This window comes from Dermacentor variabilis, chromosome 10 (assembly GCF_050947875.1).
Source record: "Dermacentor variabilis isolate Ectoservices chromosome 10, ASM5094787v1, whole genome shotgun sequence".
Classification (NCBI taxonomy): Eukaryota; Metazoa; Arthropoda; class Arachnida; order Ixodida; family Ixodidae; genus Dermacentor; species Dermacentor variabilis.
The window spans coordinates 115,024,468-115,312,825 of record NC_134577.1 but is presented as its reverse complement, the minus strand read 5'-3'; the positions used below and the strand labels follow the sequence as shown (position 1 = coordinate 115,312,825).

The 288,358-nt window shown below is 47.4% G+C and overlaps 3 protein-coding genes and 1 long non-coding RNA gene across 4 annotated transcripts; 2 read left to right on the top strand and 2 right to left on the bottom strand.

Annotated features, from left to right (window-relative positions):
- The first annotated feature begins 33,565 nt into the window (after positions 1-33,565).
- Positions 33,566-35,444, top strand: LOC142559684 (uncharacterized). The gene is made up of 2 exons (XM_075671249.1): positions 33,566-34,024; positions 34,942-35,444. Exons 1-2 carry the CDS (start codon positions 33,883-33,885, stop codon positions 35,391-35,393), a joined length of 594 nt encoding a protein of 197 aa, XP_075527364.1. The 5' UTR covers positions 33,566-33,882; the 3' UTR covers positions 35,394-35,444.
- Positions 35,445-40,306: 4,862 nt separating this feature from the next.
- On the bottom strand, positions 40,307-44,744 carry LOC142560886 (uncharacterized). Its single transcript, XR_012823465.1, has 2 exons — positions 44,396-44,744; positions 40,307-42,737 (listed from the first exon to the last, which is right to left on the bottom strand). It is a non-coding gene; the product is annotated as an uncharacterized LOC142560886 (long non-coding RNA).
- Positions 44,745-70,734: 25,990 nt separating this feature from the next.
- Positions 70,735-195,216, bottom strand: LOC142560885 (lysosomal proton-coupled steroid conjugate and bile acid symporter SLC46A3-like). Its single transcript, XM_075673298.1, has 5 exons — positions 193,811-195,216; positions 113,685-113,924; positions 104,282-104,365; positions 79,523-79,679; positions 70,735-76,293 (listed from the first exon to the last, which is right to left on the bottom strand). Exons 1-5 carry the CDS (start codon positions 194,766-194,768, stop codon positions 76,191-76,193), a joined length of 1,542 nt encoding a protein of 513 aa, XP_075529413.1. The 5' UTR covers positions 194,769-195,216; the 3' UTR covers positions 70,735-76,190.
- On the top strand, positions 118,634-155,565 carry LOC142559839 (uncharacterized). Its single transcript, XM_075671514.1, has 5 exons — positions 118,634-118,972; positions 120,507-120,797; positions 141,598-141,789; positions 151,039-151,224; positions 155,299-155,565. The coding sequence occupies exons 1-5, from the start codon at positions 118,634-118,636 to the stop codon at positions 155,533-155,535; spliced, it is 1,245 nt and encodes a 414-aa protein (XP_075527629.1). The 3' UTR covers positions 155,536-155,565.
- Positions 195,217-288,358: the final 93,142 nt, after the last annotated feature.

Here is a 288,358-nt window from a genome sequence, read left to right as displayed (position 1 = left end):
AAACTTTATTCAATGTAAATAAAATAAGGCACGATGGTTGGAGCCCCTATTCCAGGGCCCCACTGGCACGAGCGGCTCGCTGGGCTTGGTCCAGAAGAGCCAACTGGCTCTCCCGACCCTCGTCCGCAAGCCATGCCTCCCACTGCCTATTCCTCATTAGTGGATGTTGGTGTAATATGGGACTGTCTATGTGCGGAGGCCTCCTGGGGCACTCCCATGTGATGTGTTTTAGTGTGGGTGTGTCTGTGCACCCGGCTGAAAACTCGCGGAACATGGACGGGGCGTCCCTGCAGGTGCCTGATGAGTAGGAGTAACTCGGCGTCAGACTGTTGATGTTTGGCTATCTCGGATGCGGTCACGGCTCCAAGAAACGGGAAGTCGTGTCAATCTTCGACAGGAGCAGATTCGACCGGTGCACGTGATAAGCAATCAGCGTCACAGTGCTTGCGACCAGACTTATACACGACCGTTATGTCGTATTCGTGCAATCACTCCATCTAGCAAGTCGCCCAGAAGGATATTTCAGCTTTGCAAGCCAGCACAAAGAGTGATGTTCGCTGATTGCTCGGAATGGTCTACCGTATAAATCAATCAATCAATCAATCAATCAATCAATCAATCAATCAATCAATCAATTTTATTTACCAGAAACAAAAGGAACTGGAGGGACACCTGGGCAAAAAGCTGTCGCAGCAGCTTGACGGAGGCCCAGGGTCCCTTACATGGCAGTAGCACTCACATGATATATACACTGAAATCTTTATACACAACAAACATTACAATTTAGTACGTATGCATGAAGATGACATTTTACACTTGAATGCAAATGTACTAAAGTGCCACTATAAAGAAAGAAAGTAGTCACGCAAACCATTTTTATTTAGCGTAGCTGTGTGCTCATATTTGTTTAGTACAGTCGGTATATTATGTGTTAAGGACTGTAGGCTGTAATTGTTTCGGAACCATGGTACCTTCCACACCTCGGGGTTTCGTGTAGTATGTTTCGTGTGAGTGCAGAGTTCTAGCTGAGCAAGGGATGCAAAATAATTCTTAACATATTCGGATGAGAAGTAAATAGTTGCTAGTAATCTGTGTTCGTATAATTTATCAACGCGGTTTAGTCGGTATTTGAGAAATATATTATCTGTTGGTGAAAGCCGATTAACGTTATCTATATACCGAACGATTTTCTTTTGAAGTATTACTAGCTTTTGCAAGTTAGATTTAGATGTTGTAGCCAAGACAAGGAAAGAGTAATTTATATATGATAAGAAGAGACCATAGTATATTTGAAGTTTTGCTCTCGTAGGTAGAAATGTGCGACAACGTGCCATAGCACCGGTAACCGCAGAGAGTTTTCCGCAGAGATGTTTAATATGGGCATCCCAACGTAAATTAGAAGAAAAGTATACTCCAAGAATTTTAAATTCTTCAACCAGTTCAATGCGTTGGCTCTGAAAATAAATCGCATGATTAATGTTAAGTGGTTTATTTTTCGCGCGAAATATTAGAACTTTTGTTTTCTTTGAATTTACTTTAAGCTTATTTGTCTGTGTCCAATCGGACAAACTTGCCATAATTTTATTACATTTTTGCACAAGTTCATTCGCATCAGGACCTGAGACACACAGTGTGCAATCATCCGCGTACATAATGAATTGAACCTCACTGTTTATGGTTACGATATCATTTATAAAAACGTTAAACAAAAGTGGCCCAAGAATACTTCCTTGAGGCACACCACATACAATACTTAAGAGGGACGAGTTATGTTTATTAATGGAACAGTACTGACGTCGATGTTTCAGATATGATTTGAGTAATTCTAGCGGTTTCCCACGAATTCCATACAAATGAAGCTTCCGAATAAGAATCTCGTGATTGAGGCTGTCAAAAGCATGATCCGAATTTGCCTATGGCCCATATTACTGCGAGGAATTATTTTTCTGTTGCTGAATAGTTAGTTTCAGCCCTCGAAAGAGTGCGCCTAGCGTGTGCAATTACTCTTTCCTCTCCGTTTTGCTACTGAACGAGGATGGCACCAAGTCCTAAATTGCTGGCATCTGTGTGGATATCTGCTTCCGCATCGTCATCAAAGCGTGCAAGAACCGGATGGTTTTGAAGTCGCCGTCGTAGCTCATTGACTGCATCTTCTTGTTCACTTAGCCAGACGAAAGGTATATCTTTCGTCAATCGCGTTAACGGCTCGGCATTCTTCGAAACATTTTCGACGAAACGTCTGTAATAGGCCCAAAATCCTAAGAATCGCCTAACGGCCCTTTTATCGGTTGGTCTAGGAAACTTTTCTACTGCTGCGGTCTTAGGGTCAGGACGGATGCCTTCAGAACTAACCACATGACCAAGGAAAAGGAGCTCATGGAAGCCGAAGTGATATTTTTGTGGGTTTACCGTCAGCCCTGTTGAACTAATAGGTTTGAGCACAGTTCGTAGTCGTTCCACTTGCTGATCAAAGGTAACAGAAAAAGTCACAACGTCATCAAGATAAACAAGACAGGACTGCCATTTTAACCCAGAGAGCACAGTGCCCATCATCCGCTGAAAGGTGGCAAGTGCGGAACAGAGGCCGAACGGAAGTACCTTGAATTCTTATAGCCCGTCTGGTGTGACGAATGCTGTCTTCTCACGATCTTTTTCGTCCACTTCTATTTGCCAGTATCCGCTTTTGTGGTCGACACAAGAAAATAATTTGGCATCCCGTAGTTATCAAGGGGGTCATCGATCCTCGGAAGTGGATAGACATCGCGCTTTTTGACGACGTTCAGCTTTCGATAATCAACGCAGGAGCGCAACGTCTGATCGTTTTTCTTCACTAGCACCACACGCGAAGCCCACGAGATGGTCGATGGGTAAATTACGTCGTCTCTAAGAATTTCTTCAGCTTGTTTGCTGATAATCTCTCTCTCTTTCGGTGGCGCTCGTTACGGATGCTGGAAAATAGGCCTCACAGCTTCATCGACCATGATACGGTGTTTGGCGATGGATATTCTCTGGACTTTGATGTTGTTGGCAAACACGACGCAAATTCTCGTACAAGGTTCCCTATTTGCTTCTTCTGGTTCAGTGATAGCGCTGCTTCGATGTTCATGGATGCGAGTATGGAATCTACTTTGTCAGAATTTAGTGCAGCATCGGAAAGGCTCAAATCCGTAATCTGTACGTAATCGTTAAGGCGGGCAATGACGGTTCCCTTCGCAACGTGCTGGACTTCATTTCCAAAATTTGCCCGAAAGAAACCATTAAGCAGCCGAACAAGACCCCTTGCCATACAGATCCCCTTTTCGAATAAGAGCCCAGTGTTACTGTCCGATATTCCTTCATATTCGCTGAATACGGTGTTACGACGACAACTATGCTGCATCTAGGGGCTATCGTGACGCCGTCGTCTATAATATGAAGCGCATCAAATGGTTCTTCACACTCGAACGTCGCGATGGCGTGATTCGTTGAGAATGACACACAAGATTCCTGCAACTTGATTACATCACTGTTAGCCTGCAAAAGGCCTATTTCAATAATTGAATCCATTGAGCATTCTTACAGTACAACGAAACTAGCGACGTATGTAAAGCCGCGTATTACTATTCTAGAAGTGCACCTGCCCACCGGGTCGATAGGCGGTTCGAATTTGCGGTCCTCTCGAAGGAGTCAGCATTTTCTTCAGTCCTCTGGCAAGTACTTTAGTCACAATGGAATGGTCTGCGCCTGTATCTACTAAAGCAGTAGTTTCGCAGCCGTCTATAAACACACATAAAAAGGAAGCAACGTCACTCTTTCCGCAAGTGCTCTCGCGTCCATCGTTATATTTCAGAGTCAGCGCTGGAGGCTTTGTTCTTGCGTCGACAGCGGCCTCACCTTCACAGGTCGCCGGTATTAGTTTTCCTGACGTGGGCTTTGGAAGCGTCGCCTTGGGGCACTTGAGGATGGACACGGGCTCGGTGATCTATACCTCAGCGGCAATGTTGACAGAGGTTGATGTTGCTGTGAAGTAAGCGGGCTTTGACGCGCTGACAAATACTCCAGGATTTCAAAAGGGCGTCCACCGTTTCTTGGGCAAGGAGCGTTAATGAAAAAACCCCGAAGTCCAGCTGTGTATTTACACATCCTGTAGAGATGACCAGCTTCGCCGCAGTGGTAGCACAGTGGAATTCTATCAGGAGTGCGTCATATGTCAGCCTTCCGGAATCTCGTCTCAGGCGGAGGCGGTAAGGACAGAGGTTCGGGTACATGGGTAGTTGCAGTAACGAAAGCACGTCCTGGGGATCTTCTAAGTACCTCGGCGTACGATGCCGTCGGCCGTACCGGTGACGACGCTTGTGGCTGTGCTTGCGGGTGCTGTTCACGGACTGCTTGTCTGACTTGTTCGCGAACCACTTCTGCTAATGAAGAGACCGGTGTAGGGCCATTGTTTAGGTGTTGCTTCTGGAGCAATTCTCAAATCACACATCCTACGAGTTCTCGTAAGACCTCGACGCTGTTCCCAAACATTGCCGACATTGCATCCACAGATGCGACGTTCATAGAGATGTGGTTCTTGAAGGGATAAGGAAAGGTTGACGCTGTTTTCTGCAGCCCTTGCGGGAGCACGGCCCAGCGTCAACAGGGCTGGGGGGGGGATAGTGGGAGCAAAGGAGATAGGAAAGTAGAGGGTTAAAGTGTCGCCATGGCAGCGGATGAGCAGTCCGGCAGGAAGGGCCCAGTGGGTCTGGTAGGAGTGGTGATCTGGTGAAAGGCCCGGGGGCGGTGATCCAGCAGGAGCCAGATGACATTCATATCGCGGTTGTAGAACTTCACTCGCTGTTGAAGTTCCCTTTCCATAGTTGTAGCCTCGAAGCGGAATTCGGTGATGGTGCGTGGAGGGCTCCAAACTAAACCGGCAAAAAGCTCCTGCTTGACACCGTGCATCAGATGTCGAAGCTTCTTGTCCTCGCTTACGCTCGGATCCGCCCGGCGGAATAAGTGGAACATATCTTCGAGATGCAATGCCACGCTTTCGTTGTTTCGTTGGCTTCTGGCTTGCGAAGCGGCTTCAGCTCTTTCCCTGCGGTCTGTGCTGGGATACGGGGCCAACAGCTCCCGTCGGAAGTCATCCCATGACCAGAGGGTAGCTTCATGGCTCTCAAACCACGTTCGTGCACAGCCTTGCAACGCGAAGTAAACGTTTGGGAGCTTTCAGTTTTCGTCCCATCCATTGTAGTCCGCGACGCGCTCGAAGCTTTCTAACCAGTCCTCGGCGTCTTCGAAGGTGTCGCCGTGGATAGGCTCGGGCGTCCGCGGCTGATCAACGACGATGCGGGTTGAGGCGGCCTGGAATGTCATTGCGGTATTGTCTGCTGCTGCTACTCTAGTTGGCTCCGGCAAAAAAGGAACCTCAGGCGGCTCACCACGTAGGCGACGGCTCGTGCACTGGTGGACAGGCGTTAGCTCGTTGGGTCTGAAAGGGCGTGGCTCTTGGTTGCTTTCTCCAACTCGAATAGGGCTGGAAGTCATTACCCTGCACCTCCACCAGAATTGTAACGAACAGTTCAAAGGGTTCAGACACAACTATTTATTGTTGGCTGACTTGTGCCCGGTGAGTAAATAAAAAGACTGCCGCGTTCCGAACAGGAGATAGGAATGCCTTCTACTCTTCCTCTCTAGAGCATCACTTCACCTCTTCTTGTTCTTGTTGTATTCCCCAACGGTAACCTACGATGCGAGTGCGTGCGGCGAATGCATGTGTCATCAACACACACACACACACACACACACACACACACACACACACACACACACACACACACACACACACACACACACACACACACACACACACACACACACACACACACACACACACACACACACACACACACACACACACACACACACACACACGCACACACGCACGCACGCACGCGCACACACACACACATATATATATGGTGCTTCAATTCTTGTTATTTCATTTACAGCAAAACACACATTTCAAAATGCTAAACGTCTTGTTAACGGCCATGCGCTCAAGAGCGATTCTTTAGAATTATTTTTCCAGCATGCCATACATGTATCCCCCTGTTGTGTTGGCCAGGACAGGGACCATTCATTTGTATTTGCAGAGGCTTTGTATCTGCAGAATTCAGTAGCCCCACAATACACGATTTGTGGTGCAACTACAAAATAATGATCTGTGCTTTGCTCCACAAAGGCAATGAGAAAATAACTTTTGTGGTAGTGAATTTCGCACGCATGTATGTGTAAGTCGGTGTGCTTTTTTCTTTTTTTCTCACTTCCTTTCTTTAGTCCCTTGCTAATAACAAGCATGAAGTTTTCCAAGCCTGGAGCAGGGACTTCTCTAGATGCAATTAAATGTTCCCTCGAAAAAGGGAGAGAGAGAGAGAGGAACTGGATGTCGAAGTTGTCACAGCCACTGACAGACTGCCGTAGTCATAACTCAAACTAATACACACGTGGGCAAGGTCATATATGCATTTCACTATGGTCGACAAATTCGCTTTATTTAGCTTCCCAACAAAAGACAATTTACGGGCTGAATTGTGCAGAATGCAGTGCGGTAAAGCATATATTCTAATATATATTGCTACGGCATGAGCCGGGCGAGAAGAAGAGGAAGAAGAAGTGAGCTGGTGCAGCCTCAGGACGCCATCTTGACTTTACCATCCATCTCGTCCCTTGAATAAAGCCGGTTTAACATTAACCGTAACAGTTTTGTGGTGGAGGTGCGGGGTACTTCGACCAAGACGACGGAGCTGCTGCAGCAAGTGCCACGCCGGAGCCGACGCCTCGCTCGACTGCCTCCAACACCGCTTGAGATCCCGATGTCCCACAGCAGCGACGAACAGCCTTCTCTGGCAGCTCCAGTGCGAACAACCGGCGCCTGGATGCATCAGATGGAGCCCCGCCCTTTCTCTGGAAAATTCGGCGAAGACGTGGAGGAATGGCTCACCCACTACAAGCGTGTGAGCAAGTACAACGGCTGGAACTCCACGACTCAGCTCGACAATGTGGTTCTGTTCCTCACAGACACGGCGCTAGTGTGGTTCGAGAACCATGAAGATACGTTCACAACGTGGGACAGCTTCGTTACTCACCTCACAGAGTGCTTTGGCGATTCCACCACGAAACGGAAGCGGGCGGAGCAGACATTGCTTCAGCGCGCTCAAGTCCCAGGTGAGACCTGTACTACGTACATAGAGGCGATCCTGAAGCTTTGCAAGACTGTCAATCCTCGAATGTCCGAAGAGGACAAGGTTGGACACCTTCTCAAAGGCATAGCCGAGGATGTTTACAATTATTTAATCGGAAAGGAGAGTCTCGCCTCGGTCGCCGACCTCATCAAGCATTGCCGCACATTTGAGGCCTTGAAGCTGCGCCGTATCACGCCAAAGTTTGGCAGGCTAGCAAATGTCACAACGGTGGCAAGCGTTGACGAAAACGACAACTACAGCTTTCAATTTGACCTTGCGGCAACTATAAGGCAAATTGTCCGCGAAGAACTTGAACGACACACCAAAGGGGCGGATGTCGAACAGCTTGGTTGCGCTTCCAACCAACCTCAAGAACATGCATCTGCTGTGTCAGCATTGTCTGTCATGCCAGGCGTTGCAGACTGTCGAGGTGATCAGCTGCGACAGCACCGACGTACCTTTCCCGACGACATGACGCACGATCAACGAACTCGTCGAGGTACCACCACGAATCGGAATTCGGAAGATCGCGTTTATTATTCGCAGCGTCCCAGGGTTGACTCCGAGGCATACAACGTCGGTCGCGCATCTCCTGTATGTTACAGCTGTGGCGCCTCAGGACACATTGCTCGTTTTTGTCGCCGGCGCCGACAGACAACAACATATGGCCCACCACCAACTTGGCCTAATTTTGGACGTGATAGTTATGACGACCGTTGGCCGATAGACCCTGCAAACACCACAGGCGCGCCACCTCGGAATACCTTCCGTCAGTATAGTAGAAGGAGTGGCTCGCCAGCTTCTGACCGCAGCCTGACGCCCCCAACCAGTCGCCAACGCCGTTCACCGTCACCACGGCGACGTGCTACGTCTCCACCGCCGTCGGGAAACTAGCCGGCGCGGCCGATGGAGGTAAGGTCGCCGGACAGTCTGTGTATCTGCGAAATACTCCTCTGCCTATTATGATGGTGAAGAACAAAGTGCGTGTGTTAATTGATAGTATACCTGCAACAGCATTAGTGGATACTGGTGCTACCGTTTCCGTCATGAGTGTGACTTTCAAAGAGAGGCTGGGTAGGAAAGTTATGTTCCCGTGGAATGATGGTGTGACGTTTCGTGGTGTCAGCGGAGAGTGCCTAGTTCCCCTTGGTATTTGTGTTGCAAGTGTTTTATTCGGAGGAGAAGATCTTAAAACAGAATTTCTCGTACTACCGCGATGCACTCATGATGTGATTCTCGGGATTGACTTTCTTCAGGATTGTGGTGCATCCGTTAACTGTGGCACAGGCGAAATTACTTTGAATAGCGCGCTTCTCGCCACCCTTGCCGACACATACTTAGCAGTGAAAAACTATTGTGTTGTTTCCCCAAAGAAGCATTTCTGAAGAGCAGATCCTACGAATGATCAACAAGGCACTGCCCTCACATGAGCGCCGCGCTCTCGCAGAAGTTTTGTGGGCACATCTTTCTGTGTTCGATTTCACACAAGGCGACAAGCAGGCTTCACTCCCGCGTTCTCGTGCTCGCCACAGAATTGACACCGGATCTGCGCACCCCATTCGGCAAAAGCCTTACCGCGTTTCTTCAGCAGAGAGGACAGTTATTGCTGAACAGGTGAAAGACATGCTGCGTAAAAGTGTTGTCCAAGAGTCTTCTAGTCCGTGGGCAGCACCAGTAATCTTAGTAAAGAAGAAGGATGGATCGTGGCGGTTTTGCGTTGATTACAGGAAACTGAATGCGGTCACCAAAAAGGATGTGTATCCGCTTCCTAGAATTGATGATGTCATCGACTGTCTACATTCCGCTGCCTACTTTTCATCACTGGATTTGCGATCGGGGTATTGGCAGATACCCATGCACCCAGACGATAAGGAGAAAACGGCCTTCGTGACACCAGACGGTCTTTATGAATTTAACGTTATGCCGTTCGGCCTTTGTAACGCGCCAGCAACATTCGAACGATTCATGGATACTATCCTCCGAGGACTTCAATGGGAAATTTGTTTGTGCTACCTCGATGATGTGGTTATTTTTGGCAGCACATTGAGTGAACATAACAGCCGTCTCAATCTTGTTCTGGATTGTGTCAAACAAGCCGGCTTGATCCTACATTCCAAGAAATGTCGTTTTGGAGAAACCGAGACGTTAGTACTTGGGCATCTGGTCGGCAAAAACGGTGTGAGGCCAGATCCACGGAAGATTGAGGCAGTCAGCTCCTTCGAAGCACCGAAGTCAGTGCGGGAGTTGAGGAGTTTCTTGGGCCTGTGCTCGTATTTTCGGCGCTTCGTCCCAAGATTCGCCGACGTGGTGTACCCCCTAACATGTCTTCTCCAAAAAGCCGTCCCTTTCAACTGGACATCGGCTTGCGACGACGCGTTCCGTCAGCTAAAATTTCTACTAACATCAGGGCCCATATTGCGTCACTTCGATGCATGCGCACCTACGGAAGTGCACGCTGATGCCAGTGGCATCGGCATCGGCGCCGTACTTGTGCAACGTCATCAAGGAGCTGAACACGTTGTGGCATATGCTAGTCGCTCTTTGACTAAGGCGGAACGCAATTACACTGTGACCGAGCAAGAATGCTTGGCAGCTGTTTTCGCTGTCCACAAATTTCGACCTTATATCTACGGACGCCCGTTCACTATCATTACTGACCACCACGCGTTGTGCTGGTTGGTGAATCTCCGTGACCCGAGTGGACGACTGGCACGTTGGGCTCTTCGACTGCAGGAGTACGACTTCGTTATTTCCTACAAGTCCGGGCGTCGCCACGCAGATGCGGACTGTCTCTCCCGCCTTCCTCTGACGACGACGGAGTGTGACGAAGACAATTTTGATGACTGTTTTGCTCCCATTTCTTCTACATTCCCAGACTCGATGACTTTCAAAGCAGAGCAGGAAAATGATATTGGTTTGGAACCTCTATTTGTGGCCGCATCGCGTCCTGGAGCCACCGGTAGATTTTGTGTCCGTGACGGCCTGCTTTACAAGACCAATTATTCGGTTAAAGGCGCACGCTTCCTTCTGGTGGTGCCGCAGAGTCTGCGAACGGACATACTGAGAGCCATGCACAACGATGTGACCTCTGGCCATCTAGGATTCATAAGAACTTTGAACCGGACACAGGAGCGTTTTTACTGGCCCAGAATGCGGGACACGGTCAAGCACTACGTCGCCAGTTGCGAACAATGTCAACGCTACAAGCGCCCTACGACCGCTCCGCCAGGTCTTCTCCAACCTCTGCCGCCGCCTCGCCTGCCATTTGAACAAGTGGGTATCGATCTTCTGGGCCCATTTCCCAGATCATCTAACGACAACCGATGGGTGATCGTATGTGTCGACCATCTGACCCGTTACGCGGAAACGGCAGCCGTGCCATCTTCAACAGCTGCGTCCGTTGCAACGTTTTTGCTTCGATTCATTATTCTTCGACATGGTCCCCCCCGTGTGATGATTAGCGATCGTGGTCGTCAGTTCGTTGCGGACGCCGTAGAAGAACTGCTTCGTCTCTGCAGTTCGCAATTCCGTCATTCAACGCCTTATCACCCTCAGACAAATGGGCTTGTAGAACGTACGAACAGAACTCTAACTAACATGCTGGCCATGTACGTATCTTCCGATCACAAGGACTGGGATGACGTACTCCCCTTCATCACCTATGCGTATAATACTGCAAAGCATGAGACGACCGATTACAGTCCTTTTTATCTGCTTTACGCACGTTCACAGCTAAGCTGCATTGACACTATACTACCGTTTGACTTTCACAGCGAGTACTCTGTTGCCAAGACGCTTTGTCTTGCCGAAGAAGCCCGGCGTATCGCTCGTCTTCGTACTGTGGCATCGCAAGACCGATCGAAAGAGCGCTATGACAGCCGACACCAGTCTGTCTCGTACGCCAAAGGAGACTTTGTGTGGTTGTGGACTCCTCAACGTAAACGTGGCTTATGCGAAAAGTTTTTACCTCAGTACACGGGCCCATTCGTCATCGTAGATCGCTTGAGTGACTTGACGTACGTAGTGGCACGCTTGACGTCGACTGGTCGTCGGTCTAGCCGGACCCAGTTAGTACATGTTGCCCGTCTTAAGCGGTTTCACCCTACGCTTTCCGAGTGATTTGGACTTGCCCAGCGGGCTTCGTCTGGCAACCGGGGATTGCTACGGCATGAGCCGGGCGAGAAGAAGAGGAAGAAGAAGTGAGCTGGTGCAGCCTCAGGACGCCATCTTGACTTTACCATCCATCTCGTCCCTTGAATAAAGCCGGTTTAACATTAACCGTAACAATATATATATATGTATATATATATATATATATATATATATATATATATATATATATATATATATATATATATATATATATACAGCATATGCATTTCTTACAAACGTGAAAGTTCCAGGCCGAGATTGCTGCGGATGTTAAGGCCATAAGAAGTAGACAAAAATCACTTGAATCAAAAGGTTCTGGTATTATGAAAAGGCTAGATGCACTAGAGGAAAATTCGCAAAATGTTGATAATGTCAGCCTGAAAGTTTCCAGCATGGCGAAAACAGTTGAAGAAGTTAGCGCGCGGTATAATCTTTTTGAGTCTCGTTTCAATGAATTGGAAGATCGGTCGCGCCAGGACAATTCAATTTTCCATGGTCTCCCTGATAACAATGAGACATGGCAACAAGCAGAAGCGAATATAATCACATTAATTAGCAAACGAGAAGAAAGAGGGTTAACCGAGGGGCCCGATTTTTATTATTCATATCATAAGAAGTCAACAAACACTGACACCAAGGACAACGTAGAGAAAAGCGACTTGCCGCAGGCGGGGAACAATCCCACAACCTTGGCATTTCGCGCGCGATGCTCTACAAATTGAGCTACCACGGCGCCGCTTCCCCATCCACTTTCTTGGGTACACATGTTTCCTACAACCCACAACCTTGGGTACACAGACCTTGGCGGCGGATGTGGAACATCCTTTCTGCCACAGGCGTCAGGAGAACGTGATCTTTTTGGGTGAAGGCAACCAGTCAATAAACCCCCACATGCATGCTACCTGAAGGCATCAGTTCTTTTTTTTCATGCACTTTCATTTCCATTAATTTATCGTTTCTTTATTTCATTTATTAAGCACAAGTAATTTCTCATATGTTGTTTTTGGTGTCAGTGTTTGTTGGCGTTTTATGATATGACACATTATTTAGTAGTATTACCGACCCACTTCCTGCAGACGTAATCCAACGTGCGCACCGCCTAGGTTCGTGTACGCCTAATAAATCCCATCCTGTTATTCTGCAGTTCGCAAACTTCAAAACCAAAGAAAAACTACTGTCTCTGCAAAGCCCCCCAATTCAAGCATAAAAATATCAATCTAAGTAAGGATTCTTCCGTTGCTACACGAACCGCGCGAATAAATCTGGTAGCATTCGGTAAGATCCACGCCTCTTCTGTACATATCAAATTGCGATACGATAAGTTAATCCTGAACGGAAAATCATTCGTGTGCGACGCCAAATGAGATAAAAAAGGAACAACTCAAGCAATGTAGTGATAATGTAGCGCGCACATATTCTGTTGCGCCACGTCCTCCGATCTAGCAAAACGCGAGGGGCAGTGGTTCATTTTCTTAATTTACTCAAGTTTCAGTTTTATGTTCTAACGTCATAAGCACCTCCAACAAATACGATTCTTTATCTTCTGCAATTGACATATGTTCTGCAAAAATCATTGTGCTTAATGAAACATGGTTGCCTGCGCATGTGTCTGACACAGAAGTGTTTCACGGTGCTGTGCAATTTCGTGTTTATCGCTGCGATCCTACTGCACGCAGAGGAGGTGGCGTCCTTTCGGCAATTTAAAATAACATCCCGTCCTTTCTTGTCTGTACGAGCGACAATCTAGAGGCTGTCTGGGTTTCCATAACTCTTGGTCACAATAAATTCATCATAGGGGTGTGCTATTGCTCCCCCTCTGCACAACCTACGTTTTTCCATGACCTACACGTCAGTATAAAACGTGTTCGGGCGCAATTTCCTTTATCTCCCATCCGACTTCTGGGCGATTTTAATCTTCCAAGGATAACCTGGCATGATCCGCCTTCTTCACTCTCTCCCTTTCCGGCACAAACTGGGGAGATTTTAGATGTGTGCTCAGTTTTTTTTTGTCACAACTAGTAACACAACCTTCACGTCTAGCTTCTAATGCCACGAGCACCCTTGACCTGGTTTTGACATCCCACCCTGATACAACCTCGGAGATTTCGCACCTACCTTTTAGTATAAGCGATCAGTGCCTACTTGCATTTTCAATTGACGCTTTAACCCTCAAACCAAATAAAATCGGAAAAACTACATATTTACAAGAACGCTAACTTTAGCGTTAGAAATAATGAATTAACTGCATTTTTCAACACTTTCTTACCGAATTTTCAAAATCGTTCGCTTCAGCACGTTAGGGTCATGTTGGGTCAAAATTGGGTCATGTTCTCCGCTAAATTTCAGGAGCTAACTGAAAAGTATATTCCATCCGGCAATATTAATTCCAATTCGGATGCTCCTTGGTACAAGCCCTATCTTAAGCGCCTACGTAGCCGAAAAAAAAACGCCTATATCGCTCCGCAAAGCGCTGGCCAACTGCCACACGCTGGTCCGCTTATAAGTCCGCATTCGACACGTATGTCATAGCACTAAAAATGCTAAATCTAAATTTCTATTTAACGTACTTCCATCAATGCTAAAGAATAACGTTAAAACGTTTTGGGGTGTAACAACTCCTTACATGATGAGCACTTAACTCTGGAAGACCCACTAGGCATCCTTATATCTAAAGAACAGTGCGCTCCCGCCTTTGATGACGCATTCGTGCAAAATTTTTTTGTCCCCTACAATGACCGCCTACCTGCTAATCCCCAATACGATTATGTATCTATGCCTCCAGTGACCGCGGATACGGCTGGCGTAGGGAAACTAATTGATTCCCTGAACCAATATTCATCGCCTGTTTACGACCCTGTTAACTCAATATTTCTTAAGAATACGAACGCCGTTAGTTCAGATATACAAACAGAACTTCTTCAGCGATCACTCGATACATATACTCAACCCAGCCAATGGAAAATCAGGAAGGTGGTTCCACTGCATAAATGAGGTAACAAGAATTTAACAGCTAATTATCTCCCCTTCTCACGCTCAAGCACTTGCTGTAAATTGCTTCTCGTCGTAAAATGGCACCGTTTAGTCCTTTTTCATAAATTATGCCATCATTCAAGCCTCCACAACGATTTCACTTGTCAGCCACGATACGTATCACCTCGAATGGACCACCGTTATAAAGTTGGTCTTGAATCATGTCACACTAAAAAAGCTTTGCAGTCATTTTTTTTGCAGTCATCCACGGAATGGAACCATCTTCTTGGTGAAGTCGTATCCATTTATGACAACCAAAGGTTTAGAGCAGCTCTAGATATAACGTTGTTCAGGGGTATGAGTTGGAACCCATAGCCACACTAACGAGCCAGGAGCATAGGATACAGGAACATGGGAAGTTTCTCGGTGGTGCTTCTGGCGTTGCTGGTATTCTGACGTAAATATACGGGATAGCTCGCGACACTCTACTGCGTGTGCAGCAGCTTCGGATAAGGTAGTGGTTTCCGTGGTGTCAGGGCGGTACGGAAGGTTAGTATCCATTGTGGAAAAAGGTTCGCGTCAGTACAGAAGAAAGAAGGGCGAAAATCTCGCGGTAGTCTGCGTGGCGGTATTGTAAGCGTAGGTCAGAAATGGTAGAGCATGGTCATATTTGCTTTGGTCGGATGCAACGTGCATGGCCAGCACGTCCTCAAGGGTGCGATTAAAGCGCTCGGTCGTGCCATTAGTCTGCGGATGATGTGCAGTAGTGCTGCAATGAATGATGCGGCATTCTTTGAGGAGAATTTCTGCCTCGCTGCTCCCATGCCATAATTTTAGGATGGGACTTTCTGTCCCCTCATAATGCCGTTATAGATTGTGCCCGTGCTGAACTCGCGCTGTCGCCATTTGGCAGCAACGTTTTTGAAGATACTGATGACGCTTTCGGTCGTGTGTTCGTCACCGCCGACACCGAGATTCCTCCATACTGTGCCGCACTTGTACCCGTTTCCTGCGTTGGGTTTTCCGACTCCACAGTCCTTTTCACGCCGTCTAAGCTTGTTGCTCGCCGTCATCCCTTCTCGCTTCATTTTGCCCTGCTTGCCATTCGACAAGGTTCCAGCGCACTTTATCGTATCGAAACTGTTTCCTTGCCCTGCAAGCCTACTCCACGCTGAGTGTCTTGGTTATGCTGACGAAATCGAACCGAACTTCCTTTACGATGTGCCTGGCCACCCAGCTCCTCCTCCGGTGGACGCTCTGGCCCTTCAAGTTTCTCCTCCCCCGCCGCCGTGTGACCCAACATTTTCCCGGTGTATTGATCCCTACCTCATTCCAGGTCAGCACACCCAGATTGTTTGGTTTTGTAACTTTTGTAACTTGGTTTTTACCGGCATGAGAGCTCTACAGCGAGCCAGCACCCCGGCTGCTGCGGAAAATTTAGTGCGAAGTTGATTAAAATGAGCATCCCAATTTAGATGAGAGGAAAAAGTTGTACCAAGTATTTTATGTTGGTAAACTAGCTCAATATTGCTATCTAAATATGTTATTGAATGTTCCAGTTTAAAAATTTTATTTCTTGCTCTAAAAAAACAGCTTTCGTTTTAGCAGGATTAATTCTCATTCCATTTAACTGTGATCACTCAGACAGATTACGTACCAGTACATTACACCTAATAATTAGTTCGTTCGCATCCTTTCCAGTAAAGACTAAAGTGCTGTCATCTGCATATAAAGAAATCAACTCTAGCATCAATATTTACGAAGTCATTGCCGTCTAAGTTAAATAATAGTGGGCCCAAAACACTTCCTTGCGGCACCCCGTTTTTAATTGACAAGAAAGAAGATTGGACATTATCGATACATACACATCGAGTCCTATTCTTCAAGTATGACCTCATCAAGGCGAGGGCACCGCCGCGAACTCCATACATAGAAAGTTTAGATATAAGAATGTCATGATTGAGGCAATCAAGCACCTTGCTGAAGTCAATGAAAAGCCCGAGGGCGAAATTCCCAGCGTCTATAGCTAACACAACATTTTCTTTCAAGGATAAAAGAGCTGTCTCCGTAGATCTGCCCTTTCTAAAGCCAATCTGCGAATTTGTTATAACTTCCTGTTTGTCTAGAAATTTTGTTAGGCGTGTAGAAATTATTTTTTCTAATGCTTTGGAAAAAATTAGTAGTACAGATAATGGCCGGTAATTGGAGACTTTATTTGCATCACCGTGTTTGAATAACACCGATATTCTAGCTCGTTTCATGCGATCTAGGAAAGTAGCCGACTCTATTTCAAAATTGAATATGTGAACCAACGCACGAGGGAAGGGCAGGTGTTCCATAACTTATTTTATTGGCTTGATTTGTAAATTATCGATATCTAATGCTTTGCTGTTATTTAAATTCATTATTGTTGTAAACACCTCATGTTCATTTGCTGATTCCATAAATATAGTATTAGCAATACTATTATTGAGTGAATAAGCAACTCGGGGGTCATGGCTATGGCACTGACTACAGTGACGGGGCCCGGTACTTTAGCATCTGCACTACAGTGACGGGGCCCGGTACTTTAATATCTGCACTACAGTGACGGTACCCGGTACTTTATCATCCGCACTACAGTGACGGGGCCCGGTACTTTAACATACGCACTACAGTGACGGGGCCCGGCACTTTAACGTCTACACTACAGCGATGGGACCCGGCCTCTTAACCACAGTGACGCTGTAGCGACGTCAATGGCCGCACTTCTTTCAAACATTTTGTGCAAACAACTTCGAGCACTTCACGGAAGGCACTAAACTTTATTAAGGTCCTGAGGAGCGACTCCGAAACCCCCTTATGAGGGAGGAGCCGCCGCGAGCCGCTCCCACGTTGGGACGGGCAGCCCGTGCCTGACCGCCTCCTCACACTCTTCTTCCGTGGTGAGGTGATCGTGGCCCCGTAACGAGGGGCACCGCAAGAGCACGTGTTCTAAAGTGCAGAATGGATCTCCACACTCCGGACAATCGGGCTTGAACGAGTCCTGGCGTGGTGCGGGGGATAGACCCTCCTGTCGATAGTGCTTTGTAATCTCGTTCAACGTGTGGAGCGAGTCCTTGTGGAGCCCTGCGTCCGCGCATGCGAGCGGCGTTTGCCCGGCGCGGTGGGTGAGTACGGGCGCGCGGGCGTGTGCCAGCTCGTTGGCGTTGGCAACGACAGGGTAGACCCGAGGCTGCCCATGTGGGCCGGGAACCAAGTGATGACGTGGGGGGCGACGTGCCTCCCTCGAGACCGAACCCGCGGCGAAGGCCCTGACCGCCGCCCGGGAATCCGTGTAGACCTGCAGTCTGCTTTCGTCCCGGAGGGCGAGGGCCACCGCAATCTGTTCCGCCAGTGTCGGGGACGAGCCCCGCACGGACGCTGTGATCCACCACGGCCACCGCGAACCGGTCGGACTAACCGTATTGGGCGACGTCGACGAACGCGACCTATCATGGATCGCCGGCGACGGATCCGAGAAGCGCGGCCTACATTGTGTTGCGGGTGCATGTTGCGCGGGAACGGCGAGACCGTGCCGTCCTCCCGCGACCCCGCGTCGAGCGTGCACCGCCTTTCCCTGACGGCAGTGGGTTAAAGTCCAGCGCCTCCAGGATCCGCCTCCCCGCAGGCGAGGAAGCGAGCCTGACAACCTGGACTGACTTCTGTGACTCGACAAGCTCATCGAAGGTGTTGTGGACCCCCAGTTGCATGAGCTTCTCCGTGCCTATGGGGATGCCGAGCACTTCACGGACCGCGAGATTTTATTCCAGCGCTGTCCACAGCACCACGTGAATTTCACGATGTCAGCAACTTCCGTGCAGTAACGGAATGCATTGATTATTATTATGATGATTATTATGGCCCCGTAATACGGCCGTGGCAACTGCCACAAAGTGTGTGGAAAGGTGGAGGAACAAAGAAAGAACGAAAGAAAAAACGACTGACTAACGACACATGTGCAGTAACAGATTGCTCTTCTGACTGGCGAAACACGTGTAGGGACGAGGTGTCCGTTGTGATTGGCGAAGCACGTGCTCGGAAGAGGCCCGTCACTATTGGGGGCGAGCTCCACCACTGGGAGAGCTGGCGCCGCCGTCGGCGCGTGACGTGGTATGAAGCATCACGTGGACACAGTGGCCGCGTCGACTGCTTCGGAAGCGCCGAAGCGAGCTGAAAACGAAAGTTTAAGGTCTCCACTTGCGGCTGCGGTTCTGATTTAGTGGGGAGGTTTTCCCGCTTCAGGTGTGTGCTTGACAACACTTGAAAATACTATAATAGGTAGTGGTTGCCTTTCAAGGCGCCCAACATGGTAGGCTACTGCTCGGTGCCGCAGTGCTGGACGTACACAACGGAGCCCGGTGTCAGCCTTCAGAAACACCCGCAGGACAAAAAGCTGCGTGAGGCTTGGATCGCGAAACTTAGAACCGGCAAGCAGCCATTGGCTACAACTCGGTTGTGCAGCAAGCACTTCCCCGAGGAAGATTTGTGATACGGCGTCGGGCTGCGATGTTCGATGAGTAGCAGAGAGTGCGCACCGAGACGCTCGCCCGCGCGCGCTGCCCGACTGTCATGAAGCTTTGGTCTATGAACAGATTGATGGCAGATACTGTATGATAACGTCCACGCAACAATAGTTGTTTGCGTACTGTCAAATGCTCATATGCTGCGGCATAAAGTTCACGGCACGGTGCGAAAACGCGCTCGCAGCGAAAGCGGAACGCGGGCATGCATGCAGACGCGCAGTCGGTCACCGCGGACCCGTGCGATCGCTGCATTGAAGCTTCATTCTCTTATGCTCCATTTGGTTGCATACAAAAGCGGGCATTAAGAATAATGGCGCACTCAAGCACCGATACACACAGCAGGCCACTGTTCAATCAACTAAACATATTGCCATTCGATTTTATGCGTGGGCGTAAAATAGCTATCTATTATGTAAACAATATTGTGAAACTCAATCATCCTTTCCGTGTGTCCATATTTGTTTTCATGTTCTACCAGAAGTACTGCCGCTGGAAGTGTCAAACTGCCTCCTGTACATGCATAATGCATGTGGAAAAAGACTACTTGAATTTGTTTGAGTTAAGGCATTGAACAACATACCCACCAAAATAAAAGAAACACAAAATTTCGGCAGAGCACTGAAATAGTACTTACTAGCTACAAACCACTGATTTGGTGCCTGTATTCATGCTTGGCGTTCTGTTCTTTGCGGTTTGATAATTTATGTAACTGGTGATAATTTTTATGTATGCTGTAATAAAAAAATTTTTTTTTCTGTTAATGTGCTAATGTGTTGCTTTCATCCTCTGTATTGATCCTCCTATGCTTGTACCGCATGTCTATTATATTTCGCATCTGGACCCATCCACTAGCTTGCGGCTATTTGTTCCAACAATCATTTGCGTATGCACTGTAACACCTATGATGATTATAATAAAGAAAGAGAAAGAAAGTTATCTGTGATGGAAAGGGAACGGTAAAAAACATTAAGAAAGGCATGGCATATGTTCATGCTTGTGTAGCACTAGTCAATGAATATTGTGCTGGATTAAGAAAGAGAAGCAGCGGGTAATTGCTCGCTTAGACGACCGATAAACATGCAGTTCGATTAAATTTGACAAATGATGATATTGAAGCTTCCAAGACTTCAGAAGAAAAGAAAAAGACTGAATCATCGCGACGGCGCATCACAAGTCGCCGTGATGCTGGTATGCAGCGGCATAAAGCTCACGGCACGGTGCGAAAACGCGCTCGAAGCGAAACATTGTGCGAGGACATGCATGCAGACGCGAAGTCGATCACCGCGAACCCGTGCGATCGCTGCATTGAAGCTTCATTCTGTTATGCTACATTTGGTTACAAGAACATATTTACATATACAAGAACATATACAAGAACACTATAAGAACATATTTCACATAGTTTTCTGTCGGCGATTGCCTACGTTTCACGCAAACCGGTTCGGGGGAATCGATCGCGGCGGGCGCACACAGTGTCCCAGCTTACCGTACGCAGTAGGTAAAGAGATAGCATCTGTAAACCATTGTGTGCTTTCTGTTTGTCCACCATTATTATTATTTTTTTTGCCACGTAAAACCCCATAATTTTTTTAACATTATTATTTTAAAGGTAAAATACTTCTGTCATTTCGAGAGTACTTGCAAAAATGCTCAGGAGGGCTGCCGCGTAGTATCTTTATTTAGCGCCGATAGCCAAACCTATGCGGAGCGCGCCGAGTTATCCCTCAGACTGCACGTACGCATGTAAGGCGCTTCCGACACCGGGCGACTCGGTAAGTCCTCGCCCCCGATACCGACATCGTATAGTGACGGCCCCGTCACCATAGTGCGGATGTTAAAGTACCGGGCCCCGTCACTGTAGTGCAGATGTTAAAGTACCGGGCCCCGTCGCTGTAGTGCAGATGTTAAAGTACCGGGCCCCGTCACTGTAGTCACTGCCCATGGCTATACGCTGCGCCTACGTTCACAAAATGAGTATTAAAGTGGTCAGCCAGCGCTTTAACGCTAAGTTCACAATTATTAACAGTTATCGATTTGGGTATATTCCTCTTAGTTTCACGACCTCAGACGCTATTTATTACTTTCCAGACCACATCCGGACGCTTCTTGTTAATTTCAGAAAAAACACGTTGATAGTAATCTATTTTCGCTTGCCTTAGTATTTTGTTCAATCTATTTCGTTCTCTCTTAAATTCCTTAAGTTTGATTTCTGATATCGAGTGCAGGAACGTATGATAAAGGCGGTTTTTGCTTTTTATCAGCTTGACGTGCTCGTTGGTGATCCACGGTTTTCGTAACTTTTTTTGAACGTCTGACCTGTCTGTATGGAAAATGCGCAATGTAAGTGCGCACAAAAGCTTCAAGAAACTCGTTATATACTTCGTTTACGTTCTTTTTTCGTAACACGAAATTCCAGTCGTGCGTGATTACAGCCTGACTAAACAAATCCAGTGCGTCATTGGAAATGTATTGATAAGTAAGTAATTCGTTGTGTTGTTTGTTACTCATAGAATACACTACAAAACTGGACAATGCTCACTAATATCATAGCAAATTGTACTCGTAGTACATACAGGTGTATCTATATTTGTAATGAGAAGGTCGAGGGCAGATGAAGTGGAAAGAGTAACCCTACTTGGTGTAGTAATCAGATTAGTAAAACCAGATGAAAGTAGTAGGCTGTTTATATCGTGTACATACTTATTATCCTCCAAAATATTTATGTTGAACTCACCTCCAGAGACAATATGAACATTTTTGACTAAGCAGAATTCCAATAGTTTACTAAAGCAACCTTAAAAATTCTCGATACTGCCCTTCGGAGGGCGGTATATTACTGACAACACCTTCTTGATGTTTTTGACAGTTAGCATTTCGTAGTCATGACTTATGAATGAAAATTCTGGCACCATTTCATAATCACAATTATTTTTTAGCATAAAGGGCGACACTGCCTCCTCGCGTATTCTGACGAGTCATGTAAAATGAGGTATAGCCTGCTAGTTGAATAACATCGTAGCTGCTTTGAAACAAAGTTTGAGATATCATTATGACGTCAAACCGAAACGAAAATTCATTGAGGAAACAAGTAATTCTGTCGCCCTTGCCAACAGCGGAACGGAAATTGAAATGCAAAACAGAGGTATGTGGAGTATCTGGCAGATGGACATTTTGCGGTAATACGAAATCAAAATATTTAGTTTGAACAGAATGTGCAGGCATGTAACGCGACATTTAGCATATCTTAGAAAGATATTCGTCATGCTCTATCCTTATGACTAGTGTGTCATCAGACTGTCTCGCGAAAACCTTGCCATTGTACGACCAGGTGGATTTCCATTCATGATCACGTTTTCTACCGATAGCAATTCCAAGCAGCCGCTTTAGTGTAGGGCACAGGCGCTCGTTCACATATATCTGCTGGGAGCTATCAATACCAATGTCTTTGTTGACAAGACGCGCTTTCCTTGCCTTCTTCAGCGTAGTGCCACGCTTGGTTCGGGATTTAAAGTGTACAATAATGTTCGAGTTTTCGGGATCTCGAGTTGGAATACGATGACATACTTGAATGTCAGTGTCTATAATTTCTTCTTTGATGGCTTCCCCAATGTTTCGAACAATGTTAGGCACACTTTCATCGTCACACCTAACAATGCCTTGTATCTCAAGATTCTTGTTTCTTGAGCACTTTTCTGAACGCGTAAACCTCTTTTTAAGCTCTCGAGTCCTGAATTCGGGGGCCGGGCATTTTTCTTGAAGTACTTTTCATTTTCCAGTTTTGTCTTGCGGATTCTTCAGCTCTTAATTTTGCCTTCAGTTCTTCAACTGAGGCGTGACCGAACTCGATGCTTTGAGTACTATTTTTATGTTCTACCTTCAGTTCTCGAATCTCATTGCGCATGTCCGTTTCCATTGTCTCGCGACACTGCCTTAGTTGATCTTTAAACTCGTGCTTAAGCTGAACAAGTTGAGCTTTTATTTCTTCTTTCAGCTTAGCCATTTCTTTGGCCATGCTGTATCAACAGAAACAATCCGCGGCACAGAGAAGATATATAAACGATGCAAAGAAAACAATGCCTGGCAGCAGCGACGGTGAAATTGTATGCAATAGTAGTAATGAGCTGAAAACACAAACCTGCACAAAAAATGCAGACAAGCGCTCAGCGTTGCAGTAGGTACGTCGTCGCCGCTGACAAGTGAACTGCCGCGGAGCATTCGTTTTTGTATCTTTCGATGCTGTGACGTCGTTGCTGATGCTGCAGTTGATTGACTCAGCAGACAGTCGTGCCTGCAGGTACCAGGGAATACTCGCCGCACCCGTCACGCCACGTGCACGTTTGTAGAAGCACTGGCGTCAGCACAACTTGCAGCATCTGGAGCAGGGAATCTGCAGCAAAAATGCAGACAAGCGCTCAGCGTTACAGTAGGTACGTCGTCGCCGCTACCAAGTCGACTGCAGGAGTACGACATTCAACTGCTGTACCGTTCTGGCCGAAGACACTCGGATGCGGATGCCTTGTCTCGTTCGCCACTAACAGATGAGGTTAACTCCTAGAAGGCCTCATTGTCCGAGTCTTCCCTTGCTGCCACCGACATTCTTCTGGAGCAGAAGAAAGACCCATGGATTGTGTCCATGCTGAGTTTCTTGTCCACCCCAATCGCGCATTACGTTGCCAAGCGCATCACTTCTCCAATCGCGACGGGCTCTTGTACCGTCGTAACTACCGCCCGGACGGCCTCAAATGGTTGCTTGTCATCCCTCGGCATCTGCGTTCGGATATTTGTGCAGCTTTCCCCGACGACCCCCAGTGCACGCATGCAGGTGTACTGAAGACATTCGCGCGTCTACGCCTTCGTTACTACTGGCGGGGGATCTATCGATTCATCCGTCATTATGTCCGCTCCTGTCTCGTTTGCCAACGCTGCAAAGATCCCCCTCATCGTTCAACCGCCCCATTACAGCATTTGCCTTACCCAGCACGTGCTTTTGATCGAGTAGGCATCGACATTTATGGACCTCTGCCAACCACATCAGACGGCAATCGCTGGGTAATCGTGGCCATCGACCATCTTACGCGCTATGTGGAAATTTCCCTTTTGTCCAGGGCTTCTGCACGTTACGTCGCCTGGTTTATCCTGCGCCACATCATCCTTCACCACGGAGCTCCCAGGGAATTACTAGTGGCAGAGGCCGCGTCTTCCTCTCCGACATCATCGAGGTTAACGAACTCAACATGGTATAAAGCGCCGCTTATGACAACACGCACGGTACACTTCTCTAAGGGTTCAATCGGCGCAGCGCTGGCTGTACGTAATGAAATGGCAGAATATGGCGTCGCGACTTTCCTAAGGTTAGGACAAAGCTGGTCCGAAATCCTTGATATTGTTGCTCCCGTGTCCACAAGCGCAAGAACGGGAATGTCTTCTGCATAAACTTCAAGGACGTTCTCAGGAAGTAAATGAGGTCTTGATGAGTTCGTTGAGATCGCAGTTCTTGCCTCCGCAACTGCGGTCCTTAGTTTTCCTCTCGGATAGCTTCAGGGCGACGGATAAGCGGCGACAGAGAACGCCGACGGGGAGTCGGAGACCGAAGGGTATTGAAGGTTCGGGAAGCAGGCGGTGAGACATCGAAGGTCTGAGCGGCAGTAGCGGAACGGGACGGAAAGTCGAAACAGTTGCTTTGTGCCCTCGGAAAATCCAAAGGATACCATCCGCGTTGGCGGAAAAGCCGTGCTACGTGCCAAGGTAGGCCGCACGAATAACAGATAGTCCGGTTGTCATGGGTGCGCCATGGATTGAGAACAGCGGGCGGAAACTGATGGAAATATTGGCGAGATTGACGTACGTGCTGCTGTGGCGGCCAGTAGCTGCTTGTAGGCGTACATGTTGCAGCTGCTTGCGGAGGTGAGGGAAATGCGCTGGGAAGTCTGGATTGAACAGCTGCAGACGGAGGTCTTGTATTCGCCACAACGGCAGCGTACGTATGTGGAACAGGCGTCGGAGGCGGTTGATGAGCAAGTGGTACGGCGTTAGCGACTTGTTTTTCTATCACCTGACGGAGATCGGGAGACAAGGGCGACTCTGAGGCTGGACTGACTGGCAGAAGAGAGAGTTGGCGTGCCACTTCTTGTACGAACTGCTTGATTTGGTCGTAGATTGCTGAACTCTAAGGAGTAGCACTGACACCACCACTCAGAGCTGGAAGCGTGACGTCTGGAGCGAGAGCTCGGCGCGCAGAAAGACGTTGTTTGCGTAGCTCCTCATAGCTCTGGCAAAGAGTTATGAGGTCGTTGACCATCTGAGGATTCTTTGCCAAGCGCATTTGGAAGGCGTCATCTGCTATGCATTTCTAGAGGCTCTTGACCTTGTCATCTTCGGTCATATCTGGGTTGATACGCCGGCAAATGTCAACTATATTTTCAATGTAGCTGGTAGAGGTTTCGCCCTTTCGTCGGGCACGACAGCGAAGCTGTTGTTCAGCCCGAAGTTTGCACACAGCAGGCCGACCGAAGACTTCTTGAAGTGTCGCTCGGAATGCTGCCCAGGTGGAAAAGTCAGCCTCATGGTTTCGGAACCAAAGATGGGCGACCCCGGAAAGGTACAATGGTACGTAACCAAGCTTGTAAGCTTCAGTCCATTTGTTGTGGGCATTCACTCGGTTGTACGATGACAGCCAGTCATCTATGTCATGATCGTCAGTGCCATTGAAGATGGGAGGATTCCGTTGGCATGGCGCACCAGGACAGAGGACCGGAGGTGGTGCCTGGGGTGGATCGGTAGGACTAGTCCCCTCAGGCATGGGAGATGTGACAGGGGTCGTCCGGCTTCGGAGTTCCAGGTTTGCAAAAGGTCCAGAACCTTCCACCAAATGTCGCGAAGCACTTTGCGCAGTAAGTGTTCGCGACTAGAACGGTAGAGCAGCGAGAGGTAGTACAGCCGTTCGAGTACCAAAACAAGGTTTTTTTCTCTCTCGTCGTCGTTCTCTCTCTCCTAGCCAAGCGCCACTGCTCCTTATCTCACGGTACAAAATATATATATATATATATGTATATATATATATATATATATATATTGTTACGTAGGAAGACGCAGACGAAAAGCTATATACAAGTATATTTACAAGAAAATACGCTGCGCTTGGCCAAGAGGCAACAGCCCGCGCTAGCTTCTAATCGTCGTCGTCGTCTTCTTACTGCTCGGGTCTTCGTCATTGGAAATACTATCCGTAGCACTACCCCCGGCGGCAAAAGCGCCGTCCCGGAGCGACTAAAGGTCGGAGTCTGAAGCAGTGTAGTAGGTCTTGAGCCTACTGACGTGCACGACATCACTAGATGCCAGAGTAGATGACGAGGTTGAGCTCACAGGAGCGATTTCGTACGTCACAGGCGTCACCTGGCGCAGCACGCGGTAGGGCCCTGTGTATCGCGAAAGGAGCTTTCCTGAAAGTTCGACGTGACGAGAGGGCGACCACAGGAGCACGAGTGCACCAGGCGAAAACTGTACATCACGGTGGCGGGCGTTGTACTGACGCTGCTGCGTGTTTTGCGAGTCCGTCAGTCGAGCACGGGCAAGCTGGCGTGCATGGTCGGCGAGGGCGATGGCGTCGCGTGCATACTCGGTTGTTGAGATCGCAGCAGGAGGAAGTACCGTGTCAAGGGGCAAGGTCGGGTCGCGACCGTAGAGTAGATAAAATGGAGAAAATCCGGTGGTGTCGTGCCGGGAAGAATTATAAGCAAATTTGACGTAAGGAAGGGCAACGTCCCAGTCGTGGTAGTCCTTCGAAACGTACTTGGACAGCATGTCGGTAAGAGTACGGTTTAACCGCTCTGTCAGGCCATTGGTTTGAGGATGGTATGAGGTAGTCAGCTTGTGTTGAATAGAGCAGGAACGCACAATGTCGGCGATAACTTTCGAGAGAAAGTTACGACCACGGTCACTAAGCAGCTGTCGCGGGGCGCCATGCACTAAGACAATGTCACGCAAGAGAAAGTCCGCGACGTCAGTGGCGCAACTGGTAGGAAGAGCCCGCGTGATAGCATATCGGGTGGCGTAATCAGTTGCGACGGCTACCCATTTGTTCCCAGAGGATGACGTGGGAAAGGGACCGAGGAGGTCTAATCCAACACGAAAACGGTTCCACAGGGATGGTGATCGGCTGCAGATGACCGCAAGGTAGCACCTGAGGTGTTTTCCGACGCTGGCAGGAATCACAGGCAGCAACATAGCGTCGGACGGAGCGAGCGAGACCAGGCCAATAGTAGCGGCGGCGGACGCGGTCGTACGTGCGGGTTACCCCAAGATGTCCTGCAGTGGGTGCGTCATGCATCTAAAAGAGCACAGTCTGTCGTAGATGTTTTGGCACGACAAGAAGAAGATCAGGGCCATCAGGGAGGAAGTTCCTTCGGTACAGAATACCGCCCTGGAGGACATATCGGCGAACAGATGCGTCGGTAGGGGTATAGCGCAGACGCTCGATGAGTACTCGCAGCGATGGGTCTCGGTACTGCTCATCGGCGATGTTAGCGAAGGCAGACACAGAGAAAATGCCGTCGGCGGTACTACTGTCGGCGTCGTCAGGCTCGTCTACCGGGTAGCGAGACAGGCAGTCAGCGTCCTTGTGTAGCCGGCCAGATTTGCAGGCGACAGAGAACGAATATTCTTGGAGGCGTAAGGCCCAGCGACCAAGTCTTCCTGTAGGGTCTTTCAATGAGTATAACCAGCAAAGCGCGTGATGATCTGTGACAGCGGAAAAGGGTCGGCCATATAAGTATGGGCGGAACTTCGCAACCACCCAAACAAGGGCCAGACACTCACGCTCAGTGATGGAATAGTTGCGCTCCGCGGGCGAGAGGAGCCTTGCTGGCGTAAGCGATAACACGGTCGCGGCCACGCTGGCGTTGTGCCAGTACTGCGCCAATTCCTTCACCGCTGGCATCAGTACGGACTTCGGTAGGCGCAGAAGCATCGAAATGGGCCAGAACGGGAGGCGTTGTGAGAAGGTCGATTAGAAGCGAGACTGCAGAGGCCTCGTTATCGCCCCAGTGGAAAGGGGCGTCATTATCAAAAGCTCGGTTAGTGGTCGTGCTATGGCCGCGAAATTTTTCACGAAACGGCGGAAGTACGAGCAAAGGCCGATGAAGATGCGCACATCCTTGACACAGTTTGGAACAGGGAAGTGCGTAACAGCATGAATCTTGCCTGGGTCCGGTTGCACTCCGTTCGCGTCAACGAGATGTCCAAGGACGGTAATCTGGCGACGGCCGAATTGGCACTTCGATGCGTTGAGTTGCAGACCGGCTCGCCGAAAAACGTCCAGGACTGCTGAGAGGCGCTCGAGGTGCGTAGCGAATGTTGGGGAGGATACTATAACGTCATCCAAGTAGCACAGGCATGTGGACCATTTGAAACCGTGAAGAAGGGAGTCCATCATGCGTTCAAAAGTGGCAGGAGCGTTACATAGACCAACTAGACCACTTTGAATTGATAAAGACCGTCGGGTGTTACAAAGGCAGTCTTCTCGCGGTCGAGATCGTCCACGGCAATCTGCCAATAGCCGGAGCGAAGGTCAGTAGAGGAGAAAAAGCGAGCACATTGAAGGCAGTCAAGGTCGTCATCAATCCGAGGTAGGGGATTCACGTCCTTTTTGGTAACCCTGTTAAGGTGCCGATAATCCACGCAAAAGCGCCATGAGCCATCCTTCTTTTTTACCAGCACAACAGGTGACGCCCATGGACTACATGACGGTTCAATAATGTTCTTGGCAAGCATTTTGCGAACTTCGGCGTGAATAACTTGACGTTCAGCCGGTGATACTCGATACGGGCGGCGATGAATAGGAGGGGCATCGCCGGTATTAATGCGATGTTTGACAGCTGTTGTTTGGGCCAAAGAACGATCGTTAATGTAAAAAATATCTTGGTAGGAAACCAGAACGTGGTAGGGCGCACGAGCGTGCTCGGAAGGCATGCCGGGTGCAATAATTTTTTGTAAGTTGGCGATCGTACAAGTTGCCGACTGCGACGGTAGAGGAGGATCGGCTGAATTGTAGTCTACTGAAATCGATGTTACAGAGTGATCCTCGAATGAATAAAGTTGGGCCAGAGACATCCCGCGTGGCAGCACTTGTGTCGTCAAGCCAAAATTGACCACTGGCAGGCAGACGCAATTCGCCGTAATAGATAAAACTGTGCGAGGTACTGTGATCCCGTGTGTAAGGAGGACGTCTTGCATAGGAGCCACGATGTAGTGACCGTCGGCGACTGGTGGGGATGACACTAGGTCAACGTAAGTAAGTGCCGAAGGTGGCAAGCGAACGAAGTCGACGGAACTGAGGCGAGTAGGGTGTTGTTCAGCGGGATCCAGAACAGGCAGGTCGAGGCGGAAAGTACTGGCGGAGCAATCGATGAGAGCAGAATGTGCGGAGAGGAAGTCTAAGCCGAGGATGATGTCGTGGGGTCAGTGAGCGATGACTGTGAATAGCACGATTGTTGAGCGATCGGCGAAGGAGACGCGGGCGGTACACATACCAATTACGGGGGCTGTTCCACCATCGGCGACACGGACAAGAGGCGTCGTGGCGGGCGTGATAATTTTCTTGAGCCGGTTACGAAGGTCAGCGCTCATTGCGGACAAATGCGCCCCAGTGTCTATGAGTGCAGACACAGAAACGCCGTCGACTTGCACGTCAAGAAGGTTCAGATGAGTGGGCAACGTCAGTAGAGGATTTGGCGTCGTAGGGAGCAATGCAGCGTCACCTCGAGGCACTGCATCGTCTAGTTCTCCAGCTGGGAGCGGCGTCCGAAGGGAGTCGGCGAATAGGAGCGACGGGGCTGGGGAGAGCGAGATTGTCGTCGTTGGGGCGAAGGCGATCGAGAATAGGAGCGGTTCGGTGCAGGAGAATCAGCGACGGCGTTATCGGAGCGTGCGGCATAGGGACGAGAAGGGCCACCTGGGGGACGAGAGTAGGCAGTATAAGTAGGTCGGGTCGGGGAACTCCAGCGACTGCGACAGTACCGAGAAATGTGCCCGATTCGATGGCAGTGGAAACAAATGGGCTTGTCGGCAGCAGTGCGCCATTCAGATGGGTTACGGAAACGTGGTGGGTAAGGAGATGCGGGACGGGGCAGAATCGAAGAAGCCGGGCGGTTATCAGGACAATGGGCCAAGCAGATGGTGTGAAGACCTATGTTTTCCAACTCTTGGCGGACAACTGCCTGGATCAGTGAGACCCTGACTGCCGATGTGTTGGTGGGACTGGAGTCGAAGGCAGCCGGATAGGCGGCCTCGATCTCATGCCGGACGGTCCTTGTAACATCGGCAGTGTTGTTGGGACGAGGAGTGTCGGCACAGGAAGATGTCGCTGGGGTGTTGGGCAGACGGGCAAAATGCTGGACAATACGTCGGCTTTTAGTGAATTACAGGCGGCGGCACTCTTTTATAACAGCATCCACCGTTGCTACGTTGTTGCAAACGAGCAAATTGAAGGCGTCATCGGCAATGCCTTTGAGGGTGTGGGCAACCTTGTCGGACTCAGTCATGTGGGTGTCAACTTTTCGGCACAGAGCCAAGACGTCCTGAATGTACGTGACATAGGGCTCTGTTGACGTCTGCACACGGCCGGAAAGCGCCTTCTGCGCGGCAAGTTGGTGACCGTAGGGGTTGCCGAACAAGTCTCGAAGCTGTGTCTTAAGTGAATCCCAACTGGTGAGCTCATCTTCGTGAGTGCGGTACCAAACTCTAGGTGTGCCATTGAGGTAAAAGACTACGTTGGCGAGCATAATAGTAGGGTCCCACCGGTTATTGCGGCTGACGTGTTCATACAGGCTGATCCAGTCATCGACGTCTTCCCCATCTTTACCCGAGAATACGCCAGGATCCCGGGGAGCGGGGAGAGAGATGTAGGTCGTCGAGGTGGCAGCCGGGAGCCATGAAGGAAGGCTCGACGTACCGTCCACTGCGGAGCTCCGTGACGAGGTACAGGGAACGTCCACCTCCACCACATATGTTACGTAGGAAGACGCAGACGGAAAGCTATGTACAAGTATATTTACAAGAAAATACGCTGCGCTTGGCCAAGAGGGAACAGCCCGCGCTAGCTTCTAAGCGTCGTCGTCGTCTTCTTACTGCTGGGCTGTTCGTCATTGGAAATACTATCCCGTAGCAATATATATATATATATATATATATATATATATATATATATATATATATATATATATATATATATATATATATATATATATATATGTTGCAACTTAACGCATTTTCGAAGTGCGCGCACCTTTTATCGCCTCATCTGGCGATCCTTCGCGTTCGGACTATCTCTACTAACACGTGCTCCCTTCTATCTTCCTGCCACTCGGCTACTTATAAATACGCTCTACACCTTTGAATAAACGTTCATTTTGTTCTACTGACTACGCTGAGGCTTCACTGGTCTGGCGTTATTGCGAGCACGCCATGGCTATGCTACAGTGGCGACGAAGATGGACATCGCCCATGCAGTGAAAGTCGACGCTGAACCGGAACCCACGCAGAACCGAGAAACCAAGGTCATCATGGCTCACCAACTTCCCGACTTCGAAGAAGGCAAAGATAAGTGGAAGCCGTACCTTATTAAAGTAGAAGCATACTTCGAAGCGAATGCGATTGAAGACTCAACTAAGAAAAGAGCATTGCTTGTTGCTGCGTTAAATACGCATACGATCCAAGTGCTGGCAGGGAAGGTGGCTCCACGCAAGCCAAATGCATTGACGTATGAAGAAGTCGTCGAAGTTTTGAGTGAGCACTACAGTCCCAAAAGACACGAAATCACCGAAAGCTACAAGTTCTTCAGTCGTTGTCAAGCGGAGGGCGAGCCTGTTAATGAATTCCTGGTAGACATTCGCCGAATAGCTGACAATTGCAATTTTGGCAGTGCTTTGGATCGCATGCTTCGAGATCGCATTGTTTGTGGAATACGGTCAGGTGCCCTGCAGAAGCAGCTACTGGCACAGCGAGAATTAACGCTACAAGACGCTGAAGCGATGGCCCTTGCAGCTGAGGCTGCGGATAGTGATGTAAAAGAGATGATCGGACCGGCAACGACACCCGTGTTAAAAGTACAGGCGTATCGGACAGAAACTCTAGTGGATGAGAGGAGGGCTGCCACACGTCAAGAATGCGCAAGGTGCGGTAGTACAAAACATAATGACGCGTGTTGCTCCTGGTCTAACGCTCGCTGTTACCGCTGTAGACGACGTGGTCACCTTGCAAGGAAATGTCGAAGTCGCGGGGCTAGAGAACAAGGCACGGCAAGGACCGCCCAAACTAACACCCTCTTGGGGACGGAAGCCTCAGCCGACAAGGAATCCGAAGCCACCCACATTTGGACTTTGGTATCCCAACGAAAAAGCTGTCTGGAACCGCCGATCCGCCGAACGTTTGATTGGTGCGGTGTGCAGCTGAGCATGGAAGTTGATACCGGGTCGCCCGTTTGTGTCATCCCGCGTGAACTATATTATAAGCACCGTGAGCAATGGCCGAAACTGAAACCGTCCAGTCTCAATTTATCTTGCTACACAGGACGCCTTCCAGTACTTGGGGAACTTGCGCTCCAGGTTTGTCATAAAGGGGTGACAGTGGAGTGTGCGCTGACAGTCTTGGACTGTGCGGGACCAAGCCTCTGCGGTCGCGATTTAATCCAGCGGCTGAACAGCGCAGGTGCTCCAGTGGTTAGTTTTGTAGAGAACTCGGCGGCAACAAATGACTCGAGCGAATCCAGCGTGAACAGCATATTCAATGACTACAACGACGTGTTCTCCGAGGAACTGGGGCTAATCAAGGGTCCTCCAGCCAGCCTGCACATGAAGGAAGGCGCCGTATCCAAGTTCTGCAAGGCCAGACCCATTCCATACGCGCTACGCGAGCGAGTGTCACTCGAGCTAGACCGTTTAGTTTCTGTGGGCGTGCTGTCGCCGGTGGCACACTCTGAATGGGCAACGCCCATAGTCGTAGTGCTTAAGAAAGACGGCGCAGTAAGAATCTGCGGCGATTTCAAGGCCACAGTAAATCCAGCGTGTGCAACTGAGCAATACCCATTGCCAATCATTGAGGATATGTTTGCCCGATTACACGATGGGGACTATTTCAGCACTTTGGATTTACGGGATGCATACAATCAAGTGGCGCTAAACGATAACGCGAAGAAAGTTTGCGTCATTAATACGCCAAAAGGGCTATTTTGCTACAATCGACTTCCTTTCGGTATAGCCTCAGCGCCCGCAATATTCCAAAGGAAAATGGATGAGGTATTGGCTGGCCTTCCAGGAGCACAGGCTTATCTTGACGATGTGCTCATTTCCGAAAAAGCGAGTGACGGCGGCGAAAGGCTGAAAAACGTCTTACAGCGCTTCCGAGAGCGCGGTGTAAAGCTAAGGTTCGATAAATGCAACTTGCGCAGCCCAGCAGTAACTTATCTAGGCCATCGGATCGATCGTGATGGGCTTCATCCGACAGAAAAAAACCTTGACGCTATCATGATGGCACCGAGCCCCTGTAATGTCAGTGAGCTTCGTTCATTCTTGGGTATGATTACTTTTTACGCGCGGTTTCTGCCGAACATGTCAACCACACTTGGCCCATTGTATCAACTGCTTGAAAAGAACGCACGCTGGCAATGGAAACAGCCGCAAGAGCATGCGTTTGATCTTGCCAAGCAAAGCCTTAAAACAGCCAAGGTTCTAGTTCATTTCGACCCTTCGAAGGAACTTAAACTTGAGTGTGACGCGTCTCCGTACGGTGTGGGAGCTGTCTTGTTTCACACGACCGGTAACGTTCACAGGCCCATTGGGTTCCGCTCGCGAACATTAACGCAGGCGGAGCGCAACTATTCGCAGCTCGAGCGAGAGGCACTGGCACTGGTATTCGGCGTCACGAAATTCCGCGACTACCTTCTAGGTCGGGAATTTACCTTAGTGACTGACCACCAGCCATTGTTGGGCCTGCTGAAATCGGACAAGCAGACGCCCACAATGGCCGCCGCACGGATACAACGTTGGGCACTCCACCTGGGGGCCTACCGCTACCGGCTACAGTATGCACCAGGACGACAGATGCTGAACGCTGACGCCCTCAGCCGACTTCCGCAAAGATCTTCGGAATCTGACGATGACGGTGAGCCGCCCGAATATGTGCTGTCGCTAAACCAGCTGAACAATGGCACCATAACAACGCGTGAGCTGAAAGCATTAACGGCTTTTGACCCTGTCCTGGTCGAGGTCAAACGGTACATATTACATGGGTGGCCCAGAAACGCAAACGGAATGGCCCGGGCCGTACTGCCGTTTTTTGACCGCAAGCTCGAATTATCCGTAGCACATGAACTGGTGTACTGGGGTAATAGGGTCATAATACCGACCGAAGCTAGGGAGCGAGTGCTGCATCTTCTACATGAAACGCACCAGGGTTCACCGGCAATGAAATCTGTCGCTCGTTCTTTGTTCTGGTGGCCAGGCCTCGACAAAATTTTGAAGACGTGTCTGCACAATGTCAGTACTGTGTGCAAAATCTGCCGATGCCAACTGCAGCTCCCGTCGTTAACTGGCCTGAAACAGGCGAAAGGTGGTCCCGTATTCACATTGACTACGCGGGTCCGATCTGCGGAAAAATGATACTCGTAGTAGTCGACGCACACACCAAATGGCTCGAAGCAATACCTTTGTCACATGCCTCAAAGCAGACTACCATTGACTGTCTGCGTGGCATTTTCAGCAGGTTGGGAATACCGCGCACGATCGTTTCTGACAACGGGACCCCATTTGCCAGTCAAGACTTCGCGTTGTTCGTGGCAAACAACAACATTGTGCACCTTCGATGCGCTCCATACCATCCCCAGTCTAATGGTGCGGCGGAAAGGGCAGTGCGAACGATAAAAGATGGTCTTCGGAAAATGACGAAAGGAAAACTGGAAGAGAACCTAGTACGGTTGCTATTTAACTACCGGAGGACTCCGCGAAAATCGGGTAAATCCCCAGCAGAGCTCCTTTTGGGCTATCAAATACGCTCACGCTTGGACACATGCTTTCCTCCAGCACTTGCAGGGCCAAAAGAGGACCAAGATGACTGGCTGCCGCTACCTGCAAGTGAAGTGTATACCCGCAATTACGGTGTGGGGAGCAAGTGGACGCCCGGTCATGTGAAGGCGACGTCGGGAGCGAGAATGGTGACCGTGGAAACATCAGACGGAGTCATCCAGCGGCACGTGGACCAGGTCCGCCCTCGACAGGAAGTACCAGGCGTCAAACCGACAGTAACTACAACCACCACACATCGCAGTGAGCCGGACCAAGCAACACAACTACAGCATCCAGAAACGGTGAATCCGGATGAAGGCATAACCGCTCGGCGCATTCCAAATGGCACCCGTTCTCCAGACTTTGCGGCACCAGATATTCCGGTGGCCCCGTTGCATACAGGTGTCGCCCAACAAACTCTGAGACGCTCAACGAGAGAACGCAAGCCAGTGCAACGCTTTCATTTCTGAGGAGGAAGGAATGTTGCAACTTAACGCATTTTCGAAGTGCGCGCACCTTTTATCGCCTCATCTGGCGATCCTTCGCGTTCGGACTATCTCTACTAACACGTGCTCCCTTCTATCTTCCTGCCACTCGGCTACTTATAAATACGCTCTACACCTTTGAATAAACGTTCATTTTGTTCTACTGACTACGCTGAGGCTTCACTGGTCTGGCGTTATTGCGAGCACGCCATGGCTATGCTACAATATATATATATATGGGCAGGGGTCTTGTATGTATTTCCAAATGGTCGACAGATTTGCGTTATCTTCACCACAGTAAAGAATGCTATGCGGAGAATTATGCAAAATGTATTGCGGTGAAGCATACTCGATGTGCAGTGAAGCCCACTGAGATTGAATGGGGCCTCTGTTCAAGTTTCACGGGGACTATAGTATCATCATCATCACCATCATCATCATCAGCCTATTCATGTGTACTGCAGGACGAAGGCCTCTCTCTGCGATCTCCAATTACCCTTGCCCTGCGCCAACCGATTTATTTATTTATTTATTTATTCATTTACCTCACAGGCTCCCGAAGCAGTATTGCGTGATGGGAAGATATAGGGAATTAGGAAAAAAGAAAGGAGTAAACAGAAATTATACATTGTTCGCGAGTAAACATGAAAGAACAAATATCTAACAATATAAATAGCGCGATAAATGAAACAAAACGACTGTGTGAAGTAGCAAAAAAGGAGTACCAAGAAATTATACAAATGGTAGCTGGTGAAGATGAAAGAACAAGTCTCTGAAAATGTTAAAGCAATACAAAACAAACATTCATACGAAACAAACAAGAAGCTATACAATTTCGCTAAAAGTATTTACTTAGGTGCACAGTATGGTTTAGTTGTGGTGAAGTATTGAAAAATAATATGCATAAGCCTGCTTTGAAGGATACAGGGTCAAGAATGTCAACTATGTCGTTTGTTAGGTTATTCAAATGCTGAATGGCACGTGGTAACGCGGAAGAATTGAAAGCATCGGTTCGGCCAAAGATACGCTGGAAACTGAGATGATTATGCAGACGCCGAGATGTACGAGTGAGCGGCAGAGTAGACGGGCGCATGCTATGGATTATTTTGTGAAATAGACAAAGCAATCCTATGGTTCTTCGCGATTCAAAAGATGAGAGAGATAACGATGACTTAATGCTAGTCACGCTAGAGTCGCGGTGATAATCTCTGACAATGAAGCGGGCGGCGTGGTTTTGGACCGATTCGAGAGTTCCGATTAGGTAAGCTTGTTGAGGTGACCAGATAGGGGCTGCGAATTCCAGTTGTAGCCTTACGAAAGTCTGATAGGCGATTTGTCTGGTGAGGGCAGAAGCATCGCGCAGGTTACATTTGAGATAACCGAGCGTACGTGAAGCTTTAGCAGTTATTTTTTCGATGTGCGCAGATCATGACAGGTTAGGTGTAAGGACAATGCCGAGGTAGTCGCATGAGTGGGTGGGTGTGACGGGGTTCTTATCAAGGGAGTAATCGAAAGCGGAAAATGTCTGTTTTCGGGTGAATGTTATTAGTTTGCATTTATCAGTGTTAAGGGTCATTTGCCAAGAAAAGCACCAGTTAGTAATACGGTCAAGATCTCCTTGGAGAGCCACGTGATCAGAAGGTGAGCAGGTTTTACGATAGACCACACAATGGTCTGCGAACAAGCGAATGGATGACGTTATTTCGGATGGCAGGTCGTTGATGTAGATAAGGAAAGTAATTGTCCGAGTACGCTTCCTTGTGGTACACCAGATGTTTCATCGCTGATACTGGAAATAGTTATCGACGACGGTGAATTGCTTACGGAATGACAAGAAATTTCTTATCCAAGATTCTGTTAGGGAATCGATTCCAACTAGCACCCGCAAATTTCCTATTTTTGTCGCACCACCTAGTCCTCTGACGTCCTCTACTGCGCTTCCCTTCTCTTGGTACCCATTCTGTCACCCTAATGGTCCAAAGTTGTCTAATCTTAAGCGTTACATGACTTGCCCAGCGCCATTTTTTTTCTTTGGGGCCTATTAGAATATCGTCTATACCCGTTTGCTCTGATCCAAACGCTCTCTTTCTGTCTCTTAAAGTTATGTCTAGCATTCTTCGTTCCATCTCTCTTTGTGCGGTCCTTAGCTTATCGAGCTTCCTTGTCAGTCTCTAAGTCTCTGCCCCATATGTTAGCACCAGGTAAAATGCACTGATTCTATAATTCCTCTTTCAATGATAGCTGAAAGCTCCCAGTCAGGAGCTCACAATGTCTACCGTTTGCGATACAACCCATTTTTATTCTTCTGTGAATTTTCTTCTCATGGTCAGGGTTTCCTGTGATTAGTTGACCTAGGTAAACGTACTCCTTCACAGATTCTAGAGGCTAACTTGCGATCTTGAACTCTTGTTCCCTTGCGCGATTATTCATCATTATCTTTGTCTTCTGCATATTAGTATTCAACCCCACTCTTACGCACTCCCTGTTAAGGACCTCAATCATTTGTTGTAACTCGTCTGCAGTGTTGCTGAATAGAACAATGTCATCGGCAAACCGAAGGTTGCTGCGGTATTCGCCGTCGATCTTTACTCCTATACCTTTCCAGTTTACTATATTGAATACTTCTTCCAAGCACGCAGTCGAGAGATTGTCTCTTTGACGCCTTTCTTTGTAGGTATCTTCCTACTTTTCTTGTGTAGAATTAAGGTGGCAGTGGAATCTCTGTAGATACTTTCCAGGGTATTTACGTAAGCGGTCTGTACTCCTTGATTACGCAATGCCTCTATGACTGCTGCTATGTCTACTGAATCGAATGCGTTTTCGTAATCTATTAAAGCCATATAGAGAGGCTCATTATACTCTGCATATATCTCGATAACTTGATTAATGACATGGATGTGATCCATCGTAGAGTATCCCTTCCTGAAGCCAGCCTGTTGCTTTGGTTGACTAAAATCCAGTGTTGCCCTTATTCTATTGAAGATTATTTTGGTAAATATTTTATATAATACTGGGAGTAAGCTAATGGGCCTATAATTTTTCAATTCTTTAACATCTCTCTTTCTATGGATTCGTATAATGTTTGCATTCTTCGAGTTTTCTGGGACCCTTGCAGTCGATAGACACTTCGCATAAAGCGCCGCCAGTTTTCCAAGCATTACGTCTCCTCCATCGTTGATTAAATTCTGTTATTCTATCTTCTCCGGCCGCTCTTCCTAATTTCATGTCTTGCAAAGCCCTTTTGATCTCATCGCTAGGTATAGGAGGAGTTTCCGTATCCTGATCATTACTGTTTCTAATTGAGACATTCTGACTGCTCTGGATACTGTACAGGTCAGTATAGAATTCTTCCGCTGCTTTTAGTATACCTTAGAGATTGCTAATGATATTACCCGGCTTATCTTTCAGTGCATACATCTTGGTTTGTCCAATACCAAGTTTATTTGTCAGTTATTTCAGGTTGCGTCAATTTTTTACGGCTTCTTCAGGCTTTCTCAGCTTATAATTTCTAATATCACTTATTTTCGCCTTGTTGATCAGTTTTGACAGTTCGGAGAATTCTATCTTATCTCTTGAGTTGGAGACTTCCATTCTTTGTTGTTTCTTTATTAGGTCCTTTGTTACTTGGGACAGCTTGCCTACTGGTTGCCTTACTGCCTTGCCTCCCACTTCACTTGCTGCCTCTAAAGCCAGAATCGTTACGGTTTCATTCATTACTTCTATGTCATCTTCACCTCTCTGTTCTAAGGCTGCATATTTGTTTGAAAGTGCGAGCCTAAATTCGTCTGCTTTTACCCTTACTGCCTCTAAATTAACGTGTTTTTTTCTTGACCAATTTTACTCTTTCGCTGTTCCAATTGAGGAGAATCCTAACCCTCACTCACCTATGATCACTGCACTTTACCCTACCTATCAGTTCTATATCCTGAACTATGCTAGGATAGGCAGAAAGTATGAAATGAATTTCATTTCTTGTTTCACCATTTGGGCTTTTCCAGGTCCCCTTTCTGTTGCTACATTTCCTGAAAAAGGAGTTTTCATTATTTTCAGCATATTGCTGTCGGCGAATTCTACCAGCATCTCCCCTCTAGCGTTTCTAGAATCGACGCCGTAGTTTCCAATTGCCTGTTCACCCTCCTGCTTTTCCCTCAATTTTGCATTAAAGTCACCCATTACTACTGTATACCGAGTTTGCACTTTTCTTATGGCTAATTCAACATCTTCATCAAATTGGTCTACTTCCTCATCGTCCTGACTGGACGTTGGAGTGTAGGTTTGTACTACCTTTAATCTATAACTCTTATTGAGCCTGATTACTAGTGCTACCCTCTCGTTGATGCTGTAGAATTCGTCAATGTTGCCTGCTATATCGTTATGGATTAGGAATCCTACCCCGTATTGCTATTCATCAGGGAGACCTCTATAGCAGACGCACACCCGTACAAAAAATTATTGAGAAGGTATTGAACTCTCGTTGGTCAATGTTGAGTTTTTTATTGAGGAATTATAGAGTTTGTTGGAGAATCGTTGGGCTGAGTGTTGAGGACTCTTGAATATTGGCCACTGAAATTTAATTGAAATACCATTGAAAGTCCATTGTGCTTAGACGGCCCGTTGTGTTCGTTTTGTTGAATGGTTGTTGAGTTACCATTGATTCTCCGCTGAACTGACGTTGTGATAGTTCTGTTGACCTGTTGTTGAATTATTATTGCCACAGCACTGAAAAGCACATTGTGGCAGTTGAGATGGCATTGAGATTTCAGAAGTCGCCATTGAAATATGATTGACGTTTCGTTGGGCTAGTGGATTTTTATTCATATATTGAAATTGCTTTGCGGTTCACACTTGCATGCCCCGGTGCCTGCTCATAAAACAAGCAAAATCAAAGCAGAGACTGATCAACTTGAAGTACCTTTATTTACACTAAAGATGCGTGAACGTGAAACATTATTACAGTACATAAGGCACCACTACATCGAACCTGGAGACATAGGCTAGTACCTACAGCACTCTAGCAGTGTAAATACATCTGAAAAAACATATACATATTGTTACGGTTAATGTGAAACTGGCTTTATTTAAGGGACGAGATTGATGGTGAAGTCAAGATGGCGTCCCGAGGCTGCACACGCTAACGTCTTCTTCCTCTTCTGCTCGCCCGGCTCATGCCGTAGCAGTCCCCGGTTGCCAGGCGAAGCCCGCTGGGCAAGTCCAAATCACTCGGAAAGCGCAGGGTGAAACCGCTTAAGACGGGCAACATGTACTAACTGGGTCCGGCTAGACCGACGACCAGCGGACGTCAAGCGTGCCACCACGTACGTCAAGTCACTCAAGCGATCTACAATGACGAATGGGCCCGTGTACTGGGGTAAAAACTTTTCGCATAAGCCACGTTTACGTTCCGGAGTCCACAACCACACAAAGTCTCCTTTAGCGTACGAGACAGACTGGTGTCGGCTGTCATAGCGCTCTTTCGATCGGTGTTGCGATGCCACAGTACGAAGGCGAGCGATACGCCGGGCTTCTTCGGCAAGACAAAGCGTCTTGGCAACAGAGTACTCGCTGTGAAAGTCAAACGGTAGTATAGTGTCAATGCAGCTTAGCGGTGAACGTGCGTAAAGGAGATAAAAAGGACTGTAATCGGTCGTCTCATGCTTTGCAGTATTATAAGCATAGGTGATGAAGGGGAGTACGTCATCCCAGTCCTTGTGATCGGAAGATACGTACATGGCCAGCATGCTAGTTAGAGTTCTGTTCGTACGTTCTACAAGCCCATTTGTCTGAGGGTGATAAGGCGTTGAATGACGGAACTGTGAACTGCAGAGACGAAGCAGTTCTTCTACGGCGTCCGCAACAAACTGACGACCGCGATCGCTAATAATGACACGGGGGGGACCATGTCGAAGAATAATGAATCGAAGCAAAAACGTTGCAACGGACACAGCTGTTGAAGATGGTACGGCCGCCGTTTCCGCGTAACGGGTCAGATGGTCGACACATACGATCACCCATCGGTTGTCGTTAGATGATCGGGGAAATGGGCCCAGAAGATCGATACCCACTTGTTCAAATGGCAGGCGAGGCGGCGGCAGAGGTTGGAGAAGACCTGGCGGAGCGGTCGTAGGGCGTTTGTAGCGTTGACATTGGTCGCAACTGGCGACGTAGTGCTTGACTGTGTCCCGCATTTTGGGCCAGTAAAAACGCTCCTGTGTCCGGTTCAAAGTTCTGATGAATCCTAGATGGCCAGAGGTCACATCGTCGTGCATGGCTCTCAGTATGTCCGTTCGCAGACTCTGCGGCACCACCAGAAGGAAGCGTGCGCCTTTAGCTGAATAATTGGTCTTGTAAAGCAGGCCGTCGCGGACACAAAATCGGCCAGTGGCTCCAGGACGCGAGGCGGCTACAAATAGAGGTTCCAAACTAATATCATTTTCCTGCTCTGCTTTGAAAGTCGTCGAGTCTGGGAATGTAGAAGAAATGGGAGCAAAACAGTTATCAAAATTGTCTGCATCACACTCCGTCGTCGTCAGAGGAAGGCGGGAGAGACAGTCCGCATCTGCGTGGCGACGCCCGGACTTGTAGGAAATAACGAAGTCGTACGATTCATGGATACTATCCTCCGAGGACTTAAATGGGAAATTTGTTTGTGCTACCTCGATGATGTGGTGGAGGTGCGGGGTACTTCGACCAAGACGACGGAGCTGCTGCAGCAAGCACCACGCCGGAGCCGACGCCTCGCTCGACTACCCCGCACCTCCACCACAAAACTGTTACGGTTAATGTGAAACTGGCTTTATTTAAGGGACGAGATTGATGGTGAAGTCAAGATGGCGTCCCGAGGCTGCACACGCTAACGTCTTCTTCCTCTTCTGCTCGCCCGGCTCATGCCGTAGCAGTATGAATTCAATCAAAACGATCATTGTGGTCTTCACTTTCGACTTAAGTTTATGACTAGAAGGCAAAGCGACTCAAAAGACAGGGCTTAAGTACACCCTTGTAACAACCAACTTTGAACACATGAACACTTGAAGCTGCTTGCATGTGAATACACAAAATACATCTGAACATGTTGCATTAAAATGTTTCGTACACTAACACATCACAGGAAGAGCTACAGCTGACTGTGAGAAGGCAAAATAACAGACTTGAAACAAATGACTTCACGTAAATATATACAAGCTTTATCACACGTCTTTCACCGCGATTAAAACAACATAGATGAGAGCTTGCTAGTGAATCAGCCACATATCAACGGGCGTCTCTTGCACGACGCCAAGGTGTGTTTGGCGTAGAACACTTTAGCACCTGGGAATTTGCTGCATGCGTGACCTGTGAGAAGGGAATGTGGACAGAAAATGAGATTACGCGGATTAAGAATCTGCCACACAATGCACATAACTACGCACGAAATAGAAGTACACACTATACTGGCAAGTAAAAATTTGCGACTCTGTACGAGTGCCGTCGAGAAAAGGAAGAAATGGGTTGCTACGGTAAATGTTAACTAAAACACGCACAGCGATGTTTCACAGCGGGGAAAAATATTCCCGGCTCTCTCGCAGAACCAAAGACCACGCGACAGTGTATAGCAGATACCAAGCAGATATGGAATCTTTGGGTAGAAGTCCAGCAGAAGGAATGACCTAAAGATAGGCCGACAGCGATGCGAGCGTGAGCGTGCCTACGAGTGAGAACATGTACCGCTTCTTTAAAGCTAGCCGCTCCGGCGTGGCTCCGATCATCCCGCGCGATTTGTGTGCAGAACGTCGCGTACACCCCCTTGCGCGTTTTTCGCGGTAGCGTCCGCGCAGTGAGCTAGCTTCATGCACGCGTCATTCTTCATTCACCGCGCAAACGGTACTCGAGTGTGACGCTTAGCTCGAGGCGACAGCGCGCCGGTTGGCGCTCCTTTCGCTTCTGGAAGCAATGCACATTCGTATCGGTCCAACTCAAATAGTTTTGGCGGTGATAGGCGATAAGGTGAGCCCGTCGGCGGCTGTGTTCTTTGCCGGCGTCGTCACCACACCTCTGTTCATTTGCGCTGTGTATCCGTGTACAGTCACCGCACGGAAGCTGTGACTAATCGGTTGGCCGTTCTCCGCAAATCCCAGAGAAGCGAAATATATTTCGCGGTGCGCCGCATCATTAGCCGCAACCTAAATCGAGGCGCGCTTAACCGCTACGGCACAAAAGGTGATCACACTAACCGTATGGTATACGATGAGCCACTACGAAAAAAAAAATTCTGATGTTCCACGTGCCAAACCAATGATCTGATTATGATGCACGTCGTAATTGGGGACACCGTATTAATTTTGACTTCCTGGAAATTTTTACGTGCATACAATAATGCACAATGCACGAGCGTTTTTGCATTCCGCTCCTTTGGAATGCGGCCGCTGCAGGGATCGTATCCACGACCTCGAGCCCCACATTGCCACGGCGGCCGCCATAGTTACGAAATGTGTAAGCGTGAAGTGCAACACTGCCTTACGGTACGAGTGTGGTACAAGCGCAGCACAGCTGCACACCTGCTGCACATTTGTCGCGGTTCTCCTATAAGCTCGTAGTGCCTGCCTAAATACCTTGAAAGGCAGCGCGCCTCTCACGTATCGGAACGCGATAACAAGCGCTTAGACGGCCCACGTGAGCCCCCATGAAAGATGACGTGGCCACTGTACAAAATTATCACTGCGCAGAGAAGCCGATCCTTATGTTCCAATTGTGTTCTCTCATACAAATGAAGGAAACGTTACTAGACAGGAACAAATGAAGCAATGCAATATTACGCACATGGGGCGCCGCTGCCTCTTCGCCTACCATTGTATCAAACGAACTGACGGAGGCAGCGAGAGTTAATATCGTGCGCATTTGCTCTGGGGCATGGGGTTTGCTAGAAGAAAGTGAACGGTGTGCTTAACATCTCACGCTCGTCAATGTCAAAATAGAAAAAGAGGCTACGTGCCCAAGAAAACGAGATTACTTACCTATCTTCAGAAGTGCGGCTGCGACTGTTTCGGGGTGCCTTCTCTCCAACAGGCATCATGACCTCTGCCGCCCAACTCATCAAAACGACCAGGCTCGCACATCAGTAGAAGACTAGTAGCTGGGTGAGCCAACCACTTCAACGGATAAACGTCCCACTTATCGTCGTTAAAACATTTCACTAAAACGTGCATCATGATTTCTGAAAAGAAAAAAATACTTTCATCAAGAAGCACGAGGCGCCAACCACCGCACAACTCCAACCGAATAATTGAGTCCGAAAGCCGTTCACAGCTTCACTATCGTATTCAGTTATAAAAACCTTTCAAACACAACATAAAGGCACTTAAAAACCGCCAATTAATTAGCAATAATTTTTAATCAGCTAACCTTTATAAGTTTTTAAGAACAACCTAATTTGTAGCGCAAACAATAAATACTACGACCAAAAAATGCGAATACGAAACTAGCGGTAACCGTGTGTACTGTTGCAAAAGTGTGCGCAAAACGAAGCGCGGTTGCACCCGCTTGCGCGCACACAAACACACGCGAACGCTACCTTGACGTTTGTCGCGTCACCTAGAAATAAAGATTACTACTAGTTCTGCTATTTTTACAAAAATAAAGCTTCTAAAATAGTTTGTAATGCCTTTGCAGATGACGAGGTGACAAGTAAGGTATGATAAGAGCCGGTTACCTGTATTTCTTTCATTTCACTTTGGTGTTCTTAACTGAACATACGAGACCTGCAGGCTTGGAAGATGAGACGACGACAGTTCGGCGAGGCTCAAATAAAACGCGTGCTTCTTGCAAGGCGAGAGACGGGAGCAGCCGCAGATACAGCGATTAGATGTGATACTGTTGCGGCCGTTGCTGAATCTGAAGATCTTTGAAGTCCATGGTTATAGCGGCTGCGCGCTGCGATCTCAAAGCGGGTTCGTTCTTTGATCTCTAGTACCACGCACACTGGAAAAAAAACTATATTTCCTTTGCGGACAGAGCGTACGTCGTAGGAAATTCGAAGACCTCACCCGTGTATGTTTGTAGCGTGTGTGCGCTTGCATCATACGGTTCCCACAGCGCATCCGATGCTCGAAGGTAGCGTCGTCGCCTATCGGCACCTGTCTTATCGCCGGCCGCGCTGCCGCCGTGTCTACTTTTGGGGAACTCCACATGCGCGTAGTCACCGTGTTTGCAAGGGAATGTCGCATTCTTCTGCTGCCCGAAACGTGCTCATTTCGGACCGTACCAATGGTTATGTCATCTAGTGTATGTTAAAACGACGATGGCATTTGTACAGCGGCGAAGAAATCGTTATCAACTTGGGCGGTCATGAATCTAGTCTAACGTTGCAGTTTATACGTAGCGAAAATGGCTACGAAAGTGGGGCGGTCCCGGAGATAGGCGCTTCAAAGCGCCAGCTGTAGCGACAGCACCAGGAAGTGGCACGCGGCGCATGCTCCAAGCATTTCAGAGCTTACTGGCTTTCGAATGAGGAGTATGCGCGCGCTCGTGGCCTATTGGTTACAGTACCGGGCTCGACGGCCGACCTTCGATTCCACCCCATCGGTCACACATTATTTTCTTTTAATGAAAGCGAGGCGAAAGAAGAACCTACCTGCCGCAGAGTGACAGGAATGAGGTTGGAACGCATCGCAATAAATGTTTGGAAAGTCTTCATATGCGAGTCCTAATTATGGTATACTGGACTCAACTACTACACAACAAAAAAAAACAACTAGAAAATCAACAAAAATTACCCAATAAATTGTTTATTGAGAACACTCAACGGTAATATTGTTGTGCAAGGGTTGAGTGAACTCAATTGCTCTCGAAAATTTGTTGAAGTCCGTTGTTTCAACAATTCCCCAACAATATATCAATGGTTAATTAACAGTCATTTTTGTACGGGCATGGCCGTTATTTTAGCAATGTGTAAGCCTCACCGCTTGTTGTGGCTTACCGCGTGTCTCTCCTGCGACGTCGGCGTTGGCTGATCCGCCGAGAACGATTAATAGGATGGTCACGTGGCGATTACGTCAGTTCGTTCGTTTTGGCGCGGACGCTTGAAATAGACGAGGAGCAGCGGAACCTTCGGTGACAATTTTCTACGCAACAAAGGCTGTAGCGGTGGCGCAGAAGTAGAGCATCCGCCCTACGTGCAAGAGGACCGTGGTATGAATCCCGGTGCCATGCAATTTTCCAGCGGATATAAAAAAAATTCGCTTGTAGATAAACTAGCATACACAGGCCTGCAGTGCGGCCTGATCTCGGTGATCACAACCGGTAACGCACTCCCTCATCAGAGCAGGATTGGCCACCTTGGTGCAGCACTTGGCCACAACCTCCTATATGAATACGACGATCGAATCCCGGCCCTCAGTCCCGAGCAGCTGCGAAGCAACTGACCACGGCGGCGGTCAGACCTGCGACGCAGCAGAGGGTGCTAAGAATCTCTGGGCCTGGACAGCCCCCCATTGGAATCTGAATCTGGCAACGTTTAACGCTAGAAGGTTATCTAGTGAGGTGAGCCAAGCAGTGTTATTGCAGGAATTCATCATCAGCCTGGCTACGCCCACTGCAGGGCAAAGGTCTCTCCCATTCTTCTCCAACTACCCCGGTCATATACTAATTGTGGCCATGTTGTCCCTGCGAACTTCTTAATCTCATCCGCCCACCTAACGTTCTGCCGCCCCCTGCTACGCTTCGCTTCCCTTGGAATCCAGTCCGTAACCCTAAATGACCATCGGTTATCTTCCCTCCTCATTGCTTGTCCCGCCCATGCCCCCATTTCTTTTTCTTGATTTCAACTAAGATGTCATTAACTCGCGTTTGTTCACTCACCCAATCTGCTCTTTTCTTATCCCTTAACGTTACACCCATCATTCTTCTTTCCATAGCTCGTTGCGTCGTCCTCAATTTAAGTAGAACAATTTTCGTAAGCCTCCAGGTTTCTGCCCCTTACGTGAGTACTGGTAAGACACAGCTGTTATACACTTTTCTCTTGAGGGATGATGGCAACCTGCTGTTCATGATCTGAGATTGCCTGCCAAACGCACCCCAGGCCATTCTTATTCTTCTCATTATTTCAGTCTCATGATCAGGATCCGCAGTCACTACCTGTCTGAAGTAGTTCCTAGTTTTCTGCAGATTAATTTTTAGACCCACCCTATTGCTTTGCCTCTCCAGATCAGTGGAGGAATTGGAGGAATTAATGGGCAGTAAATGGGATATGATAGGATTCAGTGAGGTTAGGAAGACAACAAGAAGCATATAGAGTGCTCAAAAGCGGGCACGTCCTGTGCTACCGGGGCTTAGCGGAGAGACGAGAACTGGGAGTCGGACTCCTGATTAATAAGGATATTGCTGGTAACATACAGAAAGTCTATAGCATTAACGAGAGGGTGGCAGGTCTTGCTGTGAAACTTAATAAGAGGTACAAATTGAAGGTCGTACAGTTCTACGCCCCTACATCCAGTCATGATGACCAGGAAGTCGAAAGCTTCTAGAAACGTGGAATCGGCGATGGGTAAAGTAAAAAGAAAATGCAGTATGCTAATGGGCGACTTCAATGCCAGGGTAGGCAAGAAGTAGGCTGGAGACAAGTCAGTGGGGGGAATACGGCATAGGTTCTAGGAATAGCAGGGAAGAGTTATTAGTAGAGTTAGTAGAACGGAATATGCGGATAATGAATACCTTCTTCCGCAAGCGGGATAGCAGAAAGTGGACGTGGAGGAGCACGAATGGCGAGACTAGAACTGAAATAGACTTCATACTCAGCGCTAACCCTGGCCGAAATGCGGACGTGCTCGGCAAGGTGCGCTGCAGTAACCATAGGGTTGGTAAGAACTCGAATTAGCCTAGACTTGAGGGAACGGAAGAAACTGGTACATAAGAAGCCGATCAATGAGTTAGCGGTAGGAGGAAAAATAGAGGAATTCCGGATAAAGCTACAGAACAGGTATTCAGCTTTAACTCAGGAAGAGGACCTTAGTGTTGAAGCAATGAACGACAATCTTGTGGGCATCATTAAGGAGTGTGCAATGGAAGTCGGTGGTAACTCCGTTAGGCAGGATACCAGCAAACTATCGCAGTAGACGAAAGATCTGATCAAGAAACGCCAATGTATGAAAGCATCTAACCCTACAGCTAGAATGGAACTGGCAGAACTCTCCAAGTTAATCAAAAAGCGTAAGACAGTTGACATAAGGAAGTATAATATGGATAGAATTGAACATGCTCTCAGGAACGGAGGAAGCATAAAAGCAGTGAAGAAACTAGGAATAGGCAAGAATCAGATGCAGTATTATTACTAATATGGATAAGGTAGCAGAAACCTGGAGGCTTGCGAAAAGGGTTCTACTTAAGTTGAGGACGACGCAACGAGCTATGGAAAGAAGCGTGATGTGTGTAACGTTAAGGGATAAGAAAAGAGCAGATTGGGTGAAGGAACAAACGCGAGTTAATGACATCGTAGTTGAAATCAAGAAAAAGAAATGGGGGGCATGGGCAGGGCATGTAATGAGGAGGGAAGATAACCGATGGTCATTTAGGGTTACTGACTGGATTCTAAGAGAAGGGAAGCGTAGCAGGGGGCGGCAGAAAGTTAGGTGGGCGGATGAGAACAAGAAGTTTGCAGGGACAACATGGCCACAATTAGCACATGACCGCAGTAGTTAAAGTATGGGAGAGACCTTTGCCCTGCAGGTAGCCAGGTTGTTGTTGTTGGTGTTCTTGATGATGAAGCCTCACCAGTTCTAATCTCACTAAGGCCGATGATATCCCAAACCATGTTTGATATTCACTCAAAGAGTCCAGCTAAGCTAGCCTCACTCGAGAGGGTTATGGTGTTAAACGTTGCAAGGGTCAGTTTCCATTGGCGGCCTGTCCGGAACCGGAGATTCTTAGCACCCTCTGCTGTGTTACAGACCCGACCGCCGCCTTGGTCAGGTGCTCCGCAGCTTCTGGGGACTGCGGGCCATTGGTTAATCGTAGATATAATCAAGGAGGTTGTGGCCGAATACTGCACCAGGGAGGCCAATTCCTGTTTTGGCGAGGGAGTGCTTTTCTTCAAGCTCAGTGGGCCTTCCTTATTTGGTTTTATCTGTATTGGTATAGCCCCACTCGCTCTCGGCATCTTTCGCCGGTGTCAGGCGTCACTACAAGCCTGCAGATGCAGTGCACTGGAGGAAAAAATAAATAAAGAAACGGGCGGGGGATTTGAACTTCCAACTACCGCAACCGAGGATTCGACATAGCTCAGTAAGATAATCCCGCACCAGCAAGGCTGCCTTTAGCTATCGCTAGCGCCTCCCATATTTCTCGCTCCGTTTTTGTTTTTGATGTTCCGATGACTGTGGTGCTTTCTAGTACTAGAAAGCACCACAGTCATCGGAACATCATTATATGGGAAATATGGGAGGCGCTCGCGATAGCTAAAGAAAAAGAGATGCGCGTAAGCACTCCGTCCATCGCGCTTATCAAAGCTGAGGTAGAGTTTGCCAGGGCGAACGGGTGCATGTGAACGACGTATGCCTGACCCAAACTATAATCACATGTCGTCACCTTGTCATATCTTTTTATATGTACCCCCCCCGCACCATATCTCCTTGTTCTTTAACAGTATTTAACAGCGCGTTCTTTATTAAACAATTGGTAGTTTGTGCTGCGTCCGTCCACGTCCTGTCCCTCCTTAATATCGTGTTTGTAAAACTGAGCGCAATATAACCATGAACGTTCACCAACTAGCCACCTTCATTGCTTTACTGAACACTTTTAATATTTTTTAAAGGTTGCCTGTGGCAGAAAGCTCAATTTTAGTTCATGAGCTGGTCTACTCGAAATGGTGGACAATACTTGCAAAAAAATTGAGATGCAAAATGTACTAATTAATAAATATTTACTAATTAAGTTTTCAACTAATTACATTACGACCCATATTGCAAATTACAAATTCTAGCAGTTGACTGTGCAAAGCGGATCCACTTGGAACGAATTCTCAGGACGACACCACTTTGGGGGTATAAATTCCCGAAATTTGAGGAGAAATGCATTGGCGTTCCAGTGACTTGTGTGCTTCAGTGCATGAAACTACGTTTCGTTAACAAATTAACTCGAGTATACCGGCTCATAAACTGAACTGTAACAACTACCACAGGCAAATTTTATAGATTTTCGAAAGCGTTCGCTGAATATATATATATATATATATATATATATCTGCAAATCAAGTTTTGCGAGATGTTCTCATCAATTTCGGTGGCTGCGATAAAATTTTACGCGAAAGACTATCGGCTTCATCGCATAAATTTTTACTGCAATGAAGAAGTATCGGTATGTTCTATACATATCTGACTGTACTGGTACTATGACAAACCATCAACAAAATTAAGCCAATAACTGTTTAGCTTGAGTTTCGTGGTTTTAGTGTCTTCGTGCGAGCGAGATGTTTCCAACTTGCTTGTTTTTGTCAGTGAGGTTCAGTACTACGTTGTGCTGCGGAGAAGCTGCACGTTAGAGGCACATATTATTTACTCCTTGCACAGTGACTAACAAATTAGCGGTTCTCGCCATGAACTGCTGTCCATAGTCACAGTGGTCACAGTGATCTCACCGTTCCTGCAAACGAGCACTCCTACAGCTCATACTACGTGTTTTTTGGTGTGTGCTACAAATCAGTAACTTATTCTGTCTGCTGTTGACAGTCGTCCGTTAAAGCTGTATGCAATAGTATTTAGTAGTTTAGACAGTGCGCAATGACTTACTCATTTTTATGTTTTGTATTTACCTTTATTTTTTGCCTTTCCATTTCCAACGTAATACGAGGCGTCATGCAGGTTAACGATACGGGATTTTGAAAAATAGCGCTGTTTTTTGAACATTCTAAACATGCATTGCTTTGAATCTGGCTTCGGTTATGTGCGTAAAAGACAGAAACTGCTTTCTGGTAATGTTCTTGGTTGCAGCGAAGGCGGTATAAATATAGCTGATTTTGTAATAACTTCACGATTTCTCTGCGCCGCAGTTCTTTGATTGCGCACTACCAATACATATAAAATGCACTATACGCATGTCTTTCCGCGCAACAGGTTGCAATTTTTGACGGGGTGTTTGCACCTGTGAAATTCAGGTGCCATTGCGTTGTGGCTGCCCACTTTACGTGTCCGACATTTATGGCACGTTCGCTAGCATAGGAAATAAAGGTGGAAGTCAGGAACTGCTCTGCTTTCTTTTTACCTGATCATGTCGGTGTTATGATAGTCTATGTTTTAGGTAGTCAAAATTACCAGTTCATATTTCTTTATCTACGGTCATCGAAAACTACATTGGAATATGAAATAGATGATCATACCTTGGTGGTGAAGCAGCGCACTGACAGGGACAAGGCGATGACACACAAGAACACACGACCCTCGCTGCAAGGTGTAATGATTAAACACCAGCTAGCCCAACTTTCCGCAATAATGAAATAGATGATTCACTTGTAGCGTGAAACAATGACACAATACAAATGCTAGCTTTCCACATGAAAGCATGCAGTGATTCATGCATGTGCGCTTTTTCAATCCAGCGAGCCAACAAAGGCAGCCCTGTCAGAATATCTTATTCTTAGTGTGAATAAACCAAAGTTATTGCGGAAATGTTCTTTTCCATACTCATTTGAACGGCTCGGAGATGCCCTTGTACTTATGGCTTAACCAGGGATAGCTGTCAACCAGGGATAGTTGGTCAGCATACTTGGTCAAGCAATGGCCTGGCCAGTGAAGGTATTACAAGTTGAGCAGAAATGAACTGTGCTTTTAAATTACACCCTACTGTACAAGATTTTGTGTAGGGCAAGCTATTTGAAACGTAGAACGAATTGCATCCGTTCAACAATTTTGTAGATAGATCTTTGAATCAGTGCAATACTGTAATAAAATACAGCACCATGCACGCAATTCATTATGTGACCGACCGTCACTTAACAAGAGAATACTCTGCCTGGAGTCAACGTTTGGACAAAGCGACTTGCCTTCATTAGAGTAACATTTGATTTCCGCATAGCTCTTCCCTTCAAGGGTCGATGAGGATAAGCAGGTAAGGTGCATAAGATTAAAATGAAGGCTATGGATAGGGGAAGTGGAAATGTTTGAAAGAAAGGATTTGTTTGCAATAGTAAAAGGAGTGTGTTAAGTGTTCTCCCAAGTGGGGTGACGAAAAAACCCACAGAACTACCAATGAACCATTACATACAAGTAGGCGTCAGTCTACTGTGGCAACTTTTGATGACAAGCTTTCTAATTAAAGCAAGGCTTGCACTGTCAACTATGTGGACAGCTGAAAGTATCTCATAATCATATCACGTAATGTCATGGCCATGGCCAAATATAATCTGGGGACCCTACTTTCCACTTGCCGTTTGTATTTAATATGATATAGTGTTACCTGAAAACACATCGCTCTTGATGGACTGCTTTTAAACTTGCAAAGCCTTTGCTCCCTTTCACATACTCAGGCTTTTTAAGCACTGTGTCAATTTTAGGAGGTATTTGTCAATGGGTAACTTCTAAGATCTGTGGTGTACAAACTTATTTATGTTCCGATTGTGTTTACTGGTGCAACTCCCAATACGACACAGCATTCGATATTTAAGACAACAGAAGTTAGAGTAGACTAAGGATGACTTTACTCACTGATGGAACTAGCCACATGAAAATATTTCACTTTTAGTACTCTTTAGAGTTAAGTATTTGAATTATTGAAACATTAAAATGGTGGTCAAATACACTGGGCTACAATAATATCGGATTGTAACTGCATTGGAAAGAAAGGAATGAAACTGTTGGAGGGCCGTGTATGGAACACCTGGCAGTAAAATGAACAGTTATGAACTCAAACCCTAACAGGAACACAGATTTCGTTTTTTTTCAACAAAAAAGGCTTTTTGTAGGATCATTTCTGGTGAACTCAGCCCCGCTAGCCCCTATGAGTGGTATGTATGACGGCTAAATTATGTTGTAAGTTATGCTATTTTAAGCTTGTTTTTCTAAGCATATGCATTTGAACTGACGTGGACTTATGGTTGTGGAGCTTTGCTAAGGTTCACTTCTTTATATAGTTGCATGCGTTTCCGGGGTTCACGGTAACTCTATGTTTAATAATCAGCATGCTGTCGCTATATAAATGTACCAACAATAATCATCTTGCACTCATTTCTCTCGTTCCAAGTTGAAAAAGAAACGAAAAAGAAAGAACCATGCTCCCTAATGAAAATGTTTTGCCTTTAGTATACATATGTGACTAAGCCTATCTTCCATACATACTAATATGACAAGGAAAACATTACAGCATGGTGCCTCTCTGGTTGCTTGAATGTTCTGAGAACCGTGCGGCTGTAATTGGTATTGTCACGTCGCGGCAAATTTTCGGTACTGGCGTAATCATGTTGCTGCCAAAAATTTACACCCGCAACAAAGTGAAATACACTTGGTTACTGCAATATTAGCTGTTTCTGTCTGTTTGAGCACTGCGCCACCAGGTGGCTGCACCATGCAGACAGATCACGTTTATGCCTCCGCCCCAACGACCCAACGACCCAACGCCCCGGGCGTCCGCCTGCGTTTCACCGGAATACCGGACAAGCTAAACCTCTCTATTGACAGAGAAACTGGTTCATATTTTAATGTTCGCAACACGAGCCAGAAATATCAGCGATGTCATTTGCCATTGTTAATGATGTGTGGGCCTGCCCTACATACGTTATTCTTAACCTGGTACTGAGTCATCTCCCCCTCCTTTAAATATTTATCCGGACATTCAAGATAAAACATGAAGGCGGCTGTTCTAAGACTTGTTCTTCATTACTACCTTTCATTGAAAGCCATGGCCCAGCTCTTTACAGTACTCATTTGTCTAAGGAATGTAACTTTCTGTCAACGAGCTTAATTATTAGCCAGAACTGGTCAGCCCAAGGCTTTTTCATAGTAGCCAATAATTTACCCCCGTTTCTTTGCAAAAGCTACCGCAAATCTTTCACCACGTGCCTTGCATTCTTAGGCTTTTGTCCTTCATGTGCAGGGGCGTAGTCAAGGGGGGGGGGGGCTTATGAGGCTTCAGGCACCCCCCCTCCTCCCCGAAATTTTTTTGTGCCGTCCATGCACCGGCGACCAAAGCAACCTCCGGAGCCGGAAATCATTCTGGATTTTGTCTACAATGTCTTTTTCACGCTCGAAAAGACATTTCACCGCGAGCATTGCGAACTCGGGCTGGATTTCGCGGCCACGCCCATGCATCGGGAGTCACATAACGCAAGGAGCAGAAAGTTTCAAGGGCGTTTTGATGGCGAACGGGCTCGCCGCGGCATCTCGCGGAGGCCGCGGAATCTACGGAGCGTATGGATATCGATGCCGAAACTTTATGTCTACAAAGTTCTCATAAACTTTTTGATGCGAAAGGAGCATTGACATTTCCAAAGTTGTGCTTCAGATTTTCAACTGAGGAAATTTGCGGGTTTAATGTTATAAACATTTCACGCCTTGTCTCCCCGGTACGGGATGCCGAGCTGTATGCGCATGGTTCTCAGCGGACCAAGCGTCTCACGTTTTCTTCGATATTCCTTCGGTAGCCACATTAGGTGCCGAAAGTAGGCATCCGATTGTGGCGAACGTACTTTCCTTTTCGGTTTTTCATTGCGGCGCCCGCGCCCTACGAAAGGAAAAAAAATACATTGTTTCGCAGCAGTGAATTGTCGCATGGTCAAAGTTCGATGTTATTGCTTCTTCTTTTGCGGAAAGTAAGGGGCCACGGGACGTCTCAGTTCCGGATAATCTTATTATATTTCTACGGAACAGTATTTGCGATGACGAAGAGGCGAGCAGTGTGAAGACGACGACGACGATGAGAGGCTAGCGCGGGATGTTGCCTCTTGGCCAAGTGCGGCGTATTTCCTTGTAAATATACTTGTATATAGTTTTTCGTCTGCGTCTTCTTACGTAACATATCTGGTGGAGGTGGACCGTGGACGTTCCCTGTACCTCGTCAAGGAGCTTCGCAGTGGACGGTATGTCGAGCCTTCCTTCACGGCTCCCGTCGACGACAACTCAACTGCGCCGGCTCCGACACCTGCTGCCACTTCGACGACCTACATCGCTCTCCCCGCTCCCCGTGATCCTGGCGTATTGTCGGGCAAAAATGGGGAAGACGTCGAGGACTGCATCAGCCTGTACGAACACGTCAGCCGCAGTAACCGGTGGGACCCAACTATCATGCTCGCCAACAGTCTTTCACCTCGTTGCACACCTCGCGTTTCGGTTTCGGACGCACGAAGATGAGCTTACCAGTTGGGATTCGCTCAAGCAAAAGCTCCAAGACTTGTTCGGCGACCCCTACGGTCACCAACTTATCGCGCAGAAGGCGTTATCTGGCCGTGTGCAGACGTCAATAAAGCCCAACGTCACGTAAATTCAGGACGTCTTGGCTCTGTGCCGCATAGTTGACGCACACATGACTGAGTCTGACAAGGTTTCCCATATCCTCAACGGCATTGCCGATGAGGCCTTCAACTTGCTCGTTTTCAACAACGTGGCGACGGTGGATACAGTTATAGAAGAGTGCCGCCACCTGTAATTCGCTAAAAGCTGTCGTATTGACCAGCAGTTTGCCCGTCTGCCCAACACCCCAGCGACATCTTCCTGTGCCGACGCTCCTCGTCCCAACAACACTGGCGATGTTACCAGGATCGTTCGGCGTGAGATCGAGGCCGCCTGTCCGGCTGCCTTAGACTCCAGCTCCTCAAACGCACCTGCAGTAACGGTTTCCCTGATCCAGGCAGTTGTCCGCCAGGAGTTCGCAAACATGGGTCTTCACACCCTCGCCATGATACCCACCCGTCGCCCATTGCCCATCGCCATGAGCCCACCGCCATGATACCCACCCGGCTTCCTCGATTCCGCCCCGTCCCGCATCTTATTGCCCACCACGTTTCCGCAACCCATCTGAATGGCGCACTGCTGACGACAAGCCCATTTGTTTCCACTGCCGTCGAATCGGGCACATTTCTCGGCACTGTCGCAGTCGCTGGAGTTCCCTGACCCGGTCTACTTATACTGCGTACTCTCGCCCCCCAGGTGGCCCTTCTCGTCCCTATGCCGCTACTGCATCTCCTGCGCCGAACCACCATACTCGTTCGCCTTCGGCACAACGACGACAATCTCGCTCTCCCCAACCCCGTCGCTCCTATTCGCCGAATATCTGCGGACGCCACTCCCAGCCGGAAAACTAGACGATGCAGCGCCTCGAGGTGACGCTGCATTGCTCCATTGCTGCATTGCTGCACTGCCACCAAATCCTCTACTGACGTTGCCCACTCATCTGAATCTTCTTGACACTGGGGCGCATTTGTCGGCAATGATCGCTGACCTTCGTAACCGGCTGAAGAAAATAATCACGCCCGCCACGACGTATGTTGTCCGCGTCGCCGATAGCGGAACGGCCCCCGTAATTGGTATGTGTGCCGCCCGCGTCTCCTTCGCCGATCACTCCACTATCGTGTTATTCACAGTCATCGCCCACTGACCCCACGACATCATCCTCGGCTTAGACTTCCTCTCCGCACATTCTGCTCTCATCGATTGTTCCGCCAGTACTCTCCGCCTTGACCTGCCTGTTCTGGATCCCACTGAACCACACCCCACTCGCCTCAGTTCCGTCGACTTCGTTCGCTTGCAACCTTCGGCACTTACTTACGTTGATTTCGTGTGATCCCCACCAGTCCCCGACGGTCACTACATCGCGGCTCCTATGCAAGACGTCCTCCTTACACATGGGATCACACTACCTCATACAGTTTTATCTATTACGACGAATTGCGTCTGCCTGCCAGTGGTCAATTTTGGCTTGACGACACAAGTGCTGCCACGCGGGATGTCTCTGGCCCAACTTTACTCATTCGAGGATCACTCTGTAGCATCGATTTCAGTAGACGACAATTCAGCCGATCCTCCTCTACCGTCGCAGTCGGCAACTTGCACCATCGCCAACTTACAAAAAATGATTGCACCCGGCATGCCTTCCGAGCACGCTCGTGCGCTCTACCACGTTCTGATTTCCTACCAAGATATTTTTGACTTTAATAATAATATTTGGGGTTTTACGTGCCAAAACCACTTTCTGATTATGAGGCACGCCGTAGTGGAGGACTCCGGAAATTTTGACCACCTGGGGTTCTTTAACGTGCACCTAAATCTAAGCACACGGGTGTTTTCGCATTTCGCCCCCATCGAAATGCGGCCGCCGTAGCCGGGATTCGATCCCGCGACCTCGTGCTCAGCAGCCCAACACCATAGCCACTGAGCAACCACGGCGGGTATTTTTGACTTTAACGATCGTCCTTTGGCCCAAACAACAGCTGTCAAACATCGCATTAATACCGGTGATGCCCCTCCTATTCATCGCCGCCCGTATCGAGTATCACCGGCTGAGCGTCAAGTTATCCACACCGAAGTTCCCAAAACGCTTGCCAAGAACATTATTGAACCGTCATGTAGTCCATGGGCGTCACCTGTTGTGCTGGTAAAAAAGAAGGATGGCTCATGGCGCTTTTGCGTGGACTATCGGCACGTTAACAGGGTTACCAAAAAGGACGTGTATCCCCTACCTCGGATTGATGACGACCTTGACTGTCTTCAATGTGCTCGCTTTTTCTCCTGTATTGACCTTCGCTCCGGCTATTGGCAGATTGCCGTGGACGATCTCGACCGCGAGAAGACTGCCTTTGTAACACCCGACGGTCTTTATCAATTCAAAGTGATGCCGTTCGGTCTAGGTAACGCTCCTGCCACTTTTGAACGCATGATGGACTCCCTTCTTCACGGTTTCAAATGCTCCACGTGCCTGTGCTACTTAGAATACGTTATAGTATTCTCCTCAACGTTCGCTACGCACTTCGAGCGCCTCTCAGCAGTCCTGGACGTTTTTCGTCGAGCCGGTCTGCAACTCAGCGTATCGAAGTGCCAATTCGGCCGTCGCCAGATCACCGTCCTTGGACATCTCGTTGACGCGAACGTAGTGCAACCGGACCCAGGCAAGACGTCGTCTACGAGGTTATGGGCACGCACTGTCACCAGGTCCTACCTTCCCAGCGTGAACGCTAGCCTCGTCATTAACAAAATGGGAAAGCTATAAATATTTGACAGAGACAAAACAAGAAAAAGAAAACAGGCAATAAGAGTTCAGCGCAAACAGGAAAGAGACACGCAAAACAAAAAGAGACTAACGCTTTACTCGCATGCAACTTTCTGCGCCTATAAGGCGAAGCTACGGGTGTAAAGCACGCGCGAGTAAGCCTTCTTACAGCCTCTGGAAGTCCCGAATAGAGCCTACACTTTTATTCGCAAAATGTGCGTGATAGGACGTCCTCTGGAAGTCCTGAAAAGAGCCTACATTATTATCTAGAAAATTATATATGAATTATATATATATAGTACATTAAACTGTCAATTAGCGATAGTGAAAAAGTTCAGACGCCTGCGGCAACCAACGATATGTATGCTAACCATCATATCTATGCCAGGAAATGTGCATGCCTTTAAGTGACCGGCATAAATTGGTCTTGTAATTAAGAATAAGGCAATTGAATAAATCTGCGATAAATCTGGAAATTAAAGTGGATCAAAGAACAACTTGCCGCAGGTGGGAACCGAACCCACAGCCTTTGCGAAGGTTGTGGGTTCGGTTCCCACCTGCGGCAAGTTGTTTTTTCATCCACTTTAATTATCATTAACTTATCGTTTCTTCATTCCATTTATTAAGCACAAGTAATTTCCCCTATGTTGTCCTTGGTGTCAGTGTTTGTTGGCTTCTCATGATATGACTATATATATATATATATATATATATATATATATATATATATATATATATATATATATATATATATATATATATATATATATATATTGTAGCGAAGAGAGACGCTAGTGGGTTCAGCGCTACTGGCTCTAAACGCCAGTGGGTCGAGCGCTCCTGCTCAGCAACGGCTCTCGTGCTTGGAAGCTGTGACTGCCCCGCCCGTCGACGTTGCGCTGCTCCGAGCTCTGCTTAAGAAACACCTTTAGAATTGGGGGAGGTGCGGGGTAAAGTCAGAGGCAAAAACAACAACGTCGTCGAGATAACATAAGCACGTGTGCCACTTCAAACCGCGGAGAACTGTGTCCATCATGCGTTCAAAGGTTGCTGGCGCATTACAAAGTCCAAACGGCATGACGTTAAGTTCGTATAAGCCGTCGGGTGTGACAAAGGCTGTCTTCGGCCTATCGACGTCAGCCATGGGTACTTGCCAATAGCCGGTGCGTAAATATAGAGATGAAAAGAATTCTGCTCCGTGTAGGCTATCGATGGCGTCATCGATTCGCGGCAGCGGGTATACATCTTTGCGAGTGATCTTGTTCAGGCGACGAGGCGTTCACTAAGCTCCGTCGTTTGCTGACGTCTCCTCCCATTTTGCGCCACTACGACCCAACGGCACCTATTGAGGTACACACAGATGCCAGCGGTGTTGGCCTCGGCGTTGTCCTGGCGCAGCGCAAAGAAGGGTTTCCTGAATATGTTGTGGCATATGCAAGCCGTATGCTTACTAAAGCGGAGACCAATTGCACAGTCACGGAAAAAGAATGCCTGGCGATCATCTGGGCGCCTACTAAGTTCCGGCCCTATTTGTATGGTCTACAATTTGATGTCGTCACGGACCACCATGCACTATATTGGCTGTCGTCATTGAAGGATCCCTAAGGCCGTCTCGCCCGCTGGGCGCTTCGCTTACAGGATTACGATATCCGCGTACTGTACCGCAACGGAAGCCAGCACGCTGATGCTGACACCCTCTCACGGTCTCCCTTGCCAGTCGACAATCCCTGCTGCGCAATATCCCAGCTTGACGTTTCTTCCGTCGACATTGGGACCATCGATTCTGAACAGCGCAAGGACCCCTGGATTGCTTCCATCGTAGACTGCCTTGCTGATCCGTCATCGCAGCCAACCACTCGTGCATTGCGCCGTCAAGCTCGCCATTTCGCCATTCGAGACGACCTGCTTCACCGACGCAATTACACCTCTGACGGCCGCCAGTGGTTATTAGTTGTACCTCGAAGCCTGCGTTCTGAAATCTGCGCATCGTTCCACTCTGATCCACAGTGTGCTCACTCGGGACTTTTCAAAACCTACCAGCGCCTCCGACGACGCTACTACTGGCGGGGAATGTACAACTACATTCAAAAGTTCGTTCGCTCATGCCCCGACTGCCAGCGCCGAAAATCTTCACCCCCCCCTCCACTCGCCAGCTGGTCTGCAGGCTCTACCCTGCCCTACCCGGCCTTTCGGGCGCGTTGGCATCGATTTGTATGGGCCACTTCACCGGACGTCGTCTGCTAACCGCTGGGCCATTGTGGCAGTAGATCACCTTACACGATACGCTGAAACTGCCCCTCTCCCAGCAGCTACAGCGCGCGATGTTGCATCATTCCTGCTTCGCCGATTCATCCTGCGGCATGAACCACCTCAAGAACTGCTTAGCGATCGCGGACGCGTCTTCCTGTCGGAAGTAGTTGAAGCGATTCTCAAAGAGTGCCACGTTGTTCATCGTACGACTACGGCGTACCACCCTCAAACGAATGGCCTCACAGAACGCTTCAACCGTACGCTCGGCGACATGCTTTCAATGTACGTTGCCTCCGACCACACGAACTGGGACGCCGTTCTGCCATTCGTCACCTACGCGTATAATACCGCTACGCAGAGCACCACTGAATTTTCACCCTATTTCTTGCTGTATGGTCGACACCCTTCGCACACCATTGACACCATTCTGCCGTACCGGCCGGATGCATCGAGTGCGTGCCAATTTCTGCCACGGTCCGACATGCAGAAGAGTGCCGCGACCTCGCACGGGCCTTTACTTCCGCTGATCAAGAGCGCCAGAGGAGCACTCGCGGTGACGCTACTGCCACGGTCACCTTCGATCCGGGAGCGCTCGTGTGGCTCTCAGTTCCTTTAACTGCCCCTGGCCTCTCATCAAGACTGTTCCCTAAGTATGAAGGCCCTTATCGTGTTCTCGGACGCGCATCTCCTGTGAACTATGTGATAGAACCAGTTGAGCCATCTTCAAACATGCGCCGCCGTGGACGAGACATTGTCCATGTCGACTGTTTAAAGCCGTACTACGACCCGCTCATCGTGACGAGCTTTTAGGTCGCCGGACGGCTCCCTTCTCGCTCCCGGGGGGTGTTTGTAGCGAAGAGAGACGCTAGTGGGTTCAGCGCTACTGGCTCTAAACGCTAGTGGGTCGAGCGCTCCTGCTCAGCAACGGCTCTCGTGCTTGGAAGCTGTGACAGTCCTGCCCGTCGACGTTGCGCGGCTGCGAGCTCAGCCTAATAAACACCTTTAGAATATATATATATATATATATATATATATATATATATATATATATATATATATATATATATATATATATATATATATATATTAGGTAGGAAAGCGTATATCTGATATAGATGGTGCATGTAGGCATTCTTCGGCTAAGCTTCCCCCGAAATCTGCCTGTTTGTTCATCTGTAACACTGCACCTACACGCTCCATAAGAATACATGGGGTAACGTAACGCTATACGTGGGCTGAACCCGGTGGTAGCACAAAACCAGGCCGACCAGGGCAGCGCAGGTGAATGGTCGATTTTGGTGGTAGTGCAATGCCTGGAACATCCGCGGCTTAGCTGAAGCAGGCTTAAACCTATGAAAATTTTCACGGCAAGAACGCTGAATATTTTACTAAAATGGAGGTAGCCGGCTTGATGGGACGCCCCAGAAAAATTCCGATCCCACGCCCTCATAACCTCCAGCCACTGTTCCTCCACGAGGCTGCAAATAGTTCGTACTTCAAACTTTCCCTGTTACCTAAATAAGATTGTAACCACAAAAGCGAAATTATAAGCGCGTAATTTTATATGTTTTCACTCGTCTATTATAGCGGAACGGCGAAAGCCTAACCCTTCATTGAACTGAAATAAAACGCTTGCTTCGCTGCAACTATTTATTTCCTAGTTTCACTTCAGTTGGCAGTGAAGTTTCACGAGTAAAACGGGGTCAGCAGTAAAATGAACTTTTGAAGACTGAAATGCTTAGAATCCATATACTTTGTCCATGTCTGTTGCACACCTCATCGCTTCCTCCGATAAAACGCATCTTCAAGAACAGCAGACGCTCTGGAGGTATCAAGCACGACGTCAATTTTAAAAGGTCGCATGACGACGGTATTGTTTGCCTCTTTGGCTTCTGCGATTGGCTGGCGGAGTATCACAACCCCACGCGGTCCGTGTGTCTCGGTTGCCAACTGCTGTTTCTTTAGGTTGTAACCTACTATACAATGCTTACGCACTATCGGAGGATTTCTCACAGGAGTTTCCTTTACGTTTTTTCGCTTCCGAACATCCTTCATTCTCATGTTTTTCTAGGTCGTGCTTCAATGGGCTGGATGCACGAAGAACTGGTAACATATAGGGCGCAGACTAGTACAGGCTCTCAACAAAATGCAATCTCGGAGGGTTCAGGCACTTGTTGCGCATAAGAACAAGGCCTTTGAGATTAGCTAATGCTGGCAACGTTGTGCATGCAACAAAGTCAAATCACGTCCAGGACGAAAGCCAGTCAGCCGTCAACGCTTTGCGCGTTTTCTGTACTTTTCGCTGCCGAGTTTGCAGCGATCTCTGTTGCGGTATCTTGTTTTTCGCAGGCATACCCTCGGCATCAGAAAAAGGAGGCGAGTGCATTTTATTTGTAAGTGGAGCAAAAACCTGAAGTGGAGGAGTCTGTTGCGGTATTCTTGAGACGACTAGTTTTTACGCTTAGTGGTAAGTACCCTTGTGCACCATGTCGGCGAGTGACCGACGGTTTCGACGCTTGAGGAACCGAAGAGTAGATGAATTCTTTATGTCCTTAAATCCATCGCAAACTGGAACTGATAGCGAGCAGAACAATGTGTACCCATCTGGCTCTCTCGAGAGCAACCCGCGCATTCAACTTGGCGCAGCATGTGGGAGCTCATTGTTCAGTGATGTTGCATCGGAATCCGACCAACGTGAGCGGCCTAGCGTCGAGTACGACTCCGTGTTTTGCAGCAGCAGTTCAAATTCTGATTGCCTACAGGAGCTAATGACGCAAAGGAATGTGCAGCTAAAAGAGCAACCTGAGGTAGACGATGTGGCGCCGTTCAGCGACCAATTACAAGCATGGGCCATTCAGTATGGCTGTTCCCACAGCTCAGTTATTGCCCTTTTGAGAATCTTGCGTGGTCATCAATATTTTTCTTGTCTTCCACGATCAGCAAGAACACTGCTAGAAATGCCCAGGAAGTCATTAAACATAGTCAACAGAGTTGGAAGGCAGCACTGCCACTTTGGTATCGTGCAACCTTTCCTTCAACTGCTATAAATATTACAGGATGTACCATTGGAGCTTGCTCTCAATTTTCATGTTGACGGGCTCCTCCTGGCAAAGAGCTCAATAAAACAATTTTGGGCGATGCTTTGTCATGTAAAGAAAATCGAAGCTCATGACCCATTTGTTGCGAGTGTCTTCTCTGGCGAGAAAAAAAAAACAGATGACGCAAATGAGTGTCTTCGTCATTTTGTTGATGAAGTTAAGAAAATCGTTAGCTGTGGCATCTGTTTTGGCGCCCAGGTTATACCTGTCAGAATAAATGCTATTATCTGTGACGCACCTGCAAGAGCATTTATTCTGAGTGTAAGAAACCACACTGGGTTCTACAGCTGTACAAAATGCACTGTGAAAGGCCTCTGCAGTGAAGGGAGAGTGTGCTTTCAGGCAAAAAGTGAGAGTGTGCGCACCACCACATTTCGAGGCCAATTTCAAGAGTAACACCATAGTGGCAATATGGTTCTTGAGGAGTTGCCACTTGACTTGGTCAAAGATGTGCCACTGAATTATATGCATCTTGTGCGTCTAGGAGTCATGCGAAAGCTGCTTCTGCTGTGGTTTCGATGTCCCAAGCAGATTAGACCAAGCGGCTTCTGAACAAAATCGTATTTCACCCAAGCAAACAGAGCTTTCTCTTTTTGTACGATCTGACTTCAACCGACGTCGAAGAGGCCTACATGACATAGATCGCTGTAAAACAACAGAATTCGGGTTTTTTGTGCTTATTATAGTGGTCCACTGGTGTTGTTCACTGTAGTGCCACAGGGGATGTATGAAAACATTCTCTGTCTTCATGTAGCAATAACCATACTTTCATCACAAAGCACAGTAGCCGCCGAGCTCGACTATGCTGAGGAGCTTTTGAAGTTATTTGGTAGAGGCTTTGCAGAAATATATGGTCAGCACCGTGTATCCCATAACTTACATGGGCTTTGCCACCTTGCCGATGATGCAAGACATTTGGGGTCACTGGACTCATGGAGTGCATTTCCGTTCGAGAGCCACATGGGCACCATCAAGAAGCTTCTGAGAAAGCCGCAGCAACTACTGGAGCAACTGTCAAACAGAATCACTGAAACAAAGAAGCTTCAGTGCAGAAAGAAAATGACAGTAAGCAGTTCCCCTCTGTTCACTGCACAACACGAAGATGGGCCTCTTGCGCCTCTTTGACAAGGACCACAGCTCAAAAAAGCGACGTTTCCAGAAGGTATTGTCTTAGACATTATTAGGAGGATTAACTGCTGCAAGCTCCTTGATGGAAGTGTAGTTGTGGTGGAGAACTTTGCCCATAATGCTCAAGGTATGCCATACATAATTAGAAGGAAGTTCCTGAAGAAAGATGACGTATATTTGACACCCTGTCCCTCATCAGCACTGGGAATATTGTGTCCAAGCCTTCTTTGCTGCGGTGTTAGCCTCTGACATGGGTCTCAGAAAAATGCATGCGAGTTCCATTCAAAAAGAAGCTGAGTGTATTTCCTCTTGGTGCATCTGAAGATGTAAATGACGAAGAAACTCCTGTATATAGAATTGTACAATATGTATATTGTTTCTCTTTAAGGTGATCAATATGCAGTCGTCAAGCTTCCAGAGGAAGGCGACTCTGTGGCTCTTGTACATACCACGTGGTTACTTGGTGATGTCTGCTTGTGACCACAGTATTCGAAGAATGTTTCGTATTTAGCGAAATGTGGAGCATCTCCATCCTCCAACTGGCAATTCGTGCTATGTGGGCCCATAGACACATTCAGTAAGTTTTATATTTCTCTTCTAATTATTTTGTAGCGTGTCTCATAACATTGTAACCATATTCATGCTGGCAATGTACTTGTAAGTGCAATGTGCGCACACACCTCTGAAAGAAAAGGTAACTTGAGAAAGATTGGTTTCTTTGGTGGCACAACTGTAGTTTTTACATGCTTACTAGATAACAATCACTTTTTTATTCAGAAATGAAAGCTCATATACGCACTGGCGCAATAATTTGTTTTAGTTTACATGGTAACTCTAGATCTCTTACGGTTATTAGAATACTTATCTAAAATTCCATTCAGTTGAATACTTGTGGCAATGCTTGAATTTATGCTGATTATTATTTGTCACTCTCCTTAGGAACATACGATGCAGCCCGACAAAAGCTTAGGCGAGCTGAACATGGGTCGGACTTGGGGAGCGAAGTGGACCTGGGAAGGGGCAAAAAAAAAAGACAATGAAGTGCCCTTAGCTCAAGTTCGGAAAGTTTGCAGCGACTACTCCTTCCACCGCCCTCTATGATGAAAAGTATCTTTACTATTTGTTTTTCACACTTGCAAGCTTTCTTACTTGACTATATTCTTTGTATTAGTTTTTCTATGCCACATAAGTTTTCCCACTAACATGTAACACATAAGGGTTTCCCTGGCAGGTAGGCAGTGACCTGCATTTTGCTAATTCACCTCAACATTGTAAGTTTTTATACAGCTCTGTAAAATTAATCTCTCTGCTTTCACTAGAAACTGGCGACATTTTTTTATTGCGATAAAGACTTGACCTTAAGGCATAATTCAACTGGCGACATCTGAGCTTTGAAATCACATTGCATGTGGTTGGTACACTAAGGAATTGTAGCCAGTTTCCCGAGTCCTTTCAATGCCGTCTTTTCAAATTTAGAAGCACAGAAGAGGGATGGGAGATGTATTCAAAAGCAGTCATCACATGCATCAACATCTAGGGCTAATGATCCCAATGTTTGCAGTAAGTCTGTGCCTTTTGATATGCATCTTTAAAATGCTGTCATTGCAAAAAATTGAATATTGAGAAGGAACTGTTCCAATATGATGCCTGACAATGCCACAATAATCTTTAAAAATATATCTACTGGTAGCATAGCATGTTATATAAAAACCGCCAGCATAGGATGGGGCATATAATTAATTGACCCAATTCCACGCAACATGCACCCCACGTACCACAAGGAAAGAAGACAACCCCGAGTGGATGCTCTACGGCGAAGACACAGGCAAGATCCGGACGCCAGATACACCGACGCAGCCAAATACCCGCAAAGAAACACTTACGCCCTGAGCGTCGTAGATTCTCATGGCAGAGAGCTAGCGTCTGCCACAGTCCGTGCACAAAACCCCGAGAATGCAGAAGAGACGGCGATCGCCCTAGCAACTACCACGTGTATGGACGCAGCTGTCATCTTCTCCGATTCCCAAGCAGCCGTCAGGAACTGCGCTAAGGGTCGCGTGTCGACAGAAGCACTGAAGCTATTGAAGCACTGCAGTACTCCGATCCCCTACACTTGCGTGGCATGGGTTCCTGGGCACGAGGGGCTGGAGGGGAACGAAGCGGCCCACGCCGCAGCCCGAGGCCACATCTGCCGGGCCAACCCTTCCTACTCTCGAGACGCCCGGTCTGCGCCAGCGGAGGCAGAAACCGTGCCCCTCACGTACTCAGAGATCCTTTAACATCACAGGCTGGAACGCAGGGTGTACCCACCCCCTCACCCAAAGCTCAACAAAGAAGAAAGCACTACACTAAGAAGACTGCAAAGTAATACTTATATCCACGGAATCATCATGCATAGACTGTACCCAACGCTACAAGGATACCACTGCCCAATGTGCGGCGTACCGGACACCATAGCGCACCTGATCCTCGAATATCCATGGCATCTAGACAAAGACGCATTGCCTTCACCGAGAGACTGTTGCAACGCCAGACAAAGCGAAGACCTCATAGAAACATGGGAGGCCAAGCTCGTCTCCGAGGACCTGGAACAACAACGACGTCTCGTCGCCAGGGCCAAGGAAGCAGCGAACGCGAGAGGGTTCCTGGAATGAGGAGAGCTCCTACCGAGAGTACAACCGGGGCTTACCCCGGAATACTGTTTCTAAAATAAAAGTTTATTCCTCCAAAGGGCATGTTTTCACAATGGCTTGTACCTGAAGCTGTTGGTGCAAAAGCGGAACATAAAGTAGTTTCTAATGGCATTTTAACGGCTGTGCATTTTGACGTACAAAGTAAAATTGAGACAAGAGTGACTGAGGATTGTCAGCCAGTCTCTTATTTCTGAACACTTTCACTTTTTTAGTTTCCGAGAGCCCTTAGCTTTGGCACTTCCAGTTAATTTGGAACACTAAAACCTATCAGTCAGTGTTATAGACCACCCGTCAAGGTAGCTCAGTGGCTGTAGCATTGTCCTGCTGAGTACGAGGCCACAGGTTTGACGCTGGCTCCGGTGGCTTTCTGGTGCATCGTAAGAGCACCATGTTGTCGACATTAACTTGGAGTCTCTCGCTATGATGTGCTCCAAAACCACGTCACAGATGTGGCATGTAAAGCCCCAGTTAAACTTTTTTAGTCTTAGGTACAAAAGCATAGCTCTCGTACTTTGTGTATTTTCTTGATAAGGATTTAAGTTCTTTTTACTAATTTTTCTTATGATTTGCTTGTTACATAATTTGATGCTTATCAGTCACTCGCATGAGTCAGTCTATTTCCTCTCCTTCTTTAAGGTGATCAAGGCGCAGGGCAATGTGCACAAATGTGTGCTAGCGAGGCTTCAGAATCTGAGGGTGACGTTGACTCTGTAGGGGAACAAGATGCAAAGCAAGAATCGTCTGGCATTAAAAGATCATTCACAGCTCACTCTTTGATGAGAAGTATGTAATCTAGCATTGTCTGTTTCTTGCTTTCTCACAGAACCTCTTGAAGTTGTAGCCAGAATTGTACAAAGGTTAACTTCTAAACATTGTCTCGTAACAGAACTGGTTTCCTTGCACAAGCACTACTCAGCAGTAACACACAGTAAAGGTCTGCTGGTGAACATGATTATGTATTTTTCTTTTTTTTTGTCTTACAACGAATCAAGCCAAATGGGAAATTCACAGTGCAACAATGAGAAATGGCATTCAAGTCTGTCTGTTGCGCCTACTTCAGATGATGGTAAGCATTTAAGAGTTCATATTAGGCCAGGGAATTCATGTGTTAGAGGATTGATTAATTTTCCAACGTGTCTAGAGTCATGCATTCAGAGTGAACGAAGCAATTGCAAGCAAGACAGTGATGCAAACCATGGACTAGATGCTCTAGGAAGGCCTTGCACAACCTTTAAGGAAACTTTTGAGCGACATAGATTATTTTTATAGAAGTCCATCATTGCTTTCCATATGTCAATATATAAATCTATTGGTTAGAAATATTTTCCAATTTAGGTAGACCATTGGGTTCAATTTACGGAACTGCGATATCATTTTTTTATTGCTGAGTTACAAAAACATCAGTTTCATTTCTGAAAATTAGCGATTTCTGCCAATTTTTATTTAACAAATTGATGACATAAATAAAAAAATTGCAACAGTGAATAAATCCTTTTTCTTTTTGATGTAACAAACCTCATCAAATTTGGTGCAGTGGTTGCCGAGAAAAGTGATTTCTCCTTTCCCAGGTATTTAGATAGAAGCCCCCGAGCTAAGCTTCCTCTTAAGGGAGCCAGATGGTCTTTGGGGCTCGGATTAATGTTACTATGGCTTAGAGCACCATTTGGGTACTCTGTTGACTTGTTGACTGCTGCTTATTGACTAGTGTATGAATGTCAACATGTTTTCGTTTGATGCGATAAAGTCGCAATGTAGACCAGATGCCCAAGCAGGAAGCTTGCTCCCTTTTGGTTCTGTTTGGGCAGAGGAGCTGTGCGATAACCATAAATGTTTTGTACTGCATTGTGGACAGCAATATTCGTGTGGCACGGCGCACTTTCCACCGTGACCAAATATCTCGGTTGCGATTGGCTCTTGTGATTGGCTCCCTGCAATATTGCGGGAGGGAGCCAATTGTAGTTGAGAATTTCTATCAGGATCGGGCTCAAGTACTAAGAAGTTGCCGTATGACACCGACGTAACATTAGAGCCTTTCCTCATTTTTCATGATAACACGAAACATGATTGGCACGGCCATTTTAACAATACAGTACCACCTCTTTTTACGCAACATGTTGCCATTATATTTGGTAGTGTGGCCATTCCCGATTCAAATATTTGCTGCATTTCAGTAAGGAAAATGGTTTGGAAAACTTAATCGGATTTTCCCATGAAAACAACTCGCCTGCGCTACCTTTTCACACTGTTCTTCACATAGCTTATAGATGTGGTGCCACCACTGTGCGGGCTTATGACTAAAGGTGGACAGTATGCTTGGCAGAGCAATGTTTCCGAGTTCCCAGAGCCCAACAAATGAACTCAACATAGCAAAGGGGCATTAAAGAAGATTTTTAAATTATATTTTTTACTGATACTCTTGTAATAACAAAGCAACCACTCTTGTGGGCTTGGCAAGAATGAAGGATGGGTGACTATACTGTGCTGAAGTTCTACACCAGTCAGCTGTGATTTTGACAGTTGGCTAGGAGCTAGTTATTGTTCATCAATGAAGGACTGCGTCACACTAAACAAACCAAACTAAACCTGGCAACTGCACGAATATTAACTGATCAGCCAGAGTGTCCTTAGACATTTTCTTTTCAGGCATTAAGCAGGTCATCAGGCTTCTACAAACAGTAATCTTGAGATTCAAGCACCTGGGAAGCCAACTAGATGTAATAAAAGCAAAGCTATGTGACCGACAACCACAGCCTGAAGCAGATTTGTTAGAAAAACCATTTTGTGTCATCACCGAATTTGAACTGTTTGATCAAGACCTCTCAGAAGGTGCTGCAATGAAGTCAAAGTTGGTAAGCGTTTTTTGTGGAACATTCTTATACACGAATTTGATAAGCGTGAGGTTGATTGACATATCTCACGGTAAACATTTCCAGCTTTCTGTGTATGAAATAAGCAAGTATCCTTGCTTGTAGTATATGTAGCAGGTTTTATGTCCACTACAGTTCTAAATTCCAGGTAGAAAAATAAATGTTTTATTCATGTACTGTAAAGGCCCTTTTACAAGCATGACATATGGGGTTACATATCGTTACATAACATCACGGGGAATAAATAATGAAAATATAGAAGTGTGAAATAAATTGCTATGTCTTAAAGGACTAATTTTGTGAACAGTGTACAGGTATATTCCTCAGATCCAACATAACACAGTACCTTTCAAAGTCAGTAATGTCAACTGGTCTCTAGCAAACCTGAAAATGGGTACTTCCTTGAACAGATGGTGTGGGCAATTACTCATGTCAGCACCTATATGTGTGTTGACAATGAGCCCATTTCTATAGTTTTCTAGTGGCGTTACCACTAGAAAATTTCTACATGCCACTACATATCTGCATGACTACATATCTAGTGGCATTTAAAATGTTCTGCACATTAATAATTTTTTCCACTGACGGTGTAGCAGTACATGATGTACAAAGTTTCAATCTTCTGAAAAACTGGTTGCAACAAAAGGATTACACGCTTGACATATGCTGCCACCTGCAATCAGTTTTTCATTACACCGAATATATTAGCCTATCCCTTCCGGTTTATTTATGAAAGGATGAAAGTTGTCCATGGGTGTGGACAGTGGGACTGAAGACGGTCTAGCAATGATATTAGAGGTTTGTTGCAGTGCTATTGTAGGGCTTCTTTAAGTGCATAAATGAAATAAAACAATACTACTTTGCCTGTCATTTGGAATTGCATTGAACTTTTTTATGAGATAATAATAATATTTGGGGTTTTACCTGCTAAAACCACTTTCTGATTATGAGGCACGCCGTATTAGAGGACTCCGGAAATTTTGACCACCTGGGGTTCTTTAACGTGCACCTAAATATAAGCACACGGGTGTTTTCGCATTTCGCCCCCATCGAAATGCGGCCGCCGTGGCCGGGATTCGATCCCGCGACCTCGTGCTCAGCAGCCCAACACCATAGCCACTGAGCAACCACGGCGGGTATTTTTTTATGAGATACTAAGCATTGGCATCTGAGGTATAAAACGCCTGTGAAAACAGAGTACCATGCTAGAAACTTGTAGCATGGTGTTTGGTATAAGATGTGGATCTTGTTTAGGAATTTCAGTAAAGTGGAAAGTTGGGCTAGTTGGTGAGTGATCATCATACCTTGCTGGTGAAGCAGCGCACTGACACGGACACAGTGAAGACAAACAGGAAAGTGTCGTTTTTTCCTGTTTGTCTTCACTGTTTCCGTGTCTGTGCGCTGCTTCACCAGCAAGGTATGTTGTTTAGGAATCTTTATGCTTCTTTAAAATCTTCAATTATGTTTTACTGAACCTTGCAATGCATCGTGAAACTCGCTTTCAGTCAATGGGTTTTCTGAAAATTCACCAGCTATAAAAATTTTTTAGTGTTATCTGAACTGTTGGTATTCCTATAATGGTATAAAACCTTGTGAATTGCAGATACGGGTACTCGCTGCCTTAGGAGGAAGAAATGTTAGTTTTTGTACGCGCCGCATTCTTGAAGCCCTCATTACCCAGGAAGTGGCTGTTCACTATAGTTTGCTCGGAAAAAAGGAAAAGTTCTTGTTGACAACGTGTGACCTGATATATAGTAAGTACAATTGCTTGATTATGTAATTCAATTTTCAGTTGTCTTTCAAGTGTTACCTGGTGGACACTGTATCCTGTTTATCCACGACTGCACTTATGTCATTTACCACAAACATCTTTTTTTTCAGTATCCTGTTTCTGCTTTTGGCAAGTTTCTTCCCGTTCACCCTCCAGGGAAATGGACATCTAGCGTTAAACTACACACAGATGTGGCTTTCAGCAGTTGGCTGTGGTGTGCCAGGATAGTTTTCTAAGGCCCTTCAACAACTTTCACCTTTGAAGGAGTACTTCTGCTATTGACTTTTAATCATTTTTTAAAATTTAGTCTCGACAAGAACTCTGTGTGCACATTGACTGAATACCAAATAAGTTCACATTGAAGAGAGCACATGTACAATTTAGCTACTTTTTGTGAAGAACCACATAGGTGCATCATGCGTAATATAAATTGAACAAGTACTACCTGTTGGCTCATAAAATAATTAGGAGGGCTACATTTGGTGCACACTACACCTTCAAAGGCCATGTGTGGTTTCTAGCCGCATAACTGAAACATGCCAGTTGTGAAGTTCGAATCTTTCTCCACTTTTAAGCTGGCACTATTTGCTCTTGCCAGATAAAATAGTTTGTCACTATCTTGCTCATAAACCTTTGCCCCCCATCGTGGTCAGATAAGGAAGATAACTGAATTAAATGTATACCCTGGAATATTTTTATTGACAGCTAATATACAGCATTAAATTGTGTAAACTGCAACCCACTCTTTTTTGTTGGACTTTCTGTTATGACCCTGCTCTCTTTGATGTCGTGACTGACTGTCAAGATAACTACAGAACACCTCTTTATTGTTACAGAAAGTGTTAAGTGCACATTTGAAACTGTAAAAAGACACGAAGTTGAGGACGTTGTAAAAACGTGGCTCATACATGCTGGGTAAAAGCTTAGAAAAAATAACAAACAGTCTGAGACAGCCACTGGTGAGTATTTCTTCTGATAGGTTCTCGTAAATTCTGAATTTAGGTTTCCACATAATAACATTTAACTATTGAATATACTTCAAAGGTTTTCCTGCAGCTGATCTGAAAGGCGCTTAAAAATTCAATCAGAAACATGATTATATTAGGCACTTTATCATTATTTAGTGGAATATGCACACAGGCTACAGGTTTTTTATGCTGGTACTCTTCTGTTTGCATGAAGTGTCCACTTCCCGTATTTATACGAGGAGAAGGCGAGGTATTTTTCTGAAATCCTCAACCTAGAAGTTACCCCGTACGTTATACTCCACGCTGATAAATTCAGTGACTTTTTAAATATGACGGTACCAGTGCCACATCTCTGGCGATTCTAATTTTAGACAGCAGTGAGAGTTGCAGCAACTAATAAGCTTTGGCAAGTGAGTCAGTATGGTATTCTGTGCGTACATTCCATGCCAAATATTTTAAAATAAAATTTAATAAAGATGAAGTGTGGGCTATACGTGAATTTCTCCTTGAAACGTGGCTTCTGTGGCAGCACGCGCCGCACTGCTAGGATACCACACCATAAGGCAATATCCGCATATAATCCCAACTGGCCATTCGGTTTATTCTGCTGACATCCACCGCCGACACCTCGAAAGTAAGATGAGGCGTTGTGCTTTTCGGTATTACCAGCGAATGCCGACAGGTCTCAATAATTCGTCAGCTACTGTATATCACCCGGTATTATTGTTCATACTAGTTTTCTTTTCTTTGGTTCCCCAACTGCACACTCACCTTATAATCGAATAAGTATGGTATATGCTTAGAACTACAGAAAGTTGAGCTAGTTTGGTAGGGGTTCGTTCTGACAAAAGGTAAGGCATACAAACACAAACACACGAGAACCAGAAAATACAAACGGTGTTTGTGTTGTCTGGTTCTCTCGTGTTTGTGTCTGCACGCCTTACCTTCTCTCACGAAAGTATACGCCTTTACTTTCTCCTCATTGAGAGTTAACTTAAGAAATTTCCCTTTTAATTGAAGAGTACATCTTGAAATGCCAAGTTAAGTTACTGGCATGTCTTTTCACTTGCTTCCCTTGTTTTTCTAGTAAAAGAAAGTCAGAGACCCTGAATCTGATTCATTGTGAGTCTTTTCATGAGCTGTTGCAGTGACAACACAGGCCTCACTGAAGTGCAGCATGTTGCAACCACAGCACAGAAGACTTTTTCCCCACTTTTTTGTTATAATGATAATTTTCTCATTCTAATACTCATTTTTACGTTTCCGTTCTTTAATGTTTAAGTATTGCATTTTAATTCCTCATTTTCTAGTCATTTTTAGTAAGTTACACTTTATTACCCAGTTTTGCATTGCTGTAGCAGGCAGACAATTTTTCGCGCATTAAGAGCGATGCCTTATGTATTCATGTCTTTATAATAAATTTTATATTTAAGCTTTTTCGAGCCTTTTTTTTGCAAGAAGAAGTATGTTACGCATTGCATTGTGATGTGCACATGAGATATTTAAAGAGTAGGCCAGCAGTGACTGTTACACAAATGATTCCATGGTACAACACCACCATATGTTCACATTCATGGATTCTTTAGATGTGGACGTGAGCACGTCCTGGAAACATGCCGTAGTGGTCCAGAGATAGTCCTGGCAAAATGTCAAAAGAATGTTCACAGTATGTGATTTGGAGAAAGAAATGGATTTGAGTCAGCAGTGACATTTACACATGTAATTCAACTGTACAGCAGCAGTATGTAATCACATTCATGGCTTACTCAAATGTTCATAGGCACATCCTCGAAAGGTACTGAAGTGGTACAGAGATGATCCTGGCACTATGTCCAAAGAATGTTCGCAGTGTGTTCTTTGGACGGACAAATGAATCCAAGTAGGACCAGTTGACACTTTAGAATGGCCTGAGGATGTTGAAATATCCGCGATTCCACATCTTGCGGACAACCTCAGGATGTCTTTGCGTTGCCTGGGGACACGAAGACAAGATAAAATACGCCAGAGTAAATCTGGCTTATTTCCCCCTCATTTCCGCGTCTGGGCAAACGCGAAACCTTCGCACGTAGAAGCTGCGCCGTTTCAGCGTCTGTTACACGACATCCAAAGCGCTGTCAAATGCCGCTGGAATACTTGGCGCAGTAGCGCGTGCGCAGAAGATCCGCGCCCGTACAGATTTCCTTGCCCAGAAAGCAGTCCGCGAGTGTTTATTGCATCCGTAATGCTCGTCCGTCTTTCATGCACGCGCGTTTCAGCTGCGCTCCGTCAAGTTCTCTTACGTGCCAGCTCAGTTTGGGCCGTTCGTACGTGATATTAGTAAGATAGCTCACCACACAATGTCAAGTGCACACACAGATATTTTGCAACCTGTAGAAATCTCTCGTTCACACGGACTCCTGAATTCTGACTCTACGATCGTGTCTCGCACAGGCACCTTGATTTCTTAATTTTACGTATCCCTTAATCCCGAAAAATTGTTCACAGATTCCTGACCGACCGTAAGTGTTGCGTCCATTCATCAGTACCACATTCTACTGAAAATTTTTTTTTAACGGCTAAGACGTTATTAGGTCGACCTCCCTTTTACTGACTATCTGCCTGCGCCGGGTTACTTAAATACGTGCCAACTAAGTCAACAGGAGGTTGTCGCGCGATATTCCTCGACGTGTGCGTCACGCGCGAGTGACGAAAGTCATTGGAAGCGTTCCGTTGCCAGCAGCGGGCGTGATTGTGGTTTGGGCGCGGGCGCCGTGTCACGCCCACGTGACTTTTCGCTTGGCACTTAAGAATGGGAAGACTTCGCAGGCCGGAAGACCAGCGGCTCGCGGGCGATGCTAAAAGAGGCCACGCTGCACACTGCTAGGAGGGCACGGCGGCAGGAGTGGCCCTGGAGTCCCGCTCACAGTCCACGTCGTTTCGAGGAAGCGTCGAGTACACGGCCACTTCTCTGTACAGGCAGTACCTGCGAGGAAACGGGGATTTCTGCAACTCCAGCCAGCGCACGAGCGGACGTCTGCAAGCGGTGACCTTAACACGGTGCGCCGTGTTGCTACTTCGTTACAGAGCAATACGGACGTTGGTATAATATCAAGCGTAGCACAAGCTGTGGCTTTATAGGTATAACAAGGTTAACAGAGCATAACAGCGTTAACGGTCCCAAGCTGAACGCCTACAGAAGATCACAAGAACGTGTAAAAACACAAACTGCGTGGCTCGCAGTGAGAGTGCCCAATTGTTTCGTGTAGAGCGGGAAGATCCTGTGTTTCCCCCTACAAAACACGGCACTGGAGGACAGCGTAATTTCGGTTCGCTCCGATCAGCGCGTTTCATAACCGGAAGCACAGATCTTTGAACCAGTCGGCTTTATACATCACTGTAACCACAGGGCTTCAGCGACGGGGAGAACAAATAATGAAAAGTACGGCGCCCTAGGTTTCATTTCAGTTTGTGTTTCAAATATACCGGACATCTTTTGTACACGAGAAATGACACCAGATACGTGGCCACACACGGAAACATACAGGGCCAATCGCCGCACGCGCGCTCCAGCAGAGTCTAGGTTACGCCACTTCGCTTCTACTCAGTGCTACGGACTGGGTGCTGACGCAAGCAGCACCCGCTCTCGCAATCTAGTTCGCTTCCACGATTTCCTGCACACATTTATCCCCATTTTTGTACAACACACGGCACTCCGACGCAACGGTTCACAACCACAATCACCACAGTGCACTGATAAATGCCTGTACCGATACCGGCTCAACTTTTGTTCACGCTCCCTTTATCAATCGTAAAGGCATCTGGCGGTTTGCCCTATGCATACTTCGCCGCAATGAGGACGGAACGAGATAAAACACACGCTGTGCGCAGGAAACGAATGGAGACTGCTGCTTCCTACGACACACTCTCGGTGCATTCTCGAGCATGGATCTGTAGCCCTAAAAATCCTGGAAAGCTTCTGGGCAGCAGAAAATACACTCACGTGAACCTTTCGGGAGAGTTTCTTCAACCATATCTGCCAGCCTGGACACCTTAATGTCCGCAAGATCCCGCTGACACGACACCAAAAAGAAAAGCGTGAGGAGATAGAGCGGATTTTTTTTAGCTACTGCTTCCTCCTAGGGTCACGCGATGGCAAATGGTCATTCTCGTCACCTAAATTATCTGTCCCTTTTTTACGAATCTCGGACTAGCTCTATGCAAATACGACCCTTCAGCATCTGCTGTCGACACGTGAAGGACTAAGCTTCTCGTTTGAACGGAAACTTGGCTCTACGCCCATGTAAATGAAACTGAAATCTTTGAAGATGCGGGTCGGTGATGATGACCGAAGAGGAGAAGCCGTCCTGATATGAGTATCGAAAGAGATTGCATCTTAATTCGTTCGCAATAACACCCACTTGGAAATAACCGCAAAATAGGATGCGCCTGGTTCTTCAAATAGTATTTATTTAATTTTAACTACAAGGTCACATTTTCCCCATTATATTGCAGGCTTACTCGGTATTGGCGATCACTTATTACTTAACTTTTCATTAAATAATCGTCATTATCAGTCTATACTTATGTTCAATGCAGGACGAAGCCCACTTCCAGCGATCTCTAATTACCCATGTCGTGCGATAGCAGATCTGAAGTCGTGCCTGCGAATTTCCTAATTTCATCACAGCACCTAATTTTTTTGCCCCTCGACTGTGCTTACCTTCTCTTGGCAACCATTCTGTAACTCTCCAATAGACACTGCTTATCTGCCCTACTCATTACATGGTCTGCCTAGCTCCATTTTTTTTTCTTTTCGATGTCGACTAGAATATCCGCTACACCCAGGGCCGAAAGTCTCCCTTAAACGGAAGGCGGGGGGGGGGGCGCTTATGGGGCGGCGACCAGTATAGCGCGCGCACACTCCCACATGCAGACACACACACGCGCACACACAGACATCCACACAGATGCACAAAATAAAGGAAGGCGAGAGGTATCAGTCTTAAAAGCAATCTCGAAGATTTTTTATTCATGATTTTTTTTTCATAATTTCATAATTTATTTATTAGTAAAAATACAGATAATTATATGTGCGTAGTATACATAAGGAGGTCCCATAGTCAAAGACTGTATCGGGACCTCCTGTTAAAGACACTTATGATGTTATACAATGTTTAAAGCAACAGTAGTACAGATGAGAGCTAAGAGTAATATCAGAACATGTTTATAGCATATGAGTAATAAGAACACTTGTTAACAGCATGACAATATAAATAAAACTGAATAAAATTTTAAAAACAGGGACAATTTCAGTAAGTATTTATTATGAATGATTTCAGTTCTCTTTTATATTGGTATAAATGTTTTGAATTTTTGATTATAGGTGGTAGAGTATTCCAAAGCGATATCGAGGAAAATTCCGCAGTCTGTTTACCATAGTTAGTTCGCACTTTAGGTAGAGGAAAATTATTATTGAGTGAAAATCTAGTGTGACTATGAGCTATCAGGTCACAAGGTGAGAAGCAGATTGATGGTAGTTAGTAACATATTTGTAGAAGAAAATTCTGAGATTATATTTGGTGAGTTCTGAAATGGTTAGGATGTTGTTTTCATGTAGTAGGGATTTTCCATTTGCAAAGCGTGAACTGCTTGTAATAATTCTTATGGACTGGTTCTGGATTACCTGGAGGGTTGCCAAGTGAGTATTATAAGTGTTACCCCAGCATAATATGCCGTAGTTAGTATGAGAGTGAATGAATGAGTGGTATAGCGAGATTAATGTATTATGTGTAAAGTAGGGACGAGTTTTAATTAGAACGCGAATACCGTATGCTATTTTCTTTTTGATGTGAGAAATGTGATCTTTATATTTCAAGCTGCAGTCAAGAAAAATTCCAAGATGAGCATGAACTGGGGAAGATAGAGTGTGAGCCGAAAGTTAAAGGGGAGGATGCTGAATGTTATTGATGTGAGGAAAATACAACAAATTTAGTATTGGTGGCATTAATACATAATAGGTTGGCATTATACCAACTTAAAACAGTTTCTCGATTTCTGCCATTGCGAGGCATAACATTTCTGCCTTTGCGAGGCAGAAGTGGGTGGCAAAAAATTCTGCTCTACATCTACGCCAGTTTTAGAGCAATACACCTTTACTATGACTTGCTGTTGAATGTAGTGGATGTGGTCGTGCGAACGTGAAGAAGACTCACGTGACCGCGCAGAGCGGGAAGACCATCAGTCCGGCGGAGATGAAGAAGGGCAGCCCGGCGTCGATCTCGAGCACGGCGTTGAACACGAGGCTGGAGAAGAGGTTGCCCGCGATCGGCACCAGGGACTCGCATGAACTCCAGAAGGAGAACACCTTGCCTGCGCGACCACACGAAACAAACTACATCACGCGCGATCACGGAGAGAGGAGAAAGAGCAACGCGGCAAAACAGTGGCCGGGTAAACTCGGCCCAAGACGTGATCACGTCGGGCGATAGCTTTGCCGTCCTCCAGCGCCGCGCAAGGCGAGCACCTGAAAGTGTTTAGAGGCGCTAAGCGCACGGGTGTTCCAAAACCACAATGGGCGCGTTGCAACTGAGCACTCGACAAACGTGGGCGTCCTGTGTTCTTCATTCGTCCCCGTCCGTTTGCGCTTTTCGCAACAACGAAGGCTCACCAACTCGCCCAGTGTACCAGTTGCACGATAAACGAATATCTCCCAATCGTCGACCGAAGATGCGCAAGCTTATTGGAAGGAAATGTGCAGAGAGCTGCTGGCTAAGCACTCGAACTAGAGTGCCCTAGAATATGGTTGAGTGGGACGAGCGGCTGGCGCGCGACGACGAAAAATACTTTGGTGGCACTGCGATCGAAGTGGATTGGATATATTTCTTTTATTTTTGAATCTAGACAGGGCATTAGGCAGTATAATAGCAAGAGCTTGGTGGCGCTAAAGCCCGTCTATCCACGCGCCACCGCCGCTTCCTTGGTCCTGGTCGGACCAAGAAACCTGGCCGGTGGAAAGGTGGATTGAGGGGCTTTAGGTGGCGCGACCCACCCAGACACCACGTTCCAAAGGCGACGCTCATCCATTTGTCCTTCCGTCCGTTCGTACTACTTCGCGCGCTGGTATACGCGTTCACACCGCTCAAGGGGTGTTTGTTATTGGATATGAAATGTAATAATGGCTTGGGAATCGATGCCTTTCTTTCGCTTTTTTTATTTCATTTTACTTTTTTTTAATGCCGCTCCGTGATTGCGCGTGCATTGCCATCGCAGTGTCGGCTTTCATTCTAGATACTGCATTATTAGACGCTTCCTTTTGGAGAACAAATACTTATCTTGTTCTTCAAGCAGCATGTATCTCTCGTGTGTATTTTAGCACATATAGTTTTCCATCAGTAGGTCTTGCGTAACACAGACGCAAAAACAGATGTAAACAGGCTGCTTGCCGCTTCAAACTGGTAAAACATATCTGCCACATCCGGCGCCCTGCACTCAGATTTACGGGAGGCATTCTTATAGAAAAAGAAAAGGAAAAAGCTGCAGTGCAACATTCCATTTATGTCTCCGTCTTCCTCGCGCAATAGAATGCTGAGTTATTTTATTGCGGTAGGACCTGGGGCGCCAAGGACAGTTGTAGGTAGCCATCACATGTATGCGAATCTTCTGCCCGTAAGCCGTGTGAAATTTTTTGTCTAGTCCGTGCTTAACAAGGAAAAAAAGGCGGCTAGCTAGCCTAATTAGTGACTACATAATGTATATGGCGTTTCGTTGCTAAATTCGAGCTCACGTACGGGTTCAAACCAGGTCGCGGAATGCGATGGAAACAAAATGGAAAAGCACTCGCGTACTTCTGTTTAGCTGCACGTTAAAAAAAAAAACCAGGGTGATGAGAACTGAACAGGATGCTTCATAATCATATCGCGTAATATCAGTCAATCATAAGCAAACGTCAGAATTGCTCAATTAAAAATACAAAAAAAGGAGGGAGCTGCGTCCTTCGGCTTTTCTCAGGGGTGCAAACGAAAGAATTATCCTCGAGTCTGATTTCCGAGAAAAAAATGTTGCGCTTATTTTATATTTCATACCTAATTTATTGCCGTTCCCAACTGGACGTTCGTGTAACTAAGCTGCTTCTGTATTATAAACGGCTGCTTTCAGTTATCCGGTGCCCTATCATAAGAACAACGATGAAGCAATTAAACGAACGGCATGCCTCACATACACGTAGAGATCAATATTGGTAGATCTGCTGTGTTCGTTAAGAAGGTAAGTGTGGTACCACATGGGGCACCCAGTTTTAATGGGCTGCAGACATGGCGATACCGTCAGAAAATGTTTTCCTTATCTGAATCAGGTTAGCAGATTTACATGCTGCACCAAAATATTTAATATTGAATAAAGCATAGGAACTTGTTTAGCAGAACCCATTATCTCAAGCGCGTTAGTTCTCTCAGGAAGTGGTGCGCCTCTGGGCAACAGCCACGACTCTCCAGCAGCACAATTATTCAGAATAAGAGTGCTCGCTTGCATCGGCCCCTCACATTTGACACTTTAGTTTAGCACTTTAATTCGACAAATTAGTTTGGCGCTCTTTGGCCTTACCTGGCCCTTGCGCCATGTTACGGTTGGCGTCTGGCACCACGTGAAGAAAGGAATTTCACCCGACCTTCTCTCACCATGCCTCGTCGAAATGAGGCGTGACTTCTCCTGCTACGATTGGCATCCAGTACAACGTGCAGAAAGGAATTTCACCCGACCTTCTGTCACTACTCGTCGTCGAAATGAGGCGTGACTTCTCCTGCTACGGTTGGCATCCAGCACCTCATGCAGAAAGGACTTTCTCTCACCCGACCTTCCACCTCGCCTCGTCGAAATGAAGCGTGACTTCTTAATTCGCCATGACCATTTCGAGTGTCTGCCGGTCTGGCGGAAGCCCCGCAGTGTTTACAGGCCTCATTTGTGTGTGTGTGCGCGACTTTAGAGGGACCCTTTCCTGGAACGGTCAAACTCTACAGGAGTTTAAGAGTTTAAGTTTACATTTTAAGATGAATCTGTTCCAACTAGGCCTACTCGCAGTTATTCTACAGAAGATCTTCCACGAACCAGCAGCGCACAAAAGAGACGGACAAGCGTCTACAATTCCAGGAGGCTCGGTATAACCCGAGGCGGGGCTCTCTTTCCGCCAATCTGACTCTGGGCCGGTCACGTGACGTCGACGGAAGCAAGATCCCTCCCACAGTTGTAGAGAGCCTGTTTAAGGGGCTCCGAAATGTACTTTTGATCACTTCATGCTCTTCTCATCTTCTTTCACCAACCTTTCAATAAACCGTGAAAGTTTCGCACTAGAAATTGTCTCACCCTTGCTTGGTCGCCATGGTCTACAGGATGCCTGCAGCCCGCCAACAACGCCACGCTACCCAGCAGTAACGTCGGTCGAGCTTCGATAAATAGGCGTTGCTACAACTCGGCAGCAGTACGATACGCTACCCTGGAGTACCCAACAAACTGACTGGCAGCGATTGGGATACGGAACCCTGGAGACCCCAACTTGGACGACAACTACGAGATCGTAGCCTCTTCGTCCTGGTGACAACGTTCGAAAGGAAGGTGTCCGGATTCATGACTGCATATGGTGAATGCATGGCTTTTCTTCACTAAGATACCACTTGGCTTTACGTATTTTTTTGGAAAGTACAGTGCAGTGATTTTTCTTTAACCGTTTACGGAAGTTTTGAGTACGTCAATGTTGTTATACAGTGAAGAGTTAGCAGCACTAAGGGCAGCCATGAATGTTAAGGCACTAAAGCAGCTGGAATTGTTGAGCTTGGCCAAAGAGTTGGGCCTCCAAATTGCCAAATCAAAGAGAAAGCTTGAGTTCATTGAGGCGATCGAAGCGATCGGGGCAGACGACGGTGAACTGAAAGAATGCCTAGAGGGCATTAAAGAAAGAGAGGAAAAAGAGCGTAAGCGCCTAGAGAAAAAAGAGGAGCGCGAACGGGCTGCACGTGAGGCCAAAGAAGAGCGTAAGCGCCTAGAGGAAAAAGAGGAGCGCGAGCGGGCTGCACGTGAGGCAAAACAGGAGCGCGAGCTTGCAGTACGTGAGGCCAAGGAAGAGCGCGACCTCGAAGTGAAGCGCCTAGAGGTTGAGCTTCTGAAAGCACAAAATAGCGAAAGACCTAGCACAGAGGCACGTGACAGCGAGCTCAGAATGACAGACTTTATGGCACCCTACGCAGTAGGAGGGGACATAGGTCTTTTGCTGGTACAGTTTGAGCGCATGTGTGAGAAGGCAAAATTCGCATGAAACACGTGGCCGCAACGCTTGCTTACGTTACTGCCACGTGAAGTAGCTGATATCATTGCCCGCATGGGGAAAGAAGAAGCAGAGGACTTCGATGAAGTTAAAGCAAATCTGCTTAAAAAGTATAGATTATCAGCGGAAGCGTTCAGGCAAAAGTTCAGGGAAATCGAGAAGACCAAAAGCGAGTCATACTCAGATTTTGCATACACCTTGGAGGTAAACCTGAAGGAATGGCTCAGAGAAGAGGGTGCACTCGGCGACGCCGAAAAGACAATGCAGTGCGTTGCTTTAGAACAGTTCTACCGCCGGCTGCCAGTAAACATCAAGCATTGGGTTCAGGATAGGCCAGGCGTAGGCACTGTCACGAGAGCTGCTAATCTCGGTGAGGAGTACGTAACCCGCCCGTGCGTTCGAAGGCAACGAAGTTCCTAAGAAGGAGGTGACTAAATACAGACCCGACAAGTCAGAGCGATGGTCAAAGTCGAATCAGTATACATCAAAGGAAAGGTCAGATTCAGCGGAAAGTAGTGACGAGAACAGCAAGGGAAAGCAGAAGTCACCCGAACAGAGGGCAAAAAGGCAAAAGAAAAAAAAGCTTTCGAGGCCAAGAAACCAGTAGTTTGCTACAACTGCCAGCAAACGGGGCATATGTCCGTGGGGTGCAGAAATCCCAAACTAGTATTGATGTCACTAAGTAGTAACGTCGAAAATCTGAACTTGCTGGAACCTTACATTCGGGGCCTCGTGGTAAACGGCAAGCCGTGTAGACTGCTTCGCGACTCGGCAGCCACAATGGACGTAGTGCATCCGTCGTACGTGGAGGAAGGCCAATTCACAGGAGAATGTGCTTCGATAAGGCAAGCCGTAGATGCCTCCAGTGTTTGTCTCCCTGTGGCCAAGATTCGCATCGAAGAACCTTTTGGAGTACTGGACACTGAAGTCGCCGTCTCGGTACATCTCCTGCCGCAGTATCCGTATTTGTTTTCTAACAAATCAGAAGATTTGCTACGACGCACGGGAATTGGGTTTAGTGAGGGAACAGTGCAAGCCCTAACTAGTTCCAAGGCAGTGTACGAATGTCCAGTGGTGAAGAAAACAGGTTTGACGGAAGATTCGTCAACCAGAATCAAACAGGACAGCCCTATAGAGGATAAAGCGGAAAGTGCACCAGCTAATGAAGAGTTCAGGCAAACGCCGGAGCCTGAAATATCTCGCGAGGTAAATTGCAGAAGACAGAAGAAAGTTATTGAATATGAGCCCTGCCACAATGATTGCAGAGCAAGAAATGCGCAAAGCCCAAAGCAATGCTAAGCATTACTATGACAGGACGGGTCGGACGCGATGATTAGAAGTTGGAGAAAAGGCAATGATCCTAAAACCCTCGTTGAAAAACAAACTAGAGTTTCAATTGGAAGGACCGGTTGACATAATTCAGAAATTATCTGAAACAAACTACGTAATCACAGTACCGGGAAAACGAAGGACACTACAAGTTTACCATAGCAATCTACTTAAACCCTACTGGCAGAGGGAAGCTATTGCGAACATGTCCCTTAACCAACCTGAGGAGATGCCTGTCGACTTTCCGGAGTTAACAGCAGTGACGGAGGCAAAAGGCATTCACGAGACCATTGACAAGCTAGCAGAACAGGCGGAATTGAATCCCAATCAGAGGGCCAAACTGAGGGAACTGGTGTTTGAATTTAAAGACGTATTTTCCGACACACCAGGCAGGACCACTGCGATCATTCACGATATCGAGTTAACCTCGTCGGACCCAGTTCGTTCGAAAGCTTATCGCGTTTCGCCTCGTCAACGTGAAGACATGACCGCTGAAATAAACAAGATGTTAGAGCTAGGTGTAATCGAGCCAGGAGAGAGTGATTATACCTCGCCTCTTATCTTGGTTGAGGTCCCAGGAAAAGAGCCGCGGCCATGTATCGACTACCGCAGGCTCAATTTAAACACAAAGGACCAGACTTATCCAATACCGCATATCGAGGAAAGGCTTGAAAAGGTGAGCAGTGCTAATTTCATCTCTACGCTCGATTTAGTCAGAGGCTATTGGCAGGTTCCGTTGACCGAGAGGGCAAGCAGGCTTGCAGCGTTTATTTCCCCGATGGGAACCTTTCGTCCGAAAGTCCTTAGCTTTGGATTAAAGAATGCGCCATATTGCTTCTCTAGCCTTATGGACCAGGTGCTACGAGGAATGGAGGACTTTGCACTTCCCTATCTCGATGACATAGCTATCTTTTCTGCATCATGGGCGGACCATATGCAACACCTGCGAACCGTGCTGTGTCGTCTACGAGAGGCCAACTTAACTGTTAAGGCTCCCAAATGCCAATTAGGGCGCGCGGCGGTAGCTTATCTAAGTCATGTAATAGGGCAAGGCCATCGTCGGCCTTCCGAGGTTAAACTGACCGCAATAGACAAATTCCAGCAACCACGCACCAAGCGGGACATCAGATAATTCATTGGTTGGCGGGTTATTACCAAACATATATCCCGCGGTATTCCGAGATTGCGAGTTCTTTAACGGATGCTCTCAGAAAAACAGAACCACAAACGCTACAGTAGGATGACGCAAAAGAAAAGGCTTTTAGTATGCTGAAGAACACACTAACGAGTCAGCCAGTGTTGAACGCGCCCGACTACTCCAAGCCATTCATTCTTCAGTGTGATGCCAGCGACAGGGGTATGGGGGTGGTGCTCTGTTAAAAGAGAGATGACGAGAACGAACACCCTGTACTGTACGCCAGTAGAAAGCTTTCAGTTCGTGAGGAAGCATACAGTGCATCAGAAAAGGAATGCACATGCGTAGTATGGGCAGTGCAGAAGCTAGCTTGCTATATCGCTGGTTGAAAGTTCACCAAGAGACTAACCACTGTCCCCTCACATGGCTGCAGTCCATGTCTACGAAAAACGGTCGTCTTTTGCGCTGGAGCTTGGTTCTTCAACAGTACACCTTCGATATTCGCTACAAGAAGGGTAAGATTAACGGCAATGCCGACGGTTTGAGTCGTTGACCCTAGAGTAACGAAAGCCTCATGCTCACACGGTTTCCGTGGCATTTTTACGTTCGTTCATCCGTTTTTTTTCGTAGTGTAGTCGATTGCTAGCTGATTTTAACAACCACGTCTTAACGCTTTCAAGAAATGGCTGTTTTTAGTGTTCAGGGGAGGGGGCGGGGAGAGGACGGGCGTAAGGAATGGGAAAGGTGTAGCGGGTTTTCTTTTTTTTTTTTTAAGCCGGGTGTGTCTTGGAGGAGGGTGGCTTTGTGCTCACTGCTTTGTGGTTGTGGGTCCGGCACTGTTCTGGGGTGATTGCTTGCCCACGCAGGAGACGAAAAGTTGCGAGACCTGCTGGCAAGACCAATTTCACCAGACCTGACCAGGGAGACAAGTCACAAGAGCGCCACGAGGACTGATGACAACTCCCAGGAATCTACCAGCTACGAACTAAGGGTTCGTCACCTCTAAGCGAAATTCTTCTACAGAAACCCCAATCCCTCGCACAGCGGGTGCTGGCCCCTACGCGTCGGAATCTTCCCCCCAGCCGGAGATGCTGTTATGGTTGGCGTCTCGCACCACGGGCAGAAAGGAATTTCACCCGACCTTCTCTCACAATGCCTCGTCAAAATGAGGCGCCACTTCTCCTGCTACGGTTGGCATCAGCACCTCGTGCAGAAAGGACTTTGTCTCAACCGACCTTTACACACTTTGCCTCATCGAAATGAAGCGTGACTTCCTAATTCGCCATGATCATTTAGAGTGTCTGTCGGTCTGGCGGAAGCCCCGCAGTGTTTACAGGCCTCTTGTGTGTGTGTGTCTGCGTGTGCGGGCGTGTTCGTGTGTGTGTGACTTTATAGGGACCCTTTCCTGGAACGGTCGAACTCTACACGAGATCTTTCACGAACCAGCAACGCGCAAAAGAGACGGACAAGCGTCTACAATTCCAGGAGGCTCGGTATAACGCGAGGCGTGGTATAACCGGAGGCGGGGCCCTCATTCCACCAATCCGACTCTGTGCCGGTCAAGTGACGTCGACGGAAGCAAGATCCCGCCAACAATTGTAGAGAGCTTATTTAAGGGGCTCCGAAATGTACTTTTTATCACTTCATGCCCTTCTCATTTTCTGTCGCCAACCTTTGAATAAAGCGTGCAAGTTTCGCACTAGAAATCGTCTCGCCCTTGCTTGGTCGCCATAGTCTACCGGATGCCTGCAACCCGCCGACACGCCACGCTACCCAATAATAACGTCGGTCGAGCTTCGATAAACAGGCGTCGCTACAACTTGGCAGCAGTACGATACGCTAGCCTGGAGTACGCAACAACCATTAAACATCATTCATTCATTCATTCATTCATTCTATACTTCAAAAGCGCTGTTATGCTTACATTTGGACGGGAACAGCTTTTCGATAATTTTTAATAGTTCATTCTGAAGTTTAACACGATCTGAATATCAAACATTTTTCGATTAGACTATACATGTTTTTACTTCATTTCGCCTGCTGGCACGTCGAAGGAGATCGCCAGACAGGCCACGGAGATTACATTGGTAAAGACTGCCCGGTCTCCCCGATACAGTCTGAGTACCATATGCAACATACTTTCCCTAACACTGTTCTTCATACTAACGTCCAATAATTGCCTTGATTATTTTCTGGGAAAGTTTATTGGTTCACCTAGTACTGGTGCAGCTTTTAAAACAAACGCGCTTCTGACGCTCGGTAGTTGACACTTTTTCAATCAGTGCATTTATAATATAATTTTTATTTTATATGTATGTCTTTGATACAGATGTCTATATAAGCTGAGATTCACCTAGAAGTGCATTGGTCATCTGCATCTCTTCGCGCCATGCAGTCAACTAACCTGGTTTAGTTCAGTATAGTTTGTTTTCTTTGATCATTGTCCGTGGTCGATATTCCACCAACAAAAATAGCGCGTAAAGTGACACGATATCAATAAAATTTTCTTTCGTAGTTTCATGTTGCAGATAGGCGGCTTCTGTGGCAAAAATTAGTTTTAGGAAAGAGTGTTAAAAATAGCAGTTCACCTGGCTAAATTTACAAGTGGTACTTGCAGAGAAGAGTCGCGGGCGTACCAAAGCAAGTAAAACCATTAAAAAAACTTTACCGCCCAGACTTTCTGCGAAAAAAACCGGGCGTCGGCGCAGCGAACGCGCGCTCACTGGCAGACGACGCACTTGACAACGACAGCAAAATCGAAGACGTCATACTGTATAATCGATGCGATATAAAAAGGCGTCAATATAAACTTGCATTTGAAATAAAGCACCATTGTAAGAGCTTTCGCGTGCAATCGGTCTCAGAGCCCGCGGCGAAATTACGTTGAATATGCCGCGAAGCGCATCTCCGCTTTAATACAGTTCGCTCGCAGCGCTCTCGCATAATCTTTCGACATGCGGCGACTCAGCGAGAAAAGGCCATTTCTTCCCCTCGAACACTCTCTAATACACTCTAACACAAACGACTGCGCGTCGATTAAAACCTACCGCGAACCCAGCCGACTGGGCCGCGGGTCCGACGAATGCAGGGCTGGGCTGAATTTTAGAGACAGAAAATGTGAATGGGATGACTTCACGGGAAAGTTCGCTTGCGAAGGCTACAACTGCGTGACTTAACGCTTTCTCCCACTTGATCACCGAGACGGTAAATATATGGAACGTCGAGGCGCAGTCATGCTGTCCTTCCATCGCAGCGCGCGCGTGGGTAGCTGAAAGGCCTCCCCGAGGCGCGTAGCGTATTTGGCTGCAAAAGTGACGAAGCCAAGTAACGTCACACTGTGCCCAATTGGCTGTGCAGTTCCACCGGCGCGGGTGTGTGCACACACACCGTGCTGAGCAGACGTGCCGACCGCATTCCTGCTCGTGACAGAACTACATCTCGTTGCTCGGGCTTATCAGCACGCAGGAAACTCTGCGATTCGAGAAGCGGGCTCACGCGTCGACTGCGGGGCAGGACGAGGCCGTGCCGAGAACGTTAACAGTGTCCATAGTCTGTTTATGCAATTTCTTGCGCGCTATTATTGCGCTTATCTTCCTTTGCTTATGTCGCACTGTTTTTTTGCTTGTGTACGGATGTTCATATATTAACGGCACTCCACTTAACAAAGTTGAACACAAATATATAGGCGTTACATTAATATCGAAGCTCAAATGGGTCAAACATATAAGTAATATAATCTCAAAGGCGCTGCGCGAACTATTTTTCTTAAAAAAGAAGCCTGGCGCTCGCAATCAAGACAACGAAGCTGCTAGCCTACACATCATTTGTAACGCCTGTTCTTGAATACCCTAACACAGCCTGGTTTCCGCATACACTGACTAACATACAGACTGACTAACACGTACAGACTCGGCAACAAATCTTTTAACCCAGTCCGGTTTGCGAACGCTATCCACAAGAGCGAAACACTCTCGATTAAAATTCTTGTTTCAACTACTACTAAATAACTATAGGATCATCATCATCATCAGAGTGGTTACGCCCACTGCAGGGCAAAGGCCTCTCCCATACTTCTCCAACTACCCCGGTCATGTACTAATTGTGGCCATGTTGTCCCTGCAAACTTCTTAATCTCATCCGCCCACCTAACCTTCTGCCACCCCCCCCCCCTACGCTTCCCTTTCCTTGAAATCCAGTTCGTAATCCTTAATGACCATCGGTTATCTTCCCTCATTACATGTCCTGCCGATGCCCCATTTCTTTTTCTTGATTTCAACTATGATGTCATTAACTCGCGTTTGTTCCCTCAACCTATCTGCTCTTTTCTTATCCCTTAACGTTACACCCATCATTATTCTTTCCATAGCCCGTTGCGTCGTCCTCCATTTAAGTAGAGCCCTTTTCGTAAGCCTCCAGGTTTCCGCCCCGTACGTGAGTACTGGTAAGACACAGCTGTTATACACTTTTCTCTTGAGGGATAATGGCAACCTGCTGTTCATGATCTGAGAATGTCTGCCGAACGCACCCCAGCCCATTCTTATCCTTCTGATTATTTCAGTCTCATGATCCTGGGGGTCACTACCTGCCCTAAGTAGATGTATTCCCTTACCACTTTCAGTGCCTCGCTACCTATCGTAAACTGCTGTTCTCTTCCGAGAATGTTAAACATTACTTTAGTTTTCTGCAGATTAATTTTAGACCAACCCTTCTGCTTTGCCTCTTCAGGTCAGTGAGCATGCATTGCAATTGGTCCCCTGAGTTACTAAGCAAGGCAATATCATCAGCGAAAAGCAAGTTACAAAGGTATTCTCCATTAACTCTTATCCCCAATTCTTCGCACTCCAGGTCTCTGAATACCTCCTGTACACATGCTGTGAATAGCATTTGAGAGATCGTATCTCCCTGCCTGACGTCTTTCTTTATTGGTATTTTGTTGCTTTCTTAATGGAGGACTACGGTGGCTGTGCAGCCGCTATACATATCTTCCAGTATTTTTACATACGGCTCGTCTACACTCTGATTCCGTAATGCCTCCATGACTGCTGAGGTTTCGACTGAATCAAACGCTTTTTCGTAATCAATGAAAGCTATATATAAGGGTTGGTTATATTCTGCACATTTCTCTATCCCCTGATTGATAGTCTGAATATGGTCTATTGTTGAGTAGCTTTTACGGAATCCTGCTTGGACCTTTGGTAGACAGAAGTCTAAGGTGTTCCTGATTCTATTTGCGATTACCTTAGTAAATACTTTGTAGGCAACGGACAGTAAGCTGATCGGTCTATAATTTTTCAAGTCCTTGGCGTACCCTTTCTTATGGATTAGGGTTATGTTAGCGTTCTTCCAAGATTCCGGTACGCTCGAGGTCATGAGGCATTGTGTATACAGGGTCGCCAGTTTTTCTAAAACAATGTGCCCACCATCTTTCAACAAATCTGCTGTTGCCTGATCCTCCCCAGCTGCCTTCCCCCTTTGCATAGCCCCCAAGGCTTTTTTTTACTTGTTCTGACGTTACTTGTGGGATTTCAAATTCCTCTAGACTATTTTCTCTTCCATTATCGTCGTGGGTGCCACTGGTACTGTATAAATCTCTATAGAACTCCTCAGCCACTTAAACAATCTCATCCATAATAGTAATGAAATTGCCGGCTTTGTCTCTTAATGCATACATCTGATTCTTGCCTATTCCTAGCTTCTTCACTGCTTTTAAGCTTCCTCCGTTCGTGAGAGCATGTTCAATTCTATCCATGTTATACTTCCTTATGTCCGCTGTGTTACGCTTGTTGATTAAGTTGGAAAGTTCTGCCAGTTCTATTCTAGCTGTAGAGTTAGAGGCTTTCATACATTGGCGTTTCTTCATCAGACCTTTCGTCTCCTGCGATAGCTTACTGGCATCCTGTCTAACGGAGTTACTACCGACTTCTATTGCACATTCCTTAATGATGCCCACAGATTGTTGTTCATAATGATATCATGCAGGAGGAGGGCCGCAACATCAGTTGCGCAACTGGTCGGAAGAGCGCGGGTTACGGCGTAGCGGGTCGCGTAGTCCGCCGCGACTGCAACCCACTTGTTTCCTGATCTAGATTGCGGAAATGGGCCGAGAAGGTCTAAGCCGACACGATGGAAGGGCTCGGCAGGGATGTTGAGCGGCTGCAGGTGACCAGCGGGGAGCTGGGAAGGCTTCTTGCGTCCTTGGCAAAATTCACAAGCGGCGACGTAACGTCGTACGGAACGGGCAAGGCCCGGCCAGAAAAAACGGCGACGTACACGGTCATAGGTTCGAGATACGCCGAGGTGTCCGGCCATTGGTGCGTCGCGAAGCTCTTCTAGAACGGTTGAGCGGAGGTGTTTAGGTATGACAAGTAGGAACTCAGAGCCGTCCGGATGAAGGTTACGACGGTACAGAGTACCGTCGCGGAGGATGAAGAGGCGTAGAGTGGCGTCGGCCGGAGAGTGTTCAAAACGGTCGATGAGTGCTCTGATGTAGGCGTCACGACGTTGCTCGTCAGCGAAATGAAGCAGCTGCGACACAGGGAATACGCAAGCAGCACTGGTAATATTGGAGGAGTCAGAGTCGTCAACAGGGTAACGCGACAATCTGTCAGCGTCTTGGTGCAGGCGGCCAGACTTGTACACCACGGAATATGAAAATTCTTGTAGCCTCAAAGCCCATCGACCAAGCCGGCCTGTAGGATCTTTTAGCGATGAGAGTGAGCAGAGAGCATGATGGTCAGTGACTACGGAAAAAGGGCGACCGTAAAGGTAGGGACGGAACTTCGCAACCGCCCAGACTACAGCAAGGCATTCTCGTTCCGTAATGGAATAGTTGCGTTCCGATGGTGTGAGGAGGCGGCTCGCATAAGCAATAACGCGATCCTGGCCAAGACAGAGACGAAGACGAAGTGAAATGAGCAAGCATCGCTTCCTCCGTTGCTGCACTAGTTTTGTCATAGCGGAGGCTTAATTGTGCTTCTTGGACGAGACGTCGGCCGAAGCGGTGACAGACGACACGCCACCACTTGCGTCGAGCATGCCTCTTCGCACTGCGTCTCTCAGGGACATATTGTAACGCTTGCAACGTAGCCACGGAGACATCCGGTTCCTGTTTCTCCAACAGCGAGACAATGGACTCCGACAGCGACTACACCGCCGTGGAGGGCAAGCGACTGAAGAGAAAATACCGCAAGACAACCAAAGACGTGAGTGAGCAGGGCACCAACGGACCGCCTACTCCGACTTACAGGATTGCTTTTGTGCCGCTCGACGTCTCTAAAAATTTAAATTCTGTACACAGACAGATTTTTAACACCTACCTTGGTAATGTGGCTCCGAAAAGAATTAAGGAAGTGCGTTTCAACACCAAGAAAAATGTAGTCACAGTGCAAGTAGCGACGCAGGCCGCCCTAGAAAAATTGAAAACCGTGCGCATACTAGGACACATAGAAGTCTGGTCGTTCGTCGTGCACAGTGGTCAGGGCAGGTGTTATCTCCGATGTCGTGATTGACATCAGCGACGAAGAGCTACAAAGGCTTCTGTCTTCAACAGTGAAGGTCATCAATTTTCACCGCTTCGGTCGCTTGACGAGCGTCAAGCTTCTTTTCGAGGGAGACACGCTACTTGATCATGTCAAGGTAGGCTACGTGAGACACCCAGTGCGTCCTTATGTGCCCCGACCATTGTAATATCACAAGTGCCTAAAGCTAGGCCATGTCAGCGCTGTCTGCACAGGCCAGACAGCATGCCTCCGCTGTGCCGGCAGCCATGACGTATCTTCATGCACAGTAAGACAAACGAAGTGCTCGAATTGCGACGGACCCCACGAGGCAAATTCCAAGGATTGTCCTAAACAGAAAAAGGAGAAAAAATACAGAACCAAATGAGCAAGACACGTATGTCCCACAAGGAGGCGGTAGCGTCAGTGCAACACCGAAGGAGACGAACGCTTCGTCGGCGTGGACAAGCTGTAGGTCCAGACGAGAGCTTCCAGGCTCCAATTCCGCAGGTCTAGCAGAAGGTAATTGAATCGGCATCGATAGATATACCATTGCTTCAAGTGAGCCGCGCGAGCCCGGAACCGAATGTATGGCCACGATTACCGCCGCGCTCACGGGCCTCAGACTGTCAGCGCGAGCAAGGACAGTGCACTCAGATATCCCCATCGGTCTCTGTCATCAAAGCCATGCTGCGACAAATAATCGCCGCCCTGCAGCTGCTACCGTCCGGTTTAAATACGCCAGTGGCGCTAACAGCGGCAAAAATTATGAACGCTAAAGACAGTCTCTTCGCTACGCTGCAGTAACTTATACCTCTGCCCGCGAAGATGACTGTGCTGTGCTGTGAAGTGTACACGTACGCATTACACAGAAACATTGTGCTGTGCAGCCCTCATCATATTCACCATACCACCACCATCCTTCCTATTCACATCCTATCTCTGTTATTCCCCAAACCCCTTCCCAACGTGGAGTAGCAGGCTAGAGGCATTTAACTCAGGCCGACCTCTCCACCTTTCTGCCATTAAATATTATCTCTCTCTCTGGCCATGCGGACACTGGGCTAAGACGGCACCTACGCCATGACCGCTGGCATTTGTACGCAATTCTGTAGGGGCATCAGGGTCGAAGTGGGCGAGAATGGGTGGTCAGGAGAGAAGAGTGACGAGACGAGAGAAGGCGGCGGCTTCTGCAGTACCCCACGAGAATGGTACGCCTTTCTTCAAAAGATTAGTGAGGGGTCGCAAGATCTTGAACAAAACGACGAAGGTACGACCATGGCCCTACGAAACTTCGAACGTCTCCGGCTGTCTTCGGAACCGGAAAGTCTCGGACAGCGCGAGTTTTGTCGGGATCAGGCTGTACTCCGGAAGCGTCAACGAGGAGGCCCAGAACAGCAATTTGGCGCCGACCGAAACGACATTTGGACGAGTTAAGTTGCAGCTTCGCCTTTCGAAATACATCAAGTATAGCTGTTAGACGCCCAAGGTGAGTGTCGAACGTGGGCGAGAAGACGATGACGTCGTCGAGGTAGCAGAGACATGTTGACCATTTGAAACCTCGGAGCAAGTAGTACATCATACGCTCCAACGTGGCAGGGGCGTTGCTTAATCCAAACGGCGTTACTTTAAATTGGTATGGGCCATCAGGTGTAATGAACGCGTTTTTTTCTCTGTCCATATCGTCAACAGCAATCTGCCAGCATCCGGAACGAAGATCAATAGACGAGAAATAGCTGGAACCGTGGAGCTACATCAAGGAACCGTCGAAATACATCAAGTATAGCTGTTAGACGCCCAAGGTGAGTGTCGAACGTGGGCGAGAAGACGATGACGTCGTCGAGGTAGCAGAGACATGTTGACCATTTGAAACCTCGGAGCAAGTAGTACATCATACGCTCCAACGTGGCAGGGCCATTGCTTAATCCAAACGGCGTTACTTTAAATTGGTATAGGCCATCAGGTCTAATGAACGCGTTTTTTTCTCTGTCCATATCGTCAACAGCAATCTGCCAGTATCCGGAACGAAGATCGATAGACGAGAAATAGCTGGAACCGTGGAGGCAGTCAAGGGCGTCATCTATACGTGGTAGAGGGTAGACGTCCTTCTTAGTAATGTTGTTCGGATGACGGTAGTTACACAGAAGCGCCATGTGCCGTCCTTCTTCTTAACCAACACTACAGGTGACGCCCAGAAACTCGAAGAAGGCTCAATGATGTTTTTGTCTAGCATTTTGTTCACTTCAGTATGAATTACTTGGCGTTCCGACGCAGAAACTCGTTACGGTCCTCGGTAAATAGGAGTAGCATCGCCCGTAAGAATCCGATGCTTCACCGCGAGCGTCTGGCCTAAAGGGCGATCGTAGAAGTAAAAAATATCTCTGTAGGACAATAATACTTGGTAAAGCTCTTCAGCCTGCGCAGAAAACAGGTTCGTCGCAACCATTTTCTGTACCTTGGGATCTGCGGCCGAGGCTGGCACGATGGGCCTGCTAAGCTCGCTGAAGCATCGGTCGATAAAGTTGCCACGTGATGGTCGCCGAGACAATCAACGTTGGCAAGGCAAATACCTTGCGGTAGAATTTGCTTTGCCAATCCAAAGTTAAAGATAGGCTTTGAAAGTGCGGTTCGCAGTAATAGTAAGTATACTGTGAGCCACGGTAACGTCATACTGTAGTGGAATGTCGGGCAGAGGAGTGACGAGGTACTCGCCATCAGGGACTGGTGGGAAAGACAAGAGTTCAATATAGGCTATTGATTTTTTGCGGCAGGCGAATAAAGCCGGTGGAGTGTAGGCGGCACTGCGGTGCGTCAGAAGGTTCTGCGAGAATCGGCAACTCAAGGCGAAGGGTACTGGCGGAGCAGTCAATAAGAGCCGAATGCGCGGAGAGAAAATCGAGGCCGACAATGAGGTCGTGGGGGCAATGAGCAGTCACGGTTAAGAGGACAGGAGTGTGGCGGCTGGCGATGCTAACACGTGCCGTACACACGCCGATGATAGGCACTGTACCGCCATCCGCAACGCCGACGACGCGTGCAGACGCTGGGGTGAGGAGCTTGTTCAGTCGTCGTCGGAAGGCAGCACTCATAATAGAAAGATGTGCACCTGTATCGATGAGAGACGTGACAGGATAGCCATCAACGTCAACGTCAAGAAGGTTTTGGTTCGTGTTTAACGTGAGCAGAGGATTCGAGGGCAGGGTGGACAACGCAGCTTCACCTCCAGATGCTGCAGTGCCTAGTTTTCCTGCTGGATCCGGGAGGCGACAGGCGACGGAGAGAAGCGACGGGGTTGGGAGAAACGAGACTGATGGCGTCGAGGTGAGGGCGAGCGGCTGTAGCGAAGGTTCGGGGCAGGAGCATCAGCGGCAACGGGTTCATGGCGGGTGGCATAGGGAACAAAAGGTACAAAGGGGCGGGAATGAGCGGCGGTGTATATCCGAGGAGGTGGTGGCCATCGGTTGCGGCAGTGACGAGCGACGTGGCCACTGCGACAGCAGTGGGAGCAGATCGGCCTGCCATCAGGGGTACGCCATTCGGACGGGTTGCGGCGAGATGTGGCAGAAAAGGACTGACGGGGACGAAGAGGGCCGGTAGCGAACTGGGGAACGTTGGGTTGAGACGTTGTACACACGGAGTTCAGACCCATGTTCTCAAATTCCTGTCTGACGACGGCCTGAATCATCGCAATTGTGGTTGCTGGTGGATCGGGAGGCGTCGCGGCGAAAGCTGGCAAACAGGCGGCCTCGAGCTCGCGGCGAACAATACGGGCTACGTCGTCACAGGGGGTGGTCTGACGCGGTCGACCCTCACATGTCGACGTAGCAGCAGTGTTGGCTAGCCGCGTGATGTGATGTGTGATACGGCGGCTCTTAGCTTGTTCAAGGCGACGGCATTCTTTGATGATGGCGTCGATAGTCGAGACGTGGCCGAAAACAAGGAAATTGAAAGCATCGTCGTCGATGCCTTTTAGCACATGCGACACTTTATCTGCTTCAGACGTAGTATCGTCAGCTTTGCGGCAGAGAGCCAAGACGTCGAGGATGCATGAAACGTACGGCTCTGTAGATGTCTGAACAGGAGGCGCAAGAGCCTTTCTCGCGGCAGCCTTGGGCCCAATGGGGTCACCGAATAGTCCCTTGAGCTTTTCTTTGAAACTGTCCCAACTGTTTATCTCGTCGTCATGCGTTGGTGCCACAAGCTTGGGGTGCCGCCGAGATAAAAGATGACATTGGTGAGCATGATCGTTGGGTCCCACCTGTTATTAGCACTGGCGTGTTCATAGAGCTTGATCCATTCGTCAACGTCCTCTCCCTCCAGGCCAGAGAACACACCAGAGTCGCGGCAACCTTGATGGTTGGAGCAGTCGGACAAGCCGAAGCCGTTGCAGAGGCGGTCTCGTCCCCGGGATGCATGGTAACAAGCTCGATGTACCGACCACTCCGGAGTTCCGTGGTGAGGACGGGGATCGCTGACGTCCACCAGAATGTTACGTGTGGAAAGACACAGATGATAGAGGCTATATACAGGCTATTTACACTGGAACCAGACCGCCAGGCCGACACTCGCTCGCGCCAAGGGCCCAGACCCATTTTGTCGTTGTTCTCGCGGCGGCTCGTCGCTTGAGCATCGCTCGGTGATATCGTAATAATATCTTCAACACTAAGGTCCTCTTCCGGAGTTAAGGCCGAATACCTGTTCTGCAGCTTGACCCGGGATTCCTCTAGTTTCCCTCTTACCGCTAACTCATTGATTGGCTTCTTATGTACCAGTTTCTTCTGTTCCCTCCTCAAGACTACGCTAATTCGAGTTTTTACCTTCTTATGGTCACTGCAGCGCACGTTTCCGAGCACGTCCACATCTTGTATGATGCCAGGCTTAGCGCAAAGTATAAAGTCTATTTCATTTCTAGTCTCGTCATCCGCGCTCCTCCACGTCCACTTTCGGCTATCCCGCTTGCGGAAGAAGGTATTCATTATCCGCATATTATTCTGTTCTGCAAACTCTACTAATAACTCTCCCCTGCTATTACTAGAGCCTAAGCCATATTCCCCCACTGCCTTGTCTCTAGCCTGCTTCTTGCTTACCTTGGCATTGAAGTCGCCCATCAGTATAGTGTATTTTGTTTTGACTTTACCCATCGCCGATTCCACGTCTTCATAGAAGCTTTCAACTTCCTGGTCATCGTGACTGGATGTAGGGGCGTAGACCTGCACGACCTTCAATTTGTACCTCTTACTAAGTTTCACAACAAGACCTGTTTCACAACAACCTTGTTGTGAACCTGTTTCACAACAACCTTGTTTCACAACAAGGTCCTGGGCCTGTGGTGCAACGGATAACGCGTCTGACTACGGATCAGAAGATCCCAGGTATAGGATAGATACCTCCAAATACATCTCATTCTCCGAGGCTCAACCTACACGTAACAAGCACGCGCGCACATTGACAGAATACGCATGTAAAAATGACATGTTTAAGTACTCGTTCTTCCCACTCGCAATAGCAGAATGGAACCAACTTGATGCTACAATTACCAACATTGAATCATTATCCGAATTTATGTCATAAATAAAAAAACTGTGCGTGAATAACAGTACCTATGCATGCAGGGACACCGGCACAGATTGCTTTATTCGTTAGAAAATTTTAATGAACCCTCTCATTTACGACAGCTTATTCGTATGCCATAATGATTCTCAAACACATGTAGTCTTATTTTAGTTACTTCTGTTTTATTACTTGCCCCTAGTGATACCTGCGATATTGTTATAAAGCCTCTACCTTTTTTTCCCTTTTTTCATTATTTAATATTCCGTTTCATCTCAACATGGTTTACTTGTATAGTATGTATAACGTGCACTGCTTATGTAGTTTTTTTTCTGTATAACCTATACTTTGATTTCCTTGCACTGTACAGTTGAATTACTGTATTGCCCAACTGCCACGCTCTCGAGGGTGAGCAGCATTATTGAAAATAAAAATAAATAAGAATATCTTGCCTATGGTATGTATCAGATCTACAGTGCGTTTTTCTGTATGTCCCTTTCCAACTAAGCACTAATGTATGAGCCGTTCCTGCTAATGTGAAGTAATGTCAATAAATTTAAATGTCTGTGAATGTTCGTATTTCAACGCATGACGAGTACAGTGTTTGTAAGTTACTATTTTGGGTTTATCTTAATGTATGTTCTCATAAGCAACGCATGTGTGTGAAACATTTATATTTACCAGCATTCTTGTTTCACATAGCAAGATATGTGTCTTTTCTTCCTTTATGTTCTCACTGAGCATTGTGTCATCATGACGGAGTGCTCCTGACACTCTGTCAGGCACTCCTTTACCGTCAATCATCTTGAGAACTAGGTATCTGTTGCCAGAATGAAGTATGAAAAAAAAAGTATAACGTTATTTGTTTAGTATAGAGTCATTTTCACTGATGAACAACGCTCAAAGGAAATTAATGATTTAAAAAGAAAGATAAAAAATGGATAAGCTGCAGAACACAAAGGATTCCCACGCGCATGAAGTGCGCCGATGACGTAACGCGGCGCAGGTGGTGGGTGAGAAGCATGGGGCCACGTGACCCACTCGCAGCTGCAGCTGCCGACAATGAGCGCGTGCGTCCACGAGGCACGCAGCGGCCAGCAGCTGCGACCGCGGCACGTGCACGAGTGTCACACTGCGTGACGTACGAGTCAGCCGCGCGTGCACCGCTGCCCCGCTCATTGCGAAAAATTTATTCTTAAAGAGGGACACCGTCCCAAGGGAATACTTTAATCTGCACTAGCGAAGTGTTTGTCAGCCGCGCTTGTTGGAACAACGACATAATATGGCAAGCAGCGCCGAAACGCGAAGAACGATTAAGGATGTTGCCAATGGTGATTTATTGGCATCCCCTTGGGGCCGGTGCAGTAACCGGCTAGCCTGCTTGAGCTAATCATCTAATCTAGAGATATTTGTCACACTTCCATTTTTCCTACGTCTTCTTAATATTTCTCTTTTTCGAAAACTTCTGTAACTACCTTTTACAGTTACCTATCCGTGCAAGAGATCCGGCCGTATCGATTTCTTCCCCCGTTCCTTTCCGTCGATGCTCTAACCTCCGTGTTCACAAATGCATCTTAACTTCGAAGCTCATGCTTGACTTTATCTAAAGAACGCCTGTCGTGAACGCGCCGAAGGAAACGAAACGAGCAATGGGCAAGTTCACGCCAGTTCACTTACCTCACTTGAAGCATGGAATTGCAGTTAAGATGCATTTCGAAAGTCGCTTACCTCGACTGCTGACCGGTTAATGTTTCCATACGCTCTAAGTTCCTGCGCTTCTGAAACGTGGACGTTTCCTACGGGTCTCGCTGGGTGAGCACCTTCGCAGTGTACGCGCTGAGTTGTCTCTGGAATTTCTCTGTAGCAAAACACTGCAGCAACACTGCAGTAGCAACACACTGCCCTTTGTGTTATTGTGCAGATTGGTCTTTCTTTTTCTCGTCATTCCTGTAATTCTACATGGTCTCTTATATTTCCATTTTTCTGCGTCCAATTCACTGTCTCTGTTTCTCCCAATTTTTTGTTTATGACTCATTGTTGTCTATTTACACTTTCGATTCCGTGTTACTTGAATGCCAGCTTTCTTGACCTCTTCCTTAAAGGGAAGCTGAAACGGTTTTCAATTTCCATGAATTGCTGGGATTGGGAAGAACAGACCTAAAAATTTACGGTTCCGAATTTTTTTTCATTTTGTTAATATAAGGGGCGGAAATCGCTTTCTAAATCACCCGCGCGGACACGCCCCCACCGCTTCCGGGAGCGCCGGGTGAGGTTGTTGCCAGAGGAGAGAACCGGCGAGAGCGACGTCATGGGCGGAGACCGAGCCAACCGAGCTGCGGACCGGCGTGCTGACATGTGCTGGCATGCCTGTTTCCGTCCTGCGCTTTACTGAACGACGCTACGAGAGATCTGCCGCCGCCGCCGCTCACGTTTGTTTTGCGATTTTCGTAAACTGTTCTTTCTTTCTGTGCTGCGTGAGTGCCTACAGCCAAGGGCGCCCAACATGCCCTCGTTCTCTGCAGCATTCGGCTGCGCGAACACAGGCGGGCGAGACGATGTGGTGTTTCACAAATTCCCGAAGGAAAAGAAGCTTGCAGCGCAGTGGGTACGTGAGGTGAGGAGAGATAAGTTCGTGCCGACGAAATCAACTGTGCTGTGCTCGGACCATTTCCGCGACAGTGACTATCATCGGAGCTGGACAACGATGCGGGCAATCGGTATTCCAGTTAAATCGGCGCGACTGAAGCCAGGCGTTGTTCCGTCTATATTCTCCTACAAGAGAAACACCTCGCCACCTCCAAAAGCGGCCTTCGCCAAGAGGAGAAAGCGTGAGGTAAGGGTTTTAATGTGCACACGGGCAATTTTTTACCAGATGATCACCTTAGTGTCGAACAAACGATCTACGACAAAGCGAGGGGGAGGCACAGCCGGGAATATGCACCTACGTGCGAAGTGCTTGCCGTTTTCATCCTGTTTTGCCTCTCCGCTTTGTCACGGAACACTGTACTACAGCTGTTTTTTCGGCGCTGTTCTGATACGGTGAAATAACTGGCTGGGGGTATGCTTGCGCATTCAGTGATATTTGTTATTCGTCCTACCTCGCGGTGCCCGCAGATTTAGCTGTTCAGCATTCGTGTTCAAATCGCACGACATGAGGCGTTACGGTAATATTTTCATGCTCGCGTTAGAGTAGTTGAACTCGGCGTGTAAAAACTTCGTTCCGTAGATTTATACTTATGCGGCTGCTAACACGTTCTTTTAAAAAAAAATTCTTTTCGGTACTTTTTAATTGCAGCCCGTCGAGACAGCTTCCCGTGCATGCTCGCGCGAGCAAACGCCGCTGGCACGCTGCGAAGCATAGACGGAAACGCGCGCAGTAATAAATTTTGGTAACCGGACTTCGAGCGTAGCTTCCACAGCGTTGCACCTGAGGTATCAAATGGAGTGTAGGCTTGCCGAGTGACATTCGACGTACGGTTCAGTTATCGTGTTTACCACACGGCGGTGCTAAAACTGCCTAATATCTTTGTGAACACTATCATGGAGCCCACATACCGATTCTTGATCGAGCCACACTCGCAAAGTCGTCGAACCATAGTATGAATATTGCACATATAATACCTCTGGTCATCTCTGGATGTGTATGATAAGCAACTTCCATGACTGTACCTCACAGCACTGCATGTGCGCGCTTTGAAACGCGGCACTTATGTTCGCGATCGTGCATCAACGCTGAAAAAAACCACGGGACTTTAGACAAGCAGCGGCAAGGTGCTTGACATCGCGGAATTGCACCCGTGTTTAGAATCTAATGAGAAGTTAGTGCTTCGGCATTCTTCCAGCCGCGTGTTCCCAGTGACACTTTAGCGCATTTTTTCTCCCGTCATTGCAACGTGCAGCTACATGAAAAAAAAAGATATGTACCAGCTGAGATTTCCAGCGCGCGAGAAGGTGCACACATCGCACTCGCTGTTGGCACACTCAACATCGTCGTTGCCGCCGTTGCCGCCATCGTTTCCCGTATCGGCTGTGGGTTCAAACATGTACGGGGAAAATACAAGCTGTCGGAGACAGCGAGAACGTTCCATCTTACAACTCAGCTATGAAGCCAGAACAGCAGAACCGCGTGCTACCAGAGAGAAAGGCATTGTGTTACGCTCTGAAACGGAGACATGCGGCGGCGCCGACCGGCGACTACCGCCAACGACGTCACAGCGGCCCCGACCAATCACGGGCAACAGCGGCGTTCGCGCGATGCCCTGAGGCGCTGGTGCGCGTTTTCTTGAAAAAACAGCCGCTTGCGTTTGTTTCCACCTTTTTGAACCAGGGGACTCAAAACTGTAGAATGCCGCAGAGAACTCTTTTTTTTTCGAAAGGTTTTTCAGCTTCCCTTTAAGTTTGCGCTAACAATGTTGAGGTACAGATACTTGTGCACTTTAGCCGCAATTGATTTTCATCCACGTCCCCGGGTCTTTCTTCAAAGCTAATTTTACGCTGTGCGTCTCACTTGAAAAGAGGCCCAACCCATGTCACCCGGCAGTGCCTCATTTGTGGTTTCACCGTGGGCCCCCAGGGCCAACCGGCCTAACGACATTTGGTGAACTTCCAACCTCGACACGGTGTCCTATTTTAAGCACAGAGTGGCATTTTCGAACGTTTGCGCAGGCACCATTGCTCCTTTCCAGATTCCACGCACCAACGGAGCTCGTGCATCCAGACGGTGCCAGCGCCCGTGTCGTCTGTTCCTTATATCACCTATTTCGTTTTTGCCACATTACGTCTTTGTTAGCAGTCTGCAAACCGACCGCTCTTATCGCGACAGCAGCCTCAGTACGCACGGCCTTCAGCACGCCTTCCACACGCGTGCGTGGAAAACTGCACGCGTCGCACAAAAGTGCACAAACTTAGACGTTTTCTTTGGGGGAATTAATACAGATTCTGGGTCCGCGTAATCTAGGTATCTGGCCATTTTCGTCGCTAGTGTACTACGTGGTACACTAATGCGTCTAAGACGACCTTGTGTCAACCTCGGTCGAATCGCATTTTTTTTCTCTTTTTTTCCATTAGAACGGTATACTGCAGCTGCGGTAGAGAGTCAGCTGAAAGCCTTCATAATATACAGGACGAAGCTAAGATGGCCACGGATACGTACCGGCTTCGTCCTTGCTGATGAGTTTTGACACGTTGGACAGGATGGCCACGGGTGTCACGCTGCTCAGGGAACCAATGGCGCAGCCTGCGAAAACAAGGCACGGCTTTGAGAATAAAACACGTAAACGACACCCGGGGGGCGCACAGTCGCAGCAGTGTTGACAAACAGTTGATTATTTACGTGGCTTTCGTGGCGTGGACGAGCGCCGTCGCCGACTGCTTGTAAGAAAAACGAATCGCGCAGAAACCACCGACGACGATTCTCAATGTCAACGAATACCTGAACGCTTCTGGAAAGCTATTCGCTTCGATAAAAGAATGGTGCGCTTCAAGGTAGCATGCGTTTGGTTGCGTCATTCCGTAGAGAACGTAGCCCTAACCTGCACATCTTTATCCGCAGTATACGTGGCTTTACACATAAACTGATTCGCCATATGTGTGTTGCCTGCAGCGGCGAGAACGCCGGCACGGAAGGCGACGTCCATCCTCCTCTTTTTTAGCCGCCGTAGGGGAAGAGGGCGAAGAGAGAAGGGGGCAGGTATTCCCGAGCGCTCCATTATAACACTTATGCCGACACTAGAGAGAAATGCCAAATTAGTTTAGACCGATAAAGTATTCGTTGAAAGCTCTGCCTTCGTTCGTGTTACGGCGATATACGTAAGTTAGTAATTAAAAGAGAAAAGAATGCCCAAGTTTCAGTTTTCGAGTTTCACGCCAGAATCCCAGCGCCGACACGACATCATAACGTCACAGATTATAATGTATTCTTTCTTTTCGTTGTGGTGCCGTTGTGGCTAAGTAAAGGTTCCAGAAAGTGGCCATAAGTGCAGTCGTTGGCCCTTTTAAGATACAGTGCAGTCCATATTTATTGATTAAAAAAGAAAAACTTAAAGCTCTAGAAGACGTCTTCAAAATGGCTGACGTCGCGGCGAACTAACGCGGGAGGGGAGCGTCACCGCGCACTAGGCTTTCGTTGGCTCACTATGCGTCTTGCGGTAGGAGTGGCTTTTTTGGTATGGTAGAAGAGTAAGTTCATTCGCCGTGAGGCACACTGAAACGGGATCAAGTATAGCGCACCAGCAAGAAGACACCACGAGTCCTGAACGGCCGACACACAGCGCCAACTTTCTACAACCACGAATCCTTGCTCAATAATGTGTGCAATACCGGCAAACGAGAAGGGCGGCTTTGCTGTTTCGGCCCCAGAAATTATTCAGTAAGTGAGCACGCATAGCGATCTCGTCCGTGTTTAGTCAACGCAAGGATGTAGGGCTAATGAAAGTAAGGACGAAAGCTATTCAATGTTGTAGGATGGACAGGCTTCGGACGAGCGTCGAAAGGGAAAGAGGCGAGAAGAATTATCGGGATGTATTTGTAGCGCCATAACGGAGAAATTAAATGTAATTTTTCGTTTTATTTTTTTTACGCCATATTGCACGCCTTGTGAGTCAAGCAGGAGGGTCAGGGTACACTGATAACTATGCAATAGGAAAGGCTAGCACGCTAATCTAACACTGAAAGAATGAAACATCAAGAAAACGAATAGAACACCAGAAAACGGCAACCTTACCTAGAAAGAACTATTGAGAACGTGAGTTTCAAGTGATTATGCAGGGTTGTGATAATGAATACGTGTGTCATTTCATTCTTCTATAGTTTTGGAAAGAAATGAGAACACAAGGCAGTTTGTCCTGGAAATTTAAGGTAAGGAGAGAGAGAGAGAGTAAGAGGGTGCGAATGACTGTATGCAAAAACAGTCATGCATGGGCTAGGTCCAGATTAAGTTTACGATTTATTGATTAGTAATGAAGTTTCAGTCGAATAATTTTTCGCCTCGTTTAAGCGGCGTGAAATGCATTAGTTTGAATTCGAAGTTAATTTGTGGCGCAAGAGAAAACAAACATATATCTTCAGCAGTACATTAGGAAGTCCCAAAGAAGAACTGTCCGGTTGACTCCCTGTTTCACAATGAATGCAAAGTAATCGTATAAACAGCAGCAGGATGCACCCAAGAAGCGACTATACACAGCACATTCTCATATACATACAAGATAACAAGATAAAACAATACAATAAATAACTGTCCTCATTAAAAAGGCTATTTCATTATAAGCTAACATAGGCATAAAAACTTTATCAAGATTGTCTATCAAGAATTTATTCCAACACGAAATTTAGGATCAATCGAGAAATCAATGAGCAATAACTCGGTTACAGGCCCTTCACAACCGTATTTGGAGAACATAAGACTATTGATTTTTCTTCGTATTCCCTCAAAGGCATTAGTGTTAGTTTTAATAAACGCAACAATATTTTCCTTTGGGTCGAATAAAGGTGATCTAAGCAAGTGATTTCACTTCAGCAAAGTCGTCTTTAAGGTTATAGGGCATAGTAGACAGTTTTCTAAATGTAGAAGAGACAGTGCCAGTATTACGGTTATTACAGTTTAGGTTATTAGCAATTGTAATTCGCAGAAACCTATAGTCGTTGACTTCACGCAAGGGATCTTGAACGATGGAATAAGAAAGCTTCAGAGGCATTTTTTTTTCTTAGTGATACGCAGCAGCAGATTTATCAGAAATTAGTTTCAACCCCATTGCTCCAATCAGGAGTATTGCAGGCTAAATTAAGTGCTAGTTAACCATTAGCTGGTTGGATTATTGCCGTTAAAAAAATACAATCGCTGGTAAACAGGCGAATATTACTGGAGGCATCTATTACGTACGCAATCACGCTACAGTAAGTAAGGAAATGCAGTGGGCCAAGCACGCGGCCTTGAGGAACACCAAAGGTCACTGGAAGAGGATCAGAATGTTGGCCATCAATGATCTGGTTGATACCCATTAAATAAGCAGAAACCTAAAATATAACGAAGGAAGACCAAGGAGTTGAACTTGAAAATGGACTAGTCATTAGGAAGTACATCGAAAGCTTTTCGAGAATCCAAAAATACTGCGTCTACATGACCAGCCTTTTGAAAAAAAGAAAAGCAAAAGAGCGAATGACTGCTTAATCGGGTGACCGCTGAGATTCTCTTTCTGAAATCATGTTGTAGAGGTGATTAAAATGTTATGCTCGTTGAAGAAAATAAAAAAAATCAATTATGGAGTTTTACGTGCCAAAACCACTTTCTGATTATGACGCACGCCGTAGTGGGGGACTCGGAAATTTCGACCACCTGGGGTTCTTTAACGTGCACCTAAATCTAAGTACACGGGTGTTTTCGCAATTCGGCCCCATTGAAATATTGAAGAAAATAGAAATACAGTCAGCTTGAATGTGCTCCAATAATTTCCAAGTAGAGGATAAGATAGAATTCGAACGATAATTCTCGACTGAACACGGGTCACCCTTTTTTAGCGCAGGAACAACACGTACTACTTTGCATTGACGCGAGAGCACTGCAGAATTAAGTGAGGCCTAAAAAACTACCGCAGGAAATTTACTTCATGATTCAGCGTAACGCCGAAGAACGGAAAAAAGAGGTGAGGCGTGCAGACAGGACACAACAGTAGAAAAGCGGACAACACGAACGCCGACTATCAACTGAAGGGAGCACTAATGCGCCTGGATCGCCTTTTAATCTTTCCCTGCATTGCCAAGATTGTAACTGCATGCCAGAGTTAGATGAACGCGCGATATTGTACAGGCATAGGAATGAAGATACGCGTCTTATGGTAGAGGCATGACATATCTATAAAGGTGGCAGTGCATGCGTGAGTCGGCCTTCGATTACTTTACAAGTGCTTTAACAGTTATCTCTCACGTAGACCAACACATGTACCCGACTGACACGTGGTGATACCATTCCTGAGCTTGCGCAGATGAGCTTTGTGTCTTTTTTCGCCTCAGTGCTCCGTTCAGTTGATATTCGGCGTTCGTGTTGTCCACTTCCCTACTCTTGTGTCCTGTCTGCACGCCTCACCTCTTTCTTGTATAATGAATCCTTACCAACTAGCTCAGCTTTCTGTCGTTCTAAGCTTCATTTCTAGTTCTCTGAGCCCTTTTCCATGTTCCCCTACTTATCTGCACAATCTTGCTTCGTTAGCTTCCTTAATTACGATATGTATGTTCCGCGCTAGAACTATGTCGTGGTTTAGTAGTAATCGTGTCGTCCCATTGGAATTCAAATGATGTGCGGCTTCCTTCAACCATCAACTGGGCATGCAAGGAGGAATCATGGCCGCCGAATCGTGGCGCCAAGTTAGGTTCTATCAGGGGTGTCTAAAGGTCCGTTGCGCGGCCTTGGGAGACGGACGCCATTGGAACCGCCCCTACGCCGATTGGAATAGGTTAGCCGTGAAACACGCGGACTTCCTGTGGAGGATGAAACTTCCGGAGCTTCAACAAAGTAAGAGGAAGCACCTTTCTAACAATTCACCGTCAAATAACGTGCTGGTCCTTGGAGACGCCGCCGCAAGTGATACCCATAGAAAAACCCTTGCTTTAGGTCCTACGCACTGTTTTAAGCCTAACATAAAACCCGTTGACATTTTAAGCATGCGGCGCTGCATAACCAGATTTGTTCCGGAAGAAGAACGCTCCCGCTGTATTTCAGATTGCATTGCTAGCATTAAACAATTAAATTCTAATTTTAAGACGTCTGACCCTGTCCGCCCGTTAATTAATTACCTTGTGGAGCATAAACTTGAACCAGTAATATCTGACAAGGAAGGTTATTCCGTAATAATGCCAGATGATATGTTTTCAGAAAAGGCGATTTCAGCCATAGAAAAGAATTTACAGCCAGTAGAACTTAAGCCTTTGGCAGTTAAGCAACTTGCGGTTGACCTCCTGTTAAGACATTATCATGATAGGGTAGTCTCTAATGTCAAGAAAGCAAAATCCCCCACCTTAGAACTGTTTTTTTTCGGCGAATACCCATAAGCAAGAAATTCCTTTTCGTGCTATAGTGTCAGAGGAAGGGATTTGGCAGGTCTGTGTCACTAGTTACCTACAGAACTGCTTAGCTTCACTAGTTTTTTCAGATCCCTTTTGCTTGCGCAAATCTCAGCCACTAGTTCAGTATTTAGGACAGGAAAATCCTGGTAATTGTACAGCTTTTAGAATGGATATCGAAGACCTGTATTATTCCTTGCCGCATGGCGGGTTGCTAAATTCCGTAAATGAGTGCAATAAAGAACAAGTGCAAGAGTCGGCTTTAGTTGACAGATGCGGGTGTTTCCACGGGAGCTTTTTTAGAAATTCTTTCAATGTACTTGAAGTCGACGCTGATTGGGTGGAGAGATGGCGTTTTTCTACAGAAATCAGGCATTTGTATTAGCTCAAAGGTTGCCCCTTATTCTTAGCAATATTTACCTGACTAAAGTTGACAGCTGCTTAGAGAAAGCCTTAGGTGATAGCGTTATCAAGATATTTCGTTACGTTGATGATTACCTGATTTTCTGCAATAGGGAAGAATTCGATTCCACTGATACTTCATTAAGTGAGCAATTTAAATTTTATGGAGAAAGATTAAAGTTTACCAAGGAATATCCTCAGCGACGTGTGATTCAGTTTCTTGACATTTCCTTGTTCTCGAACAAAATCACGTTTGTTGGCAGTACTTCCCAAGACCTTCGAAGCCGTTGCCAAACTTTCAATCCAAGCATTCCAAAGTAGTAAAAAAACGGAATTGCCATGTCGTGCCTTAAGCCTTCTCTCACCATTTCCTGCATGCACAAAATGAGCGCCAGTTTTAATGCGCAGGTCTGGCGCCTATTAGAAGCTGGTTATCCTAGTGTAGCAGTGGCCACTGTAGCTGATCGCCTAAAGAAGTCGGTTTCGAGGGGGACGGACGTGATTACAGAAAGCAGTAATAGCAAAAAAAAGAGTAGTGGCTATTTTGTACATTCCTTCAGTGTCGCACAGACTTAAAAAAGTTGCAAGTAGATATGATGTTAATGTTGCTATCACTGCTCCCAGTAAGCTAGGTAAGATATGCGCTGCCGTGAAGAGGAAAAAGGAGCAGGTAAAAGGCAAAAAATAGAACATATTTGTCCAGTGAAGCACAATAAGAACAACAGTTTTACTGACTGTCGTATGGGTGTGGTTTATGAAATTCCCCTTAGCTGTGACCAGTTCTACGTAGGGCAAACGGGGCGGTGTATCAATCAAAGGCTAATGGAGCATAAAAGGTCGTTAATCGGCGGATCGCCTTCTAATCTTTCCCTGCATTGCCAAGATTGTAGCTGCACGCCAGAGTTAGATGAATGCGCGATATTGTACAGGCATGGAAATGAAGATACGCGTCTTATGGTAGAGGCATGGCATATCTATAAAGGTAGAAGTGCGTGCGTAAGTCAGCCTTCGATTACCTTACATAAGGAAGACATTATGTGCCTGAACAGTTATCTCTCACGTAGACCGACACATGTACCCGACTGACACGTGGTGATACCATTCCTGAGCTTGCGCAGATGAGTTTTGTGTCTTTCTTTTTTCGCCTCAGTGCTCCCTTCAGTTGATAGTCGGCGTTCGTGTTGTCCACTTCTCTACTCTTGTGTCCTGTCTGCACGCCTCACCTCTTTTTTGCATAACGAATCCTTGCCAACTAGCTCAGCTTTCTGTCGTCCGAAGAACGGTGTTGGGATTGCAGTTTGGACCACCACACGATTTTACTTTTCGTCTGAGAAGAATGTCAAGTACGCCTTGCTCAGAGAAGGGCGCATGTGAAAGAGATGTCGCGAACTACACAATGAATAACTTCTAGAAATATAAAACTCCTTTTTTGTAAAGGGTCTTACAAGTGCTCGGCTTTGCAACGGCTCATGCCGACAAAGGCCTCAAGACCTTATCGGTTCCTGGAAAACACCTTTAATATACTCGTCCACGAAGGGACCTACTGAAATGCGTTACAATCAATATTGACACGCTCATGTCTATTAAGTTTTCATGTGTGGCATTAATTTCAATAGAACGTTCTCTTTTAGAACTACTGAGTTTGATTTACCTTCAACCTTCATGCAATAACACAATAGCTCATACATCCAGAAGAAGGGCGGGCGTTGTGGTATAGTTTCGCTCCTGCGCATAGTGACCTGCCTGTCGAAGCACCTCTCAGGTTCGAATGCACGCAAGGTTTTTAGATTTGTTGACGATTTTTGAAATTGTTTTCCTAACTGCTTATATCTCAGAGTCATCGAAATAAATGTGCTAAGTTTTATCGGTTTTACGCGAGCGTATATTTCCCCTTGACGTGATGAGGAATAATGCTAACGCGTGACCACGGAAGTATCAGATTTCTTTAACTTAAGTTCAGCTCACAGGTCACCTGACTAGCTGGTCGTACAGTCCCTGAGAAAACAAGTCGCTCCTCCCATTTCATTCGGCCCATTCCTGGTGAGTAAAGAAAGGCGTATAGCAAACCTAAAGCACAGCAAGCGTTAGATTTTGGCACCACACTGCACGTCAGTGGGCCTTGCAACTCCTGATAATCACAATAGTTTGAGTTCAATAAATGAAACATACAATGGCGCAGTGAGCGCGCTCAAACGTGACCAGTCCTGCTTGGACAGAGAAACGTAGTGCCCGAGTATGCCTGTCGAGATAGAGGCGATAATGCCATAACGTGTTTTCGTTACATGGAATTTGGAAAGCGGCCATTTGGCCCTTGTTAAAGACGTTCCTCGTCAAAAAAAAAAGAAGGAAAGTAGAGGTGAATAGTTTTGAAAGCTCACAAAAACCACACTCAACTATAAGCTTGCGATCAATCGTTAATAGCAAAATGTGCTATTCAACACAACCAATCATTCTCTACAACATGGCTAGTCTAGTTTCTTGATGAGCGTCGAGCACCATATTTAGGGGGACAAGCAGTAATAATCTCCGCTTTTTCACACTCACATTCGTTGTTGAATAACTTACACGAGCCCAGGCTATCACGGGAGCATGCTTTGCTTAATGCCGTCCAAAGGAATCTCGTTATTAATGCGAAAGCATTATACATGTCCCATGATGCAGAAAGACTGGCGTTGTAGGCAAAGTGTGGTACCAAAGATCATCAACAGTGGTGTCATAGCGTCCTGTATGGCATCAGTAGTAATACAGAATTAAAGTTAGCACAAGTTAGAGTAATCTGACTTAAGGTGGAGTAAAGTGAATTAAGGTGAAGTAAAGTGAATGAAGGTGAATTAAAGTGAATGAAGGTAAAATAAATTGGATTAAGCTTCGTACAAATTAGAGCAAGGTGGATTAAAGTGGCTTAAATTGGATTAAGGTCGGCACAAATTAGAGCAAGGCGGATTGAGGTGGATTATGGTAGAGTTGGGAAGGACACGTGGCAATGTGTGACGCCACGTATCATGGACGCAACCAATTGATAAGAGAATTCATAATGCTTTCGCATTCAAATCACGTAAGGATATTCAAGAGACGGTCATGTTTTTCAAACGGGGCTTTGGACTTGCTCTTGCAGACGTGCAGTAGCAGTAGTTATCGAGGTGTTCAGTGGCGTAACAGCAGCACAAGCCATAGCCCGCTAAACCCAAGGACGCACACGCACATGATGCGTTGGTTTCCGCACCTATTCCGACTATATGGCCGGTATTTTGTAGCGATGCCTTTTCCGATTCTATGCTTTTTCAGGCTTTTCGCGCTTGGCCACTGGTCAGAGCGACTCGCTGTCCACATTATTAACGCGATCAGGCAGCCGTGTGTGGTGGATGACAAGAATAGCAAAGAATAAGGCATAAGGCATCGCTACAAAATAGCGGCCACATATTGAAGTTTCAGCTTCGCACAGTTGCTCAGATAAAAAAACAAAACAAAACGAAAAAGAACAACAACAAAGAAACAAGAATAAAAACATACAAGCGAAAACAAGGGAACATATCGCCTTAGTTTAAGCTTGCACTGTTGACGCTTCGGGAAAGCAAGAGATTTGCTTAGAGTCGAGGAGATGCAGTCGAAAACATGGCTTGCAGCAGCTGCAGTGGCGCGGTGAAGAGCACCACTGTTTCGACTTATTTACAGACTCTTTGTTGTTGTTGTTCCTCTGCACAAATTGCACATACTCATTTTGGAGGATCGGTGAAGAACTGGGCGCTTTGGACAAAATGGATGGAAAAAAAATTAGAAAAAAGTACTAGGGGAAGAAGAAATCTGTTTGCTGTTCAAAGTGGCACAGTCATCATGCTAAATGAGTCGATAAATTGGTGAAAAATTATTACAATGTACTATTTTATGAAAGCAGCCGATCTGTGTAATCTAAATAGCGTCAACCTTTTCACGAATACATTTCGACCGGCAGCCGAAATACGAAGTGTATTTCTCAGGCAAAAACAGTCAATACAAGGGATTAGATTTTTTTTCTCGTTTCAATTTTCATCGATAATGCAGTTTTGTAAAGTACCGGCAATATGGTAACCTGCTGAGCTCCTAATAACCAATGTCACCGCGCTCACCCATGTAGAACATCCAGGGCTCGCGCGAGAAGCCCTTGATGATGAGAAACGCTGTCATGGACAGGATGCCAGCCATGGCCATCGCCAGGTCGGGAAGCTTGAGCACGCGGCTGCAGACGCCGATGAAGAGGCCCGAGCACACGATATCCAGTGCCCCGAAGCCCGCCGCCATGTTGGAGTACATGGCGACGCTCCAGTGGAAGCGCCGTAGAGAGAAGTAAAAGGAGATGCTCTTGCCGGCTGTGCAATGAGACGGGGGGAAAAGGTCAGGTTACTCGTCGACAGCCTGAAGTTTCTTGCCTCAGTAAAAACATTTGAATTGGAGTTAGACATAACGATTGTTACACAACCAGGAGTGACTGGTATACCTGACCCTACGAGATGGTTGATTCCAGCTCCAATTTCACACACAGGTAGCAATTTGCAGTGGGTTCAGTACAATACCACGTTGGCGAGCATTTCCTTGCTTGTTTTATGTGCATCTAAAGCCGGAGTACACGTTGCTTGCGTCAACGCAAAAAGTAGATTTTGCTGCAACGGACTGGTGGCGCCTTCTGTCACCAGTAAATCATTTTACTACCTTTGAGATGTTTTTCGCTTACGCACACGTTGCAAGCTTTGTGATATTGTTTCGGTGTTTTAGGACTGAATTATTTGTTTGTAAAAAAAAATACATCTTTATACCGCTCATACTATAAGTTGTGTATGCGATTTAGTTATTTATTTCTTGTACAAAAGAACAGCGCCAACTAAGACAATCACGAATAGTTGGCGCTGTTGCTTCCTTGTTCAAACCATTTATCTATAAGTATAAACAGTTTTTACCTATACATATAAATCTCTGTCGACGTCCCGTCGATGTCATACCTGTCAGAAACCTGAAAGCATAGACCATTTATCCTGCCGTCCATTTGCAAACCAGAGCGAAGTGTTTCGAAATCCCATTCCAACAGTTAGGTATACCTGTAAACACTCAAAATATTCTCGACCCCCGCCCCCCCCCCCCCCCCACCGGATTTCTGCACTGGGATTCATCCATAGAAGCATCTGCATGGTCATTTGTCATTGCCACTGTGGCACGAGGAGCAAGCCATGTTCAAGTTCATAATCAACAACCGGATCCTGCGCAAAACTAGCGATCGTATCCGAAATCACTTCAATACTGCCAAATTTGCTCTTTATATTTTAGCGTAGATGATGTGGCTATTTCTCACTCACCTAAGAGATGATGCGAGCGTGCACGAGATCCCTAGACATTTCCCCGATTCCGTTTATTTGACCCTTATTTATCGGGATTACACGTTTTAGTCACTCGCACATCACTGAATTACTGATTTAAAAGCAGCACTTGCTGCGACTTGCTCTTCTGGTGCCTTCGGCACGACCTCCGCCGAGGCGCCCCAAGAAGGGTCCCAACATTCCGCCAGAGAGCAAATAAGCAGACCAGTCAGACCACAGAGATGCTAAAAACGCGCACACCAAACAGCAGGCGGGCTTCGCCGTGTTTGAACTCGATGACAGCCGCCTCCTCGAAGAACTATCTTAAGGAACGTAAGAAAGCTACAAAAAAGCTACCAAGGCAGCTGTTAGGCTTATGACGGAATAGATCGAAGAAACATGGTTGTCTAAAATAAGCATGCACAAGACTTAAGCTTTAACCGAACAGTTTGGGAAAATGAGTAGACGGACTTCCGTCGACAGTACAAAAGGAGGAAGACAATGCACTCGTCCGGCCGGACCCTTAGAGGCACAGCGGGTGGTTCCCGGGCTCAGATTCCGCGAAGTAGCCTTCCCGCTCGTGCGAGGAAGGACATTTCGAGAGAAAACGATAAAAAAATTACGCTACCTCAAAATAATAGCGACTGAGAAGCGTAAAGAGAGACAGTCACGCGACAATATGTAAATCGTACGTTTTCTTTAAAAAATATAAAACTGGATCTAGTTTATTACTATATTACCAAATTCGCAGAATTTCCACTGTACCTTGCCTTACTTTCTCTTTTACTGTTTCCCTCCTCTTTTTCAACGGAACCTTTAGCTTCGGTAGGCTCTATCTAAATACATAGGAACGTAGAAATTAGTTTTCTTAGCAACCATGGCACCAATATCGATGAGGCTTGTTTCACTTAAAAGAAAAGTTAATGTTTTAACATTGATAAACAGATTTTTTTATTTAGGACTCCATTTAAAGAAAAACTGAAAAAATGTTGAATCAACTACATTATCAAGTTAGCAAATATAACTCAGCAATGAACGATGACATCACAGTTCTGTAAACTACACATATAACATACCTAAAGCGGATAAAACTAATGTATTATACGGCTCTCTGAAGTGTATCACTTATTGTGAGTAAGATTTGCCAGATTCAGTAAACAATTTAACTATTCCGCGTAAGCTTATATATGCATCACAGTCGTCAGCTTCAGATCCTTTGACGGATGCAGCTTACAGAGCTGAGATATCTGCTTTTTTGGTTCAGAGTTACCGATTTGCAAACTCCGTGCTTGAATTTATTTTTACCTCTCAAGTCTTCGGAAATTTTCGCCAAATGTTCTAGCCCCTAAATCAGTATTTTCGTTCTTGCAATGGAATCCCAGTATATCGCTTTCTCTCGAAAATACAACATATTTCTTTCAAATCGGTCAAGCCAGTGTCAGTAAAGCAGTTCCGTGTTTTGCATCCGTTTCAAAACATATTTTTAAAGAACGGCTGCCAGTTCGGCCTGCATACGCCACTGTGGTCCAGCCATCTACCGAGTGCTGAGGTATGGGTAACAAAAATAGAAGGAGAAAGCGAGGATGACGATGACAATGAGAATCGGAATGAACAAAAAGTACATGAACTAAATTAACCGGGAACACTTACTACAGTCGTATAACCATCAAGCAAAAAAAAAACTATCTTTCACAAAATTCACAATCATCTTCATGGCCTGGCCCGCGGAGTACTTGTGCTACAGGCCTAAAACAAAGTTTTTAGAGAGAGACCGGTTGTCGACACTTGCCCCCCCCCCCCCCCCCGTATCAGCTATCTTTCTTGCAAGTGCAGCGGACACACACAAAGCACATGGTCTATAACCTCCAACACGGCGCAGTTCGCACAGTCCGGGCGGTCAGCACGATAAATAAGGCGATGTAGTCTCATCCAAAGGGCACACAGAGCCTTAGTCTATGTAACGTTTGCGTGGTTTCTTTGGATGTTACGCTTCATCATGGATCAAATCAAAATCAAATCAGTTTATTATTATTGCTTCGTATATTAATTAGATCATATAAGGTATATAGACAAGTGTCCCAAAGTACGAGACTGGAACGGAACCCTCGTTGAAGATTATATTCAAATAATACAAGGATAAGCAGCAGTGCAAGCAATCAAGTAAGACATATCAAGTAAGAAATGACAGTAGGCATAACGGAATAGAAAAGCAAAACGAATGAAAGCAAAAAAATGAAGAAATTGAGAAGCTCGGGATCGAGGGTATGACGGTGTTATGGCTGACGCCGGCAACTTGCCTTAGTGTGATGTCACACTGGAATCGATCCTTGTAAATGAGGCTTAAATGCAATCTGAATTCCGGAGAGCTCATATTTATCAACACCGCAGTGTCGAGGAGGCCATTTTAGTAGTATGCGGCGCCCATTCCCCAAGGCGGGCTCGCAAATTTCAACCACTTCTTAAGCAAACAAGGTCGTCGCCTAAGCAGAGAGTCAATCTGTAAGTCCTGGTTTAGCGTATCGAAAATGAGTGCGCGTGGTTAAGGTGGTTCCTGAGAAATGTAAAGAACGGATTGGCGAATTCCAGCATTTTCCGCAGACGTCAGCGTTGTCTTGTGATCGAGTTTGAAGTTTCGATGAATCGACAAGGCTTGCACAATGAAAGCAGCTGTGACGACAGCTGAGGGCGTCGCTCCATCAATGCTAACATGTACTGTGGAGGCGTATGCTTCAGGTGACATGTGATAGCGCGAGTTGGTTCAGACCACATAATGGTATTTTCGATTTCCACGTTCAGACCAAGAATTGAAAGACGCACCACTGCCGATGAAAACAATCATGCGGTAGTGCTTGAAACATTAGTCGGAGCAAAACAAGCACGAATGGATTGCTCGTATGAATTACGCAGTCTAGGCGCCTGTTATGAAGCATTGTCAAACACGGATCAAGTTTATGAGAGCGGTATACATTGATAGGATAAACGCCTGCATCCGCAATTGTGCCTTTAGTTCGAACTTGAATTTATTTTTACACCCACAAAGGTAATGCTGTGGGTGGCCAGGTAGAAAAAAAATCTGTTTAGGACAGCTTGAGGAGACCTGGCCAAATTGAGGTGAAGCGGGCTACGTCTAGGCGTACATGCAGCACTTGGACTTGCAGCCTTTCTAAGGTACGTAGGCAGAAACGTGGTAGTGTCCTTAACTACTAGCGAGCAATATCACAGGTAAGCTACGAATTGCGCCTGATGCAAGTGGAGCTGGGACAATCCAGCCGGGCACCATTTCATTGCTGACTCAAAACGACCACGAATCTGGAAAGGTTTCCTTTAGGTATGGTCGTGCCCTTAGACCAAGAAAGGTCACAGTCAAGGATTACACCAAGGAATCTGTGGTGGTTGACCTATCACATCACGACGCTGTCGATGGCAATGAGGGAAAGCAAGTGCGGCGCATTTCGCCCATGCCACTTGTAAATCACGAAAGCGTAAGTACATCGATATAGCAGAAGCAGCACGTTGTTGTCTTGCCCCGGCCAAACTAAGGCTTCCTCTTAAGCGCCAGCTTGATTTGGCTTATTTTCAGTTTGGAAATACATCAGCGTGGTAAACCGAGATCTTGGCCAATCTCCCGTTGTGGGTAAGCGCCAAGGAAATGAGGCCCAGTCGAATAAGGCCTTTTTCCTCACAGTGGGTACGAGTCACAGGGGCAGAGGATAAGGAGGTCGGGGCTCGGAATGGCGGCGTGGGCGCCGCTTCGGCTGCTGATCGCCTTCGCGGCGGCGTCCGCCGTCCTCCGGCAGGCGGAGGCGACCGAAGTCGGCGGATTCTACCGCCCGGAGGCGGGGGCCGACTACTACGGAGCGGCGCCGGACCGAGCCGACGTGGACGACGTTCCGCCGCCGCCGCCAGGCAGCGCCCTCGCGATGCGCGGTCGCCTCGCCAGGGAAGGCGCCGGCCGTCCGAGGGCGCCACCCATGGCGGCCGTACAGCCGCGGTGCCGAGAAGACGCCTACCTCGAGCTGCGCTCCATGTGCGAACGCAACCTGGACGAGATCATGCGCCTCTACACGAAGGTAGGTGGGCCAGACTCGCTGTGCATGTAACGCGGAACGTACGAAAATTCGGGGACAGTCGACGGGGCCTATAACGTATACCTAAACTGTGTTTTCGGTTATATCTTTCTAAGCAAAAGTCAGCCTATACATTGGAGTTTAAGAAATTGTGTCTCCGAATATTTACTCCGATATGTGGGGCGATATTGCACGAAATGATTGAGGACCTTAACAGGGAAAGTGTAAGAGTATGGTAGAACACTAACATACTGAAGACAAAGACATGATCAATAGCCTGACAAGGCAACAAGAGTTCAGGATCCCCAGTCGGCCCGTAGAGTCTGTGAAAGAGTGCGTTTACATAAGTAAACTACTCACAGGGGACCCTGATGATGAGAAGGAAAATTGCAGTTGAATAAAAATGGGCTGCAGTACATACGGTAGACATTGCCAGACCCTGACTGGAAACTTACCACTGTCATTGAAAAGAAAGGTGTACGATCAAGGCATTCTACCGGTGCTATCATATGGGGCAGAAAACTGGAGGTTGACAGAGAAGCTCGAGAACAAGGACCGCGCGAAGAGCGATAGAAATAAGAATGTTGTGCTTAACGTTTACAGGCAGAAAAAGAGCGGCGTGGGTCAGAGGGCAAACGAGTATAGCCGATAATCTAAATGACATTAAGAAAAAGAAATTTAGCTCGGCAGGCCATGCAATGTGTAGGATTGATAACCACTGGACCATTAGAGGTACAGAATAGGTGCAAGAGGAGGGAAGTGGAATCGAGGATGGCAGAAAACTAGGTGGGGTGATGAAATTGGGAAATTCGCAGGCGCAAGTTGGATACCGTTAGCGCAGGACAGGGGTAATTAGAGATCGTAGGGAGAGGCCTTCGTCCTGCAGTCGACAAAAATACGTTGATGATGATGACAGAGCGTCTCCTCCTCTAGCCTGGCTCTTGCTGCGGACGGGTGCACGCGCGGCCCACGTGCCGTATGTTGGAGGTAATTCGCGACGGGCGCGAAGTTTAGGGGCGACTCAAGATGGCTGCTGACTTCATGCGCATTCTGCTCCGGGCGCCTCACGCTGACGGTCACGTAATCTCACGTTTCCGAGATGCGGTGAAGCGAGAAGCCGGAAGAAGTGTTCGCTACCCGCTGCCAGCGCTCCCCACGGCTCCAGCGTTGTGACAGCTGAAGTTCGCAATCTTCGAGTGAGATCTGCTCATATTTGCCAGTGCGCTCGTGACACCATTCCAGTCAATGTCATTAGTCAGTGAATGTTTACCCCAATCTACACGGATGAAAAAATAAAAGAAACTACGAACCTTCCATCGTGTAGTTGTCTAACACCTCGCTGTCAATGCTGCGACTACTTTTTCTTTTAATTGCAACCATCCTCGTCCAGTCTGGTGCAGTGGATGCCGAGAAAAACGATTTCTCAATCCCTATTTAAATAGGAGGCTGAAGCTTGCCCGCAAGGTTTTAACAAATAAGGAAATGATGATGATGATGAGACCAACTCTACACCCTGGCCAACGCGATCGGTTCGCAGGGCGACCACGCGCAGTCCTGCCAGCGTCTGCACCAGTACACGTCGTGCGTGGGCAAGGCACTGAACCGCACCCGCTGCCACCGGCTGGCTGACCTGGCGATGCGCGAGCGTCAGAGGATGCGCTCCAACGTGAACGACTACAACTGGAGCTGCTCCACCAGCAGCAGCCGCCAAGAGTACGCGGGTGGCGCCGCAGGTAACTGCGACGGAAAGGAGCTCATCAACCACCACATGAGGTGCGGATCCACGTTCCAGAACTTCGTCGGATCCATCAACGTGTACAAGGAGCAGGTAAGACGTTCTCGAAGGTACGGGAGGGTCGTCTGGTAGTGTTCCGTCGACCAGAACTCCGGGGGCTTGAGAGCGGAGACTTCGGGATCGCGGGGTAGTGGCGCTGACGGCAGTACTTGATCCGGAGAATCCGAGGCATTGGCTGACTCGATAGAAGGCGGACTGCGAAGACAGCGGGGCTCCAGCTCCTTACGGCGGTAGGCCCAGCGAAGCGGCTGAGGCACCCGGAGCTGAGAGCGATGACGCGAAGTCCGGAGTCCCCAATTTGTGGGCGAAGAAAAATCAGACACACGCCATGGTTCCTGGTGTCCCCAAATTAGATTTTAACCGAGCCCGCTCAATCAGGCGGAATGCCTGAATCCGCCTATTGCACTGCTCGTGTACCGTCAGCGTGCTGGGCGTGTCGTCGTCGTCTTTTGTGACCAGACCATTGTGGCAAGTAGTGCGCTAGAGTATTATTGCTTTACCGCCGCTCAGAACAAGCGAAGAAACATTTTCGGCCAGAATTGATCTATCGTGACTAACTATTCGACTAGCCGAAACGCGTCATCTATAGGCCGGGTGCTGCAGCCGGGCCCCTCTATCGCGCTCCCCTCTGGACACCCTGCGCCTTCTGGCGGCACCGCCATGAAGTCCGTGCATTCCCAGTGGTACACGCGCAGTGACCCAAGTTGGCGTCAAAGCGGTTCACTGAAGAGCAGCACATACCCTGAGACAGGGCCAGTGGCACATACCTACATGAACTGCCCACATATTAGACCGCACTACCTTCGGTATTGGCGCAGATATTCAGTGGGATAGGTAGACAGCCGGACAGAAACCTGGTCTTACATGTTTGAATTCACTTGTCCAGCGTAAGAAACAACACGGACAACGGCTTTTTGCCATGGACAAGTCACTGCAAAGTTGAATCAAGACCAACTAGCCCGGCGGTTTGTTCTCGTCTTACATTGCAAAGATTGCGATTCGCATTAATATAGAAGAGCTGGGGGCGCTAAACTTCGAACTGTTATACTTATCATTCTTGGCAAACGTCACCCAATTTGCGGTATGTATGTACGAACGTACGTACGTACGTACGTACGCACGTAGGTATGTATGTATGTATGTATGTACGAACGTACGTACGTACGTACGCACGTATGTATGTATGTACGCACGTATGTATGCATGTACGCACGTATGTATGCATGTACGCACGTATGTATGCATGTACGCACGTATGTATGCATGTACGCACGTATGTATGCATGTACGCACGTATGTATGCATGTACGCACGTATGTATGCATGTACGCACGTATGTATGCATGTACGCACGTATGTATGCATGTACGCACGTACGCACGTATGTATGTACGCACGTATGTATGTACGCACGTATGTATGTACGCACGTATGTATGTACGCACGTATGTATGTATGCATGTACGCATGCATGTATGCATGCATGTATGCATGCATGTATGCATGCATGTATGCATGTATGTATGTATGTATGTATGTATGTATGTATGTATGCATGCATGCATGCATGCATGTATGCATGCATGTATGTATGCATGCATGCATGTATGTATGTATGCATGCATGCATGTATGTATGCATGCATGTATGTATGTATGTATGTATGTATGTATGCACGCATGTATGTATGTATGCACGCATGTATGTATGTATGCACGCATGTATGTATGTATGCACGCATGTATGTATGCACGCATGTATGTATGCACGCATGTATGTATGCACGCATGTATGTACGCACGCATGTATGTACGCACGCATGTATGTACGCACGCATGTATGTACGCACGCATGTATGTACGCACGCATGTATGTACGCACGCATGTATGTATGTATGCACGCATGTATGTATGTATGCACGCATGTATTGTTACGCGCGAAGGAGACCCTTTATAACCCTTACGGATGAAGGGGACCGTTTACTTTAGGTCACGAAGGTGAGCGCAAGAGCGGTCAGCTGGTTTATCAACTGAGCGTCGTTCTCTTCTTTCTTCTTCCACTCGGGACCGCAAGCACGTTCACTGGTCTTCGTTTTCTTCATGCGTAACATTCCTCTCGTCGCAGACGAAGCCCGCCGGGCGAGTCAAACCATGTGTCTTGACGCGAACAATTTCAAGCGGGCGACATGGACCACTTGTGTCTTGGCAGCTCTTCTACCACTCGCCGTGAGGCGAGCTATGTTATACGTGACTTCCGTGAATCTGCTAATAATCACAAACGGTCCATCGTAGGTTACCAAAAGCTTTTGGCATAACCCGCGCTTCCGTACTGGAGTCCACAGCCAGACTAAATCACCAGGGCGATAGGTTACCGGACGGTGGCGAATGTCGTAGCGTACTTTTGATCTGTCCTGCGATGCCAAAGTGCGCAAACGAGCAATACGACGAGCTTCTTCGGCGAGGCAGAGAGTCTCGGCGACAGTGGGATTTTCGTGACTGCAGAAGGGGAAAACAGTGTCGATTGTGTACCGGGGTGGCCGTGCGTACAGCAGGAAGAAAGGGCTATAGCCGGTGGGCTCGTGCTTGGCGGTGTTGAATGCGTACGTGATAAAAGGCAGTACGTCATCCCAGTTCTTGTGGTCGGATGAAACGTACATAGATAGCATGTTTACAATTGTTCGGTTAGTACGCTCCGTAAGCCCATTCGTCTGTGGATGGTATGGTGTCGAGTGACGGAAGTGGGAATCACACAAACGAAGCAGCTCCTCTACGACGTCCGCTGTGAATTGTCGTCCACGGTCGCTGATGATCACGCGGGGCGGACCATGTCGCAGGATCACATATTGCAGCAGGAATGTTGAAACGTCAGTGGCAGTTGCGGAGGGCACGGCCGCCGTCTCGCAATAGCTTGTGAGGTAGTCGACGCAAACAACTATCCAACGGTTTCCCTTGGCTTATTTTGGAAATGCGCTTACGAAGTCAATGCCCACTTGTTGGAAAGGCGTGCTTGGAGGCGGGATCGGCTGCAGAAGACCTGCCGGAGCAGTAGATGGCCGTTTGTGGCGCTGACACTGCATGCAGCTGGCCACATACGTCTCAACAGATTGTCGCATTCCAGGCCAATAAAAGCGTTCCTGAATCCGGTAAAGCGTCCTCGCCGAACCCAGATGGCCAGACGTAGGGTCGTCGTGCATAGCACTCAGAATCGCTGTGCGAAGGCTCTCCGGCACCACTAGGAGAAAACGTGCGCCAGTGCTGGAAAAGTTCTTCTTAAAGAGGAGTCCATCACGTACACAGAAATGGTTTGCTGTCGTCGAGGCGGTCGTAGCGGTGAAGAGCGGTGTTAATTTATCGTCTTTTCGCTGTTCGATTTTGAAGCAGTCGAAGTCTGGAAAACGCGGCGACACAGAAGCCACGAGGTGATCGAAGTCGTCGGCGTCACAGTCCGTAGTACTAAGTGGCATACGCGAGAGACAGTCCGCATCAGCGTGTCGTCGACCACTCTTATAAGAGACGGTGAAGCTGTATTCTTGCAGTCGGAGCGCCCAGCACGCAAGGCGGTCACAAGGGTCACGAAGATTCACAAGCCAACACAACGAGTGGTGGTCGGTGACCACTGTAAAGGGGCGTCCATACAGGTAAGAACGAAACCGCTGAACCGCAGATATTACCGCGAGGCATTCTTGTTCCGTCACAGTAATTCTGCTCGGGCCTACTTAATGAGCGGCTTGCATATGCGATCACGTGTTCGCGGTCACCGTAGCGTTGAACTAGGACGTGTTGTGGTCGCACCGCTGGCGCGAGTTGTTGGGAACTCGGCGCTGACGCCCGTTGTTGCACCTGGGTCGCAAGCCCCAAGGGTAGCGTTGGCCTGGCGGCCTGGGGTACAACTGGAAGCATCCGAAGGTCCCGGCAAAGCATGAGTCGACTGGTAACAACAAAACAACTTGTTTATTCTAACATCGCAAAGAGTTGGCGGTCAGGTTGACCGAAGTACAGAGACGGGAGTGCACTTTACTCAACAGAAGAAATCGGAGCCCTCCTTTGGCGTCCGGGGGCAGCTGCTTTTATACTCTCGCAGTTGAGGGCAAGAAGGAACCCCTCCATAGACGAGCACGTGACGGTGCCGCTCGGGCACAAAGGGATAAGGTGGCGCAGCGTCGTGTCGGCGCCACTCGGACCCCCCTTGCTTCACAGTTGTTGGGAGCTCCTCTCCCCGGCTGCCGCGCTTCGACAAGCGTGGGCACAATGGGAAGAGAAGGAGGAGCAGCCGTCGTGTCGGCGCCGCTCGGACCCCCTTGCTTCACAGTTGTTGGGAGCTCCTCTCCCCGGCTGCCGCGCTTCGACAAGCGTGGGCACAATAGGAAGAGAAGGAGGAGCAGCCGTCGTGTCGGCGCCGCTCGGACCCCCTTGCTTCACAGTTGTTGGGAGCTCCTCTCCCCGGCTGCCGCGCTTCGACAAGCGTGGGCACCAATATGCACATACACTCACACACGCACATGAAGACACGTGGCATCGGAACATGCCTGGACGCGCTTGGCAGGGAGGCGTAGCGGCGGCGCCGAACGGGCCAAAATGTCTGCCGCTTTGAACGAAGCCCTGGCGTCTGTTGTATCCTCGCCGGCTTTACCGCGCGTCGTAGGCGAAACGTAACAGACCGCCCCGCCGGGGGAAGGAGATCCCGATGGACAGGGGACTGCATCCGCTGTCCGGAGGGATGTCGCTCGATGATGCTCATAACCGAAGTCGGGCGTCCCTCGACGTTTCTTGAGCGCAGCGCACAGAGAAGGCCTCGTTCTCTCGTTCAGGTTCGCACGGGACACTGCAAAGTGACTTCGGGAGAGTTCACATTTTTGTTCTCGTTCCCGGCAAGCGTTAGAACTACGCTGAAACTCAACCGCTCAGTCAGCAAGCACGGCACAACCCTCACTAAGCCCTGCCAGGCTCTTTCCCCTTTTATACCACTGCCTAGTTCCTTACAATAGTCTAGCAGCACTCAGAACGCGTCCACAAATTGGAAAATTGCACTAGAAAGCATGTCATCACTTTGAAACACTAAACAAAAGCAATATGTTAAAAATCCTGCCTCAGGAAGAAAAACATCAGTAACAAACAATTTTGAGGCTGATTCCTACGTTAGGGGCTTCGACTCAAGCCATCCGCGTTACCGTTGAGACTCCCCTTTTTGTAACGCACCTCAAAGGAATATTGTTGCAAAGCGAGGCTCCAGCGCAGGAGGCGGCCATTTTTGGGAGAGATGGTCTGCAGCCATTGGAGAGGGCAGTGATCCGTCTCAATGATAAACCTCGAGCCGGCTAGATAGCATGACAATTTCTGAACGGCCCACACGAGACACGCACACTCTTTCTCGGTGGCGCTATACGCCTGCTCACGACTGGTCAGCTTACGACTAGCATACAGGACGGGGTGTTCTACTTCTCCATTTTCCCGTTGGCACAGTACAACGCCCATGCCTCGCTCACTAGCATCGCACTGAACTACGAACCCTTTTGTGTAGTCTGGCGATCGTAGCACAGGCTGGCTTGTTAGGGCGCTCTTTAGGGCGCTAAAAGCTCTTTCCTTTGCCTCGTCCCAGACGACTGTTTGCGGCTCTGTCTTTCTTAGAGCATCCGTCAGGGGAGCCGCGATATCAGAGTACCTGGGGATGTACCTCTGATAGTAGCCGGCGACACCTAAGAACGACCGAATATCGGTCTTCGTGCGCGGTTGCGGGAAGTCTCGCACAGCGGCCACCTTTATTTCAGAGGGGCGGCGACGACCCTGACCAATCACGTGACCGAGGTAGACAACCTCGGCCTGTGCTAACTGGCACTTGGGAGCCTTGACTGTCAAGCCCGCTTCGCGCAGGCGGGTTAGCACTGCCCGCAAGTGTGCCATATGCTCAGACCAGGATGCGGAGAATATCGCTACGTCGTCTAGATACGGTAAAGCGAATTCTTGCTGTCCCCGCAACACTTTATCCATGAGGCTTGAAAAACAGTATGGCGCGTTCTTCAAACCAAAACTCAACACTTTAGGACGGAATGTTCCCATTGGTGAAATGAACGCCGCATACCTACTAGCCTCTTCTGTAAGTGGAACCTGCCAATAACCCCTGACAAGATCTAGGGTGGAAATAAACTGAGCGCTACTAACTTTCTCAAGGCGCTCCTCGATGTTAGGGATCGGATAAATTTGATCCTTAGTGATGGAATTAAGCCTGCGGTAGTCGACGCAAGGACGAGGTTCCTTGCCCGGTACCTCAACTAAAATCAAAGGGGAGGTATAATCACTCTCACCTGCCTCAATAACACCGAGCTGTAGCATTTTCTTTACCTCAGCCTCCATAATATCGCTCTGGCGGGGTGACACCCGATACGCCTTGGGTCGTACTGGCTCTGGGGAGGTAAGTTCTATATCATGAGTAAGTACAGAAGTCCTACCAGGCCTCTCAGAGAACAGACCTTGAAACTCTTGTAAGAGCTGGTGTAGTTCGGTTTTCTGCTCAGGCGACAGCGATGCTTTACTGATTAAGTCACTAATGACTTGACCGGTGTCTTCCCTGTTCGTCACTGAGCCTAGTCCCGGAAGCTCGACCGGAAGCTCTTCAGGAACGTTTACCATCATGCACACCACTGCTTCCCTTTGTCTATAAGGTTTGAGCAGATTACAGTGGTAAACTTGCTGTGCTTTCCGCTTTCCTGGCAGACTCACCACGTAGTTAACGTCCGACAGTTTCTGAACAATTCGTGCTGGGCCCTCCCACTGCACGTCTAGTTTGTTGTTTAGCGATGTGCGCAATATCATCACCTCATCGCCCATCTCAAAACGACGGGCCCTGGCTGTCCGATCATAATAAACCTTGGCCCTCTGCTGGGCCTTTGCCATTGCTTCACCTGACAACTCCTGTGCCCTTCTTAAGCGTTCGAGGAGCTTAAGCACGTACTCCACCACGACTGGGTCGTCGCCCCTGCCTTCCCACGATTCTCGAAGCATGCGAAGCGGAGACCGAAGCGAGCGACCGTACACCAGCTCAGCTGGCGAAAACCCCGTAGCCGCATGCGGCGCGGTCCGTAATGCAAACATCACCCCAGGCAGACACAGCTCCCAGTCAGTTTGATGTTCAAAACACAATGCTCTCAACACGCGCTTCATGACGGAGTGGAGCCTCTCAACGGAACTCGACTGTGGGCGGCACACCGAGCTGTGCAACAGCCCCACCCCACACCTTTCGAGAAAAGTTGTCGTCAAAGCGCCAGTAAACACTGTGCCCCGATCTGATTGGACTTCCGCAGGAAAACCAACTCGCGCAAATATGGACAGTAGTGCATTGACTATCTCAACTGAGCTGAGTTCTTTAAGCGGCACTGCTTCAGGGAACTTTGTCGCTGGGCAGATCACAGTCAAAAGGTGTCTGTACCCCGTGGCTGTTACCGGCAGAGGTCCCACTGTATCAATAACGAGCCGTCTAAAAGGCTCCGTAATGATAGGTACCAATTTCAACGGCGCCCTCGATTTGTCCCCTGGTTTGCCCACCCGCTGACAGGTGTCACATGTCCTCACGAAGTGGTCTGCGTCCCGAAAACACCCTGGCCAATAGTACTCTTGCAAGAGACGGTCCTTAGTTTTCTTAACTCCTAGGTGTCCGGACCACGAACCCCCGTGCGACAAGCGCAACAGATCCTGACGATAGCATTGAGGCACGATCAGCTGATCGAACTCCACTCCTCTGCGGTCTAGATACTTCCGGTACAGGACTCCACCTCTTTCCACAAAACGCGCATTTTTCCTGGCGATACCTTCCTTGACAATGCAGCGTATGTTTTCTAGGCTGCCATCCTTCTTTTGCTCGGCTATCAAAGCCGACCGGCTGACTTTTAGCAACCTATTAAGTCCATCTGACGTAGGCGCGATGAGCAAATCTGCAGATAGCTCTTCTAACTTTCCCTTATCGGGAATTTCCTCTCCAGTATCTGGTGCCTTTAACGTTACAGACTCAAGTTTATTCAGTTCGGGCGTGCTCTGAATATCGGCTTGCTGCGCCTCTGACCCTTTTTCATTGTTTGATAACGTCGGCCCCGCAACTACCGCCTTTGCAGCGAGCTCCCGAACCTTCGATCTGGTTAAGGCCTGAACGCTAGCCTCACCAAACAAAAGCCCCTTCTCGCGCAGGAGGTGATGGGACCTGTTCGAAAATAGGTACGGGTACTGGGGGGGGCAGCATAGATGACACTGCGGCCTCCGTCTCAAGCGCTCCGAAAGGTCCTTCGATAAGCACCTTTGCTACCGGCAGACACACGCTATGAGCTTCCACGGCTTGCTTGATCCATGCGCACTCGCCCGTGAACATATGGGGTTCTACGTAAGAGGGGTGAACTACATCCATGGTAGCTGCGGAATCGCGAAGCACTCGGCACTCTTGCCCGTTCACGAGGAGGTCTCGCATGTAAGGCTCGAGAAGCTTCATGTTCTCGTCAGTGCTGCATATTGACAAAAACACAACTTTTGGTTTTGTTTCCGGACACTGCGCCGAAAAGTGACCCGGCTTCTGGCACGTATAACACACGCGCGCTTGCCTCATCTCGAACCGCTTTCTGCGTTCGGCTTCGGCTGCCGCCGTCTCTTTACGTTTGGTCGGACCGCTTTTACTCGCATTTTCACTACGCGTGTCTCCCTTTAATCTCATGGGCGTGAACCTCGGCCTCTCAAACTTCGAGCCAAATTCACCCTTTTGACCGTCCTTAGCTCCGCGAGCCCGACGCGTCACAAACTCCTCGGCTAGCTCAGCGGCTTTAGCCACCGTACAAACGTCTGGCCTATCCAAGACCCAGTACCGCACGTTCTCAGGTAACCGACTATAAAACTGTTCTAGCCCGAAACACTGCAGAACTTTCTCGTGGTCACCAAACGCTTTCTCTTCTTTGAGCCACTCCTGCATGTTTGACATAAGCCTGTACGCAAACTCTGTGTATGACTCACTTCTGCCTTTCTCATCTTCCCGAAACTTCCGACGGAACGCCTCCGCTGACAGCCTGTACTTTTTTAGCAGACTCGATTTCACTTTGTCGAAATCCTCTGCCTCCTCTCTATCCAAGCGAGCGACTACGTCGGCCGCCTCGCCGGGTAACAAAGTGAGCAAGCGCTGTGGCCACGTTTCCCGAGAGAACCCCTGCTTCTCGCACGTTCGCTCAAAGTTAACCAGGAACAAACCAATGTCCTCTCCAAGCTTAAACGGCCGCATCAGGTCAGTCATTTTGAACAATACGCGTTCTCCTGCACCGTGTGCCTGACTTCCATTACGAGCGCGTTCCATCTCTATCTCTAGACGCTTCATTTCCAAAGCGTGTTGACGGTCACGCTCTTTTTTTCTCTTGTTGCTCTCGCTCTTTCTGTTCTTTACGTTCACGCTCTTCTTTTTCTTTCTGTTCTTTAATTTCGCGCTCCTGTCTTTTTGCCGTCTCCCTTTCCTCAATGGTCTCAAGGCATTCCGACAGCTCGTCATCCTCAGCTTCTAACTCAAGAATAGCCTTTAGCAGTTCTGGTTTTCTGAGTTTGTCCGAGACATCCAGACGCAACTCTCTTGCAAGCTCCAGCAATTTCGGTTTGCGCAACGACTTCAAATCCATGGCTGCTCTGAATGCTGCTTTCTCTACTGCCTAATATTGTCTTGCCGCAAACTAACCCGGCAGCAACGACAACCACAATTACCAGCTCTGTTTCTGACACTAACAAAAGCCTGGCAAAGCTCAGAAGAAGAAAGTCCCGCACTCACCAAACCTCGCAGCCAAGAGTTCAGCGCAGTCGTTCCGCTGCCGGGAACCAGTCATCACACAGGGCTCGTTGCACTGCTCCCGGATCGTCGTTGAGCTGCTCAGCATATAGTCAACTGCATCTCTTCGCTGCTGGCCTCCGTTGTCGCGATCTCACCGCTGGCAGACAGTTGTTGTGGTCGCACCGCTGGCGCGAGTTGTTGGGAACTCGGCGCTGACGCCCGTTGTTGCACCTGGGTCGCAAGCCCCAAGGGTAGCGTTGGCCTGGCGGCCTGGGGTACAACTGGAAGCATCCGAAGGTCCCGGCAAAGCATGAGTCGACTGGTAACAACAAAACAACTTGTTTATTCTAACATCGCAAAGAGTTGGCGGTCAGGTTGACCGAAGTACAGAGACGGGAGTGCACTTTACTCAACAGAAGAAATCGGAGCCCTCCTTTGGCGTCCGGGGGCAGCTGCTTTTATACTCTCGCAGTTGAGGGCAAGAAGGAACCCCTCCATAGACGAGCACGTGACGGTGCCGCTCGGGCACAAAGGGATAAGGTGGCGCAGCGTCGTGTCGGCGCCACTCGGACCCCCCTTGCTTCACAGTTGTTGGGAGCTCCTCTCCCCGGCTGCCGCGCTTCGACAAGCGTGGGCACAATGGGAAGAGAAGGAGGAGCAGCCGTCGTGTCGGCGCCGCTCGGACCCCCTTGCTTCACAGTTGTTGGGAGCTCCTCTCCCCGGCTGCCGCGCTTCGACAAGCGTGGGCACAATGGGAAGAGAAGGAGGAGCAGCCGTCGTGTCGGCGCCGCTCGGACCCCCTTGCTTCACAGTTGTTGGGAGCTCCTCTCCCCGGCTGCCGCGCTTCGACAAGCGTGGGCACCAATATGCACATACACTCACACACGCACATGAAGACACGTGGCATCGGAACATGCCTGGACGCGCTTGGCAGGGAGGCGTAGCGGCGGCTCCGAACGGGCCAAAATGTCTGCTGCTTTGAACGAAGCCCTGGCGTCTGTTGTATCCTCGCCGGCTTTACCGCGCGTCGTAGGCGAAACGTAACAGACGGCACCAATACCTACGCCACTGGCATCCGTATGGAGTTCTGTCGGAGCTGAAGGACTGAAGTGTTGAAGAACCGGTCGTGACATCAGCAGGAACTTCAACTGACGAAAAGAAGAGTCGCACTCTGGAGTCCACTCAAAGGGGGTGTCCTTTCGTAGCAGGCATGTCAGCGGATACGCAACGTCGGCGAATTTAGGAATAAATCGGCGGAAATAGGAACAAAGCCCCAGAAAACTACGGAGCTCCTTGACACAGCGCGGTGCACTGAACGCTTCAACGGCTGCTGTTTTCTGGGGATCAGGGCGGATGCCATCCTTGTCGACGAGGTGCCCAAGCACAAGGGTTTGGCGGTTTCCGAAGTGGCATTTCTTAGAGTTTAAAACTAGACCAGCGTTTCTGATGCAGTTCAGGACAATATCCAGACGCGAGTTGTGTTCGCTGAAGGTGCGGCCAAAGATGACGACGTCGTCGAGGTAGCACATGCAGATGTTCCACTTCAAGCCACGCAATACAGTGTCCATAAATCTCTCGAAAGTTGCCGGAGCGTTGCACAATCCAAATGGCATCACATTAAATTCGAAGAGCCCGTCAGGGGTTACAAAGGCAGTCTTCTTGTCGTCAGGATGCATCGGAATTTGCCAATAGCCGGATCGTAAATCTACTGAGGAAAAGTAAGAGGCGGAATGAAGGCAGTCTATTGCGTCATCAATACGTGGGAGTGGGTACACGTCCTTTTTTTGTTACAGCATTCAAACGGCGATAGTCGACGCAAAATCTCCAAGATCCATCTTTTTTTTTAACAAGAATCACTGGAGCTGCCCACGGACTTGCTGACTCTTGTACGACTCCATTTTTCATCATTTCGTGTACTTGTTCGTTGATAATCTGGCGCTCTGATGGTGAAACACGATATGGCTTTTGTCTAATCGGATTTGCCGAACCCGTGTTGATGGTATGGCGCGTTCGAGACGCAGGGATTGCAGGTATATTGTCCTTCTGCGCAAAGTCAAATACCGAAACGTGCTTCAAAAGCACACCCACTAACGTTCGGCGTTCACTCGTGCTGAGCGATTTATTTACCATCGACAAAAGGACCGTTTCCGAACTGTGGCCGTCAGGTTCTTCCGGCACATCTGTAAGTTCAGCCACTGATAAGGACGCGTGTTCCCTGGCGAAGGCTAATTTCATGCCGTCTGATAGTATAACGGGCTCCTTAGAACAGTTTACGGTCCATAAGCCAGTGCGTCCGCCTTTGATTGACACCACACAATGTGGCACCACTACATTCTTCTTCATACGTTTAAAGTGCATCGGTTCTACGGTAGCTTCGAAGCAGTCGGAATCGGCGCCGCAACAGACAACGGGAACGCAAACGGTAGATGATGCAGGTATGACCGTATCACCAGAAACACACAGTGTAGTTTCGCGATCTACATGGTTCTCCAGAAGTCCTGATGGAATCCTACCACTTAAGAATACTTTTCCTGTGCGGCAGTCGACAGTAGCACCACACTCCCGCAAGAAGTCCATGCCGAGAATAACATCATGGGTCGACCGAGGAATAATTACAAACTCTGTCGTAATAACATGGCCTCCCAAAAATACGTCCGCACTGCACACACCAATAGGTCGCAACGGCTCACCACTCACTCCACAGAACTTTGAATCTTCGTCCCATTTAAACAAAACCTTTCGCCCTAACACGTGTTTAAAAGAGACACTCATGACCGAAATTGTTGCGCCTGTGTCCACCAGAGCCATCACAGGGACATTATCTACAAGCACGCACACTTTGTTTTTCAGGATCAACACAGGAGGTATTTCTGTCAGTAGCACGTCTCCAGCGACCTCACCTCCATCGGCCGCGCTAGCTAGTTTTCCGGTGACGAAGGGGACGCGGTGCGACGCAGCGGTGATGGAGAACGGGGAGCACGACGTTGCGGTGGGGGTGTCAAACTTCTGTCAGATGCTGGGGAGCGATTCCGGGAGCTGCTCGGCCAATACTCGTCGCCAGACGATACGTGTGCTGGCCACGGGGCACCGTGTGGCCGTTCGGAGGGCCGAGAAAACTGACGGCTGGCCATACCACGTGGTCATACGCTGGTTGCAAAACCGCGATATATGACCCGGGACACCACAGGAATAACACACCGGGAGAGATCTAAACCTTGGTCGTTCGTCGATGAAGCGGATATTATCATTTTCCCGCGTGTAGTGGGTTGGTTCGTGGCGTGTGTCACGACGATACATCGGGCGTCGAGAAGGCGTGCGCTGAGTGCGTTGGTCATAGCGCGGAGTCGGCGGGCGTGTTGTCATCCTCGACTGTGGGGCTGCGCTGTACTCCACGGCCGCTGCGGTAACCATCGGTTGCCAAGGGGCCGAATGTGGCGCCGTAATAGCATCACGTGACGTGTACACGCCATGGTGGTCAACAGTGGAATGCAACAACCCTTCGCGGCGGGAAAGTTCCTCGCGGACAATCTGTCGGATGGTCGAAGGAAGGTCGAGGCAAGGACTCGTGTCCACACTGGCAACCGTCGTAACGTTTGCCAACCGACCAAACTTTGGCGCAATCCGACGCATCTTGACCGTTTCAAAAGTTCTGCAGTGCCGAATGACGTCGGACACAGAACTGAGGCTCTCCTTTCCAATTAGAAAATTGTACACATCCTCAGCCACTCCTTTCAGCAAATGCCCAACTTTATCTTCTTCCAACATGCGAGCACTGACCACCTTGCACAGCTTTAACACTTCTTCGATGTATGTTGTGCATGTCTCACCTGGTAGCTGCGCCCGTTGCGACAGTGTCTGCTCCGCACGCTTCTTTTTGGCGACTGAGTCCCCAAAACACGCCTTTAACTCGTCAACAAAATGTTCCCACGTCGTAAGCGCGTCCTCGTGGTTCTCATACCACACGAGGGCGGTATCGGTCAGGGAGAACACCACGTTGGTGAGCTGAGCGGTTGCATTCCACCCGTTGGATTTGCTCACTCGTTTGTAGTGGACGAGCCACTCGTGGGCATCTTCCCCCGCTTTGCCTCCGTAGGTGAGTGGAACTCGGTAGTATGGCAGCGGACTGCTAGGCGCTGCCCTCGGAGTGGCTCCTTCTTCTGGCATGTCGAAGATGGTCACGGCTGATGGCGGGAGGCCGGCAAGTCGACGGCTTCGACGAAGCTGCGGCAGTGATGGTTCCGTTGTTGTGAGCGATACCCCGCACCTCCACCACTTTGTTACGCGCGAAGGAGACCGTTTATAACCCTTACGGATGAAGGGGACCGTTTACTTTAGGTCGCGAAGGTGAGCGCAAGAGCGGTCAGCTGGTTTATCAACTGAGTGTCGTTCTCTTCTTTCTTCTTCCACTCGGGACCGCAAGCACGTTCACGGTTCTCCGTTTTCTTCATGCGTAACAGTATGTATGCACGCATGTATGTATGTATGTACGTATGTATGTATGCACGCATGTATGCACGCACGTATTCACGCACGTATTCACGCACGTATTCACGCACGTATGTATGTATGCATGCATGTATGTATGCATGTATGCATGTATGCATGTATGTATGCATGTATGTATGCATGTATGCATGTATGCATGTATGTATGCATGCATGCATGTATGTATGCATGCATGCATGCATGCATGCATACATACCATACCATACATACATGCATACCATACCATACATACCATACATACATGCATGTACGTATGTATGTATGTATGTATGTACGTATGTATGTATGTATGTATGTATGTATGTATGTATGTATGTATGTATGTATGTATGTATGTATGTATGTATGTATGTATGTATGTATGTATGTATGTATGTATGTATGTATGTATGTATGTATGTATGTATGTATGTATGTATGTATGTATGTATGTATGTATGTATGTATGTATGTATGTATGTATGTATGTATGTATGTATGTATGTATGTATGTATGTATGTATGTATGTATGTATGTATGTATGTATGTATGTATGTATGTATGTATGTATGTATGTATGTATGTATGTATGTATGCGTGCATGCATACATGCAAATGCCAGTGCCTAACATCTTTCACGCAACTCTTCAACGAAAGAAATATTTTAAAATTGATCCGGTGCCGGGTGGAGTTGAAACTGCGTCACACGGTTTCCTGAAAGGCAACCGCTCGAAGCTTTAGCTCTGCGCTACAAATGCCCGCGGGGAGGAGGGGATTAATTTCTATTTTTTAGCACATACCGTCGTGCCACGCCTCTCGGAGGTCACACGTGGATTTGGCGGTGGCACCGCTAGGCGGTGCAGTATGTCCAGAGGGAAGCGCGAGTGAGGAGCCCGGCTGCAGTGTGCGCCTAATAAATGACGCGCTTCCGCGGTGGCAATAACGGTGTGTGTCCTAATTGCTTCAGTGTTAATCGCATGAACATCGACAGTCATCGCGAGACGTATTCTGCCGGAATGTTTAATGCTGACCATTCGTTGTCTCATTCTTGGCACACTGCTGTAGGTAGGTTGCTGCATCAAATCACCTCGCTTTAATAAAAAGAAAATTGTGTGTGACCGATGGCGGAATCCAACATTTGTGATCGAGCAAATTGGCCTGGTGCTCTGGCCATTAGGCCACGTTCACGGCACACTTATCTCCTTGCAAGGCCAGCCACCTGTTTAAAACGCTCGTCGCTGTGTGCCCCACGCGACTTCTGTTCCCGTGACAGTGCGCGCTACGAGGCACCGCGTTAGACCGCACTGTCTCCGGGACCAGCCTACTTTCGTCAGTACTTCCCTCGTAGCGAGCTACGTAGGAATAGTGCGACATAATCGTGTGTTTTAGCTGAGCGTTTTTACAGTCCGCTCCGCTCCGAGTTGCCCTGCTCAGCCACAGCGGAGTGGCGGGCTATTTTCACGTTTTAGTTATGCATTTAGCGTAGCGGAGCGGACGGACGAATGGATGGATGTTCTGAGCGTCCCCTTTGGAAATGGGCGGTGGGTTGCGCCACCAAGCTTTTGCTATTATACTGCGTAATGTTCTACCTAGGTTAAACAATAAAAAAAGAAAAAACACTATGAACTACCGCACCCAAATTTTCTGATCCCCCAGTGCGAACTGTGCTTTTGTACGTCTCCGTCTTTTGTCGTTTCCCGACTTCCACCAATCCTCCAATCGCCTCTTACAAATGCCTATTGCGCACATATTTACTTTACCACTGCTCCCGTTGAACCTAAGGGCTTCAAGGAGGCCAGTGGTGCCTAAATCGACCGCTGGGTAGTCTTCACATACTAATAAAACATGCTCCATAGTTTCCCTAGCTTTACCACAGCAAGCACATGCTTCTTCTTCCTTCTTATACCTCGCTTTATAGGTGCATGTTCTAAGGCATTCCGATCTGGCTTCGAAAAGTAATGAGCTTCCCTTTGAGTTATCATAAATTTTTTCTTTCCTGATTTCTTTTTCTCCACTTAAGTAGTTACTCATGGCAGGTTTCTTTTCCATTGCCGCCACTGCCCATGTAATTATTTCAGCTTCTCTGATTTCCGCTTGACCTTCTTTGTTGCTGTGTTGCCCACCCTACAGGCCGCATACTTGCTGGTAAGCTTCCTAGTTCTTTCCCTCCACTGTGAATCAATGTTTTTTCTGTGCAGATACCTGAAAACTATCCCAGCCCATTTACTTTCTCCCATATCCCTCAGCCGTTCTTCATACTCAATTTTACTCCGAGCTTCCTTCACTTCAAAACTAGTCCAGCCCATATCACCCTGCACAGCTTCATTTGTTGTCTTCCCGTAAACGCCCAATGCGAGGCGACCCACTGACCTTTGGTTCCCGTCGAGTCCTGATTGTACCCCTGATTTAAAGCAAACAACCGCATTTCCAAAAGTAAGTAACTGGCTGAATTTATGGCTGAATTTCTCTTCCCGTACACTGTTTTTTTTTTCCTGTGTTTCCATATATCTATAGGCTTCGTTTATCCATATAAGAAGGTATTTATCTTCTGTTACCCGAGGTATTTCCTGGCCCAGTATCTCCACTGTCTGTTCACTGTTTTCATTGAATACCATAACACCCTATTTTCTAACACTAAATTTCAAACCTAAATTGTTGCCTTCCTGTCCACAGATATTAGCCAGACGTTGCAAATCACTTTGCTTGTTAGCTAGCAACGCAGTGTCGTCCGCATAAAATAAACATGGGAGCTGCTGTTCTACTACTGTACCCGCCTGTTTGTATGAGAGATTAAACCCGATATTACTTCCTTCTAGTGCGCTCTCCATTCTCACCATGTACATCATAAACAGCAGCGGGGATAAAGGGCACCCCTGCCTCAGTCCCTTGTTGATATGAACTTTCTCCTCGCTTTTCATTCCTTACCATTCAACGCAAACGGTATTTTCTAGGTAAATCTCTCAAAAGCTGTAGACAATCGTCACCTAAGCCTTCCCCTTCCAGAATATCCCACCTTTCGCGGACCTTTCGTGGTTGGAGCGCCCTCTGGCCAAATTCAAAATAATGAAACAAAATAACACCCGTTCTTTACTTTTATAAAGTAAAACGAATACATATAACTTATTTGTCCATGAAGTATCTAGACGTGCGCTTGTAATGCGTTACCTGCCCATTTTATCCGGTGGAAAATAAAGTGCCGTCTTGGGGAGTGCCACGTGATAGCTGGCGAGCTTGCTTTCTGCACCCAATCCAATCCTTTATGACGTCAATGCTAGCCAACGCACTGCACAGCACGCTTCGCTCAGGCAGCTTGTAAGCGGACGGTATTTGTCGCTCCGCTAGCCTGCTTGCGGCTAAGCGGAGGGCGCATGCGCATTCGCGCTTTCGCTCCGCTCAGCTACTGGGCGGAGCGTAAAAAACGCCAAACTAAAGCACTCTAGTACCGACTTCATGATCGTCTAAGTTAACACATTTTAACACCTCTTCGCCTGAGTGCACATGTAACAATAATTTTAGATACACCACACGACATAGCCGAATACACGTACGATAGCATAACATATAGTCGCTTTTGACCTCACAATCTGTGCTTATCTGGTTTAGGCTCGTCCCCGACCCATGCCGAAAGCAACAGTTGCTCTGTAAGCTCACATCGAACGGCCGGTGAAGAAATTGTGCCGTTGCCACCGTACGATCGTCTTCAACGTGGTCGTCATCGCGCTGCTGGGCGCACGCGCTCATATCCCACACACACAACTTTATCAATCCGCACAAACACGTTGTTCCACCTGGCATCGCTTTGCGGTGCCCAAACAATGCTAGATAGCCAGGTGCCTGCAAAATGCTTCGCATGACGTCATTCACACAGTGCGTGGGAATAATTTTTCTGTGACATGGAACTTCCGAACTCAGGGTGCTAACTTAGGCAAATTTGTTATGCGTATTAAACTTGTTTCAGCACTGAGAGATGTGAAGAAGTGTCACAAGACGCATTTCGATCACGTCGTGTCCGTGTATGTCAGCACTTAAACACGGTCATCTGTGAATTTATTTCATAGTCAGTGAACAACGCAAAACACAGTTCATTCAGCACATGCCCACAGACCAATGAAGAAACCCGTTTGCTTGCGTGATAAAGACGGAGACGACGAGCCCACATACACTTACTCAGATATTGCTATGGTTTCTGCTTCTGTAACTTAACGTGTCGGCTGAAAAGAGATAACAATCGAAGAAATATCACGTTTTTCGAAGTATATGAATTCCCACAACTCTTGCAGTGTAAGGCAAGTAAACGACCAGCTGACGTTTGATATTTATGGTTGTTATACTTGCGCTATCCGTCATTCAGACAGTTTCCTGTTTGCCTGTTCCCAGACTCCCGTTTCTAATAGCTTTTTTAATCTCTTTTGTCTACACTCGTTATGGGTTACGCAAAAGTAATAAAAACGTCAGTTACTACGCTCGACTTCGAGGGACAGCGAAGGGAAGCTTCAGTTCGGTTTAGAATGGTGCCGTTTATTCCTCCAAGGACTACTTGCACATACACATAGAGTATCCATACGAATAATCAAATGCGCATTTTCCGTGCCGGCAGGTGGGTAACATTGCTGACTCCCGAGACGGCCACGGATAAAAATAGGTTGCGTCCAAATAAAAATAATAACAAAGGTTACTATTGGTACGTCCAGTGCGCAACGCACCAGCGATGGATCCCTCAGTGTAACGGAAGCCAATCTCGAAGGCCATGGTTTTGCGTGCTACAAGAGCATGAAACAGGTCATGGCCTTCTTGTCTCACATCAGGATATTGGTGGTCGAACACGGCAGATTTAGCCTAATATCATAAGTGGGTTCCTACAGAAGCGCTGCATTAAAAAAAAAAGCGAATAGCTTTCTTGGGCTCTTTCGTTCATTTTCGCGATCGGTGCTCGGTGGGTGGTGGTTGGTTGTCGGTGGCGGTACTATGACTGCCGACAAAAAGGCGCCGATGCAAAAAGCGCATGGTGTCGCACAATCGAGTTACTCAAGGTCAACAGCAAATACATCAGTATAAAAAATAGCTTCGATGCGAACGCAGCTTTTACAAACTTAATTGTGAGCTATAGATGTGGCGTTTTTAACGGTATGGGATAAAATGTTTAGTGAAATTTCAGTAACCGTTGAGGGTTGAAGCGGAAGCTTTGAAAATAGGCAACAGGCGCCAATACAAAGCTAGTACTCGGACCACTTGTAGGTATGCTTTCGTACATCACCTGTTAAGCGTAACAGAGTTGTGCGTGTTAGCGAATAGCCGTACTTGCTGGAACGCGCTGTCGTGCGAGAGCTTCGGGTGACGCGGATGCTCAGGTGATGTGAGGGAGCGCTCGCTCCTCCTCTCCTGCCGCTCTGTTTAGCGTCGTGGCGGCTGCAGGCGGAGGCTTCGGCAGTATACTACAGATGCATCAAGACGGCAAGTTGAGCCAGTCGGTTAGGATTGATTGCAAGGTTCGTAACAGCGCTGTTACGAACCTTACACTGAGTTACTACAGATGTGCTGGTTAAAGGCTGAATTCCCTATTGAATTACGCAATGAGACAAGCGCTACACTTGCAGAACCCAAGTCGCACGTAACTTACAAAAGACGTAACAAACCTAACCAAACGTTGTATATAGCCGAGAGCAAAAAAAAAAGAAAAATCGTCCTCAAAGGCTATAGGCCTGCGTGAAAAGGAAAGACAAAAAGAAGGATGCTCTCGCGCTATGGTCTACGCGAAATCCCGCTTCGAGAGCGGTCAAAAACACGTCGGTAACGGCGCAGCTGAATTATTTTCAATTGGTAAGTGCTGTTTACCGCGAACTCGCATGCAAGCCACCGAAAGGCCTTTAACATCCCGTTTGTGATCACTAATCAGAACAGTGATAGAAACGCAGCGAGTAATGGTGACCGGTTGTTAATAAAATCGATTTCGGAATGCCTCAGTAAGTCAGACAAGCATCACGGGAAACAACTGCGTGAAACACCTCGTTGCGTGTCCATCACCTGCGCACTGAGGCCTGCGCTTGATGGACACGCAACGAACAGGCGAACGAAGGCTCCGCTTGTTCTTTGTGAGAAAGTATGCGTTTCTCCACATCCGGTCCTGGACGCACCGTGTAGTCTTGCGTGCGTGGGAAACTCCACACGACAGAGGTGCCTGGTCTCGGATAACACCCCCGGGGAAGACCTGTGGCGTGTGTGCACCCACACATGTATGACTGTGGCGCCAAAGCCATGCGGCAGTTCGCGCGGGTTTGATTTCTCCGCCAATAGTTAATGTTATTGGGTGCACTGCAGCGGGACTGAGGCTTTTATAACTCTACAGAGTTGATAGCTATATCAAAAAAAGGAAGAATAAAGGTGCGAGACGTGATGGTTTTGCTACAGCGCTCCTGTACGAAGCGGAGCGGCTGCCCAGAGGCTTCCATAAATGCCGCGTTTACGCCGGTGATAGCTGACGCACCGCGAGTGCGTTTGGACTTCGGCAAAACGAACAATGGTCACACGTGTGGTCTGGTAAATATAAGGACTGCTATAGGATGCGCACGGCTTTCCAGGCGAAGGCGTGCCGCGCAGTACGCGACTACAAGGACTGCGTGAAGCCCATCTTCCAGAACGAGGACTGCCATGGAAACCAGGAGCTGATGGACCGGCTGCTGCGGTTCTCGCACACCGTGCTCAAGGAGTACAGCTCGGCCTGCGCGGAGCAGCAGCAGCGCAGAGGGGGAGTAGGAGGAGGAGAGTACCAGGTGCGTACTACATACATCACGCTCACTAAGGGGCGCCGTGGCACGGTATCTTTTCCTGGTTTCTTTCCTGTCTTCATTTTACTTTCCTGTTATCACAGCTAGGATGTAGCCTTTATGTCTGCCTGCTACAACGGAAAAAGCATTATGCCATCGATCACCACCACCACCAGAGACTGCCCTGCAGTTAGTCAGCCAGACTTTAAAGCGTACCATGCCGCGATATCGGTCAACTACCCTCGTCACCACAAAAAACATTTAGTTCCTCTGACAAGGAACAAAATGAGACTAATAAAGCTTATGTTACCAGTTACCATAGGAAGGGAATATACTGATGGTGTAAAACATTGACTTTTCAGATGCTGTAGAAGGCAAGTAGGTGTTCAATAAATAAGGGGAGGAAACTTAAACACTGACAAAGAGGCTCGAGAACAAGTACCGTAAAAACGGCGTCGGAACGAAGAATGTTAGGCGTAACGTTAAGAGACAAAGAGAGCGGTATGGATCAGAGAGCAAACGGGGATAGCCGATATTCTAATTCACATTAAGAGAATTAAGAAAATGTAGCTGGGCAGGTAACGTAACGCGCAGGTTAGATAAATAATCGGTGGACCATTAGAGTTACAGAATTGGTTCCAAGAGAAGGGAAGCGCAGTCGAAGAAAGCGGAAGACTAGGTGGGGCTATGAAATCAGGAAATTCGCAGGCGCTAGTTGGAATCGGTTCGCACAGGACAGTGGTAATTTGAGATCGCAGGGAGAGGCCTTCGTCCTGCATCGTGCATAAGATAGGATGATGATGGAATAAATAAAAGTATAGTAACGCAGGGAAATTACTACTCATCGAACTGTAACTGTCAATAGTTTTGGCTGCTTGCATCTGAACGGCAGTGCAGCCGTGGGAGCATTGGGGGTATTGAAGTAAAAAGCAAACTGCTTACATTTGAGATCTCATAATTGCACACCTCCACGAATTTCTTATTCAGTCTTCACACCCATAACGCTATTTCGTAACTCGCTTTCATCAGCACTAAGGTGTACTAGAAGGGGGTAGCGCGTTCAGGGCCGGCACTCGCATGCCAGGAGGAGGAGGAGGAAAAGAAGGAACGAAAGGTAGGGAGGTCAACCAGACGCACGTCCGGTAGCCTACCCTTCACGGCGGAAGGGGTTTAAAGGAAGCAGGGAAGAAGGTACTATCAGTGTGAATATAAGTCCGGTTGTCCATCACTCCACGCCTATAATCGGCCCCTGAGGCCAGTCGATTTCATGAATCGTAGCAGTGCCCGCGTCGCTTTGTAAGCCTGCAACGCGCGGGGTCAGGGTCCGAGAATCTTAGGTTCTTAATATGGTATATGCTGCCTAACCGGTTTAATACCCTCCGAAGAACGTCGCGTTCGATGTTATGGAGATTGCAAAAAAAAAAAAAAAAAAAACACGTGCTCGATCGTCTATTCACAGTTGGACGAGTCACAGAACGGTGTGTCGGACATTCCGATAAGGAATGAGTAGGCTTTCGTAAAAGCCACCCCTAACTAGAGGCGGCCCAGTAAAGTTGCATCACGGCGGGAGAAACTCGATGGAATCTGCAGCTTCAATGTTGGATCCCGCCCGTGGAGACGGCAGTTGGAGAAAATCGGGGTGTTCCACGAAGTTTGAGTCTTGGTGTGAGCGCGTAAACAAAGACCCCTCGCAGCATCTGTCCTTGATGCGAGACAGAGATGATGCGACGGCAGCACCGTCGCTCATTGCTGCTGTTTTCAGTTATGCTGGTTGTACGCCGCTAGCGCGTACATCGAAGTTTGTGTTATTTGTGCTTTTTTTTTGTAGTTTATGCAGTTCAAACGGCGCATTGTTTAAAAGAAAGGCTCGATTTTTCGTGAAGTATTCCAGTTTTAATTATACACAGTAGTTGTCACCGCAATATGAAATGATGTATGCGTCTAATTGCTTCTTTATTCGATTAATTGTAATTATTCAAGTTGGCAATACATTAGGTAATCAACTTACTGAATGAATATATAATTAATTAATTAATTAGAAATAATTGTACTGTTTGTTGGCATTACTCATATTACTAAATAATTGAGTAATTAGGTAAACAATCGTTTCATAAATAATTTATTTGTCTATAGTGAATAAACTGTTGATCCTGACTCATAGAAATTAATTAGCCAGTCTCCTTCCATAGTATTCATGTATTAATTGAGTGATATCTGCAAACGAATGCGTAGGTTTTCATTGATGCATTTTTTCACGTGTGACACGTAGTTGTAAGAATTGCATGTGCATTTTCCACAGTTCCTACAAAGTTCTCTAACGGATCCTGGCTCAGCCAGGGTCCGTTAGAGAACTTCTTCGGGATTGTCAGACAATCATCTGGATCAAATGATCATCCCACACCAACGCGGTTCCGGATTGTTGTAAACTACTTGTCGTTTTATAGCCTCACAAACGCAGCCAGTTCAGGCAATGCAGATATTGAAGAAATGAGCTCTTTTTGAACCTTGTGATGGCTCCGCCCGAGAAGCCACCGTTAAGGATTTGGACAATGCCGTCGAAGCAAGGACGTGTTATCATTGACTTGTTAGCAATTAAAAAGCAGATTCTTAAGTGCGATGTATGCAAAGTGCCGTAGCGCATCGTAAGCAGCACGTGATGCAACCGCCCATGCTCCGGTGGCGCCATCTAGTGGCTTTCGACATCAAGTGCGGCAGCCACGAGTCCTCCCTGAATATACCAACCCCATTTTTTAGTACACTATATCAGTACAAACTCGCTCAAGTTACTTGTCTGCTTCGGGCGGTCGCTACTTGACGTGTAATGTTGGACGCCATTTCATTTATAGTCTTTTGTTGCCTTGAAGATTTAATCACATTGGTCATCTATAGAGTACTGAGCATGTGTCACGTTAGTTCATTTGCCGTCCGGCCTCCACAAGACGTAGAGGGTAATTGGAACATGGTGATTCAGATAGCCGCTTTTATTCCTTACCTCCTCAATCAACACTGATGATGAAAATGTAGTACTACTTTTTACAAATTTAGCTTTAATCAACAGGTAATTATAGTTTATACGCTCGGAAAGACACTTATGTAGCACGTATTGAGCAACAGAAGGCTGTTTTGGGATTTTTGCATCTTGCTCTACAATTTTCAGATTGATACTTTTCATCTAATTACAATATTCGAGCTCAATAATTAATACTACTAATTCTGTAATGAGGCGGTATGCAAGACAATCTCAGTATCTCCAAGCGACGGCAAACAAAGCTGCGTGGCATTTGCATATTTTAAAATAAGGGTGCATGATGGTTCGAACAACCTGTGTATACTAACACTTCGGCTTCGTTACTCTGACAAACGTAGGACCACCTGCCAGCAGCGCAACGACATGGCCGGCAGAAAGAAAGAACGAAAGGTTGAATGCTTCATTAGAATTTAAGCGAGAGCGCTTTATTTTTCAAAGCCGGATCACAATGTTTGAGAACAGGGTGTTATACGAGAATTTGATGTGTATAGATGCGTAGCGTGTCGAAATACCGCAGTAACCACTGGGTGTATTTCGTCAGCATGTCGTAGTAGCCACGCAAAGCTCATTGAGGACGTAAGAACTTTGCCGGAAGCGTTTCGGGATATTTGGGGAAGCGTTCATAAATCTGCTGTGGACAGTAGAAAAGACGGCTAGGGCACACTTTACGCCGATGCTCCCCGGTAGGGGTATTTTACTGTGTCAATAACTAGAAACCTTATACCCCAGGGAAACGAAATTGTGCACTAAACAAAAACACGCCCGCGTTTTCACGTTTCAGTAGTTTCGTTATCGCGCACTGCTTCGCTGGTTTTTCTGGCTCGCGAAACTCATGCAGGCAAACTGCAGTCGGCAGGGGATTCCGCGTCCCTGTCATGCTGCGGGATGCCCGGAAGGTGCACGCGCAATTGACCAAGAGCAGCGGCGAATCCAACGCTCCGCTTTGGCGCGGTTTCTTCATGGCCGCGCGCTTGAGCGTTGCGCAAGAAACCGCAGCGCCGTCTGCTGGGCGCTGTTTCACTCACCGATCCGCTCCACTCACCGACGGCCGTCACGAGGCGCGCGCGGGCAGGTTTCGTTCCGCTCGTCCCATTTCCAGTGAGACAGCGAGAGCCCAGTGCTGGGCGTGGCCGCTTGCGCCCGAGGGCTTTTCACGCATCGAGGAGCCTTTCGGGTGCTCCTGTACTGTTGCTGCGGCTTGCATGTGGCGAGAAAAAAAGTATTTTGCAACACCATATCGCTTATTGATTAGGAAACGACGGCTGAATATGTATGAGGGTCAAATCGCGCGCTGGAGTCACGCGACAGCGTGAAGAGTCCGTGGCCTCGAGCGATGTCATAGCCATCAAGCTACTGCGACGGGCACAGAATTGTTGATTTGACATGCGACCGCTTCCGCAGTGTCGCCCAGACCCTACGGTGATTTAATGCGGCTTTGCGTCTGCACGCATAGCGTCAGTCGGCTGCATGGAAATTTTGCATGGTGTTTATTTTTCAGAAATAGCAGCAGCGTAGCGCACCGTACCTTCACTTTGCCCGCAACCGCTGTTTCCTTGCCTTCTGACGTCATCTTTTCGCTCTCCCACCTTCTCACCCGGTATGGGAACTGCGAGAGTGGCAAGACTGCTATTATCTCCAATTAGGGTCCACTTTGGCAACTTCTAAGGCCCTCCTCAACAATCCACTCGAACAGCTTGCATCTATCCTCTACGAGAACTAATTAACAACTACCCGACATTATACTCGCTCTATACAGATCTCCGTAGGACTTATCTCGCACCAACTGATACCCTGAGTACGCAGACAATGATGGACCAGATAGTCCTAGTTCACATCTGTTGGCCCCAGTCACCCTTTCAGAGCTTCGTCAACCTGTCGGCGAACTTCGCGCGAACACTATCCCGGGTTCGGATGGCATTGCCAGCAAGAAGCTCGGCAACCAAACCGAGGCCGACTACCTCTTTCTCCTCAAGCAGATCAATCATGCGTGAGCGGAGGGATGCATGCCCCAGGAAATGAAGCATGCTGAAATCATTCATTCCTAAAGCTGACAAAACGCTTTCGCTTACATCCTTGCGACCCAGCTCTCTTAGTTCTCGCGCTGGAAAAGTCATGGAGCGCATCATACATTTTCTCCTCGCAGCATTCCTGAAAAACATTTGGTATTTAGCATACACCCTCATAGGTTACCGCGTAGACATCTCTACGCGCGACGCTCCTCTTCAGATATATAATGACGTGCTTATACACCCTAGCACTGTCCAGCTTGGGACTATTCTCGCTATATAGATCTGAAGAAAGCATTCGACAACGTGGCTCGTGACTATGCTCCGGGAACTGGCTCGCACATTTACAATTATGTCCGCGCTTTTCTTCGGGCACGCACCTACTACACTCTCTTCGCATAGCAGACGCCGCTCCATCAACCACATTGCCACTTACGCAGCGAGGTATTCCTCAGGGCTATGTTCTTTATCCTCTTCTTTTCAATTTAGCAATAAGTGTCATCGATCGGGCTCTTTCTTCCCTGTCGAATATCCATTACAGTATAGGTGGCGGCGATATTACTATCTGGATGGCTTCTGGCTCATCTGGTCATATTTAGGGCACTTTACAGAAAGCACTCGATGTTACCTCTTCCGCTGCTAGCACAATTGGCCTAACTTGCGCACCAGAAAAAAAAGTTCTCGTTGTGCACCACCCTCGGTGGTTTCCTCCGCCTATACTAGTGACCTCCGAAGAGGTCAGTGTCGCACAGCCACGGCGCATAAAAGTTCCCGGCATCTACATTCAGAGCGACGGAGGTACCGCTGCAGCGGTGCAACACGTTCTTCGTCAAAGGGAGCACGTGCTGCACAAGATGCGTCGGGTATGCTCACCCTTCCTGGGCCTCAAATAATATGACATGCTTCATCTCCGTGGTGGCCTTTTAGTTTCTCGCCTTCGCTATCCGCTCCTTTACACTAACCTGCGCTACACTAAACTAAGGCCACGAAGCTGTCAGCACCAGCACTTCCTTTGTGTTCCAGAGGGGCGTTCACAACACAACCGACGAGACTGCCTCTATTCATAAACGCAATCGAGAGCTTCGCCTAGGCCTCAGCCATTAAGAACGCACTTTCATTGCGCGCTCGCGTTATTCTACCCCTATGGTTTTTAGTACGCCTCTTTCAGCATACTCCCTGCTGCTACACAAAGCCTCCTCAACGTCGCCCCTGTTTTACGACACATGCACCCCGAAACGGACGTTGTGCGACGTGCTGCCCGCGTTTTATATTGCCACCGCCTACCTCCGCACTCATCCCGCCCATCCCCGTTTCTTCATCGACGCCATCACATCTTATACTTATACTACTTATACAGTCCCTAGCTATAATTCACCGCGAAATGCTTCCCGCTACTGATCCTACGATAGCAGAGCTGCATGTCCTGGCTGCAGCTTTCCGTCATCTACCTCCGAATTCCCTATTTCTCCGGTGATATTTACTCATTCGATGGACGCTTGTCGCAAACTTCTCCAAGGCACGCTTCCCTCCCCACTTTCCTCTGCAATAACACATTCTTCATGCACAGCTGTGGAGGTTGTCTGGATTCCTGGTTTTGCGGCACTGTCGGCGAATGAATGGGCTAAGCGGCTCGGCTGTGAAGCTTTACCGCCAGGCTCCCGACATCCCCGAACCAACTAAGCACACGTCGCGTTCTACACCCTACAGCCTAGAATCATATCGTTTCCTTAGGCGCGTCTTTCTCCCTCCCGACCTGGCACTCCCGAGTGCTCATGGCGTTCTAGTCCAACTCTTTGCTCTCTCCAACCCGCCTACACCTTCTCGGTGCTTTCGCAGACGAACCTCCACCTGCTTGCCCTTCTTGTGAAGGTTACCCAAACTCCCAACGCATTATGTGGCACTGTCCCCCACCTGTATCTTCCCCTTTTCTTCCTTCTCCCTCCACCCCTTTACCCCATTGGCTACGTGGCTGACACAAGCCCCCTCCTTACCGGCACAAGAGTACCTGGTGGAATTCATCAACGCTGCGTTGGAAGATTGCACCAACGAGGCCTTGAACTGAGGGCCGCCACCAGCTCCAGTATTGACTTTAAATGAAGTGTTCCTCTCTCTCTCTCTCTCTCGTTTCGTGACTGCTTCGGTTCTACCAACATGCTCTAGACTTAGAGTCTAGGAGGTTCTGGTTCTACCCGTGCTCTTCCGCCTCTCCCCTTTCCTCTCTGCAGTTGTGTCTACGTCCCCTCTGGGCTTGCACGTTACTCGAAAGGCAAGCGCTGCAGTTGCTGGAATGCTTTTGAGTGGGGTCACGGATAATTACAGCTTTTGGGAGGCTAGTGTGGCGACGGCCAGGGAGCTCTAGAGGGCATTGTGCACATGCCATGCGATGGAAAGGTTCAAACGAGTTTCTCGCGTTAACATTACGCTCTGCCACACTCCTGTCATGGATATAAACGCTCTGAGTCTCCCCCCAACGCTGCTTGCAAGAGAGCCGCAGCGGCAGTGCAAAAGTCGAAGGAAGTGGCAAAGAAAGCTTCGTTTTAAAAGAAACAAAGTAAGACAAGGCAACAACAAATAAGCTCTGCCATCTACGATAAGCTACAAGTTTAGCGACTATATGTGAACTCGCACACCAGTCGCTTAAGAAAATCTTTTTAACCATAGTATACAAAATCGTTGGATAAAAATATAGAAAAGTCAAAGCACCGGAGAAAAATAAAGGCACTATAGAACTAGATCGTTCAGAGGGCAGAATTCTCGAGGTGGAGTTGAAAAAGATGCCTGTGATATATCGTGTGAAAACATTCAGCAACAGGTGAAAAAAGAGGCCATGCGCACGTTGATACCTCGCTCGGTCCGCCTTCTACGGCCACCTTCTCGTTCGCCGGAATCCTCAGCTAACAGCGCCATCGAGGGGCGTCCAGGCGCTCGCGCCGACTTACATGTTTTTTTTTTCTTTGCTGAGGAGCGGTCACAAGGGGACGGTCGGAGAAGAAAACGCCTGGGCGCAATCTAGGAAGTCATGGGGCATTAAAGGACGGTGATAGCATATGTATCGTGACCACTTCCCGATCGGGGGCGGGTCATTCGAATTGCGCGATAGGTCTGCCGACCCTTCAGACGTGATTTTCTCCTAAATCTTCGCATGAAACAAGCGTTGCGAGTTTTCTGGAATGGTATTTCAACAGTCCACGCTGACCTAATGTTTGCCTTTAGTGTCCCTTTAAGGGTCGATAAAAAATGTCGTAAACAAGTAAATACAAATAACTTGGTGATGTGAGCCCTGAAACCGTTTCAGAAGTAATGCTGCTCCTCATATCCACCCATCTGGCCATTCAACCGCTCGGGCTTCAAAATAAATTTTGGGGTTTTACATGCCAAACTATGATATTACAATGAGGCACGCCGTAACGGGGGGCTTCGAATTGATCTCGATCATTTGGGTTTGTTTAACGTGCACCCAATGCACGGTACATGACCGCTGTTGAATTCCGCCCCCATGCATTGGACGGCAGCCGTGGGGTCCACGTCTGTGTCGCGCCTGCCTGTTTTCACTTGCGCCTGGCTTTGTTGTTGTTTGCATTGCTGATTCAAGGTCATGCCGCCGAAGCACACTTACTACAAGGTTGTACTTTTGTCCCTTTTGTTCATATGTGTTCATGTGGGCCGGTTGGCGTGCTGGGAACAAAGAGCGCAGAAATGGGAGGAAGTGTGCAAAGCGCTGACTAAAAGCTAATCTTTACTGCCCACCGGCTGAAATGTGTACGAGAAACACACAACACAATCAAAACGATATCGGCTAATTCCTCGCGGGTGTCAGATCAGCTGTCAGCTACATGACAAATAACTAATTCGTAGTGTCACTTTTACATATTTATGCCGACATGGAATAAAAATCGATTGTGAGTGCGGTGAACTAACGTCGCGCTTCACTATACAACCAGTCTTTAGCGCTCTTCGTTTCCACTTCCCTGTACCGCTGGTATTGAACTTCTGTAAAATACAGAAGAAAGAAAGAAAGAAATAAATAAAGAAAGAAAATTTGTTTTATGGCGGAAAAAACGACCATGCCTATGATGCGTCAACTTGCAAGACAATATAACCGATTGAGTGAGTAGCTCTTTCGTTTTATGGCGCAAAAGTGACCAAAGCCGCGATACAGCAGCCACAAAACAAAATGAATAAATGAATGAATGAATGCAGTTCCCCTTTGTCATCGTGCAGGACGCTCCTGGAGGAGGCGGAAGTGGAGGCGGCATCGGCTACGACGATGATGACGGTGGCGTGGGCACTGGGTTCTGCCGCTTCGAGCAGCTGCGGCAGAAGACGCTTCAATGTCAGCGCGAAGGCTACAGCGTCATACGAACCCGGGACGCGCACGCAAAGGCCGACATCTGCGAGGAGCTCAAGGTATGTGCCGGGCGTTTCTACGAAGACTGAGGGCTCATTAAACACTGGGGAGCCGCAGAGATTGTGCGACCGTTCTGGTCGCAAAGCGACCGTGGCAAATTGTCGCATTGGTCGAAAAGCGACGATCGCAGGCCAGTCGCACGCTGCTCGATTTTCCAGCCTTGCGACTGCGAGTCGCAAAACCGCTCAACCAATCAGCGATGCTCCGGAAGTAGCGCTCGAGACTTTATGCACCGGGTTGTCATTGCCGGCGGCAAAAACGAAACGCCCGCAAGCGCGCGAACGGCGCCCTTCGCGAGAGTTCTCGTGTCGAACGAGAAGGCAACCTGCAGGTCACTGAGGTGGCCCTTGCAAGTGAGAACTTCGGTGTTGTCGAGCCGCTGCCTGGTCACAGGCGACTGACGGGCGCACGACCTTTGCGACTCGCAAGTGAGAATGCGCCATAAGGAGTATACTTAAAAAATCGCTGTTTTGAAATAAAAGAACGGTTCCTTCGGAGAAATGCAATTAGCCGTGCCGACCATGGGGTGACGCGTCATACATGGTAATTAGTCGCTAATAAAAACAATTAACGGCGATAGCGAAGAGAGCGCGAGGAGGAAAGCGGAGGAGGAAAGCGAAGCGCCGCGCAAGACGGGTTCTGCAGCGACGATGGCTGCGAGATGGCGCCAGAGTAGTGCGCATCAGACATATGGAAACAAAGCGCTGCATGAGTGGAGCTTATGCAGTGCTTTGTTTCACAGCGGCGGCTGTGAATTTCGTCCACGCGTCATGATTAGCAAGACAGTCACGCCACACTTAGCTCCGTTTTCAAAGTGCCGCGCGAGACAGATGTCCGCGGCAGCCAATATATCGCGAAATGAAAACGCGTATGAAATGCGTGCAACATGGTGTCCTTTTCAAAAAGCTGCCTTTTTATGGAATTCGTGGTGTCGCATTATCCTTAATAAAGAACTATCTCACCTGTATCCTTAATAAGAAGCTAGCTCACCTCTAGAACACAGTACACAACAATAAATGGAGTTAGTTACGAAATTCAGCCCATTAAGTACGGGGTGCCGCAGGGATCCGTCTTAGGGCCTGTTTTATTTTTTCTCTGTATTAATGATATTGTAAATATTCAAGGCTGTTCCAATATTATATTATACGTGGATGATACTAACGTGTTCTTCTCAGGAGGAGAAATAAGAAACCTTTTTGAGCAAGCTGACATCTGGTTACAGCAACTAAGCTTGTGGCTAAATACAAATAAAGTCCAATTGAACATAACTGAAACTAAGTATCTAGCGTTTAAATCAAAAGGAACAATAATCTGCCCTCAGCCACAACTCCAATTTCAGAAGGTCAACATCGAACAGGCACCAAAAGCCAGATTTTTAGGAATTAAATTCCATGAAAATATGTCCAGTTCACCGCATGGGGATGTTGTCAGAAAAAAATATTGCTCGTGCTGTCGGTGCGCTAAAGAGGTTGCGATATTTGCTACCAATAAATGTGAAGCGCCATATTTACAACGCATTTATACATTCTCGATTAACTTATTGTTTCCTGGTTTGGTCAACCACTACAAAAACACTCCAAAACCGCACAATGCGCGCAATAGGTAACTTAGGATGTAATGATATCACTTAACCATACTGTAACAAATATAAAATATCAACAGCATCAAAATTCACACTCAAATTATTTTCCGAAATTTCACGGCAATTCTGGGAAGATAAATGTTCCTTCTAAAGCCCCTCCTAATGTGAAATTACTGTGTTATTTCACATTTATTAGACCAACGTTACAGTATGCATGTATATCATGGGATCCTTACACTAAATCAAATATCGTGCGTCTTGAAAACATACAAAGAAAGGCAGTTAGGTTTATATTTCATAAATTCGCAAGACTGGACTCTCCCTCTAAAATTATGCAGAAAATTCCATACCCACTCTTCAACCACGCCGAAAGCTACTAAGGCGTGAATTCCTTTCCCTTCTTCTCAACAATAGGCTTGAAATTAAACCATCGACTTACATAACGCCTGCAATAACACGGCGTCCAAGACAGCATCATTCGGACTCATTAACACCATATTATGCTCGAAGTGACACGTTTAAATTTTCTTTTTTTCCCAGAACAATATCAGACTAACGACAGTTTACAGACACAGTGTGACTAAAAATTGTATAAATTTGTATTTGCTCGTTCCTTATTTGTTCTGTTTTGTTTGTACGCATTCTATTGCCGCTCTGCTTGGACCGAAAGGTCAGCAGTATGTACTAAATAAATAAATAAATAAATAAATAAATAAATAAATAAATAAGTACCAATGCAGAACGACAAGCTATAACCTCAGAAAAAGTCTGATAGGTAAACCACGTTGCAGAACAAAATACGGACATTAAAAACTAGCAGTTCAACTTCCTAACCTTCTAAACGACTACCCCTTGGTATTGCACCTGCTAAATTCTGGAATTTCAAAGCAAAGCTGTAGGAAGACGGTAAGAATTCTTACTATCCGAAGACTAATAGAAATGTTCAACTGCAAGCATAAAACAATTTCGTACATGTTTTTGTTTTTGTGCTTCAAGTGCTTAGACAACTGTAAAATTTAACTTTTCTCTTTCTTTCTACCTGAATTGTGTACTCAAGTGTTGGAAAATGTGTACTACTATAATTTCATGTGTGCTCTCCTGAAAGCCTGCCATTGCCATTTTGCTGCCAATGTACGGGTGGCATGGCCTAGTCAGGCGAATGTTTGCCTTTAGCCGTGTCCCCTAAGACAATCTATGCATTGTCTTAAATAAATAAATAAATAAATAAAGAAAGTATGAGGCTGCGCTCAAGTTTCGCATTAGAGAATGTCGTAATCGTCAAATCTTTCGTTACCTACTGCCCATGATGGAACTACTTTCCTGCCCGCATTGCTTTGATGAAGGATCACCTCTAATTCAAGTATGCCATTGAAGAACACCATCATGCCGCTGACCTCATGCCCAACTCATGTAATTCCTCTGACATCGAGGCCTTCGAGGTATAATAAACAGTACCAGTTAATAATAATAATTAAGGATGATAAACATCCCCTAAGGGCGGGTTCTGCCTGAATTGTATCTTTTTAGACGTAACTCCTCGTAGACGCTAGCGCCACACTTCCTCTCCCTAGTAATCTTTGCAGCTAATTCTGTCCACAAAGAAAAGAAATAAACTGGGAGAGAGCATTACGTCACGTAGCCAGCCTTGGCAAGCAGGCTCTCAGTGAAGACTTCACGCGCAGTAGTCCTCGGAATATCGGTGCAGCACGTGACCCCCCCCCCCAGAGACTGAGCGTATTGGCCCAGAATGGTTTAACGCGATAGCGTTAAGGAGCTCGTGTCGCAGAAAAGCCGGTGTCGGCGGCGTTGACCGTGAGCGAAAAAGTCCCGGAAGGCAATTCATATATAAAAAGAACTGGCAAGATGGGCTGGGTGGGAATCTAACGAGTCTCCGGAGCGTGAGACGGAGACGCTACCACTCAGCCATGAGTTCGATGGTTCAAAGCGGAACAAAAGCGCCTCTAGTGAATGAGGTGTTGCCTTAGAAACTTGCAGTAGAAAGTTACACTGCGGTGTATATCGGCAATTATGAGCATGTAAATTACAGAAGTCGCAGTTAAACCAGTAGCGAAGTACGTTTCCGCTACATTTCTTCTGCGCTTGGCGCACACGCAGAGCCATCTTGCGGTAAACACAAAATACCCCCTCCTCGTATTGCTCGGCGCTGCCCCGACAGGTTGCGCGCCACTCGCCCGCTTCTCCCCTTCGTCTCGTCAAGAGCATGCCGAGCGAATGAGTGGGCGTTGCGAGCGGGGTGCGATAACGCTATCGCGTTCCACTCTTGAAGGCGAAGCTTAAGCGTCTTCCAATTTTTTTAATCGAGGCGCATTCGCTAGGAAAGCCCTGCCGTAGCCCTGCCTGCCTAAATGGGAACGCTAAAAGCCACCGCTTGCTCTCGCTCAACGATCACGTGTCGGGCCGATGGCCTCAATGGTGTTGCGGATACTCTCTCCCATCGGGGTGAGTTCACCGCGGCCTGTCTGTGCCACAGGTCTTCAAGGACTGCGCCGTGGCCGCGCTGAAGGCGACTCACTGCAGCAAGGAGAAGAACGCGCGCCAGCACGTGATCGGCGCCGTGCGCGAGTCCTTCCAGCGGTTCGGCATCGAATGCACAGGACTGTGGAACGCCGCCGCCTCGACGCACTCGGCCGCCACGCCCGGCGCGGCGGCGCGAGCCCTGCTCGCTGTGTCGCTCACGCTGGCGCTGCTCGGGCGGGCGCCGCCGTAGCGAGCGAAATTACACGCCGCTTCGCCAGATTGCTGCAACCCCGCTGCCTTGTTCACTTGCGCGGAAACGCCCCTTATGACGTAATGGATATATTGAGGGGGAAAAAAGTACTATAAGTAGCTTTATGAAGTTGCGGACAAATATCGCGCCGAAACAACTTGCGTTTTTGACACTGGCTAGTGACGTATTAATGACATATACTGCCCTTCACGTAAATAAGAAGGAAGAGTAGAGGATAAAAGACGCAGAAAACAGTGGAAGGTATATAGACCGTTACGTCAGCCAAGAACCTTGAGGAGAATCTTGAGCTTGCGTTCTAAATTACAGCTACACGACACGAAAAGTAACCCTAACCGGGACCCTTCTAGAGGGATCCTCCTTTTAGTTGCCTGTCACTATTCTGAGTGTAGGAGATGAAATGGGAAGAGAACAAAAACATCAGTTTGCATATACTTCTCGCTGCTTGGGCGAAGATGATAACGGACGTTATCCAGCGACTTGAAATTAACGTGCGTTATCTCTGTCTTCGCTGTATGCCTTTATCTGTGTTATTTCTTTTCGCAATGCAGAGGTACAAATGTAGAGAAGAACAGGTGGTACTTCGAAACATTTGGGTTATCTTGCGCACCGGCTGCTATGCCTCTATTAGATATGGGTCAATTATGAGTATTGTAGGTACCAAACGATTACTGAAGTTGGACGCAGTTATTTATTCGTTGAAGTCGGGACGAGTGTCTTTGCGAAGTGATGTGCGTTTATTTCGCCAATGTTGCAATATTTTTTTTGTGTTGCCATGCCTTGTACAATAGGAAGTTTTTTTTTACTTTACAAGCAACTTTAGACACGTCAGCATGCAGGCCTACAGAGCACCGTCTAAATAGGAGCCTATGAACTTTTGGCTTTAATGGAAAACGATGTCGAAGCGATTGAAAAATCTTATCGCCAACATTCCCGCGTGCTGCCGATGATTAAGACAAAGAAAACTATTGGAAATTTTATTCCGACAACTTGGGTTATCGCCAACCTCACGAACCATTCTTTCTTTTGGGGCGATTTCACTGGGATCCAATTACAGGGATGCTTTTCTCGCAGTTTAAAATTTTTTTTAGAGACACAAAAGAGTGCTTTACGGAATTTCCAAAATTATCATTGATTCCTATTACTTCACTCCCTTATGTTATTTTATCTTAAAATTTTTAACAATATTTTGCTAACTTCTTTATTTCTTTATCCCACGCTGCACTACGCAAATTTAGTTTTCGTTTCAATTCTAATAAACGTAATTTGAAACCACCTGCTTCTTAGCCAATCCACCGTAGTTAGTATGAGTCAATATTTGGGAGACAAAACAAAAGAGACTATGCGAAATTTGGTACGTGCCACCCTTTCATGAAATTCTTTCACGCCAGCTGGCTCACTGGGTATGTGACTTGTGGTCAAATCAAGCTCTTTGACGCCAACTTGGGTTACTGGGAATGTGGCGCTCTATAATAAAACAACAAAAACATGCTTTAAAATTTATCCGCTGATTGGCATAATTGAACCCACGCCATATATATTTCGACTACCTCGTCTGAATATGTGTTCATACGTGCGCCACGCGCGGACTTTATGGCGGCACCGCTAGATGGTGCAGCGTGTCCAGCGGGAAGCGCGAGAAAGGAGCCAAGCGGGACACACGCCTCATAACCTGAGGAGTTTCGGCGGCGTTCGCAAAACGGCGTGTCGCTGCATCACTTGCTTCAATGCCGATTGCACTAACGTTGACGTTTATCGTGACCTGTGTTGCGCCGGAAGTTTTAGGCATTTACTGCGAAAAGAAGTAAGATGTCTTTTGTCGAATCTATCACCAATTTACGATTGTTACGTGGTAGTGACGGTCAAGAACAGAGTATAAAAAAACTAATTGACAAAACTAACTCGTTAGTGGGCAAACTCGTGCCTCTAATGGAAGCGACATTCAAGCTCAAAATAATAACGCCGTGTCTTGCGCTGAGCCATAAAACTAGTTTGTTAGCGGGTGAGATGCAGTCCCTGGAAAAAGGATAAATAAGTACACGTGTCAATAAGCACACTGCATGGGGTTGTACAAACTTCAAGAATAGAGGGCGGGGCAGTGTTGCTCTGAAATAACACTCGTGGCGTCCTGTAAGATGCCCTAATAGTATTTTGCGCGCATCAAGACACATTATAGTGCTACCCAGTTCCAGAGCCCTGCCCATTGCACTCCGACTACAGCATAAAAGAAAGACAAAATGCTTGAGTATGTGCACTCTATCCCTGGATGAGGAAAGGGAGAAAAGTAAGTGTGGAATGATGATTAGGAAAAGGGAAGGAAGGCATGCATACATTCCCTCTGAATACATGGAAGCACAAAACGAAAAAGAAATCGGAAGGCACAGTTACGCGCAAGTACATGGCAGTGCGGCTTGGCCGTCATTGTGTAGTCGGCTTCTAAGCGTGACGTAATCTCAACTGTCCGTTCTGCGAACCGGAATTAAGCCAGCGTAAAAAACTCAGGCAAACCTGGAAATGCAACAACGCCTACTGGTCATCATATACTTGTCCGCATCTGATTTTTTTGTCGCACCCGTTGCCATTCAATGCATTATCGTTATAAATGCGTGCAATAATTAAGAACCTGCACAAGCGGCATGTGGAACTAGTTGTCGATCATTTATGCGGACATTGCCCTATAAGGATTATATCCATGGCAATCATGTAAATGAGAAATCTGTGGAGTAAAACCAACCTCTCTGTATGGCTTTCATGGCTAAATGGCTTTGATTCAGTAGAGATACCAGCAGTCGCGGAGGCGTTGCATCATCAAGGAGCATAGGAAGCATACGTGACAATCATAGCAAATATATAAAGACTCCACAGTTACCTTGCTTTCCGCAAGTCGGAAAATACCTATCAGGAAAGGGGTCAAACATAGGGAAACAATCTTTTCAAGGCTATTCGCTGCACGCTATTACGAATTAGTCAAGCTATTTGACTGGAAAGGAATAAGGGTGAGTACCAACGGCGAATATCTCAACAGCCTTCGGTTTGCAGATGACATTGTCTTGTTCAGCGACACTGGGGATGGATCGCAACAAATGACCGCGGACTTTAACCGAGGAAGTGTAAGAGTAGGGTTGAAGATGATTTTGCGGAAGACAAAGATAATGTTCAATAGCCAAAGAAGTCATAATCAGCAGTCATCCTCTACAGCCTGTGCAGGAATACGTCTGTGTAGGTCAATTACTCACAGGGTATTCTGATCATGAGAACAAATTTTACAGAATTTTAAAGATAGGTTGGAGAGCGTACGGCAAGCATTGCAAAATCAAGACCGAAGGCTTACCACTATAGCTGAAAAAAAAGTTTACAATCATTGCAGAAAAAAACCGCCAGGGGGCTGAGGAGCACAGTTGTACCTCACATGGGCTCCTGCTTTTCTCGCTATTTTGTTTGCAACATTGCTTGGAAACTCGGCGAATTTGGTAACCTCGGATTCCTGAAGTTGCAAAGCATCGTTTGACACCAGCCACGACGCAGTGAGTAGACCTTTACTCGAATAACCGAACCCTGAACATTCTGTGACCGTGCGCTCCAAGATAACCCTAACGCCGGGGCGCCCGTGGCACGAGCGGGAGACCGGCGGCTCGCGCCTGCATGCCCGCGGTGCACGCGCACGGCGCTCTCGCAGTAGGAGTGAATCACGCAGAACCAGCATCTGAGGCTAAGCGCGCCCGCTTTCCTGGAAACACAGATGGCGAACGCTTTACAAGAGCCGACAACGGCGCGAATGGAGGTGACCGGGGCTAACTCCGATACCATACCACAGTGGACATACGACGCAAATAGCGGCAAAACGACGGGTAAAGCCCACATCGAGTGGCTACAAGTTGGTCGTAAAGGCAGATCAGCAAAAGAAGACAAAGCCACCGAGAAAACAGCCACGGAAATCCTGAAACCAGACCCCAAACATCAAGCACAACCACTGCCGCAACGTCAACGCATTCCGAAGATGCGCCCCTTCCTTGCTGACGACTTCAAAATCGTCTTCCGCCCTCAAGCAGGTCTTGACCTCTTGAAGCACACACTTATTGCAGTGGCACATGCCATCCGAAGATCCAGTGGTTTGGCCCAGCATGACTTTCACGATAATGTCCGAGTACAAGTGCAGAAACTAGAGAATGTGATCATCGCGAGCACGGCAAGTACGGAACGAGCTTCCAAACTGCAGCATATCAACACCATACAACTCGGCGGAACCGTCTATTAAGTAAATCCCCACATTCGACACCCAGACGATGCGTGCCGCGGAGTGATATACGGCCTCGAACCGGGTACAAGTCCTGCGGAAATTGTTGCCGGCCTTCGAGTGGACTCAAGGTACACGGTTCTCGGCGCGCGCATGCTAGGATCTTCAACAGCCGCGGTTATCACCTTCGACGGACAGCACGTCCCTTATTATGTAACGTACCAGAGCGGTGACTACAGATGCAAGCCCTACTGAAAATCCGTCCAATACTGCAGAACCTGCGGCGCTATCGGACACCAACAGGATATCTGTCCTCAGCCGAGAGCCAACTTCTGCTACTCATGCGGGCGCGATGGGGTCACGGAAGAACACGATTGTCACCCGAAGTGCAAAATTTGCGGCGGAGACCATGAAACGGCAGGCAAGGAATGCAAGAAGAAACTCCGTAACAACCCGCCTCCCTACCAAGTAAGAAGACAGCAACTTGACAACGGTTGCGCCCGAGAGAATCACTGGAGCTCGAGCACCGAAGACTTCCCCGCGCTGGTTACCGCCTCAGACACCTCCCCACGAAGGCCCTCGCCTAGACAAAGACCTGGCCGGAGACGCTCTCGCTCTATCCTAAGATCGAGCTCTACATCCCGCTCTCGGTCACGGTCTCGCTCCGTTAGGCGAATGACTTACGTCGCCGCGGCGAACGGAAGCAGCGCCTCGAATCCCTCACGCAACCCGAGCAGTTCGGGCGAGACAGCGACGATACGGACTCTCGAACATAATGTACAAGATCTGCAGAGGACGATACAACAACAACCGGTAGCCGAGTGCAACATGTCAGACCTCGAGGAAAGAGTAGCGAAGAGAGTAGAAGAAAGCATACTGAAACATGTAGAAACCAGAATAATGAAGCGGGTAGACGAACGGCTGCAAGCACATGAAGCGAAGATTCTCGACTTTGTTGAACGACGCCTTCAAGTCTTCGAGGAAACCCTCACTACAAAACTTCTCACATCAGCAGACAGAACCATGCAGTCAGTGATAAATAAGATCATGGAAAAGGTAGAGCCACTAACCCGTACGGTCACCACATTCGACGCCAAACTGAACGGCTTCACGGCACAACAACACAACTTCATGACCTATGCTTACAAGAACTTCGTGACCCATGTACATCTGGCGGAGCAGTTAGGAACCAAACGCAAAGGACGAAGGACAGTACGAGGGGAATCCGCGGAGGATTGTAGCTCGACAACGCCAACCACCTACTCCAGGTGGAGGACAACCATCAACATGGCGGCTCCCAAACGTAGACATACCGAGCCGCTTCCCACCCTCCGCATTTGGCACTGGAATTGCCGGTCCTATAGACCCTGCTCGGCCAACCTGCAAGAATTTCTCAAAGCAAACAATCCAGACATAATCGTGCTACGGGAAACCAACACCAAGAAAATAAAGCTCCCCGGCTACAACACTATGACACACACTGCCCGCACCGCAATTCTTGTCAAGAAGACACTAACCGCACAGCCTCACGAAATTAAAGACACTGAAATCGAACACACCATAGTGGAGGTGTTGCCGACTCGCAAGAATCAACAGAGCCTATACCTGGCCAATTTCTACAGCCCGCCGCGGGAGCAGCTACTCCACTACGACCACTTCGTCCGGGACATTCGCAAGAACGCTAACGACAACCGGCTTGTTGTGGTAGGGAGCTTTAACGCCCCACACGCGGCCTGGGGCTACCCCAATACCACCAAGAAATGGGCACGGGTTCACGACACTGCACAGCAGTACGGTTTTACTTTATGGAATGACCTGCTCCAACCCACCCGAGTGGGCAACAGCGTGTCGAGGGACACCAATCCTGACCTCACGTTCACTCGAGACGTGCGAAAGGCCACGAGGCCCCGACTCCCGGACACGCTAGGGAGCGATCACCACATGATTCAAATCGAGGTTGAACAATCTCACCGTGCGCACAAGACAGGAAAGGCGCGACTCACTGCCTGGAATGCGCATAGGAATGAGCTAGACAACGATTCCGACATCGAACACGTTGAAGCTTGGCTAAACGCTATAGGTGCGGCTGACGGCCACACCAGGACGATTCAACTAGACGAGGACAATCCGGCGGTCGATAACCACCTACTGCACTTATGAGAGGCTCGGCGATCGCTCCTCAAACGATGGCGCCGCCAAAAGCTCAACCGCAAGCTCCAGCGCCGAATCGCCCTATTAAGCATGCAGGCACAGGAGTACGCTGAACAGCTAGCGAGTCAGAACTGGCGATCCTTCTGCAAGCAACTTCAAGGGACCCTCAGCACAAAGAAGACTTGGCATATACTTCGATCCCTGGTTGACGACACTCACACCAAAACCCAACTAAGGCATACAATTCACCGACTAATCCACAACTATGGCGGCACAGAGGAACAGCTACTCCAAGAACTTCAGACAAAGCTACACGGCTCAGCTAACCCGCAAACTACTGCCACCAACCTTTACACCCCCAGGGAGTACCAAGGAGCGCCGAACGAAGAGCTAGATCGGCCTTTCACACAGGCAGAGTTGCAGGCGGCCCTCTCTAGGCTAACACGAAATACGAGCCCGGGCAAAGACAGAGTCATCAACAAGCACCTTCGACAGCTACCCCCTCGGGCGTTGACGGCTCTCCTTCGGTACTATAACGACTGCTGGATTAAGGGCGAGCTACCAACAGCCTGGAAACACTCGGAGGTAACCATGGTACCCAAGCCAAACAAACCCATCTCCATCGCAAATCTCCGCCCCATCTCCCTTGCGTCCTGCGCCGGGAAACTATTTGAACACATGGTCAACGAGCGGCTCACCACACATCTCGAGGAAAGCGATCGCTATCCACACAACATGTTCGGCTTCCACCAGATGCTCTCCACGCAGGACGTCCTCTTCCACCTAAAGGAAGATATTCTTGACTATTTGAGCAAACACAGCAAGTCTTCCATTCTAGCGCTAGACGTAAAGGGCGCCTTTGATAACGTGAGCCATGAAGCCATTCTCCGTAACCTAGAAGATATCGGCTGCGGTGCCAAAACATACGCCTACATGCGCGCTTTCCTCACCAACCGTACGGCCACGGTGGGGATTGCCAACCTCCGAAGCAAGACATTTTGCCTACCTAACAGGGGTACGCCACAAGGTTCGGTAGTCTCGCCACTCCTCTTCAACGTGGCCCTCCTCAAGCTTCCCCGCCTCCTAGACACTGTCCCAGGGATATTCCATGCTCTATATGCAGATGATATCACACTGTGGACGAGAGGCGCGAGCACGGGTGAACAGGAGGCCCGTCTTCAGGAGGCGGTCAACATCATCGAACGGTACCTCAACACTTGCGGCCTCCACTGTGCTCCAGATAAATCCGAGCTGTTAGTACTCGGGGCACGCATCCGGGGCCGGCCCCCAAGCCACGACGCACCGGACCCACAAGTCCTTCTTCAGGGAGTCCCGACACCGAAGGTCGACTCACTTCGAGTCCTCGGAGTCCATATACACAAGGACGGGTCCGGCTGCGCCACACTCCCCAGGCTACACAACACCGTGGCACAGCTTACTCATCTGATACGACGGGTGGCCAATCGCAGCAATGGCCTCAAAGAGCACGACACTTTGCAAATGGTACAAGCCCTTCTTTACAGCCGCATTACATACGGAACTCCTCACCTCAACCTGAAGACAGCCGAGAAACAAAAGCTAAACCTTCTAATAAGAAAGGCCACGAAGCTCGCCCTAGGACTACCGACAACCGCCTCCACTGACCGATTGCTTCGCATAGGAGTTCATAACTCCTAGGAAGAACTCGCGGAAGCGCACCTCATCAATCAGATCGAGAGGCTCAAGCTCACAACCACAGGCCGAGCAATTCTCCGACGCACAGGATACGCAAGCAATCTAGAACACGATGGAGAACGCAAGTCAAAGATCACATTGACGCTGCGAGAATGTCTACAAGTTCTTCAGATCCCTCGGAACATGCATCCAGAACACCATCGAGGCAGACGGCTCGCCAGGGTAAACGCCATCAGACACAAGCACCGTAACGACCCACAGGCGCGTTACGTGGATGCAGCCAAGTATCCGGGCGGAAACGCCTTCGCCGTCAGCGTGACAGACTACAGGGGGACGACACTGGCGTTGGCGACAATTCTCGCCAAACGCGCGGATACAGCTGAGGAGGCCGCTATAGCACTCGCCACCCATACAAGCGAGGACGCCATAGTGGTCTTCACCGACTCTCAAACAGCGGCACGCAACTACATGAAGGGCAGGATCTCCATCAAAGCGATCAACTTACTGAAACGTGGCGATACTCCTCCCCCTTACACCTGCGTCATGTGGGTTCCGGGACACGAGGGACTCGAGGGGAATGAAGCGGCACATACCGCGGCCCGCGCAAGCATCAACCGGGCTTCCCCGCACGACATTCTATACAGGTCCCACCCACCCAAATCAGAGGACGAAACGGAAACAATACCGTTAACTTACCAAGCACTGCTACAACACTATCGGCTTGGGCGCAGGGTCTACCCACCACCACATCCAAAACTAACAAGAAACGAAGGCACCGACTACAGGCGACTCCAGAGCAATACCTTTACCCACGGAAGCTTACTGCATCATTTCCACCCGACGCTATACAGCTACATCTGTCCACACTGCAACGTGCCAGACACCCTGGCGCACCTCCTCCTGCAATGCAAGAACACCCGAGCAAGCATCACAGCGCCACAACTAATAGCAACAGACGCAGACCCAAACCTCCTCGCTGAATTGTGGGAGGCTGCGATCTCCAAGCCGGACCTGGTCGACCAGCGCGAGCTCGTGGCCCAGGCCCGGAGGGCGATCCCAGCCAGAGGGTTCCTGGAATAAGGGACCCTCCCACGTCGTCTGACAAATCACTACTTCAAATAAAGGTTTCTTTGTCTCTCAATCATTGAATTCTGCCGGTGCTTGACTTATGGGGCTGGAACTTGGAGGTTAACAAAGAAGCTCGAGAGCAAGTTAAGGACCGCACAAGGAGCGATGGAACGAAAAGAGTTATGCGTAACATTAAGAGACAGGAAGAGAGCGCTGTGGATCAGAAAGCAAACGGGGATAGCCGACATTCTTGTTGACATTAAGTGAAAGAAATGAAGCTGGGCAGGCCATGTAACGCGTAGGGCAGATAACCGACGAACCATTGAAATTACAGAATGGGTGCCTTGGGGAAGGTAAGCGCAGTTGGAGACGGCATAAAATTATGTGTGGTAGTAAAATTAGAAAAAAAAATGCAGGTACATTTTGGAATCTTGCGGACAACTTTTCTACGCTATGAAGCAAAGGCTATGGCACCGAAGCGCGCCTCTTGACCGCTGCTGGTAGTGCCGCAGTTTTGTTCACGTTTTCTTACGTGGCAAATAGAAAACAACATTGTTTTATTTTTTATTGAACACATTTTAAAGGATACGCAAGATTGATCAGTCAGCTACTGATGTTCGTTTGTTTTGTATTTTTCGTTTGCCATTCCGAGTTTTCACATGCGCGAGAACGTCGCAAGTTTTACGCAGTCCAGAAATGCTAGATGGCGACTTTGGCTTGTGTTCGTCGGTCGCTTGCTGTCCCGCTTGCCAGCTTCGTTGAGAGACTGATGAGCAACTTCAGCAATAAAAGATTTCTGAAGCTCACAGAACAAGTATTTACAGTGTCTACGTGGAAACCAAGCAAACGCATATGAAAATGACGTTCGCATGTGCAAAGGCATGAGCGAGCCGACATGTTGTGCCGGCTCTAACAGTGCCGGCGCCGCGGTTACGCATCCGAGTCCTAACCACGGTGTAAGGTCCTAACTGAGGTCATCGGAACGCTTCTTGGCTCGGACGCAAGCTGCGTTTCTCGCTGTTAGGAACGATACATATCGTCGGAGTATGAACATCGGTAAGCTTCCAAAACACACGCCGAGTTAGTCGTCTCTGTGTTCACTAAAGCAAAGGAGGTATGAAAGATCTGAAAAATGGAAACCGACACTGGAGATAATAGACCGGACTACATTGCGTACGACTGCATGTGCAAAAGCTGCCCTCCCGAAGCGTTCAGTTCATACATGGCCAAGAGAAGTTGTGGGGCTAAGCATCTGCGCTACCAATGAAGTGCGCTCAGGCCCGTCGACATCGAGCTCAATGATGCATTGTACAAGAATCCACATTTGGGCAAGTTGGTACTGGTTGAACATCTTGAAGTGGCAGCGCAAGACGAAAAACTAGGAAGAACGCAGGAGGCCGCTGAACTCTGGACAGCACTGGCTAAAGATGGTAGTACTTGAGTTGGCGTACGCTTGCTAATGAAGTTAAGAAATAATTATGGGGTTTTATGTGCCACGACCACTTTCTGATTATGAGGCACGCTGTAGTGGAGGAGTCCACAAATTTCGACCGCCTGGAGTTCTTTAACGTGCACCTGAAACTAAGTACACGGGCGTTTTCGCATTTCGCGGCCATCGAAATGCGGCCGCCGTGGCCGGGATTTGATCCCGCGACCTCGTCCTCAGCAGCTCAACACCATAGCCACCTGATAAAGTTAGTTGTGAATTTTGCGCTTCCCTGTGTCTTTCCTGCTTTTCTTTTGTCTTAGTCGTCTTACGCTGCCCCTTCAAGATGCTCACTAAGTATTCATAACGTGAATAAAGATTTTTATTTGATATGATGTCAAGCAGAAGAGAACTGTGAGAATGAGGCGTGAGAGAGAGAGGGGTCATGGAAATGGCTCGGATACAATTATTTCGTGTCTTTATTTCTGCTTTAAAAGGAAGGTCCTGGACCTGTAAACCCCAGAAAAAAGAGCGACAAGCCTGAGAGCGCTGTAAATAATTCATTTTAATAGGTTTTTTACAGCCAGTTTCGATTTTGTTTCCGTGAATACTGCGTCGTGACGTCATGACGCGGTATGTGGTCCCGTGGTCACTGCAAAGTTTTCACATTCGTTGCGGCTCGGTCGGTCGTCCGCTATGCTGCTACATCGCCCCTCACAACGAGCAGCAGCATACTAGGCGAGCAGGCGAGCCGAAGCGAGTGTGGAAACGTCGAAATGTCGTGCTTCCACGTGACCACATACCGCGTCATGACGTCACGACACAGTACCCTCCAGGGAAACGAAACCGAAGCTGGCTGTAGAAACACCTATTAACATAAATTATTTACGGCGCTCTAAGGTCTGTCGCTCTTCTTTCTGGGGTCTACAGGTCCAGGACCTTCCTCTTACCGAACTTTCTCTAAATAAATAATCGACCAATGTACTACGCTAGCACCGTTTAAAGAAGCTAAGGACCAGGGAGACGTGAAAGAAGCTTGGTAAATACAGCTGCCCCTCGTCATGCCAAGACTTGATTTTAGAATGCTACACAAGTGACCGAACATTTCATTTATATTTTAGCCAGCAACAAAAACTAGCGAGGCAATAACGCTATATATCTCATTACAGTTAAACGCGGAACCGACACTGCTCTCAGGAGCAAACATTTCTAAGCAAGGATAGGCCGAGTGAAGATAAGGTCGCGTAGCAGGAGAGATCTCAGAGTACAAAGGAAAACCCGCAAAAAGCCAAAAGCAAATAACAGCCTTACTTTCAGTGCCGAGACAACCACAGATAAGGCGAAGATAGCGAAGATCACATGCGCTCTCTTTCGTTGAAAGCAAAGTTCACGCGGCTGACGCACGATGCCAATGCTTTTGTTTAAATCACAGCAGAAAACTTGTTCTACACATAAGGCAGTTGAACGCAACGGCTTGCGAACGCCACCATCTATGTAGGTGCAATCACATTAACGGCCCAGGGGTGGTTCCGATCCTTTCAGAAATTCGCGCGAACCTCGAAAGTGGTTTGCCGTTTGTATGCGCCGGAAGCGATGACAGAGCCAGACAAGTCATGGCCGCCATGACTTAGGCACCACCGACGCTGGGGCACTGTGCAGCAAAAGTTAAACTGTGGGAGTTTACATAGGAAGCTAACTATCTAAATCGACTGGAACCTTCAACTTGAACAATTAAATCAACTTCCAGATTAGCAAATACGGACACAGGAAATGAAAGCACAACACAAACGGTGCTTTTTTTTCATTCCTACAATAGTGTGAGTGCCCTCCACCCCCCCCACCCCCCCCCCAGGAATCTCTACTAACCTGCTCAACTTTCAGTTGTTCTGAACTCATTCAGGTGCACAAACGCAGGAAGGCGTTAGGATGCGTCCATAAAAAAACAATTCTAGACTCCTAAATGCTAACCCTCGGCGATCAGTTTTGCGTGCAAGCGTACACCACTCGCCAGTGAAACCGGCGATGCGATGTTTTAAGCTGTGAAGGCAACTAGCACTGGAGGGGAAGGCGCCTGGAGGTGGAGAAGAGAATAACCTGCTCTATCTTTCAAAAGTAATGTCATTCCTAGATCTTCCCGCCACTCCGCTTCCACCGGCGTTTCTTCCTCACTGCTTCCTGCCGCCCCAGCTTCCTCCGCTTCCCCATTGGCCAATCCGCGTCAGGTTGAAGCACGTTGCGCTTGTGTATATTTTTTCTTTCCAGCACGCTCCGATCGCCACTTTCCCACCACTGCGGCGAAAGTGGTGTACGCGCAAACGGATTGATCTACTTTGTTATGGGACCATATCAAATATTGACACGTGTACTTGTATGTCTTTTTCGGGTGACCGCTTTTCACCGTCTAATAAATGTTATCGCTCAGCGCGGGACGCGCCCGCATGTATCGGAAGTTTTTCGAATGTTATGGGTTGTTCATTCTGCTGTCTGTTGTCACCCAAGCTTGTGTAATCTGATTGCTTGTGCTACGCGAAATTTAAAATTAAAATATGGGGTTTTACGTGCCAAAACCACTTTCTGATTATGAGGCACGCCGTAGTGGAGGACTCCGGAAATTTCTACCACCTGGGGTTCTTTAAGTGCACCTAAATCTAAGTACACGGTTGTTTTCGCATATTGCCCCCATCGAAATGCGGCTGCCATGGCCGGGATTCGATCCCGCCACCTCGTGCTCAGCAGCCTAACACATTGTGCTATGCGAATTGCATAGAACTTTCTGGAAGACACGCGGGCACGAGCGATTACTCTGGAAGCTTCGCTGACTCGTGTATAAAAACTGACACGCTTGACCCGCTCATCAGATTTTCGACGATCGCCGACTGTGTTCACCGCTTTCGTTGAGCTTGGAGTCTACGTTGTTTTTCTGGGCACAGGTTCGCCCAATAAAGTTAGTTTCGCCATTCACAGTTTTGTTGCTGTGTACTCTACCGTCACTACCAGTGATATCTGGTGGAGCTACTAGTTCATTTATGTACCAGACGCCCCCGACAAGCCGTGATCCAAGATCGGACCGCAATGACAGCACCAACGTCCTCCCAGATCATCAAAGAAGCCGCAGACTGCAACAGCTGCCCCCGGAGCACGGACGTCTACCTAAGACGACCAAGAAGATCACGACAATGACAACCCCAATGGCTGCCCAAGCGTTCCCCATTCTCCTGCAACAACCTCGCAACCCACAAACCTGCCATGGATCAGCGACCGAAAATCCGTAATCCTGGCTGGAGATCTACGAACGAATCGCTACTTTCAACAACTGGGACTCCGACAAAAAGCTGCGATATGTATACTTTGCCTTAGAATATGCCGCAAGGACGTTGTTTGAGAACCGGGAGTCGATCCTGACAACATCGGACCTCTTTCGTGGCAGCTTTCTGCGGACCTTTACGAGCTTTGTGCGCAAGGGCCGAAGCTAGGCTGGAAGCACGACTACAACTACCCAACGAGAACATTGAGATCTTCACTGAGGAGATGACGCGCCTATTCCGCCACGCCCACCACGATATGCCTGAGGAGAAGAAAATCCGGTTCCGCATGCGTGGGGCAAAGCAGGGGCTCTTCACAGGTTTGATATGCCACTCGCCTAAGACTGTTGCCGATTTCCGAGGCCACAGCAATAGAGAAGACGCTCGATATGTGGACAAGGCAACACAACCGCCAAGCGCTGACCGCAAACCCCACCGACGATCAAGCACTCGGTAGCGACGACCTGCTGGTGACCATCAGAAGAGCGGTCGTTCGCGAGAACTGCAGAAGCTCTCTCCAAGGTAGCAGCCTCAAGTGGCCTCAGTGGCCGACATCAAAGAAGAGGTTGAGCGATCGCTTGGAGTTCCTGAGGTGCAACCACAATCAACAAATACTCCCGCACGCTATTGTTCATAGAGGAAAAGTATTACTGGCCGCGCCTGACCGCAGACGTCGCCCGTTACGTCAAGATATGCTGAGACAGCGACGCAAGAAATCACCGACATGGCCAGCGGGAATACTAGAGCCGATCGAGCCTCCTTGCCGACCATTTCAGCAGATCGGAATGGACTTCTTCAGACCTTTTCCGACGTCAACATCCGGAAATACGTGAATCGTCGTGGCGACGGACTATCTCACCCGCTTCGCTGAAACGAAAGCTCTGCCGAAAGGTAGCGCAGCCGAAATGTCGAAATTCTTCGTCGAGAATATCCTACTGCGACATGGCACCCCAGAAGTCCTCATCAGCGACAGAGGAATGGCCTGTACAGCGGAGCTCACCCAAGCCATACTGCAATACAGCCAGACAAGCCACAGGACAACTGCCTACCACCCGCAGACGAATAGCCTTGCGGAGCGCCGGAATACGACCCTCGCCGACATGCTAGCAATGTACGTCGACGTCGAAACAGGGTCTGGGATGCCATCCTGCCATTCGTAATGTTCGCTTACAACACGGCGGTGCAAGAAACAACACATATTCCGCCATTCAAGGTAGTTTACGACAAGAACCCGACGACGCCTCTCGACACCATGCTGACGTACGTCACCGACGAAGATAATCTTGACGTCACTACCTATCTCAAGCACACCAAAGAAGCACGACATCTCGCCCGCCTGCGAATCAAGAACCACCAGAGGACCGACAGCAGACACTACAAACTTCGACGACGCTACTTCGAGTACCGTGTTTGGGCCCCAAAACGACGACGAGGACCTAGCGAGAAGCTTTTACGCCGCTATTTCGGACCCTATAAGATCATCCGACGCATTCTCGTTTTTTATGTGAAATTTACTGTATTTTGTTTTGTTTAGTGTCCGATTGTTGTTTGGCACAGCGTTTTTCATCCACATATAAATTCAAATGTGCAATTCTTCTTGTAGTTACTGTGCTAAGGCAAACATGTTGATTTTTGTAACGTGGCTATGACTGCATCCTTTTCATGCACTGTTTAGATATTTTTTACTATGATCTTTCTTGAATTGTCATTACCTTGTCAACTGTATTGCCCCTCCTGCATGGGCCAGTATATTTGCCTGCAGTATGAATAAGTAATAAAAAAAATTGGCGCACTGGACGATGAGGTCGTGCCAGACGGCATTTCGCGATCACACGCGTGATCCCGTGTACCTTCACCGCATCTCCCACAATGTAAAAAAAAAAAGGTTGCGGGGAAATATAACGTAGATGTGGCATTTTTTTGCCCCGTGCAAACTGGCAAAGCTGTGTCCTTTATTGTCAAAGAAAAAAGCACGCGTGGGTTGCTCTAAGATGCATGTAAAACGTTTCAACCATTGAGCACATGGCTTGGTTTACGAAATTTCACTGACTTGCGGCCTTTCTTATATTGGGCAGACAGGATCATGTTTCAACGATAGAGCTCGCGTGCACCATCTGGTAGTGCGCTGCAATATAAGTGGCCACATGTGTGACCATTGTAAAAGATGCGGGTGCATGCCAGTACTGGCAAAAACGAAGTTCCTGAAGCAAGCCGCAGATAGAACAGAGATTATAGAGACGTCCTCCATAATTAAAGCAAAAGCAAAAGTGCATCAGTTCGCCAGACTGTCACTGCTAGACAGAAAGATAAAAATTTTTGCTGGTTGGCTTTAGTCTTTGTAACGTTGCAATATTGCAGACATTGTATGACTAAAGTTTTCTTACGTTTTTTTTTTACAATTATGGTATAAATACTGCTCGGACGCTCAAAATAAGTAGTTGGAAGTCAGCGCTAGTCTGTGCCTCTTCGTGTTCCTCGTCCTTCGGGCCGTTTTCCTTCCGCTGGTAAAAGTTTGCTTCAAGATTATGAACCAACCGACTCGCGCCAGAGTCCTGCTAACCCTCCAGTGAGTTCTGCCGCAAGTTTAGCTCCTATGGAGCCCGCTTCTCCAGCTTGCGCTGTCACTGTGTTGCGTGTGCTGCGCAGGCCTTTGACTTCTTGAAAAGTTTGTGCTGACAATTGCAATAGTATGTTCCAGAAGTTTGCAGCATTGGGACGTTAATGATATTGACGACAATTTCGTTTGAGCAACCGGTTAGCTTTCTTAAACACAGCGCGACCCAGGCAGTTTTCCAGTCATCTGGCAATTGCGCGGTCATAAGTGAGAGTCGGAATAAAATCACAACAAATTCAGCTAGAAGTTCAGCACATCACTTGAGAAATATGTTAGAAATTTAGTAGAGGCCACAAGAACTCTTCGCTTTCAAGTTAGGCAACATACTGAACACGCCGGCAAATCGTAGAAAACTCATACCTGTTAAATGGAGTCATGTGAGGTCGCACGCGCTTGCACCAGAAAACACACCTTGGAAGTAACTGTTGAAAGGCCAAGCACACTCCGATCTGTCACTGTCTTCCCGTCAATTGATATTTGTAAAACAAATCTGTTTTTTCGCTATATGTGCTGCCAAAAGTTATCAGGATCGTTTCTTTATGAACTTAGGAAGCGATGTCTTCGTAAGACACTTCGTCACTACCATTACTTTCATTGCGCAGAAAAATTTCACGACTCTGTCTTTTCTTAAGATCTACAATCTGAATCCTGTTTTAAAAACACTGTGCTCCTTCCAACCCACCTATGTTTCATCGCGCATTGACCATCCACGCAAAGTGGGCGTTCCACCTTCTCACACTACCACTCGCTTAAATTCTTCCATTCCAACTAGGTCATCCGAGTGGAATCACTTGCCAGCAGATGTGGCAGTCGCCGACGATCTCGAGCATTTTAAGAATAAGTTAAGTGTCTGAATTTCTTCTTCATGACATGTGTGCCCTACGTTTCGTGGTCCATCATGAACTCTGTGTTGTCGATTTCTAGTTTGCCTTGTTAGTTCTTGTTTTCTTTTCTCGTTTTTTTAGCTTTCCATGTATGTGCACAATTGCTAAAATCTGTAAATCTGTGAAATCTGTAAAACTCAGTGCAGTGAGCTATGTAATGCTATGTATGCAATGCTATGCTATAATGCAATGATATGTAATGCTAAATTAAATTATGGGATTTTACGTGCCAAAACCACTTTCTGATTATGAGGCACACCGTAGTGGAGGACTCCGGAAATTTTGACCACCTGGGGTTCTCTAACGTGCACCTAAATCTAAGTAAACGAGTGTTTTCGCATTTCGCTCCCAACGAAATGCGGCCGCCGTGGCCGGGATTCGATCCCGCGACCTCGTGCTCAGCAGCCCAACACCATAGCCACTGAGCAACCACGGCGGGTGATATGTAATGCTGTGACCCATGAATGTATTTCCATTTATTGTTATCTGTGTTGTTGTATGTCTTGTTCCACTCCCTTCAATAATGCCCGCAGGGCCATGAGGGTACTTGAAACAAACAAACAAACAAGCAAACAAATAAATAAGTTGTGGACTTCGGTGTGGACTCTGTGCGTGAGGCTGTCTTGCATCACTCTCAGCTTTTGGACTGCCGCTGTTTCTTAACTATTTTTTATCCCGAGTTTCAGGTAAATGATGCCCTGAGTCATCAAATACGTTTGTTAACTTTCTTCAGCTTGTTCATGACGAAGTTAACCAGACAATGGTGGCACATTTCATTGTAATCGTTCCAGAGAAATCGAACACTGTAGCCGCCGAAATGAACCTGCGCGAACAGCTTTCTCAGTGCCGGGCATAAGGGTTCCTTGACAAAGTCTGTAGTGTTGCCCTCGAAACCAAAATCAGATACAGAAACACGTTTCTTGCGCACCACTGAGATGGTTCGTGTCCATTACTCTACTAATACTGCTACTTACTGCCACTAGTACTATTACTACTACTATACTACACCACCACTCGGCGAAATGTGCGAGCGCGAATTCGCCAATTCCCAACTGCAACTTACTACCTCCACTCAGTGCAACCCGTTTGCATTTCTGAAGAACATCACCAGCAGTAACACTTTGGGACGAGTGTGCGCGCTATCCGGCATGAAAGTTTATACAATGACAGAAGCGTGTGCACGTGCATGACATCACCCAAGTATGACCTTGGAAATCGAGGCTCGGTGTCGCATCAAACCGCTTTGTTTAAACAGAAATAAAAGGTGACGCGGCTGTTCCCTCGTTCGCAGTGCGACTTATGTGAAACGTCAGCACGAAAAAAAGAATCGTCACGATCACAACAGGTGCGTGTGACAAGACGAGAGTGAAAACGAAATGACAGGACTATTATAGCACGCATTTATCGGTATGGAAGGTAAACGAGCAAGCGTATCAGTCAGTTTCTTTTTTTCTGCTTGGCGTTTCCGCAAACGTCGCTGCTGTAATTCGTTCAGACGGCGACGGCTCTTTTTTCAGCGCGCCTTTTGCCAAGCAAGCTTGGTATCGTCATTAGCAACAGTTACTGATTGACTAGTCGGTGATGTTTGATATAATTTGGCAGCGCTCTCGGTAAAACGTGGCTGCAGAAGCATGAATGATAAGCACATTCACAGGCTCTGCGTATGCCCCCATCATTCACGGTCGCGTGATCGTGTCTTCTCAGGTGCACTGCTTAACTAAATCATTAGCGGCGATGTTTCCTTTGCTGTTCTTACATATATGCGCATTTTTATTGCTTCGCGGGTAAAGTATACACCGTGTGCTTTATGGAAGATTTTAAAAGACACACGAAAGAGAAAGGTAAGTTAGTTTATTCGGTTCATATATTTGGGACTTGATTTGAATGTGTTCGGCAAAATGAAGGGAGTTTTATTAGTAAATAGAATGAAAGACAAAATTGCCCCTCTCAGATGGGGATCGCACCACAGTATAGCCAGTACGATTCTATTGAGGATAGCAAAACAAGACGCAAGAACACAAAACAGATAAGTGGAACCGGGACGGCTGGCCATTTTGATTTCGCGCTTGAAGCACAGGGCCAGTACGCAATTATGATCATCAAGGACTACAAAAGCGTCTTCGCGCGTTTTGATTGTTTTTGTAGAGAAAGTTCCCGACAAGAACAAAGGTTGGAGTTATTGTTGGCCACAATACTGAACACCAGATGCAATGAGAAATACACTTACCTGCCTAATACTTCATTAGGATAACCTAGAAGTATATGTGTAAATACAGAGCCCTCAATTGTGCCTTGAGGACAACCTTTTGGACATAAGAAAACAACAAACATTTCTTGGCACTATTAGCAACTCCAGAATCAGTTACTTGTGCTGGCAACACTGTCCAAATAAACAAAGATGGCTACGGCATCCAGGTTCACGGGACTCTTTCGGTAGGTGCTACGTTCACGCGTTTCTCGCTGGTGGCGTCGAATTGAGGTGTTTCGTTGAAGACAAACGGATGCACGCTGCCGATTACCTTATTTTGACCGGCCTCAAGGATTTCGGCGACGAAACCGCCGAAATCGTTGCGCGGTGCTTGCCAACGTCCGGCCTTCCCAGTGAGCTGCGTCAGATTTTCTTTTTAAATGAAAGAGCCTTCGAAGCGAGCCTAAGGTTTAAAAAAGGGAAGTGCTTGTGCGTATCGGGCCTCCGAAAGGTGCAAACACTTGTTCGCGCCGTTGCTATACTGGTACATGTACGATGCTCGGCTGCTTTGGACCTTCATAGGCAACTCCGCACTAGGACTCGTGTTGCAGTGTGTCACATATTGCATCTCTCAATGTATAGGTAGTAACACATGTCTTGCTTTCAGAAGCTAAATACGGACATTCCGCACTGAGGCTAAAAACTAACGTTACCTGGTCAGGGTGTCTTGGCATAAAAACAAATGAGAGTTCCGTTTGTGAGCTGGGGCAGCAGCTTTCTTTCTATAGTTGACTGATACGTGTGATGAGCGTGGTCTGCGTCCGATGGCTGGGGCTTGTTCATGCTTGCAGAACGCAGTTCGAGGTAGGGCTCGGGCTTGCGAGCACAGTGAAAATTCATAGCGAAACGCGAGAAGTGAATAACAACCAATGGGACCAAGTTGAGTTTCTTCCATCAGGTTTACACAACATAGCGAAGGCACACTATTAGTGCAAATGCATAACTTGGAAACGAACTGGACCAGTTGCAACGGAACTTACGTGTGCGCACAGTGTCGGAAAGCCAACTAGCGGCGCTGTGCGCAGGCCGATCGCTCCAAAGCCGGAACGAGCGCTGTTTGCTGTTGCTTCTAAATTTCGTGCGAGCAAGTAAACTGACAACGCGTTGAATGAGAAAACGGCACCTTCCGCTTGCACCGCTAAAATAAAGCATGCTATGAAAACGATATGCCGCCTCGCGGCATAACATGTGTCGTGATCAGCCTCAGTCCTTCCGAGGCAGTTATCATTCCTGCTGCCGTGCCTTCAGACAAAAGTAGGTTAGCGCGAATATGTTTGCTGCTTAAAGCATTAGCAACAGTGGTGCTGGGGCAGAAAGCTATATACGAGCAAGAACGAACATCGTTATGATATATTAAGGCGCCTGCCTAAACAAAGCACACTGCGATTTTGACCGCCTGCAAGATATTGAAAGCAATGTTCTGCTCGCGGGGAAGAAAGAAGTCCCTTTTGAGGTGTTTAGAACAAACCGGTATAGTATCAGTCGTCACCATTTCCCAATGCGTTTTTATCCAAGTTTCTTAGCCAAGTGGCGCTCCGATGCATGTCGTTTGCTTCTTTCGTGAACAGATGAAATAATAAATTGCTCTTCCCACCGCGATGACACACATAATGGTACACAATAAGTCTTTCGGCACTCGTACCGTTTTCATTTTCGCGATTGTGCGCGGCGACGACGGTTTGAGAACTACGAGGCACTCAGCGCACAAAGCGGTAGCTGGTCCTCTTTCGCTTCAAGCTTGAACCTGGATGGTCTGTTTCTCGGCGTGTGGGCTAAGGGACGAGCATTTCGTTGGAGTCGCCAATACTAGACAGACGGATATCTTGGATTCCTGTCACCAAAGCGCTTGAGGAGCAAGTAAACTGAATAACAAATGTTATTTGCCGCATTGCAAGCACTATATGGGCAGGATCGGTATCAGGAATGCTAAAGGTACATAACGCACTCGTAAAACCAAAATAGTATAGTCTTCTCCGGTTGCGCATGTACTCTCCCGCTCGTCTGAAGAGCGGCTTTAACCGTTAAAAGCTAGGAGTCACCGAGAATGCTTGGGCGTTCCTTGGGCTAATTCTAGTTCCTTAGTAATTGCAGAAGCACGTCACCCTGAACTTCTTGTCATGAGGTCAATCGAAACCTGGAGACATTTTTTTTTTCGTGTAACTGTGCATCATGAGAGGCGCTCGCTATCTACAACACTTAATGACAGAAACAAGAGTCGCAATAATAATTTAATCGAGACACACAAAAAGCTATTGCCAAAACAAGAAATTTGGAGCGCCTATGTCTCATATCTTCCATGAATCACAGATCCGAAAATATAGCTTTGCATTGAAGGAATAATTAAAACAATAACACATGTCCATGTTTACAGCACAACAATTGGCATTATATCAAATACATTTCAGATACCGAGGCTACAACCAAGCGTGTACAAATTTACGTTGTCAACATTTTTCTTAAGCATCCTCAACATGTTGCTCCCGCTCAAAGGCCACGCGTATCTCGTCGGCCCGTCGCTTCGCCTCCTCGCCACTTCGATGCGCGTCGCATACCCGTGTTGTAGCCTCTGCAGAGTCTGCGCAGCTTTTGCACTCTACGCTCCTTTTCCGCCTGGTCCGTTCGATGACTTGTTGTATCGGCAAGTATACAGGCCTACGCCCAGCACAGCGCGCGCTCTTGATCCCGTGACCTCCAGCAATGGGTACGCAATAAGATGGCGCGCATCAAGCCACGACTCTACTATTTCTACAGCTCACTCTCGCAAGATTACCCTCGCACCCGCAGCGCACGTAGGACGCGCGGTCCGCTCATTCTTATCGCACATGGCATTTATACGGAACATCATGGCTGCGACAACAATTCGCCTTGAGTGTCCATACAACTGCTATCGTCATAAACGTCGATTAGTGAGATTTTTGTAATTTGTGCATTATCTACATTATACATTATACATCTTGCACGAGGGATCTACGCCTCTTCGAGTAATTAAACGCAATGGGCTTGTCTATTAGAAAGGTATTATTATAAGGTTTACCACAAACAATCTTTGAAAATGATTGCAAGATGAGAAAAAAATGAACACCTGGAACAGGCAAGGCTTCCAGTACCCTTGATCAGATAAAAGGCCGATCGTCTGCTCTGGGCAAGGTACGCTGGAGAGTCTGGCGTTGTTTACCGAAGCGGGAACGACGACAGAGGAGGCCATGATTAAAAATTAAAGTAACATTTTAGGGTTTTACGCACTGAAACCCCTATATGATCATGATGCACGCCGTAGTGGAGGGCTCCGGGTTAATTTTGATAACCTTGGATTACTTAACGTGCACCCAATGCACGGCACACGGGCGTTATTGAATATTGACCCCACCGAAATGAGGCCGCCGTGGCCGGTATGTGATCCCGCGCCCTCGGCCACAGCAAGAGGAGGCCATGTTTAGACTCTTCAATTATCAATTCCGGATAAGGTAAGCTTCGAAATGTTTGGTCTCCTAACAATGCGAGTGAATTTAGGCAGTCTGTGTAGGGGCACGTTTGCCCATGTCAACTAATCACAGGGAACGCTGTTCGCGAGAGAAATATACAGAAGAATAAGACGGGCAAGCGTGCATACGGCAGGCATTACCAAATCCTGAGCTCGCCACTGTCGTTGACGGGCAAACTGTGCCATCATTGAATTCTACCGGTGCTGACATATAGGGCAGGAACTTGGAGACTGACGAAGAAGCTCGAAAACAAGTTAAGAACCGCACAAAGAGCGATGGAACGAAAAGCGTTAGGCGTAACGTTAAGAGACAGAAAGAGAGCGGTGTGGATCAAACAGCAAACGGGGATAGGAGATATTCTAGTTGAGAGAGGGGGAGAGCGAAACCAAGGACGGGAAAGGCAGGGAGGTCAACGAGAAGAGCGCCCGGTTTGCTACCCCATACTGGGGGTGGGGGAAAAGGGGAATAGAAAGAGGAAAAAGGGAGAGAGTAAGCACTGAGTGCGTGTGGGAGGGACACTATAAACGGTCTCTTAAGCAGGTGCACTTCAAGTATAGCACAAGTGCACGAATCGCTTTTCGTGCCAGTGACGGGTGTGGCCACGGTCCGAGTATATTTGACTCGATGAACGGTCTTGAGTCCAGTCGGTGTGAAGTCGCCCGCAGAGAGACGCGTTGTGCATCGTAGCAAGGGCAGGTACCCAGTAGGTGTTCTATGGTTTCCTCGCACCCACAGGAGTTGCACATCGGGCTCTCGGCCATTCCCAAACGATAGGAGCATGCGTTCGTGAACGCCACTCCTAGCCACAAACGGCACAGAAAGGTTGTGTCGCCGCGGGAAAGGCGAGATGGCAGTTGTAGCCGTAGCATGGGGTCCAGTTTACGTAATCGGCAATTGAAGGCACTTGAAATCCAGAGATCTTGCGACTTTTTGCGTGCAAGTAGGCGAAGTTGACGTTAAGAGAAAATACATGGAGCTTGTTAGGCAACGTATTGCGCAGGGCGGATAACCGGTGGACCATCAGAGTTAGAAAACTGGTGCCAAGTCAAAGGAAGCACAGTCGTGGAGGGCAGAATATTACGTGGGGTGATGAAGTTAGGAAATTCGCAGGCGGAAGGTTGGAATCAGTGCAAGACAAGGGTGATTGGAGATCGCAGGGGAAAGCCCGTCGTTCTTCAGTGAACATTCAGTGGGCACGCTTGTCCCCGCATCTCTCTTTCTTCGTGCGTACTTTTTAGTTGGAGCTGCTATAACTTCACGATGCAAAAGCAACTGGCCCAACCTTTCACCTTATTAAAGATAGGCCGATGATGGTGATGATGATATCTGGTCTCCGGAAGAAGGAAAGTTTGGATGTAGAATATGAAGCATAAGTTAATAGATTAATTTTTGGCGTGGCCAATTAATATGTTCAGCAACTCTTTAGTTGTGAGAGGGGAGAAAATTCTGCTTCAAACCACAGCGGATGGGATTGGCCACCGGGCTGAGAAACATTAAAACTTGATAATGAAACAAAAGGAAAAAAAGAAAGCTTGGCGAGAGCTCACACGCTCTAATCTGCAAGCCTACAGAAACAAAGACGTTTACTTTTAGCGTTGTACCGAGGTTCAGCTTTCAACCTAAACAACACCAGAACGAAGACTGGCCACGCGCTCTTTCGTAGCGGTGATTTTTCAGCTCGTATTATTGACGCCTTACATTGTTGGCTCGCACACCTGCGCATCGCCGTTATTATCCTGATGGGCCACCTGGCGTAGTGGATGATATCGGACGATAATTTCGTTTAGGTAACCGGTTACCTTTCTTAGACATAGGTACGACCCGGACTGTTTTGCAGATACCTGAAATTGCGCGGGATAAGAGGGATGTGTAAAGAAATGAGTCCTTGCAAAATACGGCTATATTTTTTTTTCCTCAGGATCTTTTTTTTCCAACTCCAATTGAATAGAAGAATGAGTTGCCCAAGGCCCCTACAACACCATTTACATTCACATGACAAAAGGCTGTCTAGCAAAAGGACTGTCTGCGTCGGCTACGGAAGCAGTAAACAATTGTCACGTGCAAGCTACCACGGGAAATACCGTCCGCTCGCAGCTGCGCATGTGAGAGGCCGCAGGTGGGAGCCGAACTCTGCTGTCAAGCGTCACGCGTGCTGTGTTTTGCCAATTGAGCGGCCGTCCTCCCGTACACTCGAGTGGTCGTTTGTGTTTTTCTAGAACATTAGGCCACGAAGTGTTAACCCGCGCCGCTCACGGATGAGTACTGAACGCTGGCCGAGTTGGCATACGCTCGTGTCGTGTTTCCTTCTCGTCCACTTGCTTATCGCGCTCTTCTTCGTCAGTCACAGAGAAGGTGGCAGATTCGTAAAGTCCTAGAAAGAAAGAGAAAAAAAGACAGAAAGAAAGAGGAAAGAAAACGACAAAGAAAGAGAATAAAGACAGAAAGAAAGAAAACAAAAGACAAAGAAAGAGACAGACAGACACAGATAGCTACAGACAGACAGACACAGATAGCTACATACAGACAGACACATGCAGACACCTTCCCCTCGACGTTTGCAACTACCGTTACACCTCATACGCAAGGCTTGTGATCGTACTTTATATGTTACCCCACCCCTTATGTATTATCCCGAAAGGGGTCTATAAGGAAATAAAACGAAACGAAACCAATGAATTCTCATTATGTTACCAGGCTATTCAAGTTCACCTTTTTCTTTTCCAAATTAATCTTCAACTCCACTCTTACAATTTATTGGTCAAAGTCCTCCATCAATCGTGGTAATTGATCTCCGGTGGTGCTGAACAGGACAATGTCACCTGTAAACCAACGGGTGCTGACATATTCGCCGTTGATCATCACTCCTAATCCTTCCCAGTCTTGCACGTATGTAAGCGTGAAGAATAACTTGATCTTAGTGCTAGAACTTTGGCTAGTTACATGCTTGGGACGAAAACGCCCAATGAAGCGAGTGAAAAAAAGAGGGGAAATTAATTGTGTAATATAAATGTAAATGATAACTTGAATACTTCTAAGCATGCAGTGAAAAGCATTAGCCCGACATCATACACATACACAAATACCGAATAAGGTGCTGAACTGGGGGGTTGGAATTGCAAATGCAACCATGGATTGAGAGATGTACCCAGAAAGTGGGCAGGAGCATGGTCACCGCGGTATAGCGTAATCGGCAAAGCACCGCACGCGTGATGCGGAGGGTACGGGCTCGACTCCCGCTTGCCGATAGTGGTCTCTTCGTTCCCGTTCATTTCCCTTATCATTTACACACTTATATTACACAACAATTAATTTCCCCTACTTTTTCTCTGGCATCATTGGCCGTTTTCGTCCCAAGCCTGTAACTAGTGAAAATTCCAGCACACAGATAAGATTATTCCTCACGCTTACATACGTGCACATACGTATATTACGCCCTACCAATCCTCGAATACTCGTCATGCGTGTGGCACCCGTCTCACAATCGTATCTCACCAGCGTTAAGCAAAGTAGTATGAAACTGAAAGGCACGTTTCCCAGGTTTTCGATATTCCACGCATATTGTTGTAGCTGCAATTAAACAAGCCCACCAATTCATAAAGCTCTATTGGCCTCGCCTAATTGCTCGCCATTCGTTATTTTCATTACGTGTCACACAAATGAGGCCAGGAATATCCTAATCACCGCCACTGAAGTCGACGTAGCGAGTGACTCAGGCATCCCATAGCAGGCACTGAAAGCACGAACGGCGGCAATGTGTAGTTTTTGTTTTTCTACCCGCAGTAAAACTATGGAACGCACTTTCACATACCGGAACCTCTCTGTTCAGGGAGAAATACATACCCAGAAAAAACGTACGGCCCATCTGACAGCACAACAGTAGCGCTATTATTTCTCCCTTCCCCCTTTTTTTTTCTCTATCTCTCCTTGTTCACAGGCTGTAGCTGCAATTTAAATACTTTACAGTTCACTCTCTGTTCTCCGTTCTTTTATTGCATTTCGTTGTATTCCTGCCTGTTGCATCTACGCTTGGCTATTATTTCATTTTGGTTTCTTTTCTTATTTCAACAACACGGCGCCTATGAAAATTATGACGCCACGACGAGCTGATACGGGAACTTCACAAGGCCGCTTGCCCCTCCCCCCCCCCTCCCCACACGCACACATCTTTCGTCTATTCTAATGCACATCGTCCGAACTCGGCGCTTTATACTCCGAACTGCCAACTCGGAGCTGGGCGCACTGTCCACTACCCCAACGGTCAATGCACTGAAATGTTGCGTTTTTTTTTTCTGGCTTATCAGAACTCGTCCCACTGTAAGCATAGATTTCTGGGTATTGCAGAAAGATAAGTTATTGACACAGGTCGGGTTATTTTTATCGCCAGTGCCCCTTCAAGCCTCCGAACAACGCGTGCAGCAGCAGGCGAGAAGGTTTCGAGGTGGCCGACATCTTGTGAGCTGACATCTCATGCCGTAAATCTGCTTCCGAAGTTGCACGTCACTTGGCTGAAGTAAAAAAAAAAAAGAGGCTTTTGTTCTGGGCGGCACTGCTTTGTTAAGCGCACCATTGAACACGTTATCAATAGTCCATGCTCCGAGACCTGAATAAATAAACAAATAAATAATAATAATAATAATAATAATAATAATAATAATAATAATAATAATAATAATAATAATAATAAAAACGCAAGAGCTCGCCTGTTACTGCGTTGCGGGCGAGCTCTTAATAATCTTAATAATAGTAAATCACGGGAGAACAACAAGGAACAAAAATAATCCAGATCCAACGCACGAGTTAGAATCTATTTCATGGGATAGCATATATATAAACTCCATTAAAAGAATAATCAGAACAACCACCAATGGTCGGGGCCTCTAGTCCGGGGCTCCGCTGGCTCTCGCCATCTTCTCAGCTCGCTGGATCAGCTTGAGCTGGTCGTCGAGGGCCGAGATGGACAGCAGTGCCGGCCACTGCTCCCTCGTGGTGCTCGTGTCGTGGTGCTCTATGTTGTGTATAGCGTGCACTGGCACGTTATAGGATTGGCTTGGCCCCGCACCACGCGCATTCGTCCCTGTAGGCTGTGGGGTGTATGCGATGCAATATGTGCAGGTTCGTGTAAGTGCCTCTCTGGAGCCTACGTCAGGCAGCGGCATCCTCTGTCTTTGTGAATGGGTACTTTCGTGAAGCGGGTAGTTAAACGCTACAAAAGGTGCCCACCTGATGATACGCCGCACTTTACGGCTTAGCGGTTGCTGCGTGCTTGCCAGGCGACCCACGTGTCCCACGCGACAGATTCCCGCGACGTATGGGACCACACCGTCCTCAGAATCGGCCCGCTCGAATCCCCAAGAAACCGATTGCGCTCCAAACCCGGGGAATCAAGAATAAGGCTCAGGAAGTTTCGCTTCGGAAAACGCATCGTGCGCTTGAAGACGCACGTTTGTTGCACTGCTTGTTTGTTGTTGCTTGTTGCATGCTACTCATAACGAAAAGAAGAAAGCAGCAACGATCCCTTACACTATTGGCGTTTCCGACAACTTAGGAATTGCCCAACACGCAAATGTAAGAGTGGCTTTTGGCACAGGACAAGCTTGGAGAAAATGTGCGAACTTGCTGATACGATGCCCCGATGCTATATATAGTGAACGGTAAGGCGTCGCCGCAACTTAAGGTAAGCCCGTCGACACTAGAGAGCTTTAGATTAGGGCACCAAGCGGCTTGCGTACGCGAGAACTAGGTGCCACGGTACCGCACATCTGCAGACCCCTACGTCTCAGTCTGCGCAAAAACTCGAGGCAAAGGCAAGAGTTTGACGAAATCGTTCTGCGGAAACCCGCAAGGTGGAGAGAGGTAATTAATAATGGGAAAATGAGACATCCACCCGTTCGTAGCACTTGCTGCAAAGGAAACCCGTACGGTTTCCTCGATGAAAAGCCTCGCAGTTGCAGAAAAATTGTGAAACTGTTGCCTTTGCTTCGAGTTGTTGACAAATTCGACTTCGACCGGCCATCTGCTAGCCGCCTGGTTAGCTCAGATGGTAGAGGGGCTGCCTCGGAAAGGCGGTGGTTCCGGGCTCGAGTCCCGGACCAGGACGATTTTTTCTTAAAACGTAGTAGACGTAAATAATCAAGTTAATGGATGGATAGCCGCCGCTGCAGCGCAACTGGTTGGGTAACGCAGGCGTAATGCGGAGGTTGTTGGTTCGGTCCCCACCGGCGACAAGTTATGTTTTCGTCCACTTTCACGTCCATTTGCGCCTTTATTATTTTCTACATTTCAATTTCAGCCACAGCTACTTTCCTTTATGCTATCTTTGGCTTCATTTAAGGTTAGCTTTATATATATATATATATATATATATATATATATATATATATAAATCACAAAGCGATGGCCTAATGAAGAGTTGACAGTGGCAACTACTGTATGCTTGTTTTCGTCGTCGCTTTAAATAAAAGATGGCGTATCGAGTGCTCCACTTCACGTGCAGGTCACGTGACGTGTCGAGTTTTGAAGGCGCGGCACTGTGAAACGTAACAGGGATTCGTAGCGTGGTACATTCGCTGGCAAAGCGTGGCTGCGTGATGTCCTAGAAAGCGATGCTCGCTTTCGCGGAAAAAATAAAAAATCCGCTCACGTGTACGCGCGACAACAACGCGCGTTTTTCAGTAGGCAAATGCGTAGTGCTAAGTATACTGGCCATAAAAATACGAGCCTCAATTCCAGCAATATTTTAATGCCTAGATACATCGTTGTCAATGCTTCGCCTTTCGAAGGCGACATTGCAAGCTTTTTTTTTTTCTTCTTGATATTCGATCTCCTTAAATCGCAAAGCAACAAGGAGCCTCGTGGTCTGCGTTAAAAAAAATTAAACTTAAATTATGGGGTTTTACGTGCCAAAACCACTTTCTGATTATGAGGCACGCCGTAGTGGGAGACTCCGGAAATTTCGACCACCTGGGGTTCTTTACCGTGCACCTAGATCTAAGTATCACGGGTGTTTTCGCATTTCGCCCCATGTGGTCTGCGTTAGTGAAATACTGCGCAACATTTAACTCTTTCCCTACCATAAGGAAAATAGGTGTTTTTTGTAGGTTACGCCACATTTCTTTCCTGAAGGAAATACTGCACAATATATTCTATGTAATACATAGAATGAACGTACTTTTCACGCATACGAGTAATATTAACGAGATGTATGTCATAAAAAAGACAAATTACCAGAATCAAGACTGTGGGATAAAATTGAACAAAGTTTGTAAATACACGTTTGTATCTGCTAAGAAAAATATGTAACGGAAATTATGAGATATACAAAATGTATTGCCGTCTAACAGGCACTATGTCCGAAAAAATCGAAATTTTTCATAGAAAAGCGATTCTACTACAAAAATTTAACTGCAAGCACTACAGTCGGGCGTGCCGGGCGGCGGCCACGGATACTCCGGCCTGGTTTGCATCGTCGTCGCCCTCAGAGTGCGGCGAACAGGCTGCATCCCTAGACTCGCTCCTGCTGGATTCATCGATACAATCAGCCGCAGACCCACGGGAATCGCGACACCTGCGATCTTTCAAAGCGCACGCGCCGATCCCGGAGGCGGCCATCTTTGCTTTCTACTTCGACGATCGCGGAATTTCGGAGCGCGTTCAAAAATCCCCGCCTGGTCGGAAAAAAGCGAACTGCTTAGAAAACGAGACTATAGCTCCCCTCCTTCATGCACGATAGCGCAGTGTGTCCGTGAGCGGCGCGGAAGGTCTCGAAAGCGGCGTTTCAAGCTATCGGTAGTGGGCTAACTATGCGCAGTGAAAGAGTTGAGCGGGACACGACTACACGTGGCGAAATGCGCTGCCTGCCTGCAAGGTAACGCTGATCACGACACCCAGCATTGTTTCTCGGCAAAGACGTGACATCAGATTTAATTTTTTTAATGATGTTCATATATTAGAAGTTGTACACCCAAGCGACCCGTAACACCGCTACTCAATAGAGGCCTACTTTGCGGCAGTGGTATCCATTGCACACGCTTCCATGTCCTTGCGTTCGGAGACGAAGGAGATGCGGCAGTGCTGCTTGAAAATTATTAGTAAATGAATGTTTTCAGTTTATACGTCATCCACACACATAGCACACCTCACTGTAGTCATTGTCATAGTTTTATTGTACACGTTACGCAAGTACATGTTTTACGCACTTATACAACGATCACATTTAGGTCTCTATAGAGCCATCTTACATTTGCTTACATCAACCCCATCTCTCGGCGCGCTTTGGCCTTACCTGACCCTTGTACCACTGAACACTATACGTCATCCTCAATGATCATCCACAGGAGCAACATGATCACGAAAGCGAAGAGAACTTAAGAGGCGATCGAACCTGCGGCGAACGTTTCACTACCGATCCGCTAACTCGCATAAAACTGGGCGGCGCGCCGAATCGGGGGCTACCGAGGGTACGCGACATTGTGCGCTTTTAAGAGGCCTCATTCAGGGGAAGCCCTTAATATCCGTGCGTATCTTATGATACGTGAAAAGTTAGGTTTTCCGAAATGTTTTTGTGTGTGTATATATATGTATATATTGCCCGGCACAAGCATGCAACAGAATAGGGTAAATCGTGTTTTCAACACTCGAATTTATCTGCATATTATTACCTAGCACCCAAAATATCAACGACAGTGGTCGAAGCATAAGTGCTCACTTGTGCTGCCTCCCGAGCACTCTATGTATAACCCGACACTAGCTAATGGAATTGACTATCTAGAAATATATTTCGACACAGAATATAGGTAACGGTAATGTTTAGACTAGCCGAAAGCACGCACTCACGCAGACAAAGCGTAACCACCCCTAATTCGAACAACATTAACGTAATTCGAGCAAGCTCCAGTTCCCTTAATTACAGCGTCCCGTTCATTTCGCTTTGCGCGCTTATAATTTCTCTCACCCTTCATAAAGTGACGATTCGCTCGATATTGAGTTTACCTTCATCGAGCTAATTAGGAGGCATCCACGTTATTTTTTCGCACATTAATGAACTAATTCGAAATCGCCGCAGCGCCGACAAAGAACTGACAGCCTGTAGAAGCACGCCGGCCCTGAGCGCTCCTGCCTTTTGTTTTCCCCGGAACTTATCAATGCTAGGACACCGCTATCACGACAATGTCGACGCTCGCGCATATAGTTGAACGACGAGGCACATATCGGCCTCCTAGATTGTGCTACAAGGTCGGCGAAACGATAGGAAGCGACGTATCGAAAAAGAAAAAAAAAAAAAATGGAAGCGCGCACCCCCGGCAACAAAAGAACGGAAACACTGCAGCGCCGACCGTCGTGTGATGACGTCAGCACCGAAGTCGCCGCCGCAGCGTTTGCCTGTGCTGTGTTGTTGCTGTCCCACTTATTCATCCCAGTGCATCTGGTCAGAATAGAACGAAAGCTGACGAACATTGCTTGAAAAGTTCTTAAAGTATGCGCATATTATATTGGCCGCAAATAAAGACGGGGACAGCTGAAGAGAACACAAAAACAACATGGGCGGTAACTTTCAACTGGTTTATTCAAGGCAACCCGTGGGCATATGTAGACAAATAGAACATGCGTGGAACGCAGCAAACAAGAACACTCATCAGCCTAGCGGGGCAACCAATAAAATAATCTATCTCCGATTGAAACAACCTAATGGAAATGTCACTAACACAGTCTTGGCCTTTCTTTTTTTGTCTCATAAGCCTCCATCAGTTCGCGTGCAGTCTAGTCCTCGCTTCTCCCCAGAATCTTTATCTCCTTAAAGAGTGGTGCAGAGGGCAGTCTTTATTTGCAGTCAATATGATATGCAGCAAACACCAACTAGGCCAAGCTGAAGTTCTTTGGAAAATATGCGCATTAAGCAACATGTCTTTTCTTTCTTTCTCAAGGTGCTGCTAAATATGCTGTGAGGCAGTTAAAAATAAGGAGGAACGCCGACAAGAACAATAACAAAAATTAATAGTTAAATATGACGATATCTTGTTTGTGGTGAACGTTGTTTATTTTTACGATTGACTATGATAAATCCCAACTACACAAGCAAACATGCTGCATCAAAACATGCTGCAAGACTTTTCCGAATATTGGTTTTCTATGCCGGAATCAATCGTTCATACTGCCTGACCGTGCAAGAGCAGCACAGCCAAGGAGCGGCTTAGCACAGGTGGCGTACAAATTTAACGACGCCGGGTGCAAGATATTTGTTATTGACCTGACGTGCGTTTGTAATGACGTCCGTTTGTAAAATAATAATCACGGAAGACTGCCTGCTGTTCTTTAAAATATGCAATTTGAGACAGAATGACAACTTTTGCTAAGCCAGATTCACAGCAGTATACAGATGACGTTATAAATTGTGCGATAATTGGCAATACCCTGAAAAACTAAATTTCGCAAATTAATCTTCCATTAGTAACTGCAGGGGTATGCCGTAGCGCACAAACTGAAGTCAGCCCGTGCAAGATGCACAGGTATTTGATATATCTCTGTGCCTAGCACCAATTTTGATAAACTGCGGCGTAGAATTATGTCGTACGATAACAGCTATTTCACTGAACGTTTACTGCTTTGCCAAAAAGTGCAGTGAAAAAAAGAAAGGCGTCTGAAAAAAAAAAGTATTTTTCCACGTATAAAGCATACACACCTGATATTGTTACTCAAAATTATTTCAGAAGTTACACTTGCACGTGACACTTGCGGCTTAATGGATGTTTCACATCTGCCGCCATGGCCGCAAGTGGCATTGGAAGGCAGGTTGCAAGTACGCGCGCATAAAATGCCAGCGATTGCCTGTTGTTTGGTATGTTTATCATTACAATACAGTGTATGAACATATTTTGCGTGACAGTGCTGTTCTAAAAAAATTGTAGCACTGTGCTCCGGACTTTATGTGAACCACGCTATCTGTTGTGCATTTGGGTACAATGCAGGTACAGGAGCCCACGTCATGTGTTTCGGCGCCTTCGGCACTTGTACCTTTCTTGAAATGTATAATCCATAATCAATCAATCAAATTAGAGTGGACGCCACAGCTGTTGACATATAGAGCACTACACGCTGCATGCGAAGGTCGTCGGTTCAGTTGCCGCTGCAGGGAGAACCATGGCTTCGTCCACTTTCGTCCGCTTTTCATCGCAACGATTGCTCTATCCTCGTGACTGTGCCGATAAAACTGCGATTTGGGAGAGTTGGTAATTTATCATTTCGGCGCGCAAGAGCGCATAAAAAAACCCGGACGGACAGTGCCGTTCTTCTCCCGATTTTTTGTGCCCCCGTTGTAGGCCGAAACGATGAACGTGTCCTTTTCGGAAATTTACCCCTCCGGCACATTTATTTCTACATTCCAGTAAAAAATAACAAACGTTAATTTTCTCTGTGGCTTTCTTTCGCTTCACAGTGCAGCCATACGGGGAGAAAAAAGCCTTACTCGCAATATCTATTAATCACGCATAAAAACTCGTGTCTTTTCATACGTCACATGGCGAATATTTCATGCTATAGGCTCCGTATTCAATATATAAATACACGGTTTTCCCGCATAAAAGTTCGTACGTTTCCATATTACGGGGCAAGATCCATATGATTAAAATAACATATGGCGATACCATACTTTATTGTGGAATTGTTGGATATAAAGCAAATGACTTTTTAAGATAATGTGTTGCATGATATCGAGCCGAATTCACGTTTCTACTTTTCCTTCACGCAGTACACAGAGCACCGGAGAACGCGTTACCGAGCATAGCGTATGATGGAAGTGCCATCTTTAGGTGGATTTCTCGGCTACAATGTGACCGTGACTGTGACCGCCACCGCAGCCCGTACAGCGACTCCGAAATTGCGATCAATAAATTAGCGAGTACACTGCACTTGATCTGGGCGAAGAACTTCCACAGTAACCACAGCATTCGAGTGAGCAACCAAAATTCACACTCACTGCTTCAAAAAGCTCGACTACGCGGCGTATTCAAGACGCCGCAGTGCGCGTGACTTCCTCTGTCAGGGAATGGAGGGCGAGTTTAGCCGCGTGCTCTTTTCACGTGCAGAGGCTGGTCTTGGTGAATGGTTCTTGTCGCGTTACCATTATCACTTATCGATTAGCGCCTCGGCCTTGCAGCTGGCTCTCGGCAGCGTCATGCGGGCTTTTCTTGGACCCACTGCGTTTTCTTTTTCCATCTGCGATTAATTCACCCGACGTTTCTTGTCAATACAGTGCTCATCACTCTTTATTTGTAAGCCTATCCACGTGGCTAACGAATTTCAGCTAAACTGTTCGACGCTAGAAATGTATTTAAACGTTAGCGCTAAGTACAACAGTAGTCGCACAAATTATTGAATGCCATATATCTGTGACCTTATGAAACGAAAGAAAGAGGGTTAAATGTAGAATCATTACGCAATATATTGCTCTTATTATTACAAACATACTTATGCTGCCTGGCGCAAGCGAACCTCCCAAAGCGTATGAACTAATTTGCTGCTTCTAGACGATTATGGATTGATATTGACGATAACAACGCGAAAAACGAGAAGAAAGCGTTAACACCAAATTCCTATTCCATAATAAGGTATTAACGCACAGCGGTCCGGATTTGCGCCATTTCCGAAAAGACTTGCTGATGTCTCCAAGAAAAAGTTTCACCAAGGGCTTTATTCAAGCTGCGGCTCACTGAAACTTTCTATTCTCTCGCTTCGACTCGTGATTTGGCAATGCTAGAGGTTTGCTTTAATAATTAGGCCTCCTTTTTAGTGCGGATAACCAAGCTCGTGGCATCTGTCCCATAATTTTCTCGCTTTCTTCTCTCAGCTGCGCGATCACTACGTGTAAGGGTGCAAGTTGATCGAACGTACGTGTCCACACTCTTTACGGCTGCAGCAATTTCGCTGCTAAATGAGAAAGTGTGGGCCGCGTTAAATGCATATTTGACTGGGACAGCTAACCGCATACCGTAAACTACACGTAGACCGCGTGGCATATCAGTGGGTTACGAGGGTGAGAGGCGACTTCACCTGTCTTACTGCGGCCGTGCAGGCGCACAGTGTGCTTTTCCAGAGCGAGCGTCGTCTGCTGCGCCATTGTTTCCAAGAGCAGACTGCAGGCACAAATAAAGTTTGCTCCAGTCCAATCCGTTCCAGTAGACACAAACCCCGCCTCTGCCACTCGTGAAGAAGCCCCACGTCTAACCGCGCGAGCCGCATTCCTCCTTTTTCGTCTTAACTGACCGGCGAAAGCACCGGTCCAATATTTACAGGATAGAAATGTGAAGCACGTGGCTGATTCCAACTTATCTGGGCACGTGTTTCGTTTCACACCGGATTTTGTAAACAGAACCACGGCTCTGAATTTGCAGTCGCCTATTCACTGACACGATTGGTAAAAAAAAAATAAAGATAAAAATACATTTCATTAACCTCTGGGGTTTCATGTGCTAAAAAACCCCGATGTGAGTATGGGGCACGCTGCAGTGGCGGTCTCCGGGCTGATTCTGACCGACTGGAATTGCAAGGAGGAAGCTTTAGCATGGGCCCAACTCCGATGCCGCCTGCTCAAATACATGTAAAATGCAAAAACAATTTTATGAGATAACCACTTGAACGATATTGATTAACTTAGTTGCGTTTGAAAGAAAAAGTTAAATTCTAGAGACTGTTTAAACGACTTGAATGATATTGATTAACTTAGTTGCGTTTGAAAGAAAAAGTTAAATTCTCGAGACTGTTGGAAGCGGAATTTTGATTTAGAACTTGAATTCCTTTAATTTTTTGCAAAAGTGGTAAGTTAGAAAAAAAATAGAAGCAAGAAGTTTACAAATTCATAGCTCTGCACCATGAACAGATATCGCACTATTGTAAATTGCATCCGTTAGAGCATCCTAAGCGGACTAATTTAATGTACAATTTACACCTTATGTGAATTTGCAAGGTTTACAAGGATTTTTCAAAAAGTCCTACTCATACATTAGTGGTCTATGTGAAGGCCATGTAAATACATAAATGTTCTCCGCTTTAGATGTACTATTAGGTACTATTTACAAAATTGTGATATCGCTTTTACAAAGCTGTAAACTTACTAGTTGCGTTCTCGGAAAATTTGCGACTTTCAGAAATTGACGGCCTTGATCGAAATTTCACTACCAACAGTCACTAGACTAAGTTTTTCTTGTGAAGGTAACAAACCTCATCAAATCTGGTACAATGGTTGCAGGGAGAAACGATTAGAAGAAGCTTTATCTTCGAGCCTCGTCGCTCCTATCTAAATATATGGTAGATGAGAAATTGTTTTTATCAGCGACCACTTCACCAAATCTGCTGACGTTTATTGCGTTTAAAAGAAAAGCTTAAAATCTAGAGAGAGTTAGTAGCCAAATTTGACTTTATGTCAATTATTTAATAAAAATTGATGAAAATCGCAAATTCTCTGAAAACGAAACTATCGTGTTTACAGCTTTAACTCAGCAATGAAACGTGATATCATAATTCTCTAAACTGCATATCATAGTACATCAAAAGCGGAAAAAGTTGATGTATTAAACATGGGTCTCAAGCATACCATTAGTATGCAATTAGGACTTTTGCAAGACCTTCGTAAACAGTGTAACAAACTCACGAAAAATATAAATTGGTGCATCAAATATGTCGCTTTCGAGGCTCTAACGGATGCATTATACATAACTGCCTTATCTGTCCTCGGTGCAGACCTGAGAATTCGTAAACTTCTTGCTTCTATTTTTTTCTAAGTTACCGATTTTCAAAAATTTCTTGTAAACAATTCAGTCGCTAAATCAGAATATCGCTTGCAACAATAACTAGAATTTAATTTTTCCTCTCAAATGCAATAAACTTCATTAAAACTGGCCCTGTGGTCGTCTCAGAAAAATGTTTCTGCGTATTGCATGTATTTGAACGTGTATCCATTGAACGGTACACGAGCGCGTTTGCGCATCGCCCACATCGAAATTCGGCCGCCACGGTCTGGATCGGACCCGTGACCTGGAGATTTACCAGCACAATACCACAGCTGCCAATTGCCACTGCGGCTGGTCAGGATCGGCAGCAGCCTATTCGTGAGAACCATACTATAGTGTGCCGACTGCTACGTGAAGGTTCTACGCGACTGAGAGAGAGAGGGGGGGTGGTACTGACTTTCAGCGTTGAAGAGTATGACGCCGAGGGAGAGGGCGAGCAGCACGAGCCGGTGCCTGAGTCCGTGCGGTCTCCAGCCGAAGGCCGCGTCGAAGCCCTCTTTGAAGTTGTGCATCCGCAAGTCCTTGAGCATGTCGCGCAGGCGCGACGTCGACGACGAGGTGCCGGCGTTGAACACCAGCACCAGCAGGATGCTGCACAGCACTATGCCGAGGGAGACGCAGTACACGGGCAGGTACCCGCCCGCGCTGAACAGTTCGCCCGAGATGAGCTGTCCCAACTGGACGCCGACCAGCAGGGCGCTCATGACGACGAGGAACTTGACGGCACGCATGTCCTCGCGCGAGGAGCGCGACGCGTTGCTCTCGACGATGGCCGTCATGCAGACCAGGCCGCCGGTCATGCCGCACACGAGCCCGAGGACGACGTTCACGTACATAGGCGCCGAGAAGACCAGCACGGTGACTATGGTGCCGGCGTCCAGCGCGAACGCGCCGCACAGGTTCAGCAGCAAGGGGATGCGGTTGCCGTGCTTGTCGCACCACGAGCTCAGGAACACGGACACCACCGCGGCGGGCACGAACTCGGCGAGCACCAGCAGCAGGTTGTGCACGTTCGCGTTGCGGGTGACCGCGTCGCGCACGGTGGCGTTCTGCTGGCTCAGCGTGGCGCACACGTCGTCCGGGTAGGCCGACAGGCACGCCTTGGCCATGAAGAGCTGCTGGGTGACCACGAAACGCATGGCGAACGTGACGGTGTAGAGAAAGAGCACGGACTCGAGGCCCAGGCCCCGGAAGAAGGGCACCCATCGCTCGCGCCAGGTCAGGTGGCGGTTCTCGGCATCGCACGGAGGCGCCAGCACCACCGAGGCCGAAGAGCAGCAAGCGACGCTTTCCTCCAGGACGGGGCCCAGCCGCACGGGATCCTTGCGAGGGGACGGAGTGTCCATCGTCGTCATCTAGCCCGCTCGCAGGAGAACGACACGGTCATCACAGACTGAGGCCCGCGCGAGACGCGGGTCCGCGCGCGAGGGTGCCTGGCTGCTGCTGCGCTCGCCCCGACTACGCTGACTACGCGCGCGCTTCGCCCTAGCGGAAACCGCATCGCCTCACCCACGAACAGCTGGCAATGACGACAGAGAGACGCGCCGCGATCAGCCGCGCCGCCAGTCTCGCACGCTCACGTGCCCCGAGCACGCATCGCTCGCCGAGCGGGAGCCGGCTTCTATCGTCGTCCTGCTCGTAGCGATAAAGCCGAGGGGAGCAGCAGTGCTCTCCGGTCGCTTATCCGATCCTATCTGCCTGCGCCATGGCGGATAAATCGCAAGCTGAGGCGATAGGACGTTCGCAGCGCGTATGAGACGGCCGTCGAGGCGATGGCACACCGAGAGGCGACGCCTGCTCAGCTGGCGACTTCCCGTTGCGAGCGTTGCGCGACCCTTCAGAACGAACCGGTCCGGAGAGAAGGTTTTCCAGCGCTCTTTCTTCGATCACTTTCCTCCGTGCCGTGACTCTGTGCGCTCGTTGCTCGCGAGTGGAAACTACGGATGAGCAGGAGAGGGGGCGTGGAGATAACGCGAGAACAGAAAATGCGGTACTGGCAAGCCCGTCGAGCACTGGCACTCCGCGAATGGTCTCGTTTTTTGTCCGCAATCGCAGCTCGAGAAAACGCATCACCCAGTTCGTAGCACTTAAACGCATTCACTCAATGCGGTTAAGCATTACGCCTGGTGTGCCACAGGGTTCGGTCCTGCCTCCTCTGCTCCTTATTGCCTTTAATAATGACATCGTTCAAGTTACTGTGACCATCGTCTTAGAATAAGTATAATGCTGATCACTGTTTTCTCAGCTGAAACACAAAACCAATTACAGAAAAATCATTTCTCGGACTCGTGCATCAAGCAAGCAATGGCAAATGTAAGCTTTAAAAAAAGTGTTTCAGTGATTTTTACAAATAACGACTACCGTTTACGTACTTTAATGAATCGTCCCAACTGGCGTCTGTTGACTAGTGAATTCAGAAACCTTGGGGTCACATTCACAGCCGATCTAAAATGGCACAGCAAGATTGATCAAATTAACAAAAAGGCGCTGCAAAAATTAGGCTATCGAATAACGAACCTGTGGAGTGCAAAAAACTATGCAACCGCTTTTAAATCCCTAATAACATGCCCCGATTATCACCTCACTTGTATCATCACCGCACGATTCTAAGGTTAAAATTTTCCGTCAGACATTTCAAAATAAATTTATCAGATTTATTGGCAAACAGCATGATCGTTATTTTTCCCCATGATTGCAAGCTAGTTCGTTATTTCTTGTATCGCTTGCCCATAGACGCACCTCTCACCGTGTAATTACATTGCACAGAATTGTTCATGGAATAACGCTCTCCAAAGCCCATATCACTTTCACTGACCCCTATCCCCTACCAAATAGGTGTAGCAATTCCTTAACTCTTATTCTTCACTGGGCTATACATTCTCCTTTCCTCCACCACACCAGTCAGATTCGAAATGACCTTGATGCCTCATCGCGTGAACTAAGGACGAATTTGTCACCGAATTACCCGTGTGCTAACTTACTTCAGTCTGCTCTCCGACATGTGACATTGATTCTTGTTTTTTGCGATGGCATATTTTTGATACTGTCTTGCCTGTGTTCAAGTTAATTCATGAAGCCGATTCCCTGATCCTGTGTTATCTTGTCGTGTAAAATGCAGTATTAGTAAATAAATAAATAACTAAATAAATAAATAAAATTAACAGCCGCCTTGGTGTAATCGCCAGCGTTTATTTCCGTAGCAGCAATTTACTTATTTCATTAGACCCCAGCTAGAATGGGCATATCTTTTATTGTTTGTTTATACTGTCAGTCCAATAGAGGGCCATTACAGGCTTGAAAACACAGCTAATAACAAATGACAATGATTTCACGTGCATCTTTTCGTGACTAAAAAAAAGGTTTCAGTGATGTCGTTTTACATATCAGACAGTTGACACAAAAGAACAAAGTACAAGATAATCGGTGCAAGCACTGCTCCGCGTAAGAAGAATAAATAACTTAAAGCACTGCTTTACTGCAATATACAAATCAGTTTTAATTGTTAAGGAGTGTGTAAAAATAAGAATTGTGAAGCATGTTCCGTTTCCTCACTACTCTTGGAAGTAAATATATGTAAGAGCATCACTTGGTGCCAGTGTGTAGTGCGATATACATCTTTTGCCGGTGCCTGAAGCTCCCACTTTTTGAAAGCTGGAAGAAATCAGACGCTTCAACTTGAACTTCGTTATGAATAATGGGGAAAGTAAACGTTATTCTGCTGAACATCGTCCTTAACTCTAAAGGAAGAAAGTTCGTAGGTCGGTACAATTCGGTAGCAGAAGCACAGTGCTTAAATTGGTAAAGACAACAATCTTAAAGATATCCTCACAAAGGAGATTTGTACAATGGCTGTCCAAAACATAATTTTGAGATTAACTTCTGGGGTTTTACGTGCCGGAACCACCATAGGATTACGATGGGGACTAGGGGGAATAATTTGCAAAGCATTCACCTAAATGCAATTACATGAGCGTTTTCGCATTTCGTCCCCATCAAAATTCAGCCACTGCAGCTGGGATCGAACCCACAACCTCAACTTCAGCAGCGCAACGCCACGGCCACTAGGCTGCGATGGCTAGTGAAGTCTCATTGCAATAGCAAATTTGTGAACACCCTAGGCAAATTTGCGCCGTTGTCGCCCTTACCGTTAAGTTCGGTATAAAGTCCAAGTGCGATAACGTCCTATGGCACCCGGCGCCCCTTATGCCGAAGTGTGAGGGAAAGCATACGAGGGTCATCGGAAGAAGATGGCGGCTTGATGCGCGCTGTCTTTCCGCGCGCCGAATCTCGGAGGTCACGTGTTCAAGTATGCTCACAGGTAGGAGTGCACACGTATCCTCCTCTAGCCCGTTCATTGCTGCGCATGGCTGTACCACGGCCGCTCAATGGAGGTGCGGCCTGCCGCATGACGCGCCGTCAATGGGTGAGGGAGTGACAAGCGGAGTTTTCAGCTGCGGCCGCTACTATGGGTGGGGGCGCTGCACGTCGGCGAAAGTGGATACACAGATTGTAATGGGAAGTTGATGCTAGACTGCTGTCAGCGACACAACCTAGTTATAGTAAACAGAGAAACTAAGTGTGAAGGACAAATCATGTGGGAGTCCCGTAACAGACAAACGACCATTGACTACTGCTTAATGTCGCAGGGGTTGTATAACAAGCTCGCAATAATGGAAATAGACGAAGAGGGGAAGTACAGCCTCGGAAGTGATCATAAGCGTATTAGTCTACAGTTGGGAGCCCTACTCAAAAGAGAAATGCAGGGAAGCGAAAAAGAGTACGCAAAATTAAATGACGCGCAAATAGCGCAAATAGCGGCGGGCATAGAGGAAGCAATAAAGAAACATCCCATGGAAAGGTGGGATTATAATCAGTTAGAACTACTCATTAGTACAAAAATAAAAGAAGTAAAAGGAGTAAACCGCTGGAGAGGAAAGGGGAAGCCACGAAGTTGGTGGAATAAGGAAATTGGAGAGGCCATCGAGCAACGACGGTGGGCATCTCGGGAACACAGAGAAGCAAAGAGGGCGCAGTTATCTGAAGAGGAAATAGGCCAAAAATGGGAATATTATCGAAAAAAGAAACAACAAGTGCAGGTCCTCGTCCAGGCTAAAATAAAGCAGTCCTCTGATCGCTGGCTGGCTGAAGTTCGCGATGCAACTAAAGGGGGGTCAAGAAAATTCTGGAACCATATAAGCTGGCTGGGTAAAGCTAATCACAGAAAAGAGGAACAGATTCACGAAGTCGAAGGAAATTGTTTAGAGGGAGATGACGCTGTGAACTACATTGGTTCAGTTATAGCAGAGTCATTTAGGAAAGACGATAGGGTAATCGCCCCAAGTGAGGGAGCAACACAGAATAGCATAATAGAAAACAGCTTAGAACTGACCAATCTTAACTGGAAAAAGGCGGAAGCAAATGTTCCAAAATGCACGTCCGTGGGGATAGACGAAATTCCAATCAAGTTAATTAATGAACTTGGCCCAAGAAGCAAGGAAACGCTGATAAAAGCATTGGAGGCAGTCATAAGAAATAAGCAAATTCCGCGCAGCTGGAAACAGAGTAAAATTAATTTGATTTATGGAAAGGTGATAAGAAGAACATAAAATCCTTCCGACCAATTACGATAACATCAGTTATATATAGGCTGGCGATGCAGGCGGTGAAATTAAAAATGCAGTCATGGGTAGAAAGTAATAGAATACTCGGAGAACTTCAGAACGGGTTCAGAAGTGGTAGCCGCTTAGATGATAGCCTGTTCCTGCTTACCCATTGCATAGAAATAGCTAAGGCGGAAAATAGACGTCTGTATTTAGCCTTCCTGGACATAAGTGGTGCATACGACAATGTGAACAGGGAACTCCTGTTGAACATATTAAAAGCTGAAGGTATCGGTAATGAGGTAATTGATTTTCTACAGGAACTATATCGAGAAAATAATGTTGAAATAACATGGGAAGGAATCAAGAGTGCGACAACTGTCGAGGTTCACAAAGGATTAAGGCAAGGTTGTCCTCTATCACCGCTGCTGTTCATGCTTTATATGATAAGCATGGAAAGAAGGTTGCAACGAAGCAATCTAGGGTATAATCTGTCGTACAGATTAGGCGAAAAGGTTGTTGACCAACAACTACCGGGTTTAATGTATGCGGACGATATTGTCTTGTTAGCAGATAGCCAGGAAGATTTGCAAACTCTGGTTAATTACTGTGGAGACGAAGGAGACAGTTTAGGTTTCAGTTTTAGTGCAGCTAAGTCCGGTGGGATGTTTTTCAACGATACAACTGATCAGGAGCTTACAATACAAGGCCATGAAATACCCTGAGTGGCCGAATACAAATATCTCGGGGTATGGATAAACAAAGGACAGATGTACACGGAAAAGCACGAACAGTCTCTCATAGCAAAAGGGCGAAGAGAGGCCGGGATAATGAAACACAGGGCATTGTGGGGGTACAACAGGTATGAGGTACTGAGAGGTATTTGTAAGGGAGTAATGGTGCCGGGACTTACTTTCGGGAATGCGGTCCTGTGTTTAAGGGCAGAGGTTCAGTCGAGACTAGAAGTAAATCAGAGAGCTCTGGGAAGGTTGGCACTAGGTGCCCATGGGAAAACCACAAACGAAGCAGTACAGGGAGATATGGGCTGGGCATCGTTCGAAGCACGGGAAGCTCAGAGTAAAATCCTATACGAAAAACGTCTGAGGAAATTGGACGATAACAAGTGGGCAGCTAAGGTGTTTAGATACATATACAGAAAGAGCGTTGACTCACAATGGCGGAAAAGAACTAGGAAGCTAACCAGTAAGTATGCCAGACACGAGGACGAAAAAGGACAGAGCATTAAACGACAGGTTAAAAATGCGGAAGGTAAAAATTGGATAAATTCAATGGAAAAGAAGCATAGTGTAGAACTATATCGATACTGGAAACAGCAGATCAGGAAGGAAGCGTTTTATGATAACTCAAGAGGCAGTACCCTACTCTTTGAAGCTAGATCAGATGTCTTAGAACGCGGAGCTATAAAAAGAAATTTAACGAAGAAGAAGACACATGTACTGTGTGTGGTAAATATGTAGAAACAATGGAACACCTCATACTAAAATGTGATGGTATCAATCCCGATGTCGATGCGGCCAGAGTCACCCTTCCAGAAGCCCTCGGATTCAGAGATAATGATAGCCATGTAAATAAATATGCGGTGGAAATTAGCAAAAGGCGATTGGAGGTTTGTGGCTCAAAAGCAGAGAGGTGACATAAGGTTAAAAGAGTATGAAGACGTATTTAAAGAAAATCGAGAAATTCAATAACACACAACACAGATAAAAAGAAAAGGCAAAATAAAAATCTGAGCATGGTGGCAACTGCCATCGCCCCGTTTCAAAGGGGACGCTCCTACCTTCCATCCATTCCATCCATCGTAAGGCGCACGTTTCCAAGGGAGAGCCGGCCGTCCATGCGGTCCATGCGGCAGAAAGCAAGCGTTGCGAAGTAGCGTGGTTCCTGTTTCACGTACGTTCTTATTTTATCGTCTAGCTGTTTCGTTACGCGTTTCTAACATGGAGTTATTAGATGCCTCACGGCATACGCAATGCCAAAGAACTGTTGTGTGCCGCGATGCAAATACAATGCTGCGAGGAACTCCGACCGTTCTTATCACGAGCTGCCGGCGAAGGAACAACTCCGGGATGTCTCGCTGCGGCATATTTCGCGACAGGGCAACAACAAAGGTAGCCAGTGGGTGCCGAACTCCGGGGCCGTCGTTTGTTCGATTCACTTCAAGGAGGACGACTACGAGGAAGGATTAAAACGTAAGGTGCTGCGGCCGACAGCCGTGCCGACTCAATATCCGTCGTACCCTGTATACATGCTGCCCGCGGCTTCGAAGAAACGCCGACCAGTAGTACGTGTCGCACCTGCCACTGCCATAACTAAAGTAGGCGACTCATTGCAGGAGCTATGTGCAGGATCAGAAAACGAAGCGTCCCGCCGCTCTGATGCGGACTTAGGTAAAAATGAAGGCGACGTTGAGCTCCGCGCAACGCCGCCGCATGCGGACGAGGTCGCTGGTCCGGAAAACTGCTTGGCCACAGGATGCAGCTTGCAGCGGTGTGAAAGCGCAAGAATGCCAGACGACGTTCTGTTTAACAAGCTTTATGGCGAATACCAAGAGCAATGCGCACCGCCTGCAAATACAAGCTAGCAGACTCAGCGAGCGACTACAAAAGCTGCAAAAAAAATGCGACGATGTTCAGGAGAAGCTAAAGCTATACGAAGGGGACCAGGCGGTTCAGGCTATAACGAAGATAAGAAAAGCAGCAGCGGAGGGCGACAAAACTGCCGAGTTTCTCGTTGAACAATTTGAAAATTTTAGTAAAGTCAGACCAACAAGAGGTGCAGCGGTGGCGTAGAGGTAGAACACCCGCCTCACGTGCAAGAGGTCCGTGGTTCGAATCCCGGTGCCGGCAATTTTCCACCGGATTTAAAAAAAAATCCGCGTGTTGAAAAATTTGCACAAACAGGCCTGGAGTGTGGCCTGATCCCGGTGACCAGAACCGGTAACGCACTCCCTCACCAGAGCAGGATTGGCCACCCTGGTGCAGTACTTGGCCACAACCTCCTATGAACACAACAATCAAACCCCGGCCCTCAGTCTCCAGCAGCTGCGAAGCAACTGACCACGGCGGCGGTCAGACCTGCGACGCAGCAGAGGGTGCTAAGAATCACTGGCTCCGGACAGGCCGCCATTGGAATATGAACCTGGCAACGTATAACGCTAGAACGCTATCTAGTGAGGCGAGTCTAGCAGTGCTATTGGAGGAATTAGAGGGCAGTAAATGGGATATAATAGGGCTCAGTGAAGTTAGGAGGCCAAAAGAAGCATATACAGTGCTAAATAGCGGGCACGTCCTGTGCTACCGGGGCTTAGCGGAGAGAAGAGAACTAGGAGTCGGATTCCTGGTTAATAAGAATATAGCTGGTAACATACAGGAATTTTATAGCATTAACGAGAGGGTGGCAGGTCTTGTTGTGAAACTTAATAAGAGGTACAAAATGAAGATTGTACAGGTCTACGCCCCTACATCCAGTCATGATGACCAGGAAGTCGAAAGCTTCTATGAAGACGTGGAATCGGCGATGGGCAGAGTGAAAACTAAATACACTATACTAATGGGCGACTTTAATGCCAAGGTAGGCAAGAAGCAGGCTGGAGACAAGGCAGTGGGTGAATATGGCATAGGCACTAGGAATAGCAGGGGAGAGTTATTAGTAGAGTTTGCGGAACAGAATAATATGAGGATAATGAATACCTTCTTCCGCAAGCGGGATAGTCGAAAGTGGACGTGGAGGAGCCCGAACGGCGAGACTAGAAATGAAATAGACTTCATACTCTGCGCTAACCCTGGCATCATACAAGATGTGGACGTGCTCGGCAAGGTGCGCTGCAGTGACCACAGGATGGTAAGAACTCGAATTAGCCTAGACCTGAGGAGGGAACGGAAGAAACTGGTACGTAAGAAGCCGATCAATGAGTTAGCGGTAAGAGGGAAATTAGAGGAATTCCAGATCAGGCTACAGAACAGGTATTCAGCTTTAACTCAGGAAGAGGACCTTAGTGTTGAAGCAATAAACGACAGTCTTGTGGGCATCATTAAGGAGTGTGCAATGGAAGTCGGTGGTAACTCCGTTAGGCAGGATACCTGCAAACTATCGCAGGAGACGAAAGATCTGATCAAGAAACGCCAATGTATGAAAGCATCTAACCCTACAGCTAGAATAGAACTTGCAGAACTTTCGAAGTTAATCAACAAGCGTAAGACAGCTGACATAAGGAAGTATAATATGGATAGAATTGAACATGCTCTCAGGAACGGAGGAAGCCTAAAAACAGTGAAGAAGAAACTAGGAATTGGCAAGAATCAGATGTATGCGTTAAGAGACAAAGCCGGCAATATCATTACTAATATGGATGAGATAGTTCAAGTGGCTGAGGAGTTCTATAGAGATTTATACAGTACCAGTGGCATCCACGACGATAACGGAAGAGAAAATAGTCTAGAGGAATTCGAAATCCCGAAGGTAACGCCGGAAGAAGTAAAGAAAGCCTTAGGAGATATGCAAAGGGGGAAGGCAGCTGGGGAGGATCAGGTAACAGCAGATTTCTTGAAGGATGGTGGACAGATTGTTCTAGAGAAACTGGCCACCATGTATACGCAATGCCTCATGACCTCGAGCGTACCGGAATCTTGGAAGAACGCTAACATAATCCTAATCCATAAGAAAGGGGACGCCAAAGACTTGAAAAATTATAGACCGATCAGCTTACTGTCCGTTGGCTACAAAGTATTTACTAAGGTAATTGCAAATAGAATCAGGAACACCTTAGACTTCTGTCAACCAAAGGACCAGGCAGGATTCCGTAAAGGCTACTCAACAATACACCATATTCACACTATCAATCAAGTGATAGAGAAATGTTCAGAATATAACCAACCCTTATATATATCTTTCATTGATTACGAGAAAGCGTTTGATTCAGTCGAAACCTCTGCAGTCATGGAGGCATTACGGAATCAGGGTGTAGATGAGCCATATGTAAAAATACTGGAAGATATCTATAGCGGCTCCACAGCCACCGTAGTCCTCCATAAAGCAAGCAACAAAATCCCAATAAAGAAAGGCGTCAGGCAGGGAGATACGATATCTCCCATGCTATTCACAGCGTGTTTACAGGAGGTATTCAGAGACCTGGATTGGGAAGAATTGGGGATAAAAGTTAATGGAGAATACCTTAGTAACTTGCGATTCGCTGATGATATTGCCTTGCTTAGTAACTCAGGGGACCAATTGCAATGCATGCTCACTGACCTGGAGAGGCAAAGCAGAAGAATGGGTCTCAAAATTAATCTGCAGAAAACTAAAGTAATGCTTAACAGTCTCGGGAGAGAACAGCAATTTACAATAGGCAGCGAGGCACTGGAAGTCGTAAGGGAATACATCTAATTAGGGCAGGTAGTGGCGGCGGATCCGGATCATGAGACGGAAATAATCCGAAGAATAAGAATGGGCTGGGGTGCGTTTGGCAGGCATTCCCAAATCATGAACAGCAGGTTGCCATTATCCCTCAAGAGAAAAGTATATAATAGCTGCGTCTTACCAGTACTCACCTACGGGGCAGAAACCTGGAGGCTTACTAAAAGGGTTCTACTCAAATTGAGGACGACACAACGAGCTATGGAAAGAAGAATGATAGGTGTAACGTTAAGGGATAAGAAAAGAGCAGATTGGGTGAGGGAACAAACGCGAGTTAATGACATCTTAGTTGAAATCAAGAAAAAGAAATGGGCGTGGGCAGGACATGTAATGAGGAGGGAAGATAACCGATGGTCATTAAGGGTTACGGACTGGATCCCAAGGGAAGGGAAGCGTAGCAGGGGGCGGCAGAAAGTTAGGTGGGCGGATGAGATTAAGAAGTTTGCAGGGACGGCATGGCCACGATTAGTACATGACCGGGGTTGTTGGAGAAGTATGGGAGAGGCCTTTGCCCTGCAGTGGGCGTAACCAGGCTGATGATGATGATGATGATGAACATGGCAAGAGAATGCAGTTCGAGAATGTTTGCTGTGGAGGGCAACGTCTCGTAAAGGGTACGAACACGTGAGAGCGAGAAAGCTTCTCAGGCTGCCTTGCCGGTCTACGCTGCAGAAATTTGTTGGGTCATCTACAGGAGAGACCGGAATAACTAGCCTCATCCGCGAACGTCTCCAAGTGGAAAGGCGTAGTTTACTCTCAGAAAAAGAGCCGCACTGCAGCCTCATAGTTGATAAAATGTTAACACAACAGGAAGTTACTTATGATCGACAAGTGGATAGAATTTTTGGGCTCGTCGATGTGCAGTGCCAGGCGCGAGAACCTGCTGTTGTGGTAGCCAACAGGCTTCTTTGCTTTGTTTTGCGTGGACTCTCGACAGTATATGTGATTCCAGTAGGTTATTTTTTCACGAGAAATTTGAAGCACGATAAGCTCCTTCTCCTAACGCGAAGCGTCATCAAGGCAGTTGAAGAAATAGGATTTCGAATTGTCCGCATTGTCACTGACAACCACCAAACTAACACAGCCATGTTCCGGAACTTGTCCGATGACAACACACTCCAGCATGTCGTCCCACATCCAGAGCGCGAAGGCGCGTGGATGTGGGCCGTGCATGTGGATTTTTGTGGATTTTTGTCAGAGAGGGATGGCGGATGTGTCCATAACACAAAGAAATGCTGAGTCTTCTTCTTCGGGCGAAGCAGGTGACTCTATCGGCGATCGAGATAAGCAGTCAGCATCCGTATGTCGTTTCCCCGAATTGTATGTGACAGTCATGTCAAACTCTTACAGCCTTAGGCTCCAACGCGCCAGTCGTCCGGAAAGATCTTTAAGGTTTGTCAACCAACATAGGAAATGGTGGTCACTGATAACTGTGAAGTGGCGGCCATACAAATATGGGCGAAATTTCATAACCGCCCATACCACGGCGAGGCATTCTTTCTCAGTTGTGGAGTAATTAGCCTCTGTACGTGAGAGTGTTCTACTTGCATAGGCAAGCACTCTTTCTGTGTCGTCTTGCCGGTGCACAAGAACAGCTCCCAAGCCAACATTGCTGGCATCAGTGTGGAGCAATGTAGGAGCAGTCTCATCAAAGTGAGCAAGCACTGGAGGTGTCTGGAGACGTTGCCGCAAGTCGTTGAATGCACCTTGCTCTTCGTCGCCCCATACAAAAGCAACGTCGTCTCTCGTCAGGCGAGTTAACGGCGACGCAATGCGCGCAAAGTCTGCAATAAACCGCCGGTAATAGGCACAGAGGCCGAGGAAGCGCCTGACAGCCTTTTTATCGGTTGGTACGGGAAACTGTGCGACGGCTGCAATTTTTTCAGGATCCGGCCGGACACCTGTGTGGCTGACGACGTGACCGAGAAACTGCAGTTCCTCGAAGCCAAAGTGGCACTTCTGCGGCTTCAGGGTGAGGCCGGCGCGCCGTATGGACTGCAGAACCGCTTCAAGCCATTCGAGGTGTTCTTCAAACGTTGCGAAGAAGACGACGACGTCGTCGAGATACACTAAGCAGGTTTTCCACTTCAGACCGGAAAGTACAGTATCCGTGAGGCGTTGGAACGTAGCAGGGGCAGAACACAAGCCGAAAGGCAAGACTTTAAATTCGCATAGGCCTTCTGGCGTCACGAAAGCAGTTTTTTCACGATCTCTCGGGTCTACTTCGATTTGCCAATATCCGCTTTTTAAGTACATTGAAGAGAAGTAACGTGCTTGTCGAAGCCTGTCGAGTGAATCATCTATACGGGGAAGTGGGTATACGTCTTTCTTTGTCACCTTATTTAGCTTTCGGTAGTCCACACAGAAACGCAAGCTGCCGTCTTTTTTCTTGACCAGAACTATAGGAGATGCCCAGGGACTCGTTGATAGTTGGATCACATCATCTTCAAGCATTTTTGTCACTTGTTGTATGGCTTTACGTTCTCTAGGAGCCACACGATTTGGATTTTGGTGAATTGGTCTTGCCGTATCCTCCGTAATTATTCGGTGCTTTGTTAGGGGCGTCCGACCGACGCTGGATGTCGACGCAAAGCAGCCGTTGAACTTGGCCAATAGCGTAAGAAGGTGCTCTCGTTCGTGCTGCGACAAAGCAGTGCTAACGTCAAGTACAGGAGCTGGGTCTTGCATAGGTGCTTCTTCGAGTAGTGCACAGCAGCCACGAACATCCGCAAGGGCGTCAAAATAAGCCACAGCTGTGCCCTTGGGAAGGGGCCGTCGCTCTGTGCTAAAATTTGTTAGCAACAGGTTTGTGCGCCCGTCGGTGACATTCACGATTCCTCGTGCGACCGAGATACCGTGAGTAAACAACAACGTGGTTATTTGGTGGGCAAATCCTTCGCAACGAAACGCTATCTCACATGCTACCGAAACAAGGGCACACGATCGAGGGGGGATAACGACGCCGTCTTCTGTTAGACGAAATGAGTTGTGTTGCGGCGATAAGCAATGGACTAAACCGGAGCTCTCATAAAACGTCACCATGCGGTCCGGGATGTTAATTACGGCGCCATATTTTTTTAGGAAGTCCATTCCAATATTCAAATCTTTGCAGCATACAGGAAGGACGATGAAAGCGGCCACAAAAGAAGAATCCCCGATGTTAACTCTAGCAGTACATCTTCCAGTAGGCATCAGTAATTGGCCGCCTGCCGTCCTTATGTGGATGGACGTGGCGTCTTTACTTTCTTCAGGCGGAGGACGAGTTCCTGACTCATTATAGAGAAGTCGGCACCAGTGTCGACTAACGCTGTCACCGGCTGCCCATCCACGAAAACATCAATGTCGGCGTTCACAATTTCTTCAGTGTTTATCGGCTTCACGACGTTCTGCAGCGAGAATGTTGGGGGCTTTTTAGTGTCTTGCGCCGGGCCTGCAACCTTGCCCCCAGAGATCGCCGCCTTCAGTTTCCCCGACGGGGGCTGGGCGACCTTCGTCCTCGGAGCTCCACAAAAGTACGTCCAGTAGATGAAGCCATCTGACGTGGAGGGGTTGGAGAGCGCGACCGACGGCCGAAATCGGACCGATCATTGGGCAGGGATTCGTCATTCGGGTGCGCTATTGGGGGTTCCTGAAAAGCAGCATCGTCGCGGCGTAGCATGGCGTCGTCATTTGCACGTCGACCATAGGACCACGGACGAAAAGGTCGAAATGATGTGTCACGATGCCAGCAATGACGCGAAATATGGCCGGCGCCTCCGCAGTGAAAACAGAGTGGGCGCCTATCGACAGTGCGCCATACGTCGGTTCTCCGAAGTTGCGGCCGTCCCGTAGCGTCGTTTTGCGGCGGTGACCAAGACGCGGCGAACGACGGCTGGCGGTATGACTGAAGCGGCGTAACGGCTGCGCGCCGCGAAGCCTCCTCTTGCGGCGACGACCAAGGAGCGGCTGTCGGAGGCTGTTGGTACGGTGATGTGGTTGCAGCCGGTGGTGGACATCGGACAGCGGCGGCGTAACTCAGGGGTCGCTGGTGGTCTTGATGATCGGTTACCGGGAACGCCTGCCGGATTTCATCACGCACCACTTCGGCGATTGACGCGACGCGTCTATCTAGTGTCGGTGGCAGGATCTTTTGAATTTCCTCTCTGATGAGCTCTCTGACCAACGCACGCAAGGAGTTCTGATAATCAGCAGTCGCTGCGGCGGCATGGATTGTAGTGCTGGCGGACAGTCGATCGTATTGCCTGCATCTTTGATAAGGGCCCGCTCAATAGCCGTAGCCTCTTTGATAAACTCAGCGACAGTGACTGGTGGATTGCGCACAAGCCCCGCGAACAGCTGTTCTTTTACACCTCGCATGAGGTAGCGCAACTTCCTATCTTCGGTCATGTTCGGGTCTGCTCTACGAAAGAGGCGGGCCATGTCCTCGGCGAACATTGTGACCGACTCATTAGGTTGTTGCACGCGTAGCTCCATCATTTTCTGGGCGCGGTCGCGTTGGTCGGCACTCGCAAAAGTTTCCGTGATTCTCTGCCGAAAGTCATGCCAGCTCGTGAGGCTACCTTCGCGGTTCTCGAACGAAGTACGGCCACTGTCGTCAAGGGCGAAATAGACGTGGGAGAGCTTTTGCTTCTCAGTCCACTGATTAAGCTGTGCGACGCGTTCATACTTGTCCAGCCAGTCTTCAGTGTCTTCGAAGACTACACCACGATAGCGATCGGGAACCAGCGGATGCAGAACGGTTACCTGTTGTGGAGTGGGAAACCGACTGGTTTGGGGTGCTTGTGGTGGACTGGTTTCGGCAATTGCGAGATGTGTGCAGCTCCTGGAGAGAGGTGGTTGAAGAGCGGAGAACTCCGGGGCAAGGCCTAGCAGTCGACGGCTAAAGCGATGCACGGGTGTCGTAACTGGTGACAGTGCGCCCGGGCTAGATGAACGACTCCCAGAAGGACTCCGATGCATCAGACGCGGTCCACCCGCACCTCCACCAGTGTCGTGGTACAACGCGGACAGAACACAGGAAAACGTTCTTCACGAACAACCGGACAATCTGTTCAAAAAGAAATAGAGCAGAGACACGTCTTCTTCGTCATCACCCAATCTCGCTCTGATCCACTAGGCGGAGTTCGTTAGTGTTCCCATCGTCGTCGTCGTCTGCATAGAATACACGCGTCAATATCTTTCAGAACCGTTGCTTCGAGCGAGCCGCGTAAGCCCAGAATCCAAAGTTTGGCCACGCTTGCCACCGCGCGCACGTGTCTTAGATTGCCAGCGCGAGCAAGGACCGTGCATCGAAAAATCACCGTCGGACTTTGTCATCAAAAGACAAATAAGCGACGCCCTGCAGCTGCTACTGTCTGGTTTATATACGCCAGTGGCGCTGGCAACGGCAAAAATTATTAAAGCTATCCACACTCTCTTAGCTACACTGCAGTAACTTCTACCGCTGCCCGCCAAGATGAATGTGCTTTGCTGTGACGTGTGCACGCAGGCGTTGCACAGGAATGATTTGCTCTGAAGCCCTAATCATCGTCATCACACTCACCATACCACCGCCGTCTTTCCTCTTCGCGTCCTTTCTCTGTTAATCCCACGAGCCCTTTCCCTAGCGTGGAGTAGCAGGACAGAGGTACTTCACTCGGGGCGGCCTCTGAGCATTTCTGCCATTAAAAGTTATCTCTCCCGCTTCCCGCCCGCCCACGCTTTCGCCGCCTGCGTCGTGTTTGCATGCTTTTGAAGACTGGGTCCTTGCTGACTTAACACGGGTTTGCTGCATCTGGGGTGTTGGCTATCTTGCAACCACTTTCGGAAAAAAAGAAGAAGGTCAACCAAGCGTCGACGCTAAAGAAAACAAGGTCGACACAATCACGCATGAAATACGTCAGGAATAGGGCACAAAATTAGTGAGCAGTGAAGCTGAAAAAGAGACAGAGGGAGGCAATATATTTAACTACGGAAGTAAACGATTGTTTCATTTGAAAGGAGAGTTAAGTTGGCAAAGAGGAATTACGGAACCCCCAAGGTGGAACACGGCAACTTGGGTCCCACTTCGCAGTCTCCCAAGGGGGAAAATTCGAACGCATAGGTGGAACGCTGGGAAATACTTTCAAGGTTGACTACAGACACTTACGCAGGATATTTTTTTCGGGGGGGGGGGCGGGTGGCAGCCCAACGTAACTTTTCTATGCGAATGAGGAGGGGGTGCAGCTTTACTACTACAAATGTGAATAACGCCGACCATTCTCCATGAAGACGCGTAAACCCGCAAAAGAGAAATGAAATAACGTGTATCTCACAGGTACGCCTGTGAGACACACCTCTACTTTATTGTTGAACAAGGAACCACGTCAAATGGATTCACGCAAAAAGGAATCGAAAAATAAAGATTACTATAGTAGAGTACAACTTAAAAAAAACACACCAGTTAGCGACCAAGGCACACGGACCGCGCGGGGTTGTGTTACTCCGCCAACCAATCACAGAAGCAAACAAAACCGTCATCATGCTGGCTTTTCAAAATGGCGTGTCTCTAACCGTTTTACCGGCATGCAACTTGGGTCACTAGGATGTCCGTCAATAATATGTCAGTGACTTAACAAAACTATCAACGAACGCCACATTCACATGTTCGTAAGAAACATACAAAAGAAAATATTTAAAAACGCATAAAGGCTGAACTATTACGCGGGCGGTAACATACCACATAAAAATTTTCGTTCAAACGAGCACTTAAGCCCTCGTACGTAGTCCCTTGTACAAGGAATCGAACTTGGCAATAACTCCCGCTGCAAATTTTTGGGAAAAATCCTACAAAAAGGGCTACCACGAGATGCAACAGTTTTGAAGAAAAGCGTTTAAAAATTAAATTAAGAGGTTTCACGTGCTTTATTCACGATATGATTATGGGACATGACGTATAGGGGGACTGCATATTAATTTTTACCATAAGAGATGCACATAAATCTAAGCGCACGATCGTTTTGCATTTCACCCCAACGATTAAAGGAGACCGCTTTCACTGATTACGCCCTAAAAGCAACTGCGACGAAACTATCAACTTCATAAAAATTAAACAAAAGTCCTCAGGACAAAGTGCAAGGTGCCGTAAGCCTAAAATATTCGCTGTTATGCAGGGAACTAAGTTTTCGCACAGTTGAAAATTTTGCCCGACGCAACACAGTATAGCGTAATTGTTTGGGTCACCCAAAGAAATGCCGTAATTTCAATGCAAAGCTACAGAACGAACGGAATAGCTTGACAAGGAAGACTGGCGATAAACTTGTACCATGGGTTGTGTGAAATTGGCATTGCACATTAAGCTGCGCTGTCCTGTGGAAAAAACGCACACGGAACAGCCCGAGTGATTTGTAGACGGGGCATCGAATAAGCAAAAGTGTTCCCAATCAGAGGCCGAATCAATTTATCTGGCCGCTGATTGCCGAGAATATGAGTGTATAGCTATTTTTAGTGACGCGACTGGGCTGCCCAGATAAAGAATTGGACAGGCGCGAGAAATCATGGAAACCTTTCATATAACAGTGTAAAGGGAAGGCTGCGTGAGTCAACCGTTCATCGGCTTTTGCCATAAACAGTTGAAGTACTTGGTCAGCGCATGCGGGGGAGAAATATATGAGTGTTTCGTCGTGGAAATATTGCTCATTGTATGTAAATTATTGTACGAGGATGCATCAGAAAGGTTTTGCCCCCATTTCTTATTAGCCATAATAAGGTAGATAAAAATGACAATGGTCTCACCCTGGAAACTCTCGATATTGCACCGAGAGTTTCAAGAGTTTATCACTCGTAACCCACGTTGCGAATGATAAATTTGTCGACCTCTATTAACCTCGTTACAGCTTCTCAATAACTTCGTATTATGATCATTCTAGGGCTCCTTGTACATTATTGCAATTAAGTCCAGCCACCGTGAAGTTTGTTGTTCTGTAAAAAAAAAATCAGGACAAGTGCGTCTCAGTGGAGAAACGACATCCATGTCTTCTATTTCCCCGCCATCCAGGATGCACAAAAATCCGACAACAACCTTGTTCATCTAAGCCACGATTTTTAAATTTGTGTCTTCGTGTGAAACGGTTTTCGGGAAATCTTCTGATGCACTAGGCGTTCGCCGTCTAAATCATTTCATCAAGGTGATGAGAAGCCTGTTCAAACTCAATGTGTCATTTCCAACAATCCCATGCACTGAGTATGCGGATGTCAGGAAAATGTGCTTGGGGTGTTTACCTTGTTGCGGCTCAGCATTTATACTTGCACTGATTGAACAAGCCAGATATAACGAGCGAGATGGAATGATGAAGTAACGCCGCAGCTGTAAATATGAACTGATCTGTTTTGATGCTTATAGTAAGCATATAAACTTGAGTTTTGCCTTGTCAATGCTCTCGAGTTTGCGTGCATGACCTCCTGTGATTTCAACCTGCCTGAACGTGTTCGTGAGCTGCCTTGAACTACATTTCAGTTTTCGGGTTGTCTTCTCTTAGTTTTACTCAAGTGACCGCTATACGAGATGACCACTTCTATGTTTTCCGAAATCTTTAAATATCGTCTGAAGCCAGTAGCATGCTTATTGTCTTTGAGCTGCATTGTTCGAAGAGGCGGACAATAATAGCATCAACATTCAAAACACGTATTTAAAAATTTATTATATATTTAATTAACTTCATAATTAGTCGCCTTGCAGCACATATTGCAATTAGCGAATTGTAGCAGGTGAGATTGCAAGGCGTATCCGCTTGAAATGAATCTCCAAGATAACACCAGTGTAGATATATTTCCCAGAGTGCGGCACGAAATACATATGCGTTCCAGTTACTTTTGTGCTCTAATGCATAGCAGCGCATTCTTACGCAGCGCATTCTTACGGCGAGTTTGACAGCGCACATCTCCAATGTGGTGTCCTGAAAATTCATTCCAAGTGGATCGGCCTTACAATCTAACCAGCTACAATTCTTTAATTGCAATAGGCGACTTAAGATAATAATTAGGGGAATTAGTGGTTTCTTTAATTAGTTCAATATGTGTTCTGATTTATCGTGCAAGTAATGTCCGCCTATCTGAGTTTTCTATATCAATGAGCATAATTATGTCGTCTGCAACAGGCGATACTTAAAGGTCCCGGAAAACTAAAACTATCACCCCGTACATTTTGACAATCAACATTCCCTTTCCTTTAGTCAGATGTGTCACTACTTCTTTTTCTCAGATTTCTATGCTTAGCATCGGTCATTGCATAAGAGAACTAAGGAAAATGTGTTTTTCAGCGAAATATTCAGACTATATATTTCTAGTGCTTTTGCTTTTCTCATAATAAACAGAATAAATTCTGCAGTTTTACAAGCCAGAACTACGAGCTGATTATTGTGCTTTGTGAGGAACTTCGAAATAATTTCGACCACCTGCGGTTCTTTAACGTGCACCTAAGTACACGAGCGTCTTCGCATTTCGCCCTGTTTGAAATGCGGCAGCCACGACCGTGGTGGAAACCGCAACCTCGAGCTTGCTTTTTTAAGCTTAGATAGTTTGTCTCGATCTGCTAATCTAAGGCTGTTGCCGACCACGTGCTGTCTGTCATTCTCGCCTTTCACACGCTAGATTGGTATCTCGATGAATGCAGTGTCTTCAGCTATAGGTAACGCTGCCGTATTTAAGAAAAAATGTAATTATGGGGTCTTACGTGCCAAAACCACTTCCTGATTATGAGGCACGCCTCTGGAAATTTCGACCACCTGAGGGTTCTTTAACGTGCACCTAAATCTAAGTACACAGCTGTTTTCGCATTTCGCCCCCATTGAAATGCGGCTGCTGTGGCCGGGATTCGATCACGCGAACACGTGCTTAGCAGCCCAACACCACAGCCACTAAGCAACCTCGGCGGTTGCCGCATTTATTTACCTTGTTCTGTCATTTGTATTTTCACGGCGTGACGCAGCCAAAGTTCTACGGTCAAATGTTGCGTCAGTCTTCTTCAAGGGCAACCTCTAACACTTTCAGTGTACACCATAGACATTTACGTAGTGCTTGAAAGAAATTTGTTAGTGTAAGCAAAAGCGCGGCAAAAACGACTAGTTATCTGCTGGGCTCGAAACTTATTCTAGTATTGCTTATCTCTTAGCGCTCAACCTCTGTTTCTAAGTTGAGATGTAAATATTGTTACGCGAACGGAGCATTATGAACTGTAGACTATTCACAAAGTATATTTACAAAGGATAACTGCAGCGCTGGTCAGTTCAGCCGACAGCTCGAGAGGCAGAGAAGGTTCGTCGTCTTCGTCGGGGCGCGCGCGTGCATCGTCCGCAAGAAACACACATTATGCCTTATCCCCGGCGGCGGAAGCACCTGTGCCGGCGCGTCTAAATATCGGTGATAACTGGAGAGTAATATAGTTTGAGGCGTGCGACATGCACAACGTCAGTGCAATTAGGGGCAGATTAGGCACTGGTGCTGACTGGGGCGATTCCGTACGTAACTGGAGTCACGGCACGCAGCACCCGATATGGGCCTGTGTACCAAGACAGGAGTTTTTCTGACAGGCCAACGTGACGAGTCGGGGACCACAGGAGCACCAGAGATCCAGGCGAAAAGTGGACGTTTCTGTCTTGGCGATCGTACAAACGCCGTTGCTTCTCTTCGGAGGTCAGGAGGCGAGCGCAGGAAATTTCGCGGGCTTGGGCGGCCCTGGTGATGGCGTCATGTGCATACTCGCTGGTCTCTGCTGCGGCCGATGCAAGGGATGCGTCCAGTGGCAATGTGGGTTCTAGGCCGAACAAATGAAAGAACGGGGAATAACCGGAAGTGGCGTGACGCGAAGAATTATATGAAAAAGTGGCATAGGGTAAGGCAAGGTCACAATCAGTATGGTCGGACGAGACGTACTTTGCAAGTATGTCTGTTAGGGTGCGATTCAGACGCTCCGTGAGACCATTAGTCTGTGGATGGTATGACGTAGTCACCTTGCGCTTGGTTGAGCAGAATTGCAGGATGTCGGCGATGACTTTAGAAAGAAATGTCCGACCACGGTCTGTGAGCAGTTGGTGTGGAGCAATATGTTCCAGAATCACGTCGCGTAAAAGAAAATCGGCGGCACCTGTGCGCAACTTGTTGGCAGCGCTCTGGTGAAGGCGCACCGCGTGGCGTAATCTGTCGCCGCAGCGACCCCCTTGTTGCCAGACGTGGATAGAGGGAGTGCGGCAAGTAAGTCCAAGTCAACGCGACAGAACGGCTCTGAAGGAATGAGCGGTGGAAGGAACCCGCCTGCGAGCGTCGATGGTGTTTTTCGGCGCTAGCATTTCTCACCTTGGTCACCTTGGCGGGAGACGCCAAGGTGACCGGCTCCTGGTAAATCATCAAGTTCTTGGAGAACAGCTGACCGGAGATGTTTAGGAATGACGAGGAGTAGGGCAGGACCGTCGGGTCGTACATTGGGGTGCTATAGTACACCTTCCCGGAGAACAAACAGGTGAAAGGACTAATTTGAAGGTGAAGATTCCAAGCCGTCAATGATGGCGCGCAAGGTGTCATCACGGCGTTGCTCGTCGGCAACGGGTAGCAGCTGAGAAACGGAGAAAACGTAAGCGTCGGTATCGGGGTCAGGGTCGGCGGGTGATTCGTCCACGGGATAGCGTGATAAACAGTCTGCGTCTTGATGTAATCGGCCCGGCTTGTACACTACTGCATAGGAATATCCTTGCAGCCTCAGAACCCAGCGACCAAGCCGGCCGGTAGGACCCTTGGGGGAGGAAAGCCAGCAGAGCGCGTGGTGGTCCGTGATGACAGTGAAGTGCGTGCCATACAAGTACGGGTGCAATTTGGAATCCGCCCAGATGAGAACCAGGCGTTGACGATCTATAAACTAATAGTAGCGCTCCGCTGCTGTGAGGAGCGACTAGCGTAGGCGATAACACGACCTTGACCCTGTTGGCGCTGGCTTAAGACGGCTGCGATACCGTGACCACTTGCATCAGTACGCACCTCTGTAGCAGAGGACGAGTCAAAGTGGGCCAGTATAGGTGGCGTGGTGAGATTGTTGGTGATGTGGGCAAACGCGGCAGTTTGAGCGGGGCCCCACGTAAACAACACGTCCTTCACAAGATCGGTAAGTGGTCGGGTAATCACTGCGAAGTCTTTAACGGAGCGTCGGAAGTAGAAGCAGAGTCCTACAAAACTTCAGAAGTCTTTGACAGACTGGGGTACAGGATAAGACGGGACAGCACGAATTTCTGCTCGTCTGGTTGAATTCCTGAAGCGTCGACGAGGTGGCGCAGCACTGTAATCTGCCGACGACCGAAGTGACACTTCGATAAATTTAGTTGGAGCCCATCCTCGCGGAAGACTTGAAGAACAGCTTATAAGCGCTCAAGGTGTGTCTCAAATGTAGGCGAAAACGCGAGAACGTCGTCTAGGAAACACAGGCATGTTGTCTATTTGAAGCCATGAAGCAAAGAGTCCATCATACGTTCGAAGGTTGCTGGGGCGTTGCATAGACCGAATGGCATAATTTTGAATTGATATAGACCAGCAAGGGTGACGAACGCGGTCTTCTCTTGGTCCTTTTCATCCACAGAAATTTGCCAATAACCAGACCGAAGGTCTATTGATGAAAAGTAGTTGGCACCGTGGAGACAATCGAGGGCGTCGTCAATGCGAGGCAAGGGGTAGACGTATTTCTTGGTAATGCAGTTTAGATGACGATAATCTACGCAGGATCACCATGTGCCATCTTTATTTTTAACAAGCACCACGGGCGACGCCCGTCGGCTCGACGAAGGTTCAACAATGTCTTTGCCAAGCATCTTGCTCACTTCATTTTGAATAACCTTACGCTCGGAAGCAGAAACTCGATATAGCCGGTGAAGAATGGGACTGGAATCACCAGTATTTATTTGATGCTTGACAATTGAAGTGTGGCCCAAATGGCGATTGTCGAGGTCGAAGATGTGGTAGGAAACCAAAAGGCGACACAGAGCTGCTGCTTGTTCAGGCAATAGATCCGTAGCAATCATGGGACGGCATGTTGCGTCAGGGCAAATAGCATCCTGTGGACATGGTGAAGAATCTGAGCAGACGTCTACTAAAAAAGTCGTGATGTGGTCATCTCCGGTAGAACGCAGCGTGGTAACCGATATGCCTTGGGTATGACTTCCTTTGTCAGGCCAAAATTGACGACGGGGTGGCATGTCCGGTTATCGGCGACGGTGACGACGGAGTGGGGCACAGTGATATTGCGCATCAAAATGACACCAGGAACAGGTGTGGCGACGTAATCACTATCGGGCACAGGAAAAGATGATAGCAAATTGACGAAAGTGAAGGCTTTAGGCGGCAGGCGACCGAAGGCGGTCGTACTAAAGTTGCTCAACTGTTCGACACGAATATGCGCGAATATTTATTTATTTATTTATTTATTTATTTATTTATTTATTCGTTCATTCATTCATTCATTCATTCATTTAAGATATTTTCAAGGCCCGAAGGCATTAAAGAAAGAGTTGGGAACATAGCAAAATAATTGTGCTAGATACAAAGACATATTCAACGTGGCGTTTCATGAATGCTGGTATTTAAGGTGTCGGTGCCCAGAATGGCTGCAACAGTGGCGGGAAGGTGCTTCCAATCTTTGCTTGTGCTAGGGATGAATGCATTGCTACAAAGTTTAGTACATGAAGACGGCACACCAACATTGAAACTGTGGTCAGGACGAGATTATATGTATGACGGCTGGGTGATAAGCTGTTCCTTCAACAGAGGGTTGTGGTGGCAGATTTTATGGCAGAGCGAAATGTGGAAGCATCTACAACGGAAAGAAAGTTCTGGCACGTTAAGTGTTTTTTTCATTGAGTTAACGCTAGCATATAGGGAGTAGTTTGAATAGAGGAAGTTCGAGGCAGAGGGTACCGGCAGAACAGTCAATCAAAGCTGAATGTGCCGTAAGAAAGTCGAGTCCGAGGGTTAGGTCATGGGAACGGTAACGTGGTGGTCGGCGATACTTATACGGGAAGTACACATTACAGTGACATCAGCAGTGCTGCCATCGGCCACGCATATGGCTCGAGTAGTTGGAGACGTGAGAAAGGTTACAACTCATTATGGAGACCTGGGCTCCAATATCTATTAACGCCGTCAAAGGGACACCCGTCGACGTGAACATCAAGTAAGTTCTGGTTCGTTGGGAGCGTGAATGGAGTATTTCAACACGACGAAGATAATGCAGCATTAGGGATCGAATCCCTGCCACGGCGGCCGCATTTCGATGGGGGCGAAATGCGAAAACACCCGTGTGCTTAGATTTAGGTGCACGTTAAAGAACCCCAGGTGGTCAAAATTTCCGGAGTCCTCCACTACGGCGTGCCTCATAATCAGGAAGTGGTTTCGGCACGTAAAACCCCAAATATTATAATGCAGCATTACCTCCAAGTCTAGTTTTCCGTCCGGTAGGGTCCATAATTGGTCGGCGACGAATAGCGGCGTGGCTGGAACCACGGGGACCGACAGCGCTGAGGTGACGGCGAGCGAGCAGGGCGACTGACATCGACGGATAGGTCCGAAGTAGGAAGCATACGGCGAGGCGAGTAACGGCGCGGGTCGGCATATGGGCGAGGAGACATGGAAAATGATCTCGAATACGGCGACATCCAGGAGGTGCGGCAGTGGCGAGCGACGTGGCCAATGCGGAGGCAACTGAAGCAAATGGGCTTGTTGTCTGGAGTTCTCCACTCGGTGGGGATTACAGATCGTTGTGAGGCGTAGCTGGCGGCACCAATCCGGCGTCAGATCGGGAGATGGAGCAGGCAGCAGGAAAACCTTGGTTTGCAAATTCTTGCCGCACAACTACCTGAATGAGAGAGATCGCTGGAGCTGGTTTGTCAGCGGTGGGGTCAAGTGGGCGTGGATGGAAGGGCGCAGGACTTGTAGCCCAGAGCTCGCGGCGAACAATACGCGTGACGTGCTCATTTAAGGATCGTGAAGCGGTCAGGTCGACGCAAGACGACATCTCAGCCGTGTTAGGCAGCCAGAATAACTGTGTAATGACGTGGCGGCTTTTGGCGAGCTCAAAGCGGTGGCATTCCTTGACATTGACGGCGATGGTTAACACATTCTTGAAGACCAACAAGTTGAACCCGTCGTCCGCGATCCCTTTGAGTACCTGGCCGACTTTGTCAGCCTCGGCCATTTTCTCGTCGACTTTCCGGCAAAGAGCGAGCACGCCTTGTAAGTAGGAGATATACGATTCAGAAGAAGACTGAACTCGAGTAGCAAGCTCTTCTAGCAGCTAGCTGCAGAACGGTAGGATTTTCAAAGAGGTCGCTGAGCTTCTCCTTGAAAGCATTCCAGCTAGAGATGTCCTCGTGTGTCCGGAACCAGACACGAGGAGTTCCACCCAAGTAGAATAGGACATTCGCTAGCATAATGGTAGGGTCCCTGCGGTTGTTTCGGCTAACACGCTCACACAGGCTGAGCCAGCCCTTAACTTCGACATTATCACAGGCCGGAGAATATGCGAGGATCGCGGCGATTGGTAACCGTAACGTACGTTGTTGTCGGGGTCGCAGGAGTAGAAGCAGACGAGGTGTCGTCACCGGGAACAATGGCGGAAAGCAGGACGGTGCGGCCGCTGCGGAGCTCCGTGGTGAAGACGGGGAAGGGCACCCTCCACCAAAATGTCACGCGAACGAAGCATTAAGAACTCGAGACTATTTACAAAGTATATTTACAAAGGAGAGCTGCAGTGCTGGTCAGTTAAGCCGACAGCTCGAGAGCCAGAGCGCGTTAGTCGTCTCCGTTGGGGTGCCCGCCTGCATCGTCCACAAGAAACACACAATATGCATGTATCAGTATTACAGTGCACGTCATCGTAGGCACCGCAATAATAAAAATTTTACACTGTCAGCGAGCGCAGAGCCTAAAATCCCGCTGTGCCTCATAGCGCACCTTTAGGTGTTCCGACACAATATGGCATCACAACCATACGTGTCACCGGATGTTCTGATAACTCAAAGGGAAGCTCGTTACATTTCGAAGCGAGATCAGGATGCCCTAGAACACGCACCCATAAAGTGAGATATAAGAAGGAAGAAGAAGCATGTACTTGGCTGCGGTAAAGCTAGAGAAACGATGGAGCATGTTTTATAAGAATGTGAACATATCTGCGCAGCGGTCGATTTAGGCACCACTGGTCTCCTTGGTGCCGTTGCGTTCAGCGAGAGTAGGAGAAAAGTAAACATGCCCACAAAAGAAAATAGTAAGAAGCGATTCGAAGATTCGCGGAAGAAAAGTAGGGAAACCACAAAAAAAACGGAGACGTGCAAAATCAAAGTTCAGAATAGGCTTGAGAAAATTTGGTTGTGGGAGTTCATCGGGTTTTTTCTTTTTCTTTTTTTTACCTAGGTAGGACATTAGGCAGTACAATAGCACGAGCTTGGTGGCCCAACCGACCGCCCCGTTCCAAAGGGGACGCTCATAACATCCATCCATCCATCCATCCATCCATCCATCCATCCATCCATCCATCCATCCATCCATCCATCCATCCATCCATTCATCCATCCATCTATCCATCCATCCGTCCATCCATCCATCCATCCATCCATCCATCCATCCATCCATCCATCCATCCATCCATCCGTCCGTCCGTCCACCCATCCATCCGTCCAACCATCCATCCATCCATCCATCCATCCATCCATCCATCCATCCATCCACCGCTCTGTACGAAGAAGCATGGCATCGAGGCATCCTAGCGCGCTCTGCGTCCTCAGCGCACTCCTCCGTACTTTTCCGGGCGCGCAATTCTCTTCTCCACCTCCAGCCACCTTCCTCCTCCGGCGCTCGCTTCCCTCACGGCGACACACATAATCTAACTGATTTCATAGGCGGGGCACGTACGACGTAAAGATTTGCTGTACGCGCTCTTGGGCGCTTTCATTTCGTGATATACTGAGGTAAACAGTTTGTGACTGATTTCACCTCACCGACGGGCAGTGGGCCAGTGCCGTCAGCGCCTTTGTAGACGGAGGTGCAGTATGGGAACGCTGGCATGATGAGTGGCATCGTAGCCAGCTGGAGGGGAAGACGGCGAACACGAGAGCAGTGGCACGACTGCGTTCGCGCGGTTACGCCGAGGGACGGCGACGATCAACCAAGGAGCGAGCGCTGTGAGGATTGGGGGGTCAATCCCATCGCTCGTAATCAGTTGTCAAGATTGGAGTCGGGCATGGATTAGATGGTAGCTGGCCCATTACGTCGTCGAACTTATCCACGCTGAAGACGTTGTTCAAGGGAAGGACTGCTTCTCACCGAGAACGGGGAATATGGGTTTATTTACAGTATCTACATAAGGACGTTGCAGTTCATCAGTCTAGCATGACTGCGAGAAAAAGTACACTGAGCAGCCGCACAACAGCGGTTTATAAACCCTCGGTCCCCCCTCGATTCTAAGGTGAGGAAAACGGCCGACCAGGCACCGTAGACGAGCTGCCTCTTTGCGCGAGGGATTACACACACACACTCCCGCACAGGTTCACGGCCCTCAACCGAGGTCAGACGGTCTTCGCAGAACTAGGGGCTGACGTTAGGAACGGTGCGTGGGAAGGGGCCTCTAACTACGTTCCCTCGAGGACTCCCTTGTTCACAGCAGACCAAGTCGGCCGTGGCGGATTCCGTCACAAAGCCTGGTTTGTCGAACTCATCTCGGCAATCCCGCGACGCAGAGTGGCGAACGTGGCGCATTGTCCAAGAAAAGTTGACGCCGCTGTCAGAACTGGCTGGCAAAACTTGCACCTCAGCGGGCCGTTTTTAACAGCGCCTAAGAGCTGAGCTCTAAAACTGACTGTGCTCTCTACTTCGACGCATTTCCCATGCACCGTTGGTACTAATGGTGTAGATATACGGCAAGGAAATCGGCAGGGTACAATGCGTAAAGTTTAGAGTGATTGGCCTTCGAATGGCTAAAATCTGCAAGTTCCTAAAACTCTCTTTTCCACCTTTAGTGAAATAAGAAATTTTCTCAGAGAAATTCGTGCTAAGTTTCTACAGAGGTATTTTCTCAGGCCATACAAAAATTTCGCTGATAACTACAAATAGTCGTGCTTACAATAATCTTTAGTCTGTCCGTATCTGAACATATTCGTGAGAATAATTAAAATAAAACGCATGCGCTGTACATAAAATTTTTTATAATTTTTGTTTTCCATATTAAAAAGAATAGCCTGAAGAATAATTCAATCAAGAGCGTAAAACTGGCCCTAGGAATTTTGGCGGCTGAATATAATAGCATCTAGCTTGCGCAAAACATCCAGCTTTCCTATATACGGCATAGATAAGGATATAGCTCAGATAAAGATGTACAGGGGGTGGTAAAATTTTCGCAGTCAAATAAAACGCATAAATATGGAAACGCTTAGGAGTTACCTAGTTGGTAATCCGTGAGCGGAATTGAAGGCTGAAGAGTGAAATCGACAAAAGGGGGGAGGGGGGAGGGCATCGGAAACTCGACATAGACAAGATGTCTGTTTCCCGGTCCCTTGTGCGAATTTTCCGCTTCGATTCTACCCAGCTAGCGATGCACTGTTATAAAATTACATTTATGTTGACTTAGTGTGGTGGTTCTACATACAGAAATACAAATCTAGTTTTCGAAAAGTCCGCATATTACGCGAATGCAAGCTTTGAATCATTTCGGAAATCCATCGATGGCATCACGGATGTAGTGTACGTCTAATTCACAACGCGCTTTTCCTATACCAGACGAAAAGCAGCCAAACTGCGATGATGGGTGAAGCAGGCTGTGTTTTGGACAAAGACGAGACTGAATAGTGAAGCGGGTTTAGTTAGATATAGGCTCTCTGGAGACCATTCTGAAGCGGAAATAAAATCGTGCCCCACTGTAGCTCCATCTGCGCCTTGTGAGCCAGAGCAGAATCCTGCTGATACGTCCACTGACTGTTTCCGACGTGTGATTCGGTCTAAGGCAGGACATCCTGCTTGAAGACCTCTACCGGATAACTTGTGGTGCTCACTTTGGCTCCCTGTTCCAAGAAAACCAGCGGCACGTTTCCGTCAAAAGTGATTGGCCCAAGAAAAATCCTTAATTACTGGTGAGAAACTCTTTAGACAACATTTCTACCGACATTGGCTTCTCTTGAGGCTCACTGTCAATGTCATATCCTTTGGTCGTTTAAAATCTCCTTGATAGTGAACAATGCCTCGTATGTGAAGGTAATGCTGCGACAACATGCCGTGCTGCTGAATCGTTATAGCTGGCCCTCGCTTCTTATGAGCATAGTCTCTTTTATGTGCTTTGTGAGTCTATGAGGTTTCTCAGCCTCGTACTTGGGCAGGTTCTATTTAACAGTTGTTCGTACAGAGCGTTTAGCAATTCCTTCCGTTTTGCCCTTTTCGTTCCTTACACGCGATTTCTGGAGCAGGCGGGAGCTTTTACCCCAACCTGTATATAGCTGGCGGCAGCGGCGGCGAACGACGGAACTGTTGCGTTGAGGGGTTCTGGCGGAGGCATGGAGGGGGAGCGTGACGGCGGGTTTCTGCGGCGTAGGTCATCGCTTCCGGCTGATGCCGCGGCGATTTGGGGACTCCAAGTGTCTTTTGAATCTCGTCTCTTGTTTCTTTTTTCTTTATTTATTTGTTTCCATTGCTAAAATACAATGGCGGGGGCTAAGATAAAAGCTGCAATGAGGCAGCTTGAGGTGCCCTTAGCCCCCGTGTTACATGACGGCAGTCAGTAGCGCAATCAACCGTACGCAAAGAACATTACATATAAATATTAAGTGCAATCATTAATCCAATCAAGAGAATTTTCTATAGGGGAATAACGAAATTGGATAATGACAAATAAAAACAATGCAGATATTACGAACCACCACATTACATACACTTGGCAATACGTAAATAAAAGGGAAAATCGCGTACACTTGACGATGCCTAATTAAAGGTGAAACGATATGACGCTCGATTAATATTAGAATAATTAGGAGAAAGAAAAGGACGAGCAAAAATTATGTAATTACAAACATTTAACAAGACGCACATGTGAATACAGGTGAAAAAAAATTACGCTTGATTCATTAATTAGGAAAAGGTTCTGATAAGTAACGACAGTTCTGACCGTGTTATGTTAATGATGTCAATGCCAGCGTCATGTAATGAATTAAGCAGTCTGGGTAATTTATTTTTCGTCATTTGCAAAGCATAGTTGGTTCTTGAAGCAGGTATAGACCAATATTCTCCATGACGGGTAATATAGGCAGCTGTATTTTTTAGCAGACAAGCAATGTCATTGAATACGCTGATTTTTTTTCAATAGGTTCTGCGTGTGGTGTCCGCTCCATTATATTATCAAGGTTCCTCCACAGCTTTTCTGAGTTTCCATCACACAATAGAAAAGATTGTAGATAATATTTATCTCTGGTTTTCCTCATTTCCTTGTTTAGACTGTTCCTGTAAACATTGAATTCTTTGAGAGCAGTAATTTCACGAGTTTTAATGAACCTGGCGTACAACTTTTCGCGTTCTTTAAATTTTCTGTAATAGATCTCTTGTAATCCATGGTTTTCGGCACGACTTGGGTTAATTTTGTTTGGCGGTGAACTGTTTCTTATACACAACTAAGCATTTTTCAATGAAGATATTGCAGCCTCTTTCCGCATTATTTTCCTCAAGTACGTCCTCCCAACTTACTCGTTGTAATTCTGTTTGAAAGGCTGCCATTGTGCGCTCATTGATGTTCTGAAATAACCTAGTTATATTTTTGTTAACCTTTTTTAATTGGCGCTCGATAAAAATGCATATTAGATTACGATCACCAATTGGGCAGCTTAAAACAGCGCTTTTTACATATGAAGGCTCATAATTTGTAATAAATAGATATAACGTAGTCTCCGAGGAAGTTGTGATTCTAGTACTCGATTCTATAACATCTACGCAACCATTCGACAAGATTAAATTTAATAAGTCATGCTGTCTAGCACTACATGCACTCATGTCAACGTTATAATCGCCGCCAAGGATCACTTTTTTCGTCTTTCACTACCGTCGCTGGTTCACCACTCGATTTGCGCATCAGCACCTTGTCATTTGCATGCCAAACAAACTGATAGTGTGCATTCTTCGCACATTCTTTTGTGGCAGCAAGAAGCTTACTGGTTCGTGAGGCTAGGTTTTCATCAATGAAAACCCTGTTTCTCTAGTCTTTCAAAACCTTTGGCTTGGCAATACAAGCGTCTCTAGCCTCCTGGCGCACGAAGCGCAAGATTATCGCGCGCGCTTTCCCTGTCTTAGCCGGCAATCTGTGAACAGCGACTATATCTTGGGCTGTGATGGGTTGCATTTCCAGTTGTGCACCTAGGTTATTAACCTTCTCAAGTGGATTCTCCCCTTCGGTTTCCGAAATCCCATGTACTTCAATGTTTAGTCTTCTACTGCGCCACTCAAGTGCTTCAAGGTCAGACTCAAGTCGACAGAGTCGTTCTGCCGCGCCCCTGCGCTCAATCTTTTCCACCATACGTTTCACTTTTTTTATTTCCTTCCCTTGGATATATCGACGATTTTGAATTTTGTTAAATTGATCACATAGCATTTTAATTGACTTCTCGATTTCTGTCATTTTGTTTGGTGTCACAAGGAGTGAACTGAGCTCACGGTCCATTTCTGCAAGTTTTGTAAGAATCTCTGAGTCTGTCCTTGGCGCCAGCGTGCTGGTGCCACTTTTACCTCCGCAATCCCTGCACGCCTCACATTTCCAACCAGTCCTGTACTGCTCCCGTTTACCCTTCAGCGTGTTTTCGCTTACTCCTGAGCATTCACCGCAATGAAAAGAAAGCTCGCATTGACTACAAGTTAGAACAAAGTCAATATCGTGCGGTACCTTGCGGCAAGAATAACAACGAGACATCGTCAATACACGGACACTTCGCGACAAACACACTGTTCAACCGTAGCACAATGTTGTACCCGTTGTCAGCAATATCAGCAGAACGATGTTCAGGATGATGTCAGCAATGGATGCTACTTGAGGCTGCGTCGAAGGCAACATCCTGCGCCGTTCTTCGCGTACTGCTGTTCTGAGGGTCTCTCGGAGCTCATCGAAGCCTAGTGCTTGAATTTTGCTCTTTGGCGAAAGCACTTGGCGGTTATATCGCCTAGTGTGCATTTCCAGCGTCTCCTCAATCGTCGTTGGCTCTGTTAATAACTCAGCTACAGTCTTCGGCGGGTTACGGGTCAGTCCGGCGTACACCTCTTGCTTTACGCCCCGCGTCAGGAAGCGGACTTTTTCTCCAAAGATATTTCCGGCTCGGTGTGTTGACAACGACTGGTCATCGTTTCCATGAAGATGGAGATGGTCGCATTTGGCAGTCGCCCTCAGGTTTCCAGTACAGGTCGTGCTCACTCTTTGCGCACGACGCTTGTGAAGGTCTGTAGGGACTCGTCGCACGTTGTTAAGGTGGTTTCTCAATTCTCGAACCACGTCCTGGTGGCGTCTTTCAATGAGAAGACGCATCTTGTCATCTCGGTTCTGGTTGTTAAATATAGCGACCTTTTCATACGTTTCCAGCCAGTTTTCAGGGTCTTCAAACGATGATCCGAGGAAGGTCGGTGGCTCCCTGGGCTGTTGCACCACGATAGGCAACGTTGGGGCTGCCATTGTGGTAGTTGACTTGGCCACGCTTTTCGGCAACCAGCAAGACACTCCGCCAGGGGCCGCGCAGCATAGAGAGAGGCTTCATTCCTGGCTCGACCAGCTTCGACCTACAACCCCCCACATCGCCAGCGGGCTGCCTGTGTTTAGTTTCCCAACAATGGACACAAACATGCACGTCTTTCTGCGGCGAGACTCTATCAAGGTACCATTGACTCCTTGCTATGAAGGCCCGCTTCGTGCGGTTTCGCGCTTTGAAAAAACCTTGAAGACTGACGTTCGCAGCAAGAATGGGACAGTGTCGGGCGACCGCGTGAAACCAGCCTCTCTTAAACATGACTTCTTTATTCCATCCGCTATTCACACCTAAGCCACCGACAATTTAGAGAGGGGGGGAGGAGGCCATGTAGGGACCATCCGTCACTTCGCCACGCCTGGCCGGGGTGGGGTGGGGGACTGGGGCGAGTCATTGCTCTTTGCTCTTTCTTGGAACCGAGGTGGCTCCGCAAACTTGCTTTTACTCTTCAATAAAGCCAGTCGACTCTCCGTTCTCAAGCTGCCAAAACATGTATTCTTTGACCGAGCTCCCAATGATATTAGTGCGTGTTCTGCCACTCCAAAGAATGATGAACTTACGATATTTCTTTGTGAGTTTCGCTTCCTCTTTGACGTAATCATGATGTCGGAGACCTAGTACCATGACGGCATTAACATGCTGATCACGAATAACTACGACCATTACTTTAGAAACTGAAGTAGATTGCGTGGTCGAGTAGAAGCTGCTCATGTTAGACGCCAAAGCGACTGCGAGATAGCACAATAGTTCACATTTGTAAGTCATGATTCTGAAGTTTTGTCTGTTAAAAGTGGCAGTAACCCATTTTTTGTTGCAAACTGACAGCGAGAACAGAGCATGCACAAGGGTATGAGCCGTGCGCAAATCGCTTTCAAAAATTGGAGGACGCTTAAGCTTCGCCTTCAAGAGTGGACCGCGATAGCGTTATCCCTCCCCACGTTCCCACCGCCTACTCAAACGATCTACGCGAGCCAAACGTCGCGATCGGCACTGAGAGCCGGGCCGCAACGCGCAATGAAGGCGGACGCGATCATGGGGCGAGTGGCGCACCACGTGTCGGGGCAGCGCCGTACATTGCGAGGAGGGGGTCTTCTGTGTTTGCCGAGAGATGGCTCTGCGTGTGCGCAGAGGAAATGTAGCGGAAACGTACTTCGCTACTCGTGAAACTGCGACTTCTGTAATTTACATGGTCATAATTACCGACATACACCGCAGTATAACTTTCTATGGCACGTTTCTAAGGCAACACCGCATTCCCCAGAGGCGATTTTGCACCGCTTTGAACGAGCGAACTCAGGCACTCTCCCAGTGAAACCGTGGCTGCAAAGCAAAGGCATTTTTGTACCTTGGTCTGTGAATTGCTTTATATGCAAAAAACCGGAGACGATTGAGCATATCTTTTTGGACTGCCATGACGCAGTGTTTTTGTGGGATATTTTAAAACGTAGCCTTAGAAAGGAATTGCCGTTAAGTGCTTTCGGGATACGCTTCCTGCCATGCGCGGAACTAGAGGGAGTGCCTGTCGATCTGTTAATGCTTCTGTGCATGCACAGTGTGTGGCGAACGCGTATGGATATTAGACATGAGCGCATTGTTCAGGCTCCAGCACATGAATATTTCATTGAAAGTGTGTTATATAACGCGAATTTTTCTGTGCACAGAGTGATCCTCCTGATTGGCTAGGTGCTTTGGACAAAGTGACTAGCCTATATCGTTCTTATCACACCACGCTGACCCGGCCTTGACTAGTTGTTTGTTATGGCCATGTAATACTCACATTGTATTTTCTTTTGCCAAGTCGGTAATAAAAAAAAAAAAAACTCGTGGCTGGGTGGTAGCGTCTCCGTCTCACACTCCGGATACCCTGGTTCGATTCCCACCAGCCCATGCTGCAAGGTGTTTTTTTTATGAAGTGCCTTCCGGGATTTATCGCTCACGGCCAACGCTTCTTACGCCGGCGACACCGGTTTCTCTGCGACCCGAGCTCCTTAACGCTGCCGCGTTAAAATATGGCGTGCGACCGCGCGCTGCCACGCAAAGTACGAAGTTTTGCCGGAGTGGAACGCCACGCTGCCTCCTCGCTTTCCTACCTCGCGCGCGGGACTGAGCCGCGATCGACGGTTTCCACTGCGCGCGGACGAAAAAAGGCGCAGTTGATACGTTAGTTCATACCGAAGAACAACTCCACCTCCTCCTCTCCCTCCCTCCCATCCCAGCCATGGCCTTTCACAACATGAAAGACAGCGTGTTCCTTCGCAGCTTTCCTCCCTCTTGGGCGCCGTGTTGAGCTGCGATTGTCGGCTCTCCTTGCGGGCTTTTACTGGAACATGGAGCAGACGGCGCGCGGTGACGGTGCCGTCGCCCTTGGACGTTATACAGAACGTCACGGCGACGCCGACAGAAAGAAATGCGCCTTGCTAGCGGCATAAAAAGAGCAGAAAGCCTTCAATTAGCTCCGAACTTTTTATAGAATCAATAAAAGAACCGTATCTTTTAAAAAAATTCACCGCAAAGGATATTAACGATTCTTTCACCTTAAAAAAGTATCGTTGCAAATTCACCGCAGAGTTTGAAAAGGTTATGATACTCTAATACGACAATGCTTTGTCTTAGCTTGACAGGCGATGTGCAGACCGAAAATGGAAGATTATAAATCAAGCTTTAAATTGTAAAACATCTACAAATATTTTAACAGAAATAACTCTAAGTGATGGGAAAATTTCCCTTGTGTTCTTCGCAGAACACTTCAAAGAGTATTTTGCAAACTTCATGCTAGTGGGCAACACTGCGATGTTCCACTAGAAAACCAGGATGTTGACATGTTGTTTCTGCGCCTCAGATGCTACTGAGATGTACTATACATTTAGGAGTTTAAGGAACAGCAAGGCGAAATATGTTGACAGCTTCCAGGTAGAAACTATTAGATGTTTAATTGGTCTTTTTGCTCCTTGCCTCCAATACACGTTTAATATAGCTTAGAAACAGGTTGCTTTCCCGATTCATTTAATATTACAACAATTTCAGAGTTCCATAAAAGCGGAGACAAATATGGTGTTAATAACTACAGGCCAATGTCTGTTACACCAGTATTTGGTAATGGGTTAAATAGAATCTTGTTTCCCCGCATCAGCAACGTTTTTTGAAAGAATGAATGGCTTTATTTCTCATAAAACGAATTCTCTGGTGGGGCTCTAGGTAAAAATTTGGGCGCAGGCAACTTTGCCAGCCCGAAAACCCATGAAAGGCGATAGGAGGCAGTGGGCGCTCACATGTGATTGCACAGGCGGGTAGGCGTCAACTTACAGATACATACGTATACTATTAGGAAGTAATGCAAAAGCAAGTACTATGTGAGTACAGCCGCGGCCACGTCTGTGTAGAGCGCGCGAGCAGACGGCCTTGCTCTGCGGGGCGACACCGTGCGGAAGTTGCGGGATCTGACGCACTGTGCCCAGGAGCATGCGCGGCCTAATAGACATGCAGGTCGGCGCACGCTGCTTTAAACCAGAAATTATGTTGGTAAGCGCACGTGTTTTACCGGTTGTGCGCATTACCCGAGGGCGCCATCTTACTACGCGCGATGACAAGGGAATTGCGCACGTGAGTGATAGCGTGTGCGATTCTGTCAAGGCACTTGATATGAAAAGCTATGTTTTCACCAATCCCAAATAATGTTATCGGCCAATGAAATGACAACATCGCATGCGTGCTGCCTATATTAGACATAGAAGTCAAACCTTTTCGCAGAATTTATTCGCAATGGCTCCCCGACTCACAGCGGGTGAGCTACGCGCAATTGCTATTATGAGGCGCACAATGTCCCAAAGAGCGATATGCGCAGCTACCCAGCGCCCTATGCGCACAGTTAACAGGGTCCTTCAGGCTGCTTATTATGAAGGACGAATTAGTGGTGATCCTCGTGCAAGTCGACAGCGGGTGACATCAGAAGATGAGGACCGCTTAATCGTGGCAGCAGCTGTGACCGATCCTTACCTCAGCGCCAGAGAAATAAGGGACGAAGTTGGGCTCGGAAACATCAGCCTTAGGACAATCAAGAGACGGCTTCACGAAGCCGGTGTAAGAAGCAGAGTGTCAGCACAAAAAGTGATGCTGGATGAAAGACACCGCAATTAGAGACTTGAATTTGCGTCTGCGGTGGAGCCTTGGGGCCCGAACAACTGGCGCGCGGTTCTGCTCACGGATGAGGCCTCGTTCTGCACCCGTTGGGACCAGCAGAGGAGGGTGCGGCGTCCGCGCAAGTGCCGGTATGTCACGTATTCTTATACTGTTGTTACTGGCTGTGAGCGCTGGGTAGTTCCCTACTTCTTTCAGGAACAGCGTTGCTTGAAAAGGAAAACACCTTTTGTGTAGTCTCAAGCTTCTAAGCAGTTACGACATGTAATATGATAATATTTACCTTCAAACTTGCCACTAAATCTTTTTTCTTCCTGCGTGCTTTCGGAGTTAGCCTTACTCAGCGAAGCTTTAATTGACATCAAGCACTTTCATTTCGTTTTTTTGTAACGCGGTCCATGCTTGTTTACCAAAACATGTCAACGCAATAGCTATTAGTTTAATTCATATGTCGATGACACATCTCCTGCAGGTACGAGGAGCGCTATGTCTTGGGTACTCGCTCAAGCGGGCGCACCGCTGTTCACGTGTGGGGCGCGGTCAGCCACACAGGTCTGGGACCATTGCATCGATTTTCAGGGAAGATGACCTCTGAAACGTACGTGGACGTTTTGGAGGCAGTGCTTATTCCGCATGTTCTCGATGGCCCCTTCCCAGATGAACTTTACTGGCTACAACAGGACAACGCACCCATGCACACATCAAAGGCAGTGCAGAAGACGCTGGACAGTTTGGGTGTGACAAGGCTAAAATGGCCTGCGAGAAGCCCCGATTTATATATCATAGAAAATGTGTGGGGAATGAGGAAATCAAATCTAGCCAAAAAAGCAGGTCTAGCCGCAGCCACCCCTGACGCGCTTTGGTTGGCTACTAAAGAGGAGTGGGACCGTCTCCGACAGCTGCTAGACCTTGTGAATCAGCTGTACGACTCGCTTTCCAAGAGGATCGAAACTGTGAAACAGAATCGTGGAGGACCCATTTTCTATTAGAGTATACCCGCCCTTTCTCGTTGCATATTTTCGCATAAATAAAAGTTGTTCTTTAGTGTTTCCATGTTTATTTTTAAAAAGTGGAAGTCGTCGCGTAAACTAATGATCGAACGAAGCGCTCATTGCTCCTCTAATGGCTATGGTATTGAGCATAATGCAGTTTTCTCAAAAGAACGACAAGGGAGCCACAGAAAGACAGGGATTTGAAGTAGTCTGCAGCGGCCTAACAAGGGCAACATCAGGAAGGAGGCAAAGCTTTAACCACAAGACCCTTTGTGGAAACGCTGTCCGTACGCTGAGGCTTCTCTTCTTCGGCAATGGCTGAACACACCACGTCCTGTAATTATTAATGTTGAGCCAAAATACAAAATAACGCATTATCTAAAAGCGCCAAGGGCAGGCAGAAGACGGCGTCGAAAAATTAACGCCTCGATTTTCTTTTTACGCTGTTGTTGGCGTTATCATCTTTTCGTATCGCCGCGAAATCGGAACGGCCAGAAAGCACGCATAGTTTGTTGTGAGAGTCGGGCGCGTGTTATCAGCTGAAACGCGTAATCTTTTGGCATGGCGATACCGAGAGCGCCCTGAGGAAGCGTACATATTTGGTTAAACAGCTGCCCGTTTCAACTTTGCCACTCGTGCAATGCAGTTCTGCATGTATATTAGGCCGCGCATGCTCCTGGGCCCATTGCGTCCGATCCCGCAGCTGCCGCACGGTGTCGCCCCGCAGAGCAAGGCCGTCTGCTCGCGCGCTCTACACAGACGTGGCCGCGGCTGTACAACGGAAATATTAAATTTAACCATGGGCAGGATAGATTACCTTAAAACAAGCTTTGGGGAAAAAATGAAAAAAGAAATCCTGAACATAGCTATGTTCGTAAGCATAATATAATTTCCGAATGCCAGCACGGCCTACAACTTAAATCTAGCCAGACTTGCTAGAATGAGAAGAACGAATGAATTGCAATAGTGAATCAAAATGGTAACACTGTATTCTCCTTGACAATTAAAGCGTTCGATATGCTGAGCGATCATGTCTTGTCTGATACCTTGCGCTCTTACAGTGTACGGTGCGTAGCTCATTCACATTTCCGTTCTTATCTCACTGGTGGAAAACAGTGAGTTGCTATTGGTGACCATTTATTTTCTTACAAACCGTATAATGTAGGACGTACGTCAAGGCAGTATAACGTGACCACTGCTTTTCAACGTATGTACTAAAAATATTGTTCCAGTTAGCAATGATGCGTCGTTTTTTATGCTGATGACACAAGCATATATGTATCTGGTTCCGACGCAGCAGGATTACTACGAACGCCCAAATGGTGTTCTCTGATGTTTTCAGCTGATCAAACAGAAATATTTTAACGATTCAATGGTTTAATGGTTTAATATAGTAAGTCAGTGTTAAGGCAGTAAACAAAGATGGTAGAATTTATGAACCTATACTTCTCGGCGGCATGCACATTGACATAGTCACAAAGAATAAAATAACCAGTGTTACGTTTTACAGCACTTTTAAGTGAACGTGTCACATTGGTTCCCTGCTGAAATCATTTTGTAGTGTAACTGGTGTACTTTTGCGTCGCAGAAATTCCATCCCATAAAACCGACAGTGCATATTTGGTTTTCCGTGTTTGAGCACATAAAATTTGGAGGAAGCTTAAGCTTCGCCTTTGAGAGTGGAACACGATAGCATTCTAAGACGCTTGACTGCTTTTCATGCTTCCCGGCAACGGAAGCTTATGTCAGCACAACGTTTACCGGGAAACGCTGGCGGCGAACGCTATGCACGAAGGACAAGCTTTGTGGTAGGAAGGCGGCCTCTCGCATGGCTTGATCTCCGGTTATTGTTTCGCAATTTTGATATTTCCCTCTGGGAAGAGATAACGTAACAGAGATGGGCTGTCGGTGTTTTTTTTTTTTCATTACATTTGTTTGTAGGCTGTCGTTCTCAAAATTCCGAGGAATAACGTTTTAAAGAATGAAAAACAAGGTACGAGCAACTTCGGCGGTGGAAGAGGGGCTGGGTGGGCGTGGTTTGGTATTTAGTTCGAATTATTGTTGCCGCCGCGACGTGTGCCGCTGGACACCGAGGCCGGATTTTCTGCGACTCGGGGGCCCTTAACCACGCCTTAACGCTTTCACGTTAAAATTATTGTGCACTGGTTAAAGGTGTGACCACTGCACAAAACACGGATGCAATCTTTCTTATGCAGAATAGAGCCCTTAGCTGCATCGCCAATGTACTCACAGGACTTGCCGTTTTTACGTTATAATGCAATAAGTGTGCATCAAATATTTCATTTTCGGGTGGTTTATTCTTTGTTTTATTCGAGCGACTAATTGCAGATGTTAAGAAAATCCCTAATCTACGAATTCACATACGGACTTACGCACACACATGAGGTACATGTGGCGGGTTCCCCATCGACCCACGAATTATGCTTCACAATGAAGTTCTTTTGTGCTACTATTTTACTAAATAAATATCAAAACCATGATGATAACTTTACCAGTTATACTGAACGGCAAATGCGGTACCTGTTTAAACTTCCTCGCTAAAGCTATTTTATTTTTTTCTATTAGCTTCTCTTGGTGTCATCTGCGAAATGGCTATAGCCATTTCGCAGATGACACCAAGTGAGAGAGGAACTAAATATATTTAGTTCCTCTCTCACTCTCTTTTTCTCTTTGCTGTTGTATCGCTCTTAATTTGGTTATTAGTTAAATAGCTTAGTGTTATACTTTATTAGGAGCCTGCTAATTTTTTAAAATATACTGCTTTGTCTCCCTTTGTCTGTTAAGATGCAGTTTATGTAAGTTGTCGCGTCTTCATCTCATTAGTTTCTGTCACGGTGTTTAGCTGCTTTAACGAATTGCGAACGTGCATTTCGAGGCAGCCGTTGTCTCTGTTCGGGCCCTCAGGCACTTCCAAGTGGCCTGCAACCGCTTTTCGCCTGTAACACCTCCAAAGTTCATAATTGACATAAAAGACTTGATTTGACTTGGCTTGACCTCATGCATACTAGTGCAATGCCACAGCCACTAAGCCACCATGGTGGGTCAAAAAGGTATTTAGTGTGGTCTTCAAAACCCGCTTGGCTCAAAACTTTGCACACAAAACTGCTCCATAATTATGCAGAATGGTCGCTTCATGCTATATGTCAATGTCTTTGCACTTCAGCATGCTATGGGCCACGGTAAGTGTGGACATTGTAGCCAAAGAAGCAGGTGAGTGACCAATGTTGCGAGATAAAATGACCTGATAGAAATCTGTAACGGTGCTTTATATATAAGTGCTTGTCATGAGCTCGTTCAAAAATTTTGAGTAATAAAGAAATTTGGAGGACGCTTAAGCTTCGCCTTGAAGAGTGAAACGCGATAGCATTCAAAGACCCCTGCTGGCTACGCACGCTTCCCGGCAACAGCAGCGCATGTAACCGCAATGTTTACCGGGAAGCGCTCGCGGCGGACGCTATGCACGAAGGCGTGCTCTCTGGTAGAGGCGCGGCCTCTTGCATTTGCCGCGATGCGGTGGAGGCGAGCGCCATCTGGAAGTGTTTCAAGGTAGCGGGCGGGCCGCTCCGTGGGCTCTGAGATATTTACGCGCCGGCGTGCACAAAAGCCGGACGCCATCTCCGGGCTATGCATTGTAGAAACGCTGGAAAAGGGACTTGTTTGTGCTTTCGCGTAACAGGAATATGTGTTCTCGTATATTCAAATTACAATCCGAGAGCTATTATGTCTGCAAGTTGTGTGCAACTCGTAGTTTACGCTTTTCCCACGTATTTTACCTTGAAAAATTCAATTAGTTCAATCAATCCCTTACGTCATATGGATGGCCTGGGTATGTGTGGTTCGAAAATATTTTTGCCGTAGTGATGTCCGACGCCGGACGCATAACAGCGACATCGGATTTTCAGTGACGCGGGCTACTTAACACTATCGCGTTACAAAACATTCGTACTGTTGAGAAAACGCCATATATTCGTAAAATTGGTCAACGATTTGTTTCTTTCCGCTACCAATTCTTTTATCTGGCCATATGACGCGACACTGAGTGCTTTACTATGCGTTGCCGTGCAACGCGTAGCCAACAGGATGCTTAACTCTCGAAAGGCAAGATTATTTTAAAGCTAATGTCGGCCAACGCTAACAATGCTAAGCCGACGCCCGCGCTAAGCAATCAGCTCGATCAACGCCACTAGCGATCACTGCAGTGCATCACCGCGTAAACCTCTCCCATATATGTACATCCACGTTGAATGTCAGTCAACAAACTTACCTCTTGCAAGTGCAGCTGCTGGAGCACGTGAGCAACTGTCATTCGTTTTTGCTGTTGCATTTACCCACGGGCCTGACACGCGCACGTCGAAAGACAAATTTTCCGATGTCGTCCAGCTTTAACGCTTCGAGGTTGAAAGGTGAGCGTAAGGCGCTGCTTGCGGATCGTCAACCCAGCCACTGAAGCGATTGTTTTATGCGGACCACAGACAAACACGTCCTGCAAGATACCGTACGAACTCCTACATCTCCTTCTCGCTGCTTTCGCTGGCCGGTGACCGCTGCGCACAGCCTCAGATAGTGCAAGAATAACTTTTCTCTTTGTCACGTTATTCGGTGTGTTTATACGTCTTTCGTTGGAAATTGGCTTTGGAGTTTATTGACCGCTGATGGTTTCTCTCTCCCGTGCAGTGCGCGCGTTCCACCCTCTTACTTCTTTTGAGAGAGCGTACGCCGAGTTCTCGAAGTGCGCTGGGCACGGGCCTTCGCCGAAGCCGCCATCCTCATCTGTGAAATTAATAATTGGTCCTTGCTATCGCCCTCCTGATTATGACCAATACGTTGTAGAACAATTACGTTAAAGTATTGACGAGGCTAGAAAGCAATTTTCTGCTGATATTGACACGTGTACTTATCTTTATCGGGTGACACGTTTCACCGCCAAACAAATGTTATCGCACAGCGCAGGACGCGCTTGCATGTGTGGGAAGTTTCTGGAATGTTATCGATGGTTCCATCCACTGTCTGTGACCGAAACTTGTGTAATCTGATTGCATGTGTGCGCGACGCGAATAATGCAGGACTTTGTGGAAGGCGCGCGGGTCCCAGCGATTATAGAAGAGTTGACTGTTGGGCTAGTTGGTCGTCCATATTTGAAGTAGAAGCTTAGCGCAAATAAAACCACGGACACAAGGAAGACAGACAAGGACAAGCGCTACTCACAACTGTTTAATGGAAGGAAGGATAGTGCATATATATATATATATATATATATATATATATATATATATATATATATATATCCTCTTGTCACGCATGCGTCTACCAAGCAGAAGTGAAGCCAGTACATGCACATCAAAGGCGGTCGCGCAAGAAGTTAAATTCGGCATCCAGTAATGTGATGGAAGGCTCACTCACACATCTATCTCTATTTTTCTTGATAAAGAAGGCCTCAAGAGCGAGCCTGGAAGACGCATTGCCGCTCCTGCCAAGAACAGTTGTCGCAGAAAATCGAGCGTCGCAGCCACACGCGGTAACATGAGCCACCAAATGTGCGCCCTTATCCTCTTTTTTTCTTTAGTTTTTGCGCATGTTCCCTTAAACGGTCATTCACACAACGCTCAGTTTGACCAATGTAGAGCTGCCCACAAGGGTGCAAAGGAATTGCGTAAACAACCCCTCTGGAGCACTCAACAAAGGGCTTCTCACGCCTCGTGCGGCAGCCCCGCCTGCTCTTACAGCAAACTCGAGAACACAGCTTTGAAAGCTTGTTGGGCGCAGAGAAAACCAGAGGAATACCACGACGGTTAGCAACCTTTCTAAGGTTGTGTGACACCTTGTGTACATAGGGAATAACCTCTGGTCTTACCTTCTGTCGTTCGACTTCTGCGCTCGCCCTTCGTGCTCCAAGCTTTACTTTTTGCAGAAGAGACTCTACTATAGCATTGACGACCGTCAAAGGGTAACCAGCTGCCAAAAGGCGTCCAACTTGGTTCGTAAAACTAGACCGCATTTGGTGTGCGCACGATTTCCGCAAAGCCGATTCCAAGCAAAGACTACCAACTGCTCGCTTCACCACTTTAGAGTGTGCGGAATCGTACGGCAGCAATTGCTTCTTCATGGCTCGCGGTTGATAGGACCAGCAGACGTGGCCAACTTCAAAAGACAATTTTAAATCTAAGAACTGCAGGCCTGTGTCGTCAGGAAGTTCATGGGTAAAAACAAGCCCTTGGCCTTGGTTGTTAAAAGATTTTAAAATAGAAGCAGGAGATGTATAGTCACCCTTATTGTTTAAAAGCACTAAAAATCATCAACACACCTAAAAACTTTTAAAACCTGCCGCCCATTAAAAACCTGCTCTAAAGACCTATCAACAAAAGACAAAAAAATGTCGCACAAAATAGGAGCAACACAAGACCCAATACACACTCCCCGGCGTTGCAGATATGGCTGCTCGTTGTAAAGAATAAAAGTCACACTTAAATAAAACTCGAGCAATGTTAAAAAGCTGTCCACTGAAAGGCCGGCTGAGTTCTGGAAGTCGACCACGTCGTTGTATTCAATACATTCCCTTAAGAAAACGAGAAGCTTGTCCTGAGGAATTGAGTAGAATAGATCTTCTATGTCAACGGAAAAACCATACTTAATGCCGTCATTACACTTAAAAAATTGCGCGACCTCCGAAGAACTTTTAACACGGAAAGGGTCATCCACTTGCAGCGTCTTAAGCTTATTCAAAAGAAAAAGGCTCACGCAATGCTGCCACGCCCCGCGCTCGCTAACGATAGTTCTGAAAGGAATATCGGGCTTGTGTGTTTTCGCGGTAAAGAACACGGTCAAACAGCTTTCTTTGCTATTCTTGATACCTTTACCAAGGGTGGTCAAGTTCAAACTTTTGCAGAACTCGATGAATTTCGACTTGACTCTAACTGCACTCTTACTAATAGGAACGAAATTCTTATTCACCGCTGCCTGCGCTTTTTCGTCAAAGTCAGAAAAGTCAGATAAGGAAGGAGGGTTTGTTGTGTTGCCAAAAGGTCGGTTTGTCGGTGACTTACACAAACGCGCTCAGAAATTGCGGAATTCTAATTTATGGGGTGAATATAAAATGCGTTTAAAGAAATACTGCGCTGAAGCAGCCTCTGCTAAGGACAAGTACTACTACTCCCGCGACCTACATTCATTGCAAGCTTCTAATCCTAGAAAATGTAGCGGAGTGATTGCTCCGGGTAAGACTATCCATCACACGACGCTACAAACTGATGACCAAATCGTGCTGTCAGATCAAGAGAGTTCAATTCAATTCAATTATGGGATTTTACGTGCCAAAACCACTTACTGATTATGAGGCACGCCGTAGTGGAGGACTCTGAAAATTTCTATCACCTGAGGTTCTTTAACGTGCGCCTAAATCTAGGTACACGGCTGTTTTCGCATTTCACCCCCATCAAAATGCGGATTCGATCCCGCGACCTTGTGCTCAGCAGCCCTACACCATGGCCACTGAGCAACCACGGCGGGTGGATCAAGAGTGTGTATCGGAATTCAATAGGTTCTTTTCATCTGTATTTACTGCTGAAGATTACTGCAATGTGCCCTTTATTCCTGATCATGAATTTCGATTTACAGAGCCCACTGACATCACCATTGAAGGAATCGCACGTCTCATTACTAACCTTAGGGTATCTTCCTTTGCTGGTCGCGATAACATATGTTCTAAAATCTTGAAGAATACACTGTCTATCTCTAGTAAAATATTGACACGTGTACTTATCTTTATCGGGCAACCACGTTTCGCCGCCTAACAAATGTAATCGCACAGCGTGGGACGCGCCTGCATGTATCCGAAGTTTCTGGAAAGTTATCGATGCTTTTATCCGCTGTCTGTTGTCACCGAACCTTATGTAATCTGATTTCATCACCTGACGCGAATGGTGTAGAACTTTGGGGAAGGCACGCGGGTCCGAACGATTAGTCTGGAACATTCGACGACTGCTCTACAAAAGCCGACGCGCTTGACCCGCTGATCAGATTCTCGACGATCGCCGACCGTGTTCGCCGCTATCGTTGTGCTAAATGTGTAGGCTGTTTTTGTGGGCACAGGTTCGTCCAATAAAAGTTAGTTTTGTGCATCACAGTATTGCTACTGTGTTCTTCAACGTCACCACCACGTGACATCTAGTGGAGGTGCGGGGTAGAACACGAAAGGTATTACAAGAAAGGTATAACTGGCCGCACCTAACCGCTGATGTCGTGCGTTACGTCAAGACATGCCGAGACTGTCAGCGACGCAAGACATCACCGACAAGGCCAGCGGGATTACTACAGCCGATCAAGCCTCCTTACCGACCTTTTTAGCAGATCGGGATGGACTTGTTAGGACCGTTTCCGACATCAACATCGGGAAATAAGTGGATCGTCGTGGCGACGGACTATCTCACCCGCTTCGCTGAAACTAAAGCTCTACCAAAAGGCAGCGCAGCCGAAGTGGCGAAATTTTTTCGTCGAGAACATCCTGCTGCGACATGGTGCTCCAGAAGTCGTCGTCACCGACAGAGGAACGGCTTTTACAGCAGAGCTCACGCAAGCCATTCTGCAATACAGCCAGACAAGTCACAGGAGGACAACTGCCTACCATCCGCAGACGAATGGTCTCACGGAGCGCCTGAAGACCCTCGCCGACATGCTAGCAATGTACGTCGACGTCGAGCACAAGACGTGGGATGCGGTCCTGCTGTACGTAACATTCGCTTACAACACGGCGGTGCAAGAAACAACACAGATCACGCCATTTAAGCTGGTTTACGGGAGGAACCCGACGACGACGCTCGACGCCATGCTGCCGCACGTCACTGACGAGGAAAATCTTGACGTCGCTACTTGTTTCCAGCGCGCCGAAGAAGCCCGACAGCTCGCCCGCCTGCGAATCAAGAACCAGCAGAAGACCGACAGCCGACACTACAACCTCCGACGACGCTTCGTCGAGTACCAGCCCGGTGACCGTGTTTGGGTTTGGACCCCTATACGCCGACGAGGACTGAGCGAGAAGCTTTTGCGTCGCTATTTCGGACCGTACAAGATCATCCGACGTATTGGCGCACTGGGCTATGACGTCGTGCCAGACGGCATTTCGCTATCACAGCGGCGCCGCTCACGGCCTGAAATAGTCCACGTTGTGCGACTCAAGCCGTACTACCAGCGTTAATGAACTTTGGGGCTTCGCGTAACTGATCTTTGGACTTTGTTTCTTTTCGTTGTTTTGTTACTTATGTTTAATAAGTGTCCTTTTGCGTTTCGCTGTCTTATATTCGTAGCATCGGGACGATGCTTCTTAAGAGGGGGGTATTGACACGTGTACTTATCTGTATCGGGCAACCACGTTTCGCCGCCTAACAAATGTAATCGCACAGCGTGGGACGCGCCTGCATGTATCCGAAGTTTCTGGAAAGTTGTCGATGCTTCTATCCGCTGTCTGTTGTCGCCGAACTTTATGTAATCTGATTTCATCACCTGACGCGAATGGTGTAGAACTTTGTGGAAGGCACGCGGGTCCGAACGATTAGTCTGGAACATTCGACGACTGCTCTATAAAAGCCGACGCGCTTGACCCGCCGATCACATTCTCGACGATCGCCGACCGTGTGCGCCGCTATCGTTGTGCTAAATGTGTAGGCTGTTTTTGTGGGCACAGGTTCGCCCAATAAAAGTTAGTTTTCGGCTTCACGTCACCACCACGTGACAATATTATATCATATTTTCGCACAATATTTATCAACAGGACAGTTTCTGCGTGACTAGGAAGTTGGAAAAGAAACTCTAGTGTTTAAAAGCGATAACAGAAATATGGCGGAGAACTACCACCCTATCCAACTGACTTGCATATGTTACAAAATGCTTGAATTATTGCATCGAATATTTATAACCAACTCGAGTTCAATCATTTCTTTTTTAATAATCATAATTGGTTCCGGAAATCTTTTTCGTGTGATACGTTGTTACTATATTATCCACTGATTTGCACTTTAACATGGATAATAACCTTCAGTCTAATTCCATCTTCCTTGACTACTCAAAAACATTTGATCGCGTTGCTCACTGCCGCCTCATATCTAATCTATCTTCTCAGTGACTACACTCACTAACGCTATCTTGACTTCATAACTTTCTATCTTTTCGGAAGCAGTACACAGTCGTCAATAATATTGCTTCTTTTTCTGGTGTCATATCCGGTATTCCACAGGGCAGCGTGCTGGGCCCTTTGTCTAATTTAGATTAATTACCTGTCTTCTAGCATTTCATTTTGCATGCGACTATTTGCTGACGACTGCATCGTATACCGCACTACTGAAAGTCATAATGACCTCCTAATCCTCCAAAAGGACTTTAACTTTCTTTATGCCTGGTGTGGGAACTGGTTTAGGACGCAAACGGATAGAAAGTTGGGCGAGTTGGTACGGTAACATATTCTTGGTTTGTAGCGCAAGGTGACCCACACACCGACTAAAAGAAGAGATTGAAGACATAGGAGACTAGAATTGGCTTATGACGTTGAACTCAATTAAGTGCAAAACAATCTCCTTTGGTCGTAAACACTCGCTTTCTAGCTTCACGTATTCTGTAAACAACGTTTCACTGCCCCGTACGATGTCATATAAATACTTAGGCTTGGATCTTACATCCGACCTTTCATGGAAATTGCATGTCGTCAACATATGTGCTAAAGCGTCACAAACACTGGATTGCTTACGTCGAGATTTGCTCCTTTACTCAGCTCATACATGCAAATTGGCCTAATTAACCTTCGTTCGCCCACAGCTTGAATTTGTTTCGTCCATCTGGTCGCCTCATCAAGAGTATTTAAAAATACTTCAGCGCGGGAAGACGTACGAAACAGGGCCGGTCGATTAATTTCATGTAACTATAAGTGCCATTCCAGTATAATAAAGATTAAGCTAGATATATTTCCCCCCAGACGTTAAGTAATCGTCGTTCTGTTGCTATTTTATGCTTCATACACAAATGTATTAATGTCGTAACACCATCCCCACGGCCACTTGACAGACAATTACGCTCACCCAGGCGCCTTCATAATCGCCTCAGCATCAAAGGCATATTTGGTGAAGCTAAAGCTTTCAGTTATTCGGCTTTGCCTCGAGCCATCGCGCTTTGAAACGACCTTCCAGACACCATTGTTTCAATCACTATCATGGAATAACCGGAAGCTGCCCCCATTCCGTTTGGAATAGAAAATTCTTCTTAGCGTTGACGGCGGTGGCTCGGCAGCTCGGGAACGGAAGGAGGGAGCCCGAGGACATGTTGTTTGACGTGCCAGACGACCTTTTTAGGCGGCACCGCTTCCTAGCGAAAGAAACTGCGGTGGCACAGCGACAAAGTGGCGGAGGAACTCTGGAGGCGTGCGAATAACAGCGCTGTCGGTGGAGCGACAAGTGCTGTGCGCGTTGCGCTTGTTCGCCACTGGAATTTTACAAGGTTCGGGGGCAAGCGAGGAGACAATTGGCGTGACCCATCCTGCGGTCAGCGAGTGCGTGCGACGCGGGATGGAGGCACCGAATCCAGATGTCTTCAGAAATGTGCCACCTCTGCGCATGATCCCTTTGGCCCATCCTTCGAAACGTTACTCGGGGCCGCCAAATCAGATGATCTGATACAACCATCGCATCATCGTTGGATTGAAGTACCAGAACTGCGTGGCTTGACCTTTGGCGAGCCCTTCTGCGCATGGAGTACTAACACAGCTTCACCTGGTCGTTTATACAGTGCTATAAAGCCGAGGACGGACGCTATGCTCTTCAGTGGGTCTTGCAGCGGCACGATGAGCACATGGTTCAAACTTGTCTGCACTGTCTTTTAGATTGCCGCTTGCACCGAATCCAGATGTCTTCAGGAATGTGCTACCTCTGCGCATGATCCCTCTGGCCCATCCTTCGAAACGTTACTCGGGGCCGCCAAATCGGATGATGTGATACAACCATCGCATCATCGTTGGATTGAAGTACCAGACCTGCGTGGCTTGACCTTTGGCGAGCCCTTCTGCGCATGGAGTACCAGCACAGCGTCACCTGGTCGTTTATACAGTGCTATAAAGCCGAGGACGGACGCTATGCTCTTCAGTGGGTCTTGCAGCGGCGCGATGAGCACATGGTTCAAACTTGTCTGCACTGTCTTTTAGATTGCCGCTTGCACCGAATCCAGATGTCTTCAGGAATGTGCTACCTCTGCGCATGATCCCTTTGGCCCATCCTTCGAAACGTTACTCGGGGCCGCCAAATCGGATGATGTGATACAACCATCGCATCATCGTTGGATTGAAGCACCAGAACTGCGTGGCTTGACCTTTGGCGAGCCCTTCTGCGCATGGAGTACTAACACAGCTTCACCTGGTCGTTTATACAGTGCTATAAAGCCGAGGACGGACGCTATGCTCTTCAGTGGGTCTTGCAGCGGCGCGATGAGCACATGGTTCAAACTTGTCTGCACTGTCTTTCAGATTGCCGATTGCACCGAATCCAGATGTCTTCAGGAATGTGCTACCTCTGCGCATGATCCCTTTGGCCCATCCTTCGAAACGTTACTCGGGGCCGCCAAATCGGATGATGTGATACAACCATCGCATCATCGTTGGATTGAAGCACCAGAACTGCGTGGCTTGACCTTTGGCGAGCCCTTCTGCGCATGGAGTACTAACACAGCTTCACCTGGTCGTTTATACAGTGCTATAAAGCCGAGGACGGACGCTATGCTCTTCAGTGGGTCTTGCAGCGGCGCGATGAGCACATGGTTCAAACTTGTCTGCACTGTCTTTCAGATTGCCGATTGCACCGAATCCAGATGTCTTCAGGAATGTGCTACCTCTGCGCATGATCCCTTTGGCCCATCCTTCGAAACGTTACTCGGGGCCGCCAAATCGGATGATGTGATACAACCATCGCATCATCGTTGGATTGAAGCACCAGAACTGCGTGGCTTGACCTTTGGCGAGCCCTTCTGCGCATGGAGTACTAACACAGCTTCACCTGGTCGTTTATACAGTGCTATAAAGCCGAGGATGGACGCTATGCTCTTCAGTGGGTCTTGCAGCGGCACGATGAGCACATGGTTCAAACTTGTCTGCACTGTCTTTTAGATTGCCGCTTGCACCGAATCCAGATGTCTTCAGGAATGTGCTACCTCTGCGCATGATCCCTTTGGCCCATCCTTCGAAACGTTACTCGGGGCCGCCAAATCGGATGATGTGATACAACCATCGCATCATCGTTGGATTGAAGCACCAGAACTGCGTGGCTTGACCTTTGGCGAGCCCTTCTGCGCATGGAGTACGAACACAGCTTCACCTGGTCGTTTATACAGTGCTATAAAGCCGAGGACGGACGCTATGCTCTTCAGTGGGTCTTGCAGCGGCGCGATGAGCACATGGTTCAAACTTGTCTGCACTGTCTTTCAGATTGCCGATTGCACCGAATCCAGATGTCTTCAGGAATGTGCTACCTCTGCGCATGATCCCTTTGGCCCATCCTTCGAAACGTTACTCGGGGCCGCCAAATCGGATGATGTGATACAACCATCGCATCATCGTTGGATTGAAGCACCAGAACTGCGTGGCTTGACCTTTGGCGAGCCCTTCTGCGCATGGAGTACTAACACAGCTTCACCTGGTCGTTTATACAGTGCTATAAAGCCGAGGACGGACGCTATGCTCTTCAGTGGGTCTTGCAGCGGCGCGATGAGCACATGGTTCAAACTTGTCTGCACTGTCTTTCAGATTGCCGATTGCACCGAATCCAGATGTCTTCAGGAATGTGCTACCTCTGCGCATGATCCCTTTGGCCCATCCTTCGAAACGTTACTCGGGGCCGCCAAATCGGATGATGTGATACAACCATCGCATCATCGTTGGATTGAAGCACCAGAACTGCGTGGCTTGACCTTTGGCGAGCCCTTCTGCGCATGGAGTACTAACACAGCTTCACCTGGTCGTTTATACAGTGCTATAAAGCCGAGGACGGACGCTATGCTCTTCAGTGGGTCTTGCAGCGGCGCGATGAGCACATGGTTCAAACTTGTCTGCACTGTCTTTCAGATTGCCGCTTGCACCGAATCCAGATGTCTTCAGGAATGTGCTACCTCTGCGCATGATCCCTTTGGCCCATCCTTCGAAACGTTACTCGGGGCCGCCAAATCGGATGATGTGATACAACCATCGCATCATCGTTGGATTGAAGCACCAGAACTGCGTGGCTTGACCTTTGGCGAGCCCTTCTGCGCATGGAGTACTAACACAGCTTCACCTGGTCGTTTATACAGTGCTATAAAGCCGAGGACGGACGCTATACTCTTCAGTGGGTCTTGCAGCGGCGCGATGAGCACATGGTTCAAACTTGTCTGCACTGTCTTTCAGATTGCCGCTTGCACCGAATCCAGATGTCTTCAGGAATGTGCTACCTCTGCGCATGATCCCTTTGGCCCATCCTTCGAAACGTTACTCGGGGCCGCCAAATCGGATGATGTGATACAACCATCGCATCATCGTTGGATTGAAGCACCAGAACTGCGTGGCTTGACCTTTGGCGAGCCCTTCTGCGCATGGAGTACTAACACAGCTTCACCTGGTCGTTTATACAGTGCTATAAAGCCGAGGACGGACGCTATGCTCTTCAGTGGGTCTTGCAGCGGCGCGATGAGCACATGGTTCAAACTTGTCTGCACTGTCTTTCAGATTGCCGATTGCACCGAATCCAGATGTCTTCAGGAATGTGCTACCTCTGCGCATGATCCCTTTGGCCCATCCTTCGAAACGTTACTCGGGGCCGCCAAATCGGATGATGTGATACAACCATCGCATCATCGTTGGATTGAAGCACCAGAACTGCGTGGCTTGACCTTTGGCGAGCCCTTCTGCGCATGGAGTACCAGCACAGCGTCACCTGGTCGTTTATACAGTGCTATAAAGCCGAGGATGGACGCTATGCTCTTCAGTGGGTCTTGCAGCGGCACGATGAGCACATGGTTCAAACTTGTCTGCACTGTCTTTCAGATTGCCGCTTGCACCGAATCCAGATGTCTTCAGGAATGTGCTACCTCTGCGCATGATCCCTTTGGCCCATCCTTCGAAACGTTACTCGGGGCCGCCAAATCGGATGATGTGATACAACCATCGCATCATCGTTGGATTGAAGCACCAGAACTGCGTGGCTTGACCTTTGGCGAGCCCTTCTGCGCATGGAGTACTAACACAGCTTCACCTGGTCGTTTATACAGTGCTATAAAGCCGAGGACGGACGCTATGCTCTTCAGTGGGTCTTGCAGCGGCGCGATGAGCACATGGTTCAAACTTGTCTGCACTGTCTTTCAGATTGCCGATTGCACCGAATCCAGATGTCTTCAGGAATGTGCTACCTCTGCGCATGATCCCTTTGGCCCATCCTTCGAAACGTTACTCGGGGCCGCCAAATCGGATGATGTGATACAACCATCGCATCATCGTTGGATTGAAGCACCAGAACTGCGTGGCTTGACCTTTGGCGAGCCCTTCTGCGCATGGAGTACCAGCACAGCGTCACCTGGTCGTTTATACAGTGCTATAAAGCCGAGGATGGACGCTATGCTCTTCAGTGGGTCTTGCAGCGGCGCGATGAGCACATGGTTCAAACTTGTCTGCACTGTCTTTCAGATTGCCGATTGCACCGAATCCAGATGTCTTCAGGAATATGCTACCTCTGCGCATGATCCCTTTGGCCCATCCTTCGAAACGTTACTCGGGGCCGCCAAATCGGATGATGTGATACAACCATCGCATCATCGTTGGATTGAAGCACCAGAACTGCGTGGCTTGACCTTTGGCGAGCCCTTCTGCGCATGGAGTACTAACACAGCTTCACCTGGTCGTTTATACAGTGCTATAAAGCCGAGGATGGACGCTATGCTCTTCAGTGGGTCTTGCAGCGGCACGATGAGCACATGGTTCAAACTTGTCTGCACTGTCTTTCGGATTGCCGATTGCACCGAATCCAGATCTCTTCAGAAATGTGCCACCTATGCGCATGATCCGTTTGGCCCATCCTTCGAAACGTTACTCGGGGCCGCCAAATCGGATGATGGGATACAACCATCGCATCATCGTTGGATTGAAGCACCAGACCTGCGTGGCTTCACCTTTGGCCAGCCCTTATGCGCATGGAGTACAACCACAGCGTCACCTCGTCGTTTCATCATCATCATTATCAGCCTGGTTACGCCTACTGCAGGGCAAAAGCCTCTCCCATACTTCTCCAACTACCCCGGTCATGTACTAATTGTGGCCATGTTGTCCCTGAAAACTTCTCAATCTTATCCGCCCACCTAACTTTCTGCCGCGCCCTGCTACGCCTCCCTTCCCTTGGAATACAGTCCGTAACCCTTAATGACCATCGGTCATCTTCCCTCCTCATTACATGTCCGGCCCATGGCCCCATTTCTTTTTCTTGATTTCAACTAAGATGTAATTTACCTGCGTTTCTTCCCTCACCCAATCTGCTCTTTTCTTATCCCTTAAAGTTACACCCATCATTCTTCTTTCCATAGCTCGTTGCGTCGTCAATTTCAGCAGAACCCTTTCGTAAGCCTTCAGGTTTCTGCCCCATACTTGAGTACTGGTAAGACACAGCTGTTATACAATTTTCTCTTGAGGGATAGTGGCAACCTGCTGTTCATGATTTGAGAATGCCTGCCAAACGCCCCCCAGCCCATTCCTATCCTTCTGTTTATTTCAGTCTCATTATCCGAATCCGTGGTCACTACCTGCCCTAAGAAGATGTATTCCCTTACCACTTCCAGTGCCTCGCTACCTATCGTAAACTGCTGTTCTCTTCCGAGACTGTTAAACATTACTTTAGTTTTCTGCAGATTAATTTTCAGACCAACCCTTCTGCTTTGCCTCTCCAGGTCAGTAAGCATGCATTGCAATTGGTCTTCTGAGTTACTAAGCAAGGCAATATCATCAGCGAATCGCAAGTTACTAAGGTATTCTCCATCGCCTTTTATCCCTAATTCTTCCCACTCCAGGTCTCTGAATACCTCCTGTAAACATGCTGTGAATAGCATTGGAGAGATCGTATTTCCCTCTCTGACGCCTTTCTTTATTGGGATTTTGTTGCTTTCTTTATGGAGGACTACGGTGGCTGTGGAGCCTCTATAGATATCTTCCAGTATATTTACATATGGCTCATCTACACCCTCGTTCCGTAATGCCTCCATGACTGTTGAGGTTTCAAATGAATGAAACGCTTTTTCGTAATCAATGAAGGCTATATATAAGGGTTGGTTATATTCGGCACATTTCTCTATCACCTGATTGATAGTGTGAATATGGTCTGTTGTTCAATAGCCTTTACGGAATCCTGCCTGGTCCTTTGGTTGACAGAAGTCTAAGGTGTTCCTGATTGTATTTGCGATTACCTTAGTAAATACTTTGTAGGCAACGGACAGTGCGCTGATCGGTCTATAATTTTTCAAGTCTTTGGCGTCTCCTTTCTTATAAATTAGGATTATGTTAGCGTTCTTCCAAGATTCCGGTACGTTCGAGGTCATGAGGCATTGTGTATATAGGGTCGCCAGTCTTTCTAGGACAATGTTCCCACCATCCTTCAAGAAATCTGCTGTTACCTGATCCTCCCCAGCTGCGTTCCCCCTCTGCATAGCTCCCAAGGCGTTCTTTACTTCTTCCGGCGTTACTTGTGGATTTCAAGTTCCTCTAGACTATTCTCTCTCACATTATCGTCGTGGGTGTTACTGGTACTGTATAAATCTCTATAGAACTCCTCAGCCACTTGAACTATCTCATCCATATTAGTAACGATATTGCCGGCTTTGTCTCTTAACGCATACACCTGATTCTTGCCTATTCCTAGTTTTTTCTTCACTGATTTTAGGCTTGCTCCGTTCCCTAGAGCCTGTTAAATTCCATGCATATTATAGTTCCTTATGTCAGCTATCTTACGCTTGTTGATTAACTTCGAAAGTTCTGCCAGTTCTGTTCTAGCTGTAGGGTTAGAGGCTTTCATACATTGGCGTTTCTTGATCAGATCTTTCGTCTCCTGCGATAGCTTACTGGTCTCCTGTCTAAGGGAGTTACCACCGACTTCTATTGCGCACTCCTTAATGATGCCTATAAGACTGTCGTTCATTGCTTCAACACTAAGGTCCTCTTCCTGAGTTAAAGCCGAATACCTGTTCTGTAGCTTGATCCGGAATTCTTCTATTTTCCCTCTTACCGCTAACTCATTTATTGGCTTCTTATGTACCAGTTTCTCCCGTTCCCTCCTCAGGTCTAGGCTAATTCGAGTTCTTACCATCCTGTGGTCACTGCAGCGCACCTCGCCGAGCACGTCTACATCTTGTATGATGCCAGGGTTCGCGGAGACTATGAAGTCGATTTAATTTCTAGTCTCACCATTCGGGCTACTCCACGTCCACTTTCGGCTAGCCCGCTTGCGGAAAAAGGTATTCATTATCCGCATATTATTTTGTTCTGCAAACTCTACTAATAACTCTTCCCTGCTATTCCTAGAGCCTATGCCATATTTCCCAATGACTTGTCTCCAGCCTGCTTCTTGCCTACCCTGGCATTGAAGTCGCCCATCAGTATAGTGAATTTTGTTTTGACTTTATCCATCGCCGATTCCACGTCTTCATAAAAGATTTCGTCTTCCTGGTCATCATGACTGGATGTAGGGGCGTAGACCTGTACTACCTTCAATTTGTACCTCTTATTAGGTTTCACAACAAGACCTGCCACCCTCTCGTTAACGCTATAGAAATGCTGTATGTTACCAGCTATATCCTTAATTATCAGGAAGCCGACTCCTAGTTCTCGCCTCTCCGCTAAGCCCCGGTCGCACAGTACGTGCCCGCTTTTTAGCACTGTATATGCTTGTTTTGTCCTCCTAACCTCACTGAGCTCTATTATATCCCATTTAGTATGCTCTCATTTCTCCAATAACACTGCTAGACTCGCCTCACTCGATAACGTTCTAACGTTAAACGTTGCCAGGTTCATATTCCAATGGCGGCCTGTCCGGGGCCAGGTATTCTTAGCACCCTCTGCTGCCTCACAGATCTGACCGCCGCCGTAGTCATTTGCTTCGCTGCTGCTGGGGACTGAGGGCCGGGATTTGATTGTTGTATTCATATAGGATGTTGTGGTCAAGTACTGCAGCAGGGTGGCCAATCCTGCTCTGGTGAGAGAGTGCGTTACCGGTTCTGGTCACCGGGATCAGGCCGCACTCCTGGCCTGTTTGTGCAATTTTGTCAACACACGTTTCGTTTTTTTTTCGGTGGAGAATTGCGCGGCATCGGGGTTCGAACCACGGTCCTCTTGCACGCGAGGTGGATACTCTACCGCCCGCGCAGGAGTTGTACGCCTAATTTAAGCTACAGTGGGGCCTTATTTGATCAGTCAAGGTGGGCCAATCTGAGCTCGGTTATACCGCACGGATGGCGCTCAATTAGAGAACCTGGTATTTATGACCTGCACATGTGTGGCCAGACATAATAATGAAGATTTTCTTGCTTTTTTTAAATAAAAGGGGATATTAAAAAGCGGGGAAAAAGGAAAAAAAGAAGAGAACAGGTGATTTGAACTCGTGACCCTTAAATGTCGCCCGGAAAGGTAGCTCAGTCGGTTGGTCCGTCAGGCTCCAGGTTACGTTGATGCGCCATAGCTCCTGTCCAGAGCCTCATACTTACGTGGAAAGGGACTGATGTTGTCCGCGATGGTGGATTTTAGAAGGCATACTTTCTTGGAAAAATAGCCGCCCGTGGAGAAGAGCGAACTCGAGCGGCTTTAGAGACTAGAAAAAGCCTGATCACGTGCTCGGCGAGCGCGGCACGCTTAGCGTGGGAAGCTGGCCCGAGTGACTATCTGAAGGACTGCTGCTCACGAGGGCGAAATACCTTCGTGTAATTATAATAACACTAATAAGACTACTTTCGAAAAAGAGAACGTCCCAGAACGCTGTACTACGAGTGCTATGGCTGATAATTTTTAATATAATATATATATATATATATATATATATATATATATATATATATATATATTGTCACGTGGTGGTGACGTCAAAGAACACAGTAGCAATACTGTTAAACACAAAACTAACTTTTATTGGGCGAACCTGTGCCCACAAAAGAGGCTACACTTATAGCACAACGATAGCGGCGAACACGGTTGGTGATCGTCGAAAATCTGATCAGCGGGTCAAGCGCGTCGGCTTTTGTAGAGCAGTCGTCGAATGTTCCAGACTAATCGTGCGGACCCGCGTGCCTTCCACAAAGTTCTACACCATTCGCGTCAGGTGATGAAATCAGATAACATAAGGTTCGGCGACAACAGACAGCGGATAGAAGCATCGATAACTTTCCAGAAACTTCGGATACATACAGGTGCGTCCCACGCTGTGCGATTACATTTGTAAAGGCCAGAATACATGGAGCGAACTTTCACGACGAAGTTCGGGCGGCAGAAAATCTGCCGCGGCGCGACGCCGTATATTCGTCGGGCTGCACTACATGGAGCGAAGACACGGAGGCCGCCGCCGGCGAGTCGCTGCGTTGTTATCAGTGTGGCTAGACGAGGGAAATGCGCTGTCGTGAAACACTTGACAAAAAAAAAAACTTTAACGACAATTATTATCGCTTTTGAATTACCGAACACTCTAAAAACGCGTAAAATTTTGTTTAGAAATGATTTCTAGTCTTTTTTATGTGTTTGAGACATTTGTGTGCCGATGTAGTTCAAAGAAAGCGGCGATGCTATGCGTTGTGGCAACACTGGGCGGGTAAACAACTTTCGGCTCCTCCAACTCCGCGGCTCTGTTCTGTGGCTCAACGCGCGAGCGGCCGAAGCAAGTAGACCCGAAAGTAGCGCACGTGAGCTTGTCTAACCATGGCTGGTATTAACTTGTTAAATTCCAGCCGCGCCGCTTTGGATGCCATGAATACGAAAAGCGGGAGACCGGCGTGAACGATAGAGCGGGATCGGGATACACGGACAAGCTGGGAAGCCTAGCCGGAAGTCGGGGCGGATAGTGAGACCTGATTGGCTCGCTTTGGGGCGCCGCTCGTTTGCCGCTTCCGGCATCGTCGCCGCCCGACGAACTTTTCTGCGCCAGCTGGATCGGCGGCGAACGACGTTTTCTCCGCCGCCGCGCGTCGCGCGTACGCCGCCGGGCGTCGAACGCCGACTATTCGTCGCATATTCGCTCCATGTATTCTGGCCTTTAGGCGGCGAAACGTGGTTGCCCGATACAGATAAGTACATGTGTCAATATATATATATATATGGGATCGAATGCGAGCGGTGTTGCTTTGCCTCTGCGTGTAGTAGTTAAGAGAGCCAGCTTAAGGGAGGGGAAGAAGAAAGGAAAGGAGAGTTTCTGAAGCAAAATTGCAGCGCAGTGGTTTTAAAGCGCACCCGCGGTAGAGAAACGGAAGGCGATATAAGCGTGCGTGGCCATGATACGCACACGACAAACTGCCTTAATATATTTAGAGTTGAGGGAAAGCTTCGTTAAGAAACGATAACACGGCAATCAGCACTCGAATACACGAGAGAAATTATTGAGAGGTGGAAAGTTCCCTTGAAATAAGTATGGATTGCGAGACAATTGCTTGTAAGTATTGAACTTTTTAAAAAATGAGGGGAATATGCGCTCACCGAGAGGACAGCGTCCACACGAGACCACCACCAGGCACATTACTGAGACTTGGAGGACTTTCTGGCCGGAACAAAGCCCCCTTCTCTGCCGACCAAGCGCAGAAAACGTGCGTTCCGATCGCTCAAGGCTTCGCGGACATAGTATAGTTCTAGAGTCTAGGAAAAGCTTATATATACAGTTTATACAGTGCTATATACATATATATGCGTTTATACAGTGCTATAAAGCCGAGGACGGACGCTGTGCTCTTCAGTGGGTCTTGCAGCGGCACGATGAGCACATGGTTCAAACTTGTCTGCACTGTCTTTCCGGTAGGCCCGAAGTACGATTTTACTTGTTATAGAAGTGATGATCGATGTGTAGTGCTGCTGCCTGGCCCACTGATGAGAGCGTTATCTGTTTTTTCTGTCCGTAGAATTTTGTTGATGTCATATGGTGACGTCGAGACCAATCCTGGTCCCGATAAGTTACAAGAAACGCTATCGCAACTGCTCGCAGGGTAGGAAAAAATTCGTTCCGAAATATCTTCTCGGACAGCCAAGTTTGCTTGCATTCAAGAAAGGCTAAATAGGTTTGAGACGTCAGTACTACCAGTCACCGAAATGATTCCGCGCGTTCAGGGACTTAAAAAATTGTCGCTCGTCTTACAAACGTGGTATTGAAGCTGGAAAGTCGGTCTGACGATCTTGAAAATAGGTCCCGCAGAAATAACCTTGTATTCTATGGTTTACCTGAACCCCATTTTGAGCCCTCCGGGCAACTACCTGATGTGTTCACAAACTTAATATCTGATAAACTTGGTGTTCAGTGTGCAGACATTGAACGTTGGCACAGGCTTGGGGTGCGTAGAGGCGATAAACCACGTTCTGCTATCTTCAAATTTTTGGACTACAGGTCAAAGCTTGCAATAATAAACAATGCCCAAAAGCTTAAAGGTACAGAAATATATATAAATGACGACTTCTCTGAACAGGTTCGAAAGATACGTGAAGCTCTTTGGAGACTTTCTGTACATCAAAGGAAAAATGCATCTACAATCCGTCTGAAATACGATTCCTTGCTGAAATACGATTCCTTGCTGATAGACAATGTACGCTATGTTCTGAATGAATCAGGTGATTCAATGATTAAAACCAAAAAGCAAACCTCTGCAGTACGTGAAACTTGACTGCATTCCGATACTAATTTCTCGCTGGCAAACGTTAATGCCCGCGGTCTTCTTAACAAAATGCAAGACTTTCATCACATCGTTGCATTTTATCATCCTTCTGTGATTTGCGCGACTGAAACGTGGCTAGGTGAGCACATCTTAGATTCTGAAATTTTACAACCAGGTTACAGCGTCCTCAGGAAAGATAGAAGTGGCCGGCGCGATGGCGGTGTGGCACTCTTTGTAAACCAAGACATTGAGTTTACAGTATTGCCTGACGTTCCTAACTGCGAATCTGTATGGTGCAATGTAAGGCTTTGTGGATTTACTTTGGCAGTAGGGCTGTTTATCGACCCCCTGACACGGATCTCAGTGTCTTTTCCGATCTTACCGACTATATAACCAAACATAAACTTAACTGTTGTAAAATGTTACTTGCTGGTGATTTGAAACACCAGCAAGTAATGCCAACGTTGACCATACGGTGACCGTGTGGTCACCGTATGGTCAACAACTATTTATGTCAACAACAACCGTATGTGTTTAACAACTATTTCGTGCAGCGAGATTTTGGCACTGGGCCACGTGCATCCTACACAGCTCTTGATCCTCAAAATGCAAATACATTCTTTTTGGAAGCCACAGTAGAACATGAAGTTAGCGCTGTTTTCTTGGCCTTAAAGGAGTACTGACACAAAAAAAAATCCACGTGTTTTTTTCTGCTTTAATAAGTAGTTAATGACCCAGTAATCACGGCACGAGACCTCATTTACTTCAGAGCGCGACAGGTAATTATTTGCAGTCTTTCTTGTAGCGACCAGTCCGAGTTTCGGTTTCAGAGAGCAACGAGACGGCCAAACGGGAGTGTAAACAAAGTGGTCACGTGTTCGCAAAAAGCCATGACGTATGCTCTGACGTGCAGCCAGCGTGCGGCGCGCCGGCACGCGAGCTTCCTTTTGCTAGTCGTCTGCTACGCCTGCACGTGGTTTGCCATGTCCTCGCCATCATCGTCGTCGTCGTCCAGTGGCGACGATTTCCTGCATGTGGGAGTCGCGAACTCGGTCCACTTCTGCCAGTGAAGGGTATCGTGGGGAAAGCTATGCATAGTTATACCCAAACCTGAATATATGTTCCGCAGAAGTCAACGCAGCAGTATGTACGCGGCATGGTGCTGTACTCGCGATTCGTGCGTGGTCAGTGCAGCGCAGTCAAGCTGATAGTGTGGGAAATATCCCGACGGACACGACAAAAACTGCAGTTGCAGCGACACGGAGAGCGTCCCACTACAACAGCTAGAACAAGCAACAACAGAGGAGAAGAGCACGCATGAGCCGCATGGCAGCCAACGAAAATTCGTGACGTAGCCACATGACGTAGCGTTTTCTTGGCTATTTACAATCCCGGGTGATGGCAATGTCGCGAGGTGCTCTGTTTTGCGGTTGGCTGCGCGCACGTACTTTAAAATTGATTTTAATTATGTTCTAAGCGATATTCGCCGCTGATATTTTATAGACGATGTGTGTGTGACCAACTAAATCGATCTCACAAGTTATCTCGACTTCAAATTTTTGTGTCAGTACTCCTTTAAAAAAAGCCGAAGTTGCGATGCTGATGGGCTGCAAGTGAGGCCAGTCAAATACGTAATAAATAAAATTGCTCCTGTGCTGATATATATGTGTGCGCGTGTGTGTGCGCGTGTGTGTGCGCGTGTGTGCGCGCGTGTGTGTGCGCGTGCGCGTGTGTGTGCGCGTGCGCGTGTGTGTGCGCGTGTGTGTGCGCGTGCGCGTGTGTGTGCGCGTGTGTGTGCGCGTGTGTGCGCGTGTGTGCGTGTGCGTTTGTGTTTCCATCCAAAATGCAAGTGGCTCGTGTAGTGGCTTTATATAAGAAAGGAGACAAAACGGATGTCTTGAATTATAGACCGGTGTCGATACTGCCTGTATTTTGTAAAGGTTTCGAGAAAATAATCTATAATCGACTATATCCTTTCTGTAACAAGCACGTGATAACGAAATGCCAGTACGGATTTATAAAAAATCGATCAACAGAAGTAGCTCTTCTCGACCAGAAATAATATATATTGGAGAAATTTGAACGAAAAAGATTTGTTCTTCGTGTTTTTGTTGATCTTACGCAAGCCTTGGATTACATAAATCATAAAATTTTATTTTAAAAATTAAGTAACTATGGCATTCGTGGACTTCCCCTGATGCTTCTCAAAAGTTATCTTTCGGAAAGACGTCAGTTTGTGTCAATGAATGAAATGGTATCTGACAGAAAGCAAATAATCTCAGGAGTACCGCAGGGTAGCATTCTCGGGCCTTTGATCTTTAATTTATATATAAATGACATAGTCCATATATCTTCAGAAGGTAAATTTATAATTTATGCTGACGACACTAGCATATTTGTTTCGTCTTCATAAGATGCCGAACTTTTTCATAAAGGTAATGCCATATTAGAGGAATTAAGGACGTGGGCAGATAATAACCAATTAAAGATAAATACAAAGAAAACAAAGGCTGTGATGTTTCATTCTATAGACAGGAAGGTTTCAGTATTACGTAACCTAGTTTATCGCTGCTCAGGGATAGAGCTAGTTAGGTCTATTAAAGTACTTGGTGTGCATTTTTCAGCATCACTGCAGCGGGATGAGCATATCGATGCGATATTACAAAAGTTAGGCGCAATAACGGGAATTCTGAACAGAAACCGCTACTTAATTCCGAAGTCATTAAAAATGTTTATCTCTAACGCCCTCTTCGCTTCCTATCTAAACTATTGTCATTTGGTCTGGGGAACTACAACACAATCGAATTTCTCGCGGCTATTAGTAATGCAAGAAAGAATTTTGAGAATAATTGAGAATGTGCCACTCCGGCATTCTACTGTGGAGCTATAGCGCCAGCCTTTTCTCCTTCCCCACAAGAACAACTCCTCTTTAAAAAATTTAAAATAATTAGAGTACAAGACACATATGAGCATAAATTGTTGCGTGAATATCGCTTTAACTATGACTGTCATAATTCTATCTTCATGGGTTTGGCAAATCCCCATTTGAAGGAAGCATCATATACCACTAGAACAATAAAAATATGGAATGTTCCATAATATCACACTGGCTATGGTCGGCAAATGCTCCAAAACAAACTTCCACGTCCACTAAATGAGTTTAATAAAAAAAGAAATCGATATTCGCGAAGCAAAATTATCTGACTTGTACACATTCTTTCTAGCCTAACATTGACCTCTAGAGCTGTTTACGATTGGTATTTAATTATATTGTTTCAATGCCACTATTACTAAGCGTACGTTGTTATGAAATGTGCTGTCATTGGATGCTGAGGTGAAGTTAAGTATGTTAACGCATAACACCCTACGTAGGACAGTAACTAATGTGTTTAATTTTATGATTTTGTCAAGGTTTATGGCAATGTTGTGCTTAATATGATGGTTTTGGAAAAGTGTACGACCGTGTGAACAGGACGTGTGTGCCTCTGCTGTTGTCTTTGCCAGCGTGGGGGCGAAGGACTCCCTCAAGCCATCCTTGAATGGCTTTACCCTTCGCCTCCCGTCACATGTATATGTGATAAACCAATAATCAATCAATCAATCAATCAATCAATCAATCAATCAATCAATCAATCAATCAATCAATCAATCAATCAATCAATCAATCAATTTCAACACCTCTGGCATAGATTGGCCAACGCTATCTACTAGTGGCCGTCAGAAAGCCATTTGTGATTACTTGATTAACATGACTATTTCTTTCGATCTGACGCAAATTGTGAATTCCGCAACCCGCGAAAGCTCAGTTTTAGATCTTGTTTTCATAAATGAGCAACTTAGACAAAATGGTTACGATTGTAATACTCTTGAAGGCCTGTCGGACCATAAGGGGGTCATTGTTTATTTGAATTTAGCAACTATGCCTAAGCTTCCTTCACATCAGACAGTATTAAACTTTGAACGTGCTGATGACAACTCTATAACTGAGCTACTCGCATGCTCTTTTGATAAGTTTTCGAGTTCCGTGAACCATTCCTCTGTTAACGTGTTAGTGAACTGTTCTTACTCAATTGTCAATCAATGCATAACTAATTACATGCCGACCAAGTGTATAAAGCGCAATTCCAAGCACCCTTGGTACACACGTGAAATTATACACCTAATTCGTCGCATCAGGCGTCTGCGCAAACAACCCTATACAAACAATCCAATGAAAGCTTCAGTATTGTTCACACTTAAAAACAACTTAATATCTGCTATGTCAAATGCGAAAAGTTTCTATTTTAATAGCACCTTGTCATACTTCATTAAAAACAAACCATCAATGTTCTGGCGAACCATCAGTCCACCAAGTCAGATCTCTGCTTCATTCATTATTGCAATCAACCATGCTCACATAATCTTAGCATCACTGAAGCCTTTAATAATTACTTTAAATCAGTGTTCACCTGTTATGATGGACACACCCCACGTTTTGCACAGTTCCTTCGTCATCACCTTTTCCAAGAAGTGTAAACACTTCAACTGGTGTGCATAATCTTATACTCAAGATCGATACTATGAAAAGTACTGGTCAGACAATATACCAGATATGTTCTACGGCGATATTCTGAATGGAGCTCTCGGTATTTATCCCTAACTTTATCAAAGTCTGTAGAATCATATAATGTTCCAATACTCTGGAAATGTGCTAAGGTTGTTCCCATTCACAAAGGCGGTAATAAGCAGGTAACGTCTAACTACAGACCTATTTCCTTAATATCAACATCTTGCAAACTATTGGAATACATTGTTCATAAATATATCATTGAGTACTTATCTGAACATAATGTTCTTTCGCATGCTCAACATGGCTTCCGTTCTGGATTCTCGACGGTAACACAACTTCTAGAATTCTCCCATGGTATTTCATCCACGCTTAACCTTAGAGGACAGCTTGATGCCATTTTCATTGATTATAGTGAAGCTTTTGATACAGTATATCATAAAAAGCTTCTGGTCAAACTCAAGGCAATAATTCGTGATTACAAACTACTAGCTTTGATACAGGACTACCTAAGTACAAGACCCAGTTTGTTGCATTTAACCATGTTCACTCATCTCGTTTCAATGTTACATCCGGTGCACCACAGGGGCCTGTCTTGGGTCCTTTGCTGTTTGTTGTCTATGCAAATGATGTCGTTGAAGTAATTGCGGGCACTTCTGTAAAAATAAGACTATATGCTGATGACTGCGTCCTTTATTCTACTATAACTAGTAATCATGATCAGTTGGAGCTCAATGAAGTCTTCGTCCGTTTTTACGAAGGGAGCAGACCCGCCGTGGTTGCTCAGTGGCTATGGTTTTGGGCTGCTGAGCACGAGGTCGCGGGATCGAATCCTGGCCGTGGCGGCCGCATTTCGATGGGGGCGAAATGCGAAAACACCCGTGTACTTAGATTTAGGTTCACGTTAAAGAACCCCCATGTGGTCGAAATTTCCAGAGTCCCCCACTACGGCGTGTCTCATAATCAGAAAGTGGTTTTGGCACGTTAAACCCCATAATTCTTCTTCTACGAAGGGAGCAGAACATGGCAAATGTCAATTAATTTTAAGAAAACCGTATCAATGACTGTTTAGAATAAATAACAACCATCACAGTTTACATACTTTAATTAAGCGCACAAGCTTGCAGGCGTCCACACGCACAAATACCTTGGTGTTGCTTTCTCCCCTGATCAGAAGTGGCATGGTCACATTAAATGTGTAACCAACAAGGCGTTACTAAAATTGGGTTTTCTTAGAAGAAACTTGCGAGATGCAACTAAAGAATGCAAATTGATGGCATACAGATCACTAATAAGGCCCCTACTTGAATACGTGTCGGTAGTGTGGTCGCCACATCATTCCAAAGACAGACATGCTTGAGTCTATTCAGAAAAAAGCCATAAGGTTTATATATCATCGTTATGACCGCCATTTCTCATCGGCATCACATGATAGTACGTTGCTACTAAAGCCTCTGGCCCATAGACGCACTTGTGACCGTGTTGTTCTGCTACATAAAATTGCTCATGGGGAAACTTATGTCAATGCACCTATTGTTTTCACTAACCCTTCTTCTCGGCCCACCAGAAGAAGTCATCGTCTTAACATTGTTCCTTTGAATGCAACGATTGATTGTTTTAGGTTTTCCTTTTTTCCGCATACAATTGCGATTTGGAATGGCCTTGAGGGGTCCTTGCGCGAGTTATCTAGTGATGTATTTGCCAACCTATTACCTAATTATGTTCATTAATCAACTAGCTCTTCCTGATCTAGTTTTTTCTATTGTTTGTTTTCTTTTTGCCACTAAAATGTATTCTTGAATTGATTGACATATGTATGCACTCACTCCTGCAATATCTTGGTATGCAAGATGGCAGTATATGTAAATAAATAAATAAATAAATAAATAAATAAATAAATAAATAAATAACATGGCCATGCCGGTATACTCGCAATAAGTTGGCCTACTTACCGAGGTCGTCGTCGGCCATGAAAAAGGACGGTCGGGAAAAAAAGGTTCCTTCGACACTGCGCCATTTCGGGTGTCATCGGGTGCGCGAACGGCAACCTTATCGCCAGCATCACACCACAGGACAAACAGAAGGCGGCTTTCATGTGCCGCAAAGGGTGTTTTGCCCTCAACACTGTGTTCCTAAGTATCCATCTTCATTTCAAAGCGAAGCTGTTTATGGCTAGGTTCTGGCGGATCTCGTCTCCGTGGGCATAGTCCAACAATTTTTCAAACGTGCGCCGATTCCGAAAATTCAGCAATGCTGGGCCGACACGCGGCAGAGGTGCAGTTCGCCATTAAAGGGGCCCATATACACAGCTTCACTGGTCATCCTTCTTCACAGAATGGAAGGGCACTGATTTTCTCTTGGAACAACGTGGTTGCGAGTATGACCAGGCAAATAGCCGCAAGTAACAGCTTGAGGGGTACCTGGCCAACTCATACACAGGGAAGCTTCGTAGCGGTTAAACAAACGAAGACTTTGTACATAGTACGTACAATTCATACTAAAAGAGGGAACAGCCGCGGTCAGAATTATAGACAAAGTTATCGTGGAAACATATGGCACAGTTTTAGGAGAACAAAAAAATAGTGATGAAACAAAGAAAAAGAACATGAACTTGTCTCTGCAGTAAACGCCGTCAGACAAAAATACCGCGTAGCTTTTTTAGAGGCAGGATAGATACATTGAGACCATTTTTTGTGTGTATTCGATTTACCAGTGTCGGTTAAACAAAACTGTAACATTTGGTAGCCATAGTTATTTCTGCTCGTGCTAACATTCCAAGGTTCTAGCTGAAGTAATATATAAAAAAGAATTCTGCGGCTGTAAGAATTTCAGATTTGTTAAGGTGTCGTCATTCTTAATTTTTCCAATTGTATATAAGTGACAAAGCTTGTATCTGCACAAGGATTCAATTATGATAGCTATAAGCTTCCAAAACAAGGGAACGGCGTGGCAGAGATATAGTAGCTGGGAGACAAGGCGTGTTGCTCTTTTTACAGCGACGCTGTTTATCAGAACCCTGTGAGTCGTTGTCGGACTTCGCTAAACAGGGGTCACGGGACCTAGTGTGAGAGGAAAGGAAAATCTCAAGAGGGAGAAAGGGGTTGGTGCGACCCCTTTCCCCTTGTGATAATGCTGTCTTATACATGAATCTTACACGGTTGTCACATGGTGCATTTCCGGCGACCGAGCAAGATCGGCATCGAATTTATCGATGACTGATTCCACCTGCCGCGAAAGAAACGAATGTTATGCTGGTGGTTTGCTGCCAACCAACAGTGCCCAGCGATTTAAACACGGTACTAGGAGCGCGTGGCTGCCGGCACTTCCTGCGCCAGCAATAAGTGCAGGCAGCCACGTCAATTGCCATACCAATCCAACCACCCATGAAAACGATTGCAGCGCCCGCATCTCCAGTGGTGGGCCTTGCGCCCAATATAAGCGACTTTGCATCAGTGGTTCCGCACATCCCATCCCAGCTATGGGAGGACCACGAGTAGTGCGCACTCCTGAGGAAGAAGCTGCCTACCGCAAGCGTCAGCGAGAGTTAGCTCGTGAACGGGCTCGTCGTCGTACGGCCTACCCCGAGCTGCGCGCCAAAAATGCTGAGTTTTAGGACATGACGACTGATTTTTTAAAGTTAATATTCATCTGCCAGAGTTGGCACCATTCACAAAAACTTGTAAAAGATTGATTCAGAGTGTTATGATCGTTAGGTGTAGAAAGGATATTGTAGAGAACGCAGTCGTCACCGTAAAGCCGAATTTTTACTGAAACAGAGTTTGGAATGTCGTTATATAATGCAAAAAAAAGTAATGGCCCTAAAATAGAACATTGGGGTACTCTGGAAGATACTGATGCGTCAGGAGAGTTGAACGAATTAGAAGAAACATACTGTGAACGATCATAAAAAGACTACGGATCCAGTCAACAAGAAGATGGTTATTAAGCAGAAGGCTTAGTTTATGTAATAGTTTAGGGTGTGGTACAGTATCAAATGCTTTGGAGAAATCAATGAAGAGCGCATCTATTTGATGACCTAAATCAAGAGCAAAACTTATGTCATGTGTAAATTCAGTTAATTGGGTCACTGTGCTAAAACCGCTACGAAACCAATGCTGAGCGCTGCATAAAATGTTATTAGACTTGATAAAAGGGATAATGCGTTTATAAATTATGGGTTCGATGAGTTCGCATGCATGAGAAGTTTAAGAAATTGGTCTATAATTTAGAAAAGATTATTTCTGCCAAGATTTGAACAGCGGAATGATCTTAGCCCGTTTCCATGAACAAGGAACTGTACAAGTAGATAGTGATTTCTCAAAAATTAATGTGAAATAACTAGTACAACCAAGTGATTTCATGATAATTACATAAATTCATTTTCATTTGTGATGCTAGCATAAATTCAAAGTTATAGTCACAATAACCTTTTACATTTTCCTTTCGAGGATACATAAAAGTTAGTCCATAAATAGCAATTTCGTGATCTTGCCCAATTAGGTGGGCTCACCATTTGGGCAAATAAAAAACCTCTTTTAAAGGTATATAAGCGCTAACAGACTTCTGAATCACACGTAGCTTTGCTGTTTAGTCGTGGACAGGCCGCTCTGTACAACAGGACAAAGTTGTTCAGCTCAAATTGTGCGTTTCCTAATTTATAAACTCGTGTCACAGACCAGAGACATAATTTATAAAGTCATCACAACCATGTTTAAATGCTGTTTGATTGGAAGGTGATCCGTGCAGAATGATGATTAAACAAACACCAGTTGCGCGACCAGTTCAGCGAGATCTGGGACCAGTTGGACAGGGACCACTTAGTTTCTCTCTCAACTGGTTACAGTTGGGGACCAACTGGGACCAGTCATGCCCACAGGAGAGCAGGCAACCCCCATTGGGACCAGTTGCAAGTGGTTTCGCTTGTTACTGGGACCAGATGGCCAAACTGTGAACCAGTTGCTTTCCAACTGGTACCAACTCAAGCCAGTCAGCACCCGTTGAAACTAGCGAAAAACAAATTGGATATGTTCATTTGGGATGGAAGGGGGAGGCGGCGAGGGCGGCTGTTCATCTCCAGCGGAGGTGCTTCGGCACGGCGTGTCATCGTACGGACCCACTATATGGGCGAGCATTTCCAGATGTGCGCGCACCTCAGGTCCATAGCGGCACGCTTTGCAGGAGCACAGGCCAGCACGGCAGCAACAACGAGTAGCTGAGAAGCGCGGAGTCGCGGTAACCGGTTGTGGGCAGTGTTTCAAAAAGCGCGTTGGCAATGTCGTATATCACGTGAGAACTCTACAACTAAATGTCGACCCTTGGGTGGTTTAGGGGCCCTTTAATTCATTATTTGTAGCCCACAAGTGAACGCGATGAAATGTTTCATCCGATCCGGCATAAAATAGGCTAGTATCGCCAACGTGTAATATATGCTTGGTGGTATGATAAATTTTAATAATATCGTTAATCCAAACAGCACAGAGAAAAGGACCCAGAATGCTTCTCTGTGGAATACCTAAGCTAACTAGCTTAACTGAAGAAGAGTGATGATTAATCAGGACAAACTGCGGCGACTGATGCTGCAGGTAGGATGAAATAAGGGACAGAGCTTTCCCTCGAATGAAATAATGCTCCAATTCTTACAGCGAAGCTGTATATGGCTAGCCGATTCGTCCGTCCGTCCGTCTGTCTGTGGCCTGAACGCAGAAAACACCTCAGGCGCCGCCCCATGCGCATGCTCGAAAAAAAAAAGAAAGAGGCGCGTGATTGACTGCACCAGTAGTGACGTCGCAGCTCTCCGTTGCAGCCGAGGGTGCGCGCAGCAATTTCTCTCATGCTCCAAAATGGGTAGGCCACGCGTCATGCGTACTCCTGAGGAGCAGGCAGTTTTCGATCAGCAAAGCCACGAGTAGAACCGGGAAAGAGCTCGTCAACGCCGTGCCGATGCTGCAGCCCGGCCACAAGAACAGGCCCGTGCAGCCGAGCGCAAGCCGCAACTGCTAACTGAGAATCCAGCAGCCTGTCAAGCCGTCATTTATTTAACCGGCGAATTAACCCTCTGATAAACACTGGAGCCGCACGTTTCAGCTTCGTTGGTTGGCCATCTGTACGAAGTGCTTGGGCGGTGATTTAATAACAAGTCAGGTGTGACTAATATGATCGAATGCTTTTGTGAAATGAACAAAGATACCAAGGACCAAGCTCTTACATTCAAACATTTTAAGTAGTTCTTTTGGCGTGAGCATTGCACCTTGGTAGATTTATCTTTTCTGAAGCCGTACTGCGAGTCTATTAGCACGTTGTCATCATCATCATCAGCCTGGCTACGTCCACTACAGGGCATGAGCCTCTCCCATGCATCTCCAAATACGCGGTCATGTGCTAATTGTGGCCATGTTGTCCCTGCGAGCTTCTTAGCATGTTGTAGCGATCAGTAAATGAAATTAAACGTGTTAAAATTATTTTTTCATGGCTTGTAGAATAGAGATCGGACGGTAGTTCGTAAGATCATCCCTACCCCGTTTTTGTAAATTGCTGTGATTTTTGCGCATTGGATTTTACGAGGAAATACCGCGCATAAGAACAATTGTTAGTTATATGCGTTAGGCAATGAGCGATCAAGTCAATGACGAATTTTACCGGTTTTATCTGCAGATCCTGCATATCTGTGGCTGTTATGTTTTTTAAACTAGTGCAGGTTGTAACCACTTGCGATTCAGATACTGGCCGCAGAAACATTGTACGCTTGGAGCGTGGGTGCATGTAAGACAGGCTATCACCTACAGATGATGATGGAAGGTTAGAAAGAAAGGAACCAATAAATGCACTTGCTAGTTCTGCTCCATAAATTTGCACGTTGTCTTTCGATATCCTTGTGATAGATCCAGTACTTCTGGCAATTGAATATCGTATTTAGTTTACGCCACATGTACTCAGAGCGTTTGCTCGAAAGAATTAAGTGGTCATAATGATACCTGTCTTTAACAGCACGAAGTTCTTTAGTGACGTGATTTCTATGTTTTTTGAAAGCACTGTGCACATGAGATCTTGTTTGAATGAATGTATTGTACAGCTGTTCTCCTTTTCTTATTAAATGGACAATGTCAGTCGTTATCTATGGATTTCGAGCTTTCTTTGCCCGGTTAAACTTTTTTTGTGTGGAAAGCATGAATTGTAGATATATGTAAACTTTTCTAAGAACCTATCGTAGGCAATTTCCGGTTTATGTTCACTCAGAACGTCACCCCAGCTTACTTGTGAGATAGATTCACGAAAAGTGGTTAACGTGAAAGAGTCAATTGATCTGTGAGGAATGTGTAGTGCTGGTGTAGGGTTGTCAATAATTTTGGAAGATTCATTTACAGAAATAAATGTTGGAAGATGGTCGCTGAGGCAGTAGTTAGAGACACGAGAGTGCACACGACATTTGTAATGAAGAGGTCGAGAAGAGTTTCTATGCTTGTTGCCAACCTCGTTGGTGAAGTTATTTCATTTTGGCAATTGTGTATATCTAAGAGAAACTCAAAGGCAGCTTTATTACGATTATCAGCAAGTAAATTAATCTGAAAATCGCCGCCTAAAATGATTTGATATGTGATAGTTTACAAATTACAGGAGTGAATCTAACAGCGGAAAAAGGAGAAAACGTCACCGGCAAGAAGGGCGATATTAGAGTCAGAATAAAGAATTCCAGGCTTTGAGAACAAATTCCCTTCATAGTTAGGAGTAGAACAACAAAATTCAGAAAGTAATTCGTACTGCACTTTATTTGAGGAAAAAATAGACACGCCTCCACCACGCTTTTCATAGGGGTGTACAAAGTAAGACATATCCATGCATTTCAAGCACATCCTCTTCGCAAGTAAACCAGATTCCCGTAAGCATCACAATATCGAACACAATTTTAGCCTCCCTGAAGAAACCTTCAATGTCGTCGCAGTAATTGCGACCGGATCGCAAGTTGAAATATACACATTTACAGTGTTTCTGAAATTCAGTCACCGTTAGGTCACTTAGTTGCTTCAGTTTTGCAACTTGATTTGTCGATGAAGCCACCACAGACGAGAAAAACACTTTTTCTCTGGCATTTTCTCAATGAAAACCCACATTGACCAAAATGTGCCGGCAACTATTAACGCGCACGAACGAACGACCGTGCCATGTCTGCCGATTCATGAAAAATGGTATCAGCATTTTCGGCACCAAAACGACAGCCAACATCAGACTATATCTGACTTAGCAGTTTACTGACCTTCCCGTTTCATTAATTGCACCCGATATGAACATAATTGAAGCTTGCGAAAGTGTCCGCGTTTTTGAATGCATACATGGTAAGAGCTAGTCTTTGCCTAGAACAGATTGCATATTCGTTGTAAAATGTTTTTGCAAAAGATAATGCAAAAATAATGTGAGGTTCACGTCTCATTCTACGCCTGCGCGTTCAATTTACTACTGCCTGATTGGTTTCAACACTTTCTATTATAACATTGCTCTTTTTGCTAATGCGCCGCCGTAATCCGTTGTCTCCGTAGATATCCATATTGAAGCGCCCTCGATAAGTATGCAGAGCTGTTCATTAAGTCTGTTGCATATCATGCTTCTGCCTTATGACAAGTGTCTCTGATCCGTCCGAATTTTTCGCAACGACCTTTCCACTACGGCATCATGCGTGTTTGCACCCGCTTTCGCGCTTCTCAGCCACAGCCATTCCGAGCAGACGTTCTGCTGCTGGACATAAGTGGTCGTGCACGAAGACAGGTGACGCTGATTTACTGCCAGAATCGTTGATCTTAAGGCGCAGCTTTCTTGCCTTCTCAAGCAGGGCATCCCGCTTCTGTCGTCGCGTGAACTGTACAATAATGCAGCCTGGCTTCTTTCTAGCATGAACACGGTGACGAGCTTCAATACCATCCGGTTCAACGATCGCCCCTGAAAGCTGTCCAAGTTTGCAAAGAACAGCAGTTGTATCCCCGCTGGGGCTTCCCTCGATACCTTTACCTTCGATGTTCTTGTTCCTTGAATATTGTTCAGGGTGTGGTACACGAGACTCCGCGACCGCAAGGCGTCTCTTGATTCAAGAAGGTTCAGTGCGTAGCTTACTATTTTCACCCTTCAGCTCAGCGTTTTCCGCCTTGATGGCGTTGAAATTCTGCCAAATGTCTTCGAGGACAGCATTCAAGTGATCCATACTGCGAATATCATCACGAAGTTCCGTTCGCAGTACTTTCATTTGCGCGCGGAACTCCTTTTCTACAACCTCACGCACGTCTTTAGCTCCTGTTGCAGTTCATCTCTTAAATCATTGATTAGCTCCTGCATGACTAAAGACAGCACACACATACACAGACAAAAGAAAGGTGCAAAGTGAAACTAAGCAAAGGAAGCAGTGACAGCTACTGAGTAAAAGGAAGAACAAGGACCAAAAATGGCACACATGCGCAAACACTAACCGGCAAAATGGGCAATGCATGAGGTGCTTTGGCCGCTGCGCTGCCACTGCTGCCAAAGAAATGCACGCCCGTTCAATAGCTCCTTTTAAGCAGTCCGGTGATGCTGACAGCGCCAAAGGCCCCAGGTGAGCCACCCGTGCCCGGAGGCTGGCAATACGCAGTCGCCCCTATGCGCTGAGATGAGTCAGCGCAACCGAGAGCAGCAGCAAAGTTTCCCGGACTCTCTCCTGAATCCTCGCAATATCTTGCTTGCTGAAGATGGCAGCGGAAATGAGTTGTAACTTAAGTAGTGCAGATGCATGAGATGCCTTGATCGCTACGCTGCCGCTGCTGCCAAAGAAGCAATGTGGTTTACTGTATCCCTGTTTCTTGTGGTCAAACAATGTCAATAAAACCTTGCGCGATGGTTGGCTAGCGTGCACTGCAGTTCGTTTGGCTGAGAACCGTTGCTTGCTGATGTGATGAGTGACTGGTTTAAACATGGGTAGCGGGAAATAAAGAGTTCTGTTGGAAGTCAGTGCTCGTCTCTTGCCTAGTTTTATCTGTCCTTGTTTGCATCTGCGCTGCACTTCCCAATTAATATTACACACTAATGCGAACGAATCTCACAAGGGCTTTTGCGTTACAGATTCATCGAGTGCAGTCCGAGCCGTAATGAGTTTACGCCAACGTAAAGACACTGTCTGTAACAGACTACACACATTGCTATGCTCAGCTTATATGAGTAAACAAGTTATCATCCTATGCTGGGTATCCGGCCACAGGGGCGTAAAAGGCAATGAAGCTGCTGACTAGAACGATATACTTCAGTAGTATTCAGTAGACAGACAGACAGACGGACGGACGGACGGACGGACGCACGGACGGACAGACGGACGGACAGACGGACGGACAGACGGACGGACAGACGGACAGACGGACAGACGGACGGACAGACGGACGGACGGACAGACGGACAGACGGACGGACAGACGGACGGACAGACGGACGGACAGACGGACGGACGGACGGACAGACAGCCGGACGGACATGAGCGTCCCCTTTTGAACGGGACGGTGGGTTGCGCCACCAAGATCTTGCTGGTATAGTGCCTGATGTCTACCTAGGTTAAAAAAGAAATACAGAAAAAAACCAATATGAACTCCCGCAACCAAATTTTCTGACCACCTATTGCGAACTTCGCTTTTGTACGTCTCCGTTTTCTGTCGTTTCCCTGCTTTCCTTCCACCAATCTTCCAATCGCCTCTTACTAATCTCTATTGCGGACATCTTTACTTTTCCCCTGCTCTCGGTAAACCCAAGGGCTTTAAGGAGGCCAGTGGTGCCTAAATCGACCGCTGGTCAGATGTCTTCACATTCCAATAAAATATGCTTCATCGTTTCTCTAGCTTTACCGCAGCAAGCACATGCTTCTTCTTCTTTCTTATATCTCGCTTTATAGGAGCGTTTTCTAAGGCATCTTGATCTCGTCAGCAGCGTTGAATGTGCACAATGCCCTCTGGAGTTCCCTGGTCATCGCCACCTTCGCCACTTGACAGCTGTAATTACCAATGACTCCCCTCAAAAGCATTGCAGAAACTGCACCGCTTTTTTTTCTAATAACGTGTGAGGCCAGAGGAGACGCAGACAGAACTGCAGAGAGGAGAAGACGAAAAGAAAGAGAGGGAGGAAAAGAGGCAGTTCCTATATAAGGGAGGTGGGATCGTGACGTATTCTGTGCACTACGCAGACAAACAGCAGTGACGAACGCAAGGTAACGTTTAACATCAACTCACCACTCTCGTGTTAGCCTAAACGTTGAAGAAATTAAGCTTTAACCATCAGCGTCACCTCTAATTATCGTCAATCAAAGGATCCTGGCAGAAAGCTTCGCTCACATCGATTCCCACAGTGTGGCGGATCAGCATGATTTTTTACAGCTTGTGCTTCTCAGCCTTTAACTTCAAGAGCCCTGTGGAGCAAGTAGCGCTTGTTTATATTTTAGTACGTTGCTTCTTCGTACCAAGGCTTTTGTGTTCATATCTCGCATCATCAGTCATTGACATTAGCTTGATCATTATATATTTTATGCATTTCACGGCGACCCATATTCAGGCCTCTTTGCAACCACGTTATAATTACCATTTGCCAGTCGTTTGGTCATTTCATACAGGAAACATGAACAATTTATTATCTTATGTCATGGCGCTCTTTGGCCGTAGCTGGCCCTTGCGCCATTAAACACTAGACAGTGCCAACCAACCTGCACCGCCATATTGTGAATGATGTGTCACTTGATGTTTTTGTTGCGAATGTTGAATCTTTATTTGAAAATGCTTTTGTAAATGTGTTGTAGCCATAGTTTTCTTGATTATGAGTCCTGAATTGTATGATTCTACAGCTCTGCACACTGTTTGATTCGATTATATATATAAGTCATGTATCTTTTCATTCATGTTCCGGAACACCAAACCTGTTGTTCCACCTATTGTTCCTTCCACTCCTGTCAGAGCCTGAGAAAGGCTCACAGTATTATGAAATGAATAAATAAATAAACATCACGATCGTCACCGATTCGCCGATCGACATTTACCAAGCCTTCTTAGCATCCCGATACTCGCACTATTTTTTATATATATATTCACTGCGCGTGTGACAACTAAGCTGATTATACACGTATTATGAACAAGTATTCTAATGAGTCCACCTGAAGTATATTCTGCAGGCAGCAGGTAGGTGTACACGTACTAGATACCTTAAAGAAAACACTACAATTCATCATTTTCTCACATTAAGGGACAAGGGAACACCCTGTAGCCAGTTTTCTATGGCGCGAAGGTATGCTGAATGATTGAATATATGATGTTTAATGGATCAAGGGCCAGATGTGGCCAAAGAGCGCCATGCTAATGATTAATGAGTTCACAGTGCCTGATGGGTTCTATGGCCTTAATGCGCCGTGGCTGGAAAGGGGCCTAAAATAGTTGATGCAAATTCCATAAAATGTACGAGTAATAAAATTTTGGGAATGACTATAAGCGTGTACTATGACCATTAAAATGCATTGAGAAGGAATGATGCAATATATAAAATATGTGATTGTCTAGATGTATAAAATTGTCTAGAGCCCTACTGCCTCACCGGGGCCCTTGAACCGCAAGGGCCTAGAGGCATGCGCTATACAGAGAATCTATCCTAGTGATATCCTCTGGAAAGAGAACGCGCTAAGAAATGAATGGGCTTGTAACATGTAGTAGAACATCTTTTAAGAAAGCGAGGACTGCTTTGGTCTTAAAAAGCGGTTCTACACCAAGAAACATGGCCGGATGCAAGGGGACGTGATGTCTGTATGCAAAAGGGAAATGCTTTCTCCTGTCTCTTTCGGCTTCCCGGCACTCCAGGAAGACATGGAGGACGGTCAGCCGGTCGCCAGATCTACCACAGGTTGGAGGCTCGTTACCGGTCAAGAGAAAGTTATGAGTGCCAAATGTGTGTCCTATTCTTAGTCTAGTGAATAGGACATCTGTTCTTCGTGTATTCGTATTTGGGTGCCAGAAACCTAACTTCGGCTTAATTAGGCGAAGCTTATTACTTGTTTCAGCGTCCCACAAGCGTTTCGGCTTCGCAGTTTTTTTCTTAGGAAAGGCTTCATGTCTATGGCATGGACAGCAGCAGAACGAATACCTTGCGAAGCTATTGATTTGGCGATCTCGTCGGCAGGCACATTTCCCTCGATTCCTCTATGTCCAGGAACGCAGCATATTACTAAATGCCTATGTGACAAGTAGTTGTTACATAAGAGTGAGTAGAGTTCATTGAAGACAGGATTCGTTTGCTTTTGAAAAGAAATGAGTGCTTTTACAAGACTTAGCGAGTCTGTGAATATGATGGCTTTCTCAAGTTTCAGTTTCTTTATATGTTTGACTGCACTCAGTACTGCGTAGGCTTCTGCAGTGAAGATACTTGTTATGGGGTTAAACACGTTAGATTCAGTAAAAGAGGGACGAACAGCAGCGTAGGATACCCCAGCATGTGATTTGGACGCGTCTGTGTAAAATTCGGAGCAGGAGTACTTCAATTGAAGCTCGCGGAAATGCATGGCAATTTCAAGCTCAGGAGCGTGCTTTGTGATCTCTACAAAGGATACGTCACATTCTATCGCCTGCCACTGCCAGGGCGGTAATAACTTAGCTGCAGGCATTAGGCGATGTTCAAGAAGTGGGATGTCCATTTCTTCGCTAAGTTCTCTTACACGTATTGAGAAAGGTAATCTCACCGAGGGTCTATTACGAAAACGTGTTTCACACGTCAATTCGTTAACGGTTGTGAAACATGGATGTTCCTTATTAGAACGCACTTTCAGGAAATAAGTAAAGCTGATGTATGTTCTCTGAAATTGAGTGACCACTCATCTGACTCGACATACAGACTTTCAACAGGGCTTGTTCTAAATGCGCCAGTGGACAGGCGGATTCCCAGATGGTGAACAGGGTCTAATATCTTTAGCGCGCTCGGGGCGGCAGAGTGATAAACTACGGCACCATAATCTAATCTTGATCGAACTAGGCTCCTGTAAAGATTCAGTAAACACTTCCTGTCACTACCCCATGTTGTGTGGGATAGGTTTTTAAGTAAGTTCAGTGTTTTTAGGCATTTTGTTTTTAGATATTTTATGTGTGCAATGAAACTAAGCTTGGAGTCAAGTATAATACCTAGAAATTTGTGCTCTTTGTTAAAAGGAATTTGTTGTCCGCCCATTTCTACACGAGGATCTGGGACCAGGCCTCTCTTTCTTGTGAAGAGAACACAAGAACTTTTGCGGGGGTTGATTTTAAATTCATTTTGGCCTGCCCATATGGACACCTTGTTTAGGGCCTGCTGTACCTGTCTCTCGCAGACTGTGAGGTTGCAGGATTTGAAACCTATCTGTATATCGTCTACGTAGACGGAGTAGAAAATAGCTCGTGGTAAAGATGCACGAAGCGTGTTCATCTTTACGACAAAGAGCGTGCAGCTGAGTACGCCACCCTGGGGTACCCCAGTTTCCTGTATGAATGTACGCGACAGTGCAGGACCTATTTTCAATCGAAATGTACGGTTCTCTAGGTAGCTCTCTATAATATTTAACATAATGCCGCGGATACCTAGCGCGGAAAGATCGCGCACAATTCCGTACCGCCAGGTTGTGTCGTAAGCTTTTTCCATATCCAGAAATACAGATAAGAAAGATTGCTTGTGCACGAAGGCATCGCGAATGCTCGCTTCGATGCGCACAAGATGGTCGGTTGTAGCCCGCCCTTCCCGAAAACCACATTGAAATGGATCACGCATTTTACTGGACTCTAGGAGATGTACGAGACGGCGATTGATCATTTTTTCAAATAGCTTACAGAGGCAGCTCGTAAGCGCTATAGGACGGTAGCTAATAAGCAATGAAGTGGCTTTACCATGCTTCAAAACAGGGATCACAATAGCCTCCTTCCATTTTGATGGGAGATAACCAGCAGCCCAGATAGTATTGAGAAGCGTGAGTAGCGTGGTTTGTGTGTCGGAGTGTAGGTGTTTAAGCATATCATACATGATTCTATCGGGGCCCGGTGCAGAGGTCCGACATGCTGATAAGGAAGCTTTAAGTTCAGCAATGGTAAAAGGACGATTATAAAGATCGTTTGGCGTGCATTTCCGATTCAGAGGCTTGAGTTCTTCTATTGCTTTATATTTAAGAAAGTTTTCCGAATAGTGAGTGGAGCTAGGCACGCGCTCGCAGTGCTTACCGAGAGCATCAGCCTGGTCTTGCAGGGTATGGCCTTGTGTGTTTACTAAAGGGAAAGAGTACGTTTGTCGCCCTCTTATGCTATTAACCCTGTTCCGGACTTTGGCCTCGTCTGTATACGAGTTGATACCCGATAAAAACTTCTGCCAACTCTCTCTTCTGGCCTGTCGGCGCGTTCTCCTGCCTTCGGATTTTACTTTCTTAAAGTGAATAAGATTCTCCGCAGTGGGAGAGGCGCGTAGCAACCCCCACGCTTTGTTTTCTTTCTTACGGGTGGTCCTACATTCGTCGTTCCACCAGGGGACGCGCCGTTTGCGTGCCAAGCCACTTACTTCAGATATGCATTTAGATGCCGCATCTATAATGAATGCTGTAAAGTAATCCACAGCAGCATCGATTTCAAAAGAAGACATATCAGCCCACGAGATACTTGTAAGAGTTCGGGATTTCTCCCAGTCAGCTATCTTAATCTTCCACCTAGGAGCCTGTGGTAGATATTCGTTTTCTTTATATGTTCTTAGTAGTATGGGGAAGTGGTCGCTCCCGTAAGGATTGTTGTTAACTTCCCATTCAAGGTCGGACAGTAGTGACGGGGAAAATAGGCTAAGATCTTTTGAAGAAAAAGTTCTGTTTGCGAGAGAGCAATATGTGGGTTCCTTCTTATTCAACAGGCACGCACCAGAAGAAAAAAGGAACTGCTCAACAAGACGTCCTCGCGCATCTATACGAGGGTCGCCCCACAGGTGGTTGTGTGCATTGAAGTCGCCTAGAACCACATAAGGTTCTGGCAATTCATCTATAAAGGACTGAAATTCATGTTTGCTTAGTTTGTAATGTAGGGGTATATAAAGCGAGCAAATAGTGATAAGTTTGTTTAGCAGAACAGCTCGCACCGCCACTCCTTCAAGGGGCGTTTGTAGCTGTAAAGGTTGACAGGCTATACTTTTATGAGTGACAATCGCAACACCACCCGATGATGCGACGGCATCATCGCGATCTTTGCGAAACGTAACATACGTTCGGAGAAAGTTTGTGTGTTTGGATTTTAAGTGTGTTTTCTGTAGACACAGCACTTTTGGATTATGTTTGTGGATGAGTTCTTGCACATCATCAAGGTTTCTAAGAAGACCTCTGACGTTCCACTGAATTATTTCTGTATCCATTTTAAAGTAAATTGGTGCTGTGTATACAGAAAAGGAAGTGATGCCTTATGTTACCGAGCTCTTTCGAGGCCCTGTAACGGGGCCTCGGAAGAATTATCTCGTGGGCTGGTATGTCTTCTTTAGAAAACGATGCTGCTGTGGAGTACTTTACAGCATTCATTATAGATGCCGCATCTAAATGCATAGCTGAAGTAAGTGGCTTGGCACGCAAACGGCGCGTCCCCTGGTGGAACGACGAATGTAGGACCGCCCGTAAGAAAGAAAACAAAGCGTGGGGTTGCTACGCCCCCTCCCACTGCGGAGAATCTTATTAACTTTAAGAAAGCAAAATCAGAAGGCAGGAGAACGCGCCGACAGGCCAGAAGAGAGAGTTGGCAGAAGTTTTTATCGGGTATTTGCCCTTTCTGGAGCGTTCGAGGGAGCCTCGTCGCTCCTTAGCCGCTTGGCGCGCCGTGAGGGCAGGTGTAGTGTCCATTGCCTCTTGTGAGGCGCTTGCGAGCGAGAAGTTTCCTGAGAGAGCCTCGCCCCAGAGGGCAAGGCCCCTGCGTCCACCAGCCCGGATGTCGATGGGGCTGCCTGTGGGATTGGGCTACGCTGGTTCTTGCCAGCGCTGGAAGGGACCTAGGAGGTTGGGGCAGCCTCGGTTGCGCCCACCTTCGAGGTCGATGGTGCCTTCTTCTCGGTTGACGGAGCAGCACTAGCTGCAACCGCCGCGGGGGCAGATGGCATAACTGCCGACTCACTGTTTGTGGGTCGGACGGCTGCTGGAAGCCTTTGTGTCGCTTCCCCCTGACGCGTCAAACCGCAAAGCTTTTATTGGGCAGGTATGAAACCCGCCTGCGTGCCTCCTTGAAAGTGATATTTTCCTTTACTTTTATGGTCACAATTTCTTTTTCTTTTTTCCAAGACGGGCAGGACCGCGAGTACGCGGCATGCTCGCCATCACAGTTGGCACAGTGTGGGGTATTCTGGCAGGTTTCAGAGGAGTGTTCGTTTTCACTACACTTGGCACAAGTCATCCGGCCTCGACAGTTCTGTGAGCTGTGGCCGAACCTTTGACACTTGAAGCATCTCAGAGTATTTGGCACATATGGCCTAACACGAATCTTGAGGTACCTGGCCTCGATGGTGTCGGGCAGAACACTAGAGCCGAAAGTAAGTACTAGGTGTTTAGTCTGGATTTCTTTTCCTTCCCGCCTCATCTTAATCCGTTTGACATTGATTACGTTCTGATAACTCCACCCCTCCAGGAGTTCAGTTTCAGATAGCTCTAGCAAATCAGCATCGGAGACGACGCCGCGGGTGGTATTCATGGTACGGTGTGGGGAAACCGTAACCGGAACATCGCCAGAGGACACTAGATTAGGTAGTTTTTCATGCTATTTCTCGTCACGAAGCTCCAGAAGGAGATCGCCGCTTGCCAGTTTCGACGCTTTGTAACCAGGTCCAAAGACTTCAGTTAGAGATTTCGCTACCAGAAAAGGTGAGATCATTCTCACCGTCTTTCGAAATTGATGAGAGAGGACGACGTGAAAGCGGAGAAAGTTGCATGTTCGGTTGCCCGAAAATTGAAAGACTTCGGTGCAACCTCGTATAGGAGGGCGATCAGGAAGTGGGGGAAAAGTATTTTCCATGAATAGGCATAAGGAATTCAGCAACAGCGCCGACCACCCACCACGGAGCCCAACGAGGGGACGCGGCAGAGCTTGCACACAAGTGGCACGACGCCAGTCGTACGCCGTCACTATAACCGAATATGGTGTACCCAAGGTTGGATATCCACACAGGGTTAACCCTTGCCGCCAGGAGGAAGGAAGTAAATAGAAGAAAGAAGGAGACAGGAAAGGTCAAAAAGTGAGAGATAAAGAAGAAGATTTTGAGGAGAGAGAGACAGGAAAAGGCGACTGCCGATGTCCTCCAGGCGGGTCAGTCTGGAGGTGCCGTCTATGTGAAGCCGAGGCCGAAGAGGTGTGTTGCCTCAGCCGGGGGGCCTTAACGGTCCAAACACCCAGCATTGGCTCAACCCCCAGGATCCCCCTGTCCTCAGACACGGCTAAACCGCGCACGGCTACACGCGGGAGGGTCCAACCCTCATGTGCTCGGGTACGTGGCGTCGCAACACACCAAACGCCTGCTTGCGCAGACGCCCCTGCGGGAGAAGGTATGCTGGCACTCGATTATATACAGAGGTAATGTCATTTTCTGATGCAAAAAACGAAATTTTATCTGGGCAGGCATATGTGTATATGCCTCTATGACAAGCTTAGTAATACGTTAAACATTAAAGCTTAAGGGACTGCTCCTTGTGGAACCGAACACGACTGTGTGGTTCCACAACAACAACCTTTCAAAGAGCAATAATATTATCCGTTATTTAAAAACTTACTAAACCATTTTGTTATGTATCATGGGAAATGGAGGTTTCTTAATCTATTCGATAAATCCTCGTGTTCTACACATCATAAGCTTTTGATATATCACAAACAACCATCCCCTTTATTGCTCAGCAAATCATCGCGTTCATCTGTGTAAGAATTGCCCCGTAACGATATATTAAGACAAGAGAGAGAGAAGTCATAAGAGAAAGGCAGCAAGGTTAACCCGACTGAGCCTGGTAGGCTGCCCTGCGCTGGGGAAGGGGATCGAAAGAGGAGAAAGAAGGAAGATGTTTACAGTTTGCACTGTTACACAAACAGGCGTTCAGACAAGATTGCCTGAACATGAATGACGTAGAGTCGGTTGCGCCCAGCACCGTAGCAATTTTGAAATAGTTTTTTAATGTGAGTAGCATTCTTGGCAGTGTCAGGCCAGTTTTCTCTTCGGCTGTCTAGCTATCCCACCAAAAATTTGGTGCGATTCCGATGGCAATGCCGCGTAAAAATGTCAGCCGATCTCGAAGGTAGTGCCGTCTTGAAATGTGGCGCGATCGAATGGGTGTGTGCTACTGGGTACGCGCCGCTTTTCAATAATCATCTTTGAGAGGAAGCTTTAGCTCGGGCCCAACTCCGACGCGGCGTACTCAAATACATGTAAAACGCAAAAACGTTTTTCTGAGATAACCCCTGGATCGAGTTTAATGAAATTTGTTGCATTCGAGAGAGAAAGTTAAATTCTAGTGACTGTTGAAAGCGGAATTTCTATTTAGGGCTGGCGTTTTGTTAAAAAGATTTTCAAATATTGAAAAGTTTGAAAAAAATAGAGACACGAAGTTCACAAATTCATAGATCTGCATCAAGAACAGATATCGCGGTTCTGTAAAAGGCATCCATTAGATCATTCAAATCGGACAAATACAATACGCCATTTTACATCTCACGTGAATTTGTTGCGTTGTTTACGAGGGTTCTGCAAAAGCTGTATTTCCATATCACTAAATTTTTATATTCATGTGTAACATAAATTTTGTCCGCTTTAGATGCACTATTAGATTCAATTCACAGAAATATATTATTGTTTTTCGTTGTTGAGTTACAGAGTTGAAAACTTGATAGTTTCGTTATTCAAAACTTTTCGATTTTTGACAATTTTTAATAAAACATTAACGACCTAACTAAAAAATTCAAAACAACCTGTCACTAGATTTTAAGTTTTTCTTTTAAATGCAACAAACCGGAAGGCGCAGCGTTTCCAGAGGGAGGTGCGAGAAAGGAGCTCAGCTGCAGTACGCGTCTCATGCATGACGCGTTTCGGCTGTTCGTATGCTTGGACAGTCCCTGTAGATGAAGTGTGATGTGATAGGATAACTTTATTTGGAATCCGGCGATTGGAAGGCCCGGGCCTGGGGCCGCCTAGATGGCCACTGGGAGCTGCTGCTCCAGTGCGGCTTCCTTGGCTCGCTGGACGGCCCAAAGTTGGTCTTGGAGTTCTGAGCTGAGCAGCACGGCCGACCACCGCGCCCGTAGATTTTCTGGGGAGACTGCCATTTTATTTTGGTATATTTTACAATTCTGCCCGATTTTTTTGTCATTGAAAAGCGGCACATGCCCATGGACCAAAGCTGGCGTCAAAAAGAAAGCGACATACACCCATTGGCCAATAGCCAGTGACCCAAGTTTGCCTGAAAGAGTTTCATTGAAACGTGACCTAACCAGTGACCATAATCGGCCTGACAGTTGGTTTTGAACTAAGTTCCTTCAGCGCAGCATCCCGATTGTCCACCCGTTATACTATGGACTATCGAGCGACCCAAGTTGGCGGGAGAACGGTGAGAGGCATAAACCGAGAGATACGTAGGTGCCAGAAAATGCGTGAATGCTAATCCAAGAACCAAATTGCTAATGGGGCTAATTAGCCATTCATTATCATTTACTATAACATTAAGGGGTCTGTAGAAAACACGGAGGAGGCGGGAGATGTAAATTCAAGACGATGAGCGAAACGATAACAAGGTAAAAGCGGGAGCCAACTTTTCGACAAGTGGATAAGTCCACTTGTAGAAATGTATATATATATATATATATATATATATATATATATATATATATATACTGACACAATGCTGTGGGGCTCCCGCACCGCGCGACGGCCGGCGCCATGGAAGACGATGAAGCGCGTAAGCTGCACGCTCTTCTTCTGGCCCGCCATTAAAGAGAAGCGTATATTTTGTAAGACTCGTCTTCAATCTACGTTACATTTTTCTGGTGGAGGTGCGGGGTACATGCTACCACACCCAGATCGAACGCCGTCTACAAGCCCAGTACGGAGTCCGGTCGAGCTGACTCCTGTTCACGTACGGACAAGCCGTCGACTTCAGGGACTGCCACCTGAGCACGAGCCTCTTCCCAATCGAGTCGGAAAGACGAGTACATGAGTTCCGTCTTCTTCCTCAACCGCACCGACCGAGGTGGTCCTTAACCAGCTGCGATTCCCCACATCCTTCCACGGGGACACTTTCGAGGATGTTGAGGACTGGCTCCGTCACTTTGAGCGTGTCGCAGATTTCAACGGCTGGACTCCAGAGCGCAAGCTACGCAACGCCTACTTTGCCCTCGAGGACTCCGCGCGGGTATGGTTTGAGTACCGTGAGGCGGCCTTATCGACATGGGACGAATTCCGACGCCAGCTAATCAGCACATACGCCAGCCTCGATCGCAAGGAACAAGCTGTATCTGCAATTCAGGCGAGAGTACAGCGGCCGAAAAAAAGCGTCGCAATGTTTGTCGAAGATATGTCCGACTTTTCCGACGCGCGGATCCATTCATGCCGGAAGAAAAGGAGGTAAGGAACCTGATGCGTGGTGTCAAGCAATAGTTATTCGGCGGCCTAATACGCAACCCACCAAAGACCGTCGCAGAGTTTCTCACGGAAGCCATATCAATGGAAAAGGCACTGCAGCAACGAACAAGGCAGTACAACCGCGATGTGTTGTCCCTATCGCGTGAGCCTCTCGCTATATTCTTGGACAATACGGACGCTTTGCGTTGTCCGAGAGGAGCTCCAAAAGCTTCAGGTGGCTCCGGTATCGGTACCGCGACTCGCTCTGGCTGAGGTCGTCGGGGAAGAAATCAGTCAGGCAGTACAAGTCCCGGAGCGAAGCGAGGCACCACCGCACGAGGTACGGCAGCCACGGTCTCGCATGTTGTATGCGGAAGCTGCGCGAAGTTCGTCGTCTCCGACTTTTCACGATGCGCACGATGTACCGGACTTTCATGGTGTGCGCGCCATTGAAAAAGCAACTGCCGACTTCAGGACTCGCGGCACGCCATTCATGGCTGAAACACGACCGCCCCGCAAGAGCGACGTATGGCGCACTGCAGACCGGAGACCCTTGTGTTTTCATTGCGGTGAAGACGATCACCTCTACAGGGCCTGTCCTTACCGTCGAGCAGGGCTCCGTGGATTGTCACTGAATGCGCCTTGCCCACGCAATGGTGAACGCCCCCTCGAGATTGAAGCCTACCTCGCGGACGCCAGGAGCTCGTTTGGCCCACGATTCCGTGACCCCCGGTCGCCGTCACCTGCCCGATACAAATCTTCCAGCCCCGTCTCCACGCCGAGCGCAACAAGGCGTCGCTCACCCAGCCCTGCCTCCCGGGAAAACTGAGTCCAGCGACCTGCGGAGGTGAGGTCGCTGACGTTGCGAACGCTCAAGATCCTCCATTACGACGACCGCGAAATGACGTAATTGAGACGCAGAGAAAGTAGTCTAGTTCGGTTTCAGTATCTTGCGACGTATGAGTTACCATAGATGACAACGAAGTCACAACGCTAATCGACACGGGTGCGGACACGTCTGTTATGAGCCAGAATCTCAAGCGCACACTGAACAAAGTTTCGACTCAATGGACCGGAACTTCGATTCGTACTGCAGGAGGGCATCTCATAACTCCAATGGGCCAGTGCACGGCGCGAGTCAACATTCGGGGCTTCACACACATCGGCGACTTCGTCATTCTTCCTGAATGTTCAAATGACCTTATACTCGGCATGGGTATCCTTCAGGCGAACGGTGGCATCATCGACCTGCAAGAGTCCAGAGTTAGCTTCGCTACTACGCAAGCCATAGCGAACAGTAATGACAACGACAGTGACATCGCGCTTCGCGTAGCTCACGATCCCGTCACGTTGCCACCCAAGAGCAGCGTGCGTACCCTTGTCCGATGCGACATGGAAGACGACGCCGAAGGAATTGCTGAGGCCAACATCCCCCTGCTTCTTGAGTGCCACATTTGCATAGCCATAGGGCTTCTTCAGGTGCGAAACAAATGTTCAGTCGTTCTGCTAACAAACTTTAGCAACGAGTATCGGCATGTACCGCGAGGAACGACAATCGCATTTCTTCGCGAAATCACTGATGTTACTGACATTGCCACGTTGGAAACCGCATCGTCTCAGCAATCTGAGTTACCCAGCCTAAAGGAACGGATTCACGTGAACGGTGCTCTGCCAGACGATCAGAAAGGCCGTCTACTGAGTCTCGTGAATGAATTTTCGGACTGTTTTTAATGTCGTCCAAAGTACGGCGCACGTCCATCACAAAGCACTGAATTATTACGGACGAGTCTGCACGTCCTGTTCGTCAGCATCCTTACAAGAGTACGACATAACAGTTGTCTACCGATCTGGGAGGAAGCACAGTGACGCTGACTGTTTGTCACGTGCACCACTCCCTACGACGTCATCGGACCCTGACCATGACTTGCCATTTGTCGTCGTTAGTGACGCCATAAAGATGGCTTAGCACCAGTGCGCTGACCCTGAGCTGCTGCCGCTGATCGAGCACCTTCAAGGAGTGAAGGTGTTTTACCCCACTCGCTCGTGCTCGGCTTATCATCGTACCGCTTGCACAACAACGTCCTTTAAAGGAAAAACTGCGGAAGCGGTCCCAATACGTACCTCCTTGTCGTGCCGTCGGCGCTGCGCCAAGACATTTTGCAAGCCTGCCATGATGAGCCATGCGCGGGCCACCTTGGATTCACTAAAACATTAGCAAGGATATGACAGAAGTATTACTGGCCCCGGCTTTATTCTTCTGCGAAATGGTACGTGAAGACCTGCCGCGATTGTCAGCGCTGCAAGAAACCACCAGTTAAACCGGCTGGCTTTCTCCACCCTGTGGACCCTCCTCAAGCGCCGTTCCAACAAATAGGAATGGATCTACTTTGGCCATTCCCAGTGACCTCTTCGCGCAACAAATGGATAGTCGTCGCTACCGACTAATTAACTCGGTACGCCGAAACCGAAGCTATTCCGCAAGCAAACTCGTATGAAATGGCCAAGTTCTTTGTACGCCACATCGTCCTATGACATGGCGCACTGTCTGTTGTCATCACCGACCGCGGTACAGCATTTACAGCCGAACTTATGCAGGACGTTCTCCAGCTGACGCATTGCTCTCACCGCAAGAGCACTGCGTATCACCCTCAGACCAGTGGATTAACGGAACGTCTGAACAGAACGTTGGCTGATATGCTCTCCATGTATATCGACGTAGAACACAAGACGTAGGACGAGATTTTACCCTACGTGACCTTCGCGTATAACAATGCTGTACAAGGACACTACGCAGTATACGCCTTTCGAGCTTGTATACGGCCGTCACGTCACGTCCACACTTGAGGCCATGCTACCTCGGGCTGATAATAGCCCGACCAGCTAACACGTACAAGAGTTCGTACAAAGAGCTGAAGAAGCCCGCCAGCTTGCTCGGCATCGTATCCGGAGCCAACAGCATGCCGACACCCTCCGCTACAACCAGGGTCGACGCGACGTCCATTACAATACCGGCGCCTTCGTGTGGGTCAGGACGCCCATTCGTCGCCGTGGACTCTCGGAAAAGTTGCTCTGCCGGTATTTTAGTCCCTTCAAGGTTACACGCCGCCTCAGAGACGTGACCTACGAAGCCGCCCCTTGCAGTTCTGACCCCGGTTCGCCCCGTCGTCGTGCTCGCGCTGAAGTTGTTCATGTAGTGCGCATGACACCCTACTATGCGCGCACGCGAACGCCGAGATGCGCCTGAGGAGCTCCATTTCTTGCCCTCGCTGAAAGAACTTTCTGACGCGACCGAGACGGTCGCTTCGCACACGGGAGGCAATCGACACAATCCTGTGGGGCTCCTGCACCGCGGGACGGCGCGCGCAACGGCCGGCGCCATGGAAGACGACGAAGCGCGTACGCTTCACGCTCTTCTTCTGTCCCGCCATTAAAGAGAAGTGTATATTTTGTAAGACTCGTCTTCAATCGACGTTACAATATATATATATATATATATATATATATATATATATATATATATATATATATATATATATATATATATATATATATGTATATATATATATATGGTAAAAAGGCCGACAAGAACCCGGCGTACTAGCCGACCAAAGTAATATTTAAAAGTACAGAAGACGTTTCGGCGCCCACACGGGAGCCTTGCTCATAGGTACGGCTTTTGTAGGGTAGGTAGGCAGGTTCAGAGGATTTTTGTCTACCTTTCCTTTTTACCATGTTCCATCCCGACCAGACGGGCTTCCGTCAAACTCTGAACTTTATATATATATATATATATATATATATATATATATATATATATATATATATATATATATATATATACACGCAAACATATCCTGCGACATATTGGCCGACCGAATTGGCCGAATTCATTAATATTGGCCGAATTTTCATTAATTTATCGTTTCTTTATTTTCATTTATTAAGCACAAGTAATTGCCCCTATGTTGGCCTTGGTGTCAGTGTTTGTTGGCTTCTGATGATATGACTAATAAAAATGGGGCGCCTCGGTTAACTCCCTATCTTCTCGTTTATTACATAACGAGGATCTCGAATCCGGCAACATTCATGCCTTCAGGTAGCATGTGTGGTTATTGACCAGTTGCCTTCACCCAAAAAAGATCACGTTCTCATGACGCCTGCTGCAAAAATGACGTTCCAAGTCCGTCGCCAAGGTCTGTGAGTGGTGGCGCTGGCTAACACTCCCAGGAGTCTACTAGGACACATAAATGCCCAAGAAAGTGGATGTGGAAACGGCGCCGCGGTAGCTCAATTGGTAGGGCATCGCACGCGAAATGCGAAGGTTGTGGGTTCGTTTCCCATCTGCGGCAAGTTGTCTTTTCATCCGCTTCAATTTTGATTACTTTATCGTTTCTTTATTTTCATTTATTAAGCGCAAATAATTTCCCCTATGTTGTCCTTGGTGTCCGTGTTTGTGGGCTTCTTATGATAGGACTAATACAAATGGGGCCCCTCGGTTAACACCCTATCTTCTCGTTTATTACAAGCATGACTATGTTACTTAAGGAACACGCTTAGACCGGCAGGTGAACGATATAAAAGGCAAGCAGGCTGAAATTTTAAACCAAGAGAAAAAAAAATCAGTGCAATGACATCCGGCAACGAGCCGATTGTACATCATAATTACGCCATGTATAACTTCAGAGGTCTCTTCCACGTGTTTTCTTGGGTGTTCTTTTTTCCTTCACCTGACTTGCTTGACTTACTCATGGCAGATAAAAGCAGTGTCTCTCACGCCTTGTTTGATGCTCTGCCAGTGAGTTCAGGACGAAGAAGAGAAGGAAGTGTAGGGGTCACAGCGCCTCCTTCGTCGCCACGCTTTGTTGCCGTGCGGCCGCAGTTCCCAGAGGTGCTTCCGGCTTCGGCCGTACTCAGCATCAGCAGCGCTCAGCGGACGCCGTGGATGACCGCGGGCATCGCCAGCAGCGTCGTCGCCCACACTCGGCCAAACACGGTGAGGGGACGCCAACTTTCCGGCTCATTAGCTCAAGTTCGGCAGAAGGGACACTACAGCTGTCACCTTTATTTGCAAGTGGCTTCTGGCCAGGGCACTCGTCGCTAACGCGTCATGTCGTTTGGCATCGAACAATAGGTGGCGTCCAAAACGTGGTGTCTACGAACTTCCCGGCTCTGCAACCGCTTGCGGCGCATGCAGTAAGCAAAAGCGTGAGCTTCGAGTTCTGGATCTGTGGCCGATAGAGAGTTGTCGCTTCGGCGTTGATTTGAACACCACCTTATTCTCTAAATGTGTCGAGGTTGCTACAGGAAGGGTCGCCAGAACATGGCGCGATGTTCTGGTGGAGCGGACCAGCTGACCGGGGAAGGGATGGTGGCGGAAAGAAGGATGAACGTGATTCGATGAGGATTTAGCGCGAGTATGTGTCCAGTGATCGTGGAGGACGGTTGGGTAACCCCGGTACATCTGGCCGGAAGCTCGAACCGGGCTGCGCTCTGTAAGGTGTGTCGCGAAATCGCTGGCAAGTGTGAGTGTTTGTACTTGTCAGATGCTGGAAACGTCGTGGCGGTTGAATGTACCGAGGTACGGGAACGTTGCGCGTCGGCTGTCACGCAATTCGCTGTGTGAATGGACGCTGTCCCGTGCGCTCTGCGTGACGAGCCGCTCTGGCAACGCGCACTGGGCCGCAAAATAGGGGTGCTCGTCATTCGTGCCTCGCGAGCAGTGGAGTGAACGACCTAGTTTCTCTGCATCTCTTGGTACCCTGGTAACGGCTCGAGGATGACGCATAACGCGAGATGTACGCTTTCATGTGTTTTAAAGGTGTTGCTAGACAAGCAAGGCACGAAGGGACCCTTTAACAAATTTGTTGGGTCCCAAAAATCTGAACTTTGCCATTGTATACGCTCATAATGTTAAATAAACTTTCAAAGTTTCAAAAAAAGTCGGAATATGCCCGATGGCGCAACCTAAACAAAAAACTTCCTCGCTATTAGACGGTATGCTACATACACGGCGAGTAGCCGTGTAGCTAAACACAGGTTTCTCGAGGCCAGGTCTTGAAAGTAGGCCATACCCACGTCACACGCAGTTATTCTATTTTCACAGGAATTTTCGAGCAGTGTCAAAACCCATAGCCGGACTGGGGCGTAGCAAGGTCGAAGCTATGTAGACTCTACAGAGTGACTGACCGTTGTCTCCTCAATCACGACAAGTTTGCAATAAGAGCACGAGCAAAAAAACAGCGCTAACCGACGGGACGAGCGAAGGGACAGAGACAACAGCGCTGACTAACAACCAGAGTGTCTTTATTCCTTCAGTCGGCATATATATGCTCCGCCGCTATCTGAAACCACAGAAGCTACAAAATTGGGCATGCGCAGGGGGAATTGCAATTAATGTGATAGGAAAGCAATCTCCTTCGGAAGGAGAGAAATGGACGGAAGGCTCACACATGTTTCGCCACCAACGTGAACGTGGAATGCTTCGGATATAAGGCGTGCGCGTTCATCACGATATTTTGACAGATAGGCTACACCTTCGAAAGATGGCTTGCAGCCGCATTCATTGCAATGCAGAGACAACTGACTATCTTTTGCCCGTTTTTGAAATTTGTTGAAGTGCTCGCGCATGCGGTCATTGATGCAACGCCCCGTTTGGCCGATATAAAAACGCTTGCATGAAAGGGGGATCTTATACACCACACAGTCACAACAGTCACCAACAAACCTGTGTCTGTGCTGTTTTTTACAACTTTTTTGTTGTTCTTGCTTACCCTATTGACTTGGTGGCACAGGCTACCTAACTTATTTTTGGCAGTAAACAGCAACCTGACGCCTGCCCTGCTGACAACCTTTTTGAGATTTTGCGCAAGCTGGTGAACATATGGTATAACCGCAACCGTAAAGACACTTTGGTTGTTGGTCAGCGCTGTTGTCTGTGTCCCTTCGCTCGTCCCGTCGTTTAGCGCTGTCTTATTATTTTCCTCGTAATCATGAACCAACCTGCCCAAATGCGTACTCTCTTGCAATAAGAGCTTTTTTGTCAACTGTCATGTGTCCATGG

Bases quoted from the DNA above. Each gene is read 5' to 3' on its own strand.
- LOC142559684 (XM_075671249.1), top strand. From the start codon at position 33,883: ATGGCCGCCGCACGGATACAACGTTGGGCACTCCACCTGGGGGCCTAC. The intron at 34,025-34,941 runs GTGAGCCGCCCG...GCTTTCCTCCAG, and splicing joins TTCGGAATCTGACGATGACG to CACTTGCAGGGCCAAAAGAG.
- LOC142559839 (XM_075671514.1), top strand. From the start codon at position 118,634: ATGGCGGCGTGGGCGCCGCTTCGGCTGCTGATCGCCTTCGCGGCGGCG. The intron at 120,798-141,597 runs GTAAGACGTTCT...ACGGCTTTCCAG, and splicing joins TCAACGTGTACAAGGAGCAG to GCGAAGGCGTGCCGCGCAGT. The intron at 151,225-155,298 runs GTATGTGCCGGG...TCTGTGCCACAG, and splicing joins ACATCTGCGAGGAGCTCAAG to GTCTTCAAGGACTGCGCCGT.
- LOC142560885 (XM_075673298.1), bottom strand. From the start codon at position 194,768: ATGACGACGATGGACACTCCGTCCCCTCGCAAGGATCCCGTGCGGCTG. The intron at 113,925-193,810 runs GTCAGTACCACC...CTCATTGCACAG, and splicing joins CATACTCTTCAACGCTGAAA to CCGGCAAGAGCATCTCCTTT. The intron at 104,366-113,684 runs GTGAGCGCGGTG...TTGTTTTCGCAG, and splicing joins GCCCTGGATGTTCTACATGG to GCTGCGCCATTGGTTCCCTG.